Source organism: Dendropsophus ebraccatus, chromosome 14, assembly GCF_027789765.1.
Source record: "Dendropsophus ebraccatus isolate aDenEbr1 chromosome 14, aDenEbr1.pat, whole genome shotgun sequence".
In the NCBI taxonomy this organism is placed as follows: domain Eukaryota; kingdom Metazoa; phylum Chordata; class Amphibia; order Anura; family Hylidae; genus Dendropsophus; species Dendropsophus ebraccatus.
In genome coordinates, this window is record NC_091467.1 from 4,577,846 (window position 1) to 4,835,220 (window position 257,375).

Sequence of the window (257,375 nt, forward strand, 5' to 3'; positions counted from 1 at the left end):
GTGGGCCGCTGTGGGCATAGCCTGTGTTTAGTAGCTGTGCCCCTCCGGGGTAATACGGCTCTGGCATTTCCTGCTCATCTCAGTGAGCGGCGGCCGCCTGTGTCCTTCCCACCCTATCACTGGATGGACACAAATAACCCGGACACACGCTTGTATCACAGGGAACGACGTATACATTGTTCTAAGCTCGGAGATAAGCATCGGCCTTCACGTCCAGGACACAATGCACAAATTATATAAGGAAACAGCTCAGATCACTACATGACTAATAGTTACATAAAGATAATGCTGATGTTATGTAACCTGACTCCTAGGACATACAGTGTCAGATTAACAGATTGCACAGACTAATGGACGTCCATGAACAATACAGGAGGTGACGTAACCTCCACTTACAGTTCCTGCTTACAACATCCATGCTTACTGTAAGTGAATGGAAGCCTTTTCCCTGATATAAAGATATAACATGTCACACTACAATGAAGCCAGGCTACATAGTGCTATAAACCCAGAAGCACAATCCTGTCCGGCATTGTGGATTTGTTATAATGTATCAGTCCAGCACCTGAAGAGTTCAAAAACTTAGGGAGAAGTCAAAAGTTCTGATCAGTTTGGGTCTGGGTGTTAAGACCAATGGCTGTAACAAGCAAGGGGAAGTGCAGGGCCGAGCTTCTCCCCCATAGACGTACATTATGCCACCATTCTTGTCTTGTCACACACAGTTGGGGGGGCTCTCACTCTAGCGATCGGATCGGTCTGAACACCCCGACTCTGACTGATCAAAACTTTTTGACACTTCAGCGATCGGATCGGTCTGAACACCCCGACTCTGACTGATCAAAACTTTTTGACACTTCAGCGATCGGATCGGTCTGAACACCCCGACTCTGACTGATCAAAACTTTTTGACACTTCAGCGATCGGATCGGTCTGAACACCCCGACTCTGACTGATCAAAACTTTTTGACACTTCAGCGATCGGATCGGTCTGAACATCCCGACTCTGACTGATCAAAACTTTTTGACACTTCCTTTGCTTAGGCCCCATTGAAGTGACAATTCTGGGTCCTCACCACTGGTATATAATGACATTCTGCTGTATACCTTATCATTTCCATGAGATTATACATATATTATCTATTTATACAATCTATTCTCTTTGCATTATTACCATATTTTTATTTACCACAACTAAACTATATATAAGTGTATATAGCAGACCACAAACAGTCTCCTATGTACGGTCTGTTAAACATTACGAATATGTCACGGTATACATCAGAATCCACGAGTTTGCAGAACTATACCAAACTAGAACTAGACCAAAAAGTTGATGTGAATAGAGCCAGAGACTAATACATTGTAAAAACCTGTGAACAGAACCGGGTTAGAACCAGCTATTGTCTCTGTTGTCCTCCATCTTCAGCGCTGGGGTCCCCCCCCCACCCGTACGTTTCAGCTCATTTAATAGTCTTCTTTGTGAACATGTTCTGGGTCTCATCTTAAAGACGTTCTCCTCCCTTGTTTCCTTCATGATTCGTCCGGCGCCCTCCCGTGAGATGCTGGCAGAATATGAAACGCCTCTGCAGATGGCGGCAAAGCACATGGCTCCGGGATCTGAAGCTCTGGTGACTTTCTCATAGACGGGAGGAGATCAATGTGACCTGAGCAATGAGAAAACCACAAGAGGGGCCATGTGTCATCTGTGCTGAAAATGACCTCTCAATACCAGCCGCTATTCACATTCCCCCATGCTAAGGAAGCCCCCGGCAGCTGGGAGCGAACACTGTGTAGGAAGGATGGCGGGTAAGAAATGCCTAATATACTGTCATGAAGTGCAGACTCCATGGCTTTGCCCTCCACACTTCCCCTGCCTGTTTATAGAGAAAGCCGCTGCCTGACAGTAACCAATGTTGTTTCTCCGAAGAAGCTGATCTGACACTCGGTAACCCACAGAAAGGATGAAAAATTATCTGTTGTCAGTGACCAAAGGTGCCAGAGAGAGCAGAGCCGCCATCCATACATACGGAGGAGGGCCGTATGACAGAGGAAGTGGCTAGCCTCTCCTCCTATGCGATTACAATAGCTTCTGCATCTGCCCCAGCACCACTTCTCACTTTGCAGCATATGTTTTAGAGAAGTAAAGCAAGCTACCCCGAGGGAACACTCAAACGTTCCATAGCTGCAACAGCACAATGGATGTGCATCACCAGTTGTCCGCAATGCACGGACCTACTCATAGAAAAACAGTCAATTGTGGGTCCATACTAGGACCTTCCAGTTTTGTTTTTTTTTGCGATACGGAACATGGCTCGATAAAATATATAGATGTGGTCTGTAGTCTACGAAACGTGTGAAGACAACCTAGTGGTAAGCTGACATAGCGCATCTAACAGGCTGAATACAACGATTTCCAGAGAAATACACAGGTCTGCGTCAGAACACACAACTCATGGAAAACACGCCAGTGAAGAGACATAATACTTTTTTATGTAGTTTAAAGTGACTCTGTACCCACAATCTGACCCCCCAAACCACTTGTACCTTCGGATAGCTGCGTTTAATCCAAGATCTGTCCTGGGGTCCGTTCGGCAGGTGATGCAGTTATTGTCCTAAAAAACAACCTTTAAACTTGCAGCCCTGTGCCCAAAGGGAGTATCTGTGCCCTAACTATGCACCATCCCTCCATCCCTCCTCCCACCATCTTCATCATTAGGAAAGCCACTGGAATATTTTCTCCTGTCTGAACATTGCACAGGTGCCTTAACGATCCAGCCCATGTGCCAGGCTGCCACAGGTGGGGAATAGGAGACAATCTGCCTGGAGCATTCCTAATGATGAGGAGGGACAGAGAGGGTGTGCCAGCCTAATGCATACACAATCTAAGCTATGCCTGTTGGGCACAGGGCTGCCAGTTTAAAAGTTGTTTTTTAGGACAATAACTGCATCACCTGCCGAACCGCAGGACAGATCATGGATTAAAAGCAGCTATCCGAAGGTACAAGTGGTTTGGGGGGGACAGATTGTGGGTACAGAGTCGCTTTAAAACAGCTGTGTAAAAGTACAGGCGGTCTGAATAATATCCCAATATGATTATTCCTCTGATTTCCAATCCACAAAAACCATGTATAAATGCAGTGACCAGCAGAGGGCACCAACATCCAGCCAGAGGGATGGAGACTGCTGAATCGCCTCCTAAATGGCAGTGACCGGCAGAGGGCGCCAACATCCAGCCAGAGGGATGGAGACTGCTGAATCGCCTCCTAAATGGCAGTGACCGGCAGAGGGCGCCAACATCCAGCCAGAGGGATGGAGACTGCTGAATCGCCTCCTAAATGGCAGTGACCAGCAGAGGGCGCCAACATCCAGCCAGAGGGATGGAGACTGCTGAATCGCCTCCTAAATGGCAGTGACCAGCAGAGGGCGCCAACATCCAGCCAGAGGGATGGAGACTGCTGAATCGCCTCCTAAATGGCAGTGAAGACGCAGCACTTACCACAATGTCACAAACACTGTAGTATGACTGCAACATGTGAAAAATACACCCTGAGGGGCCATTCACACTAAGCAATAGTGACCAAGGTTCAAGCGGAGTACGCGCAGCAGATGCTGCTTGAAATTCGCCTGACCCATTGAAACAATGGGACAGGTGGAACTTTAAGCAGCATCCGCGGCGCCGACTACGCATGAAATTCCGTCACTTTTGATCAATGTGAACAGGAACCTAGATATCTGACTCAAATAACTAAACATGGCCTTATAGATGAGGAACTCACCCTGGTCAAAGGTTCTGTATGACGGGATGGGGGGGGGCTTTCCTGTGACCCTCAGGACAACATAAACGAGGAGACGGCTATCACCAGGACACAGATATAGCAGAGCTCACCCCTGAAATAAAGAGAATATTGTGATGTGGAGTCATTTACACAGTAATACACCTCATAGTCACACAGCACCCAACAAGGTCCTGTCTACTATAACCTCTCTCTAACCTCAGGACAGTAAAGTGGTACCTTGGTTTAAGAGCTCACAGGTTTTTTTTAAATTGTAACCTGGTGTAAGAGCATTGCTTAGGTGTAAGAGCTCCCTGTACTGGGTGGGAGGGGGAGTGGGGGAGGGGCATGGTCTGCAGCACTGGACGCTAAACCCAGAAAGTCTCCCTCACCTTCCAAATCATAGCAGATCCACTTCAGGCTGGGGCTTCCATCAGGGGACAGGACTGTGGAGGTAATCCCCTCATAGCTGTAACCCCTCTCTCCCCGGACAGAGAGTGCTGCTGTACTGTGCCCACATCTGCCCTGCTCATTCCTTCATGCTCCCTGCAGTCTCTGTCAGCCCTTGTGTTTCCCATCCTCTCCATTCCTACTATAATCTGCCTGCACTTACACTCAGCTATACACACTGCCGCTATAATGTGCCTGCACTTACACTCAGCTATACACACTGCTGCTATAAATTGTCTGCACTTACACTCAGCTATACACACTGCTGCTATAATGTGTCTGCACTCACACTCAGCTATACACACTGCTGCTATAATGTGTCTGCACTCACACTCCCAGCAGGCATACGGTGTTGTGTGGATGGGCCGGGGAAGCAACAGGCGTGTAACAGGGGAAATGAGCGGAATAGGGAGCAGAGAGGCGATACGGTAAGAAAATTCTGTCACAGGGGGAAATGAGGGGTCGGAGATTTGATCAATTCTGTAGGGAAATTATGGAACGGCGCGGTCATTTCATCATTTCCCGGGATTTGATCAAATCCCTGATTCTATCATTTCACAGCAACATATATATATATATAACTGATCCTGAGTTACCTCCTGTATTATACCCCAGAGCTGCACTCACTATTCTGCTGGTGGGGTCACTGTGTATATACATTACATTACTGATCCTAAGTTACATCCTGTATTATACCCCAGAGCTGCACTCACTATTCTGCTGGTGAGGTCACTGTGTACATACATTACATTACTGATCCTGAGTTACATCCTGTATTATACTCCAGAGCTGCACTCACTATTCTGCTGGTGGGGTCACTGTGTGCATACATTACATTACTGATCCTGTACTGATCCTGTGTTATACCCCAGAGCTGTAGTTATTGTAGATTAAACTCTCTGCAGCTCACAGTGTATTATACTTGATCTATTACTATCACCACTGGCCGCCATGTTCCCGGGGGCTGCTCTTTTTTCCTCACATGGATAGTATCCGCAGGTCACCATTATCCTCACAGTCTGAGGAGACGTGGCTGCTAGGCTCGGCCGTTTGGCGCCACCTTGTGTGGAGACTCCCGGCATGCCCCGCGGCCGCCCCGGAGGTTCCTGTGAGGTGAGCTCCCGGCATGCCCCGCGGCCGCCCCGGAGGATCCTGTGAGGTGAGCTCCCGGCATGCCCCGCGGCCGCCCCGGAGGATCCTGTGAGGTGAGCTCCCGGCATGCCCCGCGGCCGCCTTTGAGGCGTGAGGGTGTGAGGTGATGACAGGAGTTCTAGGGTTCGGATATCTGGTTATATCTGGAGACAGTCAGCAAGGAGGGCATAAAGCTTTCTATAGAGTCCTTTTACTGAGGTTACAGCCCTGGACATTTGGGTTTAAAAAAAAAAGAAAACAGAATAAAGCAAGTTAGTAGCTGAGTGTGAACACAGACGTAACACTGCTGCGCCCCAGTGTGCACAGGCGAGCCCGGCCGCCATGTATATCACATTCACTGTCCTATCAGGCCGTGTTCACACAGAGGGGTGTTTTTGGAGTTTGTCAGGTAAAAGCCGCCATCGGTGTCAGCGGATTATGGATCGTGCGTGGTGGCATTTCCCCCCATCTGTATATAATACCGCCACCTCTGTGTCACAGCCTGCGGCCATTGTCCACTAACAGTGCTCAGTTGCATTGAAGTGAATAGGACAACGGCCATGGTGTATATACACTGTATACACTCCGGCCGTTGTTCACTGTGGCCACAGAAATAACTGATAGGCCTATTTCCTGCGGCCACAGTTACCATAGCAGATAGGCTGTGTTCACGGCCCAGCCGTACTTTACACTGTAGTCAATGGTAAATTGGAGTGCGGGCACACCTGGATGTACAGCGGAATTAAAGTTACATGATGTTAACATCATGAGGCCATGTTCCCACTGCATGAGACACCGGCCGTTCTGTGACCCGGCCAGATCCCAGAACAGCCGGTGTCAGAGGAGATCATCCTGGCCGATACTGCAGTACCGGCCAGATGATCTTCACTTTTGCTCAATTGGGATGCGGGCGCATCTGTGGAGCATATTTCGTTCCAGGATGGCGCTTGTAATCCAAATCACTGATCTGCAGACAATTGGCTCCGCACCCCAAAAATAATGATTTTTTTTATTCTGAATAATGGGTAAAATAAATGAAACAAACCTTTAGAAACCTGAGTCTGTCATGTGATAAGTTACTGTACAGTATAGCAATCAGCATGTGGTGTATAATGTATAGTAACTGTATAACCCTGATAACACTGCAACTGGGTATGTGATATATAAGTTACTGTACAGTATAGCAGCATGTGGTGTATAATGTATAGTAACTGTATAACCCTGATAACACTGCAGCTGGATATGTGATATATGTTACTGTACAGTATAGCAGCATGTGGTATATAATGTATAGTAACTGTATAACCCTGATAACACAGCAGCTGGATATGTGATATATAAGTTACTGTACAGTATAGCAGCATGTGGTGTATAATGTATAGTAACTGTATAACCCTGATAACACAGCAGCTGGATATGTGATATATGTTACTGTACAGTATAGCAGCATGTGGTATATAATGTATAGTAACTGTATAACCCTGATAACACAGCAGCAGCTGAATATGTGATATATAAGTTACTGTACAGTATAGCAGCATGTGGTATATAATATATAGTAACTGTATAACCCTGATAACACTGCAGCAGCTGGATATGTGATATATAAGTTACTGTACAGTATAGCAGCATGTGGTATATAATGTATAGTAACTGTATAACCCTGATATCACAGCAGCTGTATATGTGATATATAAGTTAGTGTACAGTATAGCAATCAGTATGTGGTATATAATGTATAGTAACTGTATAACCCTGAAAACATAGCAGCTGGATATGTGATATATAAGTTACTGTACAGTATAGCAGCACGTGGTATATAATGTATAGTAACTGTATAACCCTGATAACACTGCAGCTGGATATGTGATATATAAGTTACTGTACAGTATAGCAGCATGTGGTATATAATGTATAGTAACTGTATAACCCTGATAACACAGCAGCTGGATATGTGATATATAAGTTACAGTACAGTATAGCAGCATGTGGTATATAATGTATAGTAACTGTATAACCCTGATAACACAGCAGCTGGATATGTGATATATAAGTTAGTGTACAGTATAGCAGCATGTGGTATATAATGTATAGTAACTGCATAACCCTGATAACACAGCAGCAGCTGCATATGTGATATATAAAAGTTACTGTACAGTATAGCAATCAGCATGTGGTATATAATGTGTAGTAACTGTATAACCCTGATAACACAGCAGCTGGATATGTGATATACAAGTTACTGTATAGTAAAGCAGCATGTGGTGTATATTGTGTAGTAACTGTATGACCCTGGTAACAGCAGCTGGATATGTGATGTATGTTACTGTACAGTATAGCAGCATGTGGTATATATTGGATAGTAACTGTATAACCCTGATAACACAGCAGCTGGATATGTGATATATAAGTTACTGTACAGTAAAGCAGCATGTGGTATATAATGTATAGTAACTGTATAACCCTGATAACACTTCAGCAGCTGGATATGTGATATATATACGTTACTCTACAGTATAGCAATCAGCATGTGGTATATAATGTACAGTAACTGTATAACCATAATAACACAGCAGCTGGATATGTGATATATAAGTTACTGTACAGTATAGCATTATGTGGTATATAATGTATAGTAACTGTATAACCCTGATAACACTGCAGCTGGATATGTGATATATAAGTTACTGTACAGTATAGAAATCAGCATGTGGTATATAATGTATAGTAACTGTATAACCCTGATAACACAGCAGCAGCTGGATATTTGATATATAAGTTACTGTACAGTATAGCAATCAGCATGTGGTATATAATGTATAGTAACTGTATAACCCTGATAACACAGCAGCAGCTGGATATGTGATATATAAGTTACTGTACAGTATAGCAGCATGTGGTATATAATGTATAGTAACTGTATAACCCTGATAACACAGCAGCTGAATATGTGATATATAAGTTACTGTACAGTATAGCAATCAGCATGTGGTGTATAATGTATAGTAACTGTATAACCCTAATAACACAGCATCTGGATATGTGATATATAAGTTACTGTACAGTATAGCAGCATGTGGTATATAATGTATAGTAACTGTATAACCCTGATAACACAGCAGCTGGATATGTGATATATAAAAGTTACTGTGCAGTATAGCAATCAGCATGTGGTATATAATGTATAGTGACTGTATAACCCTGATAACACAGCAGCTGGATATGTGATATATAAGTTACTGTATAGTATAGCAATCAGCATGTGGTATATAATGTATAGTAACTGTATAACCCTGATAAAACAGCACCAGCTGGATATGTGATATATAAGTTACTGTACAGTATAGCAATCAGCATGTGGTATATAATGTATAGTAACTGTATAACCCTGATAACACAGCAGCAGCTGAATATGTGATATATAAGTTACTGTACAGTATAGCAATCAGCATGTGGTATATAATGTATAGTAACTGTATAACCCTGATAACACAGCAGCTGGATATGTGATATATAAGTTACTGTACAGTATAGCAATCAGCATGTGGTATATAATGTATAGTAACTGTATAACCCTGATAACACAACAGCAGCTGGATATGTGATATATAAGTTACTGTACGGTATAGCAGCATGTGGTGTATAATGTATTGTAACTGCATAACCCTGTTAACACAGCAGCAGCAGCTTTTAGATACAGGATGGAGCTGCAGATCCCCACAATGCAGGAGCGTAGTACAACAGGCTAGAATAGAGAAGCAGGGCTGTTGTCAGAGGTCTGTGTGGTCACATGACAGCAATGGGGAAGTGGTGTGTTCAGCATGGGCCAATCAGAAAGTGGGAATGACAGCTGTGCAGAAGGACAGAGACAGAAACTTTTCTATACAGCAGTGTGAATGGCTGAGTGTAAGTGCAGGCACATTATAGCAGCTGAGTGTAAGGGCAAAACACAGTAATCACTGAACTCAAGGAGATCAGTGAAAAAACTCCAATGAAGTACTCAATCAAGAGTCTCCACTGATGCCCCCAAAAATTTAAATATGCAAAACAAGAGTCCGTGGAACCTCGGTTGCGAGTCTAAAAACACGGGATAGCCAGATATCTCTAGCCTGTTGCCACGGGGTGCCTCCATGATGGGGAGAGCACCACACCACCCTGATAGGTAATTCCTAAAGTCCCACTCAGTTGTGAGTATTGGAACATAAATAGGGAAATACCAGGGTGGCCCCTTTTTTGTCAATGTCTAACTCAAGCTATGAGTATTGCGATTATGACAAGGGCTTGCCAAGGCAGGCCTCCATCCACAGACAGCCGCTTCAAGGTATTTTATTTATCAGGGAGCTGTGGTGCTCTCCCCATCATGGAGGCACCCCGTGGCAACAGGCTAGAGATATCTGGCTATCCCATGTTTTGAGACTCGCAACCGAGGCTCCACGGACTCTTGTTTTGCATATTTGAGTGTATGTGCAGGCACAATATAGCAGAAATGGAGAGGATGGGAAACACAAGCGATAACAGAGACTGCAGGAAGGAATGAGCAGGGTATTGCGTGAGCATAGTATAGCAGCACTCTGTCCAGGGAAAGAGGGGTTACAGCCTAAAGTGCATTTGCTATTATTTTAAAGGGGTACTCCGGCAGGGGGGGCTGAGTCGGGGGAAGAGGTGGCTGAGGGCAACAACGTCTTCTCACCTCCTTGGTTCCAGCGGCGGGTCCCGTATTGTGGCACTCCGGTCCCCGCTGCCCAGGGAGAGTGGGGGAGGGGTATTGTCTGCACCGGGTGGTCTACAGCACTGTACTTTGACCTAGGAAGTCTCCCCGTCTCCCCCACCTTCCAAATCATAGCAGATCCACTTCAGGCTGGGGCTTACATCAGGGACAGAACCGTGGAGGGAATCTCTTCATAGCTGTAACTCCTCTCTCCCCGGACAGAGAGTGCTGCTATACTGTGCCCACATATGCCCTGCTCATTCCTTCACACACCCTGAAGTCTCTGTCAATCCTTGTGTTTCCCAAGCTCTCCATTCCTGCTATACTGTGCCTGCACTTACACTCGGCTATACACACTGCTGCTATAATATGTCTGCACTCACACTCAGCTATACACACTGGTGCTATAATGTGCCTGCACTTACACTCAGCTATACACACTGGTGCTATAATGTGCCTGCACTTACACTCAGCTATACACACTGCTGCTATGATGTACCTGCACTTACACTCAGCTATACACACTGCTGCTATGATGTACCTGCACTTACACTCAGCTATACACACTGCTGCTATAATGTGCCTGCTTTAGTTTCTGTCACTGTTCCTGATTGGTCCATGCTATACATAATACACCACATGCTGATTGCTATACTGTACAGTAACTTATATATCACATATCCAGCTGCTGTGTTATCAGGGTTATACAGTTACTATACATTATATACCACATGCTGCTATACTGTACAGTAACTTATATATCACATATCCAGCTGCTGTGTTATCAGGGTTATACAGTTACTATACATTATATACCACATGCTGCTATACTGTACAGTAACTTATATATCACATATCCAGCTGCTGTGTTATCAGGGTTATACAGTTACTATACATTATACACCACATGCTGCTATACTGTACAGTAACTTATATATCACATATCCAGCTGCTGTGTTATCAGGGTTATACAGTTACTATACATTATACACCACATGTTGCTATACTGTACAGTAACTTATATATCACATATCCAGCTGCTGTGTTATCAGGGTTATACAGTTACTATACATTATATACCACATGCTGCTATACTGTACAGTAACTTATATATCACATATCCAGCTGCTGTGTTATCAGGGTTATGCAGTTACTATCTATATCATAAAAATCAAAGTCTGCCTGTCTGTCTGTCCTCTATAGACTTCCAAACGCCTGAACCGTTTGACCCCAAATTTGGCCCACAGATACATTGGGTGCCCGGGAAGGTTACTGCGAAGGTCCCGTCCCCGCCAGATGTACAGGAGGGGAGGGGGAGGGGAAAGAGAGGCGCCCCATAGAGATGAATGGGAAAATCTCCTCACTGCAAACACAGGTGATATAATTAGCTGCAGCAGACACGGCAGTTGGAGCCTTAGCAACCAATAGGATTACTGCTTTCATTGTCACAGGGAGCAATGGTTGCTAGGGAAGCTGCCTCACAACATCCACAGAAATAACTGGTAGACCCCCTACTCCAACTATACAGTACATGTATACAGGACCCCCTACTCCATCTATACAGTACATGTATATACAGGACCCCCTACTCCATCTATACAGTACATGTATACAGGACCCCCTACTCCATCTATACAGTACATGTATATACAGGGCCCCCTACTCCATCTATACAGTACATGTATACAGGACCCCCTACTCCATCTATACAGTACATGTATATACAGGACCCCCTACTCCATCTATACAGTACATGTATATACAGGACCCCCTACTCCAACTATACAGTACATGTATATACAGGACCCCCTACTCCATCTATACAGTACATGTATATACAGGACCCCCTACTCCATCTATACAGTACATGTATATACAGGACCCCCTACTCCATCTATACAGTACATGTATATACAGGACCCCCTACTCCATCTATACAGTACATGTATATACAGGACCCCCTACTCCATCTATACAGTACATGTATATACAGGACCCCCTACTCCATCTATACAGTACATGTATATACAGGACCCCCTACTCCATCTATGCAGTACATGTATATACAGGACCCCCTACTCCATCTATACAGGACATGTATACAGGACCCCCTACTCCATCTATACAGTACATGTATATACAGGACCCCCTACTCCATCTATACAGTACATGTATATACAGGACCCCCTACTCCATCTATACAGTACATGTATATACAGGACCCCCTACTCCATCTATACACTACATGTATATACAGGACCCCCTACTACATCTATACAGTACATGTATATACAGGTCCCCCTACTCCATCTATACAGTACATGTATATGCAGGACCCCCTACTCCATCTATACAGGACATGTATACAGGACCCCCTACTCCATCTATACAGGTATACAGGACCCCCTACTCCATCTATACAGAACATGTATATACAGGACCCCCTACTCCATCTATACAGAACATGTATATACAGGACCCTCTACTCCATCTATACAGTACATGTATATACAGGGCCCCCTACTCCATCTATACAGTACATATATACAGGACCTCCTACTCCATCTATACAGTAGATGTATACAGGAGCCCCTACTCCATCTATACAGTACATGTATATACAGGACCCCCTACTCCATCTATACAGTACATGTATATACAGGACCCCCTACTCCATCTATACAGTACATGTATATACAGGGCCCCCTACTCCATCTATACAGTACATGTATATACAGGGCCCCCTACTCCATCTATACAGTACAGGTATACAGGACCCCCTACTCCATCTATACAGTACATGTATATACAGAACTCCCTACTCCATTTATACAGTACATGTATATACAGGACCCCCTACTCCATCTATACAGTACAGGTATATACAGGGCCCCCTACTCCATCCATACAGTACATGTATATACAGGACCCCCTACTCCATCTATACAGTACATGTATATACAGGGCCCCCTACTCCATCTATACAGTACATGTATATACAGGGCCCCCTACTCCATCTATACAGTACATGTATATACAGGGCCCCCTACTCCATCTATACAGTACATGTATATACAGGGCCCCCTACTCCATCTATACAGTACATGTATATACAGGACCCCCTACTCCATCTATACAGTACATGTATATACAGGACCCCCTACTCCATCTATACAGTACATGTATATACAGGGCACAACAGGTATACCAAACTGTGACTGGGTAACACTGCTACACCAGACCTGACCAATACCGCCATACTGTGCTGGATAACACTGTCATACCAGACCTCACCAATTCCGCCATACTGTGACTGGATAACACTGCCAGACCTGACCAATACCGCCATACTGTGACTAGATAACACCTCCATACCAGACCTGACCAATACCACCATACTGTGACTGGGTAACACCGCCACACCAGACCTTACCAATACCGCCATACTGTGACTGGATAACACTGCCACGCCAGACCTGACCAATACCGCCATACTGTGACTGGATAACACTACCATACCAGACCTGACCAATACCGCCATATTGTGACTGGATAACACTGTCATACCAGACCTTACCAATACCGCCATACTGTGACTGGATAACACTGTCATATAAGACCTGACCAATACCGCCATACTGTGAATGGATAACACTGCCACACCAGACCTGACCAATACCGCTATACTGTGCTGGATAACACTGTCATACCAGACCTGACCAATACCGCCATACTGTGACTGGATAACACTGCCATACCAGACCTGACCAATACCGCCATACTGTGCTGGATAACACTGTCATACCAGACCTGATCAATACCGCCATACTGTGACTGGATAACACCGCCATACCAGACCTGACCAATACCGGCAAACTGTGACTGGGTAACACCGCCACACCAGTCCTGACCAATACCACCATACTGTGACTGGATAACACCATCATATCAGACCTGACCAATACTGCCATACTGTGACTGGATAACACCGCTATACCAGACCTGACCAATACCACCATACCGTGACTGGATAACACCGCCACACCAGACCTGACCAATACCGCCATACTGTGACTGGATAACAACCCCATACCAGACATGACCAATACCGACACACTGTGACTGAATAACACTGCCATACGGGTAAATACAACCCTGCAGGTATACAGGACACTACAGGTATACAGGACCCCAAAACTATACACTACAAGTGCACGGGACCTCCACAAAACTATATACTACAGGTATACAGGACCCCAAACTTTACACTACAGGTACACAGGACCCCAAAACTATATACTACAGGTATACAGGACCTCCACCAACTATATACTTCAGGTATACAGGACCTCCACCAACTATATACTACAGGTATACAGGACCCCAAACTATACACTACAGGTATACAGGACCCCAAAACTATACACTACAGGTATACAGGAACTCCACCAATTATATACTACAGGTATATAGGACCCCAAACTATACACTACAGGTATACAGGACCTCAAAACCATACACTACAGGTATACAGGACCTACACCAACTCTATAATACAGGTATACAGCACCTTCACCAACTCTATACTACAAGTATACAGGACCCCAAATATACTACAGGTATACAGGAACTCTACCAGCTTTATACTACAGGTATATAGGACCCCAAACTATACACTACAGGTATACAGGACCTCCACCAACTCTATACTATAGTTATACAGGACCCTCAAACTATTTACTACAGGTATACAGAACCCCAAAACTATATACTACAGGTATACAGGACCTCCACCAACTATATACTTCAGGTATACAGGACCTCCACCAACTATATACTACAGGTATACAGGACCCCAAACTATACACTACAGGTATACAGGACCCCAAAACTATACACTACAGGTATACAGGAACTCCACCAATTATATACTACAGGTATATAGGACCCCAAACTATACACTACAGGTATACAGGACCTCAAAACCATACACTACCTCAAAACCATACACTACAGGTATACAGGACCTACACCAACTCTATGATACAGGTATACAGCACCTTCACCAACTCTATACTACAAGTATACAGGACCCCAAAAATACTACAGGTATACAGGAACTCCACCAGCTTTATACTACAGGTATATAGGACCCCAAACTATACACTACAGGTATACAGGACCTCCACCAACTCTATACTATAGTTATACAGGACCCTCAAACTATTTACTACAGGTATACAGAACCCCCGAACTATATACTACAGGTATACAAGACCTCCACCAATTATACACTACAGGTATCCAGGACCCTCAAACTATAAACTACAGGTATACAAGACCTCCACCAACTATACATTACAGGTATACAGCACCAACTATATACTACAGTTATACAGGACCCCCAAACTATACAGTACAGGTATACAGGACCTTCACCAACTGTACACTGCAGGTATACAGGACCTCCCTCAACTATACACTATAGGTATACAGCCCCCCCAACTATGCACTACAGATATGCGCGACCCCTAAAAACTATACATTGTGGGTATACAGAACCCCTCCAACTATGCACTACAGGTATACACTAATTCCACTGATTAACTCAGATGAAACAATACCTTTAGCTTGGCCTCCTGGGCACCTTAGAACAAATCTAATTAACACACTGACACTTTATACCCGGGCAGCGCCGGGTACATTTTCTAGTCTATATAATAAAAATCAAAGTCTGTCTTTCTGTCCTTCTGTCTGTCTGTCTGTCCCAAATAGACTTCCAAACGCCTGAACCGTTTGACCCCAAATTTGGCACACAGATACATTGGGTGTCCGGGAAGGTTATTGCGAAGGTCCCGTCCCCGCCAGATGTACAGGAGGGGAGGGGGAGGGGAAAGAGAGGCGCCCCATAGAGATGAATGGGAAAATCTCCTCACTGCAAACACAGGTGATATAATTAGCTGCAGCAGACACGGCAGTTGGAGCCTTAGCAACCAATAGGATTACTGCTTTCATTTTCACAGGGAGCAATGGTTGCTAGGGAAGCTGCCTCACAACATCCACAGTAATAACTGGTAGACCCCCTACTCCATCTATACAGTACATGTATACAGGACCCCCTACTCCATCTATACAGTACATGTATATGCAGGACCCCCTACTCCATCTATACAGTACATGTATACAGGACCTCCTACTCCATCTATACAGTACATGTATATACAGGGCGCCCTACTCAATCTATATAGTACATGTATATACAGGACCTCCTACTCCATCTATACAGTACATGTATATACAGGGCCCCCTACTCCATCTATATAGTACATGTATATACAGGGCCCCCTACTCCATCTATACAGTACATAAATATACAGGGCCCCCTATTCCATCTATACAGTACATGTATACAGGACCCCCTACTCCCATCTATACAGTACCCCCTACTCCATCTATACAGTACATGTATATACAGGAGCCCCTACTCCATCTATACAGAACATGTATATACAGGGCCCCCTACTCCATCTATATAGTACATGTATCTACAGGACCTCCTACTCCATCTATACAGTACATGTATATACAGGAGCCCCTACTCCATCTATACAGAACATGTATATACAGGACCCCCTACTCCATCTATACAGTACATGTATACAGGACCCCCTACTCCATCTATATAGTACATGTATATACAGGGCCCCCTACTCCATCTATAGAGTACATGTATCTACAGGACCTCCTACTCCATCTATACAGTACATGTATATACAGGGCCCCTACTCCATCTGTACAGTACATGTATATACAGGACCTCCTACTCCATCTATACAGTATATGTATATACAGGGCCCCCTACTCCATCTATACAGTACATGTATATACAGGGCCCCCTACTGCATCTATACAGAACATATATATACAGGACCCCCTACTCCATCTTTACAGTACATGTATACAGGACCCCCTACTCCATCTATACTGTACATGTATATACAGGACCCCCTACTCCATCTATACAGTACATGTATATACAGGGCACTACAGGTATAGCAAACTGTGACTGGATAACACTGCCACACCAGACCTGACCAATACCGCCATACTGTGCTGGATAACACTGTCATACCAGACCTGACCAAAATCACCATACTGTGACTGGATGACACTGCCACACCAGACCTGACCAATACCGCCATACTGTGACTGGATAACACTGCCATACCAGACCTAATCAATACTGCCATATACTGTGACTGGATAACACTGCCATACCAGACCTGATCAATACTGCCATATACTGTGACTCGATAACACTGCCATACCACACCTGACCAATACCGCTATACTGTGACTGGATAACACTGCAACACCAGACCTGACCAATACCACCAAACTGTGACAGGGTAAAACCGCCACACCAGACCTGACCAATACCGCCATACTGTGACTGGATAACACCATCATATCAGACCTGACCAATACCGCCATACTGTGACTGGATAACACTGCTATACCAGACCTGACCAATACCGCTATACTGTGACTGGGTAACACTGTCATAACACACCTGACCAATACCGCCATACTGTGACTGGATAACACTGTCATACCAGACCTGACCAATACCGCCATACTGTGACTGGATAACACTGCTATACCAGACCTGACCAATACCGCTATACTGTGACTGGGTAACACTGTCATACCAGACCTGACCAATACTGCCATACTGTGACTGGATAACACTGTCATACCAGACCTGACCAATACCGGCAAACTGTGACTGGGTAACACCGCCACACCAGACCTGACCAATACTGCCATACTGTGACTGGATAACGCCATCATATCAGACCTGACCAATACTGCCATACTGTGACTGGATAACACCGCTATACCAGACCTGACCAATACCACCATACCGTGACTGGATAACACCGCCACACCAGACCTGATCAATACCGCCATACTGTGACTGGATAACACCGCCATACCAGACATGACCAATACCGACACACTGTGACTGAATAACACTGCCATACGGCTAATACAACCCTGCAGGTATACAGGACACTACAGGTATACAGGACCCCAAAACTATACACTACAGGTGCACGGGACCTCCACAAAACTATATACTACAGGTAACAGGACCCCAAACTTTACACTACAGGTATAAAGGACCCCAAAACTATACACTACAGGTATACAGGACCTCCACCAACTATATACTTCAGGTATACAGGACCTCCACCAACTATATACTACAGGTATACAGGACCCCAAACTATACACTACAGGTATACAGGACCCCAAAACTATACACTACAGGTATACAGGAACTCCACCAACTAAATACTACAGGTATATAGGACCCCTAACTATACACTACAGGTATACAGGACCTCAAATCTATACACTACAGGTATACAGGACCTACACCAACTCTATAATACAGGTATACAGCACCTTCACCAACTCTATACTACAAGTATACAGGACCCCAAAGCTATATACTACAGGTATACAGGAACTCCACCAGCTTTATATACTACAGGTATATAGGACCCCAAACTATATACTACAGGTATACAGGACCTCCACCAACTCTATACTATAGTTATACAGGACCCTCAAACTATTCACTACAGGTATACAGGACCGCCGAACTATATACTACAGGTATACAAGACCTCCACTAATTATACATTACAGGTATCCAGGGCCCTTAAACTATAAACTACAGATATACAAGACCTCCACCAACTATACATTACAGGTATACAGCACCAACTATATACTACAGGTATACAGGACCTTCACCAACTGTACACTGCAGGTATACAGGACCTCCCTCAACTATACACTACAGGTATACAGCCCCCCCCAACTACACACTACAGGTATACAGGACCCCCCCAACTATACACTATAGGTATCCAGCCCCCCAACTATGCACTACAGATATGCGAGACCCCTAAAAACTATACATTGTGGGTATACAGAACCCCTCCAACTATGCACTACAGGTATACACTAATTCCACTGATTAACTCAGATGAAACAATACCTTTAGCTTGGCCTCCTGGGCACCTTAGAACAAATCTAATTAACACACTAACACTTTATACCCGGGCAGCGCCGGGTACATTTTCTAGTACATTATATACCACATGCTGCTATACTGTACAGTAACTTATATATCACATATCCAGCTGCTGCTGTGTTATCAGGGTTATACAGTTACTATACATTATACACCACATGCTGCTATACTGTACAGTAACTTATATATCACATATCCAGCTGCTGCGTTATCAGGGTTATACAGTTACTATACATTATATACCACATGCTGCTATACTGTACAGTAACTTATATATCATATATCCAGCTGCTGCTGTGTTATCAGGGTTATACAGTTACTATACATTATATACCACATGCTGCTATACTGTACAGTAACTTATATATCACATATCCAGCTGCTGCGTTATCAGGGTTATACAGTTACTATACATTATATACCACATGCTGCTATACTGTACAGTAACTTATATATCACATATCCAGCTGCAGTGTTATCAGGGTTATACAGTTACTATACATTATACACCACATACTGCTATACTGTACAGTAACTTATATATCACATATCCAGCTGCTGTGTTATCAGGGTTATACAGTTACTATACATTATACACCACATGCTGATTGCTATACTGTACAGTAACTTATATATCACATATCCAGCTGCAGTGTTATCAGGGTTATACAGTTACTATACATTATACACCACATACTGCTATACTGTACAGTAACTTATATATCACATATCCAGCTGCAGTGTTATCAGGGTTATACAGTTACTATACATTATATACCACATGCTGATTGCTATACTGTACAGTAACTTATAATGTGACAAATTCAGCTGCTTCTCATTTTTGTTTCATCTGTTTTACATGTTATTCAGAATAAAAAAAATTTGGGGATGTGGAACCAATTGTCTGCATTTTAATGGTTTCTTATGGGAAAATTTGCTTTGGTTTAAGAGTGATTTGGTTTACAAGCAAAGTCTTGGAACGAATTTTGCTCGTAATTCAAGGCACAACTGTGTGTGTTATACTCTGTAGGCAGCCAGTGATTGTGACCTCTGTATCTGCACTGTACTTTCATCTATCTATCAAAGCTGATATGTAGTTTCAGGTCTTAAGTTAAAGTAGTATCCACACAGGGGATGTTTCTAAGCCTGGCGTATCCTAACTTCTGTTATAACTTGTCTGACAATTTTCCCACCCTTTTTTGGGTGGAGGGATAGAAACCCTTTCCTCGAAGGGCCTGCTGTCCGTACGCCATGACATATGGTGGCACCCCTTTTTTTAATGATATGAACAGTCCCACTATGGACATTTACACCTGAGAATCCCCTCCTGTAGTCTACATGTTATTCAGCAGCCTGTAGCCCTCATTAACCCGCTCTCTCCCCTCACAGATCACTTCTTCTGAGTGAGAAGACGCGGCTATAGACCCCCTCGGTGGCCTTTGAGGTGGGCCCCATTGTCCATACAGAATCACACTTGGGAGCGGCCAGCTCCCGGTAAGTGATGGCATTTGCATTATGACTATGACCCTGGCAGTGAAAGGGTTTACTAGTGCAGAATAAATTCCTTTATAAGGATCGGGGGTGGGGGGGAGACTTATGTGTTTTTTTTCTTTTCTTGTGTCGTCTGTTTGTGATTAAGCATTGAGCAAAACCCAAGTAAATAGAGAAAAAACAATAATCATCCCGTCTGCCGTCTATTCGCCAGCAAGCACCATAGGCAGCGGCGGGCGCTCCTGACGGGTGACGGGGTCTGCTTATCCTAACAATTAGCAGCACTTTCCAGATTTAGGGGGAAGGAGGGATCCACAGAGGGGGTGCCTGCTAGTCCCATCAGGAGAAGGGAGTAGTGAGTGTGACAGAGGTGCAGAGTGAGCCCCCCTCCTCCTCCTCTTCCATCCTCCTCCTCCTCCTCGCCCTCCTCGTTCCCCCCATACCATGTACATTTCATAGAAGTGCCTCCTGCTTCTGACATGTGCTGAGCTGGCTTTCATGATAAGCTCTTATCTTCGGGCTGCATGTATGACCGCTCCAAATAAACAGCGCTCCGCCGGAGTACAGCCCCAGCCGGACACACGCTGAAGCCTTCACTCCGAGCGGTAAGTGGCCCTCACTGCCAGCATACGGGGCGCCGGATAGAGGGGGCTCCATTAGTATGAGCAGCGAGTAGCACCGGCCGCTCATGACCCAATTAAACACAGATGCAGTCAGAGGGGAGTAAGATGCAGCACCACCTTATAGCTAACACAGCTCTGCTTTACAGCACCACCTTATAGCTAACACAGCTCTGCTTCACAGTACCACCTTATAGCTAACACAGCTCTGCTTCACAGCACCACCTTATAGCTAACACAGCTCTGCTTCACAGCACCACCTTATAGCTAACACAGCTCTGCTTCACAGCACCACCTTATAGCTAACACAGCTCTGCTTCACAGCACCACCTTATAGCTAACACAGCTCTGCTTTACAGCACCACCTTATAGCTAACACAGCTCTGCTTTACAGCACCACCTTATAGCTAACACAGCTCTGCTTTACAGCACCACCTTATAGCTAACACAGCTCTGCTTTACAGCACCACCTTATAGCTAACACAGCTCTGCTTTACAGCACCACCTTATAGCTAACACAGCTCTGCTTCACAGCACCATCTGCTTGTTGTCAGAGAATGGCACCACTGCTCCCATCCGGAGGTTTGATCACAGGGATGATACTTTAGCGCGTTGTCCTCCAGATGTTGCAGTACTACATCTCTCATTGTGTCTTGACAGCCGGGATGTAGTTTTCAGTTGAGGAGCGGCGGGTTGCTTTGGCTGTCAGTGGTGATGAAAGTCGTATTGCAACATCTGTGGAGCTACACGTTACTTCATCCATCAGTGTATGATGGGAGTTGTAGCTTTATAACATCTGTAGAGCTACACGTTACTTCATCCATCAGTGTATGATGGGAGTTGTAGCTTTATAACATCTGTGGAGCTACATGTTACTTCATCTTTCGGTGTATGATGGGAGTTGTAGTTTTATAACATCTGTAGAGCTACATGTTACTTCATCTTTCGGTGTATGATGGGATTTGTAGTTTTATAACATCTGTAGAGCTACACATTACTTCATCCATCAGTGATGATGGGAGTTGTAGTTTTATAACGGTTGTAGGGCTACACGTTACTTTGCCTGTCGGTGTATGATGGGTGTTGTAGTTTTATAACCACAGAACATCCACAAGTTGGGACACAGAGTCTCCCTCTAGGACATGTGTAATACCTGTGTAATGATGTCAGGGTATAATGGGAGTTGTAGTCTAGTAACACACCAACTTACACTGTGATGAAGCAGACATCTGAGTACTCAGCTTCACTGATACACTGTAACAAACCATCATGAGAGGAGAGATGTAGTGCTGCTCACTACTGTCCAGACTGAATAGATAGGACGCTGGGAGGAGGACCACCGGTATCACTGGTCGCCGGTATCACTGGTCGCCGGTATCACTGGTCGCCTGTATCACTAGTCCCCTGTATCACTGGTCGCCGCTATCACTGGTCGCCTGTATCACTAGTCCCCTGTATCACTGGTCGCCTGTATCACTGGTCGCCTGTATCACTAGTCCCCTGTATCACTGGTCACCTGTATCACTGGTCGCCGCTATCACTGGTCGCCTGTATCACTAGTCCCCTGTATCACTGGTCACCTGTATCACTGGTCGCCGCTATCACTGGTCGCCTGTATCACTGGTCGCCGCTATCACTAGTCCCCTGTATCACTGGTCGCCGCTATCACTGGTCGCCTGTATCACTGGTCGCCTGTATCACTGGTCGCCTGTATCACTGGTCGCCTGTATCACTAGTCCCCTGTATCACTGGTCGCCTGTATCACTGGTCGCCTCTGAGTGGGATCAGCCAAGGCTTCCTAGGACATTGTGGTATCAGGACAGTAGATTACACTGGACCTGGTGCAAGTGTAGCAAACCCACAGCTGTGACAAGTCTTCTTGTGTTTTTCCCATTCACTGTCAGTGAACAGAGATCATAAACATGGGGAAGTGAGAATGTAGGAAACCCTGGATGTGTTATTATGCAGCAGAGGATGGGGCCATACTTTTAGATGGTACATAGAAGTACATTCTGCAAAAGCAGAGCTGCATCTGCAGAGCATTTCACTGACCGTCCCCATCACCCTGCTTCTGCAGAGCATGTCACTGACCGGCCTCATCACCCTACGTCTGCAGAGCATATCACTGACTGTCCCAATCACCCTGCATCTGCAGAGCATATTACTGACCGTCCCAAACACCCTGCATCTGCAGAGCATTTCACTGACCGTCCCTATCATCCTGCTTCTGCAGAGCATTTCACTGACCGTCCCCATCACCCTGCTTCTGCAGAGCATGTCACTGACCGGCCTGATCACCCTACGTCTGCAGAGCATATCACTGACTGTCCCAATCACCCTGCATCTGCAGAGCATATTACTGACCGTCCCAAACACCCTGCATCTGCAGAACATTTCACTGACCGTCCCTATCACCCTGCTTCTGCAGAGCCTTTCACTGACCGTCCCTATCACCCTGCTTCTGCAGAGCATTCACTGACCATCCCTATCACCCTGCATCTGCAGATCATTTTACTGACCGTCCCTATGACCCTGCATCTGCAGAGCATTTCACTGACCGTCCCTATCACCCTACGTCTGCTGGAGCATGTCACTGACCGTCCTCATCATCCTGCGTCTGCAGAGCATTTCACTGACTGTCCTCATCATTCTGCGTCTGCAGAGCATTTCACTGACCGTCCTCATCACCCTACGTCTGCAGAGCATGTCACTGACCGTCCCTATCACCCTGCGTCTGCAGAGCATGTCACTGACCGTCCTCATCACCCTGCGTCTGCAGAGTATTTTTCACTTGACCGTCCCTATTACCCTGTGTCTGCAGAGCATTTCACTGGCAGTCCTCATCACCCTGCGTCTGCAGAGTAATTCACCGACCGTCCGTATCACCCTGCGTCTGCAGAGCATGTCACTGACCTTCCTCATCATCTTCGTCTGCAGAGTATTTCACTGACCATCCTCATCATCCTGCATCTGCAGAGCATGTCACTGACCGTCCCCATCACCCTGCGTCTGCAGAGCATGTCACTGACCGTCCCTATCACCCTGCGTATGCAGAGCATTTCACCGACTGTCCTTATCACCCTTCGTCTGCAGAACATTTCACCGACTGTCCTTATCACCCTTCGTCTGCAGAGCATTTTATTGACCGTCCTCATCATCCTGCATCTGCAGAGCATTTCACCGACTGTCCTTATCACCCTTCGTCTGCAGAGTATTTCACTGACCATCCTCATCATAGTGGGCAGCACTGGTAATTGGGGCTGTGAGCAGGCAGCATGGGCAGGGGGAGTATCTGTTATTGAGTAGAGAGGAGGAGGAGCTGTGTGATGACGTCAGTGTTGCAGGTGCTCGGGGTCTGGGATTGTCGTACTCTGCAGATGGAAGCGATAGATATCGCCGGCATACATAGTGGAGTTGGTACCTCTATTGCACAGTGGTGGGGGTTCCTGCAGAACGTCTCACTGTGCTGTGCGATCTGCTGCGGTTGTAGTAACAGTCTTGGTTACCATCGCATAGTCTTCTAAGAATAGATTGTTATGTGAGAGACGCTCGCCGACACTTCATTCATTATCCCAGGATTTGTTTGCTTGAGGAATCTCATTGAGATGATGACTTGTTACTGCCGGGCAGTGAGAGCGATGTGACTGGAAGTGTGCCTATGGGCGAGGAAGGAAAACCGCCATATATGAGGCGCCTGACGGACCCCATAGACCCTTATCCATCGTTCATAGGAGATGTGTATGTGATTACAGAGGGGGTCTGAATGCTGGGACCCCCAGCCATCCCAAGAATCCTGAACATAACCCAGAATGCCCGATACCTGAGTACAGCACTTCTGTTAATAGGGGAGAGGTGTTCATGGTGATAGAGTTCCTTAAAGGCTACTAGCCGACCAACTTAAAGTGATACTATCACCCCCTTACCCTATGTACGGGCTTTACGGCAGTTGGGCTCATCTCCTATATGTACAGTGTCACCTGCGCGGGGCTTCACAGCATTTGAAAGTCCTGACAGGTGACACTGTCCATATAGGAGATGGGGCCTAACTGCCATGAAGCTCCACCCAGGTGGCACTGTCCATATAGGAGCTGGCCCAACTGCTGTGAAGCCCCGCCCAGGTGGCACTGTCCATATAGGGGATGGGGCCTAACTGCCATGAAGCTCCACCCAGGTGGCACTGTCCATATAGGAGCTGGCCCAACTGCTATGAAGCCCCGCCCAGGTGGCACTGTCCATATAGGAGCTGGCCCAACTGCTGTGAAGCCCCGCCCAGGTGGCACTGTCCACCTGATGAAATGAAGCTGTTTTATACCCATATTCCACCGGTCGTTAAGAGGAGCAAACGAGCACTCTCAGCACTCGTTTGCTCCTTGTTCCCCGCTCGCTGCCGCCGCTATTCAACGCGGCTGCAGCGAGCGGGTGAGTGCGGGGGGGGGGGCTGCCCGGGTGATCGCTGATCGTCCGGGCAGCCCAAAGGATACAGCAGCGTCTGCTGCCGATGCTCCTATTCAACGGAGCGACGGCAGCAGATTGTTGCTGTATCAGTCGCTTGTTTTTCAACATGTTAAAAACAAGCGACTGCAACGATCAGCTGACATGAACGATGTCGGCTGATCGTTGCACTCTATTCCACGGGGCGATTATCGGTCGTAGCGGCCGATATCGGCCGAATACGAACGACATTCGTTCCGTGGAATAGGGCCTTTAGAGCACAAGGAAGACACAGACAAGTGTTATACAGGTATATATCACATGTGCAGCGTCTAAGCTTGTGGATGGTGCCAACAACCCCACATAGAATAAGAGGATGACAGGATCACTTTAAGTGTATGGGGCCCCTGATGGCAGATGTTGGGAAAGAGAAAACTCGGCCATGTTGGCTTTAACTGTCTTGGCTTAAGTCTGTCAGCGGCTTAACCCAACATTGTTATACCAAAGCAAGAGCAGCACGGACATCACTAACCCCGATCACCACCTGCATCATCTGTCGGTAGACAGCCCCATACACCTTAGATTGACGGCTGGACTCGCGTTTGTCAGTGGGTCTAAGGTGTATTTGGACCTGTTCTTGTGGCCCTTTTGGGAAGCGAGTATCAGGGGCCCCTGTGCCGGTAGGTAATGCTCTTGTATACGGTGTCCTCCCAGTGCTGGATACAGGGACTGGCATTACTTATCCTATTACAGCTAATGCCTTGTTTGCCGGTGGGCTTAGTATTTGTAGCATTGGATAAATCCCACCAGATTTGTTTGCAAGATTTAAGCCAGGAAAAGTTTCTGTAGTTTGGCAGCTGCCACCAAGTGTCGCTTACCCGCCACAGCTCTGTGTGATGTGTGCCAGGCCCCCCCGACCGTTCCTAGGTCTTCTGTGCCAACATGAACAGAATTCACAGGCGAGCAGTAGAACTAGTGAATCGTCAGGGTGCGGCACCATCCGTCCTGCATAGTCGCATCAGTGTCAGCAGTCATGTACCATCCATAGATGAGACACGGCCCGTCAGGGTGCGGCACCATCCGTCCTGCATAGTCGTATCAGTGTCAGCAGTCATATACCATCCATAGATGAGACACGGCCCGTCAGGGTGCGGCACCATCCGTCCTGCATAGTCGTATCAGTGTCAACAGTCATATACCATCCATAGATGAGACACGGCCAGTCAGGGTGCGGCACCATCCATCCTGCATAGTCGCATCAGTGTCAGCAGTCATATACCATCCATAGATGAGACACGGCCCGTCAGGGTGCGGCACCATCCGTCCTGCATAGTCGCATCAGTGTCAGCAGTCATATACCATCCATAGATGAGACACAGCCCGTCAGGGTGCAGCACCATCCATCCTGCATAGTCGCATCAGTGTCAGCAGTCATAGAACATCCATAGATGAGACACGGCCCGTCAGGGTGCGGCACCATCCATCCTGCATAGTCGCATCAGTGTCAGCAGTCATATACCATCCATAGATGAGACACGGCCCGTCAGGGTGCGGCACCATCCATCCTGCATAGTCGCATCAGTGTCAGCAGTCATATACCATCCATAGATGAGACACGGCCCGTCAGGGTGCGGCACCATCCATCCTGCATAATCGCATCAGTGTCAGCAGTCATGTACCATCCATAGATGAGACACGGCCCGTCAGGGTGCGGCACCATCCGTCCTGCATAGTCGCATCAGTGTCAGCAGTCATAGAACATCCATAGATGAGACACGGCCCGTCAGGGTGCAGCACCATCCATCCTGCATAGTCGCATCAGTGTCAGCAGTCATATACCATCCATAGATGAGACACGGCCCGTCAGGGTGCGGCACCATCCATCCTGCATAGTCGCATCAGTGTCAGCAGTCATGTACCATCCATAGATGAGACACGGCCCGTCAGGGTGCGGCACCATCCGTCCTGCATAGTCGTATCAGTGTCAGCAGTCATATACCATCCATAGATGAGACACGGCCCGTCAGGGTGCGGCACCATCCGTCCTGCATAGTCGCATCAGTGTCAGCAGTCATAGAACATCCATAGATGAGACACGGCCCCTTCAGGGTTTCTCAGTTTTGTACTTCTTCCGTTATGACATAGTTATTTGCTATGATTTGAGATGAAAAAGGTTTTATGTCCCCATGATGTTACAGGCAGAATTGCCAAATATCAGGAAAAGGAAGTCATTTTGTCCGATAAGATAAATTACACACTTATATTGGTTTGTACTATTGATCTGTTGATGATTGGTGGAGACTACAGTGTCTATTTAAATAGGTTTATACAGTGTTTTATATAATAACTAAATTGTGTCTGGTCGCCCCTATGATAAGACGTTCATGGCGATGATAGATCACATTACAGCCGTGACCATGACCAGCTGTTTCCCACCACTGGCATCACATTATATGTACATAACATCAAACATTTCCTGCTTATACCATAAGGACTGCTGACCTGGGGGGGGGGGGGGGGGGGGGGGGGCAAGAGAAAAAGAACTTTAATCAAGTGAAGTATATTAGGGATTGATTTATACTCTTAACCCATTCAAGCCTTTTTGTATAACCCAGAAACCTATTTAAGAGGGCACTCCGGCAAAAACATTTTTTCTTTAAAATCAACTGGTGTCAAAAGGTTTTATAGATTTTTAATTCTATTTAAAAATCTCCAGTCTTCCAGCACTTATCAGCTGCTGTATGTCTTGCAGGAAGTGGTGTATTCTCTCCAGTCTGACACAGTGCTCTCTGCTGCCACCTCTGTCCATGTCAGGAACTGTCCAGAGCAGCAGCAAATCCCCATAGAAAACCTCTGCTGCTCTGGACAGTTCCTGACATGGACAGAGGTGGCAGCAGAGAGCACTGTTTTAGACGGGAAAGAATACACCACTTCCTGCAGGACATAAAGCAGCTGATAAGTACTTGAAGACTGGAGATTTTTATATAGAAGTAAAATACAAGTTCCAATAAAACGTTGCAGTAATATTTTTGCACCAGTCAAAGGTTTACAGGAGGTGCTGCTCTCATAGAGAATATTCCTTGTAGTCCTTCCTGCTCTATGGAGGGGAGAGCATGGCGGAGGGCTTTCTGTAGTAAGTCTAAGGGGAGAGCATGGCGGAGGGCTTTCTGTAGTAAGTCTATGGAGGGGAGAGCATGGCGGAGGGCTTTCTGTAGTAAGTCTATGGAGGGGAGAGCATGGCGGAGGGCTTTCTGTAGTAAGTCTATGGAGGGGAGAGCATGGCGGAGGGCTTTCTGTAGTAAGTCTATGGAGGGGAGAGCATGGCGTAGGGCTTTCTGTAGTAAGTCTATGGAGGGGAGAGCATGGCGGAGGGCTTTCTGTAGTTAGTCTATGGAGGGGAGAGCATGGCGGAGGGCTTTCTGTAGTAAGTCTATGGAGGGGAGAGCATGGCGGAGGGCTTTCTGTAGTTAGTCTATGGAGGGGAGAGCATGGCGGAGGGCTTTCTGTAGTAAGTCTATGGAGGGGAGAGCATGGCGGAAGGCTTTCTGTAGTTAGTCTATGGAGGGGAGAGCATGGCGGAGGGCTTTCTGTAGTAAGTCTATGGAGGGGAGAGCATGGCGGAGGGCTTTCTGTAGTAAGTCTATGGAGGGGAGAGCATGGCGGAGGGCTTTCTGTAGTAAGTCTATGGAGGGGAGAGCATGGCGGAGGGCTTTCTGTAGTAAGTATGGAGGGGAGAGCATGGCGGAGGGCTTTCTGTAGTAAGTCTATGGAGGGGAGAGCATGGCGGAGGGCTTTCTGTAGTAAGTATGGAGGGGAGAGCATGGCGGAGGGCTTTCTGTAGTAAGTCTATGGAGGGGAGAGCATGGCGGAGGGCTTTCTGTAGTAAGTCTATGGAGGGGAGAGCATGGCGGAGGGCTTTCTGTAATAAGTCTATGGAGGGGAGAGCATGGCGGAGGGCTTTCTGTAGTAAGTATGGAGGGGAGAGCATGGCGGAGGGCTTTCTGTAGTAAGTCTATGGAGGGGAGAGCATGGCGGAGGGCTTTCTGTAGTTAGTCTATGGAGGGGAGAGCATGGCGGAGGGCTTTCTGTAGTAAGTCTATGGAGGGGAGAGCATGGCGGAGTGCTTTCTGTAGTAAGTCTATAGAGGGGAGAGCATGGCGGAGTGCTTTCTGTAGTAAGTCTATAGAGGGGAGAGCATGGCGGAGTGCTTTCTGTAGTAAGTATGGAGGGGAGATCATGGCGGAGGGCTTTCTGTAGTAAGTCTATGGAGGGGAGAGCATGGCGGAGTGCTTTCTGTAATAAGTCTAGGGAGGGGAGAGCATGGCGGAGGGCTTTCTGTAGTAAGTCTATGGAGGGGAGAGCATGGCGGAGGGCTTTCTGTAGTAAGTCTATGGAGGGGAGAGCATGGCGGAGGGCTTTCTGTAGTTAGTCTATGGAGGGGAGAGCATGGCGGAGGGCTTTCTGTAGTTAGTCTATGGAGGGGAGAGCATGGCGGAGGGCTTTCTGTAGTAAGTCTATGGAGGGGAGAGCATGGCGGAGGGCTTTCTGTAGTTAGTCTATGGAGGGGAGAGCATGGCGGAGGGCTTTCTGTAGTAAGTATGGAGGGGAGAGCATGGCGGAGGGCTTTCTGTAGTAAGTCTATAGAGGGGAGAGCATTGCGGAGTGCTATGCATAACTGGACGTCTCTGTGTTCTAATCCTAATCATTTAAAACTTTTAACGTAACTTTTTTTTTTTAATGTCTATGAAATATCTTTTTTTTTTTTTTTTCAAATGACAGGGCCACTTTAAGACTACAACCCTAATTATCCCTGTAAGATCCCCGACCCCGTCTGCTCTCTCAGTAAACGGACTTCATGATGATATTTGCAGCACATTATTTACTCTGAAGATACAAGATGGTGAAATGTAAACCTGGTTATTTAGATGTGTGGAGCCAAGTGCAATGTGTTTCCTTCCCACACTGGGCACGGAACGCTGTATACGTTATGCTGTACACACCAGACACAACACACCGCCGCTGTAAACACTTGTGGCTGCTGCTCTCCTCTTACAGATGGGGATCTTTTATTATCTGTCTTGTGTTATTCCCTTCACATATATTCAGCCATGTTTAGCCGTCTGCCGCATGGAGACCACACGTATGAGCGGAACCTTGTTATACAGCCGCACAGATCGCACTGATGTTACTCCAGGGATCCAAAGTCTCTGCTCCCCAGTAAACTGTAATTGCTCCACATCTGTTTGCTCTGGTTTAGAGCTCCTCTTTACACTTTGTTGCTTCCTTTGGGTGTGTTCACATTGTGTTTTCAGTATGAGCTTCTCATATATTCTGGAATGGCTGCTGACCCATACAATAAACCTATGGATAGCGCCACCTCTTCATAGTTGGCCATGCCAGAGAGCTGATTAATATTGGAGCGTATAATGAACGCATGTCACTGTAGACCTATAACGTTACCTCTGTCAGTGGTATATGTCAGGAGGTCCTCCGCATGTACATGTCTGACGTACAGTGCAAATACCACATATTGGGCCCTGTTACACAGAATGATAATAATCTGCCAAAGCATGGCAACAACAATCAGATAGAGAAATGATCATCTGCTGATCGTTGTCTTTTAACATGTTTCAAAATCATTGTCTGCCGACGCACATCGAAACATGTAATTAAAATGTATACTTACCCATCCAGGTTCCCCCAGTCCCCTCCTTCCTTGTTCCTGTGTTCTTTGCTCCCCACAGCCCCCTCTGGGGCTTTTGATCCGATCTCTGAAGTGACAGGACTCTCAGCCAATCACTGGCCAAGACGTGACCCCACCATGGCCAGTGATTGTCTAAGCGGCCTGTCACTTCAGAGACTGGATCCCAAAGGCGGCTGTGGGGAGCAGAGAACACAGGAACAAGGCTGGAAGACACTGGGGGAGCCTGGACAGGTAAGTACATCTCTTTATTATTTTTATACCAAAGCAATGACTGCACGGACATCACTAATAATTAGAGATGAGTGAACCTGGAGCATGCTCGAGTCGATCCGAACCCGAACGTTCGGCATTTGATTAGCGGTGGCTGCTGAAGTTGGATAAAGCCCTAAGGCTATGTGGAAATCATGGATATAGTCATTGGCTGCATCCATGTTCTCCAGACAACCTTAGAGCTTTATCCAAGTTCAGCAGTCCCAGCTAATCAAATACCGAACGTTCGGGTTCGGATCGACTCGAACCCGAACCCAGTTCGCTCATCTCTACTAATGATATATGTATACAGCTCTTACTGCACGATATTTGAGCTGTGTAATGTCAGGCTGTTTAATGCGCCTCTTACTTAGCGGATGCTGATCTCAGGTGAGACTTCAGCTTTGGCTGTCAAGGCATGATGGGAATTGCAGTTTTGCAACAGCTTTAAGGCTGAAGCTTCCTTATCCCTGGTCTACAGTATCTGGTAGGTTTTATTGCATTGTGTTTCTATATTGGACTTCCAGTTAGTGCAGTAACCTAAAGAAGAACTTGCTCCGAGCTCACAATGTGTTTTGTGCTGTACAGTAAACTCGACTGCTAAGATCTCCAGTTGTGGACTATGTGATCTCTGATCGGCACCCATTATGTAAGTCCCATTTTCCTCATCTGTTTGAACTTCCAGACTATGCCTCTTCCCCTTGCAGCCACATGTAAGCTCATCTGGTCTGTGCGTGCATCTGTATGAGGTGACTGAACAAGCATCTGCCTGACATCTCTCTGAAGTGTATACCCAGCTATAGACATGGGATTTATTACATACTCAGCCTAAGGGTCCTATTAGACGGCCCGATTAATAATGTAAACAAGCGCCGATCTGCTAGATACATAATCATTAGCTATGTCCGTGCAGCCCTTGCATTGTATACATTGCCTCTCTCTGCGCTCCTGGCGTTTTGTTCTTTGCTCGCTTTCCGGAGCCGCTGCTGTTGCTTCAGAGTAGTTGTCTGAACTGCGCTACAGTGGGGACTTCGGGAAGCGCAAAGTGGTTATGTATACAATTATTCTTTTTTCACAATTGTCAGCCATCGATCGCTGTCTCTATTACACGGAGCAATATCCGGCTGAACCGGCCTGATTTACCCCGATTATGGCTCTGTGTATTAGGGCCCAAAGATAGCTGGATAACATCGCTGGATATAAACTTCCCCATCAGCCGCCATCTGGCATGGAGGAATTACTATGAATAATGACACTCGGTCCTTTTTGCCTTTTTGGGTCTGGGTAATAGTGCGGCGCGGGTCACACCGCCTTTGTGGTGACATATAACATGCACATTCTATATTTCTTGAAACGTTAAACAGATGTGAAAGCATACAGCAACATCTCCCATTGACTTACACACAATAAAAACGCCTTGTTTAAGCTGTGCAGACTGATATAATACAGGATAAAACATAATTAAAAAGACCCAATAAAACATAGAAAATACATGAAGTGTCATGTAGGCCTAGTCTGGATCCTGATGTGAGAGACAACATCCGTGCATTATATGTCATTGTGGCACAGGCGTCCCCATCCCTGTACACTGCGGCTGTGCCGTCTGCAGTTATAAAGCGGGTTGCTGTGTCCCTGTCCCTATACACTGTGACTGTGCCGTCTGCAGCCATAAAGCGTATTGCTGCGTCTCTGTACACTGCGGCTGTGCCGTCTGCAGCCATAAAGCACATTGCTGTGTCCCTGTACACTGCGGCTGTGCCGTCTGCAGCCATAAAGCGCATTGCTGCATCCCTGTACACTGCAGCTGTGCCGCCTGCAGCCATAAAGCACATTGCTGCGTCCCTGTACACTGCAGCTGTGCCGTCTAAAACCATGAAGCACATTGCTGCTTTCCTGTCCCTTTACACTGCGGCTGTGCCGTCTACAGCCATAAAGCGCATTGCTGCATTCGTGTACACTCCGGCTGTGCCGTCTGCAGCCGTAGGCTATGTTCACACTACGTATATATGTCCTGCCGCATATTTTCCGCGCCGGACATATACGTATGAAACTCCGGCCGGGACTTTACGCAAGTACGATACGTACGGAACACAAACTTACGCCCGTAGTGTACTTACGCTTCCTGAGCGCTCTTCGTAGCGATCTGACAGCGGTCTTTTACTTGGAAATCTTCGCCTAGCCCCGGACACCCCACAGAACCTTTTGGATCGGCACAAAAAGCTTTCAAAATGAAGAAATCACCACTACGTATGGGACCGCATGTAACGCTACGGGCGTAAGTTACGGCATTTCCGTCCCGAAATAATGGTCTGGTTCATTTTTTACGGCGCCGCATACGATCCGGGCGTAAGTTCGTACGTAGTGTGAACTGTGCGGCCGTAGAGCGTATACTTTACATTGTACGCAAACTACGTAAGTTTCCGGCCGCTTATTCACGGAACGCGCTACGGCCGGAAACTTACGTAGTGTGAACCCAGCCGTAAAGCGCATTGCTGTTTCCATGTACACTGCGGCTGTGCCGTCTGCAGCCATAAAGCGCATTGCTGCATTCGTGTACACTCCGGCTGTGCCGTCTGCAGCCATAAAGGGCATTGCTGCGTCCGTGTACACTGCGGCTGTGCCGTCTGCAGCCATAAAGCCAGGGCTGGGGAGTCGGTAAGCCGCAGCTCCGACTCCGACTCCTGAATTTTCTCAAGACCGACTCGGACTCCTGCTCCTTCATAAAAGGCCGGTCATATACCGGAGGAGTTATCTATCACACTGGCTCAGCAGCTTCTCCCTAATGTCCTACATGATCCTGGGGCGACTTCTGAGGGAATATACACTCGCCGGCCACATTATTAGGTACACCATGCTAGTAACGGGTTGGACCCCCTTTTGCCTTCAGAACTGCCTCAATTCTTGGTGGCATAGATACAACAAGGTGCTGGAAGCTTCCTCAGAGATTTGGTCCATAGTGACATGATGGCATCTCACAGTTGCCGCAGATTTGTCGGCTGCACATCCATGATGCCAATCTCCCGTTCCACCACATCCCAAAGATGCTCTATTGGATTGAGATCTGGTGACTGTGGAGGCCATTGGAGTACAGTGACCTCATTGTTATGTTCAAGAAACCAGTCTGAGATGATTCTAGCTTTATGACATGGCGCATTATCCTGCTGAAAGTAGCCATCAGATGTTGGGTCCATTGTGGTCATAAAGGGATGGACATGGTCAGCAACAATACTCAGGTAGGCTGTGGCGTTGCAACGATGCTCAATTGGTACCAAGGGGCCCAAAGAGTGCCAAGAAAATATTCCCCACACCATGACACCACCACCACCAGCCTGAACCGTTGATAGAAGGCAGGATGGATCCATGCTTTCATGTTGTTGACGCCAAATTCTGACCCTACCATCCGAATGTCGCAGCAGAAATCGAGACTCATCAGACCAGGCAACGTTTTTCCAATCTTCTACTGTCCAATTTCGATGAGCTTGTGCAAATTGTAGCCTCAGTTTCCTGTTCTTAGCTGAGCGGAGTGGCACCCGGTGTGGTCTTCTGCTGCTGTAGCCCATCTGCCTCAAAGTTGGCCGTACTGTGCGTTCAGAGATGCTCTTCTGCCTACCTTGGTTGTAACGGTTGGCTATTTGAGTCACTGTTGCCTTTCTATCAGCTGGAACCAGTCTGCCCATTCTCCTCTGACCTCTGGCATCAACAAGGCATTTCCGCCCACAGAACTGCCGCTCACTGGATGTTTTTTCTTTTTCGGACCATTCTCTGTAAACCCCAGAGATGGTTGTGCGTGAAAATCCCAGTAGATCAGCAGTTTCTGAAATACTCAGACCAGCCCTTCTGGCACCAACAACCATGCCACGTTCAAAGGCCCTCAAATCACCTTTCTTCCCCATACTGATGCTCGGTTTGAACTGCAGGAGATTGTCTTGACCATGTCTACATGCCTAAATGCACTGAGTTGCCGCCATGTGATTGGCTGATTAGAAATTAAGTGGTAACGTGCAGTTGGACAGGTGTACCTAATAAAGTGGCCGGTGAGTGTATACTGTATATAAAGCAGCTTCTCCTGTGTGTGCAGTGGATGCAGCCAGTCTCCAGCCTCCATGTCCTGAACTACTCACAACTAGACTAGATGGAGCAGGTGGTCTTTTCCTGCTGACATCTTCTATGTTTCTAACTAAATATTCACCATACACACAGAAACACTGCTAACACTGCCAGATCCCTGTAATATAGAGGTCAGACATAGTGATATACAGGGGGTCACACATAGTGATATAGAGAGGGGTCACACATAGTGATATAGAGGTCACACAGTGATATAGAAGGTCACTGTGGGGGCACACAATAGCACACACACACAAACAGCCTGCTGCAGCCATAGCATACATGCACACACACACACACACACACACAGCCTGCTGCAGCCATAGCACACACACAGCTTGCTGCAGCCATAGCGTACACCACACACACGCACACACACACACAGCCTGCTGCGGCCATAGCACACATACACACAGCCTGCTGCAGCCATAGTGTGCACACACAAACACACAGAGCTTGCTGCAGCCATAGCACACATGCACACAGCCTGCTGCAGCCATAGCGTGCGCGCGCGCACACACACACACACACACGCACAGCCTGCTGCAGTCATAGCACACACACAGCACACACACAGCCTACTGCAGCCATAGCACACACACACACAGCCTGCTGCAGCCATAGCACGCACACATATACACACAGCTGCAGCCATAGCACACACATACACACAGCTGCAGCCATTGAACACTGAAGAAAAACACACAATATTATCCCAGAAAGAAAACACAACACTGAGGACAGAGGTTACAGCTATACTACTTATGTCTTCTCCTCCTCCTCTATATTACACAGGATATCTCCATATTACACTGCTGCTCATATACAGTCTTCCAGCATTCAGGAAGAGACCAGCACAGATCTCCCCCCACACAATGGACTCTTCCTGCTCAGAAACAAAAACAAACTGCCAAATAGTGACTGACAACTTTTCCATGACCCCCACAGTGTCATGCCAGGCCAGTTTCCTATTAGAATGTTGCTCATAATATATATTCATGAGCAAAACTTGTTAAATTCATATCAAAATTCAATTCTACATTTTTTAAAGATTTTTTGTAAAGCTGGAGTCGGAGTCGGTACGTTTTTTTCCGACTCCAGCCAAAGCTAGCTCCGACTCCAACTCCAACTCCAGCCAAAGCTAGCTCCGACTCCACAGCCCTGCATAAAGTGCATTGCTGCGTCCATGTACACTGCGGCTGTGCCATCTGCAGCCATAAAGCGCATTGCTGCGTCCATGTACACTGCGGCTGTGCCATCTGCAGCCATAAAGCGCATTGCTGCGTCCATGTACACTGCGGCTGTGCCATCTGCAGCCATAAAGCGCATTGCTGCGTGTCGGTCCTCTTCTTGTTGACGGAGCTGATGTCTCGCTGTTTATTGATGTAACGGGAGACTTGTGAGCCGGCGGGTTTGTTTTCTCGGGGGACGTGCTGCATATTTCTTGTGGCAATTACTTGTCCAGATTAATAATGAGATGATGAACTCCATGTTTAGGAATTTGCAGATACATTGTTTTTTTTTTTTTGCAAAATAGTGATCCCCCAGTGTGAATCCTTAAAAGGGGAATGGCTGCAGCCCTGCACACGTGCCACTTACTGATCCCAGGAGGACTCACCTCCCCTCACATGTACTGTGTGTGAAAGGAGAGTGTTAGCTCCTGGGGTGAGGGATGATGGGAGTGATGATACACTGTGTGTTATAGGAGATTAGAGTGTCAGCTCCTGGGGTCAGGGAGGATGATGGGAGTGATGATACACTGTGTGTGAAAGGAGATTAGAGTGTCAGCTCCTGGGGTCAGGGATGATGGGAGTGATGATACACTGTGTGTGATAGGAGATTAAAGTGTCAGCTCCTGGGGTCAGGGATGATGGGAGTGATGATACACTGTGTGATAGGAGATTAGAGTGTCAGCTCCTGGGGTCAGGGAGGATGATGGGAGTGATGATACACTGTGTGTGATAGGAGACTAGAGTGTCAGCTCCTGGGGTCAGGGAGGATAATGGGAGTGATGATACACTGTGTGTGATAGGAGATTAGAGTGTCAGCTCCTGGGGTGAGGGAGAATGATGGGAGTGATGATACACTGTGTGTGATAGGAGATTAGAGTGTCAGCTCCTGGGGTTAGGGAGGATGATGGGAGTGATAATACACTGTGTGTGATAGTAAACTAGAGTGTGAGCTCCTGGGGTCAGAGAGGATAATGGGAGTGATAATACACTGTGTGTGATAGGAGACTAGAGTGTCAGCTCCTGGGGTCAGGGATGATATGAAGGTCCCTGGTGGAGCGCTCATATACCTTATGTCATTGTCTCCTCTGTGCACATCTGGTTGTGTTATGTGGTGACGGCTCCCTCCATGTCCCCCAGTGTTATGTGGTGACGGCTCCCTCCATGTCCCCCAGTGTTATGTGGTGACGGCTCCCTCCATGTCCCCCAGTGTTATGTGGTGACGGCTGCCTCCATGTCCCCCAGTGTTATGTGGTGACGGCTCCCTCCATGTCCCCCAGTGTTATGTGGTGACGGCTCCCTCCATGTCCCCCAGTGTTATGTGGTGACGGCTGCCTCCATGTCCCCCAGTGTTATGTGGTGACGGCTACCTCCATGTCCCCCAGTGTTATGTGGTGACGGCTCCCTCCATGTCCCCCAGTGTTATGTGGTGACGGCTGCCTCCATGTCCCCCAGTGTTATGTGGTGGCGGCTCCCTCCATGTCCCCCAGTGTTATGTGGTGGCGGCTCCCTCCATGTCCCCCAGTGTTATGTGGTGACGGCTGCCTCCATGTCCCCCAGTGTTATGTGGTGACGGCTGCCTCCATGTCCCCCAGTGTTATGTGGTGACGGCTACCTCCATGTCCCCCAGTGTTATGTGGTGACGGCTCCCTCCATGTCCCCCAGTGTTATGTGGTGACGGCTGCCTCCATGTCACCCAGTGTTATGTGGTGACGGCTGCCTCCATGTCCCCCAGTGTTATGTGGTGGCGGCTCCCTCCATGTCCCCCAGTGTTATGTGGTGGCGGCTCCCTCCATGCCCCCCAGTGTTATGTGGTGACGGCTCCCTCCATGTCCCCCAGTGTTATGTGGTGATGGCTCCCTCCATGCCCCCCAGTGTTATGTGGTGACGGCTCCCTCCATATCCCCCAGTGTTATGTGGTGATGGCTCCCTCCATGTCCCCCAGTGTTATGTGGTGATGGCTCCCTCCATGTCCCCCAGTGTTATGTGGTGATGGCTCCCTCCATGTCCCCCAATGTTATGTGGTGACGGCTCCCTCCATGTCCCCCAGTGTTATGTGGTGACGGCTCCCTCCATGTCCCCCAGTGTTATGTGGTGACGGCTCCCTCCATGTCCCCCAGTGTTATGTGGTGACGGCTCCCTCCATGTCCCCCAGTGTTATGTGGTGACGGCTCCCTCCATGTCCCCCAATGTTATGTGGTGACGGCTCCCTCCATGTCCCCCAGTGTTATGTGGTGACGGCTCCCTCCATGTCCCCCAGTGTTATGTGGTGACGGCTCCCTCCATGTCCCCCAGTGTTATGTGGTGACGGCTCCCTCCATGTCCCCCAGTGTTATGTGGTGACGGCTCCCTCCATATCCCCCAGTGTTATGTGGTGACGGCTACCTCCATGTCCCCCAGTGTTATGTGGTGACGGCTCCCTCCATATCCCCCAGTGTTATGTGGTGATGGCTCCCTCCATGTCCCCCAGTGTTATGTGGTGACGGCTCCCTCCATGCCCCCCAGTGTTATGTGGTGACGGCTACCTCCATGTCCCCCAGTGTTATGTGGTGACGGCTCCCTCCATGTCCCCCAGTGTTATGTGGTGACGGCTCCCTCCATGTCCCCCAGTGTTATGTGGTGACGGCTCCCTCCATATCCCCCAGTGTTATGTGTTGACGGCTGCCTCCATGTCCCCCAGTGTTATGTGGTGACGGCTCCCTCCATGTCCCCCAGTGTTATGTGGTGATGGCTCCCTCCATGTCCCCCAGTGTTATGTGGTGACGGCTCCCTCCATGTCCCCCAGTGTTATGTGGTGATGGCTCCCTCCATGTCCCCCAGTGTTATGTGGTGACGGCTCCCTCCATGTCCCCCAGTGTTATGTGGTGACGGCTCCCTCCATGTCCCCCAGTGTTATGTGGTGACGGCTCCCTCCATGTCCCCCAGTGTTATGTGGTGATGGCTCCCTCCATGTCCCCCAGTGTTATGTGGTGGCGGCTCCCTCCATGTCCCCCAGTGTTATGTGGTGACGGCTCCCTCCATGTCCCCCAGTGTTATGTGGTGATGGCTCCCTCCATGTCCCCCAGTGTTATGTGGTGACGGCTCCCTCCATGTCCCCCAGTGTTATGTGGTGACGGCTCCCTCCATGTCCCCCAGTGTTATGTGGTGATGGCTCCCTCCATGTCCCCCAGTGTTATGTGGTGATGGCTCCCTCCATGTCCCCCAGTGTTATGGGAGATGACCCCCGTGGCTGCTGCTCTATAGCCAGGGAGATGGGCTCAGAGCTGTCGCTGCCGGATGTCGCTCCTACTTTATTTGGGATATTCCTTCTGGTGTTTATGTTCTCTGTTATACAGCTCCGCTATTACATGACAGCTCTGACATCCAGCAGACGCCATGCATGTTCCTGATGGTTATCACACTGTATATAGGAGCGAAGACGCTCCTCCTATATCCAGGGACTTGGCCACATCTCTATATACCTATATAAGCTTATTGTATGACTCCACTATCAGTACAGGATCAGTGACCCCCTAACAGAATAGTGAGTGCAGCTCTGGAGTATAATACAAGATGTATTTCAGGATCAGTAATGTAATGTATGTACACAGTGACCCCACCAGCAGAATAGTGAGTGCAGCTCTGGAGCATAATACAGGATCAGTACAGGATCCGTAATGTAATGTATGTACACAGTGACCCCACCAGCAGAATAGTGAGTGCAGCTCTGCAGTGGTGATCCAATTAGTTTTGGGTGTGGTCCTGCTGTGTGAGGCTGTGCGAGTCTGCTGCTCCTGAGCTCCAGGCAAGGAAGATCTGCCCCTGAGCCTGCTCTCTCCTCCCCAGGGAGGGAGCAGGTTTCCAGGCATGAGCGAGCCAAGGAGAGTCCCAACTCCTGCCCCCCGAACCAGGTCCGTGGGGGGCAGAGGAATCCAGCGACCAACAGAGGGAATACCATCAGAGGTCCAAGGGCTGAGGCGTTCTACTAGGAGGTGCAGCGATGCTTCTCCAGCCACCCCTGAACCTGAGGTAACAAAGGGTAGCCGCAAGGCTACAGCAAGTTGTGGAACTACAAGTGCCAGAAGTTCTGGAACAACTGTGGAAACCAGCCAGGAAAATCTGTGCAGTGACACTCCTCCTGGAGCAAGGCTGTCTGCCCATGAAGGTGTGGAGGAAGATTGGGGGGTGCAGCGGTCCCAAGAGACGGGGCAGACCTATGGCCTACGGATTGCTGCAAGCCTCTGTGGGTATGAGGAAGCCAGGAACCAGCTGTACAAGCTCCAGGAGGAGGTATGTGCTGTAAAAGCATTGATGGACACTGCTGCTAAGCAGCAAAAGGCTGAGTTATCAGCGAAAATGAAATCTCTGAAAGCTGACATCAAAAAAATAGTGAAAAAGAGAACTTTTATTTTGGAAAACAGTGGGCCGTTTAAAGAGAAACTTCAGAATGACGATCGTTTTGCTCAAACGCAGAGAGAAAGGCAGAGAAGGCTGAGAGGGCTCCAGCCAGAGAGCCGGGTGGAGGAGGAAGGAGACGCTGCGGAGGTACGTGATGTTGAGCCGAATCCACCCGGGGGTCCGCAACAACAGACCCCATACAGTGGGCTCCCTGCAGGGCAAGCAGCATTGTCATCTAGCCGCGGTTCGGGGGATGAAAGCAACACCAGTTACCAGGGAGGGGCGCTGATGGCCCAGATCCAGCTCCTGGAGTCACCAGGGCGCCTCCAGGACTTCGTATTCGGAGATGAGTTACCAGAGGAGGCGCCTGGGAGAAAGACCAAGGTAAAGACCACCAAGCTTCAGGAGCAGGTAACATTTGTATATTCCCCCCTCCCTGTGCCCCCCGGACTGGCCTCAGGGTCAGCTCACTGTGTGAACCCCATATCTCAGCCCGGCCTGAGTTCTGTTGTGGACTCAGTGCAGGAGAATGGGGAGAGTATGGAGTCTAGTATGGCGGTAAGCTCCATCTCTGTTTGCAGTAGCAGAGGTGGAGCAGGTGAGGAACCGGCCGTAAGGTCGGACAGTGATATTGGCCCAGTGGCGGGCAGTGGCAGGAGAGGTGGCCCAGCGGTGGGCAGTAACGTTAAAGGCACTGGTACATCAGCTCGCTCCCTGACGGGAGGGGGGAGCGGCTGTGTGCCGGTGTCAGCTGCGGGAGCTCCGGTGGCTCTTGGCGCTGGCACTGCTGTTCCTTTGTGTCGTCGTCAGGATGCTGCTGGGGCTAAGATGTCTTCGCCTCCCAAAAGAAAGACTGGACTTAAGCCTTTATTTTGTATTGGTGCTGCTGGACCAGATCGTGCGGAGGAGTCTAGTACTGATGAGGCAGAGGGTACCAGCAGAAATAGGGCAGGGGCTGCCTCTAAACAGTCCAGGCAGGCTATTCGGTCCTTTCTAAAGGGACCGGTGGCCTGTCCTGTGGAGGTGGCTCCGGTCCTGGTACCCAATGACGCTGATGGTACAAAATCTGTTTCTGTTCCAGAACACACCGGTCCACCCAGTGTGAATGGGGGAATTAATGTTGGGGGGAAGGCAGGAGTGAATGTGGGGAGGAATATGTCTGGGGCTTTGGAGGGTGGTCGGGGCAGTGTGACATGTGGTATTGGTGTGGGTATGGATTATGTGGAGGAGGGTGGTGAAGGGGCACAGACTAGTGGTGGGAGCATAGGGCCTGGTCCAGTTGCACCCCCAGCGGCTGCAGCACCTGTACGCAGCTATGCAAATGTTGCCGCTGGGGGAAGTGGGGTGCTTTCCTCGTCCTCGGGCCCTGGGGATGGTGACTTGCATCGACGTGTCCTGCAGGCCTTAAAGAGAGGGGAGAGAACAATTAATGTAGAGGGTAGGGAGGTTGATCTGTCTTTCTTTATAGAAAAGCATGGCCTTGCAGCCTTCCGAGAGGAAAGGGGTAGGGAAACTGTGTGGTCTCTCCCAACAGCCGGGCCAGGTGGTGTCCGAAGGAATGTGGTCCGTCTGAGGTGGAGAGGCAGTGATACATGTCCCCCAAGATCTAAAGTTGTTGAGCTCCTGCTGAGGATGAGCTTCAAGGCAGCTGACATCTTTGCCTTGATACATCCCTTTGGTACCCCTGAATTCGATATCAGCTTTGTTCGGCCGGAGGGGCTTGAGCTTTTTTGGTCGAACTATGAGCTGGTAAAGGATGAGCCCGGCTGGCGAGACTTTGCCATTCAGGCGGTGTCTCGCCAAAATAACGTCAAGAGAGTGACCGTTTTAACCCGTAACGAATCACTCTCTTGTATTGACATCATGACGTGGCTTGGCCGGTATGGAGAGGTGGTGGAAGTCCCAAAAAAGAACAGGGACGAATATGGCATCTGGTCAGGGGCTTGGACCTTTATGGTCAAACTTAGGTATTCAGGAAACACCGTTACCCATATACCATCTGCCACCTTCCTAGGAAGGGATCGAATCCAGGTCTTCTACCAGGGTCAGCCTAAGCTCTGTCACAGGTGCGGTGACCCCACACATTTCAGTGCTAGGTGCACGGTATTGAAGTGCTCGTTGTGTGGGGAAATAGGTCATCACGCTGCATCCTGTGCGGAGATTAGGTGTCACCTGTGTGGTGACTTAGGTCACCCATTCAGTCGCTGCCCTCGATCCTTTGCCAACGCAGTTGTTACCCCGGTGGAGAAAGGTCGTGAGGAGGAATCTACTGGGGGGGCGGCTGACGGAGGTGAAGGAGTAAAAGAGCCAGGGAAGAAAAGTAAGCAAAAGACGCCAGCCCAACTGAGGCGTCGGGATAAGCGCCAAGGGGAGAGGGAGATGGGGGAGTCTCAGGAGCCTCGCGCAACTGTGGTGACCTCTGACCTCATCCCTGAGGCCAATCTTACTGCTGAGGCTCTGAGGGACAGTGATCTGGATGAGGAGATCTGGAGGATTCGGAAAGAAGAAGGTGCCATCTCTTCACTGTCCTCCCATGGTGAGAGCGCGGATGAGGATAGTGGGAGATGGGTGGAGCACAAGCGGGGTACTAAAAAGAATAAGAAAAGGGGAGATGTAAGATCTTCTCCCACCCCCCAGATGCCAAAGGAAGGTACAACCATCCTCCCTCTGATTGGTCTCTCAAACCGGTTCCAAACCCTCCAAGATATTTCCTCCTCAGAGGTGCAGGAGGCACAGGGTGAGGTTACGGTTGGTGCAATGACGGAGGGGCCTGCAGGGGACGTCGAATCCTCTCTCCCTGGGGAACGTATTTCCTTTGGGGGGAGGATCTGCCCAGAGTCAGAGGACGAGGAAAATGTAAATAAAGGGGAAATGGATACATCTGTTTCACTAAAGAGGGGTAAACGATCGTCAGATGAGGAAAGTGGCCGGCAGGATGCAAAGGATAGTGGGAAAAAGAAAGCCGTCTAACTCAAACACCCATGATGGCGGCACCCATTGTTTTTTTTGTTTTTGTTTTTTTCAAAAGTTTGTGTATTGTGATTGTCTTTGTATGTTTGTATAAATTGTATATACTGTATATATTATATGTGTTGTGTTTGCACCTGGGGTTGGGGTTTAGTGATAGGTTGGGTGGTGGGTAAAAGGGGGGAGGGGGCTTCTGTGGGACTTTGTTGGGACTTTTATATATATATATATATAAAATCCTGGGCTGGTTCATGGACGTCCGTGATCATGTACTGGGGGCATGGGATGCGGGACCAGCTCAGGGCCAAAAAAAAAAAAAAAAAAATAAAAAATAAAAAATAAAAAAAAAAAATATTAAAAAAAATATTATATGTTTAGTTTAGTTGTAGGTTATTATTTTGTATTGTGTCTTGTTTAGTTTAAGTTTATTTGTGTAATGATGTCTTGTTTAGTTGGTGTTGGTTTGTATAGAATTGTGTCTGTGGTATTAGGTTGTGCACAATGCAACTGGGCCAGGGGGTTATTTATATAGGTGTATAGTATATAGTGGTGTATTGTATATAGGTGTGTATATAGTAGTGTATATAGGTGTGTTTATAGGTGTAATATAGGTTTGTATATAGTAGTGTATATAGTTTATTAATATGTTTAGCTAAATAGTTTATATTGTGTATATATTGTATATAGGTATATGGGTGTATATATTGTATATAGGTATACGGGTTGTTTGTGTGGAAGAATGAGTGTGGGGATGGACCGGTGCTTTATGTTATGGTTTCATTCTGTTTTTGTCATTTTTCTGTTTACTGTTGTAACGCCCGGAGTAGTGGATCCACTGGACCGGCACCAGCGATGGCACAAACCTCACCAGGGAGCGGAGTCTAAGGGGCCGCTGGTTTTCACCAGAGCCCGCCGCAAGGCGGGATGGACTTGCTGCGGCAGGCGACCCCCAGGTCGCTACCCCTGGCTTGGTTGCTGGTGTCGGCAGGCGAGGCGTGGCAGGAGATGGCACAGGCAATAGTCTGCAGATGAGAGAGCACGTGACAGGCTGGACACGGGAACAGGTGGAGTGACAGGGGAACAGGAACCAGGAACAGGGACTTGGGACCAGGTAACGGACAGGACTCAGGAACAGGGACTTGGGACCAGGTAACGGACAGGACACAGGAACAACAGGGAGCTGGGCCAAACGCTATGGGAAGCATGTAGAGGCTCCAACACTAAGGACAGGGCATGCTGGGATTTATAGGGGAGTGATTGGGTGCAACTACCAATTAGGAGCGCACTGCCCCTTTAAATCTGAGACAGCCGGCGCGCGCGCGCCCTAGGAGGCGGGGACGCGCGCGCCGGCCGGCACAGCGGGAGACAGGAGCGTGGAGAGGTGAGGCGCCCCCCGGGGCCGAGATGACAGCAGCGCCGGGTCCCCGACTATGGACACCGGCTGCTGCATAGGGCAGGTAGCGGTCGCGGCGGCGGCCCGGAACGCGGGACGCCGCCGCGGCCGTAACAGTACCCCCCCCCTTTGGCCTCCCCCTCTTTCTTGCCTGCAAATGGCACAGGAAGCCACAAAGTCTTTGACATCTTGGGATAGGCTGGGCCACCAGTAGTGGCGAGAGATCCGTTGGCCGGTCTTACGGACTCCCGGGTGCCCGGCCTCCAACGAGGAATGTCCCCAGTTCAAAATACCTTTTCGAAGCGCAGGGTGAACATGAGTCTTTCCGGGGGGTACTCTCTGAAGAGTGGAGGTGACGACTGGTACTAGGCGATCAGGCGGTATAACGTGGCAAGGGACCTTCTGTAAGTTCTTCCGGTGGTGAGAGGATACGACCTTAGTCTTGGGTACGGGGAGAGGGTACACCTCGGCAGAGAAGGCATCCGCCGAGTCTTGGTCTTCTGCCGGTAGGCCGGATAGAGGCTTGGCCGGGACAGGAAATGACATAATACACTTGGTCTGAGGTGACTTGAGACACTGGTGGGAACAGTCCTGACCCCAACTGAGAATCTCCCCGGTTCTCCAGTCCACCTGAGGGGCATGTTTTTGTAGCCACGGGAGTCCCAGGAGGACCGCGGGGGAAGAATGGGGCAGGACGTAGAAGGATATCTCTTCTTGATGTGAAGGACCCACCTGGAGGACTAAAGATGCGGTCTGGTAGTACACACGGTCGGTAAGAATTTCGCCTGTGACCGAGGAGATAGTCAGGGGCCTGGCTAGTCGGGTCACGGGTAGCCGCCATCTTTGGACCAATGTTGCCGCAATAAAACTGCCTGCTGACCCAGAATCGAGGAAGGCAGTAGTCTGATGATTTTGTCCTGAGGGAGTCCGGATGGAAACTGGCATAGACAGACTTGGAATGGTGGCATTCACACCTAGGGACACCTGTCCCACCGGACCTAGGTGCGAGCATTTTCCGGATGTTTGGGGACGTAGGGGACATCCCAGCCGGAAGTGATCGGAACCCCCGCAATAGAGACAGAGATTCTGCTCCAGGCGCCGGATTCTTTCATCAGGCGTCAGGTGAGCCCGTTCCACCTGCATAGGAATCTCAGGAGAGGGTTGGGACATCGAAAGGTCAGGATTCTGGAAAACTGGCGCCAGCTGGGGATGGCGACGGGAACGGGTTAGTAAATGTTCATGCCGAACCTCCTCCTCCCTCTCCGAAAAACGAGTATCAACTCGGGTGGCCAGTAGAATGAGTTCGTTCAGGGAGGTAGGCAGGTCTCGGGCAGCGAGCACGTCTCTCACACGACTAGACAGGCCCTTCTTGAAGGTGGCCAATAGGGCGGCCTCGTTCCAGTCCAATTCGGCTGCCAGGGTGCGGAACTGGATGGCGTAGTCACCAACAGAGGAGCTGCCTTGAGAGAGATTGAGGAGAGCAGTCTCGGCTGAAGAAGCACGGGCAGGTTCCTCAAAGACGGAGCGAAACTCAAATAGGAAGGCCCGGAGATTGGCAGCAACTGGATCATCACGGTCCCACAGTGGCGTGGCCCAGGCCAGGGCTCTACCTTCTAATAGGCTGATGATGAAAGCCACTTTAGAGCGCTCGGTGGAAAACTGACTACTCAAAAGTTCAATGTGCATGGTGCACTGAGTCAAGAATCCTCTGCACAACTTAGAGTCCCCAGAGTACTTGCTTGGGAGGGCCAGTCGGAGTGAAGAAGAAGCGTCAGGAGGTGGTGTGCGCTGGGCAGTAGTCTGCTGCTGTAAGGCGGCAGTGAGTTGCTGGATCTGCTGTGACTGTTTCTGGATTTGTTGCGCCTGCTGAGTGACCACTCTGGCGACGTCACGGAGATCGGGCACCTCGCCGGGATCCATGGTTGGAGCCTACTGTAACGCCCGGAGTAGTGGATCCACTGGACCGGCACCAGCGATGGCACAAACCTCACCAGGGAGCGGAGTCTAAGGGGCCGCTGGTTTTCACCAGAGCCCGCCGCAAGGCGGGATGGACTTGCTGCGGCAGGCGACCCCCAGGTCGCTACCCCTGGCTTGGTTGCTGGTGTCGGCAGGCGAGGCGTGGCAGGAGATGGCACAGGCAATAGTCTGCAGATGAGAGAGCACGTGACAGGCTGGACACGGGAACAGGTGGAGTGACAGGGGAACAGGAACCAGGAACAGGGACTTGGGACCAGGTAACGGACAGGACTCAGGAACAGGGACTTGGGACCAGGTAACGGACAGGACACAGGAACAACAGGGAGCTGGGCCAAACGCTATGGGAAGCATGTAGAGGCTCCAACACTAAGGACAGGGCATGCTGGGATTTATAGGGGAGTGATTGGGTGCAACTACCAATTAGGAGCGCACTGCCCCTTTAAATCTGAGACAGCCGGCGCGCGCGCGCCCTAGGAGGCGGGGACGCGCGCGCCGGCCGGCACAGCGGGAGACAGGAGCGTGGAGAGGTGAGGCGCCCCCCGGGGCCGAGATGACAGCAGCGCCGGGTCCCCGACTATGGACACCGGCTGCTGCATAGGGCAGGTAGCGGTCGCGGCGGCGGCCCGGAACGCGGGACGCCGCCGCGGCCGTAACAACTGTTTAGTTCTGGTCAGATATGGTGTGTTATTTTTGTATTTATTGTTATGTTTAAAATTTAATAAAAGAAATACAGGATGTAACTGAGGATCAGTAATGTAATGTATGTACACAGTGACCCCACCAGCAGAATAGTGAGTGCAGCTCTGGAGTATAATACAGGATGTAACTCAGGATCAGTAATGTAATGTATGTACACAGTGACCCCACCAGCAGAATAGTGAGTGCAGCTAGGTAGTATAATACAGGATGTAACTCAGGATCAGTAGTAATAATACATGTAGAAGTGAGTTGATGTCACCTATTTTTGACTCCCCCGTGAAGTCTGGATGATACATGTATGACCCTCGTCTATATATTTTGTGGTAATGATCCCCTCCCCCACCTGCCTGAGCTGCATTATACACTGGAAAGTATATAAACTATTTATTATTAGGATTTTGTCTCCTATAAATCACTGGTTTATCTGGTAAACAGGCCGGACGCCAGGACAATCCATCCTGAGAGCCGCGCTGTATGATCCAGATGAGCCGCCCGCTCTAAATCATTGCACATTTTCCTTCTAATAAACATGCAAACACTCGCGGCCATTGTGCAGCGTGTAAGGCTTGTGTTCTTTCTGGTGTTTTCTATTATAATCGCCTGCAATGTATTCACGTATTATTTGGACTGCATTCCGTATGGGGATAATAGGGCCGGTGTCTGTGGATGTTACAGTGCTGATCCTGCTGATGCCCAGTGCCATGGATTAATTTGGCTAAAATCTAATCTACTGGTTTCAGATAGTTATATAGATTTGTATTTTACTTCTATTTAAAAATCTCAAGTCTTCCAGTACTTATCAGCTGCTGTATGTCCTGCAGGAAGTGGTGTATTCTCTCCAGGCTGACACAGCGCTCTCTGCTGCCACCTCTGTCCATGTCAGGAACTGTCCAGAGCTTTACCTTGTATATTATCTTTACTGACAAACCAGTATACTTTACACCAATTTTCTCAGGAGGTGCTACACCTAATGCAGTTCTACCATGCTGAATGTATGTTACCACAATTTTATATCTATATAATATACCGAATGTTATTCCTGTTGTTTCTAAACGTTAACTATACTGTTGGCACTAAAGTCAGTGCTTATAGATTTTCTCTTTTGTAATTTGTTCTTAAAAAACCTAATAAAAACATTGAACCAGAAAACCTCTCCTGCTCTGAAACTAGTTAATTTGAAAGAAAAAGAGTATTCTATTAATGGGGGGAAACACAGGAGCCTCCATATCTGTACTACACAGGACATAGGTGGGATTGATGTGTAGTCTATGGGGCCGTTGTGCACGGTGGGGAAAGATACCACTGGAGATGTCAGACACCAGATTCCCAATGTGAACATGTCCTGAGCGTCCGGCCTGGTTATGGACGTCTCATCTCACGTTATACATTTGTGCTCGTTTGCTTCATCGGACACAAGATCAGATCCGACCCCATAGAGCCGGACTCAGAGCTTTTATGTGGTGATCTGTTTGAGTCTGTGATGGTCTTCCATGCCCCCTGGCTGCTTCACATCAAAGTCTCTGTATCCCTGGCGTTGCAGCGGTCATTACCCTATAGAGATGACACAAGCTTCTTCCTCTCACCCCAGGATCTTTGGCCTCTTGTCAAGGCTTTTGGTCAGTGACCTTAATGCATCTGAACTGACATAGAGCAGTAATAAGATGGTGGGAAGAGCTGTGCTCGCCGCCCTTGGCTGTCCTCTACACAAACCCTTCTCACACTGACTCTTGGAGAAGTCGTCTCCCGACTCCCCTTGTGTTGTTCCAGTAACAGGATTCGTACTCGTGGTTACCCCGACTCCGCCAGAACTGCTGCAGTATGTTCAAGGGCTTACTGACAGAGCCGAGAGGTTTAATCTGTGTATTAAGCATCTGTCATCACAAGTGGCACTGCGGTTACTGATCCTGCGGCTGGGTGGATCCCGGGCGCTGCGAAACCAACACTCCCGTATAACGATTCACATCTCCCAGCGCCTCCTGCACTCCGACCTGTCACCCATCTGCTAAGCCTCTGTCATGGAATATGACAAACAATGCATGGGATCGGGACACCTCTTCTCCAGGTATCCCTGGATTTATAATTTACTTATATATAAATAATCTCCAGTCTTCCAGTACTTATCAGCTGCTGTATGTCCTGCAGGAAGTGGTGTATTCTCTCCAGTCTGACACAGTGCTCTCTGCTGCCACCTCTGTCCATGTCAGAGCAGGGGAGGTTTTCTGGTTCAATGTTTTTATTAGATTTTTTTTTTAAGAACAAATTACAAAAGAGAAAATCTATAAGCACTGACTTAAGTGCCAACAGTAAAGTAAACATGTTTGTACAACAAGCTAACATAGGGGTTAACAAAGAAACAACAGTAGTAACATTTGGCATGTGGATATAAAATTGTGGTAACATACATTTAGCATGGTAGCGAGCACTGTGTCAGCCTGGAGAGAATACTCACTTTCTGCAGGACATACAGCAGCTGATAAGCACTGGTCATTCATACCGTCTGCTTACTGGCAGGACCCATAGACAATGGAGGCCTGACCACCACTCTGTCCACCAGAGGATTCAGGACCTGATAAGGGGGGGGGGGGGGGGGTTTGTAGGTGTTTATGGTCGGACAATCCCTTTAATCTGACCATACATTTCAGATAGTTAATGTCCAAATACTTAAGGCCCTATTACACGAAGCAATTATCGGCTGTTACCAGCGATAATCTTCTTGGTTATAGAAGACAACAATCAGCCGACATGCACAATGTTGGCTGATCGTTGTCTATCAACATGTTGAAATGTCAACAATCTAGGAAGCAGTGATATCAATAGGAGCAGAACACCGCTATCTTCTATGGGCTGCTCGGAGGTTGGTTATTAATGTATCGTTGTTGTATTAGTGACTTATATCTTGTGACTTATATTTTATGTGCCGTTTAAGTGATTTGATCACTTCCCGACCGTTTTATTACCTGCACCATCTCTAAGGGGAGATTGTTACTTCTGCTGGGTCACGCGGAGCATTTGTCTTCTACCAATAATCTGTTGGTGTAATAGGGCCCTAAGGCCCTATTACACTAAGCAATTATCGGCCGTTACGGGCAATAATCGTCTCGATAATAGAAGACAACGATCAGCCGGCGCGCACGATTTCGGCTGATCGTTATCTATCAACATGTTGAAAAGTCAACAATCTTAATAGCAGCGATATCAATAGGAGCGGCGTCAGCAGAACACTGCTATCTTCTATTGGCTGCCCGGAGAATCCAACATGGCCCCCCTGCTCTTACCCACTCGCTGTCAGTACATGTAGTAGCGCCGGCAGTGAGTGGGGAACGAGGACAGGTTGGCGCTCGCTTGCTCCATGAGCAATAGTAATGGAGAGTGCCCTTAAAGTGTCATTGTCATCATTGAAAACATCGTAGAGACAGGCCAAAAGTTTAATTATGAACCACACTCATCACATGACACCGAGCGGGCATAGGACGCACTGTAGTGTGGCCTTCTCCCAGCTTGTTCTCCTGATCAGTACAGACTTGGACCAATCAACACATTCGACATCTCTCTATGATGTCTCTAGTTTTCTATGATGACAGTGACACTTTAAAGAGGTTACCAAGTATGAAATGGCAGCTTTCTTCCAGAAACAGCGCTACGTGTCTACAGGTTTAGTCTGGTATTGCAGCTATACTTCATTGTTGTGAATGGGCCTGAGCTGCAATACCACATCCAGCCTTTGTACAGGATGGCGCTATTTCTTATGGAAAGCAGCCATGTTATTCCAGTCCTTGACAACCCCTTCTCCTTTGTCTAGTGAATGTCTGACTACCTGCGTATTCTTCACACATCTAAACATCCTTCTATAGTCATTAATCCCCGACTCCCCACTAGGATGAATAGTGGCGTCAGTCACAGACTCGGAGGAGCCGCTGTTCTATAGGAACAAGATGGCTCTCTGGAGACCAACAGGAAACGTTTTACTTCTTACAAGTTTGTTTATGGCCATTGTATTCAGATGAGAACAATCTGTATGTAGCGTTACCAGAGCAGCCATCTCTTACAGAACGCCGACTCTTTCCACGCGGACGCAGTTTTTTTTCCAGCGCATGAGCCAAGATAATTACAGAGCACTAACTAAGATGGCGGTGCCAAGAGCGGCTGCGTGCACCTCACCCCGCACCTCCACCAGGCGGCTGCTCTTTTTATTGGCATCCAATCAATTAGAGGGGAGTCAGGAAAAACCCTTTAAAGGTTACTGCACTTCATTTAATGGTTTTGGCAGGAGGCAGGCTCCATACCAGACGGCCATTTGCAGGGTGAGAGAAAGTTTTGGGGGGGAGGAGGAGGGGGGAGGAATCTACTTTTGCCTTGAAGATGTTTTTTTGATATGTTCTCAAACTGGCAAAGTGGCGGCAGCTAAAAGCCTCAACAAAGCGGCAGTGAGAGCGCTGCTCCGGAGCCAGCCAGGGCCTGTGATTTGTGAGGCCTGGTAACATAGAGCCTGATAGAGTTACAGGCAGGGGTTGGATATAAGCGATAGAATACTCGCTGTAGGAGTGCTGATTCTTCTCGCTTACTGTCAGACTACAACGTCTACAGCCGGGTTATTACATACACTAATCTGTAGGTGGATATGAACCATAACGGCCGGGGGTTATTACATATACTGATCTGTAGGCGGATATGAACCATCATGGCCGGGGGTTATTACATACACTGATCTGTAGGCGGATATGAACCATAACGGCCGGGGGGTTTTTACATACACTGATCTGTAGGTGGATATGAACCATCATGGCCGGGGGTTATTACATACACTAATCTGTAGGTGGATATGAACCATCATGGCCGGGGGTTATTACATACACTGATCTGTAGGTGCATATGTACCATCATGGCCGGGGGTTATTACATACACTGATCTGTAGGTGGATATGAACCATCATGGCCGGGGGTTATTACATACACTGATCTGTAGGCGGATATGAACCATCATGGCCGGGGGTTATTACATACACTGATCTGTAGGCGGATATGAACCATCATGGCCGGGGGTTATTACATACACTGATCTGTAGGCGGATATGTACCATCATGGCCGGGGGTTATTACATACACTGATCTGTAGGTGCATATGTACCATCATGGCCGGGGGTTATTACATACACTAATCTGTAGGTGGATATGAACCATCATGGCCGGGGGTTATTACATACACTGATCTGTAGGCGGATATGAACCATCATGGCCGGGGGTTATTACATACACTGATCTGTAGGCGGATATGAACCATCATGGCCGGGGGTTATTACATACACTGATCTGTAGGCGGATATGAACCATCATGGCCGGGGGTTATTACATACACTGATCTGTAGGCGGATATGTACCATCATGGCCGGGGGTTATTACATACACTGATCTGTAGGCGGATATGAACCATCATGGCCGGGGGTTATTACATACACTGATCTGTAGGCGGATATGAACCATCATGGCCGGGGGTTATTACATACACTGATCTGTAGGCGGATATGAACCATCATGGCCGGGGGTTATTACATACACTGATCTGTAGGTGCATATGTACCATCATGGCCGGGGGTTATTACATACACTGATCTGTAGGTGCATATGTACCATCATGGCCGGGGGTTATTACATATACTGATCTGTTGGGGGATATGTACCATCATGGCCGGGGGGTTATTACATATACTGATCTGTTGGGGGATATGTACCATCATGGCTGAACAGCCAATATATCTGGGAACACCACAGCTAGCTAGACCCACTACTGGGAGGACGGGTCACTACATGGCAGCTATTTATATCAAGCAACATGCTACCCTCCACCCGCTGCAAAACTACAGTTCCCATCATGCCTGGACAGGAACTGTCCAGAGCAGTAGAGGCTCTGGGGATTTGCTGCTGCTCTGGACAGTTCCTGACATGGACAGAGGTGGCAGCAGAGAGCACTGTGTCAGACTGGAGAGAATACACCACTTCCTGTAGGACATACAGCAGCTGATAAGTACTGGAAGACTGGAGATTTTTAAATACAAATAAATTGCAAATCTGTATAACTTTCTGAAACCAGTTGATTTGAAAGAAAAATAATTTTGCCAGCATTCCCCTTTAATGTGTCTCCATGAATTTTAGAAATGGCTTCAGTTCTCATGGGGGCTTTACATTCTTACTTGTAGACTGAGGATATAAATATATGATGTATTTATGGATATATATATATATATATAGACAGTATGGACATGGGTTGTGCGCCCCCTATGTGTCCTGGCCTTACCCTGTGAAGCCTGTGAGTCCTTCCAGCAATGCCTTGTGTGACTATGTTCAGCCTAATCCTCCTGGTTCATGTATATACTGGCACTATTTCACTTAGTAGCAGGGAGAAGAGTCATCCTGCTTTGTATACTAGGATGTGGTGCTAGCGTCCATGGTCGTCCAGCGTTATAGAGCACATACGTCTGGGATGTCATGAATGTTCATCCGGTTCCCCCACGTCCGCGAGGTCTGTAATAAGCTCATGTTTTCTCTGGACGGCAGTGTGTAAGCCGCCTTCTAAAAGACAGAACTTTGGCTCACCTTGGCCCTGCAACATGCTGTTTGTCCATTTGTAGCCATGTTGGCTCAGAGATTTACTATTGAAGTGTACAGAGAAACCGTCCTGAGGTTATCACAATGTTCAGTGCCGGTTACATAATGCTCTGTGAGAGGAACAGATGGCTCACGTCTTATGTTTCTGCATAGAGCAGTAATCTGCAACCTGGGACTGATGCAGCAAATGCAAAACTTTCATTTCCAGCATATCCTGGCATCATGTGGATGTGACTGTGAAACCGACCACCTACCTAACCATTGTACTGGCAGTGCACAGTCAGTGTTGCACAGGAGTGATCACTGTTTCAGGTGGTGCACAGTCAGTGTTACATAGGATCGATCACTGTTTCAGGTGGTGCACAGTCAGTGTTACATAGGATCGATCACTCTTTGTGGGGTTGCACAGTCAGTGTTACATAGGATCGATCACTCTTTCTGGGGTTGCACAGTCAGTGTTCTACAGGAGCAATCGCTGTTTGTGCGGTGTGAATGTTGCACAGGATTGATCACTTTTCTGGCGATGGACTGTCACTGTTGCACAGGAGCGATCACTGTTTCTGGCGGTGTAGTGTGAGTGTTGCACAGGATCGGTCGATCACTCTTTCTGGCAGTGCACAGTCAGTGTTGCACAGGAGCGGTCGATCACTCTTTCTGGCAGTGCACAGTCAGTGTTGCACAGGAGCGGTCGATCACTCTTTCTGGCAGTGCACAGTCAGTGTTGCACAGGAGCGGTCGATCACTCTTTCTGGTAGTGCACAGTCAGTGTTGCACAGGAGCGCTCGATCTCTCTTTCTGGCAGTGCACAGTCAGTGTTGCACAGGAGCGGTCGATCACTCTTTCTTGCAGTGCACAGTCAGTGTTGCACAGGAGCGGTCGATCACTCTTTCTGGTAGTGCACAGTCAGTGTTGCACAGGAGCGGTCGATCACTCTTTCTGGTAGTGCACAGTCAGTTTTGCACAGGAGCGCTCGATCACTCTTTCTGGCAGTGCACAGTCAGTGTTGCACAGGAGTGGTCGATCACTCTTTCTGGTAGTGCACAGTCAGTTTTGCACAGGAGCGCTCGATCACTCTTTCTGGCAGTGCACAGTCAGTGTTGCACAGGAGCGGTCGATCACTCTTTCTGGCAGTGCACAGTCAGTGTTGCACAGGAGCGGTCGATCACTCTTTCTGGTAGTGCACAGTCAGTGTTGCACAGGAGCGGTCGATCACTCTTTCTGGTAGTGCACAGTCAGTGTTGCACAGGAGCGGTCGATCACTCTTTCTGGCAGTGCACAGTCAGTGTTGCACAGGAGCGGTCGATCACTCTTTCTGGTAGTGCACAGTCAGTGTTGCACAGGAGCGGTCGATCACTCTTTCTGGCAGTGCACAGTCAGTGTTGCACAGGAGTGGTCGATCACTCTTTCTGGTAGTGCACAGTCAGTGTTGCACAGGAGCGCTCAATCACTCTTTCTGGCAGTGCACTGTCAGTGTTGCACAGGAGCGGTCGAGAACTCTTGCAGGCGGTGCACTGTCAGTGTTGCACAGGAGCGGTCGAGAACTCTTGCAGGCGGTGCACAGTCAGTGTTGCACAGGAGCGGTCGAGAACTCTTGCAGGCGGTGCACAGTCAGTGTTGCACAGGAGCGGTCGATCACTCTTGCAGGTGGTGCACAGTCAGTGTTGCACAGGAGCGGTCGAGAACTCTTGCAGGCGGTGCACAGTCAGTGTTGCACAGGAGCGGTCGATCACACTTTCTGGTAGTGCACAGTCAGTGTTGCACAGGAGCGGTCGATCACTCTTTCTGGTAGTGCACAGTCAGTGTTGCACAGGAGCGCTCGATCACTCTTTCTGGCAGTGCACTGTCAGTGTTGCACAGGAGCGGTCGATCACTCTTGCAGGCGGTGCACAGTCAGTGTTGCACAGGAGCGGTCGAGAACTCTTGCAGGCGGTGCACAGTCAGTGTTGCACAGGATCGATCACTCTGGTGGTGATTTGATTAATGTTGCTGCCCTGAGCAGGGAAAGTCACCAGGTGCGCCTCACTGTACAAAGGCACAGCACGCGTCTGAGATTTAGACGCTGAGCCCCATCTATCAGTCACTAGGGGAGCAGGAGGTGTTCCAGGACACTTCAGGGACAGGGCGACTCCTCTTTGACAGAAATAAAGTGTATTTTTTACCATTTTAGATGCTGAGCAGCTAAAGCAGTGGTGCTGTGTGTCTCCTCATCATCAGTAGATTGCATTGTGTTACTCAGCTGACGGGTTCCCTTTAAGCGTCTCCATGGTGTTGACTATGTCAGGATTCTATGATTCATCTTTGATGTTTGTTTCTTAATACTTGGGATTTTCCGATGTATGCGTCCGTAGCTTGCACAACCATCATCGCTTACGCTCAAACGTCTTGTATTTTTTAATAGTTCCCCAGGAATGTGTACAGGGAACCGTCCATCTGCTTCGGATAAAAGATTAATTTGCTGTAAAGCTATGAAATGCCATCACATCGCTCTCCGAAATCTCTGCGCAGAGACCGGACCCTGAGCCAAGAGTCTGCACCTTCCCTGCCTGATGTATAGTCACAGCGGCAAACGGTCTCCGCTTTACAAGTGTCACGCTCCTCGCCATTATTACTCTGACACGTCTGAAACAGTAATGGCAATGGTTTTTGGATGTTGCTATACAAGCAGAAGCAAGTTATTGCTCTAAACTTCTCACTCGTATATGTGTATATAGGAGAAAGGGTATTTACATGTATACATATAGCTATGACAACCAGAATGAAACCCTCTATTCCTCATACTACATAACTGTAAACCTGTTATGTCAGCATATGCTTTAATGGGTTTTCTACCTAAAACAGCGCCCCTCTTGTACTTGTAGTTTGGATGTTGGTATAGCAGCTATGTTCCAATAAAGTGAATAGAGCTGAGTTGTAATATCACACACAACCTGTGGATTGGGGGGGGGGGGTACTGCTTCTGTATTCAACTTGCTCATAACTCACAGTAGCGTTAACCAATTATTTTTCATAGTTCTAAGGATGGATATTTTTTACCCATGCATTTCTTCCGCTCACTCATCTCCTTTGTTAATGTGTCTTGTGTTCTTACATCTGATAATGCATCAGAGCAAACATCAAGCCATGAGGAGGAAAGAGCTGCCTGTAGAGCTCAGAGACAGTACTGTGTGGGGGAGGAAAGAGCTGCCTGTAGAGCTCAGAGACAGGACTGTGTGGGGGAGGAAAGAGCTGCCTGTAGAGCTCAGAGGCAGGATTGTGAGGAGGAGGAAAGAGCTGCCTGTAGAGCTCAGAGAAAGGACTGTGTGGGGGAGGAGGAAAGAGCTGCCTGTAGAGCTCAGAGACAGTACTGTGTGGGGGAGGAGGAAAGAGCTGCCTGTAGAGCTCAGGGACAGGATTGTGTGAGGAGGAAAGAGCTTCCTGTAGAGGTCAGAGACAGGACTGTGTGGGGGAGGAAAGAGCTGCCTGTAGAGCTGAGAGACAGGACTGTGTGGAGGAGGAAAGAGCTGCCTGTAGAGCTCAGAGACAGGACTGTGAGGAGGAGGAAAGAGCTGCCTGTAGGGCTCAGAGACAGGACTGTGTGGAGGAGGAAAGAGCTGCCTGTAGAGCTCAGAGACAGGACTGTGTGGAGGAGGAGGAGGAAAGAGCTGCCTGTAGGGCTCAGAGACTGGACTGTGTGGAGGAGGAAAGAGCTGCCTGTAGAGCTCAGAGACAGGACTGTGTGGGGGAGGAAAGAGCTGCCTGTAGAGCTGAGAGACAGGACTGTGTGGAGGAGGAAAGAGCTGCCTGTAGAGCTCAGAGACAGGACTGTGTGGGGGAGGAAAGAGCTGCCTGTAGAGCTCAGAAACTGGACTGTGTGGAGGAGGAAAGAGCTGCCTGTAGAGCTCAGAGTAAGGATTGTGAGGAGGAGGAAAGAGCTGCCTGTAGAGCTCAGAGTAAGAATTGTGAGGAGGAGAAAAAAAGCTGCCTGTAGAGCTCAGAGACAGGACTGTGTGGAGGAGGAAAGAGCTGCCTGTAGAGCTCAGAAACTGGACTGTGTGGAGGCGGAAAAAGCTGCATGTAGAGCTCAGAGTAAGGATTGTGAGGAGGAGGAGGAGGAGGAGGAGGAAAGAGCTGCCTGTAGAGCTCAGAGACAGGACTGTGAGGAGGAGGAAAGAGCTGCCTGTAAAGCTCAGAGACAGGACTGTGTGGGAAAGGAAAGAGCTGCCTGTAGAGCTCAGAGACAGGACTGTGTGGGAAAGGAAAGAGCTGCCTGTAGAGCTCAGAGACAGGACTGGGTGGAGGAAGAAAGAGCTGCCTGTAGAGCTCAGAGACAGTACTGTGTGGAGGAGGAAAGAGCTGCCTGTAGAGCTCAGAGACTGGACTGTGTGGAGGAGGAAAGAGCTGCCTGTTGACCGGCCAAAGGGGCTTCACCTAATGCTAAGGAACTGCTCTGAATAATGGTGAGGACGGAGATTATAGGGATTACTAGAAAATGTACCCGGCGCTGCCCAGGTATAAAGTGTCAGTGTGTTAATTAGATTTGTTCTAAGGTGCCCAGGAGGCCAAGCTAAAGGTATTGCTTCATCTGAGTTAATCAGTGGAATTAGTGTATACCTGTAGTGCATAGTTGGAGGGGTTCTGTATACCCACAATGTATAGTTTTTAGGGGTCTCGCATATCTGTAGTGCATAGTTGGAGGGGGCTGTATACCTATAGTGTATAGTTGGGGGGGGGTCCTGTATACCTGTAGTGTGTATTTGGGGGGGGGCTGTATACCTGTAGTGTATAGTTGAGGGAGGTCATGTATACCTGCAGTATACAGTTGGTGAAGGTCCTGTATACCTGTACTGTATAGTTCGGGGTCCAGTATACCTGTAGTATATAGTTGGTGCTGTATACCTGTAATGTATAGTTGGTGGAGGTCTTGTATACCTGTAGTTTATAGTTTGAGGGTCCTGGATACCTGTAGTGTATAATTGGTGGAGGTCTTGTATACCTGTAGTATATAGTTCGGGGGTCCTGTATACCTGTAGTAAATAGTTTGAGGGTCCTGTATAACTATAGTATAGAGTTGGTGGAGGTCCTGTATACCTGTAGTGTATAGTTTGGGGTCCTATATACCTGTAGTATATAGCTGGTGGAGTTCGTGTATACCTGTAGTATATTTGGGGTCCTGTATACCAATTATTTTTCATAGTTCTAAGGATGGATATTTTTTACCCATGCATTTCTTCCGCTCACTCATCTCCTTTGTTAATGTGTGTTGTGTTCTTACATCTGATAATGCATCAGAGCAAACATCAAGCCATAAGGAGGAAAGAGCTGCCTGTAGAGCTCAGAGACAGTACTGTGTGGGGGAGGAAAGAGCTGCCTGTAGAGCTCAGAGACAGGACTGTGTGGGGGAGGAAAGAGCTGCCTGTAGAGCTCAGAGGCAGGATTGTGAGGAGGAGGAAAGAGCTGCCTGTAGAGCTCAGAGAAAGGACTGTGTGGGGGAGGAGGAAAGAGCTGCCTGTAGAGCTCAGAGACAGGATTGTGTGGAGGAGGAGGAAAGAGCTGCCTGTAGAGCTCAGAGACAGGACTGTGTGGAGGAGGAAAGAGCTGCCTGTAGAGCTCAGAGACAGTACTGTGTGGGGGAGGAGGAAAGAGCTGCCTGTAGAGCTCAGAGACAGTACTGTGTGGGGGAGGAGGAAAGAGCTGCCTGTAGAGCTCAGGGACAGGATTGTGTGAGGAGGAAAGAGCTTCCTGTAGAGGTCAGAGACAGGACTGTGTGGGGGAGGAAAGAGCTGCCTGTAGAGCTGAGAGACAGGACTGTGTGGAGGAGGAAAGAGCTGCCTGTAGAGCTCAGAGACAGGACTGTGAGGAGGAGGAAAGAGCTGCCTGTAGGGCTCAGAGACAGGACTGTGTGGAGGAGGAAAGAGCTGCCTGTAGAGCTCAGAGACAGGACTGTGTGGAGGAGGAGGAGGAAAGAGCTGCCTGTAGAGCTGAGAGACAGGACTGTGTGGAGGAGGAAAGAGCTGCCTGTAGAGCTCAGAGTAAGGATTGTGAGGAGAAGGAAAGAGCTGCCTGTAGAGCTCAGAGTAAGAATTGTGAGGAGGAGAAAAAAAGCTGCCTGTAGAGCTCAGAGACAGGACTGTGTGGAGGAGGAAAGAGCTGCCTGTAGAGCTCAGAAACTGGACTGTGTGGAGGCGGAAAAAGCTGCATGTAGAGCTCAGAGTAAGGATTGTGAGGAGGAGGAGGAGGAGGAGGAAAGAGCTGCCTGTAGAGCTCAGAGACAGGACTGTGAGGAGGAGGAAAGAGCTGCCTGTAAAGCTCAGAGACAGGACTGTGTGGGAAAGGAAAGAGCTTCCTGTAGAGCTCAGAGACAGGACTGTGTGGGAAAGGAAAGAGCTGCCTGTAGAGCTCAGAGACAGGACTGGGTGGAGGAAGAAAGAGCTGCCTGTAGAGCTCAGAGACAGTACTGTGTGGAGGAGGAAAGAGCTGCCTGTAGAGCTCAGAGACAGGACTGTGTGGAGGAGGAAAGAGCTGCCTGTTGACCGGCCAAAGGGGCTTCACCTAATGCTAAGGAACTGCTCTGAATAATGGTGAGGACGGAGATTATAGGGATTACTAGAAAATGTACCCGGCGCTGCCCAGGTATAAAGTGTCAGTGTGTTAATTAGATTTGTTCTAAGGTGCCCAGGAGGCCAAGCTAAAGGTATTGCTTCATCTGAGTTAATCAGTGGAATTAGTGTATACCTGTAGTGCATAGTTGGAGGGGTTCTGTATACCCACAATGTATAGTTTTTAGGGGTCTCGCATATCTGTAGTGCATAGTTGGAGGGGGCTGTATACCTATAGTGTATAGTTGGGGGGGGGGGTCCTGTATACCTGTAGTGTGTATTTGGGGGGGGGCTGTATACCTGTAGTGTATAGTTGAGGGAGGTCATGTATACCTGCAGTATACAGTTGGTGAAGGTCCTGTATACCTGTACTGTATAGTTCGGGGTCCAGTATACCTGTAGTATATAGTTGGTGCTGTATACCTGTAATGTATAGTTGGTGGAGGTCTTGTATACCTGTAGTTTATAGTTTGAGGGTCCTGGATACCTGTAGTGTATAATTGGTGGAGGTCTTGTATACCTGTAGTATATAGTTCGGGGGTCCTGTATACCTGTAGTAAATAGTTTGAGGGTCCTGTATAACTATAGTATAGAGTTGGTGGAGGTCCTGTATACCTGTAGTGTATAGTTTGGGGTCCTATATACCTGTAGTATATAGCTGGTGGAGTTCGTGTATACCTGTAGTATATTTGGGGTCCTGTATACTTGTAGTATAGAGTTGGTGAAGGTGCTGTATAACTGCATTATAGAGTTGGTGTAGGTCCTGTATACCTGTAGTGTATAGTTTTGAGGTCATGTATACCTGTAGTGTATAGTTTGGGGTCCTATATACCTGTAGTATATAGTTGGTGGAGTTCCTGTATAGCTGTAGTGTATAGTTTTGGGGTCCTGTATACCTGTAGTATATAGTTGGTGGAGGTCCTGTATACCTGAAGTGTATAGTTGGTGGAGGTCCTGTATACCTGTAGTATATAGTTTTGGGGTCCTGTATACCTGTAGTGTAAAGTTTGGGGTCCTGTATACCTTTAGTATATAGTTTTGTGGAGGTCCCGTGCACCTGTAGTGTATAGTTTTGGGGTCCTGTATACCTGCAGGGTTGTATTTACCCGTATGGCAGTGTTATTCAGTCACAGTGTGTCGGTATTGGTCATGTCTGGTATGGCGGTGTTATCCAGTCACAGTATGGCGGTATTGGTCAGGTCTGGTATGACAGTGTTATCCAGCACAGTATAGCGGTATTGGTCAGGTCTGGTGTGGCGGTGTTATCTATTTACAGTATGGCGGTATTGGTCAGGTCTTATATGACAGTGTTATCCATTCACAGTATGGCGGTATTGGTCAGGTCTGGTAAGGAGGTGTTATCCAGTCACAGTATGGTGGTATTGGTCAGGTCTGGTATGACAGTGTTATCCAGCACAGTATGGCGGTATTGGTCAGGTCAGTTTGGTATACCTGTAGTGCCCTGTATATACATGTACTGTATAGTTGGAGTAGGGGGTCCTGTATACATGTACTGTGTAGATGGAGTAGGGGGCCCTGTATACATGTACTGTATAGATGGAGTAGGGGGCCCTGTATACATGTACTGTATAGATGGAGTAGGGGGCCCTGTATACATGTACTGTATAGATGGAGTAGGGGGTCCTGTATACATGTACTGTATAGATGGAGTAGGGGGTCCTGTATACATGTACTGTATAGATGGAGTAGGGGGTCCTGTATACATGTACTGTATAGATGGAGTAGGGGGTCCTGTATATACATGTACTGTATAGATGGAGTAGGGGGTCCTGTATACATGTACTGTATAGATGGAGTAGGGGGTCCTGTATACATGTACTGTGTAGATGGAGTAGGGGGTCCTGTATACATGTACTGTATAGATGGAGTAGGGGGTCCTGTATACATGTACTGTATAGATGGAGTAGGGGGTCCTGTATACATGTACTGTATAGTTGGAGTAGGGGCTCCTGTATATACATGTACTGTATAGATGGAGTAGGGGGTCCTGTATACATGTACTGTGTAGATGGAGTAGGGGGTCCTGTATACATGTACTGTATAGATGGAGTAGGGGGTCCTGTATACATGTACTGTATAGATGGAGTAGGGGGCCCTGTATACATGTACTGTATAGTTGGAGTAGGGGCTCCTGTATATACATGTACTGTATAGATGGAGTAGGGGGCCCTGTATATACATGTACTGTATAGATGGAGTAGGGGGTCCTGTATATACATGTACTGTATAGATGGAGTAGGGGGTCCTGTATATACATGTACTGTATAGATGGAGTAGGGGGTCCTGTATATACATGTACTGTATAGATGGAGTAGGGGGTCCTGTATATACATGTACTGTATAGATGGAGTAGGGGGTCCTGTATATACATGTGCTGTATAGATGGAGTAGGGGCTCCTGTATATATATGTACTGTATAGTTGGAGTAGGGGGTCCTGTATACATGTACTGTATAGTTGGAGTAGGGGGTCCTGTATACATGTACTGTATAGATGGAGTAGGGGGTCCTGTATATACATGTACTGTATAGATTGAGTAGGGGGTCCTGTATATACATGTACTGTATAGATGGAGTAGGGGGTCCTGTATATACATGTACTGTATAGATGGAGTAGGGGCTCCTGTATATACATGTACTGTATAGATGGAGTAGGGGGTCCTGTATATACATGTACTGTATAGATGGAGTAGGGGGTCCTGTATATACATGTACTGTATAGATGGAGTAGGGGGCCCTGTATATACATGTACTGTATAGATGGAGTAGGGGGCCCTTTATATACATGTACTGTATAGATGGAGTAGGGGCTCCTGTATATACATGTACTGTATAGATGGAGTAGGGGGTCCTGTATATACATGTACTGTATAGATGGAGTAGGGGGTGCTGTATACATGTACTGTATAGATGGAGTAGGGGGTCCTGTATATACATGTACAGTATAGATGGAGTAGGGGGCCCTGTATATACATGTACTGTATGGATGGAGTAGGGGGTCCTGTATATACCTGTACTGTATAGATGGAGTAGGGGGCCCTGTATATACATGTACTGTATAGATGGAGTAGGGGGTCCTGTATATACATGTACTGTATAGATGGAGTAGGGGGTCCTGTATATACATGTACTGTATAGATGGAGTAGGGGGCCCTGTATATACATGTACTGTATAGATGGAGTAGGGGGTCCTGTATACATGTACTGTATAGATGGAGTAGGGGGTCCTGTATATACATGTACTGTATAGATGGAGTAGGGGGCCCTGTATATACATGTACTGTATAGATGGAGTAGGGGGTCCTGTATATACATGTACTGTATAGATGGAGTAGGGGGTCCTGTATATACATGTACAGTATAGATGGAGTAGGGGGCCCTGTATATACATGTACTGTATGGATGGAGTAGGGGGTCCTGTAAGGAAAGAGCTGCCTGTAGAGCTCAGAAACTGGACTGTGTGGAGGAGGAAAAAGCTGCCTGTATACTGTATACTGTATGGAGTAGGGGGTCCTGTATACCTGTACTGTATAGATGGAGTAGGGAGTCTACCAGTTATTACTGTGGATGTTGTGAGGCAGCTTCCCTAGCAACCATTGCTCCCTGTGAAAATGACAGCAGTAATCCTATTGGTTGCTAAGGCTCCAACTGCCGTGTCTGCTGCAGCTAATTATATCACCTGTGTTTGCAGTGAGGAGATTTTCCCATTCATCTCTATGGGGCGTCGCTCTTCCCCCTCCCCCTCCCCTCCTGTACATCTGGTGGGGACGGGACCTTCGCAATAACCTTCCCGGGCACCCAATGTATCTGTGTGCCAAATTTGGGGTCAAGCGGTTCAGGCGTTTGGAAGTCTATAGAGGACAGACAGACAGACAGACAGAAGGACAGACTTAGATTTTTATGATATAGATAAGCATTTCTACCATCCCGTCCTCCCTTATCATTATGGGTTATTGCGGTCAGAATGATGGGGATGAAGGGATCAGTGCTGAAGACTATCCCAATGCAGTGTATAGAGTTGATGTCGTTCTGCAGTTAATGGATAGGATGAGATCATGGCGTTAGGGCTGTGAAGTCGTGTCCTGGGGCCATGGCGTAGACAGACGTCTCAGTAAAACGCAGTTCTGGGCAGCTGGGGTCACGTCGGCAGTTCCTGGAATTAAAGACATTGGCAAAATAAAGTAAAAGCAAAGTTTCTATTACAAAGTTCCTTTCTTTGTTTTATAACTGTGTAGGTTTATATATCCAGGGTTTACAGCTCTCCCTTCTTACTGCTGTCCCTGCTGGGTTGTTTGTGGGCAGGAGATGGCTATTATGTGGCTTTCTGCCCCGCTCTCTAGATAAACTCCACTTATTGTAACCACTTTCTGGAACTTTTGCTGTCGTCCTTGATTATCTCCGTTTGGCCAAACTTCCTGCAGTGAATGTCGTGTAACCGCTGGAGAGATGGGGGATTATTATTAGCTGTAATATTCCCGGCTCATTTCCTATCTGTCACAGTAGGGAGAAGACATTGTGAGGGATATGCTGGCAGGAAAGGCTTTATGGACCCAAAGCGAAAGTTATTGCACCAAATGTGTGCGTCCCCTCCGCCAGCCACAGGAGGGTCTGTAAGGTAAGAGTGTGGGCAGTAGATGAGGAGGCTATGTACATATGAGGTGGCATAGGCTGTGTATGTAATACTGGATAAAAAGTTATTTCTATAGTGTTCTATGTGGAGATTGAATCTCTGTGGTCTCTACTGCAGCTTTATACTTCTCTATATCTCACCTGTTTAATATCTGACCTAAATACATACATAGGTGTGAGGTGCAGCAGCTCCTTTCTCTCCACGTCTGTAACATACCTCATTGTGCTCAACCCTGACAGCTATGTCCAGTGTGACTGGAGAAAACACACTGTAGAGATAGTCCGGGGGATAGTACAAAGAAGGATGGGAACATTACACATTTACCCAAAAGTATGAAAGATCCAACCAAAGCAGCAAAAACAAGACAAAACCAGCCAAAAATCCCTGTGGTTGTGCAATAAGATAGGGAGCATTACACAAGCCGTTACCTCCTGGGGCTGCGAGATTGATGTCCTCATAGAGACAACAACAATAGGAAAACTCCAAAAATATCCAACTAGAGAGGAAAAAATAGCGATAAACAAACCAGAACCACCCCCCCCCCTCCCCTAATGGACCCAATCTGTGACAGCTGCTGCAAGTGCACGATGGAGAGAAACCAGCTCACGTATCTGCAAAGAATCAGGTGGAGAGAAGACTGCTCACGTATCTGCAAAGATTCAGGTGGAGAGAAGACTGCTCGCATATCTGCAAAGAGTCAGGTGGAGAGAAGACGGCTCACGTATCTGCAAAGAGTCAGGTGGAGAGAAGCCGGCTCACGTATCTGCAAAGAATCAGGTGGAGAGAAGCCGGCTCACGTATCTGCAAAGAATCAGGTGGAGAGAAGCCGGCTCACGTATCTGCAAAGAATCAGGTGGAGAGAAGACTGCTCACGTATCTGCAAAGAATCAGGTGGAGAGAAGACTGCTCACGTATCTGCAAAGAATCAGGTGGAGAGAAGCCGGCTCACTTATCTGCAAAGAGTCAGGTGGAAAGGAACCGGCTCACGTAAATGCAAAGAATTAGGAGGAGCTAAATTATTATTATTTTTATTAGTTATTTTTAATGTGTCTGTGATTCCAGAGCGCTGTACAAGTGATAGATGTGACACACAGGAATAGTACAAGGTCAAAGGACATTACATGAATAAGGTGAATAGTAGACTGATACATGGGTATACCCTGCTCTGGAAGGCTTACATAGGGAGAGAGGCCCCTGCCCGCCAGGTATTACATAGGGAGAGAGGGCCCCTGCCCACCAGGGCTTACATAGGGAGAGAGGATTCTGCCCGCCAGGGCTTACATAGGGAGAGAGGCCCCTGCCCGCCAGGTATTACATAGGGAGAGAGGCCCCTGCCCACCAGGGCTTACATAGGGAGAGAGGCCCCTGCCCACCAGGGCTTACATAGGGAGAGAGGCCCCTGCCCACCAGGGCTTACATAGGGAGAGAGGATCCTGCCCGCCAGGGCTTACATAGGGAGAGAGGCCCCTGCCCGCCAGGGCTTACATAGGGAGAGAGGATCCTGCCCGCCAGGGCTTACGTAGGGAGAGAGGACCCTGCCCGCCAGGGCTTACATAGGGAGAGAGGCCCCTGCCCGCCAGTGCTTACATAGGGAGAGAGGACCCTGCCCACCAGGGATTACATAGGGAGAGAGGAGCCTGCCCGCCAGGTATTACATAGGGAGAGAGGAGCCTGCCCGCCAGGTGTTACATAGGGAGAGAGGAGCCTGCCCGCCAGGTATTACATAGGGAGAGAGGAGCCTGCCCGCCAGGTATTACATAGGGAGAGAGGACCCTGTCCGCCAGGGCTTACATAGGGAGAGAGGCCCCTGCCTGCCAGGGCTTACATAGGGAGAGAGGAGCCTGCCCACCAGGGCTTACATAGGGAGAGAGGACCCTGCCTGCCAGGTATTACATAGGGAGAGAGGACCCTGCCTGCCAGGTATTACATAGGGAGAGAGGACCCTGCCTGCCAGGTATTACATAGGGAGAGAGGACCCTGCCCGCCAAATGTGCAGTTTAAAAGACTGTAAAATCAAAGTTGACCCCCAAGGCAGCAGATCTAGGGGATGGGGGACAGAGTGCAGCCATTGATTGCGATTGACAGATTACACGGTGGGGTGGAGCGAGATGGGGGAAAGATGTTGAAGTACTTGTCGAGTTTTAACAAGCGGGAGGAGGAGAAGGAAGATATAACCGATGGACACTCTGGAATCCTGGATAGCAAAGAGGTGACATCTGGACCAGAGAGGTAGATCTGAGTGTCATAACTATAGAGGTGGTACTGGAAGATGGAGAAGAGGCCTAAGGACAGAGCCTTCGGGGACACCAATAGTGGGGGACGAGGAGAGGAGGTGGTATGGAGTGAGAGACACAAAGTGCGGTTGGAGAGGTAAGAGGAGATCCAGGAGAGGGCTGAGCTAGTGACGCCAAGGGATAAAAGAATTTGTAGGAGGAGAGAATGGCCAAGTGTCAAAGGCAAAAAACAGGTCAAGAAGAAGGAGCACAGGGTATTAGAGTGAGGCTTTGGCAGTTAGTAGGACATTGGCCACTTTGGTGGGGGCAGTTTCTATGGAATTGTGGGGGAAGAAACCAGATTGCAGGGGATCGAAGAGCGAGTTGCATGAGAGGTGGGAGAACAGTTCAAGGTTCTCTACACTGGATTTGACCTTTGCTCTCAGTGACCTCATCACATTATTGTGCGGGGAGCGATGGATTAGGATTTTGCCTTGGAAGTTTCCTTATTTGTAGGAATGATCAGCGAGTCTTATTGTGTAACATCCGCGCGGGCAGCTGATATCCTACAAATGTCACATATTTCTCATTGCTTCTGATGGTTGGGATGAGGCACAGTATTCCCAGGTCTCCACTTCCTGGAGGAATGCTCTTATAGCGGAGCTATGCAGATGGATGGTGCTGCTCATGTTCTGCATACCTTCTCCAGGCCTAATAAATAACACCGAGAATGGGACGTCCTCGCGGCATGTGACCTCTGGTTCCCACACGCGCTCCAGTGAACAGATGTGTGCGTTCCAGCCAGGCCATCATCCCCTGCTATAGACAGATGTGATCTGGGGGGGGGGCCGCACTGTAGTCTGAATACTGATCCTATAATAGCATATGGAAGACTTCACCTAATCTCATGATAATCCACCTAAGATTATCTATGGTGATTCCTTATCATATAGCAGATCCCGTGCAGTTATCCAGAGAGGAGGGATCGGGCTGTATGATATTATCACATATACCGGATCCCGTGCAGTTATCAGTTGAGGAGGGATGTGGCTGTATGATATTATCTATAGTGCTGATTCCTCCTCATCACGTATAGCGGATCCTGTGGTTTCCTTCTCTATGTTAGGTCTTTATCCCGTCATTGATGGTCTTCTCCTGGTTCCCGGGGTCGTTATTGGTCTGCTCCTGGTTACCGGGGTCGTTGATGGTCTGCTCCTTGTTACCAGTGTCATTGATGGTCTGCTGCTGGTTACCAGGGTCATTGATGGTCTGCTCCTGGTTACTGGGGTCATTGATGGTCTGCTCTTGGTTACTGGGGTTGTTGATGGTCTGCTCCTGGTTATCAGGGTCATTGATGGTCTGATCCTGGTTACCAGGGTCATTGATGATCTGCTCCTGGTTACCAGGGTCATTGATGGTCTGCTTCTGGTTACCAGGGTCATTGATGATCTGCTCCTGGTTACCAGGGTCATTGATGGTATGCTTCTGGTTACCAGGGTTGATGGTCTGCTGCTGGTTACCAGGGTCATTGATGGTCTGCTCCTTGTTACCGGGGTCATTGATGATCTGCTCCTGGTTACCGGGGTCATTGATGATCTGATCCTGGTTACTGGGGTCATTGATGGTCTGCTCCTGGTTACGGGGGTCATTGATGGTCTGCTCCTGGTTACTGGGGTTGTTGATGGTCTGCTCCTGGTTACCGGGGTCATTGATGATCTGCTCTTTGTTACCGGGGTTGTTGATGGTCTGCTTCTTGTTAGCGGGGTCATTGATGATCTGCTCCTGGTTACCGGGGTCATTGATGATCTGCTCCTGGTTACCGGGGTCATTGATGGTCTGCTCCTGGTTGCTAGGGTCGTTAATGGTCTGCTCCTAATTACCAGGGTCATTGATGATCAGTTTTGAGCACACCGTTATCTGTCTGTATGGATATTGTTCCTCCATCTTCTAGTTTTGTCCCCTTGAATCCCCATCATTATTTTCTGACCGCCATGTTGTCTGTGGTCTCCTCCATTGCTTTGGTTGTCTCCATCCTCATGCTGTTTACCATCTGTAACAATCTCTTGTCCTATTTCCCCCATTTTATGCCTCTCACCCCCAACCAACACATTCCCCTCATAGCTCAATAACAAAGCAAAACCATCTGTCTCCTGCACCATATCGGATATCATGGCATGGGCTTTGTGCACAGAGAGGCATACATTGCTATGTAAATGTATAGATGAGGCATGGAGAGCGCACCGCTCCATGGGGATCTGACCGCGCTCCTCCTCAGGCTTCTTCTCCAAGAGATGGGTTTTGGTTTTTTGAATTTCATCCTGTTTTTCCTTCTGTTATTGCGCTATTCACATGGAACACAAACCGTGGCTGCACGTCCACAGGTAAAGCATGGATCTGCCCCCGAGGCTGTGGCTGTCCAGGCATGATGGGAATAGTAGTTTTGCAATAGCTGGAGAGCCTGAATGGTCCCTATCCCTGCCTTAGGCTATGTTCACACAACGTACGGACAACGGCCGTTGTTGCATTAATAATAACTTTAAAATTAATGCACAATGGCGAGGAATAATTGACATCTCAATTATTTCAATAGCCGTATCGAATGACGACTGTTGTTCATTACATTGTGGGAACAATGGTCGTTGTTTGCATTGACTTCAATGGAACACATTTGACTATGAAAAGAACGGCCGTTCTTTTTATAAAATGCATGTTGTGTGACCATAGCCTTAGAGGGGACAACCCAGCATTTTAGCAGCCCCTCTGTTGCCCACAGGGGGAGCCGCTCAATCTGGGTGATATCCATGTCACAGTATATTCAGTGGAGTTGCATGCTCTGTACTACTAACCCTTTGTTTGCCGCCACGTTACAGTATGAGGACTCTGAACATATAATAATATGAGTCGCTCGTACGTTTTATTGCGGCGCTGACAGAGTTAATAGAAGTGCGGTTGATGTCACATCTGATTTCCTTGTCTAATCGGACTGGAATCTCATGTGAAGACGCGGTGGCGGAGGTCCTGAAGCCCCCTACTTGTAGATAAACACTTGTGAAACGCGTGGGGTCGGGCCGTGTGGTTACGCAGATGGGACCTGGATCACCACATAGCAGTGTGATCTGCAGCCGCATGGATAATACTGTAATCCTATGGAATATTCCATGTCGCTGCATCCTCCGTTTCTAGTAGGAATGTTACGTGCAGTACTGTCCATAGCGTTAGATGGTGATCAGCCGAACCATCCACAGCTGCTGCCGGGCGGCTTCTATCACATGTCAGGGCCTATTCACTGCAATAAGGACGGATATCATGGTGGACCTATTGGGCCTCATTTACTAACAATGAGTCAATTATAATCCGTTATGCTGCCGGTTGTGGCGGCTGTTGGGTCACCACCTATATCATATGTCGGGGGAGCCCCTCGCAGCTCCCCCCCCCCCCGGCACAGACAGCAAGTGGGGAACAAGGAGCAAGCGAGTGCTGACCGGACAGGTCGGGGCTCGCCCCTCCAGATCGGGCCGTGTAATAGGGCCCGAACACTAATGATTACTGTGGTGCTACGTCCTTATCCGATAAGAGCCTACGTTTGTGGTATACCAGCATATATTGCTGCATATCCACACTGCATCCATTGAATCCAATAGGAGAGAACTTAAAGAGTCACTGTCATATATATATATATATATATATATATATATATATATATATATATATATAAAAACATTTTTTTCTTTCAGAAATCAATAGTCCAGGCGATTATAGGAAAATTTGTATTTGGGTTTATTAGGCAAATATGTAATTATCTGCATGTAAAACAGCCTTTCCCCAGGTCCCCTCCCTCCTCTTTTCCATTCACTGCAAAATATCAGGAAATTATGACTTGTTGCATCAGACACAACCCTGTCTGTTCTATAGAGAGGGGAGGGGGGGGGGAGGGAGTTAGTTGGCAGCAGAGAACAAAGGATTACACAACACTGAGGTGGGTGACAGCGGTATTCAGAGGTCTGAGAGGTCAGTGCGGAGGGCCCTATTCCATGGGACGATTATCGTTCGCATAATCGTTAACGATAAACGATTCAAACGACCGCTATTGCGAAAGACCTGAAATCGTTCACCTATTCACATGGAACGATAATCGTTACTTATGATCGTTCTTGCGGTCGTATTGTCGTCGCTATTGCGTTCGTCACTACTGCGAACGACCGAACGACATCTTATTCAGTGCAAACGATTTGCGAACGAGCAACGATAAAAATAGGTCCAGGTCTTATTAAACGATTAACGATTTCTCGTTCGGTCATTAATTGTTAACTGCTTTTCAAACGAACGATTATCGTTTAGATTCGAACTATTTAACGATAATCGTCCCGTGGAATAGGGCGCTGATTGTCAGAGGAGATAGGGAGTTGTAGAGTTGTCCTGTATTGGTGCCTCATCTCCCTCCACCCCTCCCCTCTCCATAAGCCATGAGGACAGGGGGGAGAGCTTCAAACTGTTTTTTCATGATTAAAAATGCATTTTTCGGCTAATAAACCCAATTACAAAGTTTCTTAAAATCGCCTGGACTATTGATTTCTGGGGAAAAAAAATTTAAACGACAGTGACACTTTAAGGCTGGGTTCACACTACGTATATTTCAGTCAGTATTGTGGTCCTCATATTGCAACAAAAACCAGGAGTGGATTAAAAACACAGAAAGGATCTGTTCACACAATGTTGAAATTGAGTGGATGGCCGTCATTTAATGGCAAATATTTGCTGTTATTTTAAAACAACGGCTGTTATATTGAAATAATGGCCGTTATTTACTGTTGCATGGCGGCCATCCACTCAATTTCACCATTGTGTGAACAGATCCTTTCTGTGTTTTTAATCCACTTCTGGTTTTGGTTGCAATATGAGGACCACAATACTGACTGAAATATACATATACTGACTGAAATTTACTGACTGAAATATACATAGTGTGAACCCAGCCTGAAGCTGTATTACACAGCCCCATAACAGTGAGTGAATCTATTATACAGATCGGTTATCGAGCAGCACAGGCTGAATATGGCTGGATTCACACTACGTAAAAAACACGGCCGTATTTCATAACAAAGGCCGTATTTTGCACAAACAACAGCTGTTATTTTACAAATAACGGCCGTTTGCGTAAGAATGGTTTTTTACGTAGTGTGAACATAGCCTTGTCTGTGGGATTCACTGCCACTGCAGCTCTCACTTCAGGTCCCGTCTCTGTAGTGACAGGCCGCTCAGCCATCACTAGCCAAGAAGGGGCAGCACCTGGGACGGGTCCACAAGTGCCGATGGCGGCGGCAGTGAGTGAGTAACACAGGAACAAAGCAGGAGGACATCAGGGTGCCTGGGCTGGTAAGTATACGTCTTTACTATTTTTTTTTTTATTTATCATTGGCAGCTGAGAATTTTTAAACATGTTGAAAGACAACAATCAGCTGATGATTGCCTCCTCAACTGATCGTTGTCTTAGTTATCGGAGTGATATTTGGGAAATAGGCCCTTAGTCATATACTGCTATTATGTGAGACTCCAGGGGCCGCCTGTGCTTTCCAGTCCAGCGTTCAGAAATGGAGCGAATGTAGTCACTATTGGGTCATATTAGGGTCTACAGGCGTGAGTACGCCACGGAATACGGTTACGCCATTATACCGATGTGATCATCTCGCCCCCTGGGGTACATTCTCACATACTTGATCCGTTGTGGGTTTAATCCATATAGATGGCTGAAATCTGTGGTGGATTAGGGACGTGTGAACGGTGCTGTGCCAGAAGCTTTGGTGTTTTGTGCCAGATCCTTCGGTGCTGTGCCAGAAGCTTTGGTGTTTTGTGCCAGATCCTTCGGTGAGTTTTGGTGCATTCTCTATAGTAAATCTGCCCCATTGTTGGTGTCCCCTGTGGGGTCACGTTCAGCGGCGTCTTCTCCCCCGACAGCTTGGTGAAAGCTTAGGATGAGAAGCTCTTTATGCTGTCCCTGCCCGCAGCTATAAATAGGTCTCAGAATCGTCGCACGTTACACCCTCATAATGGAACCGTATCGGTGAGCCAGCTCCAGAGCGGCCCGGCCTGCCCCGCGGTGGGAATGTCCGCCCCGTCCATAGAGCAGGGAGGCTCTGCTGCTACAGGGGCCTGGACGGCCGGTCAGATCTGATTAGTCTCTAAGGGATTCTGTAATTCACCGCAGACTGGAAATGTGAGAGAGATGGATTCAGCGGTGTGATAGTGTACAGACCGCATTTACATAACACCTAACCCTCTCTCTCCCGGGGAGGGTGCCGCCCGCAGTAAGGTTCTCTGATACATTCTTTACATGGTCTTCCATGAAGATTCCTGCACTGCCCGGAGGTTAACGCCTCGTAATAATCCCCCATCATCATAAACTCTTAATATGCCCCCAGAATAAACAGAATTCCGATCCTGTTTCCATCTGTGCTTTAGCGGAGAAAAACCTTTGGCCCCGGCGCCGAACTTTATAGACAAACAAGGAGAGATAGCGAGGAAGAAGCGTGGGAACCTTAGGAATCCGAAGGAAGTGTTACTTCTGGAAATCTCCGCAAAGAGCAATAAGGGAGGACATTAGTGTATTCCTCTATCACGGCAGAACGTGGACTGAAACGCGCCTGTGCAAACACATCCCCCCCCACACACACACACACACTTTATGGGATAGCGTCCTGTGTACAGCCGCCTGCAGCAGGCATTGGGGGAATAGAGATGTTATACAGACAGGCACCAATAAGGGAAGCTGTCCATGTATATTGCACACCTATCTGTGTAATACCTCATGTATAGTGCACACTTACCTGAGTAATACATCGTGTATGGTGCACACTTACCTGTGTAATACATCATGTATGGTGCACACTTACCTGTGTAATACATCGTGTATGGTGCACACTTACCTGTGTAATACATTGTGTATGGTGCACACTTACCTGTGTAATACATCATGTATGGTGCACATGTCCTGTGTAATACCTCATGTATACTGCACACTTACCTGTGTAATACATTGTGTATGGTGCACACTTACCTGTATAATACATCATGTATGGTGCACACTTTCTTGTGTAATACATTGTCTATGGTGCACACTTTCCTGTGTAATACGTCATGTATGGTGCACACTTACTTGTGTAATACATCATGTATGGTGCACACTTACCTGTGTAATACGTCATGTATGGTGCACACTTACCTGTGTAATACATCATGTATGGTGCACACTTACCTGTGTAATACATCATGTATGGTGCACACTTACCTGTATAATACATTGTGTATAGTGCACACTTACCTGTGTAATACATCATGTATGGTGCACACTTACCTGTTTAATACGTCATGTATGGTGCACACTTACCTGTTTAATACGTCATGTATGGTGCACACTTACCTGTGTAATACATCATGTATGGTGCACACTTACCTGTGTAATACATCATGTATGGTGCACACTTACCTGTTTAATACGTCATGTATGGTGCACACTTACCTGTGTAATACATTGTGTATGGTGCACACTTACCTGTGTAATACATCATGTATGGTGCACAATTACCTGTTTAATACGTCATGTATGGTGCACACTTACCTGTGTAATACATCATGTATGGTGCACACTTACCTGTTTAATACGTCATGTATGGTGCACACTTACCTGTGTAATACATCATGTATGGTGCACACTTACCTGTGTAATACGTCATGTATGGTGCACACTTACCTGTGTAATACATCATGTATGGTGCACACTTACCTGTGTAATACATCATGTATGGTGCACACTTACCTGTTTAATACGTCATGTATGGTTCACACTTACCTGTGTAACACATCATGTATGGTGCACACTTACCTGTGTAATACATCATGTATGGTGCACACTTACCTGTTTAATACGTCATGTATGGTGCACACTTACCTGTGTAATACATCATGTATGGTGCACACTTACCTGTGTAATACGTCATGTATGGTGCACACTTATCTGTGTAATACATCATGTATGGTGCACACTTAGCTGTGTAATACATCATGTATGGTGCACACTTAGCTGTGTAATACATCATGTATGGTGCACACTTAGCTGTGTAATACATCATGTATGGTGCACACTTAGCTGTGTAATACATCATGTATGGTGCACACTTACCTGTTTAATTTGTCATGTATGGTGCACACTTACCTGTGTAATACATCATGTATGGTGCACACTTACCTGTGTAATACATCATGTATGGTGCACACTTACCTGTGTAATACATTGTGTATGGTGCACACTTACCTGTGTAATACATCATGTATAGTGCACATGTCCTGTGTAATACATTGTGTATGGTGCACACTTACCTGTGTAATACGTCATGTATGGTGCACACTTACCTGTGTAATACATTGTGTATGGTGCACACTTACCTGTGTAATACATCATGTATAGTGCACATGTCCTGTGTAATACATTGTGTATGGTGCACACTTACCTGTGTAATACGTCATGTATGGTGCACACTTACCTGTTTAATACGTCATGTATGGTGCACACTTACCTGTGTAATACATCATGTATGGTGCACACTTACCTGTGTAATACGTCATGTATGGTGCACACTTACCTGTGTAATACATCATGTATGGTGCACACTTACCTGTGTAATACATCATGTATGGTGCACACTTACCTGTTTAATACGTCATGTATGGTTCACACTTACCTGTGTAACACATCATGTATGGTGCACACTTACCTGTGTAATACATCATGTATGGTGCACACTTACCTGTTTAATACGTCATGTATGGTGCACACTTACCTGTGTAATACATCATGTATGGTGCACACTTACCTGTGTAATACGTCATGTATGGTGCACACTTATCTGTGTAATACATCATGTATGGTGCACACTTAGCTGTGTAATACATCATGTATGGTGCACACTTAGCTGTGTAATACATCATGTATGGTGCACACTTAGCTGTGTAATACATCATGTATGGTGCACACTTAGCTGTGTAATACATCATGTATAGTGCACACTTACCTGTGTAATACATCATGTATGGTGCACACTTACCTGTGTAATACATCATGTATGGTGCACACTTACCTGTGTAATACATCATGTATGGTGCACACTTACCTGTGTAATACATCATGTATGGTGCACACTTACCTGTGTAATACATCATGTATGGTGCACACTTACCTGTGTAATACATTGTGTATGGTGCACACTTACCTGTGTAATACATCATGTATAGTGCACATGTCCTGTGTAATACATTGTGTATGGTGCACACTTACCTGTGTAATACGTCATGTATGGTGCACACTTACCTGTGTAATACATTGTGTATGGTGCACACTTACCTGTGTAATACATCATGTATAGTGCACATGTCCTGTGTAATACATTGTGTATGGTGCACACTTACCTGTGTAATACGTCATGTATGGTGCACACTTACCTGTGTAATACATCATGTATGGTGCACACTTACCTGTGTAGTTTAGCACATATAGGAGGGGGAGCAGACAGACACCGTGAAGGGAAGCCGTCCATGGAAAGTCAGCGCTTCTGCCAGCTCTTTTGCAACATCCAAGTCTGTGCTTCATGTGAAATGAATGTGGGATTTATCCAGGCTCCATAATAGTGGACAGTTCCAGTTGTCTTCCCGACTGATCTTCATAAATATACCTGGGGGCTGCCAAATCCTGCTGACCTAGTGTTCCTGAAAAGATTAACCCTTCCCGGGATGCCGGCTATCAGTCCCTGCACTGCCTGGTGCTGTCCCTGCCGTCTCCATCATGTGAACAATGGCCAGGTCAGGTGCATCAGCCTCACAATATACATGTGTGTTAGGAACTATAACTCCTATCATGCCCTAATGCTGGAAGCTGCAGTTTCCTGACACCTGGAGGCCAGTGATCCGACGTCTATACAGGACCCCCTGTTACAGTATCTCCCCCCGCTCCACGCTGACCATGTAGTCACACCGGCTTTAATCCTGACTCCGAAACGCACCAGCGTCCCGCTCCACTCTCACATGGAGGTCAGAAGGGATTCTGAGAAGATCTTTGAGTTTCTTGACCTGTGGGATTTCTAGATGTTACTGAATGTTCTCAGAATGGAAATGTTCTGTTCTAAAGAAGAATGTGTCATCACAATCCAAGTGCACCCAGTAAATCACTCCCCAAAGCGAGGAGCGTACTGAGGGCCCGGAGCCCGAGAGGGAGACATCACTGTATCATCGGGAGAGGTTAGGAAGCAGCAAAGCATACTGGGAGTCATTGGAGAGCCACAGACTGGGAATCACTGCTGTATGACTGTCAGGGCATGCTGGGGATTGTAGTTCTGCAATGGCTGGAGAGCCACCGGTTGGGAATCACTGCCGTATGACTGTCAGGGCATGCTGAGCGTTGTAGTTCTGCAACAGCTGGAGAGCCATAGTTTTGGGAATCACTGCCGTATGACTGTCAGGGCATGCTGGGGGTTGTAGTTCTGCAACAGCTGGAGAGCCACAGGTTGGGAATCACTGTCAGGGCATGCTGTGGGTTGTAGTTCTGCAACAGCTGGAGAGCCACAGGTTGAGAATCACTGTCAGGGCATGCTGGGGGTTGTAGTTCTGCAACAGCTGAAGAGCCACAGGTTGGGGATCACTGCCATATGACTGTCAGGGCATGCTGGGGGTTGTAGTTCTGCAACAGCTGGAGAGCCACAGGTTGAGAATCACTGTCAGGGCATGCTGGGGATTGTAGTTCTGCAATGGCTGGAGAGCCACAGGTTGGGAATCACTGCCCTCCGAATAATCTTTTTTCTGTAATAGGAGGACAGTTCAGACCTCTTGAGTTTGGCCCCAACCATGTTGTCCAGTTTACACTTAACTAGAAACAAATGTTTTCCTGGCGGCTTTGCAGCAACCTGTCCGAGGCACCACGGCCATGCACGGAGAGCGGCCAGGAGTCGCCCCACGCTTCACGTCTCCCCTATTAATAATATACAGCACTTGGCAGCAGGAGACGTCTCTGATTCTCTCATCTCTGGTGGATGTCTTTACAAGCTGTAACGTCCTGGCAGCCTGACAGCAGCGACATCATGGCTACCGAGAGGGGACGGACGGCAACATGGACACAAACACATGCGTCTATATGGGATGTTATCACTGCAGCATAAACTTCTCCAACATATACTTACCTGTGTAATACATTGTGTATGGTGCACACTTACCTGTATAATATATTGTGTATGGTGCACACTTACCTGTGTAATACATTGTGTATGGTGCACACTTACCTGTGTAATACATTGTGTATGGTGCACACTTACATGTGTAATACATTGTGTATGGTGCACACTTACCTGTATAATACATTGTGTATGGTGCACACTTACCTGTATAATACATTGTGTATGGTGCACACTTACCTGTGTAATACATCATGTATGGTGCACACTTACCTGTGTAATACATTATGTATGGTGCACACTTACATGTGTAATACATTGTGTATGGTGCACACTTACATGTGTAATACATTGTGTATGGTGCACACTTACCTGTATAATACATTGTGTATGGTGCACACTTACCTGTGTAATACATTGTGTATGGTGCACACTTACCTGTGTAATACATTGTGTATGGTGCACACTTACCTGTGTAATACATCGTGTATGGTGCACACTTACCTGTGTAATACATTGTGTATGGTGCACACTTACCTGTGTAATACATTGTGTATGGTGCACACTTACCTGTGTAATACATTGTGTATGGTGCACACTTACCTGTGTAATACATTGTGTATGGTGCACACTTACCTGTGTAATACATTGTGTATGGTGCACACTTACCTGTGTAATACATTGTGTATGGTGCACACTTACCTGTGTAATACATTGTGTATGGTGCACACTTACCTGTATAATACATTGTGTATGGTGCACACTTACATGTGTAATACATTGTGTATGGTGCACACTTACCTGTGTAATACATTGTGTATGGTGCACACTTACATGTGTAATACATTGTGTATGGTGCACACTTACCTGTATAATACATTGTGTATGGTGCACACTTACCTGTGTAATACATTGTGTATGGTGCACACTTACATGTGTAATACATTGTGTATGGTGCACACTTACCTGTGTAATACATTGTGTATGGTGCACACTTACATGTGTAATACATTGTGTATGGTGCACACTTACCTGTGTAATACATTGTGTATGGTGCACACTTACCTGTATAATACATTGTGTATGGTGCACACTTACCTGTATTATACATTGTGTATGGTGCACACTTACCTGTATAATACATTGTGTATGGTGCACACTTACCTGTGTAATACATTGTGTATGGTGCACACTTACCTGTGTAATACATTGTGTATGGTGCACACTTACCTGTGTAATACATTGTGTATGGTGCACACTTACCTGTGTAATACATTGTGTATGGTGCACACTTACCTGTGTAATACATTGTGTATGGTGCACACTTACCTGTGTAATACATTGTGTATGGTGCACACTTACCTGTGTAATACTGGAGATTTTTAAATAGAAGTAAATTACAAATCCCTGGCACTTTCTGCCACCAGTTGATTTGAAAGAAAAAGATATTCGCTGGAGTGCCCCTTTAAAGTCATCACAGTCAGCCACACATCATGGGGTATATACAGGGTGATGTGGGCATTAATCTGGAAAAAGTCTAACTACGGCCAGGGTTGGGGGGGGGGCTGGCAGAGACCCCCTGGTGGGGTGAGTGGGGGGAGATGGATGGCTCTTATACATGGAGTATTACCAGTCTATAACCTCCTTCTCCCTTTCTGCCTGCAGCCAATATGTCGGTGAAGCTGAAGTTCAGCTCTCCCAGCGATGGTCTCTCCGGGGTCGGTAGGAGCCGATCCTTTGCCGGATTCAGTACATTACAAGTCAGAAAGACCTCGTAAGTAATGAAATGTAGCGGTGTCTCCATAGACGGAGGCTCCTGGAAGGCATTAGGGCTGGCTGGATAGGTTTATGGGGCGAATAGACACTGTCTCACTATAACAGGCCCAGTGTGATGAGGTTTCAGTCTCCATAAAGGCCCAGACACTGAGTGACAGGAGAACAGCTTCTTCAGGGGTTGGGGTTCCTCTCTCTCTCTGAGGATGAGGTGTTTGTAGGATCCCCGACACCTGCGGTGTTATGTCTGCCCCTCGCGCAGGGCTCATTCCCCCACATGTCAGCGCAGCAGATAGTGAGACATGGCGGCAGCGCAGGAAGCCTGTAAAATCCATCCGCGTTGAGGAGACTATGTACGAGCGAGGAGTCATGTAACAGGATGAGCTTCAGGCTGGAGAACAGATGTCACTACAGGTGAGGGAGATAGAAAGCAGATCCCGTCCACCCCGGCTGCCGCTACTGCAGTCACACACAGGTTTTCTATTCCTTGGACCTCACTTTGCTTCACGTATTAAAGAGATTTCCCTGTAATAGATCCTGGTTCAGTCATTTCTTCTTAAAGGGGTCATCCCGGGATTACAGGGGATTATTTATTATTGGGGGTCTGTCCACCACAGTTTAACGGGGAGCAGTCACAGCGAGCCAATAAATCAGCTTGACTATAGTGGTGGAGAGCAGGGGACCCCAAGGTCTGATGGCTGAGACCCCAAACCATCACATACTGGAGATAGGAAATACGCCGTAATCTTGGCAGGACTCCTGGGTTACAGGTCTTGCTTTCCAACGTTGTCTCATTCCAGTCAGAATAAGTGGGGCTACTGGGACTCTGACCCCAAAGGAGAAAATCTGTAGGGGGGACAGGATATGGAGGAGGAGGGAACAGAGGAGTCTGGAGGAGGATAGGGGCAGAGGAGTCTGGAGGAGGGAACAGAGGAGTCTGGAGGAGGATAGGGGCAGAGGAGTCTGGAGGAGGGAACAGAGGAGTCTGGAGGAGGATAGGGGCAGAGGAGTCTGGAGGAGGATAGGGGCAGAGAAGCCAGGGGGCGGGGGAGATAGGAGTCTGGAGGAGGGGATCGAGGAGTCTGGAGGAGGATAGGGGCAGAGGAGTCTGGAGGAGGATAGGGGCAGGGGAGTCTGGAGTAGGAAGGGGACAGAGAAGCCGGGGGGGGGGGGAGGGGGAGAGGAGTCTTGAGGAGGAGATCAAGGACTCTGAAGGAGGATATGGGCAGAGGAGTCTGGAGGAGGATAGGGGCAGAGGAGTCTGGAGGAGGATAGGGGCAGAGGAGTCTGGAGGAGGATAGGGGCAGAGGAGTCTGGAGGAGAATAGGGCCAGAGGAGTCGAGGAGAATAGGGGCAGAGGAGTCTGGAGGAGGAAGGGGACAGAAGAGTCTGGAGGAGGATAGGGGCAGAGGAGTCTGGAAGAGGATAGGGGCAGAGGAGTCGAAGAGGATAGGGGCAGAGGAGTCTGGAAGAGGATAGGGGCAGAGGAGTCTGGAAGAGGATAGGGGCAGAGGAGTCGAAGAGGATAGGGGCAGAGGAGTCTGGAAGAGGATAGGGGCAGAGGAGTCTGGAAGAGGATAGGGGCAGAGGAGTCTGGAAGAGGATAGGGGCAGAGGAGTCTGGAAGAGGATAGGGGCAGAGGAGTCTCTAGGAGGAAGGGGACAGAGGAGTCTGGAGGAGGATAGGGGCAGAGGAGTCTGGAAGAGGATAGGGGCAGAGGAGTCTGGAGGAGGATAGGGGCAGAGGAGTCTGGAGGAGGAGAAGAAAAGAGGAGACTGGCAGCGGCTTACACCCCCTCCATATTCTGCTTGGATATGTTTGGAGCGATAGGTGAGATAGTCTGCAGCCAGTCAGGTTAGTTCAGGTTGAGGTGCAGCAGCTTCTCATTCTGATCTTTGTGTTTTTCAGGCAATCCCTTCGGAAAAACTCAGTGAAGTCAAAGATGTCCGTCCGCTCTGAGAAGCTGTATCCATCTCTGAGGAAAGGATCCGTCAGGCTGGACCCTCATCCTCACCAAGTCAAGAAGATATTTGAGGCTTTACGGAAAGGACTAAAGTACGTAAGTGATGTGGGGGTCCGCTGCCTTCTCTGACTCATCTGGAAGCCCCCTGAGGAATAGCTCATTGTACTCATACATACATACATACATACATACATACAGGAAGGCTCAGATCCTGAGATCAGCGGCTCCCAGGATGGTCCCCATTGGTAGTGTAGTCCGTTCTGCAATTACCATCATATAAATGATTTGTTTGCATTTTATAGGAATACAAAGCATCAGTCTCCTATAGCCTAATGTAATACTGTTCTGGGTGTAGTATGTGCTCTGAACCAATGCTTCTCATTGAGACTCCTTCACACCTAAGTAATCTATCCGGATTTCTTACAGATTTCCTGATCTGTAGAGTTCTGTGTGGCATGGACACCCGTCAGCATGTGCCTTGAAGGGTGTCCATGCCGGAAAGTTGGCCCAGAAATTATAGGACATTACCAATAATTGTATGGATTTTTGTCAGGATGCCTCATAGAACCCTTATGATGGAATCCAGATTTCTGGACAGCTCCAGATGTGTATCCGGAAACTGTCCAGAAATTTAGATGCATTGCTTGGCAGCACAGGCCAGCACCTCAACAAGCGCCATCAGGTGCTGACACTGGCCCTTTACCCGTATGCGCTGCTAACCAGGATTGCCTATAGTTAAATGCGTCGCTGTGTTTGACAGGGCCGGGAGCCATTGGCACCCAGCCCTGTCAATCACTTTTCTGGCCAAAGGCAGCCACAAGAGGCGATCACAAAGCCCAAAGACAGATGGAAAATTAGGGCAGCGCTGCAGCAGGTGGATATGTTTTTTTTTGTTTCCTTTTCCGTTTTTACGGTCAGGAAACACTGATGGTTTCCTGGAGCCTTCTAACCGCTTCCTGATCAGTGTTTCCTCACTATAAAACTGGCCATGGAGGTGCAGGAGGCCTAATACACAGTGCTGGATGTAATATAAGGGACTTCGGAAGCTTCCAGAATAGTGATTGCAGCTCTGGAGTATAACACAAGATCAGTATATTATATGGGCAGTGGGTGCTGGGTGCAATTTGGTGAATGTGCTCAGTAACCTATAAGGCCTGGGGGGTTAGTTGCCCCCATATTATTGCATCTCCACATGTTGACCTACTGGGTCCAGTCTGCGAGGTCACACAGGAAATGATCAGCCTCTTATTGCAGATTGTTCCAGGGCTGGGAGGCTCCGGTTGTTCTCCACGTGGAGGACGTTTCTTAGAGATCACAATCTGAGAACATGTTCATTAAGCTCAGCTGTTTCCTTAGAGAAGGCCGGGACCTGTCTTGTGGTTTGCATATAAATAATTGGAATACCCTTGGCTAATTTTGCAGCGAGTACCTTGAGGAACATCAAACGCAGCTGGATTTCCTGGCCGGCCAACAGAAAGACATAAAAAGGAACTCCAGACTGGTGAGGCTCTCAGTAACATGTCTTTACACTGTTAATACCTACTATCTTCTGCTGATATATATATATATATATATATATATATATATATATATATATATATATATATATATATAATGACCTGGGAGGCGTGTATGCTGGGAATATAGGAAGACCCTCTGATTTCTGACACATTTTATGTCCGGGATCTTGACATGGATGAAGCCCATTTGGGGGGTTGGGGGTCACTCTGCTTCAGGCCTTCCTGACATGTTTTCTGTTCAAAATACACATGAACCAGAGGTCGTATTTTCACTAAAAATAATAGCAGTGTATTGCACATGTTTTTTCACGTGTATTTTGGCACATTATGTGAAGGGCCCCCTGTGGTATTCAAATAAAAGTAACCACCCAGTGTCCAATAGCATACAGAGCCTTGTGTATACTTCTGTAGAATGCCAGCGGCGGAGGGAAGGGAAATAGTGATAGATTCTCTAAAGGGGTATTCTGGGAAAAAACTTACAATAACATAATAAATAGGCTCAGGGAGGCAGTTAACATCAAAAACAATACTTACCTTCCCCATAGAACGACCCTGATGCACAGCACTTCAGGCTGAGTGGCCAAACGCCAACCCCGTTCAGCAGCCACAGACCGCTGGTTGGCTTAAGGGGCAGCTGCATGTGACAGCTCAGAACTAGGGAAGCGCTGCACAGAAGAAAGGGAGATATGTGACAGTAGGGAGAAGGGGAAGGGATGTTTTTGTGTTTGTTTTTTTATTTTCTTTTTTTGTTATCACCTCCCTGAGTGCATACAGTGTATTGTCCCCAGAAAACAGCTTACACTGACACACAGAATACCACCATGCAGTGCTTCATAGTGCCCTGATAGCATACTGAAGAAATTAACTGTGCCACTGTCCCCTACTGTACTGTGCAGCCATACCCGGAAGTCATCTGGCTTTTTCTGGTCAGGTCTGGCTTCTGTGTATGTGGGCGGGGCTTATCACTGCTCTGGCCTCTTCTGGTCAGGTCTGGCTGCTGTATAAGTGGGCGGAGTTTATCACTGCTCTGCCCTCTTCTAGTCAGGTCTGACTGCTCTGCTTCTCATTACACAGAAGTGCTGCGGGGCAGGATAGGTAGCACAGACCTCCCCATCTCCTGCCAGCAATCGGCTCCTCAGTATATGAATAGGCGAGCAGCCCCCAGGCTCACTGCAGTTCTCTCCAACTGGCTGTCATTATCACAGCTGATTTGGAAGAACTGGAGAATGGTGACAGGGGGTGGTGAGGTGGCTGGGGGGCTCACCTTGTGTACAGGCCCGGTCACAGTACCCCCCTTAATAAACCCTATTGGAACACCCCTGGAGCAGCATATCAGGATGGAGACACGTTTGCTGGATGATAGTATTTGCACCAATCTTCTATTTGATGAGTCCCTTATAAGGTGAGAGAGGAATTGTTTCCATTCAGTAACAGCAAGCAGAGGGGCTGGGAATAGTGAGTTATACAGATAGTCTATTACAATCTGTCAGGTAGGTGAGATGCAGCCACTGACCGTCTGTCTTCTATTACAGGGCTATGTCTATGACCTGGACAAGGTGAGTCCTTCCACGTCGTCTCCCGTCATGAGGAATCACATGTGGTTACTGTGTCCTAATCACTGTCTCTTTTCTCCACCTTATTTTATTGCTTCTGGCTCCTGTACGTAAGACATGATGGGTCAGTGATCAGTTCTCCTATCTGTATGATGAATGACCTAGGCGTCCATTATAGTCAGATATTATAGGGGTGTACAGAGATTGGGGGGGGGGGGGGCTCTGCTGTCTGTATGATGAATGACCTGGGTGTCCATTATAGTCAGATATAGGGGTGTACAGAGATTGGGGGGGGGGCTCTGCTGTCTGTATGATGAATGACCTGGGCATCCATTATAGTCAGATATAGGGGTGTACAGAGATGGGGGGGGGGCTCTGCTGTCTGTATGATGAATGACCTGGGCGTCCATTATAGTCAGATATAGGGGTGTACAGAGATGGGGGGGGGGGGCTCTGCTGTCTGTATGATGAATGACCTGGGCATCCATTATAGTCAGATATAGGGGTGTACAGAGATGGGGGGGGCTCTGCTGTCTGTATGATGAATGACCTGGGCATCCATTATAGTCAGATATAGGGGTGTACAGAGATGGGGGGGGGGCTCTGCTGTCTGTATGATGAATGACCTGGGCGTCCATTATAGTCAGATATAGGGGTGTACAGAGATTGGGGGGGGCCTCTGCTGTCTGTATGATGAATGACCTGGGCATCCATTATAGTCAGATATAGGGGTGTACAGAGATTGGGGGGGGGTCTCTGCTGTCTGTATGATGAATTACCTGGGCATCCATTATAGTCAGATATAGGGGTGTACAGAGATTGGGGGGGGGTCTCTGCTGTCTGTATGATGAATTACCTGGGCATCCATTATAGTCAGATATAGGGGTGTACAGAGATGGGGGGGGGGCTCTGCTGTCTGTATGATGAATGACCTGGGCGTCCATTATAGTCAGATATAGGGGCGTCCTGCAGATGGGGGGTGTCTGCTGTCTGTATGATGAATGACCTGGGCATCCAGTATAGTCAGATATAGGGTTGTACAGAGATGGGGGGGTTCTGCTGTCTGTATGATGAATGACCTGGGCGTCCATTATAGTCAGATATAGGGGTGTACAGAGATTGGGGGGGGGTCTCTGCTGTCTGTATGATGAATGACCTGGGCGTCCATTATAGTCAGATATAGGGGTGTCCTGCAGATGGGGGGTGTCTGCTGTCTGTATGATGAATGACCTGGGCGTCCATTATAGTCAGATATAGGGGTGTACAGAGATGGGGGGGGGGGCTCTGCTGTCTGTATGATGAATGACCTGGGCGTCCATTATAGTCAGATATAGGGGTGTACAGAGATGGGGGGGGGCGCTGCTGTCTGTATGATGAATGACCTGGGCGTCCATTATAGTCAGATATAGGGGTGTACAGAGATTGGGGGGGGGTCTCTGCTGTCTGTATGATGAATGACCTGGGCGTCCATTATAGTCAGATATAGGGGTGTACAGAGATGGGGGGGGCCTCTGCTGTCTGTATGATGAATGACCTGGGCATCCATTATAGTCAGATATAGGGGCGTCCTGCAGATGGGGGGGGCTCTGCTGTCTGTATGATGAATGACCTGGGCGTCCATTATAGTCCGATAAGGGGGGGGGGGGCGTCCTGCAGATGGGGGTGTCTGCTGTCTGTATGATGAATGACCTGGGCGTCCATTATAGTCAGATATAGGGGTGTACAGAGATGGGGGGCTCTGCTGTCTGTATGATGAATGACCTAGGCGTCCATTATAGTCAGATATAGGGGTGTACAGAGATGGGGGGCTCTGCTGTCTGTATGATGAATGACCTAGGCGTCCATTATAGTCAGATATAGGGGTGTCCTGCAGATAGGGGGCTCTGCTGTCTAAAACCTCCTGCCTAATATCGTGTTAGGACCCGGGACCCCTACCCCATAGCACCCTGCTGCACCCCTCACCCCTTCTCTATGTCCGTCTGATAATCTGAAGCCTGAATACAGATACTGTATAATACTCCTGCTTTCTTTGCTTGTTAAGGAAATCCGCTTAATTGAGAGACACATCAGGAAGCTGGAGTTCCACATCAGTAAGGTAAGTGGTCCTATGCAGCCATTGCTATTATTACACACATATAGGTGATGGGGCCGCATGTCACATGACCCAGCGCCCCCTCCTTTTCCCACATCTGGGGGGCAGATGTCATGGCTGCTGCCGCTTCACACATTCTTCACATACACGTCCTATGACACGCACATTCCGGCAGCATTTTACTTCCATTATAGCGGCCCTTATGGTTGACTGCCTGGTGCAAGCCGGTCATGTGCCGGACCCCAATACTAGGTAATAAGGTCCAATGTGCACATGTCTGACATGACCCGGACGACCCTAAATCATGACACCAATTCACACTGTATTTTATGGTTTTTCCTGTTTTTTATAGACAAGATGTTAGAGTGATTAGTCAGGAGGAATAAAGGGGAACTCCAGTAAAATTCTTTTTCTTTCAAATCAACTGGTTTCAGAAAGTTATAGAGATTTGTAGTTTACTTCTATTTAAAAAGCTGCAGTCTTCCAGTACTTATCAGCTGCTGTATGCCCTGCAGGAAGTGGTGTATTCTCTCCAGTCTTTCAGTACTTATCAGCTGCTGTATTTCCTGCAGGAAGTGGTGTAGCATGCCGGAAAGCACAGACAGATATATGAAAGGTGCCATGTGTCTCCTTTACCCAGGGGTTGGGAATCTCGGCCCTATAGCTGTTGCAAAACTACAACTCCCATCATTCCTGGACAGCTAAAGCTTTAGCAGGAGGGCCAATGTCCCCTACCCCTGCCTTCACCTATCAGTATCTATCAGTGTCAGCTGGAATGTAAATTACAGCTGGCAGATTCCCTTTTGTACTGTAGCATACAACGGCAGCCATATTGGTTTTCACCCAGCTTTGGTTGCCAGTATAGATAATATTATATCTATTGCCGAATTCCAGAACACCGGACACGAGTGATACAGGAGGCATGGTTGTGGATGAGGCGTTCCAGGGCTCAGCTGATCATGTTACATAATGAGGATTGTGTAAGGCCTCGGCTATGGGGGGACTCTGTCCGGACTCTGTCACCTCTCTGAGTCCTGAATAATCCAGACAAGACGCAGAGTCAGGCGTCCGGTTCTGCTTATGGTGGTATTACATGGGCTGATTTCTCAAAAAACCACTATGCCGAACGATCCTAATTGTTCACCCTATAACACAGGATGATGATCGTTACAGTCGTTCTTGCGCTTGTCCTTTCCTGGCTGACAGACTAGGGAACGAGCGAACGACGCGTTATTACACCAAACTATGTTCGAGCTATTTGTAGCCGATTTTTCGATAAAAATAGGTCCAGATTCTTTCAAACGATCAACGGTTTCTCGTTGGTTGTTTAAACGTTGTCTGCTATTACACAAAAACGATTATCGTTTAAATCTGAACGATCTAGCAATTTTTTTTACGATAATCGTCCCATGTAATAGGGCCCTTATTCCACACCTGTGACAGCCAGAAGCTTCAGGTCACCTCCTCTCATATTCAGATGGTTTATTGGCTAATTATCTGCAGCCAGTAGGACATATTGGGGGAAAAGTAGGGGTCCCCAGTCAGTGAGTCACCCCCCGATGCTACCCTGTTACCCAGTCGGTGAGACGAACCCCCCTTCCCACCGATGTCAGTGAGCCCCCCCAGATGCCTGTAATGGATTTCTATGACTTGTAGGGCTCTGACATTATATTTATTGATCCGTATTACAGTATGTTATAAACTCACCTGTCACCTGCTAATCTTCCTATAGATCGAGGAGCTGTATGAAACCTACTGCATACAATGGCGGCTACGAGTTGGAACGTGTAACATGAAACATGCGTTTTCTCTGTCTCCATCGACCAAAGCCTCCCGGGAAAGTCTCCTGGAGCTGAGCAGGAACTTCCAGGAGTGCACCGAGGTAGGATACACATCACAACACTGCCCTGGTATATGTACACTCCTGAAAAACTCTGTGCTGCTGGGATATGGCACTTCCTGAAATACTCTGTGCTGTGTGCAGTGCCTGATACCATTGGCATTAGGTTGCCCTAACCCAACCTCAGCCCCATTTGAAGCTCATTTCTCGGCTATGATGATCGGTCACTGACAAAAAGCTGTCCTGGCAATAGTGTGAACGGTCAGGAAACATACCGAGCATGGTCACTAGACGTAGGGTTCAGTGTGTTTACATCAATGGGTATGCCACGATATATGTTGGAATATCTCTGGTGACAAACTCCAAAAAAATTTAATGATTAAGGTTATACAGATTTGTAATTTATTTCTGTTTAAAAATCTCCAGTCTTCCAGTACTTATCAGCTGCTGTATGTCCTGCAGGAAGTGGTGTATTCTTTCCAGTCTGACACAGTGCTCTCTGCTGCCACCTCTATCCATGGCAGGAACTGTCCAGAGCAGGAGAGGTTTACTATGGGGATTTGCTGCTGCTCTGGACAGTTCCTGACATGGACAGAGGTGGCAGCAGAGAGCACTGTGTCAGACTGGAGAGAATACACCACTTCCTGCAGGACATACAGCAGCTGATAAGTACTGGAAGACTGGACCCTTTTAAATGGAAGCAATTTACAAATCTGTATAACTTTCTGACACCAGTTGATTTAAAAGAAAAATAATTTCACAGGAGAACCCCTTTAAGGAGAACTTTTAGATGCAGTGTCTTGGGAATGATACTATTTGGTCCATGTTGTGTCCGTCCTCAGAGATTTCCCATTTTCCTTACATTCCTATTATCCATCTTATAGTTCCTCTTTGTTTCACTAACATCGACCCTAGAATTGATTTTCTAGATTTAGTCAAAGGCGACTTGAGTGTCTTCAGCCCCATAATGATGACATTGTCCTTAGTGCTGAATGCTGCATGTGTATGTATGTATGTATGTATGTATGTATGTATGTATGTAGGCGCTGCTGACATCCAGGAGGCCCCTATATATCAGGTCCTCTCCGGGAGTCCCATCTGCTTTCCATTACTGCAGCAGCCTGAAGATGTCCATAAACAGAGAGGATCTGCCAGATCCACGTGTGCTCCATGAGGGAGGACAGATGCCATTTGTCTCTATATGTAGATCCTGATGGAAATGAGCCGACCTCCGGCAGCTGCGTTATTACCGGGATCGGCTGTCTGGCCTTTCTCACTGTAAATGTGGTGACATGTCTGAATAAACCTGGAGACGCAGTGTACGGAGCACGACCTCTGCATCTGTCTATTATAAGGCCAGAACTCTCTATAGAAGTGCCCCCACTATTAGGATAGCAGTTATAGAGCTGCAATAGATTGGGATGTGATACTGTATAGATATCACTGAATGCTAAAGGCTCAGCAGCTTTCTAATAGACATAAAGTCACCTGCTCACCATCTCAGGATCTCTGCTTGCTGTCAGGTAATAAACATCTAAAGGCTACAAATCTTCTGTTCACATGGAGACCAAGAGCTTAGATACACTGGAAGAAGCTCTGTCCCTGTGTAAGGAGAGCTTAGATACACTGGAAGAAGCCCTGCCTCTCTGTATGGAGAGCTTAGATACACTGGAAGAAGCCCTGCCCCTCTGTATGGAGAGCTTAGATACACTGGAAGAAGCCCTGCCCCTCTGTATGGAGAGCTTAGATACACTGAAAGAAGCCCTGCCCCTCTGTATGGAGAGCTTAGATACACTGGAAGAAGCCCTGCCTCTCTGTATGGAGAGCTTAGATACACTGGAAGAAGCCTTGCCCCTCTGTATGGAGAGCTTAGATACACTGGAAGAAGCCCTGCCCCTCTGTATGGAGAGCTTAGATACACTGGAATATGCCGCGGTGCTCTCTGTACAGGGGGACGCCGGTGCTCTCTGTATAGTGCCATCCCAGTACAGGTCAGTGGCAGCTGCTCTGATCTTTGGTCTCTTCTCTTCCTGTAGGATATGTGTATGATAGAAGGAGCTATGGAGGTTCATCTGGGGGAATTCCTCATCAAGATGAAAGGTAAATCTATACACATCATCCACTTATCTATACACATCATCATCCACTTATCTATACACATCATCATCATCCACTTATCTATACACATCATCATCATCCACTTATCTATACACATCATCATCATCCACTTACCTATACACATCATCATCATCCACTTATCTATACACATCATCATCATCCACTTACCTATACACATCATCATCATCCACTTATCTATACACATCGTTCACTTATCTATACACATCATCATCATCCACTTATCTATACACATCATTCACTTATCTATACACATCATCATCATCCACTTATCGTCCGTGCATCCCATAAAAGATAGCGGAGCGACGGAAGCATATTGCAGCTATAATTGTTATAATTGGGGGGGGGGGGGGTACAGTAGAGTATTGGGGTGAGGGCTCTGTAGATCCCGTTCCTTTTTATAATAGTGGGGGGTACAGTATTGGGGTGAGGGCTCTGTAGATCCTTTCCCTTGTTATAATAGGGGGGGGGGTACAGTATTGGGGTGAGGGCTCTGTAGATCCAGTTCCTTGTTATATTAGTGGGGGGGGGGTACAGTATTGGGGTGAGGGCTCTGTAGATCCAGTTCCTTGTTATATTAGTGGGGGGAGGGTACAGTATTGGGGTGAGGGCTCTGTAGATCCCGTTCCTTGTTATATTAGTGGGGGGAGGGTACAGTATTGGGGTGAGGGCTCTGTAGATCCCGTTCCTTGTTATATTAGTGGGGGGAGGGTACAGTATTGGGGTGAGGGCTCTGTAGATCCCGTTCCTTGTTATATTAGTGGGGGGGGGTACAGTATTGGGGTGAGTGCTCTGTAGATCCCGTTCCTTGTTATATTAGTGGGGGGAGGGTACAGTATTGGGGAGAGGGCTCTGTAGATCCCGTTCCTTGTTATAATAGTGGGGGGGTACAGTATTGGGGTGAGGGCTCTTTAGATCCCGTTCCTTGTTATATTAGTGGGGGGAGGGTACAGTATTGGGGTGAAGGCTCTGTAGATCCCGTTCCTTGTTATATTAGTGGGGGGGGGGGTACAGTATTGGGGTGAGGGCTCTGTAGATCCCGTTCCTTGTTATAATTGGGGGGGGGGGGGGGGGTACAGTATTGGGGTGAGGGCTCTGTAGATCCTTTCCCTTGTTATAATAGGGGGGGGGTACAGTATTGGGGTGAGGGCTCTGTAGATCCCGTTCCTTGTTATATTAGTGGGGGGAGGGTACAGTATTGGGGTGAAGGCTCTGTAGATCCCGTTCCTTGTTATATTAGTGGGGGGAGGGTACAGTATTGGGGTGAAGGCTCTGTAGATCCCGTTCCTTGTTATATTAGTGGGGGGAGGGTACAGTATTGGGGTGAAGGCTCTGTAGATCCCGTTCCTTGTTATATTAGTGGGGGGAGGGTACAGTATTGGGGTGAAGGCTCTGTAGATCCCGTTCCTTGTTATATTAGTGGGGGGGTACAGTATTGGGGTGAAGGCTCTGTAGATCCCGTTCCTTGTTATATTAGTGGGGGGGGGGGTACAGTATTGGGGTAAGGGCTCTGTAGATCCCGTTCCTTGTTATATTAGTGGGGGGGGGTACAGTATTGGGGTGAGGGCTCTGTAGATCCTTTCCCTTGTTATATTAGGGGGGGGGGGGTACAGTATTGGGGTGAGGGCTCTGTAGATCCCGTTCCTTGTTATATTAGTGGGGGGGGTACAGTATTGGGGTGAGGGCTCTGTAGATCCTTTCCCTTGTTATATTAGTGGGGGGGGGGTACAGTATTGGGGTGAGGGCTCTGTAGATCCCGTTCCTTGTTATAATAGTGGGGGGGGGGTACAGTATTGGGGTGAGGGCTCTGTAGATCCCGTTCCTTGTTATAATAGTGGGGGGGGGTACAGTATTGGGGTGAGGGCTCTAGATCCCGTTCCTTGTTATATTAGTGGGGGGGGGGGTATAGTATTGGGGTTTAGGGCTCTTTAGATCCCGTTCCTTGTTATAATTGGGGGGGGTACAGTATTGGGGTGAGGGCTCTGTAGATCCCGTTCCTTGTTATATTAGTGGGGGGGGGGTACAGTATTGGGGTGAGGGCTCTGTAGATCACTTTCCTTGTTATATTAGTGTGTGGGGGGGGGTACAGTACAGTATTGGGGTGAGGGCTCTGTAGATCCCGTTCCTTGTTATAATTGGGGGGGGGGTACAGTACAGTATTGGGGTGAGGGCTCTGTAGATCCTTTCCCTTGTTATATTAGTGGGGGGGGGTACAGTTTTGGGGTTTAGGGCTCTTTAGATCCCGTTCCTTGTTATAATTGGGGGGGGGGGGGGTACAGTATTGGGGTGAGGGCTCTGTAGATCCCGTTCCTTGTTATGTTAGTGGGGGGGGTACAGTATTGGGGTGAGGGCTCTGTAGATCACTTTCCTTGTTATAATAGTGGGGGGGCGGTACAGTATTGGGGTGAGGGCTCTGTAGATCCCGTTCCTTGTTATATTAGTGGGGGGAGGGTACAATATTGGGGTGAGGGCTCTGTAGATCCCGTTCCTTGTTATATTAGTGGGACGAGGGTACAGTATTGGGGTGAGGGCTCTGTAGATCCAGTTCCTTGTTATATTAGTGGGGGGAGGGTACAGTATTGGGGTGAGGGCTCTGTAGATCCCGTTCCTTGTTATATTAGTGGGGGGAGGGTACAGTATTGGGGTGAGGGCTCTGTAGATCCCGTTCCTTGTTATATTAGTGGGGGGAGGGTACAGTATTGGGGTGAGGGCTCTGTAGATCCCGTTCCTTGTTATATTAGTGGGGGGGGGTACAGTATTGGGGTGAGTGCTCTGTAGATCCCGTTCCTTGTTATATTAGTGGGGGGAGGGTACAGTATTGGGGAGAGGGCTCTGTAGATCCCGTTCCTTGTTATAATAGTGGGGGGGTACAGTATTGGGGTGAGGGCTCTTTAGATCCCGTTCCTTGTTATAATTGGGGGGAGGGGTACAGTACAGTATTGGGGTGAGGGCTCTGTAGATCCCGTTCCTTGTTATATTAGTGGGGGGGGGGGGTACAGTATTGGGGTGAGGGCTCTGTAGATCCCGTTCCTTGTTATAATTGGGGGGGGGTACAGCACAGTATTGGGGTGAGGGCTCTGTAGATCCCGTTCCTTGTTATATTAGTGGGGGGGGGGGTACAGTATTGGGGTAAGGGCTCTGTAGATCCCGTTCCTTGTTATATTAGTGGGGGGGGGGGTACAGTATTGGGGTGAGGGCTCTGTAGATCCTTTCCCTTGTTATATTAGTGTGTGGGGGGGGGTACAGTATTGGGGTGAGGGCTCTGTAGATCCTTTCCCTTGTTATATTAGGAGGGGGGGTACAGTATTGGGGTGAGGGCTCTAGATCCCGTTCCTTGTTATGTTAGTGGGGGGGGGGGGTACAGTATTGGGGTGAGGGCTCTGTAGATCCTTTCCCTTGTTATATTAGGAGGGGGGGGGTACAGTATTGGGGTGAAGGCTCTGTAGATCCCTTTCCTTGTTATATTAGTGGGGGGGGGGTACAGTATTGGGGTGAGAGCTCTGTAGATCCCGTTCCTTGTTATATTAGTGGGGGGGGTACAGTATTGGGGTGAGGGCTCTGTAGATCCTTTCCCTTGTTATATTAGTGGGGGGGGGGTACAGTATTGGGGTGAAGGCTCTGTAGATCCTTTCCCTTGTTATATTAGGAGGGGGGGTACAGTATTGGGGTGAGGGCTCTAGATCCCGTTCCTTGTTATATTATGGGGGGGGTACAGTATTGGGGTGAGGGCTCTGTAGATCCTTTCCCTTGTTATATTAGGAGGGGGGGTACAGTATTGGGGTGAGGGCTCTAGATCCCGTTCCTTGTTATGTTAGTGGGGGGGGGTACAGTATTGGGGTGAGGGCTCTGTAGATCCCGTTCCTTGTTATAATAGTGGGGGGGGGGGTACAGTATTGGGGTGAGGGCTCTGTAGATCCCGTTCCTTGTTATATTAGTGGGGGGGGGTACAGTATTGGGGTGAGCGCTCTGTAGATCCCGTTCCTTGTTATAATAGTGGGGGGGTACAGTATTGGGGTGAGGGCTCTGTAGATCCCGTTCCTTGTTATAATAGTGGGGGGGGGGTACAGTATTGGGGTGAGAGCTCTGTAGATCCCGTTCCTTGTTATATTAGTGGGGGGAGGGTACAGTATTGGGGTGAAGGCTCTGTAGATCCCGTTCCTTGTTATATTAGTGGGGGGAGGGTACAGTATTGGGGTGAAGGCTCTGTAGATCCCGTTCCTTGTTATATTAGCGGGGGGAGGGTACAGTATTGGGGTGAAGGCTCTGTAGATCCCGTTCCTTGTTATATTAGTGGGGGGGTACAGTATTGGGGTGAAGGCTCTGTAGATCCCGTTCCTTGTTATATTAGTGGGGGGGGGGGGGTACAGTATTGGGGTGAGGGCTCTGTAGATCCCGTTCCTTGTTATATTAGTGGGGGGGGGGGTACAGTATTGGGGTGAGTGCTCTGTAGATCCTTTCCCTTGTTATATTAGTGGGGGGGGGGGGTACAGTATTGGGGTGAGGGCTCTGTAGATCCCGTTCCTTGTTATATTAGTGGGGGGGGGGGGGTACAGTATTGGGGTGAGGGCTCTGTAGATCCTTTCCCTTGTTATATTAGTGGGGGGGGTACAGTATTGGGGTGAGGGCTCTGTAGATCCCGTTCCTTGTTATATTAGTGGGGGGGGGTACAGTATTGGGGTGAGGGCTCTGTAGATCCTTTCCCTTGTTATATTAGTGGGGGGGGTACAGTATTGGGGTGAGGGCTCTGTAGATCCCGTTCCTTGTTATAATAGTGGGGGGGGGGGTACAGTATTGGGGTGAGGGCTCTGTAGATCCCGTTCCTTGTTATAATAGTGGGGGGGGGGGTACAGTATTGGGGTGAGGGCTCTGTAGATCCCGTTCCTTGTTATAATAGTGGGGGGGGGGGGTACAGTATTGGGGTGAGTGCTCTGTAGATCCCGTTCCTTGTTATATTAGTGGGGGGGGGGTATAGTATTGGGGTTTAGGGCTCTTTAGATCCCGTTCCTTGTTATAATTGGGGGGGGGTACAGTATTGGGGTGAGGGCTCTGTAGATCCCGTTCCTTGTTATATTAGTGGGGGGGGGTACAGTATTGGGGTGAGGGGTTTGTAGATCACTTTCCTTGTTATATTAGTGTGTGGGGGGGGGTACAGTACAGTATTGGGGTGAGGGCTCTGTAGATCCCGTTCCTTGTTATAATTGGGGGGGGGTACAGTACAGTATTGGGGTGAAGGCTCTGTAGATCCTTTCCCTTGTTATATTAGTGGGGGGGGGGGTACAGTATTGGGGTTTAGGGCTCTTTAGATCCCGTTCCTTGTTATAATTGGGGGGGGGGTACAGTATTGGGGTGAGGGCTCTGTAGATCCCGTTCCTTGTTATGTTAGTGGGGGGGGTACAGTATTGGGGTGAGGGCTCTGTAGATCACTTTCCTTGTTATAATAGTGGGGGGGCAGTACAGTATTGGGGTGAGGGCTCTGTAGATCCCGTTCCTTGTTATATTAGTGGGGGGGGGGGGGGTACAGTATTGGGGTGAGGGCTCTGTAGATCCCGTTCCTTGTTATATTAGTGGGGGGGGGGGGGGTACAGTATTGGGGTGAGTGCTCTGTAGATCCCGTTCCTTGTTATATTAGTGGGGGGGGGGTACAGTATTGGGGTGAGGGCTCTGTAGATCCCGTTCCTTGTTATATTAGTGAGGGGGGGGGGTACAGTATTGGGGTGAGGGCTCTGTAGATCCCGTTCCTTGTTATATTAGTGTGGGGGGGGTACAGTATTGGGGTGAGTGCTCTGTAGATCCCGTTCCTTGTTATATTAGTGGGGGGGGGGGTACAGTATTGGGGTGAGGGCTCTGTAGATCCCGTTCCTTGTTATATTAGTGAGGGGGGGGGTACAGTATTGGGGTGAGTGCTCTGTAGATCCCGTTCCTTGTTATATTAGTGGGGGGAGGGTACAGTATTGGGGTGAGGGCTCTGTAGACCCCGTTCCTTGTTATATTAGTGGGGGGGGGGGTACAGTATTGGGGTGAGGGCTCTGTAGATCCCGTTCCTTGTTATATTAGTGGGGGGGTACAGTATTGGGGTGAGGGCTCTGTAGATCCCCTTCCTTGTTATATTAGTGGGGGGGGTACAGTATTGGGGTGAGGGCTCTGTAGACCCCGTTCCTTGTTATATTAGTGGGGGGGGGGGGTACAGTATTGGGGTGAGGGCTCTGTAGATCCCGTTCCTTGTTATTGTCAGGCTTCTCTTTCCTCTAGGTCTGGTGGGTTACGCCCGGCTCTGCCCTGGAGACCATTATGAGGTACAGTAAATATTGTTATCCGTCGGCCTTTGTCAGTGAAACCGAACCACGCCACGGTTCATAAAACTCAGAGTTACGACCCCACCATGTGCTCGCTTCCAGTAAGGGAACAGTGAGCGCCGTTAATGTGCCGCCCCGGCCATCGCTCCTGCATGGTGTGTACAGATTAATGGCTGCACTTTATGAGCCGTGGTGAAGGATTGTAAGGGAATGACATGTGGATGTGGGAGCGAGCACGGTGTTCGGGGTCCTGCTATGTGACCGGATCAGTATAGGCCCGGCCCAGGAACCCTGCAGGCCCGAGGCCCCAGCAGCTAAGCCGCCTCCTGTAGGGTCACTCCAGGCTGGAGTAGGTGACAGGTTCCGGTCCTTTCAGGACAGTTATTCTCGAGAACCCTCTCAGTCCTCACATAGTGTCAGGCCCGCACCCACGTGTGTGTGAGAGAGAGGCGTTCATTCCCTGGTTAACCATTTACATGCTGTTCCGTAGGTGCTGATACGTTTGGGCCGCCAGAGGTGGAGGTTAAAGGGCAAGATAGAAACAGATGACAGCCAGATGTGGGACGAGGAGGAGAGGATATTTATTCCCAATCTATGCGAGAATTTTGAAATCAAGGTAAAGGTTATTTGGTGACAGCACCGCACTCTATGGGTAAATGAGTCCATGCCGTGATGATGGTCGTCACCATCTAGAGATCGCTTCTTTGTAGAGGAAACATTCCAGTAATAGGGCATATGCAATGCGTAACTTAATATGAACAACAGTTCTCCTATATACTCATCCTAGTATTAAATACTATCAATTATAACATCTTCCGGAATACCACTGTTTTTCTATGTATTCATCGTGAGGATATCCCGCTCACACAGCAACAGCTGAAAGGAATGTACCGCCTTAAAGGGGTTATCCAGCACTACAAAAACATGGCCACTTTCTTCCAGACACAGCACCGCCTTAGTGACAGTAATAAGTTTAACATGCCACCTTATCTGCACCGCTGCGCTGAATCAGCTGATGTGGTCGTCCAGTTCTTGTGATCCGTGATCTATATTCAGAAATGCAAATAATGTCCGTGTAGCGGCCCAACGCCCCCAGGGCCAAGATATCTCCTCCCCCAGGTGACACGCCCTTTCTCTTCTTATTAAGCTCCGCCTTTAGTTTCTGGCCTGGAAATGCGGTCTGTTCTCCGGCGCCATCATTAAAGCATGGTACTTTAAGTCCTACAACACAGGCTCATATCCCGCTCTGTGCAGTGATGGAGATGGAGATGAAGCCAGGATCGGGACTGTATACCTACACCGGTACATTATAACAAGCTCATCATCAGGGCTGTATACTTACACCGGTACATTATAACAGGCTCATCACCAGGACTGTATACCTACACCGGTACATTATAACAGGCTCATCACCAGGACTGTATACCTACACCTGTACATTATAACAGGCTCATCACCAGGACTGTATACCTACACCGGTACATTATAACAGGCTCATCACCAGGACTGTATACCTACACCGGTACATTATAACAGGCTCATCACCAGGACTGTATACCTACACCTGTACATTATAACAGGCTCATCATCAGGGCTGTATACCTACACCGGTACATTATAACAGGCTCATCACCAGGACTGTATACCTACACCGGTACATTATAACAGGCTCATCACCAGGACTGTATACCTACACCTGTACATTATAACAGGCTCATCATCAGGGCTGTATACCTACACCGGTACATTATAACAGGCTCATCACCAGGACTGTATACCTACACCAGTACATTATAACAGGCTCATCACCAGGACTGTATACCTACACCGGTACATTGTAACAGGCTCATCACCAGGACTGTATACCTACACCTGTACATTATAACAGACTCATCACCAGGACTGTATACCTACACCTGTACATTATAACAGGCTCATCACCAGGACTGTATACCTACACCGGTACATTATAACAGGCTCATCACCAGGACTGTATACCTACACCTGTACATTATAACAGGCTCATCACCAGGACTGTATACCTACACCTGTACATTATAACAGGCTCATCACCAGGACTGTATACTTACACCGGTACATTATAACAGGCTCATCACCAGGACTGTATACCTACACCGGTACATTATAACAGACCCATCACCAGGACTGTATACCTACACCGGTACATTATAACAAGCTCATCACCAGGACTGTATACCTACACCGGTACATTATAACAGGCTCATCACCAGGACTGTATACCTACACCGGTACATTATAACAGGCTCATCACCAGGACTGTATACCTACACCGGTACATTATAACAGACACATCACCAGGACTGTATACCTACACCGGTACATTATAACAGGCTCATCACCAGGACTGTATACCTACACCGGTACATTATAACAGACCCATCACCAGGACTGTATACCTACACCGGTACATTATAACAGGCTCATCACCAGGGCTGTATACCTACACCGGTACATTATAACAGGCTCATCACCAGGACTGTATACCTACACCGGTACATTATAACAGACCCATCACCAGGACTGTATACCTACACCCAGGGGCGGACTGGGCCACCGGGGGACCGGGGAAACCCCCGGTGGGCCCCAAGCAGGAGTAGGCCCCGCCCCCCAGTCAGGGAGCACGGTCCCCCCGCATCGGGGGCCCCCGTGCTCCTGGGGGGCCCACTCAGCCGCCGATAGCTGGCCGGCACCTTCCCTTCCTTGTGATCGCAAGCATTTGCTTGCGATCACAAGGGTGCCGCCGCCGCCCCAACAGATGAGCAGCTGCTGGTCCCGGCAGCGTCATCACCACTTAGCTCTGTGCGGCTGCTAGGACTTCCGGTTCACGTAGCGCATACCGGAAGTCCCAGCCGCTGCGGCGCGCACGGAGCTCAGTGTTGATGGCGCTGTCCAGGATCAGGAGCTGCTCGTCTGTCGGGGAACAGAGGAGAAGAGACCAACGACGGGGGAGTGTGTTGACAGGTGAGTTGAGTTTCGTTTTTTTTTTTTTTTGATCATAGGGGAGAGATATGGACAACATGGGGGGGGGCTATAGGGGGGAGATGGACAACATGGGGGGGGGGGAGATATGGACAACATGGGGGGGGCTATAGGGGGGAGATGGACAACATGGAGGGGGCTATAGGGGGGGATGGACAACATGAGGGGGCTATAGGGGGGGGATGGACAACATGAGGGGGCTATAGGGGGGGATGGACAACATGAGGGGGCTATAGGGGGGGATGGACAACATGAGGGGGCTATAGGGGGGATGGACAACATGAGGGGGCTATAGGGGGGGATGGACAACATGAGGGGGCTATAGGGGGGGATGGACAACATGAGGGGGCTATAGGGGGGGATGGACAACATGAGGGGGCTATGGGGGGGATGGACAACATGAGGGGGCTATGGGGGGGATGGACAACATGAGGGGGCTATGGGGAGATGGAAAACAAGGGGGCTATGGGGGGGTGGACAACATGAGGGGGCTGTAGGGGGCAATGGACAACATGAGGGGGCTATTACTGAGGAATCGACAACATGAGGGGCCATATGGGGTGAATGGACATGAGGATATCTATATTGAAGAAGGACAACTTGAGGGCGCTGTATATATGGGGATGGACAGCATAAGGGGGGTACCTATATGGGGGATGGACAATATGGGGTGCCATTTATAAGGGGGACAACAGAGGGGGGACCATATACTGTAAGGAATATATATATATATATATATATATATATATATATATATATATATATATATATGAGTGAGGGCGTACAGGGGCCAATACAGATGTGCAGTTTGTAGAGAGATGAGGATGGTGACATAGTGAGGAGCCTAATATGTCTGTCTGGCAGATTCTGTGGATTCGTGGCTCATAGAAGTTCTCATTATGGCCCAGGACGGATGGAGAAGATGAAAAGGGAAGAACTCCGATCAGAAAAGACGTCCCCTGTGAGTCACCTGATATATTTGCACTGTAATGTATATGGTGTATAGAACCTGTGTAGAGCTGCGTCTACCTCTATATGACTGGATGAGGTGATGGTGATCTGTGTACAGTGACTCTTATTCAGTAGCAGTGGTGGTGTTAGTCAGTATGTGGTGGTATTAGTCAGTAGCAGTGGTGGCGTTAGTCAGTATGTGGTGGTATTAGTCAGTATGTGGTGGTATTAGTCAGTATGTGGTGGTATTAGTCAGTATGTGGTGGTATTAGTCAGTATGTGGTGGTATTAGTCAGTATGTGGTGGTATTTGTCAGTATGTGGTGGTATTTGTTGCTTGTAATCCGGTACTGTTTTTTATTGTTCTTAGTATACTAGATTTGGCCAGTAACAATATAGTGATGGTATTGGTTGTGGTGTGGCGGTAATATTTTCCCCTTGTATACTGGTATTATTGGTATACAGGATTTGTTCAGTAACAGTATGGTGGTAATATGTATGGTGATAATATTTCCCTCTGATATACTGGTATTATTAGTAATATCACTCTCAGTATACAGGATCTGGTCAGTAACAGTATGGCGGTAATTGTGGCGGTAATATGTATGGTGATAATATTTCCCTCTGATATACTGGTATTATTAGTAATATCACTCTCAGTATACAGGATCTGGTCAGTAACAGTATGGCGGTAATTGTGGTGGTAATATGTATGGTGATAATATTTCCCGCCTATATAATGGTATTATTGGTAAAATCAGTCTCAGTATACAGGATCTGGTCAGTAATAGTATGGCGGTAATATGTGTGGGGATATTTGCTCTTTATATACTGGTGTCATTGGTAGCTGTATGACTTTTGTATCTAAGTATACAGCGTTATCATACAAAGGAAATTGTCTTATAGCCCAATTACACCGGCCAATTATAGGTAACAAGCGCTCCTAGGAAGCCCCATGTAAAAGTGTCAGAGATCAGCTGACAAGCAAATGCCCCATAGTCGGCTGATTTGATCTTTTGTGCGGCTGTAAAAATCATTGCTGTCGGCTGCACATCTCTGTGTATTCCTGCCCTGCTGATTAGCAATCGTTTGCACCCCCATACTGCCCCAAATCACGCAGTGTAACTGGACCCTTATTAATGTTACCATAGATAAGTATGGTGGCTGAAGGGTGGGCCCCAAGAATGATTTCCCCTGGTGGCACAAGGCACTCCAGTCCGACACTGCCTACACCGGTACATTATAACAGGCTCATCACCAGGACTGTATACCTACACCGGTACATTATAACAGGCTCATCACCAGGACTGTATACCTACACCGGTACATTATAACAGACTCATCACCAGGACTGTATACCTACACCGGTACATTATAACAGGCTCATCACCAGGGCTGTATACCTACACCGGTACATTATAACAGACTCATCACCAGGACTGTATACCTACACCGGTACATTATAACAGGCTCATCACCAGGACTGTATACCTACACCGGTACATTATAACAGGCTCATCATCAGGGCTGTATACCTACACCGGTACATTATAACAGGCTCATCACCAGGACTGTATACCTACACCGGTACATTATAACAGGCTCATCATCAGGGCTGTATACCTACACCGGTACATTATAATAGGCTCAATACCAGGGCTGTATACCTACACCGGTACATTATAACAGGCTCATCACCAGGGCTGTATACCTACACCGGTACATTATAACAGGCTCATCACCAGGGCTGTATACCTACACCGGTACATTATAACAGGCTCATCACCAGGGCTGTATACCTACACCGGTACATTATATCAGGCTCATCACCAGGACTGTATACCTACACCGGTACATTATAACAGGCTCATCACCAGGGCTGTATACCTACACCGGTACATTATAACAGACCCATCACCAGGGCTGTATACCTACACCGGTACATTATAACAGGCTCATCACCAGGACTGTATACCTACACCGGTACATTATATCAGGCTCATCACCAGGACTGTATACCTACACCGGTACATTATAACAGGCTCATCACCAGGGCTGTATACCTACACCGGTACATTATAACAGACACATCACCAGGACTGTATACCTACACCGGTACATTATAACAGACACATCACCAGGACTGTATACCTACACCGGTACATTATAACAGGCTCATCACCAGGACTGTATACCTACACCGGTACATTATAACAGGCTCATCACCAGGACTGTATACCTACACCGGTACATTATAACAGACCCATCACCAGGACTGTATACCTACACCGGTACATTATAACAGGCTCATCACCAGGACTGTATACCTACACCGGTACATTATAATAGGCTCATCACCAGGGCTGTATACCTACACCTGTACATTATAACAGGCTCATCACCAGGACTGTATACCTACACCGGTACATTATAACAGACCCATCACCAGGACTGTATACCTACACCGGTACATTATAACAGGCTCATCACCAGGACTGTATACCTACACCGGTACATTATAACAGGCTCATCACCAGGACTGTATACCTACACCGGTACATTATAACAGGCTCATCACCAGGGCTGTATACCTACACTGGTACATTATAACAGGCTCATCACCAGGACTGTATATCACACAGGGTCTTTAGAGCAGGCTTCAAAATTTATTGTTAACCCTGTTAACACAGGAAGCTGTATGGCTGATAACGATAAAAGGAAACTTACAGGAACGATATCTATATATTGGGTTCTGGGATATGTATATAGGATATACTATACATATAGGATGTGTATATAGGATATATTGTACATATAGGATAGGTATATAGGATATACTGTACATAGAGGATGTGTATATAGTATATACTGTACATGGAGGATGTACAGTGGTGCCTTGGATTACGAGCATAATTCGTTCCGGGACCGTGCTTGTAATCCAAATCCACTCTTTAACCAAAGCTAATTTTCCCATAGGAAATCATAGAAATGCAGACAATTGGTTCCACACCCCCAAAATAATGATTTATTATTCTGAATAACATGTAAGACAAAAAAAACAACAACTAGAAACAGCAGAATCTGTGATATTATAAGTTACTGTACAGTAATGGAGGGGATGTGAAACACAAGGGCGGACAGAGACTGCAGGGAGCAGGAAGGAATGAGCAGGGCAGATGTGGGCACATACATGCAGCACTCTCTGTCCGGGGAGAGAGGGGTTACAGCTATGGAGAGATTACCTCCACAGTCCTGTCCCCTGTTGCAAGCCCCAGCCTGAAGTGGATCTACCATGATTTGAAAGCTGAAGGAGACTTCCTGGGTCAGAGTACAGGGCTGTAGACCACACTATGTAGACCCTGCCCCTCCCCCACTCCCCCTCCCACCCAGTACAGGGAGCTCTTACACCAAAGCAATGCTCTTACACCAAGTTACAATTTTGAAAAACTGTGAGCTCTTAAACCAAAACGCTCTTTAACCAAGTTACTCTTAAACCAAGGTATGACTGTATATATAGGATATACTGTATATATAGGATATACTGTACATAGAGGAGGTGTATATAGGATATACTGTACATAGAGGAGATGTATATAGGATATACTGTACATAGAGGGGATGTATATAGGATTTACTGTATATAGGGGAGGTGTATATAGGATATACTGTACATAAAGGATGTGTATATAGGATATACTGTACATAGAGGATGTGTATATAGGATATACTGCACATAAAGGATGTGTATATAGGATATACTGTACATAGAGGAGGTGTATATAGGATATACTGTACATAGAGGAGGTGTATATAGGATATACTGTACATAGGAGATGTATATAGGATATACTGTACATAGAGGGGATGTATATAGGATATACTGTACATAGAGGAGATGTATATAGAATATACTGTACATAGAGGAGGTGTATATAGGATATACTGTACATAGAGGAGGTGTATATAGGATTTACTGTATATAGGGGAGGTGTATATAGGATATACTGCACATAGAGGATGTGTATATAGGATATACTGTACATAGAGGAGGTGTATATAGGATATACTGTACATAGAGGATGTGTATATAGGATATACTGTACTTAGAGGGGATGTATATAGGATATACTGTACATAGAGGAGGTGTATATAGGATATACTGTACATAGAGGAGGTGTATATAGGATTTACTGTATATAGGGGAGGTGTATATAGGATATACTGCACATAGAGGATGTGTATATAGGATATACTGTACATAGAGGATGTGTATATAGGATATACTGTACATAGAGGAGGTGTATATAGGATATACTGTACATAGAGGATGTGTATATAGGATATACTGTACTTAGAGGGGATGTATATAGGATATACTGTACATAGAGGAGGTGTATATAGGATATACTGTACATAGAGGAGATGTATATAGGATATACTGTACATAGGAGATGTATATAGGATATACTGTACATAGAGGAGGTGTATATAGGATATACTGTACATAGGAGATGTATATAGGATATACTGTACATAGAGGAGGTGTATATAGGATATACTGTACATAGAGGAGGTGTATATAGGATATACTGCACATAGAGGAGGTGTATATAGGATATACTGCACATAGAGGAGGTGTATATAGGATTTACTGTATATAGGGGAGGTGTATATAGGATATACTGCACATAGAGGATGTATATAGGATATACTGTACATAGAGGATGTATATAGGATATACTGTACATAGAGGAGGTGTATATAGGATATACTGTACTTAGAGGGGATGTATATAGGATATACTGTACATAGAGGAGGTGTATATAGGATATACTGTACATAGAGGAGGTGTATATAGGATATACTGTACATAGAGGAGGTGTATATAGGATATACTGTACATATAGGAGTGGTATATAGGATATACTGTACATAGAGGAGATGTATATAGGATATACTGTACATAGAGGAGGTGTATATAGGATATACTGTACATAGAGGAGGTGTATATAGGATATACTGTACATAGAGGAGGTGTATATAGGATATACTGTACATAGAGGAGGTGTATATAGGATATACTGTACATATAGGAGTGGTATATAGGATATACTGTACATAGAGGAGATGTATATAGGATATACTGTACATAGAGGAGGTGTATATAGGATATACTGTACATAGAGGAGGTGTATATAGGATATACTGTACATAGAGGATATAACCTCTATGAAAATAATGTAAAAATTAAAATAAGGAATTGATATGAGGTGCTGCCCCAAGGGGTCCGCCAGTCAGTGACCCAGAGCAGGAGGATTGCATGCGGCTCGCTGGCTGTGCTGGAAACGCATAAGGGGGGAGTATGTGGCATTAACCCTCTAAAACCTAATGCCATGTGTGTCATGTCACCTCTTTGTGTCATGGCCACAATGGTTTCCCTCTAGTCAGACAAGTGACCCAAACATTTTAACCCCTGAGTTTTCATGTTGCATTGATCAAGCATTAATAAGGATCTATCTATAAAAGCAGTACTATGATGATTACATGGCGGTTCTACAGTTCTGCGGTCGCTGCCATTGTCATCAGTCGACTTGTAATTTCTTGGCACCATAGACCTCATCCATAGGATTACGTATCAGCTTGTAACAATTGTCTGCGGCCTCCATTATAGCGTAGAGTCACACAGCAGCAGCTACACTAACAATTCCCAGATGTCCACAAACATATGGAACCTTTAAAGGATATTTATGACATCTGGCCGCCTCCAGGACACCCCTCCGAGTTAGAGCTCTATAGGGTAAAGAGGTATGCATACCTTCCATTATATATGTGCTGGTGCATAGATGGCTTAGCATGGTGCACGGTGGCAGACACCCCGGACAGATGGACGAGTGGGACAGACTTTACTGCAATTCCTGGAATGATTAAACGCCTTCTTCACGGGTCACAAAAGACAGTCAGATGCTTTGTAAATTGTCCTGAATCAACATCTCTACTAAATCTATCATGCCACTGACGTTGTCGTGGCAGGTCAACGTCCTTATAGAGGACGTCGTCAACCAGGCAGCCATCCTACAGCTTCTGGTTACTTATAGGATCAGTAGGATGGGGACTGAAGGTCTCATGTCTTGTTTTCCTGCATTTTTCAGGTCATAGAGCTGCGAGGCTTGTCCACCATCTTGGTTGGGGTTGTGACTTGTGACAGCGCTGACTTTTTCACCACTCGACCTAGGATCATTATTGTGGACATCACCGAGCTGGGCACCATCAAACTGCAGCTGGAGGTTATCTGGAAGTAAGTGTCACTGCTATAGCTTCACAGTAACATGGTCAGAACCTTCTATACTGAGGATCTATAGGGTCAACCTAGGGCTGGGTTATATGGCCCAAAAGTATCTGCATTTTTTTTAAATAATTCTCAATTTAAAGTGTACCTGTCGTTCTAACTTTCAAAATCTATATCAACAGTAGAAGTGGATTAAAGCAAGTTTGCAATTTTCATTAATTTTTTTTTGTTATCATGCTGTAAAACAAAGCTAAACTTATCAGAAATCCAGGTCCAGTCTCCTAAAGGCAGCTATATAACAGCTATACTTACTGTGTATCCAGGTCCAGTCTCCTGAAGGCAGCTATATAACAGCTATACTTACTGTATCCAGGTCCAGTCTCCTGAAGGCAGCTATATAACAGCTATACTTACTGTATCCAGGTCCAGTCTCCTGAAGGCAGCTATATAACAGCTATATTTACTGTATCCAGGTCCAGTCTCCTGAAGGCTGCAATATAACAGCTATACTTACTGTATCTAGGTCCAGTCTCCTGAAGGCAGCTATAAGACGGCTATACTTACTGTATCCAGGTCCAGTGTCCTGAAGGCAGCTATATAACAGCTATACTTACTGTATCCAGGTCCAGTCTCCTGAAGGCAGCTGTATATCAGCTGTACTTACTGTATCCAGGTCCCGTCTCCTGAAGGCAGCTATATAACAGCTATACTTACTGTATCCAGGTCCTGTCTCCTGAAGGCAGCTATACTGTATATCAGCTATACTTTCTGTATCCAGGTCCAGTCTCCTGAAGGCTGCTATATATCAGCTATACTTACTGTATCCAGGTCCAGTCTCCTGAAGGCTGCTATATATCAGCTATACTTACTGTATCCAGGTCCAGTCTCCTGAAGGCTGCTATATAACAGCTATACTTACTGTATCCAGGTCCAGTGTCCTGAAGGCTGCTATATAACAGCTATACTTACTGTCTCCAGGTCCAGTCTCCTGAAGGCAGCTATATAACAGCTATACTTACTGTGTATCCAGGTCCAGTCTCCTGAAGGCAGCTATATAACAGCTATACTTACTGTATCCAGGTCCAGTCTCCTGAAGGCAGCTATATAACAGCTATACTTACTGTGTATCCAGGTCCAGTCTCCTGAAGGCAGCTATATAACAGCTATACTTGCTGTATCCAGGTCCAGTCTCCTGAAGGCTGCTATATAACAGCTATACTTACTGTGTATCCAGGTCCAGTCTCCTGAAGGCAGCTATATAACAGCTATACTTGCTGTATCCAGGTCCAGTCTCCTGAAGGCAGCTATATAACAGCTATACTTACTGTATCCAGGTCCAGTCTCCTGAAGGCAGCTATATAACAGCTATACTTACTGTATCCAGGTCCAGTCTCCTGAAGGCTGCTATATAACAGCTATACTTACTGTATCCAGGTCCAGTCTCCTGAAGGCTGCTATATAACAGCTATACTTACTGTATCCAGGTCCAGTCTCCTGAAGGCAGCTATATAACAGCTATACTTACTGTATCCAGGTCCAGTGTCCTGAAGGCTGCTATATAACAGCTATACTTACTGTCTCCAGGTCCAGTCTCCTGAAGGCAGCTATATAACAGCTATACTTACTGTATCCAGGTCCAGTCTCCTGAAGGCTGCTATATAACAGCTATACTTACTGTATCCAGGTCCAGTGTCCTGAAGGCTGCTATATAACAGCTATACTTACTGTATCCAGGTCCAGTCTCCTGAAGGCTGCTATATAACAGCTATACTTACTGTATCCAGGTCCAGTCTCCTGAAGGCTGCTATATAACAGCTATACTTACTGTATCCAGGTCCAGTGTCCTGAAGGCAGCTATATAACAGCTATACTTACTGTATCCAGGTCCAGTCTCCTGAAGGCAGCTATATAACAGCTATACTTACTGTGTATCCAGGTCCAGTCTCCTGAAGGCAGCTATATAACAGCTGTACTTACTGTATCCAGGTCCAGTATCCTGAAGGCAGCTATATAACAGCTATACTTACTGTGTATCCAGGTCCAGTCTCCTGAAGGCAGCTATATAACAGCTATACTTACTGTATCCCGGTCCAGTCTGCTGAAGGCTGCTATATAACAGCTATACTTACTGTGTATCCAGGTCCAGTCCCCTGAAGGCAGCTATATACCAGCTATACTTACTGTATCCAGGTCCAGTCTCCTGAAGGCAGCTATATAACAGCTATACTTACTGTATCCAGGTCCAGTCTCCTGAAGGCAGATTTTCTGACTTGTGCTGGTTGAAAAAAGAGACTAAACACAGGAATTCCAGCCAGTACCGAGTGTCACGGCTTAATGTGTCCATCAATCACATGACTACCTTCTATGTGAGCGCTCAGATGACCTGTGAAACACCAGACTTCCTATTTTCTGACTTTTTTTTCCTCAAAGAGCCAGAAAACAGGAAGTGCCATGTTCACCATGATAACTAAAAAAAGAAATAATGAACGTATAATGCAAACTTGCTTTATATCACATCTACTTTTGGTTTGGATTTTAAAAGTTATAACGACAGCTACACTTCAAATGCATTTTTTTTTGTTTGCTAATTATGGTGGGTGTAGTAGTAGTAGAGGCATAGTGGATGAGGGGCATAGTGGGATTAGTAGTAGCGGTGTTGGGTGTAGTAGTGGAAGTAGTAGTAGCATTAGGAGTGGGAGTTGTAGTAGCAATAGTAGTGGGAGTAGTAGTAGTTATGGCAGTAGTAGTATTAGTTACTAGTTAGGTGTGGTGGGGGAGGGGAGCCGTGCCTGGGTCTCCTGCAGTGTCAGGCTGGGTTCACAGGCTGGGTTTTTTTCATCCGTTTTTGCAAAAAAAAACCCGAACGAACATTGTGTGCATCCGTTTTGATCCATTTTTCAATTGACTTTTTCAAAACGGATCTGTTTTTTTGACGGACACAAAAACGTAGGCGCTCTGATCTGCAGGAGGAGCAGCTTGCAGCTACGAGCCAGGTCAGACTTCCTATTCAAGCTGGAGGCAGCAGTAACCGCACACCCGGGCACTGCTGCTCCCCCTACAGGTCAGAGCGCCCTTTTTAAAAAAAAAAATAAATCAAATTTATGATTTTCAATGAAAATCAAATTGATTCTCAAATTCTGGGAAAATGTATTGAATTAATTTGATTAATCGCCCAGCCCTAGGTCAACCCATTAATATATACAGTTAAACTGAAAAAGCAGAGCAGAAATGTACAGCATGTGGATGGGACAGCGCAGCAGATGTCACAGGCTCTAAAGCTGGTGCAAAACTACAACTCCCATCATGTTACACAACAGCTGGAGAGACACAGGATACTGTAGCCCCCTTTACTTTTACTTCATTCATGGGTGGATAGTGTCACCTGGGCGGGGCTTCCCAGTAGTTAGGCCCCCTCTCCCTGCCCAGGTGACACTGTCCACCAATGAAATAAGTGACTTTAACGCAGAAAGAAGACACAGACAGGTGTTAAACAGGTAAATATCACATGTGCAGTATCTAAGCTTGTGGATGGTGCGGAGGGGTAAGGGAGGGACAGGATCCCTTTAAAGCAAGTTTCCCAATCTGTGTCTCTCCAGCTGTTGTAATACTACATCTCTCATTATGCAGTGACAGCTTGAGCCTACATGCTGGGGGTTGTAATTTTGCTGGAACAGATGAAGAGCCACAAGTTGGGGTCCCTACTCCCAGAGCTGCAATGTAAAGTATGTTACCTCCCGCCCTGCGGCATCCATGTTACCTCCCGCCCTGCGGCATCCATGTTACCTCCTGTCCTGCGGCATCCATGTTACCTCCTGCTCTGCGGCATCCATGTTACCTCCCGCCCTGCGGCATCCATGTTACCTCCTGCCCTGCGGCATCCATGTTACCTCCCGCCCTGCGGCATCCATGTTACCTCCTGCCCTGCGGCGTCCATGTTACCTCCTGCCCTGCGGCATCCATGTTACCTCCCGCCCTGCGGCATCCATGTTACCTCCCGCCCTGCGGCGTCCATGTTACCTCCTGCCCTGCGGCTTCCATGTTACCTCCTGTCCTGCGGCATCCATGTTACCTCCTGTCCTGCGGCATCCATGTTACCTCCCGCCCTGCGGCATCCATGTTACCTCCCGCCCTGCGGCATCCATGTTACCTCCCGCTCTGCGGCATCCATGTTACCTCCTGCCCTGCGGCATCCATGTTACCTCCCGCCCTGCGGCATCCATGTTACCTCCCGCCCTGCGGCATCCATGTTACCTCCCGCCCTGCGGCATTCATGTTACCTCCTGCCCTGGGGCATCCATGTTACCTCCCGCCCTGGGGCATCCATGTTACCTCCCGCCCTGCGGCATCCATGTTACCTCCCGCCCTGCGGCATCCATGTTAACTCCCGCCCTGCGGCATCCATGTTACCTCCCGCCCTGCGGCATCCATGTTACCTCCCGCCCTGCGGCGTCCATGTTACCTCCCGCCCTGCGGCGTCCATGTTACCTCCCGCCCTGCGGCATCCATGTTACCTCCCGCCCTGCGGCATCCATGTTACATCCCGTCCTGCGGCATCCATGTTACCTCCCGCCCTGCGTATCCATGTTACCTCCTGTCCTGCGGCATCAATGTTACCTTCTGCCCTGCGGCATCCATGTTACCTCCCGCCCTGCGGCATCTATGTTACCTCCCGCCCTGCGGCATCCATGTTACCTCTTGCCTTGCGGCATCCATGTTACCTCCCGCCCTGCGGCATCCATGTTACCTCCCGCCCTGCGGCATCCATGTTACCTCCCGCCCTGCGGCATCCATGTTACCTCCCGCCCTGCGGCATCCATGTTACCTCCCGCCCTGCGGCATCCATGTTACCTCCCGCCCTGCGGCATCCATGTTACCACCTGCTCTGCGGCATCCATGTTACCTCCCGCCCTGCGGCATCCATGTTACCACCTGCTCTGCGGCATCCATGTTACCTCCTGTCCTGCGGCATCCATGTTACCTCCTGCTCTGCGGCATCCATGTTACCTCCTGCCCTGCGGCGTCCATGTTACCTCCTGCCCTGCGGCGTCCATGTTACCTCCTGCCCTGCGGCGTCCATGTTACCTCCTGCCCTGCGGCGTCCATGTTACCTCCTGCCCTGCGGCATCCATGTTACCTCCTGCCCTGCGGCGTCCATGTTACCTCCTGCCCTGCGGCTCTGCTAGAAATGCATATTCAGCATATAGATCTTCTTACCACATCTCATAGGGTTTACATGGGGCCGATAGGATACAGTTGTTGGATTAATAAGCCTTACATACTGCCCTGTAGGTCTTTATGAGCTCTGGATTATTCCTAGTCATGGGATATTGGAGCACAGGATGTATCATTCCTGGACCAGACAGATCGACCATTGCAGAATCTGGAGAAGCTGGGGAGTGGTGTTGGTTCTTTGCACCTCGTTCCTTGTACATCCGGCATGGTTGCACCATCATGTAGTGTTTGACCATGAAGTAATATGGCAGATTAGGAGTCAAGGTCCTGAGGTTATTTTTAGGTTGCCTTCCCGGATACATCGTACTTGTCACACGTTTCCCCAACCTCATGAGAGCTGGAGATCTGTCACAGTGGTCTCATCTATGGTCCATTGTTCTGTTATCAGACGCTTCCAGCTGGTGAGAACCACAAGTCTGACGGTCACATAGGACAATCCCTATCTGAGCTTCTTAAAGGGGTAGTGCGGCATTTAACATTTATTCACTAAATAACACACATTACAAAGTTATACAGTTATACATGTTATAATGTACTGAATTTGCCCCCACACTGTATCAAGAGCCCCAAAACATACAGTAGTTACCTTATAACACTATTTCCACCATACAGTGATTACATATTACATGAAAACTGCACTGAACAAAACAAAGATATCACCAATGATACCATTACATAATACTGTCACATCATGACCCCTATCACTACAGACCCTATAACAGAGTGCAGTTACATCCAGTGACTCACCAGGGGCTTCTTCTCCAATCAGAGTCTGTCACCTTTTTTTTCTCTCCATTCAGCCTGGGCCACCTTGAAGTCTTCTCCTTGCTGTGAATCTTCTCTCCAGAATCTGCCAGACAAATATTTTAGGCTCCAACACATACAGTAGTATATAGTAGTTACACCCCTCTGTGCCTCCATAGTTTTAAGGTGTCCCTGTAGTATATAGACCCTTGTGTGCTCCTCCAGTTATATACAGCCCTCCTGTGCGCTCCCCCATTAGTATATAGACCCCCCATGTGCTCCCCCAGTAGTATATAGCTCCCCCTGTGCGCTATCCCCAGTAGTATAAAGCCCCCCCTGTGCGCTTCCCAGTAGTATCTAGCCTCCCTGTGTGCTCCCCAGGAGAATATAGGCCCTCTGTGCGCTCCCCAATAGTATATAGCCCCCCTGTGCGCTATCCCCAGTAGTATCTAGCCCCCCTGTGTGCTCCCCATGAGAATAAAGGCCCCCTGTGCGCTCTCCCAGAAGTATATAGCCCCCCTGTGCACTCTCCCCAGTAGTATATAGCCCCCTGTGTGCTCTCCCCAGTAGTATATAGCCCCCCTGTGCGCTCCCCCAATAATATATAGCCCCCCTGTGTGCTCCCCCAGAAGTATATAGCTCCCCTAAGCGCTCCCCCAATAGTATATAGCCCCCCTGTGCTCTCCCCCAATAGTATATAGCCCCCCCTGTGCTCTCCCCCAATAGTATATAGACCCCCCTGTGCTTTCCCCAATAGTATATTGCCCCCTTGCTGTGCCGTCCCCCAATAGTATATAGCCCCCTAACTGGTCGCACATAGCAATGGCCAGCCTGCTCGTGGGGCACACTTTAACCAGTGGGCCCGCTGCACGTGCACTATGTGCCCTCTGGTTAAAGCGGCCCTGAGTATAAGCACCATTATTTTTACACTGTCATCAGCAGCGCACCCCTACACACAGCGATACTCGGCCGGCAGACAGTGATTTTAAACATCTTTAATCGACAACGATTAGTTGATGATCGGCTGTTCATCTGATCATTGTCTTTATTACACGGCCTGATTCAGCAGATTATCGCTCCGTGTAGTCGGGCCCTAAGTGATGTGCTTGGGTGACATTGATGACATTAATGAACTGCACCATCAGTATATATATTCTAAGGAAATACTCCCCCCCCCCCCCCCCCATGGTATTTATTAGGGCCCCATATTGAAGCACAGTTCATACCAAAGATGATGCTTTGTGCTGCCGTCCATGTGATGTACACTGGGGAGTGCATGGTGCAAACACTACATCACCCATGGTGCAGAACAGCAGAGCACACTGCCCGGACGCACTGATGTAATACAATGAAGCCCCTGCCTGTGAGCCCGCTGGATCGAGCAGGTTTTTAGCCCCTGGAGTAGAAGTAAATGCCCCTTCTCTGCCGTCTGCAATGTTCATGACTCCGGGATGGGGTTTGTACATGTCCATGATGTCATTAGGATTTACAGCTTCTGTAGTGATGTGGAAGTGACTTCCCCATAATCTTAGAGAAGAGAGGTGGGATGACCTGATGACCTGCCCGTCCCCCAGGCTCTGCCATTGTAATATAGGTCATACGGTTCAGCTTCAGTTACAGAGGTTTGTCCTGGCAAGATGCGGCATGTATAACTGGACAGAGCCCGTCTGATTTCCCGACACTGGTGTTGTTGGACGGCATCATAGGTTTTGGCCCAAATAAGTGCAGGCGGGGGGACAGAGAGAGAGAATTTTCCCTCCCAGCAGGAGGACGATAAATTATACATTCTGTACGTTACACACCGCTGACACCGGATCCAATCCAAACAGTGTAAGACGTCCCGCCGCCTCAGGAAACATTTACACATTCAACACGCTTCATGCTGACTATAACTTTATGCCGTGTCACAGAGAAATGCTTCCTGGTTACAGGAAGTGTCTGTGCCCCAATAACCTCCCCAGGGCACCCAGACCTCAGCCAGTGTATGGAGCAGGACTATAGTGACCCCTCAGCCGGTGTATGGAGCAGGACTATAGTGACCCCTCAGCCGGTGTATGGAGCAGGACTATAGTGACCCCTCAGCCGGTGTATGGAGCAGGACTATAGTGACCCCTCAGCCGGTGTATGGAGCAGGACTATAGTGACCCCTCAGCCGGTGTATGGAGCAGGACTATAGTGACCCCTCAGCCGGTGTATGGAGCAGGACTATAGTGACCCCTCAGCCGGTGTATGGAGCAGGACTATAGTGACCCCTCAGCCGGTGTATGGAGCAGGACTATAGTGACCCCTCAGCCGGTGTATGGAGCAGGACTATAGTGACCCCTCAGCCGGCGTATGGAGCAGGACTATATTGACCCCTCAGCCGGCGTATGGAGCAGGACTATAGTGACCCCTCAGCCGGCGTATGGAGCAGGACTATAGTGACCCCTCAGCCGGTGTATGGAGCAGGACTATAGTGACCAGTCATTGTGGATTATCAGGGAAAGTCGTCTTCATTACAGAAGAGCAAAGTGAAGACTGGTTCTGCTGAGTCCATTATAACCTATGGAGCGGGGAGGGGCCAAGGGGGGATGAGTGAGCAGGGAGAGGAGACAAGCAGCTATACAATTCGGAGACTGTCTGGGCACATAAAACACTGGATTCACAGGTCAAAAGGGTCAGTGCTTATCTAGCATCTTGGTGAGGGAAGATTGCAGGATGATGTGCTGTGCAGGGCTGCCTTTTCTCCTCTCTCTGCTTACTCACCCCCCTCGGCCCTGTCCCCCTCCATAGAGCATAACAGAGACAGAAATCCTGCTTCTTCTGAAGTGTGTGTGGGGGGGGGGGGGGGGGGGTAGGAAAACAGCTTTCTGAGTACAGAAGGAAACTTTTGCTTGGTAAAACCTATTACAGAGATTCTTAAAATCGCTTGTACTATTGATACTTATTGATTTCTGAAATATGGCATTTACATGTTGGTCACACTTTAATGATTGGTGATGCTGCTGCTTCTGTGGTGCATTATGGGTTAAGCTTTCCTGCACACTCATTAGATCATCCCCTCCAGATCCAGCATGGATGGCACACAGGAGGGGGGGGGGACGTGCGGCGCTGACCATTGTCCTGGATCGGATGTCTTCATCACATATTCATGGCGGCTCCTTGTAACACAGCCAGGATGGCACGCTCTGCTGGACCTTTGATGTCCAATCCCCTTGGAGGACCCTTTTTACTTCCTCAGATAGTTGGAGCGACTTAGTAGATTGTAGAGGCCAAGAACAACAGCGGCCTGACCAGAGAGGCCCGATCCATCCTCCTCTGTGTAATCCACAGCGCCCAGCGTGATACACGGATAGATGTCATGTTATGTAACAGCGGCCGCTCTGGAACCTTCCACATCCCTGTTCTCTGTCACTGAATGAAACATCCAGTCCAATAAGAAAAAAAATAATAATAAAAAAAAAAAAATATACATATATACACCCTTCCAGGGGTCTGTTTGGTGAGCGGGAGAGTAATGGAGACGTGAGGATAAGGATGCGCTCTGCATGTGGCACGCTTGTCGCGATCAGTCACAGGATGCAGCAGAGCTGAGAGGGTCCGCAGGAAGCCATTGTTTTCCTGCCCGGCACGAGCTCTTAGATGGTCTGATGCGATAGTCTGCATCCACAACACATATTTCCATGCTGAGATAATCCCTGCAGAACACAGAAATCTGCCACAAGCGTTGCTCGCAGGTTTTTCTCATTTGTCATCTAATGTGTGAGGTATGTGATCGCCGCAAAAGGCAGAGACCGTCTGGGACTGTCGACCATCCCCAGCGGGAAGAGCTGAGCTATGTGCCCTCCAGACCGGACCCCCAGCTGCTGCAAAACTACAACCCCTATGCTGCCAGGAGAGCCAGCCCTTTACTACAACTCCCATCCTGCCAGGAGAGCCAGCCCTTTACTACAACTCCCATCCTGCCAGGAAAGCCAGCCCTTTACTACAACTCCCATCCTGCCAGGAAAGCCAGCCCTTTACTACAACTCCCATCCTGCCAGGAGAGCCAGCCCTTTACTACAACTCCCATCCTGCCAGGAAAGCCAGCCCTTTACTACAACTCCCATCCTGCCAGGAAAGCCAGCCCTTTACCACAACTCCCATCCTGCCAGGAAAGCCAGCCCTTTACTACAACTCCCATCCTGCCAGGAGAGCCAGCCCTTTACTACAACTCCCATCCTGCCAGGAGAGCCAGCCCTTTACTACAACTCCCATGCTGCCAGGAGAGCCAGCCCTTTACTATCAGTCTGGAGTCCACGTATCCTTGGTGGCATTAGATCCCATCTCTTCACATGCAGCTGACGCCACATTTGTAATGCGGAGCGGGGCGATCTGTCGCCTGTCTGTCGGACTCCTTTATCTGGGGTAATGGCCTGAATTAGAGGCTGGTTATATATGAGACGCAGGTGCTGTTTCTAAAGCCCCAGTGTTCAGCCAGTGACTACTCTCAGCTGTTGGCTCCAGTGATCCATCCAGCTACAGGGATCCTGTAATGGTTGGTGTACCGAGTCAGAGGTCAGCGTTACCTATGAAGTGCGTCCAGGCAGGGTAGTAGTAGTGATACAGTCCCATCACTGTAACAGAAGCCAGGCCAGTCACTTTTATACAGACTCCTATTGAGACTGGACATACAATGATTTATCGTCTCTTTCCTCTCAGCCCCTTCGACAACAGTAAAATCCTGTCCACACCTGGAATGACCAACAAGTTTTCCTCAAGTGTCCGGAAGATGTCCCTGTATCACTGGACGCCCCCCAACACCCCCAGTTCCCGGGACAAGTTCTATCTGGTGAGTGTCAATCATCCAGGGGCCCTTCAGGCTTATACAATAAAAGTTCCTACAACGTTACAGTTTGTTTGCAAAACTACAGTTCCCAGCATGCACCAAAAGTCGGTGGCCCCTCACCTTAAAGGGGTATTCCACTCAGATATAACTTCTGAAATGTTGCTGTCCACAGTGAGGCTAATGATTCCTTCCATACTTGTTATCTATTCAGTCTCCTTCCCCCAGTTCTCAGCTGCTGCTTTCTTTACATCCGCTGTCTCAGAAGGGAGGGGGGGAGGAGGAGGAGACAGAGAGAAAAGCTCACACACAGATTTTTGTGTCTTTAGCAGAAAGCAGCAGCTGAGAGCTGGGGGAAGGAGACTGAATAGATAATATCAAGTATGGTAGGAATTGTTAGTCTCACCATGGGCAGCAACATATCAAAATTTATGTTTGAGTAGAGTACCCCTTTATGCTGTTGCCAAAACCAAGTAGAGCTATTGAAATGTAAAAAACAATATAATAGATTCCCATTTCTGTTCCTTTATTAGAATGACCTGGACAGCACGTATCCATCTCTGGAAAAAGACGTCCAGACCCCATACATCCTGAGCTACCTGGCCAGCAGCGGCTTTGTCAGGGACCGCCGAAGTCTAGAACATAGCATGGAGCTGAACAGCATAGACAGTCTGAGGAACCTGGAGGAGATGGGAGATGAGGCTGCCCCTAGCCCACCCTCCTCTTGTGGGGAGACCCTACCGTACTCTTCACAAGAGCTGACCAGAGAGGAGCGCCCCCCGAGCCAGGAAACTCTGGATATCCTCAGAGAGACGCCCAAGCGTTACAGCGCTCATAGCATCATGAAACCTTCAAGAGTGGAATTTGATAAAGACCCCAATACAGAGCAGACAGAAGAGTGCAGGACCCCCAGCCCAGGGCTAAAAGAAGAAGCTGCAGGTGACAGCCAAGGTGAGAGACCATCACTAGCCCAGCAGCTGGACGACGTTCTGGACCTGATGCGATCAGAGGAGGCCACAAGGTGGAAGATGAAAGACATGGAGCAGTCAGTGACCAACTTCAGAGAGAGATTACTGGTAAGGGGTCCATGTGTGGTGTCTGAAGGGGAGTGTGGGTGCTGAAAGTGAGGAGCAGGAGTGTGAGGAGCGCTGGGTGCAGAGTGTGAGGAGCGCTGCATGTAATGGGCGAGGGCAGAGGGCGAGGAGCGCTGTATGTAATGGGCGAGGGCAGAGGGCGAGGAGCGCTGTATGTAATGGGCGAGGAGCGCTGGGTGCAGAGTGTGAGGAGCGCTGTATGTAATGGGCGAGGGCAGAGGGCGAGGAGCGCTGGGTGCAGAGTGTGAGGATCGCTGTATGTAATGGGCGAGGGCAGAGGGCGAGGAGCGCTGTATGTAATGGGCGAGGATCGCTGTATGTAATGGGCGAGGGCAGAGGGCGAGGAGCGCTGTATGTAATGGGCGAGGGCAGAGGGTGAGGAGCGCTGTATGTAATGGGCGAGGGCAGAGGGCGAGGAGCGCTGTATGTAATGGGCGAGGGCAGAGGGCGAGGAGCGCTGGGTGCAGAGTGTGAGGAGCGCTGTATGTAATGGGCGAGGGCAGAGGGCGAGGAGCGCTGTATGTAATGGGCGAGGGCGAGGATCGCTGTATGTAATGGGCGAGGGCAGAGGGCGAGGAGTGCTGTATGTAATGGGCGAGGAGCGCTGTATGTAATGGGCGAGGGCAGAGGGCGAGGAGCGCTGTATGTAATGGGCGAGGGCAGAGGGCGAGGAGCGCTGGGTGCAGAGTGTGAGGAGCGCTGTATGTAATGGGCGAGGGCGAGGATCGCTGTATGTAATGGGCGAGGGCGAGGAGCGCTGTATGTAATGGGCGAGGATCGCTGTATGTAATGGGTGAGGATCGCTGTATGTAATGGGCGAGGGCAGAGGGCGAGGAGTGCTGTATGTAATGGGCGAGGGCAGAGGGCGAGGAGCGCTGTATGTAATGGGCGAGGGCAGAGGGCGAGGAGCGCTGTATGTAATGGGCGAGGGCAGAGGGCGAGGAGTGCTGTATGTAATTGGCGACGATCGCTGTATGTAATGGGCGAGGGCAGAGGAGCGCTGTATGTAATGGGCGAGGGCAGAGGGCGAGGAGCGCTGTATGTAATGGGCGAGGGCAGAGGGCGAGGAGCGCTGGGTGCAGAGTGTGAGGAGCGCTGTATGTAATGGGCGAGGGCGAGGATCGCTGTATGTAATGGGCGAGGGCAGAGGGCGAGGAGTGCTGTATGTAATGGGCGAGGAGCGCTGTATGTAATGGGCGAGGGCAGAGGGCGAGGAGCGCTGTATGTAATGGGCGAGGGCAGAGGGCGAGGAGCGCTGGGTGCAGAGTGTGAGGAGCGCTGTATGTAATGGGCGAGGGCGAGGATCGCTGTATGTAATGGGCGAGGGCAGAGGGCGAGGAGCACTGTATGTAATGGACGAGGATCGCTGTATGTAATGGACGAGGATCGCTGTATGTAATGGACGAGGATCGCTGTATGTAATAGGCGAGGATCGCTGTATGTAATGGGCGAGGGCAGAGGGCGAGGAGCACTGTATGTAATGGGCGAGGATCGCTGTATGTAATGGGCGAGGGCAGAGGGCGAGGAGTGCTGTATGTAATGGACGAGGATCGCTGTATGTAATGGGCGAGGGCAGAGGGCGAGGATCGCTGTATGTAATGGGCGAGGGCAGAGGGCGAGGAGCGCTGTATGTAATGGGCGAGGAGCGCTGTATGTAATGGGCGAGGGCAGAGGGCGAGGAGCGCTGTATGTAATGGGCGAGGGCAGAGGGCGAGGAGCGCTGTATGTAATGGGCGAGGGCAGAGGGCGAGGAGCGCTGTATGTAATGGGCGAGGGCAGAGGGCGAGGAGCGCTGTACGTAATGGGCGAGGGCAGAGGGCGAGGAGCGCTGTATGTAATGGGCGAGGGCAGAGGGCGAGGAGTGCTGTATGTAATGGGCGAGGATCGCTGTATGTAATGGGCGAGGGCAGAGGGCGAGGAGCGCTGTATGTAATGGGCGAGGAGCGCTGGGTGCAGAGTGTGAGGAGCGCTGTATGTAATGGGCGAGGGCAGAGGGCGAGGAGCGCTGTATGTAATGGGCGAGGAGCGCTGTACGTAATGGGCGAGGGCAGAGGGCGAGGAGCGCTGTATGTAATGGGCGAGGGCAGAGGGCGAGGAGCACTGTATGTAATAGGCGAGGGCAGAGGGCGAGGATCGCTGTATGTAGAGTGTGAGGGCAGAGGGTGAGGAGCGCTGTGTGCAGAATGTAAGGACAGGACGAGGAGCGCTGTATGTAGAGTGTGGGGGAATGAGTATTGTTACTACCCGGGCTGTGGATTTTGTGGGGTTATCCTCCCTGGTGACCCCCTCTCCCCGTGGTTGCATGCTGAAGCTCCGCCAGTGATTGTTGACATTAGATACAATGAATTCCATGGTGACGCATGTATACAGTCAATTAGGAACAAATGTGCTGATTAACCCCATCTCCGCCATTACTGTGCAGACCAGACCCTTGATGTGAAGGAGCAGTTTTGCTGGGATTTCTGGTCCTTCTCACAGATCGGTTTTCTGTTCCGCAGAGGTCCAGTGAGTCGGGGCCAGAGCTTCCCTCCATGGACAGCCTGATGGTGGAGACGGCATTGGAAAGTTTTGACTTCTTGAACACGGACTTCAGTGCAGATGACTTGTCTCTGTTTGGCAGCGTCCGCACTCACAGCAAGAGGTAAAGTACACATGGCCTCCAAATATTCCCAGCATTTCCTGTATGATGTGCGGGGAAACAAGTCTGTGGATGCAAACTCTCCGGTTATACTACAACTCCCAGCATGCTTTGAGGTGGAGAGACGCTCATGGCAGAGGCTGATAACACCTGACCCTAAAATCATGACCTTCTCTGTAAATGGAAGCACATATGTCATCCCGCCATCCCATATTGAGGTGTCTATGCAGACCTGTGCAGGGGCCCTGTACATTATACCTGGCGCTGTCCGTCTTCATTGTAGGTGTGCGGCTATAGTCCTGAACTGATATATATCTATATCAGTTAGCAGTAGAGATGAGCATGATGCATGCTCGAGTCCATCCAACCCGAACGTTCGGTATTTGATTAGCTGGGGCTGCTAAACTTGGATAAAGCTCGAAGGTTGTCTGGAAAACATTGATACAGCCAATAACTATATCCATGTTTTCTACTTAGCCTTAGGGCTTTATCTAACTTTTACCCACCGCTAATCAAATGCCGAACGATCTGGTTCGGATGGACTCGAGCATGCTCCAGGTTCACTCATCTCTAGTTAGCAGTGACTATTTACTCACCACCTTTCCATCTACCGTATATACTGGAATATAATCTTCTGTCTTTTAGTAACGGGATGGTCACTCCATCTGTTGCACAGACATTCAGCTTTCATAGTGATCTGGACCAGGCTGGACTTAGCACTGGACATGAAGACCTAGACGCGCTCCTATCCGTCCATCTGGATATCTGTAAAGCACTATTAAAGGTGAGGCGACTGTCATTGCTATAACCTAATCACATTCAGCTCAGCCCAACGTGTTGGTTACTGGTAGTTGCTGCCAAACACTCCTGTAGCCACTTATCTCCATATAAATGATCGGACTCTATATGCAGCCAACAGATCCTGTTCAATTCCGGCCATTTGATAATCGGAACTTTGTGTTACAGAAACTAACGTCCCGGAACACGGCTCGGATTATCCAGCATCATCTCCTGGAGGAGCTGTCCTGGCAGAGGGAGGTTCTGGAGGATCTGTCCATCATTTATATCCAGAAGGTGCAGGAGAAGGCCTCCATAGAGGACAGTACGTACCCCCCTCCCCCTATCCTGATGATGATATTACACATATAAAACCCTCTCTATAACATGGCTTCTCCTGTACAGTCTTTCCAAAGAGTAAAAAGATCCGACATTTCCTGAAGCTGTGGGAGAGCTGCGTCCAGCCCCAGGGGCCTTGGTTCTGCTCCTCCGAAGTTTTCCTTAATCAGCTCAAGAAAATGTTTGTTCTGAAAATCAAAGCCAAGTACCCCGGGCAGCTGGAGGCAGGTGAGGGTCTGTGCCGTAGGGCAATATAATACACCGGATCTGGCGGCCATATAATATATACCAGGAGTACTTCAACAACTTTTAGTGAAGGTCCACTTACCGGGGTCTTTTGTCAGGTAAAGGTCCGAGCTGAACATCAGTAGTAAATGTGTTTTACTTTTCACAAATGTTGAACTAAATGAATTTGCTGAATTTACATACAGAATTGATGCTTATTAGTGGGAAAACTGGCATTTTTTTCTCTCTCACCAGCTCTTTGAAATCAGGTACAAAGGGGATGACTGCCCCCAGTAGTATATAGCCACCCTGTGCACTCCCCCAGTAGTATATAAGATAAGATAATCCTCTAATAGTCCCACCATGGGGAAATTCAGTGTGTTACAGCAGCATAGTTATTACACATTACACTAAAAGGTAAAGTAAAGGCATTACGATTAAGGTAGACAAAGAGAAGAAAAGGTAAAAAAGATACAATAAAAAACATTAGACTATTTTAGTTCTTTTTTATGGAGTGATCTCTGCATGGGTCGGTCTTGGTTGTACAGCCTAACCACTGCAAGAAGAAAGGACTTCCGATATCGCTCCTTCTCGCACTTTGGGTGAATTAAACGGTCACTGATAGTACTGCCCAGTGTTATCAAGGTCTCGTGCATAGCCCCCCCCCCCCCTCCGTGCGCTCCCCATTAGTATATAGCCCCCCTGTGTGCTCCCCCAGTAGTATATAGCCCCCCTGTGCGCTCCCTCAGTAGTATATAGCCCCCTGCGCGCTCCCTTAGTAGTATATAGCCCCCTGTGCACTTCCCCAGTAGTATATAGCCCCCCTGTGCGCTCCCCAATAGTATTTAGCCCCCCTGTGCTCTCTCCAATAGTACATAGCCCCTCTGTGCGCTCTCCCAGTAGTATATAGCCCCCCTATGCGCTCTCCCCCTGTAGTATATAGCTCCCTGTGCGCTCCCCCTGTAGTATATAGCCAGTATTTAGGAAAACTACTTATATGGGGCATTTCAGCATTGACCTCTATTTTGAAAGAAACATTAGACTGGGGGATGCTGGACACTATACGCAATAAAGAATCCTTTACAGCTTCCTTCTTGAAAAAATGGAAACTATTCCTATTACACGGCTACACAAAGGTAGAAAGACGTCCGATTATGTCTCACTTTACCTCAACTACATGGTACTATAAGATGTTGGCTACCGACATGGTAGAACCATTCTTGTAGACTTTGAATTGTACTCTATATTCTAAAGATAAAAAGCACTATACTTCTATTATCTACAATCTATGTATTAGTGGAGTAAGATTTAGTTAAAGGGGTAGTGCAGCGTTTCAAAATTATTCACTAAATAACACACATTACAAAGTTATACAACTTTGTAATGTATGTTATGTTAGTGAATGGCCCCCTTCACCGTGTCCCCCCCCCACCCCCACCCACGCTAGACCTGGAAGTGTGATGCACTATACTCACCTGATTCGTGTTGACCCCCGTCCGCCATCTTGGGACAATGATGTCATCTTCGGGAGGCTGGCCGAACCGCTCTATCCGTCCCTCATGCCAGCCCCCCTATGCCGCGTCATCAGCTGCTCAGCCGCGATTGGCTGAGCATAACTGTGCTTAGCCAATCACGGCTGAGCAGCTGATGACGCGGCAGAGGGGGGCCGGCATGAGAGACGGATGGAGCTGTTCGGCCAGCCTCCCGAAGATGACATCATTGTCCCAAGATGGCGGACGGGGGTCGACACAAATCTGGTAAGTATAGTGCATCACACTTCCGGGTATAGTGTGTGGGGGGGTGGGGGGACACAGCGAAGGGGGCCATTCACTAACATAACATACATTACAAAGTTGGATATGTATATTCATGAATTTATACTGCTACTTTTACTTTTCTTCTATACCAATGTAATATTATATGAAAACTCAATAAAATGTTTGAAATATATAGCCCCCCCTGTTGCTCCCACCGTAGTATATAGCCCCAAGTGCACTCCCCCAGTAGTATATAGCCCCCCTGTTGCTCCCCCAGTAGTATATAGACCCCCCACTGTGTGCTCTTTTAATTATATAGATTCCCTTGCTCCCCCTCCCAGCTAGCATATAACATAAAAAAACAAACACTTTTATACTCACCTGGGTCCGGGCATCTCCTCTTCTCCTCTTGTGGCTGCACTGCAGCGGTCACAAGAGGCCGCTCTCCCCTTGTCCTGGCACCGGCGCAGTGACGTCACTCGAGCGCCAAAACCAGAAGCAGAGAGCGTCCGCTTGTGACCTCTGCGGCCAGTGAGGGGTGACTGAGACGGAGGGAGCCAATGGCTCCCTCTTTGTCAGTGCTGCTGCACAGTAACTATAAGCGCTTGTTACAAGCACTCATAGTTACTGTGCAGAGCGCAGCTCAGTATACAGGTATACTGAGCTGCAGCAGTGGTCCGGACAGCTGGCCTTCACGGTCCGCCAGCTGAGGACCCTTGATATATACCATACCACTGTATATCTGATGACCATATACTGTAACCCCCCCGATATTTGACAGCCGTTTACCATGCCACCCACTTAATATCTGCAGACGAGGCAGATAAATCCTCCAACAAGTGTCCAGGGTAGATGAGGAATCCTCATAGGGTGTAAAGAAGGATTAATCTGTATAAGGCAGCTCTGGCTGAGATATTAATGGGGTCTGCAGACCGAATCAGGAGACCACAAGGGGAAATGACAAGTCCTGCAGCCTCCGCTGTGTACATGCAGCAGGGATCGCATTACCCCGTGTGTGTGTGTTTACCTGTCTCCGGCCGTTCCTCTGACACAGGATATCTGGTGGAACTTGCCGCCCCCGCAGTGAGCGACCTCCGCAGGGGATGTGGTGCGGGTGCACTTGTCAGGACCCTGTGGGAGACATTACAGTCAGTGAGGTTTCTGGGGCCCCTCCCCGTCTGTGCTAAACCCATTACCATCGTACCGGCCAAGGAGGAGGATGTTATTCCAGAATGTAAAAATCCGCTCTGGAAATCACATTTATCCTCAGATCAGTCAGACGCACCATACAGACCTGCACAGCAACCACTGGGGGAGGGGGGCTGTATGTGATATAACCATAGGGGAGCCATACTTATTCTATAGGAATAGGGCCGGCCCTGACTCATCTCATCAGGATAGACAGATTTATAGATGTTGTTTTCCATGTGAGCTGACAATCTGCTGTTCCCACAGTGTTTAGGAGAGTGCTGGAGCAGATATTTGGGTTTGGAGGGGTATTGGCATCAAACGAGATCCCGGACTCAATCGTCTCCATCTTCTTGTTCTATGGCTACCTGCGGAGATACCATGTGCTTGACCTGGAGAAACACTTTGCCGCACTTACAAGAGAAGGTGAATTGTATGACAGGGTGAAGATGGCCATACACATAGAATACCTATTGCTAATGCTTCCTCTGTACACATACGGTATCCCTCACTCATACTTCCTCCATACACATACACGTACAATACCCATTGCTCATGCTTATCCTGTACACACACAATACCCATCGCTTATGCTTCCTCCACACACTTGAAATACCCCTCGCTCATGCTTCCTCTATATACACACAATACCCCTCGCTCATACTTCCTTCATACTCACACAATACCCCTCGCTCATGCTTCCTTTGTATACACACAATACCCCTCGCTCATGCTTCCTCCGTATACACACAATGCTCATGCTTATCCTGTACACACACAATACCCATCGCTCATGCTTCCTCTGTACACGTACGGTATCCCTCACTATGTTTCTACCATAGACGTTCGATTCCCATCGCTCATGTTTCCTCCGTATACACACACAATACCCCTCGCTCATGCTTCCCCCATACACACACACAATACCCATTGCTCATGCTTCCTCCGTACACTTGAATTACCCCTCTCTCTTGCCTCCTTCATACACACACAATACCCTTTGCTCGTGCTTCTCTTTAAGGATGTCTATACACCTTTAATAACTATTGACTGAATCCTTCTCTCTCCAATTCTCCCCATACACATAAACGTTTGGCTTATTCATCTGAGAACCGAGGGGTCAGGCAGTAAAAGTCCATCTCACCCGACCCCTATCTGCCCCATCATTATTGGGAAATCCCCATAGACTGTATACAGACATTGGGTTTGGACCTTTAGGCCCAAATGTTTTGAGCCTAAAACTGATGTGCGGTCTGATCTAGTGTCTGAGCAGTGTGCAGAGATGGAAGCTGAGCTGTGATTGGCCACATCCAGGACGTCTGGTCGATCATGTGTCTGTCTCCCCCTCTGCAGTTACACTTATTGGAGACCTTCAGCTTCCCGGTCGCCTGAAGAAGATCAAGAAGCTGAAAGCGAAGCAGATCTCCCGTCTGCAGCCCCTGCCGCAGTTCCTGAAGCTGGTGGCCACGTTCCAGATAGAAGAGAACCTGAAGCTCTGCAAAGCTGCCAAGAGCTTCCTGAGCCGAGCGTCCTCTAACAAGCACTTCAGGCAGAAGGTAGGCGGCACAGCCGGCAGAGGTATTACAGGGCAAAGGGGATGTCGACGGATCCGGGCGGAGGCCACCACTGGCAGCCGCTACTTCCCTTATAGGACTGATAATGGCTGCGGCTCTGCAGATAAGGGAGAAGTGTGGAGCATGAGCGAATACAGGACACGTGAGCTTAAATGTATCTGTATCACTGCCAGTAAGGATCTGTTCACACCATGGAGCACAGATACGTTGGGAAACCGTCACAATGACATGCCAACATATTCCACCGGCCCGTTGTATTTCAGCGCTCCGCTCAGACAGCTAGTGATTACGGTCGAGTCATTTCCAGAGCAAATTCGAGCTGTCATGGGACTTGCAGCACTTTACAGTCCAAAACCAAACTGGAATACACTCAGAAAATGTTCGGACCCACTAGCTGTGTAAGGTTGGGTCTGTGTCAGCGGGAATACTTCGCCAGGTCATTGTGAGAGTTTCATAAAGTATCCGCGCCTCATGGTATGAAGCCCAGGGCTAGTCAGGAACTCTATTCTGATTTAAAGGGTTTGTCCAGCTTAGAACATGCAGTTTCATACAACCAATTAGGTTATTCTGTTATAAGATCCTCATCTCTTATCCGGACTTTCCCTCCATTACACAGATAACCCATTGATATGATGTACAGGGTGCAATGCTTTGTTTCTCCTGAGGTGGCGCTGCAAGGAAACTGAATGATCCCTGCCAGTTTCCCTACAGATTGCAGCCAATTACTGGGGATCCCAAAAGGGGGACACTTTAAGATCTCCCCTTTGCCCTTCTAACAAGTCAGGATTACAAAGCAGCAAACCCCAATAGACTCACATCTAAGAGTTTGTTACAGTGTATCAGACAAGAGAATCTAATGTCGGCTGAAGCAGTACAAACGGCGTCATCGTGCGATAACTCATACATGATGGCGAACCACAGTCGTCCCCACCACCGCCTCCTCCAGGTCTTTAGCCTCTGAAAGTGAAATGGAGGATTTATTAATGATTTACAGAACACTCAGCCCTAGAAGTTTCCTTATATCATAGAGAAGCTTAGCAGGAGCCGTCTGTCCCCGAGGACGGTAACCGTTTGAGGGGCTCATTACTTTTGGGGGGGGGGGGGGGGACATTTCGGTAGAGTTTGTGCTGGACAGGCTCATCATAGTGTAATGAGAGGTTGTCCACTAGATGGCAGCATGTTACCCAAATACCACTATACTGTGAAGCGTTAATCTGTCCATGATGAGGATCCATGGAAATGTAACGAGTGTATGTGCACAGATCAGAAGCTGTCGGGATGGGGCGACCATGCTGCTTGTTCCCACGTCCTTCTCTTTACCCCTCTGGGATATTTATTTTCTTTGCTCCATTACTCTGACCACAGACTGGAGACGGGTAGAGAGTCCATGTGGGGTCAAGCAGGATTCCCATGGGACTGAGGGAGGAATGTTCATACAGAGAGCAGGACAGTGTGGGGGCACAGCCATCCTGTGGGTAGGAGATCAGGGACCCTAGTGCCTTCATTAGCTATGTATAAATCATCATGTAGTGTAACTGTATGGGCCGTGTGTTAACCCTCCTCCTCCCTCTCTACAGGCCGTTCTCTATTACACCGAGCTCCTCTCTGATAAAGATGTGAAGCTGCAGAGATCGGCCTGCCTGGCCCTAAAACATCTGAAGGTAAGTGCGCCCTCTTCAGGATGACGACTGTACCACATCCATCACCATTCTGCTCAGTAAGATCCTATAGGTTTATAATTCTCTACAGAAAATATAAAATGACATGTAGTCCGTGTGAGCAGCATTCTGTATGTCAGGAGCGCTCTCTTGTGGTAAGCCTCAGTACTGTCCACTGTAGAGTCACGTTACTGTACAGATTTCCTCCTCCTCTTCATTTTTAAAGCGTCCTTTATTCCAGAGCGCTATTTACATCTGCGCTGCTTGTGATCCAGCACTCTCCTCCAGTCTGGCTGAATCTTCAGGCCCCGCCTTCCTCAGAATGATTTACAGTTGGAGGAGGCCTAAAGATAGAGCCGGAGGACTGGAGGAGATGTCCCAGATTATTTGCATTCTGACTTCTCTACACAGGTGTATTGGGTAAATTTAGAAGGTTTTATACCTTATTTTATATCATACGTCATATCAATATGGTGCTTGTTCCAGTAAAAAGTGATCTTTTATCATCTGCGGATTGTGCTACCTGGGCAGGGCTTCACGGGCGTAGCACCACATCACCACAGTAGGCCCCATCCCTCCGTGACATCATTGGCGCATGGGTAAGGGGCAACCTAGAGCGGTTAAGGCCTAGACCTTTAGACTGGCCTGTTCCAATGGCTGCCGAGGGGGCAGGGCCTATGTGGCAATGACGTCACGGAGGGGCGAGGCATACTGTGGGCAGCGCAAAATGGCACTTCGGTTGGAAAGCCCCACCCAGGTAGCACAATCCACAGATGATAAAAAATCACCTTTTACTGGAACAAGCACCATGACATATGATATACAATAAGGTATGAAACAAACATTTAGTTTCCTCTGTGGCACCTTAACCGGTCACCTGCTAAGTTGTCCCTGGTGACGCCAATTCTGTGGTGGTTGGTCGGTGGTGTAGCACAGCTCAGCTTGTGATGGTACTGTTGTGACGCCAGTGCTAGTTCAGCACACAGGTTGGGTGATATACCTGCTTTTAATTGTGGCTATACTGTTCCCCAATGGTCGGTGACCTGCCGCATTGTGATGGGTCCCTTGGGCTATTACCACAGTGGTCCGGAGTGGGGAGATGTCCCACCCGGACTGTTGGTACTGCCACCCACAGAAAGGGGAAAATGACCCAAGGACGGTGTAGCTGGTGTGTAGGTGCTGGTGCAATGATCACTGAGTCCCAGTAGAATAAAGTGCTCTTTACTGAAAGTCTCTGACAATACAGGATAGTGGTGTAACAAGTGACTTCTGAGATACTGACTTGAGTTCACTGAATCTCTGCTGAGAGATGCTGAAGTGTTGAAGGAGAGTAGTAGTGCTGGTTCAGTTGAGTGCTGAGTAGAGTAGAGAGTTCAGAAGAGTGGAGAGGAGTTTGTCGAGAGAGCCCCAACCCAGTTTAGTAATGTGCTCAGCCGAGACCTGTGAGAAGAAATACTTGGAAGATACTTAATAAGAAGAGAATACTTGTGCCCATGTTTCGACCTGAATGTCGCTTTAGCTACCTTCTGCCCTGCAGTGTCGGGTTACCCGTCCTACGAGGGTGACACATGCCCCAGTCTTGGTTACCTGAGTGTCCGAGTGTGTCCCGGTTTCACCTGCACTGCGAGATAGATTTCGTAGGCCTTGGATACGGCTGCTTTGCTCTATCCGGGTCAGTTCCTCTGTCTACAATAGTGCCCTGTTCTTTTAACGCCTTAAGGACGGAGCCATTTTTTATTTTTGCGCTTTCGGTTTTTCCTCCTCATGTATAAAAGGCCACTGCGCTTGCATATTTCCCCCTACAGATCCACATGAGCCCTAATTTTTTGCCACACTGATTATACTTTGCAAATACAGACTTTATTTTTCTATAAAATATGCTGCAAAAGCAGGAAAAAAATATATATGTGCAGCGAAATTTGAAAAGGTGCAATTTCTTTTATTTTAAGAGGTTTTGTATTTACACCGTTCGCCCTATGGTAAAACTGACATGCTATCTATGTTTCTCACATCAGTACGATTACAACGATATGTAATTTGTATATCTTTTATATTATTTGATGGCTTTTAAATTTTTTTTTAACCTTTTAAAGAAAACAAAATGTGTTTAAAATTGCTCTATTCCACGCTTTTATTGTTTGGTCTATGGGGCTGTGTGAGGTGTCATTTTTTGCGCCGCAATCTGTTCTTTCTTTTGGTACCTTGTTTGTGTATATGCGACTTTTTGATCACTTTTTATAAATTTTTTTCTGGATTTAATGTGAACAAAAATGAACAATTTTGCACTTTGGCTGGTTTTTGCGCTTGTGCCGTTTACCGTACGAGTTCAGGAATGTAATAATTTAATAGTTCGGGCGATTGCGGTGATACCAAATAAGTTTATTTTTTTTATTTTATTTATAAAATGGGAAAAGGGGGGGGGGGTGATTCAAACTTTTATTAGGGGAGGGGGTTATTTATTAATGAAAACACTTTATTTTCACCTACAGTAATTAGAAGCCCCCTGAGGACTCCTATATACACAGCACTGATCCCCCTGGGGGCTCCTATATACACAGCACTGATCCTCCTGGAGGATTTATATATACACAGCACTGATCCCCCTGGAGGACTTATATATACACAGCACTGATCCCCCTGGGGGACTCCTATATACACAGCACTGATCCTCCTGGAGGACTTCTATATACACAGCACTGATCCCCCTGGAGGACTCCTATATACACAGCACTGATCCTCCTGGATCCTGTGTATATAATAGAGCATCGATCCATCAGATCAGTACTCTATTATAATGGTCTGCTGCAGACGATCTAAATGGATCGCTGAGCGACGGCCGGCTTATTATAACGAATCTCCCCTCCGTGATCGCTTAGCAGGGGGGGGGGGGGAGAGAGAGAATGACTTTCTAACTGATGCCTAAAGCACTTAACTGTGGGACACCACACCTCCATATATCAGTAATAAAGCACTGTCCCTATTAGATAATGGTGGTCGAGGAGAGGTTGTCGGTCACTATTTGGCAGTTTGTTTCTGATCTGGAAGATTCCATTATGTGGGGGAGAGATTTGTGCTGTTCTTTTCCTGGATGCCTGTATATGAGCAGCAGTGTAATACAGTTAAGGAGAAGCCGTAAGTAGTGTAGGAGTAACCTGTCCTCAGTGTGCGCTATGGCTGCAGCAGGCTGTGTGTGTATGTACTATGGCTGCAGCAGGCTGTGTGTGTGTGTGCGCGTGCTATGGCTGCAGCAGGCTGTGTGTGTGTGTGCGTGCGCGTGCTACGGCTCCAGCAGGCTGTGTGTGTGTGTGTGTATGGTGTGGCTGCAGCAGGCTGTGTGTGTATGGTGTGGCTGCAGCAGGCTGTGTGTGTGTGCGCGCTATGGCTGCAGCAGGCTGTTTGTGTGTATGTGTGCGCTTTGTGGCTGCAGCAGGTTGTGTGTATGCTACAGCTGCAGAAGGCTGTGTGTGTGTGTGTGCGCTATGGCTGCAGCAGGCTGTGTGTGTGTGCAGCAGACTGTGTGTATGTGTGCGTGCTATGGCTGCAGCAGGCTGTGTGTGTGTGCGTGCGTGTGTGCTATGGCTGCAGCAGGCTGTGTGTGTGTGTGTGTGTGTGTGTGTGCGTGCTATGGCTGCAGCAGGCTGTGTGTATGTGCGCGTGCTATGGCTGCAGCAGGCTGTGTGTGTGTTTGTGCGCTATGGCTGCAGCAGGCTGTGTGTGTGTGTGTGTGTGTGTGTGTGTGTGTCTGTGTGCGTGCGTGCTATGGCTGCAGCACGCTGTGTGTTTGAGGCAGAAATTAAAGGGGTATTCTGCGCAAGTGAAAAATCCAGGGGGGACAGGGGGTGGTAGGGATATAATAAAGAAGTCCTATTTCCCTGTCCTCTATATCACAGGTATCTGGCATTGTTAGCTGTTCTCCTTTGTGTATGGTGAATTATAGTTAGTGTTGAGTAGTTCAGGACATGGAGGCTGGAGACTGGCTGCATCCACTGCTCACACAGGAGAAGCTGCTTTATATGTTTCCTTATTCCCTCAGAAATCATGTAGGACATTAGGGAGAAGCTGCTGAGCCAGTGTGATAGATATCTCCTCTGGTATATGACCGGCCTTTTATGATGGAATGCTGAGAAAAAAAAGCATTATTTGTATGTATACGGAAATATAAGTGGACAGTGTCTTGTTCTACCCACAGGGCACGGCCAGCATTGACCAGATTGCGGCACTGTGTCAGTCAGAAGTGGAGGAGGTGAGGATCACAGCCAGAGAGACCATCCTGTCATTCGGTGAGTGAATAGAAGGGACGGCAGGTGGCTGCAGGGACGTGCGTCTCTGCATTAGATCACAGATATGATGCCGCACATGCCGGAATATGGCCACAGGTTTGCATTGTCACAATAACACTGCACTATGACATTATAATTCATGTGTGTATCGCAGTCTTATTAAAATTACTGGCCTGTCCGCTGTATAGGCCATTAGTTACTGACCAGCAGGATGCCTGCACCCTCGCAGTGATTCAGGCTGGAGACATTTTGCTTGGGTTACTGTGTAACAGTGACCACTGTATCTGCAGCTCAGCTACCGCACACATAGTAGCCGAGCTGCATTAACATGGCGCTACCGCTACACTCGGACCGGCACCAACTGTTTCCAGCCCCATTCTCTGTGTAGTGCAGGCACTGATCAGCGAGGGTTTGGGGTGTAGGCATCCCGCTGATCAGTGACTGATGGCCTATACCAGTGTTACTCAACTCTTCAGGTTTCCCTAACAAGTCCTGATTTCAGAATATCCCATACAGAGATGTACGGAATATAGTTATATCATCTGTGAGATACTAAGGAAATCCGAACATCATGATAAACGAACAGTAAGTTTGGCCATTGATGGAGACGGTAGGAGGGTGTCGCCAGACAGTATCCAGGAACGCCCAAAGGAGAGACCAAGAGCCTGAACGTCACGACCCAAGATGGCGCCGTAGAACGGACCTCGGGTCACAACAAAAGCAGAAGTGTTAACTATGGAATTTTCGGTGGCCATCAGAGATAAAAAAAAAAAAGTGGGATAAGGCTCCAGAAAACTGGCGGAATCCCGCCAGCCTCCGTGTCATACTGGGAGACTATGGGAGGTTCGTGCGCCTCCTCTCTCCGTGCTGAAGAATGGACATGTCAGTTTTTCAGCACAGAGAGAGAGGGCATGCGAGTCTCCCATAGACTGCCAGTATGACACGGAGGTTGGCGGAATTCCACCTGTTTTACTTGGTGTGAACGGAGCCTTTCGATTTTCTACTGAACTTTGGCATAAAAGCTTTGGCCGGACTTGTCCTTTAATGGCCGAGCGATCAGGTTCAGTAAATTTGCTCATCAAAAATCATGACCTGTTGGGGGATGAGAGACACTGGTCTATACAGAGGAGCGGCCATCTACAGTATTAGCCCAGGAAACCTCTCTCTGAGGGGCAGATTTACTAACCAGGCAGATGTTTGTTTCAGGCCAGAAAGGTCGTCACACGTTTGGAAAAACGGACAAGATCTGCCGCGAATTACAGGAAACGCTGACGCTGGATGGGGAGATTGAGATCACAGTGTTCTGACGAGCGTGACGTGATGATGTCACAGTTACCAGCGACCAATGATCAGATACCAAGAACTCCTCTCCCGGATATTACTGATCACATTATATGCTTCTAAAACGCTCCGCAAGGCCAGGAATTCAGCTGTTTATAAAGTGACCAAAAGATGTCTCCTGTATATAGGGGGGGGGGGGGGGGGGCTGTATAGCACTGATGGGGGGGATAAAGCCATGTACATAAGTCTGTATAAATCCTGATACATCAGGTCTTGTATATTTATCTCCAGTTCACAAGTTTGAAATAAAATTGGTTTGATGAAACCAGAGTTCCTGACATCAGCATCACAGGGGTGCAACAAAATGGGGAGCGAGGGGAGGGTCACACACAGTGCAGAGCAGGTAATGTATGCTGCGGGCAGGCTGCAGGGGGTTACAGGCAGCGGATGGGACCCATTCAGCTTCACAGTACAGGATCCGCAGCGGATGGGACCCATTCAGCTTCACAGTACAGGATCCGCAGCGGATGGGACCCATTCAGCTTCACAGTACAGGATCCGCAGCGGATGGGACCCATTCAGCTTCACAGTACAGGATCCGCAGCGGATTTCGCAGCAAACTCGCAGCGTTAAATCTGCGGGGGATACGGTACGTGTGAAGCTACCCTAAGGTCACTTTAAGTAGCAGCACAAAAAGGCTACTGTGCATAGCCAAAACAACGCAGCATAAGATGTAAATAAAAGTCACCGTTCACTTTACAAGTGCTGTCTCCTTCAAACATAACAGAGTCTCTTTAAAGTGTCACAGTCGTGGTAGTTCAGGTGATTTTAAGAAACTTTGTAATTGGGTTTATTGGGGAAATCTGCCATTATCTGCATTCAAAAAGCCTTTTCCCAGTTTTCCCCTCCTCTCTCTCATTCACTGCTCATTATCAGGAAATCGCCTGTACTATTGATTTCTGCAAAAAAAAATGTAAACGACAGTGACACTTTACGTAAAATATTTGATAACTACCAATGACTTTAGGTTCTTTGAACTTTTAAGTGACCATTTAGCAGCTCAGACCAAAACACTGGGTGTGAACACTGCCTAAAATGACACTGCAAATAGCTGCTCTAGGATTGGAAGTGATCAGGAGCAGAGCTGCATTTAAAGGGTCTTCAACAATCATAAACATCTGCACAGTAAAAAGCATAAAACATTCTTTACACTTCACCTGTCTTCATTGGAAGCCTCTGAGCCGCGTACCGCTTGTCTCCACCGTCCTGCAACTTTACTGCTAGAAATAGAAATTGCTCATTGGTACAAGGCGGCAACATTAACATAGAGGAACTGCTGCGGTATGTGCCCACCGGCCCCCGGGACATGCTCCAGCTCCGGATGGGGAACCTGCCGCCCCTCCAGCTATTGCAAAACTACAATTATGGGAATAAAGTTTTGCAACAGCCGAAGGTTCCCCATCTCTGCTCTGGCTACACTCTATATATGTTATGAAACTACAACTCCCAGCATGCCTTGACATCATACTGAGTGCTGTACTCTCTCACAGCTTTAGGACAAGGATCAATGCACCTGTGATAAAGCGGCAGCAACAGCATCTAATGTGCAGCTAACAGAGAAACCAGAATGGTAACATGTACAAGGGAATGTCGCAGCTTGTTACAGAGCGCCAAACGCAACGCTGCCCTTCTTGGCTATATTATATTTCAGGGCATGCAGGAAATTGTAGTTATAGTCAGAATGTAAGACACACCATAAAGGTAGACTGGCTTGAGCAGTCATCTGAGCCAGACTGGTTGCTATGACAACCCCATAAAACAAACTGAGCTGCTTCCAATACAACTCATAACCCATTCACATCTACTTGGTAGAGACATAAGGTGTTATATATATATATATATATATATATATACACACACACACACACACACACACACAGAGCAATCAGACTGTCTAGACACACCGCACAAGCGTCTGTATATACGTTACCTGCACAAGCGTCTGTATATACGTTACCTGCACAAGCGTCTGTATATACGTTACCTGCACAAGCGTCTGTATATACGTTACCTGCACAAGCGTCTGTATATACGTTACCTGCACAAGCGTCTGTATATACGTTACCTGCACAAGCGTCTGTATATACGTTACCTGCACAAGCGTCTGTATATACGTTACCTGCACAAGCGTCTGTATATACGTTACCTGCACAAGCGTCTGTATATACCTGCAGCAAGATCAGCCACAAACCACACGGCGAGAGCGGATGGAAGGGGGGGAATATAACTTTATTGAATCAGCACATAAATCCATAACACATTCAAGTGTCACAAGTGCATTTCTGTATTGCGTCAGGTTTAAACAGTATCGTAAAGTTCACTAAACATCGACCCCCATCCCCCAAATCCTCCCCTTCCAGTCAGTGTTGGTTACACAATCCAACACTCAACTGTGTATAAATGTAAAAGGCAAGAACAAAAAAAAAAAAAGAAAAAAAAAGCTTATACAAATGATTCTGACACAACAGCCATAGAGCAGACCAACACAGACCCTCCGACACTACTGCGGTGACAAGTGATGCCCCGTGCACCCGGCTCAGGCCCAGCAAAGTGGTTTATTACTCCCCTAGCACCGATAGCGAGATCTAAGAACAGTCATGACCTAAACGTCGGCTCTGCTGCTGGCGGAGAGACATTAGTTATCGGCAGCCGGTGAAACGCGTGCGGGTATAGGGATGGACTAGCACTCCAGTTCTGAGGCACCGTATGGTTGAAATGCTGGTGGATCATATGAGGAAAGTGTGTATCAGTCAGGACTACAGGAGAGTGTGACCAACCCAAGTCCAACGTGTAACACAAAATGGGAAGAAAAAAGCTAGATATATTTTTGGCCTACCCTGAGCAAAAACAAAGCGGCTTTTCCTACAGACCATGGACATGACGATGAAGCTTCTGTAACAGATACGAGTCAGGCACAGCCCACAAACAACTCAACAAAGAAGAATCTATACAATGTCTCAGCTTCACCTCCCCCGTAATAACATTAATACAAACAACGCCCCCCAGAGGCTAAATAAAAAATACATTCCTCCGATGTCTTCTTTTTCATATTTCCAGGTTGGGGGTGGGGGGTGGCTTCTTGGGGCCTCCAATAAAAAGGAACCAACTGGTTACAAAACGTAACAGAAAAAAAGGGGGCGACAAGCTTTATACAAATCGCTTCTGATTCCGGTAAAATGGAGCAGAAGGAAATAAAGAGCATCGACTCTCACGTCCTTTAAAAAACAGATGAGGAAGAAAAAAAAAAAACCCCGGCCAAAAAGAAACAACAATGTGTTGTCATGACGATTTTATTCCAAAAAGAAAAAAAATATAATATATATATATATAGAGATATATTTGGCATTATCTGCGTTTACTCCTGAATAGATGTAGAAATGCCCTGAGATGTGAGGAATCTCTCCATGGGGCGTCAGGGCTCGGAGACACCGTTAGTGCATTGCGACTGCAGCTGGAAAAGCTTCGCTCAGCTCCTCCTCCTCCTCATTTGGTTCCAATTTTGTCTCACTTGCGCCTGGGTGATGAAGTCGGATGCGGCCCGGGCAGAGCGTCCATTAATGGTACCACACCCTGTAGCAGAGGATCGCCCCCACCGTCAGCACTGTGAACACGCACACATTCAGCGCCCATGACTTCCATTCCTGGTTGCCGTTTCTGTCGTCCGTGTTGTCGGGTTTGGTCTTCTCTTCGGGGTCGGTTGAAGAAGGGATCTGGTCTCCTAAGTTTCTCCTCCTCAGCTCAGTGTCGTGACAAAAGCTGCGAGAGAAGGAAAGGACAGAAGATTTACTATAGTTTGTACACAAGAAAATGGTCATAGAAATATCAGGTATGACGCCACCGCGCTCGCTAATGTTCAGAAGGTAAATGGGGTTTGGCAGAGACGTGAGGGTATTATTAGATATGGGAGACTAATAACATATCACCATTCATCCCTGGGTATCTCTCTGTACATATACACTGCTCATATAGAAAGGACAGGGGAATCATGAACAGCGCAGAGAGGACACAACACAGGTCAATCCTGAAGGAACCCGACCGCCTCCAGCACCTCTGTAATCAGCTCAATCACTATATCATGTATAGTGCAACATTCAGCCATAAGGTTTGTCTATTATTACTTTGTTTCTGGGGTCTCCTACCTATCTACAGGGGGCTGAGAGGTCAGGTGGGTCTTGCCATCGGGAATGCTCTCCTCCACCGCACTGACGGCTCGTCTTATAACCTCCTCCACCACCTGCTGAGAGAAGAACTCTGGCTGGTCGTGCATCCGTCCATTTAGGGTCTCAGAGGTGCGTTTGGGTGGTCTGGGTGGAGGCGGGGTGTGCTCTGGAGGAGGGTCCATGTCCTCATTAGACAATTCTTTCCATTGTTCCTACAATAGAAATGAAAAAAGAATCACTCAGAATCCACTGTGATCTACATCTACCTGAATAGCATCCCATATTATCCTCCAGAGCTGCACTCACTATTCTGCTGGTGGGGTCACTTTGCACATACATTACTGATCCTGAGTTACATCCTGTATTATCCTACAGAGCTGCACTGACTATTCTGCTGGTGAGGTCACTGTCTGGAAACCTGCTCCCTCCCTGGGGAGGAGAGAGCAGGCCCAGGGGCAGATCTTGCTTGCTTGGAGCTCAGGAGCAGCAGACTCGCACAGCCTCTCAGAGCAGGACCACACCCAAAACTAATTGGAGCTGCAATCACCACTCCAGAGCTGCACTCACTATTCTGCTGGTGGGGTCACTGTGTACATACATTACTGATCCTGAGTTACATCCTGTGTTATACCCCAGAGCTGCACTCACTATTCTGCTGGAGGGGTCACTATGTACATACATTACATTACTGATCCTGAGTTACATCCTGTATTATACCCCAGAGCTGCACTCACTATTCTGCTGGTGGGGTCACTGTGTACATACATTACATTACTGATCCTGAGTTACATCCTGTATTATACCCCAGAGCTGCACTCACTATTCTGCTGGTGGGGTCACTGTGTACATACATTACATTACTGATCCTGAGTTACATCCTGTATTATGCTCCAGAGCTGCACTCACTATTCTGCTGGTGGGGTCACTGTGTACATACATTACTGATCCTGAGTTACATCCTGTATTATACTCCAGAGCTGCACTCACTATTCTGCTGGTGGGGTCACTGTGTACATACATTACTGATCCTGAGTTACATCCTGTGTTATACCCCAGAGCTGCACTCACTATTCTGCTGGAGGGGTTACTGTGTACATTACATTACTGATCCTGAGTTACATCCTGTAATATATTATACTCCAGAGCTGCACTCACTATTTTGCTGGTGGGGTCACTGTGTACATACATTACATTACTGATCCTGAGTTACATCCTGTATTATACCCCAGAGCTGCACTCACTATTCTGCTGGTGGGGTCACTGTGTACATACATTACATTACTGATCCTGAGTTACATCCTGTATTATGCTCCAGAGCTGCACTCACTATTCTGCTGGTGGGGTCACTGTGTACATACATTACATTACTGATCCTGAGTTACATCCTGTATTATACCCCAGAGCTGCACTCACTATTCTGCTGGTATGATCACTGTGTACATACATGACATTACTGATCCTGAGTTACATCCTGTATTATACTCCAGAGCTGCACTCACTATTCTGCTGGTGAGGTCACTGTGTACATATATTACATTACTGATCCTGAGTTACATCCTGTATTATACTCCAGAGCTGCACTCACTATTCTGCTGGTGGGGTCACTGTGTACATTACATTACTGATCCTGAGTTACATCCTGTAATATATTATACTCCAGAGCTGCACTCACTATTTTGCTGGTGGGGTCACTGTGTACATACATTACATTACTGATCCTGAGTTACATCCTGTATTATACCCCAGAGCTGCACTCACTATTCTGCTGGTATGATCACTGTGTACATACATGACATTACTGATCCTGAGTTACATCCTGTATTATACTACAGAGCTGCACTCACTATTCTGCTGGTGAGGTCACTGTGTACATATATTACATTACTGATCCTGAGTTACATCCTGTATTATACCCCAGAGCTGCACTCACTATTCTGCTGGTGGGGTCACTGTGTACATATAATACATTACTGATCCTGAGTTACATCCTGTATTATACTCCAGAGCTGCACTCACTATTCTGCTGGTGGGGTCACTGTGTACATATAATACATTACTGATCCTGAGTTACATCCTGTATTATACTCCAGAGCTGCACTCACTATTCTTCTTTTTATTCTTCACTGCACAAAATAGTGAGTGCAGCTCTTAAGTATAATACAGGATAAAACTTAGGATCAGTACAGGATCAGTAATGTATGTACACAGTGACCCCACTAGCAGAATAGTGAGTGCAGCTCTGGGGTATAATCTGGGGTATAATACAGCATGACCTGCAGCATGTAATGCAGTGTATGCAGATGCGTCTAGATGAGATATATGCTGTGTTGAGAGTCAGATTCCCCTCTATTGGCCCAACTGTTATGATTCATCAGCATTTGCCGTGCCCTCTGACCTGCACCGATGAGTCTCCCATGATGAACTTGGCCCCCTCGATCACCGCCAGGTAAGAGAATCGCAGCTGATCGGCGGTCTGGATGAGCCCCATTCTGTATTTTCTCATTTCCAGCAGGACCTGCTTGATGTCCACCGAGGATGGATCTTTCCTTCTGTCCATCTGTGAGGAAATATAAAGACGATGAGTGACACCTTGTGGTCGCAGGAAGCAGTGCGGCCAGATGTCACAATGGACCAGATTACAGTCCCATCAGCTTTGGTCCCTACGTCACCAGTCAGTGCTCAGAGTCCCGCCATCCGCCCCCTCATTGGTGTGACCCTGTGACCCCGTCACGTTACTCACCAGCAGTAAACAGGTGTCCACTAGACAGAAGGTGCCAGAGCGCCCGATGCCAGCGCTGCAGTGCACCACAATGGGCCCGTGCTCTGGGTTCAGAGACCCCGACTCTCGCACCTTGAACAAGAAGTTTAGGAATGAGGCCGGAGACTCCGGTACCCCAAAGTCCGGCCACGTGGTGTAATGAAAGTGCAGGATCTCCCGGGTCTCCTGTGTCTGCAAAACAAACAAGCGGACGGCGAATGAAATAACGTAGGCGCCAGTGAACAACCAATCAGACTGGAGCTAACAGGAAAGCAGACCTGTGATTGGCTGGAGCGGGTGTTCTGCACCAGTAATCCCCCCCCCCCCCCAGCTCTGGATGAGGCACCTACATATTATGTGATGGTTCTGTGAGCATCCCATGGTGCAGGTGACAGGTAGATGTCCGGAGCATGGATGCCAGATCGCCCTCCACCGCCCGCAGGATGCCCGATCTCACTCCACCGCCCGCAGGATGCCCGATCTCACTCCACCGCCCGCAGGATGCCCGATCTCACTCCACCGCCCGCAGGATGCCCGATCTCACTCCACCGCCCGCAGGATGCCCGATCTCACTCCACCGCCCGCAGGATGCCCAATCTCACTCCACCGCCCGCAGGATGCCCAATCTCACTCCACCGCCCGCAGGATGCCCAATCTCCTTACACTGCCAGCTGGATCCAGAATCTCTCTTCATCGCCTGCAGGCCCCTGGATCCCCCCTCCCCCACCCACAAGCCCCTACCTCCACCGTCCGCAGGATCCCAGATCTACCTCCACTGCCTGCAGGCCCTTGGATCTCCCCTTCCCCACCTGCAGGCCCCTGGATCTCCCCCCACCACCTGCAGGATCCCGGATCTCCCTCCACCGCCTGCAGGATCCCGGATCTCCCTCCACCGCCTGCAGGATCCCGGATCTCCCTCCCCCGCCTGCAGGATCCTGGATCTCCCTCCCCCGCCTGCAGGATCCCGGATCTCCCCCCACTGCCCACAGGATCCCGGATCTCCCTCCCCCGCCTGCAGGATCCCGGATCTCCCCCCACTGCCCACAGGATCCCGGATCTCCCTCCCCCGCCTGCAGGATCCCCGATCTCCCCCCACTGCCCACAGGATCCCCGATCTACCTCCACTGCCTGCAGGCCCTTGGATCTCCCCTTCCCCCACCTGCAGGCCCCTGGATCTCCCTCCAGCGCATGCAGGATCCCGGATCTCCCTCCACCGCCTGCAGGATCCCGGATCCCCCCCCACTGCCCACAGGATCCCGGATCTACCTCCACTGCCCACAGGATCCCGGATCTACCTCCACCACCCGCAGGCCCCTGGATCTCCCCCCACCACCTGCAGGCCCCTGGATCTCCCTCCAGCGCATGCAGGATCCCGGATCTCCCTCCACCGCCTGCAGGATCCCGGATCCCCCCCCACTGCCCACAGGATCCCGGATCTCCCTCCACTGCCTGCAGGATCCCGGATCTCCCTTCACTGCCCATAGGATCCCGGATCTCCCTCCACTGCCCACAGGATCCCGGATCTACCTCCACCACCCGCAGGCCCCTGGATCTCCCCTTCCCCCACCTGCAGGCCCCTGGATCTCCCTCCAGCGCATGCAGGATCCCGGATCTCCCTCCACCGCCTGCAGGATCCCGGATCCCCCCCCACTGCCCACAGGATCCCGGATCTCCCTCCACTGCCTGCAGGATCCCGGATCTCCCTTCACTGCCCATAGGATCCCGGATCTCCCTCCACTGCCCGCAGGATCCCTGGATCCCCCCCTTTCTCACCTGCAGGCCCCTGAATCCCCCCCTCTCCCACCTGCAGGCCCCTGAATCCCCCCTCCCCCAACTGCAGGCCCTTTGATCCTCCCTTCCTCCACCCACAGGCCCCTGGATCCCCCCTCCACCACCCGCAGGCCCCTGGATCCCCCCTCCACCACCCGCAGGCCCCCGGATACCTCCTCCCCCACCTGCGGGCCCCTGAATCCCCCCCTCTCCCACCTGCGGGCCCCTGGATCCCCCCTCCCCCACCTGCAGGCCCTTGGATCCTCCCTTCCCCCACCCGCAGGCCCCTGAATCCCCCCTCTCCCACCTGCAGGCCCCTGGATGCCCCTTTTCCCACCCACAGGCCCCTGGATCCCCTCCCCCCCTCCCCCCCACAGGCCCCTGGATCCCCCGCACACTTACACTGAGGTTCTCCAGCTGCAGCACTCTGATTGTGTAATAGGATTTGATGTCCTCAGAGAGAAGCGTCAATTTCAGGTTTGCATCATTGAACACCATGGGGCTGTCCTCCCTCTTGGGCCAGTACTCTGCACACTTTATCTGAAAGAGGAGGAAACTGTAAGAAGCCCTCAGAGCTGCACTCTCTACAGTTCCCCTAATACAGCTTGTCTGCATGACTGGAGAGGGGACTACAACCCCCATGTGGCACAACCACTAGGCTGCCACAGGGCGCCTGAGCTGCAGTCATTACCTCCTCCTGGTGAGGGCGCCCTCTCCTGTGAGCGCTGACTGATACTCACTGATCCCTTCTCAATGACTCTGTTCAGCATGACGACCCCGCTGCTCTTCTGCTCAGACACCATCTGCCAGAAGTGTCCGCAGGTGTTGGGTAGCGGTCCCTGCACAACAACAAGAAGAATCAGCAACTACTCCCTGGGGAGACGCCTGGCAATCACATGACCATCACTGTAGGTTTGGTGCAGCCCCACCCCTGCACACCAGGGGGCAGACTCCCCGTTATTCTTCACCTGAGTCAGTATGTAGCTCCTCTGCGCCTCCTCCATCTTGATCAGACTGGCGTTGATGTAATCGTTGTCCTCTCTGTGCAGCTTTATCCGGCTGTGGTCGACTGCAAGAGAAAAGCACAAGTCAGAGGATCCCAGGGAGAATGGAGGTGTATCCAACTCTGCTTAGATACATACGGCAGGATGAAACATCATATAATACAGCGCTTCTAAATCTGTGAGGCGCTAGTCAGTGGTGGGGGGCGGGGCCGACATCAACAGAAGGGGCTCCAAAGCAGAGACTACCCCCATGGTGACAGTCCTGCCCCCCCCCCCACCCCCCCACACACACACTCACAGGAAGACCTGAGTGATGTCATCATCACATGACCAGAATCTCCCAGCTCCTTAAACTAGGAGGACGGCAGGGGGGCTGCTGTGTGTGGGAAAACACACACGTATTCTCCATTCTGTGTAGGTATACAGCAGTGTATTATATACTTATTATTCTCCTGTAGGAGTGTGTATATATCTCCATTCTGTGTAGGTATACAGCAGTGTATTATATACTTATTATTCTCCTGTAGGAGTGTGTATATATCTCTCTCCATTCTGTGTAGGTATACAGCAGTGTATTATATACTTATTATCCTCCTGTATGAGTGTGTATTTATCTCCCCATTCTGTGTAGGTATACAGCAGTGTATTATATACTTATTATCCGCCCTCCTGTAGGAGTGTGTATATATCTCCATTCTGTGTAGGTATACAGCAGTGTATTATATACTTATTATCCTCCTGTATGAGTGTGTATTTATCTCCCCATTCTGTGTAGGTATACAGCAGTGTATTATATACTTATTATCCTCCTGTATGAGTGTGTATTTATCTCCCCATTCTGGGTAGGTATACAGCAGTGTATTATATACTTATTATCCTCCTGTATGACTGTGTATATATCTCTCCATTCTGTGTAGGTATACAGCAGTGTATTATATACTTATTATCCCCCTGTATGAGTGTGTATATATCTCCATTCTGTGTAGGTATACAGCAGTGTATTATATACTTATTATCCTCCTGTATGAGTGTGTATTTATCTCCCCATTCTGGGTAGGTATACAGCAGTGTATTATATACTTATTATCCCCCTGTATGACTGTGTATATATATCTCTCCTCTGTGCAGGTATACAGCAGTGTATTATATACTTATTATGCTCCTGTATGAGTGTGTATATATCTCTCCATTCTGTGTAGGTATACAGCAGTGTATTATATACTTATTATCCTCCTCATGTATGAGTGTGTATATATCTCCATTCTGTGTAGGTATACAGCAGTGTATTATATACTTATTATCCGCCCTCCTGTAGGAGTGTGTATATAGCTCTCCATTCTGTGTAGGTATACAGCAATGTATTATATACTTATTATTATTATAATTATTATACTGCTGTATTTTATGTTAGTTAGTTTAGTTATATAAGTTACCTTTGATACCTATATGTGTGTATATTGTAGGCTTAGATGCCTGTATATGTGTATATCTTAGGCTTAGATACCCGTATGTGTGTATATTTTAGCCTTACATACCTTTGATACCTATATGTGTGTATATTTTAGGCTTAGATACCTGTATGTGTGTATATTTTAGGCTTAGATACCTGTATGTGTGTATATTTTAGGCTTAGATACCTGTATGTGTGTATATTTTAGGCTTAGATACCTGTATGTGTGTATATTTTAGGCTTAGATACCTGTATGTGTGTATATTTTAGGCTTAGATACCTGTATGTGTGTATATTTTAGGCTTAGATACCTGTATGTGTGTATATTGTAGGCTTAGATACCTGTATGTGTGTATATTGTAGGCTTAAATACCTGTATGTGTGTATATTGTAGGCTTAGATACCTGTATGTGTGTATATTGTAGGCTTAGATACCTGTATATGTGTATACTGTAGGCTTAGATACCTGTATATGTGTATATTTTAGGCTTAGATACCAGTAGGTGTGTATATTTTAGGCTTAGATACCTGTAATACCTTTATATGTGTATATTTTAGGCTTAGATACCTGTATGGGTGTATATTTTAGGCTTAGATATCTGTATGTGTGTATATTGTAGGCTTAGATATCTGTATGTGTGTATATTGTAGGCTTAGATACCTGTATATGTGTATACTGTAGGCTTAGATACCTGTATATGTGTATATTTTAGTCTTAGATACCTGTAGGTGTGTATATTTTAGGCTTAGATACCTGTAATACCTTTATATGTGTATATTTTAGGCTTAGATACCTGTATATGTGTACATTTTAGGCTTAGATATCTGTATGTGTGTATATTGTAGGCTTAGATACCTGTATGTGTGTATATTGTAGGCTTAGATACCTGTATATGTGTATATTGTAGGCTAAGATACCTGTAATACCTGTATATGTGTATATTTCTGGCTTAGATACCTGTATGTGTGTATATTTCTGGCTTAGATACCTGTATGTGTGTATATTTCAGGCTTAGATATCTGTATGTGTGTATATTGTAGGCTTAGATACCTGTATGTGTGTATATTTTAGGCTTAGATACCTGTATGTGTGTATATTTTAGGCTTAGATACCTGTATATGTGTATATTTTAGGCTTAGATACCTGTATGTGTGTATATTTCAGGCTTAGATACCTGTATGTGTGTATATTGTAGGCTTAGATACCTGTATGTGTGTATATTTTAGGCTTAGATACCTGTATATGTGTATATTGTAGGCTTAGATACCTGTATGTGTGTATATTGTAGGCTTAGATACCTGTATGTGTGTGTGTATTGGGCTGATCACTTACATGGGCTGACGTCCCGGTAGCGGTTGCGGGTCTTGTTGTCGGGCAGGCGGGCCACCTTACACGGGAAGTCGCTGGCCTCATGTCTGATCTCCTGTAAGAGAAGCAACAGAGTTACAGGGCGTCCCTGACCCCAGCACCATCTCCTATACTACTCCCGTGTGTAACCCCGTCCTGCTCCCCCCAGGAGAACGGCCATACCCCCTCCCCCCAGTATAGTGTGTAACCCCGTCCTGCTCCCCCCAGGAGAACGGCCATACCCCCCCCCCCCCCAGTATAGCGTGTAACCCCGTCCTGCTCCCCCCAGGAGAACGGCCACATCCCCTCCCCCAGTATAGTGTTTAACCCCGTCCTGCTCCCCCCAGGAGAACGGCCACATCCCCTCCCCCCAGTATAGCGTGTAACCTCGTCCTGCTCCCCCCAGGAGAACGGCCATACCCCCCCCCCCCCCAGTATAGCGTGTAACCCCGTCCTGCTCCCCCCAGGAGAACGGCCACATCCCCTCCCCCAGTATAGTGTTTAACCCCGTCCTGCTCCCCCCAGGAGAACGGCCACATCCCCTCCCCCCAGTATAGCGTGTAACCTCGTCCTGCTCCCCCCAGGAGAACGGCCACATCCCCCCCCCCCAGTATAGTGTGTAACCCCGTCCTGCTCCCCCCCAGGAGAACGGCCCCAACCCTCCCCCCCCCCCCCCCCAGTATAGTATGTAACCTCGTCCTGCTCCCCCCAGGAGAACGGCCGCACCCCCTCAACCCCCCCCCCCCCCCCCAGTATAGTGTGTAACCCCGTCCTGCTCCCCCCAGGAGAACAGCCACACCCCCTCCCCCCCAGTATAGTGTGTAACCCCGTCCTGCTCCCCCCAGGAGAACGGCCACATCCCCTCCCCTCCCCGGTATAGTGTGTAACCCCGTCCTGCTCCCCCCAGGAGAACGGCCACATCCCCCATCCCCCCCCAGTATAGCGTGTAACCCCGTCCTGCTCCCCCCAGGAGAACGGCCATACCCCCTTCCCCCCCAGTATAGCGTGTAACCCCGATCCTACTCCCACCAGGAGAACGGCCATACCCCTTCCCCCCCAGTATAGCGTGTAACCCCGATCCTGCTCCCCCCAGGAGAACGGCCACATCCCCCATCCCCCCCCAGTATAGTGTGTAACCCCATCCTGCTCCCCCCAGGAGGGCGTCCATACCATACATCAGTATGCTATATACAGCTCCTCAGTAGCCTCTCATCAGTGCTCTACTATGGGGGTCACAAGGGTTAATGGTGACGCGGTATACACAGGAAGCCCTCCGCCTGCCGCCATCTTCCTCCTCCGGGAGCTACAGGCAAATGGCGACATTTATGGGAAACGTAAGAGCGATGGATGACAGGACAGGAAGACTGAGCGGGGCACCGCACAGTACAACTTCCTGCAAGACATCCAGAGAGAGACTGTGTAATACAGGAGCAACACCGCACAGTACAACTTCCTGCAACACATCCAGAGAGAGACTGTGTAATACAGGAGCGACACCGCACAGTACAACTTCCTGCATCCCAAAGAAAACACCACAGGATCAGTAATGTAATGTATGTATACAGTGACCCCACCAGCAGAATAGTGAGTGCAGCTCTGCAGTATAATACAGGATGTAACTCAGGATCAGTAATGTATGTACACAGTGACCCCACCAGCAGAATAGTGAGTGCAGCTCTGGGGTATAATACAGGATGTAACTCAGGATCAATAATGTAATGTATGTACACAGTGACCCCACCAGCAGAATAGTGAGTGCAGCTCTGCAGTATAATACAGGATGTAACTCCCTTTCTCTTATAACGCTACCGTACTATTATAAGCTTTAGTCTGAGAGTGTTACTGGCCCTTTAAGGGATAAAAGTAAAATTCAGCAGCATCTTGAGAATGATTTGCTTCCCCTTTAAGGCCGCTCCGCAGTGAATTTACTGGAACTTGCTGTAAAACCACAATAAGTCGACTTCTCAGTAGAACATAAAGACGATCACATTTCTATTCCTGGAAAGTAGATCAGTCAATAAGATTATCGTCTATTAGGAGGGGTCTGATGACAGCCGCCATCTTCCCGGCGTGAGCCAAGCAGCGGGGCTGTGTACCAGATACGGCTGCAGGAATCCCAGATCCCAACAACCATCACAACCGCCAGGAGAGGTACACAGGACAGCGCCATCTACAGGAGACGCCACGCCGTTACATTATACACAGGACAGCGCCATCTACAGGAGACGCCACGCCGTTACATTATACACAGGACAGCGCCATCCACAGGAGACGCCACGCCGTTACATTATACACAGGACAGCGCCATCTACAGGAGACGCCACGCCGTTACATTATACACAGGACAGCGCCATCTACAGGAGACGCCACGCCGTTACATTATACACAGGACAGCGCCATCCACAGGAGACGCCACGCCGTTACATTATACACAGGACAGCGCCATCTACAGGAGACGCCACGCCGTTACATTATACACAGGACAGCGCCATCTACAGGAGACGCCACGCCGTTACATTATACACAGGACAGCGCCATCTACAGGAGACGCCACGCCGTTACATTATACACAGGACAGCGCCCTCTACAGGAGACGCCACGCCGTTACATTATACACAGGACAGCGCCCTCTACAGGAGACGCCACGCCGTTACATTATACACTGGACAGCGCCCTCTACAGGAGACGCCACGCCGTTACATTATACACAGGACAGCGCCATCTACAGGAGACGCCACGCCGTTACATTATACACAGGACAGCGCCATCTACAGGAGACGCCACGCCGTTACATTATACACAGGACAGCGCCATCTACAGGAGACGCCACGTCGTTACATTATACACAGGACAGCGCCCTCTACAGGAGACGCCACGCCGTTACATTATACACAGGACAGCGCCATCTACAGGAGACGCCACGCCGTTACATCATACACAGGACAGCGCCATCTACAGGAGACGCCACGCCGTTACATTATACACAGGACAGCGCCCTCTACAGGAGACGCCACGCCGTTACATTATACACAGGACAGCGCCATCTACAGGAGACGCCACGCCGTTACATTATACACAGGACAGCGCCATCTACAGGAGACGCCACGCCGTTACATCATACACAGGACAGCGCCATCTACAGGAGACGCCACGTCGTTACATTATACACAGGACAGCGCCCTCTACAGGAGACGCCACGCCGTTACATCATACACAGGACAGCGCCATCTACAGGAGACGCCACGCCGTTACATCATACACAGGACAGCGCCATCTACAGGAGACGCCACGCCGTTACATTATACACAGGACAGCGCCATCTACAGGAGACGCCACGCCGTTACATTATACACAGGACAGCGCCATCTACAGGAGACGCCACGTCGTTACATTATACACAGGACAGCGCCATCTACAGGAGACGCCACGCCGTTACATCATACACAGGACAGCACCATCTACAGGAGACGCCACGCCGTTACATTATACACAGGACAGCGCCATCTACAGGAGACGCCACACCGTTACATTATACACTGGACAGCGCCCTCTACAGGAGACGCCACGCCGTTACATTATACACAGGACAGCGCCATCTACAGGAGACGCCACGCCGTTACATTATACACAGGACAGCGCCCTCTACAGGAGACGCCACGCCGTTACATTATACACAGGACAGTGCCCTCTACAGGAGACGCCACGCCGTTACATTATACACAGGACAGCGCCATCTACAGGAGACGCCACGCCGTTACATTATACACAGGACAGCGCCATCTACAGGAGACACCACGCCGTTACATTATACACAGGACAGCGCCCTCTACAGGAGACGCCACGTCGTTACATTATACACAGTGACCCCCAGGGACACAGCAGCTGAGGGGTCTGCCCACCGCTCATAACCACAGCAGAGCAGTCAGATGGAGGAGAGTGGCTAATGTGGCTGCTTGTCTGCAGAGGAGACACAATCCTAAATCCCACCCAGGACCCCAACCATCTACTGTCTATGGGGGGGGGGCCTAACCATCTACTGTCTATGGGGGGGGACCCCAACCATCTACTGTCTATGGGGGGGGACCCCAACCATCTACTGTCTATGGGGGGGGGGGACCCAAACCATCTACTGTCTATGGTGGGACCCCAACCATCTACTGTCTATGGGGGGGGGGCCCAAACCATCTACTGTCTATGGGGGGGACCCCAACCATCTACTGTCTATGGGGGGGGGCCCCAAACCATCTACTGTCTATGGGCGGGGGGGGCACCAACCATCTACTATCTATGGGGGGGGGACCCCAACCATCTACTGTCTATGGGCGGGACCCCAACCATCTACTGTCTATGGGGGGGGGGGACCCAAACCATCTACTGTCTATGGGGGGGGGGGACCCAAACCATCTACTGTCTATGGTGGGACCCCAACCATCTACTGTCTATGGGGGGGGGGGCCCAAACCATCTACTGTCTATGGGGGGGACCCCAACCATCTACTGTCTATGGGGGGGGGCCCCAAACCATCTACTGTCTATGGGCGGGGGGGGCACCAACCATCTACTATCTATGGGGGGGGGACCCCAACCATCTACTGTCTATGGGCGGGACCCCAACCATCTACTGTCTATGGGGGGGGGGGGACCCAAACCATCTACTGTCTATGGGGGGGGGGGGCACCAACCATCTACTGTCTATGGGAGGGGACCCCAACCATCTACTGTCTATGGGGGGGACCCCAACCATCTACTGTCTATGGGGGGGGACCCCAACCATCCACTGTCTATGGGGGGGACGCCAACCATCCACTGTCTATGGGGGGGACGCCAACCATCTACTGTCTATGGGGGGGGGACCCCAACCATCTACTGTCTATGGGGGGGACCCCAACCATCTACTGTCTATGGGGGGGACCCCAACCATCTACTGTCTATGGGGAGGACCCCAACCATCTACTGTCTATGGGGGCGACCCCAACCATCTACTGTCTATGGGGGCGACCCCAACCATCTACTGTCTATGGGGGGGACCCCAACCATCTACTGTCTATGGGGGGATCCCAACCATCTACTGTCTATGGGGGGATCCCAACCATCTACTGTCTATGGGGGGACCCCAACCATCTACTGTCTATGGGGGGACCCCAACCATCTACTGTCTATGGGGGGACCCCAACCCTCTACTGTCTATGGGGGGACCCCAACCCTCTACTGTCTATGGGGGGACCCCAACCATCTACTGTCTATGGGGGGACCCCAACCATCTACTGTCTATGGGGAGACACGGGTGATGTGATGTGGTGCCCTGGGGGTGCTGGCAAGATGGGCGCAGACACGTTACCATACCAGGGATACATTGTGTGATGCATCTATGGACGGAGCCCGAGAAGGGACACATCCGGCTTGTTGTATATGCGGCGCTCCCGTCCATGATGAATCTGTTTAGCTGGATGGGTCAACAAAGTGTCCTCATTCATGTCCCCTGGTGCCCATCTCCCCCACTCTGTATTCGCCCAGTGATAGGTAGCCCGCCTCTCCTGCTGGCGTGATACCTGGTGGTGCCCGCCTCTCCTGCCAGCATGATACCTGGTGGTACCTGCACCCGCCTCTTCCGGCAGTGTGGTGCCCGCCTCTTCCGGCAGTGTGGTGCCCGCCTCTTCCGGCAGTGTGGTGCCCGCCTCTTCCGGCAGTGTGGTGCCCGCCTCTTCCGGCAGTGTGGTGCCCGCCTCTTCCGGCAGTGTGGTGCCCGCCTCTTCCGGCAGTGTGGTGCCCGCCTCTTCCGGCAGTGTGGTGCCCGCCTCTCCTGCCGGTGTGGTCCGTACGCTGCATTCCTCACACAGACAGCAGAGCGGCAGGAATCTGACAGGCTCAGACTCGCTCCTTTATCGCAGCAGCAGATCTTGAATTTCCTCCAGTACAAATAAAGGAAACCAAGAGTAGCACTCTGACAGTATATACTATATACCCTGCTGGATAATGGCTGTATACTGAGGGCTCAGCTCCCTATATATATACCCCTCCACACACATCACACAGGAGAGGAGTGCGGGCAACGGGGGGGCGTCACAAGGACTGGTAAATATATCTATATATCAGGACCATCCAGAACACGACATAAACCAGAGCACAGACATGCTGGATATTGTAGTGCACCACAGGGTCACATGGAACCACAGCTGTATACATAGGAAATCATGTGACCAAATTATGGTGATGTCACTGCCCAATCAAAGACTAAGCTGCTACACCGATTATGTGACATCAACGCCTGCCATCCTGTGACATCACCGCCTGCCACCCTGTGACATCACCGCCCGGCAGCTCCCACCACTCTTCCCATTTGTTAGGCTCCTCCAAGAGAATTGTCAAGGCCCCAAAATAAAAGAATTTTACTACAGCAGGAAATCATATGCTGTTATAGCAGAGCCGGGTGAGCGCAAGTTATATGCAGCTCAGAACCAGCCCGGAAATATCCCTCTACCCTGGAGCTACAGCATCAGCTCATACCAATCCATGGTGGGGGGGGAATGATACGACCCTGCACATACATGGGCTAACCCCAACGTGTAACACAAGGACGAGAGGCTGAAGATACAGGAAAGATTCCTACATTACACCCCCCCCCCCAGCCTGACATGGCTGATACCAGAGAGTAATAGATTGTATATACCTCCCCCCCAGCCTGACATGGCTGATGCCAGAGAGTAATAGATTGTATATACCTCCCCCCCAGCCTGACATGGCTGATACCAGAGATTAATAGATTGTATATACCTGTCCTAGAGTCACCCCCCTCCCCCCAGCCTGACATGGCTGATACAAGAGAGTAATAGATTGTATATACCTCTGGATTTAGGCACACTGCACCTTTAAGAAGCCCGGAGGTTCTTCTCCCATTCGGATCATTATAAATACTCTGCGGTGATGATGTGGGAGCGATGCTCTGCAGCCCCAGGCTCTGGGCCGCCTCACACTCACAATTTGTAAGAACTTTGGGAAAAACAAATGTTTATGTTTTCCAAGCTGTGAAATGAGAATAAATGTATACAAATCCGAGGTGACCCCGTGAGATGACGGCCGCCCGGAAGAGGGGGGGGGGGGGGGGGGTACAGGGGCCCATCATGCTGAATAATCACAAGGTATTTAAAGGGGGTGTCCATATTATGACTGAAGGGAAGTTACCTGGCAGCCCTGACAGCACAGCACCTACTCCTCTCTGCTGTGCCATAACGTAGTGCTGATAAACGTGCACTGAACAGGTTGGCACTATGCTGGGGTAGAGCGGGTTACTGATGCACAGGGTGCTACAGCACAGGGGTTACACAAAAGGGCGGGGGGATTAAACTCAGGAGGCAGCACTGTGTACATATAAGAGACACAAAAGAACGACCACATGAGAGAGAAGCCTGGATTTATCAGGCACAGGGTGGGTCCTTTATACCAGGGCTCCTCACACCTTTTGCACCAATACATACTGCTCCACCTGTATAGCCCAGCATTGCACTGCACCAATACATACTGCTCCACCTGTTTAACCCAACATCGCACTGCACCAATACATACTGCTCCACATCTATGACCCAGCATCGCACTGCACCAATACATACTGCTCCCCCTGTATAACCCAACATTGCACTGCACCAATACATACTGCTCCACCTGTATAACCCAACATCGCACTGCACCAATACATACTGCTCCACATCTATGACCCAGCATCACACTGCACCAATACATACTGCTCCACCTGTATAACCCAGCATTGCACTGCACCAATACATACTGCTCCACCTGTATAACCCAACATCGCACTTCACCAATACATACTGCTCCACATCTATGACCCAGCATCGCACTGCACCAATACATACTGCTCCACCTGTATACACCAACAGCACACTGCACCAATACATACTGCTCCACGTGTATGACCCAACATTGCACAGCAACAATACTGCTCAACATGTATGACCCAACATTACACTGCACCAATACATACTGCTCCACCTGCATAACCGAACATTGCACTGCACCAATACATACTGCTCCACCTGTATAACCCAACATCGCACTGCACCAATACATACTGCTCCACATCTATGACCCAGCATCACACTGCACCAATACATACTGCTCTACCTGTATAACCCAACAGCACACTGCACCAATACATACTGCTCCACCTGTATAACCCAACATCACACTGCACCAAATAGATACTGTTCCACCTGTAAAGCTCAATTTCACATTGTACAAATACATACTGCTCCACGTGTATGACCCAACATTGCACAGCAACAATACTGCTCAACATGTATGACCCAACATCACACTGCACCAATAATTACTGCTCCACCTGTATAACCTAACATCACACTGCACCAATACATACTGCTCCACGTGTATGACCCAACATCACTATGCACAAATACATACTGCTCCACCTGTATATCCCAAGACCACGCTGCGCCAATAATTATTGCTCCACCTGTGTAACCTAACATCACACTGCACAAAAATATACTGCTCCTCCTGTACAACCCAACATCAAGCTGCCTCAATACTGCTCCACCTACATAACACAACATCACATTGCACCAATAAATACTGCTCCACATGTAAAGCAGCACACAATGCAGCACTTTAGTCTGGCTCTCTTCTTAACCTCCTTTTTTACCTGTGGCAGCTTCTTCCCTTGCAGGGACTGTGCCAGCTGCCGGGCTAGGACATACAGGCCCAGTAAATCTGCAGGAGCTCTGCTACAAGTCTCTGTGCAGTGAAAGTGCAAGTACCCAGCAGCTTCCTCCCCGGGTCACCAGTGACCTCTGTACCAGCAAAGGTCAGAGAGTTCTGCACAGTGCGCTGCACAACATCCTCTCCCACACACAGCAGATGTACAACTACTTCTCCTCTCCACTTCCGGATCTGCTCGGCCAACATGGTCAGACATGATGGGTTCTGCTGAAATACTAATGTAATAATATATTAACCCTGGAGAGAAGTTCTGCCAGAGGAGGAGGAGGTGGCGGTACTGAGATAGAGGAGGAGAGGTCAGCACCGAGAAGCCCCTCATGGAGCGCCCCACTATGTCACCTCCCTGATCATAGGCAGTGTACACACTGTATGACTACGAGGTATAATACAGGATGTAACTCAGGATCAGTAATGTAATGTATGTACACAGTGACCCCACCAGCAGAATAGTGAGTGCAGCTCTGAGGTATAACACAGGATCAGTACAGGATCAGTAATGTAATGTATGTACACAGTGACCCCACCAGCAGAATAGTGAGTGCAGCTCTGAGGTATAACACAGGATCAGTACAGGATCAGTAATGTAATGTATGTACACAGTGATCTCACCAGCAGAATGGTGAGTGCAGCTCTGGAGTATAATACAGGATGTAACTCAGGATCAGTAATGTAATGTATGTACACAGTGACCCCACCTGCAGAATAGTGAATGCAGCTCTGGAGTAAAACCTAGGATCAGATAAATCCAATGTATTAAGTGATGGGGTGTAGGAGGCTCCTTATATTCGGTAACCTCCGTCCTCCATCATCTGAGCGCTGGAATGAAACGCGTGGAGATGAAGCCCTCTGATATTCTGAGAGAAGGAGCGAGCATGCGGGGGGTGAGGAGCTCCGGACGCATCACGCAGGAGGGGATGCCGGGGATGGAGACGGCTCTGATGAATGTGGTGACGGGTCTGGACTTGCTGTGTGAGGAGCTGTATGAGCCGGCAGCGGCAGTGGCTCCGTACAACACACCACGAAAGGAGGATTCAAGGGAGTGTATGTGCACAAACAACATGGCAGCCGCACAATACAGACAAGGCAGAGAGGACTCTGGGATACAGGTCAGGGGGGATACATGAGGCAGAGAGGACTCTGGGATACAGGTCAGGGGGGATACGTGAGGCAGAGAGGACTCTGGGAAAGGAGGTCAGGGGGGATACATGAGGCAGAGAGGACTCTGGGATACAGGTCAGGGGGGATACATGAGGTAGAGAGGACTCTGGGAAAGGAGGTCAGGGGGGATACATGAGGCAGAGAGGACTCTGGGAAAGGAGGTCAGGGGGGATACATGAGGCAGAGAGGACTCTGGGAAAGGAGGTCAGGGGGGATACATGAGGCAGAGAGGACTCTGGGAAAGGAGGTCAGGGGGGATACATGAGGCAGAGAGGACTCTGGGAAAGGAGGTCAGGGGAGATACATGAGGCAGAGAGGACTCTGGGAAAGGAGGTCAGGGGGGATACATGAGGCAGAGAGGACTCTGGGAAAGGAGGTCAGGGGGGATACATGAGGCAGAGAGGACTCTGGGAAAGGAGGTCAGGGGGGATACATGAGGCAGAGAGGACTCTGGGAAAGGAGGTCAGGGGGGATACATGAGGCAGAGAGGACTCTGGGAAAGGAGGTCAGGGGGGATACATGAGGCAGAGAGGACTCTGGGAAAGGAGGTCAGGGGGGATACATGAGGCAGAGAGGACTCTGGGAAAGGAGGTCAGGGGGGATACATGAGGCAGAGAGGACTCGAATACAGGTCAGGGGGGATACATGAGGCAGAGAGGACTCTGGGATACAGGTCAGGGGGGATACATGAGGCAGAGAGGACTCTGGGATACAGGTCAGGGGGGATACATGAGGCAGAGAGGACTCTGGGATACAGGTCAGGGGGAATACATGAGGCAGAGAGGACTCTGGGATACAGGTCAGGGGGGATACATGAGGCAGAGAGGACTCTGGGATACAGGTCAGGGGGGATACATGAGGCAGAGAGGACTCTGGGAAAGGAGGTCAGGGGGGATACATGAGGCAGAGAGGACTCTGGGAAAGGAGGTCAGGGGGGATACATGAGGCAGAGAGGACTCTGGGAAAGGAGGTCAGGGGAGATACATGAGGCAGAGAGGACTCTGGGAAAGGAGGTCAGGGGGGATACATGAGGCAGAGAGGACTCTGGGAAAGGAGGTCAGGGGGGATACATGAGGCAGAGAGGACTCTGGGAAAGGAGGTCAGGGGGGATACATGAGGCAGAGAGGACTCTGGGATACAGGTCAGGGGGGATACATGAGGCAGAAAGGACTCTGGGATACAGGTCAGGGGGGATACATGAGGCAGAGAGGACTCTGGGATACAGGTCAGGGGGGATACATGAGGCAGAGAGGACTCTGGGAAAGGAGGTCAGGGGGGATACATGAGGCAGAGAGGACTCTGGAAAAGGAGGTCAGGGGGGATACATGAGGCAGAGAGGACTCTGGGAAAGGAGGTCAGGGGAGATACATGAGGCAGAGAGGACTCTGGGAAAGGAGGTCAGGGGGGATACATGAGGCAGAGAGGACTCTGGGAAAGGAGGTCAGGGGGGATACATGAGGCAGAGAGGACTCTGGGAAAGGAGGTCAGGGGGGATACATGAGGCAGAGAGGACTCTGGGAAAGGAGGTCAGGGGGGATACATGAGGCAGAGAGGACTCGGATACAGGTCAGGGGGGATACATGAGGCAGAGAGGACTCTGGGATACAGGTCAGGGGGGATACATGAGGCAGAGAGGACTCTGGGATACAGGTCAGGGGGAATACATGAGGCAGAGAGGACTCTGGGATACAGGTCAGGGGGGATACATGAGGCAGAGAGGACTCTGGGATACAGGTCAGGGGGGATACATGAGGCAGAGAGGACTCTGGGAAAGGAGGTCAGGGGGGATACATGAGGCAGAGAGGACTCTGGGATACAGGTCAGGGGGATACATGAGGCAGAGAGGACTCTGGGAAAGGAGGTCAGGGGGATACATGAGGCAGAGAGGACTCTGGGATACAGGTCAGGGGGGATACATGAGGCAGAGAGGACTCTGGGAAAGGAGGTCAGGGGGGATACATGAGGCAGAGAGGACTCTGGGATACAGGTCAGGGGGGATACATGAGGCAGAGAGGACTCTGGGAAAGGAGATCAGGGGGATACATGAGGCAGAGAGGACTCTGGGATACAGGTCAGGGGGGATACATGAGGCAGAGAGGACTCTGGGATACAGGTCAGGGGGGATACATGAGGCAGAGAGGACTCTGGGAAAGGAGGTCAGGGGGGATACATGAGGCAGAGAGGACTCTGGGATACAGGTCAGGGGGGATACATGAGGCAGAGAGGACTCTGGGAAAGGAGGTCAGGGGGGATACATGAGGCAGAGAGGACTCTGGGATACAGGTCAGGGGGGATACATGAGGCAGAGAGGACTCTGGGATACAGGTCAGGGGGGATACATGAGGCAGAGAGGACTCTGGGATACAGGTCAGGGGGGATACATGAGGCAGAGAGGACTCTGGGATACAGGTCAGGGGGGATACATGAGGCAGAGAGGGCTCTGGGATACAGGTCAGGGGGGATACATGAGGTAGAGAGGACTCTGGGAAAGGAGGTCAGGGGGGATACATGAGGCAGAGAGGACTCTGGGATACAGGTCAGGGGGGATACATGAGGCAGAGAGGACTCTGGGAAAGGAGGTCAGGGGGGATACATGAGGCAGAGAGGACTCTGGGATACAGGTCAGGGGGGATACATGAGGCAGAGAGGGCTCTGGGATACAGGTCAGGGGGGATACATGAGGCAGAGAGGACTCTGGGAAAGGAGATTAGGGGGGATACATGAGGCAGAGAGGACTCTGGGAAAGGAGGTCAGGGGGGATACATGAGGCAGAGAGGACTCTGGGATACAGGTCAGGGGGGATACATGAGGCAGAGAGGACTCTGGGAAAGGAGGTCAGGGGGGATACATGAGGCAGAGAGGACTCTGGGATTCAGGTCAGGGGGAATACATGAGGCAGAGAGGACTCTGGGATACAGGTCAGGGGGGATACATGAGGCAGAGAGGACTCTGGGATACAGGTCAGGGGGGATACATGAGGCAGAGAGGACTCTGGGAAAGGAGATCAGGGGGATACATGAGGCAGAGAGGACTCTGGGAAAGGAGGTCAGGGGGGATACATGAGGCAGAGAGGACTCTGGGATACAGGTCAGGGGGGATACATGAGGCAGAGAGGACTCTGGGAAAGGAGGTCAGGGGGGATACATGAGGCAGAGAGGACTCTGGGATACAGGTCAGGGGGGGATACATGAGGCAGAGAGGACTCTGGGATACAGGTCAGGGGGGATACATGAGGCAGAGAGGACTCTGGGATACAGGTCAGGGGGGATACATGAGGCAGAAAGGACTCTGGGATACACGTCAGGGGGGATACATGAGGCAGAGAGGACTCTGGGAAAGGAGGTCAGGGGGGATACATGAGGCAGAGAGGACTCTGGGATACAGGTCAGGGGGGATACATGAGGCAGAGAGGACTCTGGGATACAGGTCAGGGGGGATACATGAGGCAGAGAGGACTCTGGGAAAGGAGATCAGGGGGGATACATGAGGCAGAGAGGGCTCTGGGAAAGGAGGTCAGGGGGGATACATGAGGCAGAGAGGACTCTGGGAAAGGAGGTCAGGGGGGATACATGACGCCATACATGACGCCATTAGAGGTTCTCAACCTGAAGAAAAGTAAAAGGATGCATAAAATACTGAACACTTTAAGGGGGAATCTGGCTTTAAAGTAAAACTAATAACCTGCAAAAGAGACTCAAAGGAGAGATCTGATTGGTTGCTGAGATTCCTGACACCCTCATGATAACACTGAGCTGCTTCTACACCAGAGTTGTCATAGGACTTGAACTTCAACCAGCTAAGTTCCCCTTTAAGAGGGCTGAACATGAGTGCGGCGTGCACCCAGCGGTACAGGAGCCCCCGCCAATATCCACCATCGATTTCTGGCGTCATTGAACACAATTAACATCTCGAGTGCCAGTCAGAGAGACATCCACGGGCGAGAGGAGTCCCTGCCATTACAGCAAATCACTGTCACAGAGAGCAGCAAAACGGGGGGAGACTATAACTCCCAGCATGTCCTGTCACTGATTACAGGATAAGAGGAGACGATAGGTGACTGCTGCCGACACCTCTAACAATGTCATATGTGGTGGGGGGGGGGGGGTGTCAGAGATAAAACCGACCTGCATAACACAGCAAGGAGACAACACCGCCACTAAGCCCCCCGCAATGCTTCACACAGCGAGGAGACAACACCGCCACTAAGCCCCCCGACCTGCATCACACAGCGAGGAGACAACACCGCCACTAAGCCCCCCGACCTGCATCACACAGCGAGGAGACAACACCAACACTAAGCCCCCCGACCTGCATCACACAGCGAGGAGACAACACCGCCACTGACCCCCGACCTGCATCACACAGCGAGGAGACAACACCGCCACTGACCCCCGACCTGCATCACACAGCGAGGAGACAACACCGCCACTGACCCTCGACCTGCATCACACAGCGAGGAGACAACACCGCCACTAAGCCCCCCGACCTGCATCACACAGCGAGGAGACAACACCGCCACTGACCCCCGACCTGCATAACACAGCAAGGAGACAACACCGCCACTAAGCCCCCCGCAATGCTTTACACAGCGAGGAGACAACACCGCCACTAAGCCCCCCGACCTGCATCACACAGCGAGGAGACAACACCGCCACTGACCCCCGACCTGCATCACACAGCGAGGAGACAACACCGCCACTAAGCCCCCCGACCTGCATCACACAGCGAGGAGACAACACCAACACTAAGCCCCCCGACCTGCATCAAACAGCGAGGAGACAACACCGCCGCTTCCCCCCCGACCTGCATCACACAGCGAGGAGACAACACCGCCACTGACCCCCGACCTGCATCACACAGCGAGGAGACAACACCGCCACTGACCCCCGACCTGCATCACACAGCGAGGAGACAACACCGCCACTGACCCCCGACCTGCATCACACAGCGAGGAGACAACACCGCCACTGACCCCCGACCTGCATCACACAGCGAGGAGACAACACCGCCACTGACCCCCGACCTGCATCACACAGCGAGGAGACAACACCGCCACTGACCCCCGACCTGCATCACACAGCGAGGAGACAACACCGCCACTGACACAGTCCAGGCAGTGTGTGACGTAATAACATTATTATACACTCCGGGCAGTGTGTGACGTAATAATATTATTATACAGTCCGGGCAGTGTGTGACGTAATAACATTATTATACACTCCGGGCAGTGTGTGAGGTGGTAACATTATTGTACACTCCGGGCAGTGTGTGACGTAATAATATTATTATACAGTCAAGGCAGTGTGTGACGTAATAACATTATTATACAGTCCGGGCAGTGTGTGATGTAATAATATTATTATACAGTCAAGGCAGTGTGTGACGTAATAATATTATTATACACTCCGGGCAGTGTGTGACGTAATAACATTATTATACACTCCGGGCAGTGTGTGACGTAATAACATTATTATACACTCCGGGCAGTGTGTGACGTAATAACATTATTATACACTCCGGGCAGTGTGTGACGTAATAACATTATTATACACTCCGGGCAGTGTGTGACGTAATAACATTATTATACACTCCGGGCAGTGTGTGAGGTGGTAACATTATTATACACTCCGGGCAATGTGTGATGTAATAACATTATTATACACTCCGGGCAGTGTGTGACGTAATAACATTATTATACACTCCGGGCAGTGTGTGACGTAATAATATTATTATACACTCCGGGCAGTGTGTGATGTAATAATATTATTATACACTCCGGGCAGTGTGTGACGTAATAACATTATTATACACTCCGGGCAGTGTGTGAGGTGGTAACATTATTATACACTCCGGGCAGTGTGTGATGTAATAACATTATTATACACTCCGGGCAGTGTGTGATGTAATAACATTATTATACACTCCGGGCAGTGTGTGACGTAATAACATTATTATACACTCCGGGCAGTGTGTGATGTAATAACATTATTATACACTCCGGGCAGTGTGTGATGTAATAACATTATTATACACTCCGGGCAGTGTGTGACGTAATAATATTATTATACACTCCGGGCAGTGTGTGACGTAATAATATTATTATACACTCCGGGCAGTGTGTGATGTAATAACATTATTATACATTCCGGGCAGTGTGTGATGTAATAACATTATTATACACTCCGGGCAGTGTGTGAGGTGGTAACATTATTTGTCAACAAAGACCTGATGCATAAAAACACACACACAAAAAAATAAATAAAATTCAGGCTCATCAAACAGTGAAGCCCCGCCCCATAGTGCGCCCCAACCAACCACCGACCACCCACCCCATCGGCACCCAAAGGGATGGATTTCTAGGAAAGTCTGTGTGAGGATATTACAGTACGGTGACAGCGTGTGGTAATAATATTACAGTACGGTGACAGTGTGTAAGGATATTACAGTACGGTGACAGTGTGCGATAATATTACAGTACGGTGACAGTGTGTGGTTATAATATTACAGTACGGTGACTGTGTGTGGTAATAATATTACAGTACAGTGACAGTGTGCGATAATATTACAGTACGGTGACAGTGTGTGGTTATAATATTACAGTACGGTGACAGTGTGTGGTAATAATATTACAGTACGGTGACAGTGTGTGGTAATAATATTACAGTACGGTGACAGTGTGTGATAATATTACAGTACGGTGACAGTGTGTAAGGATATTACAGTACGGTGACAGTGTGCGATAATATTACAGTACAGTGACAGTGTGCGATAATATTACAGTACGGTGACTGTGTGTGGTAATAATATTACAGTACGGTGACAGTGTGTGATAATATTACAGTACGGTGACAGTGTGTGAGGATATTACAGTACGGTGACTGTGTAAGGATATTACAGTACGGTGACTGTGTAAGGATATTACAGTACGGTGACTGTGTAAGGATATTACAGTACAGTGACAGTGTGTGGTAATAATATTACAGTACGGTGACAGTGTGTGGTAATAATATTACAGTACGGTGACAGTGTGTGAGGATATTACAGTACGGTGACAGTGTGTAAGGATATTACAGTACGGTGACTGTGTAAGGATATTACAGTACGGTGACTGTGTAAGGATATTACAGTACGGTGACTGTGTGAGGATATTACAGTACAGTGACAGTGTGAGGATATTACAGTACAGTGACAGTGTGTGGTAATAATATTACAGTACGGTGACAGTGTGTGAGGATATTACAGTACGGTGACAGTGTGTGGTAATAATATTACAGTACGGTGACTGTGTGTGGTAATAATATTACAGTACGGTGACAGTGTGTGAGGATATTACAGTACAGTGACAGTGTGTGGTAATATTACAGTACGGTGACAGTTTGTGAGGATATTACAGTATGGTGACAGTGTGTGGGATATTACAGTACAGTGACAGTGTGTGGGATATTACAGTACGGTGACAGTGTGTGAGGATATTACAGTACGGTGACTGTGTGAGGATATTACACTACGGTGACTGTGTGTGGTAATAATATTACAGTTCGGTGACAGTGTGTGGTAATAATATTACAGTACGGTGACAGTGTGTGATAATATTACAGTACGGTGACTGTGTGAGGATATTACAGTACGGTGACAGTGTGGTAATAATATTACAGTACGGTGACAGTGTGTGAGGATATTACAGTACGGTGACAGCGTGTGAGGATATTACAGTACGGTGACAGCGTGAGGATATTACAGTACGGTGACAGCGTGTGAGGATATTACAGTACGGTGACAGCGTGTGAGGATATTACAGTACGGTGACAGCGTGAGGATATTACAGTACGGTGACAGTGTGTGATGATATTACAGTACGGTGACAGTGTGTGATATTACAGTACGGTGACTGTGTGAGGATATTACAGTACGGTGACAGTGTGTGGTAATAATATTACAGTACGGTGACAGTGTGTGAGGATATTACAGTATGGTGACAGTATGTGAGGATATTACAGTAAGGTGACAGTGTGTGGGATATTACAGTACAGTGACAGTGTGTGAGGATATTACAGTATGGTGACAGTGTGTGGGATATTACAGTAAGGTGACAGTGTGTGAGGATATTACAGTACGGTGACAGTGTGTGGTAATAATATTACAGTACGGTGACAGTGTGTGAGGATATTACAGTACGGTGACAGTGTGTGGTAATAATATTACAGTACGGTGACAGTGTGTGAGGATATTACAGTATGGTGACAGTGTGTGGGATATTACAGTAAGGTGACAGTATGTGAGGATATTACAGTAAGGTGACAGTGTGTGGGATATTACAGTACAGTGACAGTGTGGTAATAATATTACAGTACGGTGACAGTGTGTGAGGATATTACAGTACGGTGACAGTGTGTGAGGATATTACAGTACGGTGACAGTGTGTGAGGATATTACAGTACGGTGACAGTGTGTGGTAATGTTACAGTACGGTGTGTGATAATGTTACAGTACGGTGTGTGATAACGTTACAGTACGGTGTGTGATAACGTTACAGTACGGTGTGTGATAACGTTACAGTACGGTGTGTGATAACGTTACAGTACGGTGTGTGATAATGTTACAGTACGGTGTGTGATAATGTTACAGTACGGTGTGTGATAATGTTACAGTACGGTGACAGTGTGTGGATATTACAGTACGATGACAGTGTGTGATATTACAGTACGGTGACAGTGTGTGATAATATTACAGTACGATGACAGTGTGTGATATTACAGTATGGGGACAGCGTGTGAGAATATTACAGTACGGTGACAGTGTGTGAGGATATTACAGTACGGTGACAGCGTGTGATATTACAGTATGGGGACAGCGTGTGATATTACAGTATGGGGACAGCGTGTGAGAATATTACAGTACGGTGACAGTGTGAGGATATTACAGTATGGGGACAGCTTGTGAGGATATTACAGTACAGTGACAGTGTGTGATAATATTACAGTACGGTGTGTGTGTGATAATATTACAGAACGGTGACAGTGTGTGATGTTACAGTATAGGTGTGATAATGTTACATTACGGTGTGCGTGTGATAATGTTACAGTACGGTGTGTGATAATGTTACAGTACGGTGTGTGTGATAATATTACAGTATGGTAATGTTATTACAGGATCCTGAGACATTGTGAGAACTTTACTACAATATGAAGACAGTATGAGATACAGGATATTACAGTATGGTCGCAGTGTGTGATATAACATTATTACAGAACAATGTATAATATGTATTAGTGTTATTCTAACAAATTTGGTATTGTCTGTTATACTGGTATTACAGCACATCAGGTGGGTGTGATGTTATTACGGCACAGAGGGTGATGGTGTTACAGTATAGCGGGTGATGTTATTACGGCACAGAGGGTGATGGTGTTACAGTATAGGGGGTGATGTTATTACGGCACAGAGGGTGATGGTATTACAGTATAGCGGGTGATGTTATCACGGCACAGAGGGTGATGGCGTTACAGTATAGGGGGTGATGGCGTTACAGTATAGGGGGGTGATGGCGTTACAGTATAGGGGGGTGATGGCGTTACAGTATAGGGGGGTGATGGTGTTACAGTATAGGGGGTGATGATGCAGCAGTAAAAGATATTATAGTACAGCGGCCAATGTTATTACAGTACAGTAGGTGATGTTATTACAATTTCATGGAAACTGGTATTACGATACAGCGGTACAGCAGGAGATGGTTTTATGTTATAGCAGAAGATGTAAATGCGGTGCAGCGGTTCATGTTATTACTGTATAGTGAGAGATGGTATTACAATATAGCTGGCAATGGTATAAAGGTACAGCTGTAGGAGGTATTACGGTATGGTTGGCAATTATATCACAGTACAGCCGGACAAGTTATTACAGTGCAGCCGGATGCGTTATTATGGTAGATCCGGACGCGTTATTATGGTAGATTCGGACACATTATCACGGTACAGCCGGACGCGTTATTGCGATGCAGCCGGACGCGTTATTGCGATGCAGCCGGACACATTATTACGGTGCAGCCGGACACATTATCACGGTACAGCCGGACACATTATCACGGTACAGCCGGACACATTATCACGGTACAGCCGGACACATTATCACGGTACAGCCGGACACATTATCACGGTACAGCCGGACACATTATCACGGTACAGCCGGACGCGTTATTATGGTAGATCCGGACACATTATCACGGTACAGCCGGACGCGTTATTGCGATGCAGCCGGACACATAATTGCGATGCAGCCGGACACATTATTACGGTGTAGCCGGACGCGTTATTGCGATGCAGCCGGACGCGTTATTACGGTAGGGGCGGACACATTATTGCGGTGCAGCGGGACACGTTATTGCGATGCAGCCGGACGCGTTATTACGGTAGGGGCGGACACATTATTACGGTAGGGGCGGACACATTATTACGGTAGGGGCGGACACATTATTACGGTAGGGGCGGACACATTATTACGGTAGGGGCGGACACATTATTGCGGTGCAGCCGGACGCGTTATTGCGATGCAGCCGGACACATTATTACGGTGCAGCCGGACACATTATCACGGTACAGCCGGACACATTATCACGGTACAGCCGGACGCGTTATTATGGTAGATCCGGACACATTATCACGGTACAGCCGGACGCGTTATTGCGATGCAGCCGGACACATAATTGCGATGCAGCCGGACACATAATTGCGATGCAGCCGGACACATTATTACGGTGTAGCCGGACGCGTTATTGCAATGCAGCCGGACGCGTTATTACGGTAGGGGCGGACACATTATTGCGGTGCAGCCGGACACGTTATTGCGATGCAGCCGGACGCGTTATTACGGTAGGGGCGGACACATTATTGCGGTGCAGTCGGACGCGTTATTGCGGTGCAGCCGGATGCCTTATTGCGGTAGGGGCGGACACATTATTGTAGTAGGGGCGGACACATTATTACAGTAGGGGCGGACGCGTTATTGCGGTGCAGCCGGATGCCTTATTGCGGTGCAGCCGGACGCCTTATTACAGTACACTGTCTCTTCAGTGAGGTGAATCTGTATGCAGCAGAGCTGGCGGGGCTCTGGCTGACTGACAGCTGTCACTCATTAACCCCTTGTGGTCAGTGCTGGAATGTATGAGGCAGCGGGAGCAGCAGGGACGTCACGTGACCGGCCGGGCCCCTCACCTGGTACATGGAGTTCCAGCTGTTGTTCCTATCCGCCTCCCGGAACTCCCGCTCCATGTCCATGTCTGGCCGCTGTGTGTCCGCTCCGGCCGCTGCCTGACACCACTGCACGCAGCCGGAAGCGCGCACTCCCACCTCCCGGCCGCCGCGACGTCACTTCCGGCCCCGGCGCGACCAACCAGAGCGGAGCGGGGGGGGAGTTACGTACCCGGATGTGGCGGCGGCCGGAGGGGGAGCTGTAGGCTCTGACTGAATCCTGTCACTAATGGGATGTACGAGGACGGTCCGCTCTGCCCCCTAGTGGTCGGACCGGAATACACCCAGTACTCTTTATTCCAGATCACACTCATTCTCATTTATTACACTCATATTCATCACACTCATAGTCATCATACTCATTCATCACACTCATATTCATCATACTCACTCATCACACTCATACTCATTCATCACACTCATATTCATCATACTCATTCATCACACTCATATTCATCACACTCATTCATCACACTCGTTCTCATTTATTACACTCATACTCACTCATCACACTCATACTCATTCATCACACTCATACTCATTCATCACACTCATATTCATCATACTCATTCATCACACTCATACTCACTCATCATACTCATACTCATTCATCACACTCATACTCACTCATCATACTCATACTCATTCATCACACTCATACTCATTCATCACACTCATTCATCACACTCATATTCATCATACTCATCACACTCATACTCACTCATCACACTCATACTCACTCATCACACTCATACTCATTCATCACACTCATACTCATTCATCACACTCATATTCATCATACTCATCACACTCATACTCACTCATCACACTCATACTCACTCATCACACTCATACTCACTCATCACACTCATACTCATTCATCACACTCATACTCATTCATCACACTCATTCATCACACTCATTCATCACACTCATTCTCATTTATTACACTCATACTCACTCATCACACTCATACTCACTCATACTTATTCATCATACTTATTCATCACACTCATTCATCACACTCATTCATCATACTCGTTCATCACACTTATTCTCATTTATTACACTCAACTCACTCATCACACTCATACATCATACTCATTCATCACACTCATTCTCATTTATTACACTCATACTCACTCATCACACTCATACATCACACTCATCCTCATTCATCATACTCATTCATCACACTCATACTCATTCATCACACTCATTCTCATTCATTACACTCATACTCATTCATCACACTCATACTCAATCATACTCACTCATCACACTCATACTCATTCATCACACTCATACTCATTCATCATACTCATTCATCACACTCATTCATCACACTCATATTCATCATACTCACTCATCACACTCATACTCACTCATCACACTCATACTCATTCATCACACTCATTCTCATTCATTACACTCATACTCATTCATCACACTCATACTCAATCATACTCACTCATCACACTCATACTCATTCATCACACTCATACTCATTCATCATACTCATTCATCACACTCATTCATCACACTCACTCATCACACTCATACTCACTCATCACACTCATACTCATACATCACACTCGTTCTCATTTATTACACTCATACTCACTCATCACACTCATATTCATCATACTCACTCATCACACTCATACTCATTCATCACACTCATACTCATTAATCACACTCATACTCATTCATCATACTCATTCATCACACTCATATTCATCATACTCACTCATCACACTCATCCTCACTCATCACACTCATACTCATACTCATTCATCATACTCATTCATCACACTCATTCATCACACTCATTCATCACACTCATTCATCACACTCGTTCTCATTTATTACACTCATACTCACTCATCACACTCATACTCATTCATCACACTCATTCATCACACTCGTTCTCATTTATTACACTCATACTCACTCATCACACTCATACTCATTCATCACACTCATACTCATTCATCATACTCATTCTCATTCATCACACTCATTCATCACACTCATATTAACCCTTAGGGGACACAGCCAGTTTTCATTTTTGCGTTTTCGTTTTTCCCTCCTCGTGTATATAAGGCCATAGCGCCTGCATTTTTCCACCTAGAGACCCAAATGAGCCCTTATTTTTTGCGCAACTAATTGTACTTTGCTAAGGCAGATGTAATTTTTGCCTAAAATGTGCCGGGAAACCAGAAAAAAATTATATGTGTGGTGAAATTGAAAAAAAAAACGCATTTCTTTTATTTGGGGGAAATGTGTTTTTACGCCATTCGCCCTGGGGTAAAACTGACTTGTTATGCATGTTCCTCAAGTCGTTACGATTAAAACGATATGTAACATGTATAACTTATATTGTATCTGATGGCCTGTATAAAATTCAAACCGTTGTTAACCAATATACGTTCCTTAAAATCGCTCCATTCCCAGGCTTATAGCGCTTTTATCCTTTGGTCTATGGGTCTGTGTGAGGTGTCATTTTTTGCGCCATGATGTGATCTTTCTATCGGTACCTTGATTGCGCATATATGACTTTTTGATCGCTTTTTATTACAATTATTCTGGATTTGATGCGACCAAAAATGCGCAATTTTGCACTTTGGGATTTTTTTGCGCTGACGCAGTTTACCGTGTGAGATCAGGAATGTGATTAATTAATAGTTCGGGCGATTACGCACGCGGCGATAGCAAACATGTTTGTTTATTAATTTATTTATTTATTTTTATTTATAAAATGGGGAAAGGGGGGTGATTCAGACTTTTATTAGGGGAGGGGGTTTTGTGTTATTAAAAATACTTTTTTCTTTTACTTTAGACATATACTAGAAGCCCCCCTGGGGTTAGGGTTATTCCCCCTGGGGTTAGGGTTATTCCCCCTGGGGGGCTTCTAGTATATGCACTCTGATCTCTCATAGAGATCCATGCAGTATAGTTATACTGCATGAATCCATGAGATCGGTGTTCTATTACTTTTGGCTGCTGCAGCCAAAAGCAATAGAATGCCGAGCCGGGATCAGCGCCATTACGGAGCAGACCCCGGCCCGGTATGGATGCAGGGATCGCCCCCCCGCAATCGCGCCGCAGGGGGGCGATCCCCCCACTAGACCACCAGGGATGTGTAACCGCAAGTATTTAGAAGCAGCTGTCAACTTTGACAGCTGCTTCTAAGTACTTAATTAGCGGGCACGGCGATCGGACCGTGCCCGCTAATAGCCGCGAGCCCGGGCTACTCGCGGCACCCGGGATCGCGGCAGTTCAGAGGGTGGTCGCCGCGCGACCCCCCTCTGAACTCCCATAGCGGCACGAGGACGTTAAATAACGTCCTGGTGCAGCTATGGGTTAATCATACTCATTCATCACACTCATACTCATTCATCACACTCATACATCACACTCATAAACATTTATCACACTCATACTCATTCATCATCATAATCATTTATCACACTCATACTCAGGCCTGTATTTAGAGTTCATGCTGCCCTAGGCACTTTGAATGCTGGGGCAGGAGGGCAGCTGGTGGTGACTGGGAAACAGCTGGGGTTGACAGGGAGGGGGAGAAGCTGGGGGGCATGGGGAACAGGAACAGCTGGGGTGACAGGGGGAACAGGAACAGCTGGGGTGACAGGGAGCAGCTGGGCACAGGGGGAGAAGCTGTGGGGGGAGGGGGAGAAGCTGGAGGGCAGGGGGAGCAGCTAGGGTGACGGGGAGGGGGAGAAGCTGAGGCGACAGGGGGAGCAGCTGGGGCGACAGGGGAGGGGGAGAAGCTGAGGGGAAGGGGAGAAGCTGGAGGACAGGGGGAGAAGCTGGGGGACAGTGGGAGAACCTGGGGGGGCAGGGGGAGAATCTGGAGCGACAGGGGAGGGGGAGAAGCTGGACAACAAGGGGAGAAGCTGGGGGACAGCGGGAGCAGCTGGGGCGACAGGGGGAGCAGCTGGGGGTGACGGGAACAGCTGGGTGGGAGGTGGAGAAGCTGGGGTGACGGGGGAGGGGGAGAAGCAGAAACAGCTGGGGTGACAGGGGGAGCAGAAACAGCTGGGGTGACAGGGGGAGCAGAAACAGCTGGGGTGACAGGGGGAGCAGGAACAGCTGGGGTGACAGGGAGCAGCTGGGCGACGGGGAGAAGCTGGGGTGACAGGGGGAGCAGCTGTGGGGGGAGGGGGAGAAGCTGGAGGGCAGGGGGAGCAGCTGGGGCGACGGGGAGGGGGAGAAGCTGGGATGGCAGGAGGATGGGGAGAAGCTGGGGCGACAGGGGGAGCAGCTGGAGCGACAAGGGAGGGGGAGAAGCTGAGGGGAAGGGGGAGAAGCTGGGGGTCAGGGGGAGAACCTGGGGTGATAGGGGGAGAAGCTGGGGGGCAGGGGGAGCAGCTGGAGCGACAAGGGAGGGGGAGAAGCTGAGGGGAAGGGGGAGAAGCTGGGGGACAGGGGGAGAACCTGGGGTGATAGGGGGAGAAGCTGGGGGGCAGGGGGAGCAGCTGGGGCGACAGGGGGAGGGGGAGAAGCTGGGGGTGACTGGGGAGGGGGAGAAGCCGAGGTGACAGGGACAGGGGAAGCAGAAACAGCTGGGGTGACAGGGGGAGCAGGAACAGCTGGGGTGACGAGGGGAGCAGGAACAGCTGGGGTGACGAGGGGAGCAGGAACAGCTGGGGTGACGGGGGAGCAGGAACAGCTGGGGTGACAGGGGGAGCAGGAACAGCTGGGGTGACAGGGGGAGCAGGAACAGCTGGGGTGACAGGGGGAGCAGGAACAGCTGGGGTGACGGGGTAGCAGGAACAGCTGGGGTGACGGGGGGAGCAGGAACAGCTGGGGTGACGGGGGGAGCAGGAACAGCTGGGGTGATGGGGGAGCAGGAACAGCTGGGGTGACGGGGAGCAGGAACAGCTGGGGTGACAGGGGGAGCAGGAACAGCTGGGGTGACGGGGGGAGCAGGAACAGCTGGGGTGACGGGGGAGCAGGAACAGCTGGGGTGACAGGGGGAGCAGGAACAGCTGGGGTGACAGGGGGAGCAGGAACAGCTGGGGTGACAGGGGGAGCAGGAACAGCTGGGGTGACAGGGGGAGCAGGAACAGCTGGGGTGACGGGGAGCGGCGGCAAATGGGGTTAAGAAAAAAATGTAAAATAAATTTTAAAAAATGTGTCCTGCGGGTGCCTAGTGGCAAATACGGCCCTGCTCATCCATCATACTCATTCATCATCATACTCATTCATCATCATACTCATTTATCACACTCATAATCATTTAGCACACTCATACTCATTCATCACACTGAGGGAGTCTTCCTGGGTCAGAGTACAGGGCTGTAGACCCCGCTATGCAGACCATGCCCCTCCCCCACTCCCCCTCCCACCCAGTACAGGGAGCTCTTACACCAAAGCAATGCTCTTACACCAAGTCACAATTTTTAAAAACTGTGAGCTCTTGCAAAACGCTCTTAATCCACGTTACTCCTAAACCAAGGTACCACTGTATATAGAATATACCTCACACCTATATGTATATATACTGAGGAGGAGGAGGATATACCTCACACCTATATGTATATATACTGTGGAGGATATACCTCACACCTATATGTATATATACTGTGGAGGATATACCTCACACTTATATGTATATATACTGAGCAGGAAGATATACCTCACACCTATATGTAATTCCTCCCAGGTGAAAGCAGCGGTATTCCCATATAGACGCACAGTCCTCCACCAGGTTGGCTCGTTCCCAGTACTTTATCCACAACAAAATCGCAATTGAAGACAGCGTCTTTTAGAATATCAAAAAAGTTTCTTCTTTTATTTTATTTTAGCCATATGCGTACAAAATATCAGACTTAATATCACACCTATATGTATATATACTGAGGAAGATATACCTCACACCTATATGTATATGTATATACTGAGGAGGCTATACCTCACACCAGGGTCGGACGGCCCATAGGGCCAGACCAGGATGAGAAAGGATTGATGGGGGAGCGCGTTGTTAGGTGAGTTGTGGGTTTTTTTTTCTATCTGCTTTGCGGGAGAGAGGGGGCCATCTCTAAAGGGGGGAGAGGGGGGCCATCTATAAGAGGGGGAAAGGGGGCCATCTATGAGAGGGGGCCATCTATAAGAGGGGGAAAGATGGGGCAATCTATAAGGGGGGGGGGGTGAGGGGGCCATCTATAAGAGGGGGGAGAGGGGGCCATCTATATGAGGGGGAAAGGGGGCCATCTATGAGAGGGGGCCATCTATAGGAGGGGGGAGGCAATCTATAAGGGGGGGGTGAGGGGGCCATCTTTAAAGGGGGGCCATCTATAGGGGGGGAGAGGGGGCTATCTATAAGAGGGGGGAGAGGGGGGCCATCTATAAGAGGGGGGGAGAGGGGGCCATCTATAAAGGAGGGGGGCATCTATAGGAGGGGGGAGAGGGGGCCATCGATAAAGGAGGGGGGCCATCTATAAGGGGGGGAGAGGGGGCTATCTATAAGGGGGAGAAAGGGGGCCATCTATGAGAGGGGGCCATCTATAAGGGGGGGGGTGAGGGGGCCATCTATAAAGTAGGGGGGCATCTATTGGAGGGGGGAGAGGGGGCCATGTATAAGGGGGGAGAGGGGGCCTTCTATAAAGGGGGGGTAGGGACCATCTATAAGGGGGGGGAGAGGGGGCCATCTATAAAGTGGGGAGAGGGGGCCATCTATAGGAGGGGGAAGGGGGCCATAGATAAAGGAGGGGGCCATCTATAAGGGGGGGAGAGGGGGACATCTATAAAGGGAAGAGAGGGGGAATTTATAAGAGAGGGGGTGAGGGGGCCATCTATAAGGGGGAGCAGCATAGGGGGAGAGGGGGCCTATAAAGGGACAACATAGGGGGAGAGGTGGCCTATAAGGGGACAACATAGGGGGAGAGGGGGCCATCTATAAGGCGGGAGGGGCAATCTATAAGGGAGGGCAACATAGGGGGAGACGGAGCCTATAAGGCGACAACATAGGGGGGGAGGGGGCAATCGATAAAGAAGGGGGTCATCTATAAGGGGGGAGAGGGGGCCATTTATAAGAGAGGGGGCTATCTATAAGGGGGGGGGGAGAGGGGGCCATCTATAAAGTGGGGGAGAGGGGGGCCATCTATAAGGGGGGGGGGTGAGGGGGGCATATATAAAGGGGGAGAGGGGGCCATCTATAAAGTGGGTAAGGGGGCCATCTATAAGGGTGGAGAGGAGAAGGGGCCATCTATAAAGGGGGGAGAGGAGAAAGGGCCATCTATAAAGGGGGGAGAGAGGGGGCAATCTATAAAGGGGGCAGGAAGAGAGGGCCATCTATAAAGGGGGGGGGCATTTATAAGGGGGAGAGGGAGCCATCACAGGGGGGCCATCTATAAGGGGGATAACAGGGGGGCATCTATAAGGGGGACAACATAAGGGGCCATCTATAGGGGGGCATGTATAAGGGGAACAACATAAGGGGCCATCTATAGGGGGGGCATGTATAAGGGGGACAACACAGGGAAGGCATCTATAATGTGGACTACACGGGGAAGGGGGCGTAGATAATAGGGCATGCATAGAGGGGGGCATATAGTATAGTGGACTACACAAAGGAGCCATCTATAAGGAGTGGCTACAGAGAGGAGGGCCATATACTATAGGGGATGCACAGAGGGTGTCATCTACTAAAGGGGGACTACATATGGGGGGGCTCTGAAGTAGATGCACATGGAGCCATCTATATGGAAGGCTGAACAAGGGGCCACCTATAAGGTGGCTACATAGAGGGGGGGGGGCATATACCATAGGGGACACACAGAATGGGACCATCTATAAGGAGGCTACATAGAGGGGGGCATATACTATGACGGGGTCGCATAGACTCAGCCTACCCACTACATGTAAAGGGGCCAATACAGATGTGCAGTTTGTAGAGAGATGAGGATGGTGCAGAGTGAGGAGCCTAATATGTCTATCTGGAAGATTCTGTGGATTCGTGGCTCGGACCCTAATGGCCCAGGGCAGATGGAGAAGAAGATGAAAAGGGAAGAACTCAGCGAAGACGCCCCCTGTGAGTCACCTGATGTAACTGTACTGTAATGTATATGGTGAACAGAACCTGTGTGGAGCTGGGTCTACCTCTATATAACTGCATGAGGTGATATTGGTCTTAAGGGTACGTTCACACTTACCGGACCCGCAGCTGATTTTCTGCTGCGGATCAGCAGCAGATTTCATTTCATTAACTGAACAAAGCATCAAATCTGCACCATCAAATCTACTGTGGATCTGCTGCAGATCCTGTAGGTGTGAACGCACTAAAAGTGGATTTTATTCAGTAGCAGTGGCGACATTAGTCAGCATCTGGTGGTATTAGTCAGAATGTGGTGGTATTAGTAAGCATGCGGTGGTATTAACCCCTTAGCGACCCATGACGTACCTGGTACGTCATGGTACCACAGGGGGAGTTTGCTGGGACCCAGCTCTGAACGGCGCCGCTCCCGGCTGCTATCTGCAGCCGGGGAGCGCCTCTAATAGCCGGCACGGGTCCCGTTGCCGCGCCGGCTAATTAAGCACTTCAATGCAGCTGTCAAACCTGACAGCTGCATTGAAGTGCTTCAGACCTCACGTCCCTGGTGTCTAGTGGGACGGGGGACGGGGGGGGGAGATCCGTTCTTCTGGCCAGCCCGGGCCTCAGCGTCGCAATGACGCTGATCCCGACTGGGCAATACATTACACTGGCCTGCAGCAGGCCAGTGCAATGGATCACAGATCTGATGGATCAATGCTGTGTATATACAAGTCCCCCAGGGGGACTTCTAGTTACAGTAAAAAAAAAAAGTTAAAAAGTGTTTTTATTAATAAAAAATCCCCTCCCATAATAAAAGTCCAAATCAACCCCCTTTTCCCATTATATAAATATAAATAAATAAACAAATAAATAAACATATTTAGTATCGCCGCGCATGTAATCGCCCGAACTATTAAATTGTCACATTCCTGATCTCACACGGTAAATGGCGTAAGCGTGAAAAATTCCAAAGTGCAAAATTGCGCCTTTTTGGTTGCATCAAATCCAGAAAAAATGTAATAAAAAGCGATCAAAAAGTTGTATATGCGCAAACAAGGTAACGATTGAAAGTAAAGATTATGGCGCAAAAAATGACACCTGACACAGCCCCATAGACCAAAGCATAAAAGCGCTATAAGCCGGGAATAGAGCGATTCTAAGGAACATATATTTGTTAACAATGGATTGAATTTTTTAAAGGCCATCAGATACAATATAAGTTATACATGTTATATATCATAGTAATCGTAACGACTTGTGGAACATATATAACAAGTCAGTTTTACCCCAGGGCGAATGGCGTAAAAACAAAAAAAACCCTAAATAAAAGAAATGCGTTTTGTTTTTTTCAATTTCACCACACTTTGAATTTTTTTCTGGTTTCGCTGTGTACTTTATGCAAAAATTCAGCCTGTCATTGCAAAGTACAATTAGTGACGCAAAAAATAAGGGCTCATGTGGGTTTCTAGGTGGAAAAATGCAAGTGCTATGTATGGCCTTATATACACAAGGAGGAAAAACCGAAAACGCAAAAAACGAAAATTGGCCCTGTCCTCAAAGGGTTAAACATAAAGTGGAAAAAGCAAAAGTGCAAAAACGAAAATGGCTTTTGACCTTAAGGTGTTAAGCAGTATGCGGTGGTATTAGTCAGCATGCAGTAGTATTAGTCAGTATGCGGTGGTATTAGTCAGCATGCGGTGGTATTAGTCAGAATGCAGTGGTATTAGTCAGTATGCAGTGGTATTAGTCAGTATGCAGTGGTATTAGTCAGTATGCGGTGGTATCAGTCAGTATGCGGTAGTATTAATCAATATGCGGTGACATTAGTCAGTATGTGGTGGTATTAGTCAGTATATGTGATGGTATTAGTCAGTATGCTGTGGTATTAATCAGTTTGCGGTGGTATTAGTCAGTATATGTGATGGTATTAGTCAGTATGCGGTGGCATTAGTCAGTATGTGATGGTGGTGTTAAACTCAGCACGGTGACTGGGGCCAGAAGCAGTCTGTCTCTGTACACTGTGTAGTGGTGACGACCTGTAACTGCAGCTCAGCTACACAGTACAGAGACAGAAGCTTCTGACCCCATTTACTGTGTTATTATCTGTAATTCCAGTCATGGCCGTGATGACACATGTAGCCGTGCTGCGCTCACAACATCCACTCATAACTTATCACCGCACGGCGAGTGGGCCTGTGTGCTCGGAAATGCCAGGGCTGATTTTCAGTCCCAGTCCGGCCCTGCCTCACACCTATATGTATACATACTGAGGAGGCTATACCTCACACCTATATGTATACATAGTGAGGAGGCTATACCTCACACCTATATGTATACATAGTAAGGAGGCTATACCTCACACCTATATGTATACATACTGAGGAGGCTATACCGCACACCTATATGCAAACATACTGAGGAGGCTATACCTCACACCTATATGTATACATACTGAGAAGGATATACCTCACACCTATATGTATACACAGGGACGGTCTTGGCATTTCTGGGGCCCCAAACGAAGTTATGTCTGGGGCCCCCCCCTCGACACGCGTTCCAAAACAATAGACCTTTGTGTGTTGCCCCCAGTAGTATATACCCCCTGTGCGCTACCGCCAGTAATATATACTCCTTGTGTGCTGCCCCCAATAGTATATACCCCTTGTTTGCTTCCCCCAGTAGTATATAGACCCCTGTGTGTGTTCCCCCAGTTATATATAGCCCCCCCCCCGTGTGCTCCCCCAGAAGTATATAAACCTCCTGTGTGCTGCCCCAGTTGTATATAGACCCCCTGTGTACTGCCCCCAGTTGTATATACCCCCTGTGTGTTCCCCCACTAGTATATAGGGCCCCTGTGTGCTCCCTCAGGGGTATTTAGCCCCCCTGTGTGCTCCCCCACTTGGATATAGACCTCCTGTGTGCTCCCCCACTTGGATATAGACCCCTGTTTGCTCCTCCAGTAGTATATAAACCCCCTGTGTGGTTCCCCCAGTAGTATATAGACCCCCTGTGTGCCCCACCAGTATTATATAGACCCTTTGTGTGCTGCCCCAGTAGTATACAGACCCCTGTGTGCTCCCCCAGTTATATATAGACCACCTGTGTGCCTCACAAGTAGTATATAGACCCCCTGTATGTTCCCCCAGTAGTATATAGACCCCCTGTGTGCGCCACCAGTAGTATATAGACCCCTGTGTGCTCCCCCAGTAGTATATAGCCCCCCTGTGTGCTCCCCCACTTGGATATAGACCTCCTGTGCGCTCTCCAAGTTGTATATAGAGCCCATTCTGCTGCCCCAAGTAGTATATAGACCCCCTGTGTGCTGCCCTCAGTAGTATATAGAACCCTCTGTGAAGCCCCAGTAGTCTATAGCCCCCCTGTGTGCTCCCCCTGTTATATACCCCCCCCGTGTGCTCCCATTTATATAGACCCCCGATGTGCGCTCCCCCAGTTAAACAGACCCCTGTGTGCTCCCCCTCCTATATAGTATATAACACAATAAAACAAACACTTATTATGTGTGCTCCCCCACAAGTATATAGGCCCCCTGTGTGCTCCCTCAGGGGTATTTAGCCCCCCTGTGTGCTCCCCCACTTGGATATAGACCTCCTGTGTGCTCCCCCACTTGGATATAGACCCCTGTGTGCTCCCCCAGTAGTATATAAACCCCCTGTGTGGTTCCCCCAGTAGTATATAGACCCCCTGTGTGCCCCACCAGTATTATATAGACCCCCTGTGTGCGCCACAAGTAGTATATAGACCCCTGTGTGCTCCCCTAGTAGTATATAGCCCCCCTGCGTGCTCTCCCACTTGGATATAGACCTCCTGTGTGCTCTCCAAGTTGTATATAGACCCCATTCTGCTGCCCCAAGTAGTATATAGACCCCCTGTGTGCTGCCCCTAGTAGTATATAGACCCCTCTGTGAAGCCCCAGTAGTCTATAGCCCCCCTGTGTGCTCCCCCTGTTATATAGCCCCCCTGTGTGCTTCCCCCATTTATATAGACCCCTGATGTGCACTCCCCCAGTTAAACAGACCCCTGTGTGCTCCCCCTCCCATATAGTATATAACACAATAAAACAAAAACTTATACTCACCTGGGTCCGGGCGTCTCCTCTTCTCTTCACTCTTGTGGCTGCAGGAAGGGTTTTCCCTGCGATCACAAGAGGCCGCACTCCCCTTCTCCTGGCGCCGATGCGCCAGTGATGTCACTGGAGTGCGGGCATCACAAGGACAAAGCTGCCACTTGTGACCACAGGGAAAACCCTTCCTGCGGCCACAAGAGTGACTGACAGGAAGGGGGCCAATGTCTCCCGCCCTGTCAGTGCTGCTGCATGTAACTATGAGCGCTCATTACAAGTGCTCATAGTTACAGTTCAGATGGCAGCAGCGATCGGGGCAGCGGCCCTGTCCAGCGGTCTTGAGCACAACAGTGGGGCAAGGGGGCCCCCCTGGATGTTGGGGGCCCCAAGCGATCGCTTGGGGTGCTTGGTGCCAAAGACCGCCACTGTGTATACATACTGAGGAGGAGAATGTACCTCACACCTATATGTATATTTACAGAGGAGGCTATACCTCACACCTATATGTATACATACTGAGGAGGCTATACCTCACACCTATATGTATACATACTGAGGAGGCTATAACTCACACCTATATGTATACATACTGAGGAGAATATACCTCACACCTTTATGTATATATACTGAGGAGGAGGATATACCTCACACCTAAATGTATATATATACTGAGGAGAATATACCTCACACCTATATGTATAAATATACTGCGGAGGAGAATATACCTCACACCTATATGTACATATATATATACTGAGGAGGAGAATATACCTCACACCTATATGTATATATACTGAGGAGGAGAATATACCTCACACCTATATGTATATACACTGAGGAGGAGGATATACCTCACACCTATATGTATATATATACTGCGGAGGAGAATATACCTCACACCTATATGTACATATATATACTGAGGAGGAGAATATACCTCACACCTAAATGTATATATACTGAGGAGGAGAATATACCTCACACCTATATGAATATATACTGAGGAGAAAATACCTCACACTCGCAGTTATATATGTACTTCCGCTCCCCTCCAGCAGGGGTCAGTGTATATTGACTCGATTCCAGTGTATAATCTATCAGTATATAACGCTCCTCACCTGTGCTCGCTGCTGGCGTCCTCCTCACTGTGGACATGTGCGGTTTCTGGTGCTCGTTCTAATGTTGAGAGGTGCGGTCTCCTGGCTCTGGTGCTCGTTCACATTGTGGAGAGGTGCGGTTCCTGGGTAAGTCTCCTGGCTCCGGTGCTCGTTCACACTGTGCAGCTACTTTGTGTTGTACTCGCTTGGTACATGCGGCTCTTGTGTCTCTGGATCATTAGTTATCCTGTGAGGTGTTTTGGAGTCTTGGGGGGGATGCACCTCACTGATCATATACTGTGTGTGTGTGTGTGTGTATATATATAATCTATCCTATACCTCAGTGATATCTGCTATATTATACATAGTAATCCTGTATATATATAATCTCCTATACCTCCAGTGATATCTGCTTTATTATACATAGTAATCCTGTGTGTGTGTGTATATATATATATATATATATATATATATATATATATATATATATACACACTGACCGGCCACTTTATTAGATACCCCATGCTAGTAATGGGTTGGACCCCCTTTTGCCTTCAGAACTGCCCCAATCCTTGGTGGCATAGATACAACAAGGTGCTGGAAGCTTCCTCAGAGATTTTGGTCCATAGTGACATGATGACATCACACAGTTGCCGCAGATTTGTCGGCTGCACATCCATGATGCCAATCTCCCGTTCCACCACATCCCAAAGATGCTCTATTGGATTGAGATCTGGTGACTGTGGAGGCCATTGGAGTACAGTGAACTCATTGTCATGTTCAAGAAACCAGTCTGAGATGATTCTAGCTTTATGACATGGCGTATTATCCTGCTGAAAGTAGCCATGAGATGTTGGGTCCATTGTGGTCATAAAGGGATGGACATGGTCAGCAGCAATACTCAGGTAGGCTGTGGCGCTGCAACGATGCTCAATTGGTACCAAGGGGCCCAAAGAGTGCCAAGAAAATATTCCCCACACCATGACACCACCACCACCAGCCTGAACCGTTGATACAAGGCAGGATGGATCCATGCTTTCATGTTGTTGACGCCAAATTCTGACCCTACCATCCGAATGTCGCAGCAGAAATCGAGACTCATCAGACCAGGCAACGTTTTTCCAATCTTCTACTGTCCAATTTCGATGAGCTTGTGCAAATTGTAGCCTCAGTTTCCTGTTCTTAGCTGAAAGGAGTGGCACCCGGTGTGGTCTTCTGCTGCTGTAGCCCATCTGCCTCAGAGTTGGCCGTACTGTGCGCTCAGAGATGCTCTTCGGCCTACCTTGGCTGTAACGTTGGCTATTTGAGTCACTGTTGCCTTTCTATCAGCTGGAACCAGTCTGCCCATTCCCCTCTGACCTCTGGCATCAACAAGGCATTTCCGCCCACAGAACTGCCGCTCACTGGATGTTTTTTCTTTTTCGGACCATTCTCTGTAAACCCCAGAGATGGTTGTGCGTGAAAATCCCAGTAGATCAGCAGTTTCTGAAATACTCAGACCAGCCCTTCTGGCACCAACAACCATGCCACGTTCAAAGGCCCTCAAATCACCTTTCTTCCCCATACTGATGCTCGGTTTGAACTGCAGGAGATTGTCTTGACCATGTCTACATGCCTAAATGCACTGAGTTGCCGCCATGTGATTGGCTGATTAGAAATTAAGTGGTAACGTGCAGTTGGACAGGTGTACCTAATAAAGTGGCCGGTGAGTGTATATCTCCTATACCTCAGTGATATCTGCTATATTATACATAGTAATCCTGTATATATATATATATATATATATATATATCCTATACCTCAGTGATATCTGCTATATTATACATAGTAATCCTGTGTATGTGTGTGTGTGTAATATATATATATATATATATATATATATATATAAAAATGTATAGCCCACCCTACAAACCTTGCACATTACTATAGTGACGTTGCACAGTGCTGTGTATGTGACCGGCTCGGGGCTCGCTCACTGCTAGTAACTTGTCACTCACTTTATGCAAACAGCACAGCTGCCACTGTCCCATGAAACTAACAAATCTCAGGCAGGCAGTATACTTACCAGTCCCCATGCCCCTTTAGCTGCTCCTTAAAGAGGACCTGTCACCCCCCGTGCCGGGGTGACAGGCTCCCGACCCCCCATTAGATTCCCCTATACACACCGCATGGCGCAGGGTCCTGCTTCCTGAGCCGGTCGGGTAACTGAGACTTCAGCGCCCGACGCACGCGCTCACAGGAGAGTCACATGCTCATAGAGAATGAATAGTGAGTCCGATGCTCCGTCATTCGCTATGGGCATCGGATTCTCCTGAGAGCACGTGCTCCGGGCTTCGGGCGCTGAAATCTCAGTCACCCGACCGGCTCAGGAAGCGGGATACGGCGCGATGAGGTATGTATAGGGGGATCTACCGGGGGGGGGACACCACTGCGGTCAGTGGCTGGGGGGGGGGGGCACCACTGCGGTCAGTGGCTGGGGGGGGGGGAGACACCACTGCAGTCAGTGGCTGGGGGGGACACTACTGCGGTCAGTGGCTGGGGGGGAGAACACCACTGCGGTCAGTTGCTGGGGGGGGGGGGGGGGACACTACTGCGGTCAGTGGCTGGCTGAGCAGGCAATCCATAAGCCACTCCGTGACATTGCAGCAGGAGGAGCCAGGGCAGTGATGTACCCAGAATCGGGGAGAGACCTAAGAGCGGCACTACAGGGGCACAGGGACTGGTAAGTATACACTTACTGTCAGGTCAAGAAGAAACATGGGGGACATTTACTAAGGTGTGTGTCTTCTAATGAGGACTGGTGAATATTTTGTTCCAGTATCTTGTGACTGATTTATTATAATGTTGCCCTGCCATAGTGACTGTATCTAAGTAAAGTTGCAAACAAATTCCCCTGCCACTGACCAGACGTCAACCTGCGCCGCTTTGTGTGACTTTTTAAAAAAGTTGCAAATGCTTGAGTGCAAATACCGGATTATGTGGTCTTTTGGGGAAATACTCAAAACGGGCAAATTAAAAAAAGTTGCATCTGAATAAATATCCACCTGTCAAATACTGATTCATAAATAGAACTTAGACCAAAAACGTGCGAAAAATCCTATTATTCACCTAAAAAAATAGGCACAAAGCCTTGATACCCTCACCCCACAGTATTTACAGAGTTACAGATGAACATACATATTAATTACAAATATGCACAATATAGACACACATCATACACAGATATAAAGAAATGCACATTACATATATAGATAGACAACACACATACATACTTCTGTACATAGATTTACCTCTGGTACAGGAAACAGCAGGTACAGCTCACAAGCTGTCAGCTCTGCAGCTCCAGGATCTGCTGCAGCCGCACTACTCACCCCCCCCCCCCCCCCCCCCCCTGTGTCCCGACTACCAGCAGCAGCACATAGAGCAGATGGAGGCAGCCTGAGAGGAGGAGGTGGGGGAGGAGAGGGGCTGCACTGATTCTGTACATTACATGCTGCTGCCCATGACTCTGGTTTATTGGTTTATTTCCTGCCTCTGTATAAGATGAAACCCCAGGTTACTATATAGAGGCAGTGAGTGACCGGGTGACAGGCGTGTGCAGCAGCAGTGCTGGGGAATAAACGTCATCCTGGAGCTTCTAAACAAGGAGGCCCATCTCCTGCTCAAGGGCCCTTCAGGAGTAGGGCTCATCAGGGGATTCCAATAATCACCTACAGTATCATTTATTACATTGATAAGTGCCCAGTATAAGCACTGGAGTACTGTACAGGGCGGCACTATATACTGTACAGGGCGGCACTATATACTGTACAGGACGTTACAGGGTGGCACTATATACAGTACAGCAATTATAGTACAGTAGAGCACCAACCCCTCACTTATACTTACTGTATAGTGCGCCCACCCCAGCACTGTAAAGATGGGTGCACTGACTGTACTACTACTGTGCAGCAGTACTTTACTATACAGTACAGCAGTGTATCTAAAGCCTCACCGGTGCTAATCTCACCACATACAACCCACAGTCCACGCTCGCAGAATTGTTCAGATACCGAGCAAAGTTTAAATTCCGAACATTACTTCTTAATAAAATGCCGTTTAAATTCCAAAGCGTTCAAACCCTGAGGTATTACTGTAATGAGATAGGAATACCCCTTTAAGCCATCACCAGAAGTGTAACCTGTAGTGCTGCTGTCCGAGCACAAGGTGGCGACATTGCTCTATTTAATCTTTTCTCTATGTTGAGCAGCGTAAAGCGTTTCGTCTTTCTCAAGGGAAGGAGATGTGTCTGTACTACGCCCCCCTATATGCCCTTATAATGTACAGTCATATAATATCAGCACAAAATACCACCAGTTCCTGTAGCAGTAGATTGCAGTATTATGTGACGGGGCTGTTCCAGGAGGCTATGGAGCTTTGGTTTCTATCTGTGGTATCATTATATCATGGAGGTTTCCATGCACTGACAGCAAGCAGAGATCTGTAAGAGATAGAAACACAAAGTCTCTGACTAGTTTGCAGATGACAGGGTGGCCTCCCCCCGGACACTATGTGCTAGGATTCATTGTATTGTAATATTTACCAAACATGGGAGCGATTTCAGGGTTGTAAAAGGTATTTATAGCATATTATTCCCTGCCGCCCTGCATGGCACCGGGAGCAGCACCGCCGCCAGGACTGCAGGGGCCCCACCATTTGTCTTCACTTAGTGTAGGAAATAAAAGCTGGAAGCCACATAGAGAATAACAGACCGTCCTCTCCCATCAATCCCCAGCTGAGAGCAACATCCCTGACTATTACTGAGACCTGGGAGGTGATGGAGCCGAGAGGCCGCAGAGATTCCTGTGCAATGTGCCAGGCAGGAGGCAGATCACCACTCATAATGGCTGTATAGATGGATAGGAGTGACATCACATCCGATCATAGACCGACCTGCTACATGGACTGTGACATCACATCCGATCATAGACCGACCAGCTACATAGACTGTGACATCACATCCAATCATATACCGACCTGCTACATGGACTGTGACATCACATCCCATCATAGACCGACCAGCTACATAGACTGTGACATCACATCCGATCATAGACCGACCTGCTACATGGACTGTGACATCACATCCCATCATAGACCGACCTGCTACATAGACTGTGACATCACATCCGATCATAGACTGACCTGCTACATGGACTGTGACATCACATCCGATCATAGACCGACCTGCTACATGGACTGTGTGACATCACATCCGATCATAGACCAACCTGCTACATGGACTGTGTGACATCACATCCGATCATATACCGACCTGCTACATGGACTGTGACATCACATCCGATCATAGACCGACCTGCTACATGGACTGTGACATCACATCCGATCATAGATTGACCTGGTACATGGACTGTGACATCACATCCGATCATAGACCCGACCTGCTACATGGACTGTGACATCACATCCGATCATAGATTGACCTGGTACATGGACTGTGACATCACATCCGATCATAGACCGATCTGGTACATGGACTGTGACATCACATCCGATCATAGATTGACCTGGTACATGGACTGTGACATCACATCCGATCATAGATTGACCTGGTACATGGACTGTGACATCACATCCGATCATAGACCCGACCTACTACATGGACTGTGACATCACATCCGATCATAGATTGACCTGGTACATGGACAGTGTACACTGTATGATTTCCCTCCTATCCCCTGAGAGGGCATCATCTAATAACAAACTGTCATGCCACATAGGCTGTGTGACCTCTTGGCATTGTCCTGTGACCTCATGGCATTGTCCTGTGACCTCTTGGCATTGTCCCTGTGACAACATCATCCAGTCCCTGTGACAACATCATCCAGTCCCTGTGATGCGTCATGTATATATGGAGCTGTGCGGCGTCTGTGATACGTCTTTCTGCACTTTGCGCCATCTTCTCACTTTTTCCGGAGATCTCGCCACCTGCCAGAAATGTGTTGTTGTGCTGTGGAACGTGATGCTGTAAATAAATGTGTGATGAGAACCTCATGTTCTGCTCCTCGTCCTGGCCCAGCCGTGAGGGAACCAGCATTTACGATGCATCACTGGCTTTACATGGAGGGAATCTATTAAAGCTGCGCTCTGGAGCCAATACGTCTTCTATCAGTGAGACGCAGTGTGTGCAGCCCCATTAGATCATTACTGGAACCGCCTCATAGCTCAGCATGCTGCCACACTACAGCCTGTACTCTGCGACTAGATCTGCGCCATACAGGAAGTGTCATATGACTGCTGGGTAGATGGGTAACCATGTGACTGTATATTATAATACTGGGAAAGTGGTATGGAGCTAAGGCAAGAGTCTCAGTGGTTTATTACAGCAGACTGGATAGGTGAGAACTCAGATCCCGGCTGTTTAGACCCCTACATGCTGGGTGAGTCTGTGCGTAGGAACCGGGTGGTGATGCCTTCTCTCCTCCCATTGGCCCCCATAATACTCCTCACCAGTCGTTCTATCGGGAGCTTGCCCCACAACAAACCAACCCTCATAATAACCATCAGTAACAGTCATTGTATCAGGAGCTTGCCCCACAACAAACCAACCCCCATAATAACCATCAGTACCAGTCATTTTATCAGGAGCTCACCCAACAGTAAACCAACCCCCATAATAGCCATCAGTACCAGTCATTGTATCAGGAGCTAGCCCCACAATAAACCAACCCCCATAATAACCATAATCCTCACCAGTCATTGTATCAGGAGCTCACCCAATAATAAACCAACCCTCATAATAACCATAATCTTCACCAGTCGCCGTATCCAGTGCTTGCCCCACATTAAACCAATCCCCATAATATCGAATGGTGACCAACTTAGATTTGTGAATGTACTGTTCAATAGCATCTTATAAGCAGCCACTCCCCAGCAGATATCACCATCTTTTGTTTCTTGGGTTTTCAGAGGTGTTTACAATTCCAGCAGCTCGAGAGGTTGTCACCTACTTATTAGGGACTCCTGGGAGGATCAGACTTCTTAAGCAGTTCATTCCCTATTACAGTTTGCAGTAGCAGGGACTGTTGCCTTAGATAGGTGTCCCTGCTCCTGAACAGGCTGATAAGGCATGTGCTGTGTCCCTAGCTGCTCAGTTACATTCAGGCACCACCCGGAGGTTAGTGGAGTGTGCCATGTCTGCATCCCCTGCTCATTGTACAAGAGGCAGTCTGAACAAAATGGTCTCACACACCACTGAATAGCTGTACAGGGGCATATGCCATTGGCTGTAATAGTGTGATTATACTCCGTGTATAGGACTGTGCAGTCTGCTGGGTAATACAGTGTACCTGAATACTGTATACATGGCCTGTGTGTGTGTATTGTCGTTGTCGTCGTTTGGTGCCATTTTTCTTCCCCGTCCTCCCTGATAATGTGACGGTATCCGGGTTATTCTAAGGATTCAGATTCCAGTCTATTACAGGAGACATTGGGATTGTGGGAATGAGGCTGAGAATTGTTCTCTTATGGTATGCATACCTCCCGACAGTCCCAGATCTGGCGGGACAGTCCCAGTTTTGGGGTGATGTCGCACTGCCAGTGACGGCCCCCATGTGTCCCGCTGTCCCCCAGCCCCGTCCCCACTGACTAGGGCCCTTTTTACAGTGAGCGCTCACAGTGACACTGACTGGCCACACTGACTCTGACCTGATAGCTCCCCCACTGCACCAAACGCGGCGGCATCTGTCTGCTCCTGTAGCACCACAGCGCCATCTGTCCTCTGCAGCACGTCAGCTGGCACGATCCCCCACACACAGAGGCAGAGCCTGCCAGACTGCTTTAACCCCTTATGTACTACAGTGTGTGGCACAAACTTCACTTATGGTCCTTTTAGACAGAGCGATAATTCGCACGATTAACGATATTGAATGAACGATGTGTTTTTTATACCGATCAGCGTTTAGACGGAACGATATATCGTATAGAAAAATCGTTTTGCGATCGCTTAAGCCTATCTCACACATCATGAAATCGTTGAAAGACTGTTTACACTGAACGATCTGCGAATTTTTAGCGAACGATCAACTACGATTTGAGAACATGTTGAAAGATCAAAATGAACGATTTCTCACTCGCTTGATCATTCGCAGCGTTTACACGGAACGATCGTTATCGTGCAAAAACGAACGATAATCTTTCCGTGTAAAAGGACCATTGCATGCTGCAGCACAAAGAAGGGCTTTGGGTCCTATGCACGGAGCGATTTTTAATGATTAACGATCGCAAACCAGATCGTTTATCGTTAACCTGAAATCGTTCACCATATTACACAGAACGAAAATCGTTAGATACGAACGTTATTACGATCGTTATTGCAATAATTTATTCCTTCTGATCTCAGGAAAACAATGGGCAATGTGCTATTACACTGAACGATTAGTGAAAAAGTGCGAAAATTGAGAGAGCAAACGTGGAATAACAGCGAACGATTAGCAAACGATTAACGATAATTTTAGGTTCAGATCTAAATCAACGATCAACGACATATGAACAATTTTTCGATCGTTGCCTGCAATTACGCGGAACGATTATCGTTTAAATTCGAACAATGTAACGATTACCCTGATAACCCCTGACCTCTGTTCTCCAACTGCCCAATGTGTGGAGCTCCGAAGATTGTGTAGAGGTCAGGGGTCATCAGTGCACGATCAGTGAAGCAGACCTCTCCATGTGTCCTGCTCTTAGGGTACTATTACACAAATTGGTTTTTTTTTTGTTGTTTTTTTTTATTCTTTTTTTTTGACGATAAATGAACTCAAACGACCGCTGTGGCGAACAACCTGAATCATTTCCCCAATTACATGGAACGACGATCGTTACTTATTGCATTTGTCCTGTCGTCGCCACTGTGTTTACCACTACTGCGAACAACCGAATGACGTCCAACGATTTCTTGTTTAATCGTTGTCTATTACACTAAACGATTATCGTTCCAATCTGAACGATTTAACGATTTTTCGAACGATAATCATTCCGTGTAATACCACGCTTACTCATCTTTGTGTTGCAGCATGTAAATTAAGTTTGTATCACTTACACACTGCAGAATATAAGGGGTTAAACAGGAGCTCACAGGCCCACTTGCAGTGTTTAAAGGAAGAGGAGAAGTAAGGGACACATTGGGGGGAATTGCCTACAGGGAGGATTAACTAGAAATCTTTAGGGGCCTAACTACTATATGGGGGCACTGAAGGGCTAATATACTATTTGGGGGCACAGAGTGGCCTGAATACTGCTCATATGAGGGGGGGGGGGTGTATGATATTGGTGGAGCACACTGTGTCCTGTAGTAATGGTTATCAGTGGGTTATACCTGGTGACTGCACACACCTTGGCATCCACACCTTGGCACGTCTGTGATGGCACCCAGATCACACGGCCATTACATTTACTAAGGAACATTGACCTGTCAGTCATCCGGCTGACATGTGCAGCTTTAATATTTAACCTGGACTGACATTGACCGACTTCTCTTCATCCTCACCCTCCGACCTGACGTTACAGGACGGGAACTTTTATGGCTGGAGATCATTGGATTCTGCCATGCTTCCCGTATGTGCCCATAGCCATATAAAAGGCTTTCAGCAACTGCACATGTGCTAGAGGTTCAGCAGAAGTTTTGATCAGTGGCAGCCGGGGTCTGACTGATCACTAGGCCAGTTACAGCCGGGGTCTGACTGATCACTGGACCAGTTACAGCCTGGGTCTGACTGATCACTAGGCCAGTTACAGCCTGGGTCTGACTGATCACTAGGCCAGTTACAGCCGGGGTCTGACTGATCACTAGGCCAGTAACAGCCTGGGTCTGACTGATCACTGGGCCAGTTACAGCCTGGGTCTGACTGATCACTAGGCCAGTTACAGCCTGGGTCTGACTGATCACTAGGCCAGTTACAGCCTGGGTCTGACTGATCACTAGGCCAGTTACAGCCTGGGTCTGACTGATCACTAGGCCAGTTACAGCCTGGGTCTGACTGATCACTAGGCCAGTTACAGCCTGGGTCTGACTGATCACTAGGCCAGTTACAGCCTCGGCCTGACTGATCACTAGGCCAGCTACAGCCGGGGTCTGACTGATCACTAGGCCAGTTACAGCCTGGGTCTGACTGATCACTAGGCCAGTTACAGCCTGGGCCTGACTGATCACTGGGCCAGTTACAGCCTGGGCCTGACTGATCACTGGGCCAGTTACAGCCTCGACCTGACTGATCACTAGGCCAGTTACAGCCTGGGTCTGACTGATCACTAGGCCAGTTACAGCCTGGGTCTGACTGATCACTAGGCCAGTTACAGCCTGGGCCTGACTGATCACTAGGCCAGTTACAGCCTGGGTCTGACTGATCACTAGGCCAGTTACAGCCTCGGGTGGGGGGTTGCTTCTCTTTTGTTTCTTAAAGGGGAACAGAGCAAGAGAGGTTTTCTATGCGGATTTGCTGCTGCTCTGGACAGTTCCTGACATGGACAGAGGTGGCAGCAGAGAGCACTGTGTCATACTGGAGAGAATGCACCACTTCCTGCAGGACATACAGCAGCTGATAAGTACTGGAAGAGATTTGTAAGCCGCCCCTGCTGGATCAGCTGGGCTGTAGTGTGCAGATGAGCCTCTGGATGGCGCCGGTGACGCTGTTGGTGTCTGTTCTCTGACCAGGACACAGTCTTCTCTGTGATGTCTACCGCCACCTGTTGATCAGTGCGGGGACTCGTCTCCTGTATTCTGTGGGATGTTTCTATACACGGCCTCTAATAAGTGTGTGTTATTATTTGGGTAATAATTGCTTTCTTTTGTCTCCAGGACCCCAGGATGTGATGCTGTATGACAGCACATTGATAGTACTCCCCCGTTACTACCGATACTGCCAGATGCCTCCCAGCTTATTCATCACTAGTGCCCCCTCCCCTGAGCGTTACTCATCAGTGCTGCACCCTCCATGCTTACTTACTATCCCCCTATCCTACCATATTTATAATCCCATCATATACTGCATGCACACAGTGACCCCACCAGCAGAATAGTGAGTGCAGCTCTGGAGTATAATACAGGATGTAACTCAGGATCAGTAATGTATGTACACAGTGACCCTACCAGCAGAATAGTGAGTGCAGCTCTTGAGTATAATGCATTATATAAAGTGTCTTTGAGGTTATGTCCACACAAGGGCCTTAAGGTCCTATTCCACGGGGTGACTATGAGGAGCAGACGAGCTCCTGTCAGTGCTCGTTTGCTCCTTGTTCTCGCTCGCTGCCGCCACTATTCCATGCTGCAGCAGCGAGCAGGTGAGTGCGGGAGCGGCCGCGGGGAGCTGCGGGGGGGCTGCCTCGCTGATCGTCCGGGCAGCCCATAGAGGATAGTGGCGGTCTGCTGCAGCAGCCGCTTCTATTCCACAGGGTGACTGCAGCAGATCGCTGCTATATCAGTTGCTTGTTTTTCAACATGTTTAAAAACAAATGACTACAACATGAACAATGTTAGCTGATCGTTGCCTTCTATTCCACGGGACGATTATCGGCCAAATGCGGCCGATAGTCGTTCAGGGGAATAGGGCCTTGAGGCTGTCCTCCTCCTCTCTGTGTGCTGTGCAGTGATCGCTCTCTATATACAGAACGTTCCCTGTATACCTGTGCAGTCCTCACCTCTCCATGCTCACAGTTCTGCATTGTTACGTTTCCTCTGCACTGTAGCGTTTTCCGCTCTTGTTGCGTTTTTACAAATGATGTAAAAGGGAGCTGAGAGCCTTGTCCATGCGATGTCCGCCGTGCGTGTGGGATCCATTCTCCTCAGAGCTGACGGATGGGTCAGGTAAAGCCTTATGAAGGGTTGACACAGATTTTTGAAGCCAGCCAGGCCAGGCAAAAATCTCCTCCCCTAATAAAAATCCAAATCACTCCCCTTTTCCCATCTTATAAATAAATAAACAAACCTATCTCTTATCGCTGCGTACGTAATCACCTGAACTATTAATTAATCGCATTCCGGATCTCGCACGGTAAACGACATAAGCGCAAAAAAATTCCAAAGTACAAAATTGCACATTTTTGGTCACATCAAATCCAGAAAATTTTTTAAAAAGCGATCAAAAAGTCGCATATGCGCAATCAAGGTACCGCCATAAAGAACACATCATGCCGCAAAAAATGACACCTGACACAGCCCCATAGACCAAAAAATAAAAGCGTTATAAGCCTGGGAATAGAGCGATTTCAAACACATTTATTTTGTTTAAGTTTTATTTTATTTGATGGTTGTTAAAAAATGTAAAAGTTATAAAAGTTACATATCGATGTAATCCTTATTTATTTATTTATTTTCAATTTGACAATGCAAATTATTTTTCTTCCGGTTTCACAGCATATTTTATGGGAAAATAAAGTCTGTCAATGCAAAGTACAATTGGTGTCGCAAAAAATAAGGGCTCGTGGGTCTGTAGGTGAAAAAATACACGTGCTATGGCCTTTTAAACATAAAGGGGGAAAAAGCAAAAGTGCAAAAACGAAAATTGACTTTGACCTTAAGGGGTTAGACGCCGTATACAGGAAGTCACAGTCTCCATGGCGGGATGGGCAGCTTGCCACCAGGTGTAATGCCGATCACACGATGAGGCCCAAACAGGCCATGTAGACAACACTGCATGGAAACTGAGAGATGCAACTGAACTGCAAATGTGTGACCACTGCCTCCCTCAGGTGTGTGTGACCGCTGCCTGCCTCGGGGGTGTGACCGCTGCCTCCCTCAGGGGTGTGTGTGACCCCTGCCTCCCTCGGGGGGGGGGGGGGGGGGGGGGGGGGGGGGGGGGTGTGACCGCTTCCTCCCTCGGGTGTGTGTGACCGCTGCCTCCCTCGGGTGTGTGTGTGACCGCTGCCTCCCTCAGGTGTGTGTGACCGCTGCCTGCCTCGGGGGTGTGACCGCTGCCTCCCTCAGGGGTGTGTGTGACCCCTGCCTCCCTCGGGGGGGGGGGGGGGGGGGGGGGTGTGACCGCTTCCTCCCTCGGGTGTGTGTGACCGCTGCCTCCCTCGGGTGTGTGTGTGACCGCTGCCTCCCTCGGGTGTGTGTGTGACCGCTGCCTCCCTCGGGTGTGTGTGTGACCGCTGCCTCCCTCGGGTGTGTGTGTGACCGCTGCCTCCCTCGGGTGTGTGTGACCGCTGCCTCCGGTGTGTGATGGGAGTGTTTTGTTCGGCCACTTTCCCCCATTCCTTATCAATCTGCTTCCAGGTTGGCCTCCACGTGTGGGCGGGTTGGGGGCCTCCACGTGTGGGCGGGTTGGGGGCCTCCACGTGTGGGCGGGTTGGGGGCCTCCACGTGTGGGCAGGTTGGGGGCCTCCACGTGTGGGCGGGTTGGGGGCCTCCACACACACATACAGGGATTTCAGCAGAACGCTTGTTATACAGATGTCCGCGTCTTCTTCTTTTCCAGCTGCTTTCTGCAGAAATGGGTGGGGGATGGGGGAATTCCTGCGAACTGTGCAGAGTCTGTGGACCCTGAGTGATCTGGATCTGTGGGGGGATCTCTGGTCTGTAGGTGCGGTCAGTGTGATCCATCACGGATAGATAAAATGGGAAATATTGGCTGAAGCTCCCCCACCGCCCCTTATAACCGGTGACTGTCGTGTGTACTATGGGTGTGGTGTATACAGTATATACAGGGCCGTACTTACCACTAGGCACCTGTGGTCCAATGCTGGGGGCAGCACCAGGGTGCAGGGGGAAGGAAGCAGCTTTCGTGGGGGGGTTGTTGTGGTATTGGTCAGGCCTTGTATGGCGGTGCTACCCAGTCACAGTATGGCGGTGAGTATCAGGGACACGCTGCTTCTTCATGCAGACTTGTAGATGCTTTCTGCCAGGTGCAGTAGTGAGGTCACACATGCAGTCGCATTCCTCTGAGACCGCTTGTGCATACGTTTTCATGCATGCAGGAACACAACCTCAGGCCACATTTGCCAGTATTGGTTTCGGCTGCATGCGGTGATCACACTGTAGGAACCATTACTCCTTATTCTCCTACAAGAGTTGTTATCCTGTATGGAGTCGGTGGCTGTCCTCAGTGTCCCCCCCCCCCCCCCCCCAGTGATCGGATACGGAGAGGATGGGGGGTTCCCCGCCTCAGTGTCCCCCCCAGTTATATCATTTCTGTTGGATCTATACAATGTATCGATGAGCTATACACAGTGTTATGTATACGGTAACAACAATATATTGTTACATTGTATAAATCAAGCGGCTGACTACACAGGTGGTTTGTAGTCTGTAGCCATAGCAACTTATAGGATGGATCTAAATAGGATGTTTTTCAAAATCTGCTTCAGTTTCCTTTGCTTTTTAGTATGACAGGTGCAGGTGTGTTCCCTGGAGACATTATCACAGGTCTGTCACAGTGTCCGGTCCGGGGTGATGTCACACACTGACTAGCTGTGTACAAAATTATGGAAGGATGATGTCACATGAGATGTAGCAGGCCAGTCTGTGATTGGATGATGTCACATGAGATGTAGCAGGCCAGTCTGTGATTGGATGATGTCACATGAGATGTAGCAGGCCAGTCTGTGATTGGATGATGTCACAGGGTGAGGTCACACAGGATGTAGCAGGCCAGTCTGTGATTGGATGATGTCACAGGGTGAGGTCACACAGGATGTAGCAGGCCAGTCCGTTACTGGCTGATGTCACAGAGTGAGGGCAGTGAGGTATTCAGGAACAGGGCTGAATCTTTGCTTGATGTCATTGTAGCGAACCCTCAGCTGTGTCGGACCTGCTTTACGTTGTGTTCCTATTCACATTAAGCAATGATTCTTATCACAGCGGAAAGTATGTGAGAAAGTGTCAGTGTTTCCTCATAGGCCGCTCAGCAGTGTGTAGTGAGGGGGTGCTGAGTCAGCGGGAGCAGCAGAGAGGAGTGAGTGATGCTCTGCAGAGAGGAGTGAGTGATGCTCTGCAGAGAGGAGTGAGTGATGCTCTGCAGAGAGGAGTGAGTGATGCTCTGCAGGTCCTGGCACTGGCTGGTGCTCCATTATAAGGCAGTGGCATTGTGTGACTCCTCTACAACCTTCCTATAATTGCAGCCTCGCCGTACAGGGTGCTGATTCACACAAAACGCACCCCCCACCCCCACCCCAACAATCACATTCCAGACCATTCTATAGAACCAGTCTGGGGGGGGGGACCCCAAATCCCCTCCGCCACATAGGAAGACCCTAGTAATCTAAATGGTTACAGAGCAGGTGTGTGTGTGTGTGTGTGTGTGTGTGTGTTAGTGTGTGGTGGGGGAGGGGGTTGTTCTGTGAATCGGCGCGGTGACGTCACCCCCTCAGTACACACCACAACTTCTAAGAATCTGTTTGTTCTCTGATTTCTCACCATTGGGGTCATTCACAAAACAGTCGGGGTCCTGCGGCCTCCAAACACGCGTGTGCTGCTGCCGTGACACAGATTGAGGAAACCGCAGCCATGTGTGAACAGGGCCTGACGTCACCCAAACCTCAGCCCGACCGACGGACTCTACACCACCCTGCAGCTGTATCACACAGGGAGGGATTAGATACAGGGACCCTGCAGCTGTATCACACATGGAGGGATCAGATACAGGGAGCCTGCAGCTGTCACACAGGAAGGGATTAGATACAGGGACCCTGCAGCTGTATCACACATGGAGGGATCAGATACAGGGAGCCTGCAGCTGTATCACACATGGAGGAATCAGATACAGGGACCCTGCAGCTGTATCACACAGGGAGGGATCAGATACAGGGACCCTGCAGCTGTATCACACAGGGAGGGATCAGATACAGGGACCCTGCAGCTGTATCACACAGGGAGGGATCAGATACAGGGACCCTGCAGCTGTATCACACAGGGAGGGGTCGGATACAGGGAGCCTGCAGCTGTATCACACAGAGTGGGATTAGATACAAGGATTTACACAGGGTGGGATTAGATACAGGGACTCGGACGCAGTGGATTGTATCCTGTTATGATTGGATACAGTGTTCAGCACATGGTATCACATATGATTTGAGTTCGATATGAATTGCTGAGCTGCTGTATCACACAGGATAAGATTAGATACAGAGGCTCAACGGGCAGTATAAAACAGGATAGGCTTAGGTGCAGATGCTCGCCAAGCAGTATCACACAGGATAGGTTTAGATACAGCAGCTCATTAGCCAGTGTCACACAGGATAGGCTTAGATACAGAGCCTCATTAGTTAGTATCACACAGGATAGGCTTGGATACAGCGCCTCATTAGTTAGTATCACACAGGATAGGCTTGGATACAGCGCCTCATTAGTTAGTATCACACAGGATAGGCTTGGATACAGCGCCTCATTAGTTAGTATCACACAGGATAGGCTTGGATACAGCGCCTCATTAGTTAGTATCACACAGGATAGGCTTGGATACAGCGCCTCATTAGTTAGTATCACACAGGATAGGCTTAGATACAGAGCCTCATTAGTTAGTATCATACAGGATAGGCTTGGATACAGTGGCATAGCACTGGCTTAGATACCCTGGACTGATCTCTACCCCCCGATGCTGTGACGGCTTCAGGTTTCCGCTCCTCAGGAAGCATCTCGCTGCTGTGGTTAATGAATGGCGCACATGGCACACGAGGGGCATCACGGCCGTCACCACCTGCTTACCTCTCCCCTGCCTCATGTCCTCAGTCAGTGACGGAAGAGGAAATCCGTGCGGTGTCTGTAGAGAAAGCTGGAAGTGGTCATGACGGTTATTTATACCCAGCAACAACAACAACAAGACGTGACACATTGCTGCTGCTGCTTCTGTGAGATTTAAAGGGCTTATGCAAAAAAACGTACAGCTACTTTCTTGCAGAAACAGCGCCACCCCCTGTCCTCAGGTTGTGTGTGGTATTACAACTCTGCTTCATTCTCTTCAATGGAACTGAGCCACAAACCCCACCCAGATATTTCTGGAAGAAATGGGACATGTTTCTTTAATCCTGGAGAACCCCTTTAAGCCTGTGTGCACATTGTCACGTTTTAACCAGTCTTTAAAGTGCGGTAATCCTCCCTGCAGCCAGACGTTATGTAGTAGTGCTCCCGCCTTGTGGATAGGACTTCACAGATTAAAGGGGTAGCTCACCAACAAAAAATTCTTTCAAATCAAGTGGTGCTAAAGATTTGTAATTTACTTCTACATAAAAAAATCTCCAGTCTTCCAGTACTTATCAGCTGCTGTATGTCCCGCAGGAAGTGGTGTATTCTCTCCAGTGTGACACAGTGCTCTCTGTGGCGGCTTCACTGCAAATCCATGACTGGTCTTCTGTAGGTTTTATATTATCACATTCCCGCACAGAAGTGGAATATGTGACATAAGATGGCTGTGTTATCCACAAGGTGGCGCCACACACACACAAACACACACTCACTCTCAGACTTATGTGCGTGTATATATAGTAATAGCCTTATACATAGGAGCAGTATTATAGTAGTTATAGGAGCAGTATTATAGTAGTTATATTCCTGTATATAGGAGCAGTATTATAGTAGTTATATCCTTGTATATAGGTGCAGTATTATAGTAGTATATCCCTGTATATAGGAGCAGTATTATAGTAGTTATATTCCTGTATATAGGAGCAGTATTATAGTAGTTATATTCCTGTATATAGGAGCAGTATTATAGTAGTATATTCCTGTATATAGGAGCAGTATTATAGTAGTATATTCCTGTATATAGGGGCAGTATTATAGTAGTTATATTCCTGTATATAGGAGCAGTATTATAGTAGTTATATCCTTGTATATAGGGGGCAGTATTATAGTAGTATATTCCTGTATATAGGAGCAGTATTATAGTAGTTATATCCTTGTATATAGGGGGCAGTATTATAGTAGTATATTCCTGTATATAGGAGCAGTATTATAGTAGTATATTCCTGTATATAGGAGCAGTATTATAGTAGTTATATCCCTGTATATAGGGAGCAGTATTATAGTAGTTATATTCCTGTATATATGAGCAGTATTATAGTAGTATATTCCTGTATATAGGAGCAGTATTATAGTAGTTATATCCCTGTATATAGGAGCAGTATTATAGTAGTTATATTCCTGTATATATGAGCAGTATTATAGTAGTTATATTCCTGTATATAGGAGCAGTATTATAGTAGTTATAGAGCTGGAGAGTGCAGTCGGCACTGCCAGCAACGCTAGCAATAGAGGACGTGTGATAGGATGGATCGGCCTGAAATGCTTGTACTAGTGGTGCTCCCGGACGAAAGGCAAATCAGAGATATGTGATGCAGTGGCGAGAGAAAATAGAAACTGGGGCACTCACCGATGCTTCCAAGCTGGTAACTTTATTACCGATATTTACAAGTCCATGGTGGAGGGAGGACAGATGGAGTAGCGGGCGCCTATACCCCGGAACGACGTTTCACGCCCACTCGGCGCTTCTTCCTGCCGGGAAGGTCACCTGATCTCAGAAGGGGGTTATTGGTTTTGGTGATGGTATTTAACACACCCCCTTCTGAGATCAGGTGACCTTCCCGGCAGGAAGAAGCGCCGAGTGGGCGTGAAACGTCGTTCCGGGGTATAGGCGCCCGCTACTCCATCTGTCCTCCCTCCACCATGGACTTGTAAATATCGGTAATAAAGTTACCAGCTTGGAAGCATCGGTGAGTGCCCCAGTTTCTATTTTCTCTCGCCACTGCATTATAGTAGTTATATCCCTGTATATAGGAGCAGTATTATAGTAGTTATATCCCTGTATATAGGAGCAGTATTATAGTAGTTATATCCCTGTATATAGGGAGCAGTATTATAGTAGTTATATCCCTGTATATAGGGGCAGTATTATAGTAGTTATATTCCTGTATATAGGGGGCAGTATTATAGTAGTATATTCCTGTATATAGGAGCAGTATTATAGTAGTTATATTCTTGTATATAGAGGGCAGAATTATAGTAGTTATATTCCTGTATATAGGAGCAGTATTATAGTAGTTATATTCCTGTATATAGGGAGCAGTAGTATAGTAGGTATATCCCTGTATATAGGAGCAGTATTATAGTAGTTCTATAATACTGCCCCTATATACAGGAATATAACTACTATAATACTGCTCCTATATACAGGGATATACCTACTATACTACTGCTCCCTATATACAGGAATATAACTACTATAATACTGCTCCTATATACAGGAATATAACTACTATAATTCTGCCCTCTATATACAAGAATATAACTACTATAATACTGCTCCTATATACAGGAATATACTACTATAATACTGCCCCCTATATACAGGAATATAACTACTATAATACTGCTCCCTATATACAGGGATATAACTACTATAATACTGCTCCTATATACAGGGATATAACTTCTATAATACTGCCCCTATATACAGGAATATAAGTTATATCCCTGTATATAGGAGCAGTATTATAGTAGTTATATCCCTGTATATAGGGAGCAGTATTATAGTAGTATATTCCTGTATATAGGAGCAGTATTATATTAGTTATATTCTTGTATATAGGAGCAGTATTATAGTAGTATATTCCTGTATATAGGAGCAGTGTTATAGTAGTTATATATGTGTATATAGGAGCAGTATTATAGTAGTTATATTCCTGTATATAGAAGCAGTATTATAGTAGTTATATTCCTGTATATAGGGAGCAGTATTATAGTAGTTATATTCCTGTATATTGGAGCAGTATTATAGTAGTTATATTCCTGTATATAGGGGGCAGTATTATAGTTTTTATATTCCTGTATATAGGAGCAGTATTATAGTAGTTCTTGTCTTGTAGGGCAGTATTGGCTCTATTTGTGTATATAGGGGGCAGTATTATATTGGCTCTATTTGTCTATATAGGGGCAGTATTTTTTCCATTTCCTCACATAACCTGGAAATAGTTACCTGTTCTATCAGTGATAAGTTTAGTAACAATCAGTACAGTATGTGCCTATAAGTAGCAGCTCTATATATTGATACATGAAATATGACAGATATGTAGCCGGTATCTTACACCCACATGTCCAGATCTCATGTTTCAGCGAAACCAGATTTTCTTACGTAGAATTGTGTGCCTTGGGGTCTGTCCTTGGCGGCTCAAGCAGGTTAAAGAGTTTGTCAACATTTTCAACAATTCCATCAAAATGACATCACTTTAAGTCCTGATCTATAGTCTACTGTTATGTCTCCTGATCTAGCTGCAGACCTGTGCTGCTATATAGTAACCATCACTGTGTCCTCTTATTCTGCACTCTCATGTCCCCCTCATCCCCTGCTGCTGCTTCTGTAATTTGTAGGTTATCATAGAGATGGTGTAGTGATACGTGACTGCCGGCTGGGACTACATAGGGGTCATGTGTATCTATAAGGACACATTGGTCTGTATAAGAGCTGTAGTCCCTAAAGTGATAGCAGGAAATGGGTGTCAGGCTGGAGGTCCAAGGTATTAGAAACTGCCTACTATTGTCAGGATGACCTGCCCGCTATATATTTGGGGCTGGTACTATCAAACTGCTGCCTCAATATAACACCTACTCAATATCACTATTCCTGCAGTGTTTTCTGTTTCATCCCAGCTCTGCTGTAGCAATAACTTGTGTTACTGTAACCGGGTCATGTGACCTCCTGATCAGACACCGTTGTGACTTTCACTTTCAAACTACATTCTTCCCCTCAAATCTATTATCAATCCCATGAGGGAGGTGTAAAAATCTTTATCTAAAATAAAATAAAATAAATAAATTAAATAAATAAATATATAAAATAATATATATATATATATATATATATATATATATATATATATATATTATACATTTAAAGACTGTAACTATATAGTCAGGGAGGCTGCTGGACGGTCATCTGATCCATTATAACATATAACTGATGTTAATTTGTCCCCCCCCTGTAGAGCTTGTGTGGAACAGTCCATGCAGTCCCATCATACAGAAGGATCTGTGACCCCACTGAGAGCACAGGAACACTTGTAATATCCAGGGGACTCCTCATGATGGAGGGGCCGCCGTATCGGAGAGCAGCTAATCTGATAAATGAGGCCGATGAGTGGAGATAAAGGTCGCAGGGTTGTGTAATCTGCTCCACAATAAGTCACTGATTACTCTCCGCAGAGACGCTCTGTTCTTTGGACTCTGACAGCTCGTTCCCATTCGGATTTGTTTTCTTCAGAAATAATTGGGTATAGATCAGTCCTGACGGATTCGTATATCAGTCTGCGGGACGTGGTGGCGGATGGTGTAGTGTAGGCCACCATAGTGTAGTTATAAGGAACAGTCCTGCGGAATCGGCTCTTATAGGGACAGAGGAGAGAGCAGATTGGGTTAGAGCGTCGCATGGAAAGTTTCAGTTAAACTTACAACCAAATTTAAATTTCTATTTGTTCTGGGCTTAGGAGTCCAGTGGGCGGTCTTATCATTGATTGACCGCCTTCGCCTATAAATGTGCTTACATGTCAATCACTGAGACCGCCCATCGGACTCCAGAGCCCAGAAGTCTAAGTGAATAGATAAGTTATACTGAATCTAATCGCTTCTCGGCCTTTTTGCTAAGATCAAGTGTAGTATCTGTTCTTATCAGTTTAATATCTGATACGTCCCCTATCTGGGGACCATATATTAAATGGATTTTTAGAACAGGGAGATGGAAAAAGAGCTTGCTCTGTCCTCTCCAGGCATTGACCTGGTATTGCAGTGCCTCCAGGTTCAGTGCACAAAAAAAAAAAAGTTATACTTTTTCTATATACCTATATATTATGGAATGCTCGACTCACGTAACGAATGGGTAAGTTAATGGGAGACTCGAGCATTTAAACTGGTTCCCCCTGCTCTGCGGAGGGTGTCGGGTACACGGAAAACCTCAGAAAGTGACGGTCTGGCCCCCAGGGGGTTAAGTGGGGTTGTATAACATATCCACAAGGTTAAAGGTTGGGAGGGCGTTATACTTACCATCCAGGCTCCTGGCGTGCGGAGTCTTATATCTTCTTCAGTGGCTGAGGCGTGACATCTTTACAGCTGCTGATTGGTGTCCTGCTGATTGCAGATGAAGAAGACGCCCCCCCCCCTTACTGTACTGTGCATCCCCCTTGTTTAGTGCACATTGAACAGTACTTGGCAGAGAGGAGCAGGTGCCTTCCTGTGATTGGGCCTTCCTGGATTCAAATCCACTGATCCCAGTAAGTGAGAAAGATTTGTAATTTACCTCTATTTAAAAAAAAAAAAAATCTCCAGGACTTATCAGCTGCTGTTTGTCCAGCAGGAAGTGGTGTATTCTCTCCAGTCTGACACAGTGCTCTCTGCTGCCACCTCTGTCCATGTCAGGAACTGTCCAGAGCAGCAGCATAATCCCAATAGAAAACCTCTCCTGCTCTGGACAGTTCCTGACATGGACAGAGGTGGCAGCAGAGAGCACGGTGCCAGACTGGAGAGAATACACCACTTCCTGCAGGACATACAGCAGCTGATAAGTACTGGAAGATTTTTGTAATAGCAAAGTAAATTACAACTCTGGCACTTTCTGGCACCAGTTGATTTGAAAGATATATATATATTTTTTTTTTGTGAACTACCCCTTTTAACATTTGTTGGGTTTAGAGGGGTTGTCTGCCTCCTCCACCATTTGGAATTGCAAGCTTTTGCTTAAAGGGATTTCATCTTGACAGTGAAGGGCTGTGTGTGTGTGTGTGTACAAATCCCAACAATAGACTCTAATATTGGTAGAAGTAGCTTTACATACACTTACTCCTCGTCTAGTGTGACCCCTTATGTCTATCCCCCACCAACTGTATCACTGTCGGCTTCAGCCATAGCCACATTGTGTTAGATGTGTCTATGGTGCCATACTGATTTGGGGCTCTTGGGGCAAGACAAAGCCTTGGTCATATATATTTGCACCATGGGCACATATATCCTTGAGGAGAACACCAGGGTACCGACATATTCTGTGGTGGATCTTCTGTGGTGTCCCACCATGGGTGTTTCGTGTTTCTTATACCTGTCACAAAAGCTTCTTACTTCAGGTTCAGTGGTGATGAAAGTATTCTAGATTTTCACCACAAGATGTCAGTATTTATATTATATGTTGGTATATAATATATGTGTTGCACAGCTGAGGCTAACTAGGGGTTATTGTTTATTTATACCATGTGGATTTATTCACCTATGGGAGATGCTCTTTCTTTCTAGCCCATTACTCTTCTTCTTTTCCTTGCACACATTCCATTCCACCACTCACAGGGTCCCTTGCATAGTCCCTATAGAAAGTTACTTGGTGGGAGGAGGTGTAGCGTCAGTCTTACTTAGATCCTCGTGGGAAAAGGACTCACAGGGAAGACGTCCCTGCTGTAGCCAAGCCAGGGCCACGGCCAGTGATTGGCTGAGCGGCCTGTCTGAGCTGAGCTTCAAAGCTACTGCTATGTGCGGGTCCCGGTGAGAAGAAGCGGAGGAGAAGCCCTGCAGCATAGTAGGTATGTATGCTGATTTATGAAACTGTCGGTCGCCGGCCGCGTACCGCTATTCCACGTAGCGATGCATGGTCGGTGACCGATGATTATAGGTTTAAACTTAAATAAACGATCAGCTGATGACACGCTCATCGGCTGATCGTTGTCTCTATTACACGATTCGGCCATTTATCGCTTTATGGCATAGGCCCCTAAGGCACCGTGCACACAGAGCAAAACTGGCGGAATCCTGCCAGCCTCCCTGTCATAATGGGAGTCTATAGGAGGCTCCGCCAGTTTTGCTCTGTGTGAACGGAGCCCAAAGCTGTTCTATTTTCATCATTGGGACTCGGTCATCCTTTCCTCCGCACCAGCACCTATACACGTCCATCACACACCTTGGGTTATTTTTCCCCTTTCTGTGGGTGGTGGTACTGATAGGATGTGTCAGTTGCCACTGAGGACTACCGTGACAGGAGCCCAAGGGACCCATCACAGCCCGGGCAGGTCACTGACCATTACAATACAAAGCAGTAACCTATGTGCTGTATGAGTCCTGTATGAGAGATACAGACTTACTAATCCTATGTGTATGGAGGTATTGGTCCCAGTATACAGGGTATTATGTGGTTCACAGCTGAGGGTCCTGGTATATAGTATATTATGAGGAGCCCAGCTGGGGGTCTCGCCTGTATGTTGGGGGTCCCAGTATATAGTATATTATGGGGTGCACAGTTGGGGGTCCAGGTATGTAGTATATTATGGGGTGCACAGCTAGGGGTCTCGCCTGAATGTTGGGGGTCCCAGTATATAGTATATTATGGGGTGCACAGCTAGGGGTCTCGCCTGAATGTTGGGGGTCCCAGTATATAGTATATTATGGGGTGCACAGCTAGGGGTCTCACCTGTATGTTGGGAGTCCCAGTATATAGTATAGTATATTATGGGGTGCACAGTTTGGGGTCCAGGTATGTAGTATATTATGGGGTGCACAGCTAGGGGTCTCGCCTGAATGTTGGGGGTCCCAGTATATAGGGCCCCTTGTTCTTCTCTGAGGCTCAGGAAGACCCTCCAGTGACCCCTGCACCTATAATCTCGCTCATCAGCTTTTTACATGACTATATATGTGTCTCTTCAGTTTTCTTGGAAGTCGGGTTGGGCCGAGCTGTAAGTTTCATTCTGATCTGTCCGTCACTCGGCATCGGTTTTTCTTTCATTCTTCAGCTCTGCTACATCCTCTCCTTACACTACAACAATGCAGAAATTCTTTAAAGGGGGTAGTCCAGGGTTATACCAACATGTCTGCCTTCTCCTTATAACAGCGCCGCACCTGTCCTCAGGTTGTGTATGCTGTCGCCCTATTTACTTTAGCGGAGCTCGGCTGTAATACCACATACCCCCTGTGAACGGCTGTGGTGCTGTTTTCACAATGCAGCCGTGTTTTTTTCCTCCTTTTTAAACTCCACGGTTGTTGTGTCTCAGAGCTGCAATCAAACTTCTGCTCTCCTGATGTGACTGTAGAGTGCTCTGGGCATGACACAAATGTGACCGGTGTGGAGGACTCGCCCGCCGGATGTTCTGGAACTTGTAGCCACCGGGTAAAGGAAGTAAGTGTGTATTGCACAATGTTGTACTCATCCCCACTACAAGGAAATCTAATTCTGTGTATATTTGTCAATCAGCCGGAGACATAAAGCCGTCTTGTAGTGAACATACATTCTGCCGCACTTAAAGGGGACATCGCATCTTTATGCCTTATAACTGACTGCTGCTCTCTGCCACTCCTCCCCGAGTGCTGGGAAACCTCCCAGTTTCCCAGGATTGGATCCAGCTTTTCCAGGCTTCTGATGAGGAGCAGCAGTCAGTTAATATGGCACCTCACTTTCTTATTACTGTACATTCTCTCATCTCTGGTGCCCACGTGTCCTCATATAACCTTTCCTGTGGATTAAGGACCTGGGTATGACTCGGGTACAGAGGTTGTTGTGGTGTGACAGGTGGGGGAGGGGCACAGGTCACTAGGTCATCCATCACGGGTGTCAGTGACTCACTCATTCTTGCGTTCAATACCAAGAAAATCGACTTCTCTCTTCTTGAGACCTGATGCCTCAATAGCCTTTCGATTGGGTAAAGACATTGTTTCCTCATCTTCATGCCAGTAAATGGTGACTACAACTTTCTTTTACTGAAAACTACTGCCAGGTGACCGCCCTGTCCGCTCTACACTGCTCCGCCATCATTGCTGGGGCCCCCTGATCACCTCCACATCATACTGCCCCAGGTCCGGCACTCTGGTCTTGTTATCAGTCACTCATAGCTTAGGACATGTGACCACAATCTACTGTTTTCTGTTATCAGCCATCTTAGACCCAGGACAGGTCAGCCATGTGTGGTGGCCTGGGGTTGCTGGGTGGATCGGCCAGGTGTTGAGGTACTGCTGCGGCACTTGTTATGGGGCCTGAGTGGTGTACAGCCTACCTGGTTCCCAGACACACGCCCATTGCTAGGTAGTAAGTTTAGGTTGTCCCTGTAGTGTATGATGCAGTGCAGAGGAACCACAGAGTCCAGAATAAACTTAGTTTAAAGTCCGAGGTTTGCGTTCCCTCTTGAAAGGACGTGGGCGATAGTTTTGGATAATTAGATGTGAATCAGAACAGTCTCTTTGGTAGGTTTTTAGATAGAAGACTTTGTAGAGTAAATAGGGGGCTACCAGGGGGACCTGTCTGGGCAGTGTAGGATAGGGGGACCTGTAAACCTGTAATCACGGTATAGAGAATACTGCCTCAGATGTAAGAAAGCACCGAGTGCCAAATTCAGGAACTCAAACCCTGGGCACGAACAACTGAGCATAGCTAATCCCTCAAGATTGCCAGAGGAGATTGAGCGAAGAGTCAGGGGGGTACTTCGGCTTTAACTGCTCTTTGCCATCCACTGGGGATAATCCAGACAGCTGAAGGGCTTCCTGAAGGATACTTGGTAGAATGTGGTCACCCCAGACGTAGACTGATTAGGTCCCTTTTGGTGGTAGTTGCACCTCTTAGAGTTTTAGCAGCACATGGTGGTAGGCAGAAAGTTGTAAAGAAATAATCAGTCTCTGGCAGAAGCAGGCAGCTGGCCACAAAGGCCGGGCCCTGAGGTAAAACTCTCTGGTGCAGTCTAGTCAGAAACACAATCGGGATACACACCCTACACTGACCAACACTACCCTCTATATGCTGGAACTGGGTCAATCCCCCATTGGTGGAGGTACTGTGAGGTGACTTGACATCTCATTTGGTGGAACCTTTCTAGAATAAATCTTTGATAAGTCAGAATAGGAAATATCTGGCAGCCACAGTCTTGCACATAAACATCATACAATATAACTAATCCATTAACCTGTATTAGCTTGAGTGTGCCAGAGAAGGACAAGATAATACTGTACTCAGTGGCGGCATCTTGTGGCCAAACAGTAGCAAGACATCTCTGAGAAAATACTACAGAAGGACCGAGGCAAGCCATACAAAAATACTAGAGATGAACGAACCAGGTTTGGATTCGAGTCGATCCGAACCCGAACAATCGGCATTCGATTAGCGGTGGCTGCTGAACTTGGATAAAGCTCTAAGGTTGTCTGGAAAACATGGATCCAGCCAATGACTATATCCATGATTTCCACATAGCCTTAGGGCTTTATCCAACTTCAGCAGCCACCGCTAATCAAATGCCGAAAGTTCAGGTTCAGATCGACTTGAGCATGCTCCAGGTTTGCTCATCTGTAAAAAAAAAATACCCTTAAGGGGCCACATTTCAGGGAATGGGTTCTGGGCCACTACACAGCACTGCATTTCAACAGCATCAGCCGACCATGTAATGTGCATGGCCTCCTGACTCTCCACCAACAGAAGAAGAGAGAAGCAAGAGAGGGAAACTGAGGGGTCTAGAGGAAGGGGGCTTGAGGAGTCTGGCAGTGGCATTGGCACCTCTTCTTATTCAGAATACATGCTAATACAGGCCCCTCAGGACCACCACCCCCATCCCAGGTCTGATGATATTCTACAGACAGGCCATCAGTATACATTGGGACATATGGAAGTGACTGTGAAGGGCCATCCCCCACCCATAGGGTACTGTATCAATGCAGCGTTCCACTACGTGGTTTCATCTTTTAAATCAGCTGGTGTCAGAAAGTTATATAGATTGGAGATTTTTTTTTTGATAGAAGTAAATTTACAAGTCTTCCAGTACTCATCAGCTGCTGTATGTCCTGCAGGAAGTGGTGTATTCTCTCCAGTCTGACACACTGCTCTCTGCTGCCACCTCTGTCCATGTCAGGAACTGTCCAGAGCAGCAGCAAATCCCCATAGAAAACCTCTCCTGCTCTGGACAGTTCCTGACATGGACAGAGGTGGCAGCAGAGAGAACTGGGTCACAATGGAGAGAATACACTACTTCCTGCAGGACATACAGCAGCTGATAAGTTCTGGAACACTGGAGATTTTTTAATAGAAGTAAATTAAAAATCTAGAACTTTCTGACACCAGATAAATAAAAAAAAACCTTTCAAATAAACTGGAGTTCCCCTTTAACCCTGTGTTCTCTTCTGGCTTCCTACACTCCTTTGTTACTCTATCACCGCTTACCGATGGGATGGGGAGCATCTGTGGGAATGTGGAACTAGACTGCCCACTGGTGTCCCATTGTATAATGGTGATGTCTGACAGGTTAGGGACACCCCCATAATATGCTCTGCAGCTTCATCACAGACTTCTAGTTCTCATATTTCTTCCTGCTGTCAGTGAATGGAAACCATTTGTCTTGATCTTATCGTTCTTTATAGAGAGTATATATATAAATAATTTTTTTTATATATGGCGCCAACAGATTCAGCAGTGCTTTACAATTCTGGGGGTACATACAAAGACACAAAGCAGACATTACAGAGAGATACATATAATTATTTATACATAAGGGGTGAGGGCTGTGTATATGTATGTGTATATAAATATATATATATATATATATATATATATATATATATATATATATATATATATATATATATACACACACACACACTGTGATGACATAAGGGAGTCCTGCCATGTAATCTATATGCACGTTGCGTCATGTCAGGTGTGATACCAGCTCCTGAGCGGTGATAGGCTCCATTATAATCGGTGTCATTCCTCCCGTCTGATGTAACTGCAGGTCAGTCCCTACAGACGATAACACATTCCTGCGCTGCTGCCAGACGTCACCGACACAGCACGCTGAACCCGGGGGATGTGCCGCCATATGTGCACACAGCGACCCCATAGATCTCATACTACTATTCTCTACACATACTTCCTAGCTTTGTTCATCCTGAGCCTTCTGGTTCATGAATAAGATGCAAGGACTTCAGTATAGCAGCCCATTGCTGGTCACTGGTAGCCATTGGCAGAAGTAGTCCTGTACTAGATGGGAGTTGTAGTAAGGGCTGAATCTGGAATGTGACCTGATGGGACAGCCATGATCTGACTTGTCCAGCTATCTATACGAGGAATCGTCTCCACCAGGGTTTTCTCAATATTTCACAACTGAGTCATGAGGAAATCTGCCCTCAGTGTCACCGTGATTTGCATTTCCCTGCACAGATGTAGAAGTGTGTGTACCGAGCACTCGGGATACGTGAGAGAGGGGAAATGTCCCCCGCTGCTCAGCCCTGTGACGTCCCCCACCACCACCACCACCAACGCCTGACATGGCTGATTCCAGAGAGTAATAGATTGTATATACCTGTCCTATAGTCACACACACACCCCCCAGCCTGACATGGCTGATACCAGAGAGTAATAGATTGTATATACCTGTCCTACACTCCCCCCCCCCCCCCAGCCTGACATAGCTGATACCAGAGAGCAATAGATTGTATATACCTGTCCTACACCCCCCCCCCAGACTGACATGTCTGATACCAGAGAGTAATAGATTGTATATACCTGTCCTACAGTCACCTTCCTCCCTCCCAGCCTGACATGGCTGATACCAGAGAGTAATAGATTGTATATACCTGTCCTACAGTCACCCCCCCCCCAGCCTGACATGGCTGATACCAGAGAGTAATAGATTGTATATACCTGTCCTAGTCACCTCCCCCCCTCCCCAGCCTGACTGCACAAGTGAAGGAAAGAAGAGAAATAACTTGTAGCGCCCGGAGGTTTCCTAAAAGGTTCATATTCTCAAGAATGATGATTCATTACACCAGAAATGTACAGTAACTATGATGTATATAGGGATCCGGCCACACTTGGGGGCATTCACTGCCTGACTGTGGAGTCTCTACTGTAAGAGCGGTCACACTATGGGGTATATACTGTAAGAGAGGTCACACTATGGTGTATATACTGTAACAGCGGTCACACTATGGTGTATATACTGTAAGAGCGGTCACACTATGGTGTATATACTGTAGGAGCGGTCACACTATGGTGTATATACTGTAAGAGGGGTCACACTATGGTGTATATACTGTAGGAGCGGTCACACTATGGTGTATATACTGTAAGAGGGGTCACACTATGGTGTATATACTGTAAGAGCGGTCACACTATGGGGTATATACTGTAAGAGCGGTCACACTATGGTATATACTGTAAGAGCGGTCACACTATGGGGTATATACTGTAAGAGAGGTCACACTATGGTGTATATACTGTAACAGCGGTCACACTATGGTGTATATACTGTAAGAGCGGTCACACTATGGTGTATATACTGTAAGAGCGGTCACACTATGGGGTATATACTGTAAGAGCGGTCACACTATGGTGTATATACTGTAAGAGCGGTCACACTATGGTGTATATACTGTAAGAGCGGTCACACTATGGGGTCTGTACTGTAAGAGCGGTCACACTATGGGGTATATACTGTAAGAGCGGTCACACTATGGGGTATATACTGTAAGAGCGGTCACACTATGGAGTCTGTACTGTAAGAGCGGTCACACTATGGTGTATATACTGTAAGAGCGGTCACACTATGGGGCCTGTATATACTGTAAGAGCGGTCACACTATGGTGTATATACTGTAAGAGCGGTCACACTATGGTGTATATACTGTAAGAGCGATCACACTATGGAGTCTGTACTGTAAGAGCGGTCACACAATGGGGTATATACTGTAAGAGCGGTCACACTATGGAGTCTGTACTGTAAGAGCGGTCACACTATGGAGTCTGTACTGTAAGAGCGGTCACACTATGGGGTATATACTGTAAGAGCGGTCACACTATGGGGCCTGTATATACTGTAAGAGCGGTCACACTATGGAGTCTGTACTGTAAGAGCGGTCACACTATGGGGTATATACTGTAAGAGCGGTCACACTATGGTATATATATACTGTAAGAGCGGTCACACTATGGTGTCTATACTGTAAGAGCGGTCACACTATGGAGTCTGTACTGTAAGAGCGGTCACACTATGGGGTATATACTGTAAGAGCGGTCACACTATGGGGTATATACTGTAAGAGCGGTCACACTATGGGGTATATACTGTAAGAGCGGTCACACTATGGAGTCTGTACTGTAAGAGCGGTCACACTATGGTGTATATACTGTAAGAGCGATCACACTATGGTGTATATACTGTAAGAGCAGTCACACTATGGTGTATATACTGTAAGAGCGGTCACACTATGGAGTCTGTACTGTAAGAGCGGTCACACTATGGGGTATATACTGTAAGAGCGGTCACACTATGGGGCCTGTATATACTGTAAGAGCGGTCACACTATGGAGTCTGTACTGTAAGAGCGGTCACACTATGGGGTATATACTGTAAGAGCGGTCACACTATGGGGTATATACTGTAAGAGCGGTCACACTATGGTGTATATACTGTGGGAGCGGTCACACTATGGTGTATATACTGTAGGAGCGGTCACACTATGGGGTATATACTGTAAGAGCGGTCACACTATGGGGTATATACTGTAAGAGCGGTCACACTATGGGGTGTATATACTGTAAGAGCGGTCACACTATGGGGCCTGTATATACTGTAAGAGCGGTCACACTATGGTGTATATACTGTAAGAGCGGTCACACTATGGGGTATATACTGTAAGAGCGGTCACACTATGGTGTATATACAGTAAGAGCGGTCACACTATGGGGTCTATACTGTAAGAGCGGTCACACTGTGGTGTATATACTGTAAGAGCGGTCACACTGGTGTATATATACTGTAAGAGCGGTCACACTATGGTGTGTATATATACTGTAAGAGCGGTCACACTATGGTGTATATATACTGTAAGAGCGGTCACACTATGGTGTATATACTATAAGAGCGGTCACACTATGGTGTATATACTGTAAGAGCGGTCACACTATGGGGTATATACTGTAAGAGCGGTCATACTATGGTGTATATACTGTAAGAGCGGTCACACTATGGGGTATATACTGTAAGAGCGGTCACACTATGGGGTATATACTGTAAGAGCGGTCACACTATGGTGTATATACTGTAAGAGCGGTCACACTATGGGGTATATACTGTAAGAGCGGTCACACTATGGGGTATATACTGTAAGAGCGGTCACACTATGGTGTATATACTGTAAGAGCGGTCACACTATGGTGTATATACTGTAAGAGCGGTCACACTATGGTGTATATACTGTAAGAGCGGTCACACTATGGGGTATATACTGTAAGAGCGGTCACACTATGGGGTATACACTGTAAGAGCGGTCACACTATGGGGTATACACTGTAAGAGCGGTCACACTGTGGCTTCGTTAGCCGTGTGATGACTCTCGTACGTTTCGGTTTGGTCATGCTTTGTCAGCACTTTTTCCCCTGTGGCCACTTTAAGAGGAAGCATGGCAGCCCTGTGAGTTGGCCAATCCCTACCTGGCACATTGGTTTTTCCGCTTCCTTGTTACATAATAGGTTTATAATTTATTCCGCGTATAAGTTTTCCTTATTACCATATGTATCACTCTTCTCTTGGAGAAGCCGCCCTGTCCTGTGACATGTTGCTTAGTCACTATGGCGGTGCTGGAGCTGCTGCCATTCTGGCCCCCCCCATGTAAACCTTTCTGTAGTAATTTCCTTATAAATGATTTAACTCTTGTAGTCTAGTCACCTCCAGAGCTGCATTCGATATTCTGCTCTTTCATGTTACCTGAGAGCAGTGGATTCTGGGAGTTGTCAGGTCATGTGACTGGGCAGCTTGTTACTGGCAGTATTGTGAATGCAGCTCTGGCAGTGACTGGAGTGTTGGCTCGGTCTCTGTCATCAGTGTTGTGTATTATACTCGGTTTGCGGCTCGGAGTTTTTCCTTTACGTGGATAATAATGGGACAAGATGAGCACATGGGATGCGTAATAATGGATAGATGCTGCACGGCCGCTGCCTGGGGCGCCCCCGCTCACATTCCGGCATATTCCAGTGGTTTCCCTCTAACATCACATCTGTCAGGGCTCCTATTGTCTTCTCTGTACAGAAGCCACACAGGGTATAATGGGATTGGGACCCCCGGGCATCCGCACCTCCAATAAAGAGACTAAATAATGTAATAATGTTCTGCTTCTCAGGAAAATGAGCTCATTGTTCCTGTGTGAGACTCCGCAGAGAACACACCGTGACTGCACCGCCATTCCCGTATAACAGCTGGGGCTGCAGGCAACCCTGCTTAAAGGGGAACACTGCGACGGCCCAGGCAACCATGACACCTAAAACAGCATATATATATATCAAGCAGTGCTTGAAAAAGATCTCATTGAGTAGATCGAAACGTCGCGATTTGATGGGTGAATAAATCACATTACTTTTTTCACTTCAATTGGAGTGCCGCCTCGTTACAAGTGTGTGTGTGTGTGTGTGTATGTATATATATAATATATATTATATTAGTGTGTGGATCATGCATGGTCAGTCTATTATATAGCTACAGATCACATTATACATCAGACATGTCACCTTTTTCCTGGGCTATTACCCAAACCTGTGCAGGACTACGACTCCCATCATGCCCTGACACAATCTTATGCAGCGTTTCACAATGGAAAGTTGCAGCAGCTGGAAAGGCACAGATTGTAAAGCGTAATATAAGATTGTGTCAGGGCATGATGGGAGTTGTAGTTCTGCACAGGACTGACATGTCCTGTAATCCTGCATTGAGCTGAGATGGACTGGTTACTAGGGATCTTCTTCCTGACAACCATAGAACCATCATGGAGGTTGTTATACTGTATCCCCAGCAACCAGACTGTCAGACAGGAGCGGGCGCTGTCAGATCCATTGACCTATAGAGCTGCTCTCCTCCCTGCTGTCGTGTCCTCCATGTCAGTCTCCGGCACTGGGTGTGATATGGTTTTAAGGCTTCTTATACAGATGACCCCGCCAAGTGCCTGCTGAGGTAATACAGACACGTGGAGCAATAGACACCATGAGGTAGACCTGACCCATTACTAGGGCGCAGTTTCCATGTAGTAAGTCCCCCCCGGGGATCTCAGGGTCACTTTCTGTGCGTTCTCGGACACCGAGACTTTCCTGACACTGCAGACTATTACAGAAGCTAATCCTGCGGAGTACTCTGGGCGTTCCCAGCCACCACACTAGGCCGCAGAGCCTGCCAAGTCTCCAGGGACAACACATTGAGCAACCGGCCCGGCTGGAAAATTGAGCCCAGTCACGAAACACTGTGAACTTGGCACCAGACATGACTGGCTCATACGGGGTTAACGCCAGTCTAGGGTGAAGTCTATGAGCGCTCGCCTCAGCTGTTCCTGCACAGGTGACAAGTACCAACCGCAGCTAGATGTCACCATCCCTGCTCTACTAACATGAAGGGTAACATATAGCTCTGTCTATGGTATACTATTCTTGCATCAGGAAGACCAGGATGAACACGTAGCGGATAGGACATAGAAAGCTCCATTTACTAGATCCTAGACTGCACCCTCCTTATGTGTCGCTCTGGATCCAGACTCTCAATCTGACAGATCATTACAAAAATCCTTGTGGAAATCCGCCATATTGGAACGTAATATAAATGTGGCCCCTGGGGGCGCCGCTCAGTAACTGGCAGGAAGCTAGTGACCTTTAGCCTGTGTTCAGCCCGGCATGGAGCGGCCTTGTGGTGTGGAGCGTCCCCAGGAGATGGTGTTTGTTTTAGGTAAACATGATGATTGTGGTGCAGAGGTCAGTGCCGGCCTGGTCACTCACCCCCCAGCCCGGCCCACAGACCCCCATGTATGTGATACAGCTAAGCTGCAGGGTTACAGAAACCTCATGGAGGGGTCATGGATATGGGTGGGCTTGTTGTTTAAAGTGATGGGTGATATGTGTCACATGATGCCAGGACCCATTACACTGCCCCGCCATAGGAACATGGAGTACACACATGCTCAGTCACTGTCCACCTAATGTGCTGAGTGCTGGAGGACACACATGCTCAGTCACTGTCCACCTAATGTGCTGAGTGCTGGAGGACACACATGCTCAGTCACTGTCCCCATCCACCTAATGTGCTGAGTGCTGGAGGACACACATGCTCAGTCACTGTCCCATCCACCTAATGTGCTGAGTGCTGGAGGACACACATGCTCAGTCACTGCCCTCATCAACCTAATGTGCTGAGTGCTGGAGGACACACATGCTCAGTCACTGCCCTCATCAACCTAATGTGCTGAATGCTGGAGGACACACATGCTCAGTCACTGTCCCCATCCACCTAATGTGCTGAGTGCTGGAGGACACACATGCTCAGTCACTGCCCTCATCAACCTAATGTGCTGAATGCTGGAGGACACACATGCTCAGTCACTGTCCCCATCCACCTAATGTGCTGAGTGCTGGAGGACACACATGCTCAGTCACTGTCCCATCCACCTAATGTGCTGAGTGCTGGAGGACACACATGCTCAGTCACTGCCCTCATCAACCTAATGTGCTGAGTGCTGGAGGACACACATGCTCAGTCACTGCCCTCATCAACCTAATGTGCTGAATGCTGGAGGACACACATGCTCAGTCACTGTCCCCATCCACCTAATGTGCTGAGTGCTGGAGGACACACATGCTCAGTCACTGTCCCCATCCACCTAATGTGCTGAGTGCTGGAGGACACACATGCTCAGTCACTGTCCCCATCCACCTAATGTGCTGAGTGCTGGAGGACACACATGCTCAGTCACTGTCCCCATCCACCTAATGTGCTGAGTGCTGGAGGACACACATGCTCAGTCACTGTCCCCATCCATAGGGGAAGTGGGAAGAAAGGTAGAAGTAGGAGTCTTTGTAGTAACATGGCGATGTAGCTGAGAAGTCTCCTGGTATAGGGGAAGTAAGGGGAGACTGTACTGTCAGCTGCCAGAGGAGTTAGGAGCCCAGTCTCTGCAGTAACATGGCGGTATAGCTTATTCTGAAGGGATTATCTAATGATTTAGTGCACTTGTATTATGTGTTTTTTCAGTAGATTTAGGCCTCCGGCTGTGGGGGGTAGGGGGGAGATGATTCTTCACATTCATTTTCTTTATCATAAGCAGAAATTCGCTTGTGTCTTTCTGGAAACCTTTTCCTTGAAGATGTTTGACAGCAGGAATGAGGTCCAGATGGCGGCACTTCTATAATTGTCCCATATGATGTGAGGCCGCCATGACTACGATACTGATATGGCTGCTTCCCTAGGTGTCGTGTACAGAGCGGCATTGCTGGCCCCGTGGTCCTCCGTGTCCTGCCAGATGAGGAGGTGCGCTCCACGGCTCTGGGGAAACAGCCGCGTATTCTCACCATTCAGATCATTAGGACTTTGCTGCGCCAGATGACGTGTGCTCGCTGGACGGTACGGAAATACTGCAGATAGCGGTCCTTGGAGTCATCGGCCATGTCCGATAGCTGAAGGGCCGCAGTGCTGGATGTAGCTTGTGCCTGCAGGGGTTAAATATAAACCTCCATCCTTATCTCCTGCTCTGTTAGCATTCCGATCCCGCTGCTCAGCGGAGGAGGAGGAGGCCCTCAGCCACCGTATAATTTACCTCCAGAGAAATCCTTTCATGTTCCAGCAGAGATGGCGCTAGCGTTGGGAAAACCCAGTGTGGTAGAAAGTTCTGGAGATAACTGGAATGCCATTACCGTCACATCTGGTGCGATGAATCCCGCGGGCGCTCTGTGGTGTCACCGGCCGCTCTGTAACTTAGTGCAGGTTTTGTGGTTATGTCTTTTTCTTTTGGGCTATCCTCTTGGAACGCAACGTAGCGCAACCTGTGTACAAGGGCCTAATGATGGGGACCGATCCATTATACACCTGAGAGATCAGGTTACACCTTAAAGGAGCTCTCAGTAATTAGACCTTTCCAATCACAGGTGTGTCCTCTCCTCATCACACTCCTACCTGACAGTCTGGTAACAGCCACAAAAGTTTATATGGGTCGTCATGTGATGAAACCAGTCAAACCAAGTTTAGCTAAAATAGTAGAGAGACTCTCCGCATTAACCACCACTTCCTTCATCATATTAACATATTAAAAGTTCTTTTTTTTTTTTTTTTTTTTTTTTTTTTAATATGAAAAGGGGGCGGACTCTCCTGCCTCAATCCCCCACTACACCCAGACTCTGCTTCCTCTGACATGTTGACCTCACAGGAAGTGTCAGTTCAGCCAATCAGACTGAGGTCATGGAGCCGGGCATTTCCTGCAGGGTTGATACACCAGAGGAAGCTATAAGGGACCAGGGCAGGGGAGTATGCTTAACTTTGATAATATCAATTTCTTTCTTTTCTTGCTTTTTTTTTTTTTAACCCACACTTTTTTTTACTTTTATGTTCATTGCTGGAATACCTCTTCAACTAATTGGTACAAGGAGAGTGTTGCTACTCAGTGATATTGTGCAGTGAGTGTGCAGCGTCATTCCCAACCCCCTGGGTACTGGTGACTGACTGCCGAACCCCCGAGTACTAGTGACTGATCTCCCCCCACGTCCTCCTGGGTACTAGTGACTGATTCCCCGCGAGCTCCCGGGTACTGGTGAGTGATTCCCCCCCCACACACACACACACACACTTCCTCCTGGGTACTAGTGACTGATCTCCCCCCCCCCCCCCCCCACATCCTCCCGGGTACTGGTGACTGATCCCCTGCGTGCTCCCGGGTACTGGTGACTGATCCCCTGCGTGCTCCCGGGTACTGGTGACTGATCCCCTGCGTGCTCCCGGGTACTGGTGACTGATCCCCCTGCGTGCTCCCGGGTACTGGTGACTGATCCCCTGCGTGCTCCCGGGTACTGGTCACTAATCTCCCCCCCACATCCTCCTGGGTACTAGTGACTGATCCCCTGCGTGCTCCCGGGTACTGGTCACTAATCTCCCCCCCACATCCTCCCGGGTACTGGTGACGGATTCCCCCCCCCCCCCCACTTCCTCCCGGGTACTGGTGACTGATCCCACCCCCCACCCCCCCACCCCCACGTCTTCCCGGGCACTGGTGGCTGATTCTACCCCCCCCCCACGTCCTCCCAGGTACTGGTGGCTGATCCCACCCCACCCCCCCACGTCCTCCCGGGTACTGGTGACTGATTCCCCCCCCCCACACACACACACACACACACTTCCTCCCGGGTACTGGTGGCTGATTCCCCCCCTCCCACACACACGTCCTCCCGGGTACTGGTGGCTGATTCCCCCCCCACACACGTCCTCCCGGGTACTGGTGGCTGATTCCCCCCCCCACACACGTCCTCCCGGGTACTGGTGACTGATCCCCCCCCCCCCCCACACACACACACACTTCCTCCCGGGTACTAGTGGCTGATTTCCCCCCCCCCCCACACGTCCTCCCCGGGTACTGGTGGCTGATTTCCCCCCCCACCCACACGTCCTCCCGGGTACTGGTGGCTGATTCACCCCCCCCCCCCCCCCCCACGTCCTCCCGGGTACTGGTGACTGATCCCCCCCCCCCCCCCACACACACAACTTCCTCCCGGGTACTAGTGGCTGATCTCCCCCCCCCCCCACGTCCTCCCGGGTACTGGTGGCTGATTTCCCCCCCCCCCCCCCCCACGTCCTCCCGGGTACTGGTGGCTGTTTCCCCCCCCCCCACACACGTCCTCCCGGGTACTGGTGGCTGATTCCCCCCCCACACACGTCCTCCCGGGTACTGGTGACTGATCCCCCCCCCCACACACACACACTTCCTCCCGGGTACTAGTGGCTGATTTCCCCCCTCCCCCCCACAACGTCCTCCCGGGTACTGGTGGCTGATTTCCCCCCCACTTCCTCCCGGGTACTGGTGGCTGATTCACCCCCCCCCCCCCCCACGTCCTCCCGGGTACTGGTGACTGATCCCCCCCCCCCCCCCCACACACACACTTCCTCCCAGGTACTAGTGGCTGATTTCCCCCCCCCCCCCACGTCCTCCCGGGTACTGGTGGCTGTTTTCCCCCCCCCCCCCCACACGTCCTCCCGGGTACTGGTGACTGATCCCCCCCCCCCCCCCACGTCCTCCCGGGTACTGGTGGCCGATTCCCCCCCCCCCCACGTCCTCCTGGGTACTGGTGGCTGATTTCCCCCCCCCACACGTCCTCCCGGGTACTGGTGGCTGATTTCCCCCCCCCCCCCACACGTCCTCCCGGGTACTGTGGCTGATTCCCCCCCCCCCCACTTCCTCCCGGGTACTGGCGGCTGATTTCCTTCCCCCCCCCCCACGTCCTCCTGGGTACTGTGGCTGATTCCCCCCCCCCACGTCCTCCCGGTACTGGTGGCTGATTTCCCCCCCCCCACGTCCTCCCGGGTACTGGTGGCTGATTTCCCCCCCCCCCCCCCCCACACGTCCTCCCGGGTACTGTGGCTGATTCCCCCCCCCCCCCCCACGTCCTCCCGGGTACTGTGGCTGATTCCCCCCCCCCCCCCCCCCCCCCACTTCCTCCCGGGTGCTGGCGGCTGATTTCCTTCCCCCCCCCCACGTCCTCCTGGGTACTGTGGCTGATTCCCCCCCCACTTCCTCCCGGTTACTGGCGGCTGATTTCCTTCCCCCCCCCCCCATGTCCTCCTGGGTACTGTGGCTGATTCCCCCCCCCCATGTCCTCCTGGGTACTGTGGCTGATTCCCCCCCCCCATGTCCTCCCGGGTACTGTGGCTGATTCCCCCCCCCCCACGTCCTCCCGGGTACTGGCGGCTGATTTCCTTCCCCCCCCCACGTCCTCCTGGGTACTGTGGCTGATTCCCCCCCCCCCCACTTCCTCCTGGTTACTGGCGGCTGATTTCCTTCCCCCCCCCCACGTCCTCCTGGGTACTGTGGCTGATCCCCCCCCCCCACACGTCCTCCCGGGTACTGGCGGCTGATTTCCTTCCCCCCCCCCCCCCCCACGTCCTCCTGGGTACTGTGGCTGATTCCCCCCCCCCACGTCCTCCCGGGTACTGGTGGCTGATTTCCCCCCCCCCCCCCCCACGTCCTCCCGGGTACTGTGGCTGATTCCCCCCCCCCACTTCCTCCCAGGTACTGGTGGCTGATTTCCTTCCCCCCCCCACGTCCTCCCGGGTACTGGTGGCTGATTTCCCCCCCCCCCCCCCCCACGTCCTCCCGGGTACTCTGTGGCTGATTCCCCCCCCCCACTTCCTCCCAGGTACTGGTGGCTGATTTCCTTCCCCCCCCCACGTCCTCCCGGGTACTGGTGGCTGATTTCCTCCCCCCCCCCCCACGTCCTCCTGGGTACTGTGGCTGATCTTCCGTGTATTCTTGGGTACTGTTGCCTGATCCCTACTCTTGAGCACATTCAGAGGCACAGGCGCCATGTCAGAACCTCTCCGTGGCGGCCACACAGGCGCAGGATGCGCTGTCTCTGTATCAGTATGTCCAGTTCGCACAGAACACGGCTTTCTTCTCACAAACAGCTCGTCTCTAGATAATAGAGCGCTCACACAGGGCGAAGCTCATCGCTGGATCCTCTTCACAGGCTTTGGGGTTAGGACTCCCAGCAGTTTGGACAGAAGAACGTGTTATGTTGGAAAGCTGTATGTGATGAGAACAGAAGACGTTCCAAGAAGGGAAGCGCTCCAGATCATTGCCAGGGCTGAAGAATACACAATAAACTTCAGGACTCGGCTAATGGGGCGCCTCTAGGATGAGAACGTGAGGTCACCTCCAAAAGACACTGAAAAGTCTCCTCCTTTGTTAAAGTGACAGTGACAGGTATCTTCTGCACGGAGGACAGGGTTGTATATTTACATCTTTGGTCCTGGGATCATTCTCATATAATAAGAATAAGAAGAATAAGACGGCTCTGGGGGAGAAGAACCATGAGATCTATGAGGGAAGAGGAATCACAAGACGTGAGAGAGAGGACCCTGCCTATGAGGGCTTATGTGGTGACCCGGGAGTGCTAGGTGGTGTGTCACCACTGTGGTATTTGTCACGGGGCTCCGGGTGCTATCAGCCCTCCCTAGGTCCCAACACACACCCGTTAGTATAGTCCCTGGTGTCCCTTGTGCTGTAGTGCATTTGAGTAAAGTCCAAAGCGCTGAAACAGTGTAACACGTTTACTTGCAGTACAGTGCATTTTTAGTAACACGTTTTTGTCAGGGTTTCCCTTTTTTATTACTGGTGAGGAACTGTTTAGCAGTTTAGACTGGAGGTGATACTTTGCTTGCAAAAAGTTTTAGTAGAAGTTTAGACTTGTGATAAGGCTATGGGGCTACCAGGAGGGGGCCTGTCTAACTAGTACAGTACTCTCTAGGGGTGATTCTTACAACCTTGGCTGCAGTTGTGTGACTTGAGTATAAAGTTCCGTCTAATACTGAAGAGATCACAGAACGCCAGATCCAGCTGTACAGGCCTCTGGGTTGCACAGCCGGATGGCGCTAATCGCTCGAGTTAACCAAGTGGTCTGAGCGTTAGTCAGTGGGGCACATCGGCCAGTTGCACTTCTTCAAACTGTTGTAATGAGCGTATCTCTGCAGGACTTGTAGGCCTATTAGAATACCTGAGAAGAACGATTCCCCTTAGCATATACAGGCAGGGACCCCTCTTAGTGGTAGTCGCCCCTTTAGTGGTGACTCTGGGTGGCACATGGGTCCCGGGACGCTGCACTTTACAGTCTACAAGGGAAGGAGAATCTCAAGTCCTGAGATTGAGGATCCTGCCCACAAGGCTTACAGTCTACGAGGGCTCGTAATTCCTGATTGAAAAAAGATGCAGATGGTCTATGCCAGTTACCAGAATGTCTTGTGCCCGGCTTGGTGCCAATGATAACTTCTCATTCCCCCCCCCATTGTCTGGCTCAGGGAAATTCCCATGTGCCTTAGCTTATTGTTTGCAGGTATCTGCTCTCTTCTCTGCCATGTAGAAATAGCTGACCGGAGTGATTTACTGACGTGTGCTTTAGATTTACTGGCAAGTTATTAAGGTCAATTTCTTGGATTAACAAAACAGAAAAGCCCCCTCCTCTTCTCCCCTTCACTCTCTGCTCCCCCCTGCCCCTTTTCCCCTTTTACCTACCATGCCTCGCGCATTCCCCACACACCTGCCCTTTGCTCTCTCATGTCCTCCCTGCGCCAACCACGTCCCCCCGGTTCTCTTCTATCTATGCCCACCATGTCCGCCTATTCCTTTGCCCTCTCTTCTCTCCCCTCTTTCCTCTACTACCTCCTCTCTCTCTGTAGTAGTTTCAGCACCAGGACGTCACTGTTCCGTCCCTCCTCTCCCAGCTTCTCATCATGTCTGTGGTTTCTCTCACTGTTTTGCAATCTACTCAGAAAAGCGTGGGCGTCCCCCCAATATAGGCATGCCCACTACAATCCGCTGAGCCGCCTGCAAAATACAGAATAAGTCAGGAGGGATTGTGTAAGACTGTGTGCCCTGAGCGGGCGATTCATGGAGGAGGGGGCATCACCCCGGGACTGCTGGGGTATCTATAGGGAGGGGGGGAGGGCGATCATGTGACTGCAAATTATCAGCTGCTCCTAATGGGATAGTCTGCAGTCCGAGCTGACCTGGTGGGCCGGTGGGCTGCACTCACCTCACACTTATTATAAAGCCTTTCAGACACTTTACACGGAGCGATTATCGTTCAAATTTACACGATAACGATGGCATTTGAGCAATAATTGGCTCATGTAAACACAGCGAGCGGTCAAGCGTCGAGTGAGAAATTGTTCTTTGTGATCTTTCAACATGTTCAACATATATTTAAATTCCGCGCTGCGGAATCTGTTGGTGCTATACAAATTAATATTATTATTATTATTTTCTGAAATCGTTGTTGGTCGTTCACTGAAATTTCACAGATCGCTTCAGGTAAACAGTCTTTCAGCGATTCACCCGATGTGTGAGATCGCGAGATCGCAATATCGCAACTATCGCAATACGCAATTTTTTTTTTTCCAAATGATTTATCGTTCTGTCTAAATGCTGATCGTTATAATAAAACATTGTTACTTCCAAATCGTTAAAAGTTCTATTGGGCGAATTATCGCTCTGTGTAAAGGGAACATTAGAGACCTTGTTATCTGCCAGGTGTGATGGGGGTGAGGCCTGAGACGAGACGCTGCACCCCAAAATCTGCATCAGAAGACTGTCTACCGCTCTATTCCTCATCATTCTTACTAGCAGAGATTGGAAACTGAATCTGAACACCATTCCATCCTGTCTTGCCCCACACCTGTCCTAGACCTAGTCCTGTCTGGTCCTGTCCTGCCCTGCTTCGGTCCTGTCCTTAGTCCTGTTCTGCTCCGGTCATTTCCTTCTCCGCTCCTGTCCTTAGTCCTCTCATTAGTCCTGTCCTACTCCCGTTCTGACCTGCTCCGGTCCTGTCCCTAGTCCTGTCCCTAGTCCTGTCCCTAGTCCTGTCCCTAGTCCTGTCCCAAGTCCTGTCCCAAGTCCTGTCCTTAGTCCTCTCCTGCTCCGGTCCTGTCCTGTCCTTAGTCCTGTCCCGCTCCTGTCCTGCTCCGGTCCTGTCCTGCTCCGGTCCTGTCCTTAGTCCTTTCCTGCTCATGTCCTTAGACCTGTCCTGTCCTGCTCATGTCCTTAGACCTGTCCTGTCCTGCTCCGGTCCTGTCCTTAGTCCTTTCCTGCTCATGTCCTTAGACCTGTCCTGTCCTGCTCCGGTCCTGTCCTTAGTCCTTTCCTGCTCATGTCCTTAGACCTGTCCTGTCCTTAGTCCTGTCCTGCTCCGGTCCTGTCCTTAGTCCTGTCCTGCTCCGGTCCTGTCCTTAGTCCTGTCCTGCTCCGGTCCTGTCCTTAGTCCTGTACTGCTCCGGTCCTGTCCTTAGTCCTGTCCTGCTCCGGTCCTGTCCTTAGTCCTGTCCTGCTCCGGTCCTGTCCTTAGTCCTGTCCTGCTCCGGTCCTGTCCTGCTCCGGTCCTGTCCTTAGTCCTGCACACAGAGCTGCTGCAGATGTCATGAGACCCTTCTGATAGATTGTAACAAGCCCTGCAGCTGTGTGACTGGGACAGGGTTTTAGGTGGTCGCCATTCACTGACAGTTTCTGTAGATCCAAGTCTATTGCCAAGTGCCCCTATATAATGCTGTATCATGTATACCTAGATCATGTGAGTGCTGGGGGTGAGGTAGCAGTCCACCCTCCCCCCCTCACCTTTTGTTGTCAGTGAAGGAAATGTCCTGGATATCCATAGACTTATAGAGCGCTTACAGCTGTATCAGTCTGGAGCAGCCATTTCCATCCTGCCCTGACGGACGCTCTATGATGGGAGTTGTAGTTCTGCACAGGTTGGGGGGTCTATATCTATGCAGCTGCAGTACCAGGCCCAGCCTGTGATAAGGGGGGCGCTGTGTTATCTATGCAGCTGCAGTACCAGGCCCAGCCTGTGATAAGTGTGGGGGGGGGGGGCGCTGTGTTAGCTATGCAGCTGCAGTACTAGGCCCAGCCTGGATAAGGGGGCGCTGTGTTAGCTATGCAGCTGCAGTACCAGGCCCAGCCTGTGATAAGAGGGGGGGGGGTCCGCTGTGTTAGCAATGCAGCTGCAGTACTAGGCCCAGCCTGGATAAGGGGGCGCTGTGTTAGCTATGCAGCTGCAGTACCAGGCCCAGCCTGTGATAAGGGGGGTGCTGTGTTATCTATGCAGCTGCAGTACCAGGCCCAGCCTGTGATAAGTGGGGGGGGGGGGGGGCGCTGTGTTAGCTATGCAGCTGCAGTACCAGGCCCAGCCTGGATAAGGGGGCGCTGTGTTAGCTATGCAGCTGCAGTACTAGGCCCAGCCTGGATAAGGGGGCGCTGTGTTAGCTATGCAGCTGCAGTACCAGGCCCAGCCTGTGATAAGTGTGGGGGGGGGGGGCGCTGTGTTAGCTATGCAGCTGCAGTACTAGGCCCAGCCTGGATAAGGGGGCGCTGTGTTAGCTATGCAGCTGCAGTACCAGGCCCAGCCTGTGATAAGTGGGGGGGGGGGGGGGGGGGGGGGCGCTGTGTTAGCTATGCAGCTGCAGTACTAGGCCCAGCCTGGATAAGGGGGCGCTGTGTTAGCTATGCAGCTGCAGTACCAGGCCCAGCCTGTGATAAGGGGGGTGCTGTGTTATCTATGCAGCTGCAGTACCAGGCCCAGCCTGTGATAAGGGGGGCGCTGTGTTAGCTATGCAGCTGCAGTACCAGGCCCAGCCTGGATAAGGGGGCGCTGTGTTAGCTATGCAGCTGCAGTACCAGGCCCAGCCTGTGATAAGTGGGGGGGGGGGGGGGCGCTGTGTTAGCTATGCAGCTGCAGTACCAGGCCCAGCCTGTGATAGGGGGGGCGCTGTGTTATCTATGCAGCTGCAGTACCAGGCCCAGCCTGTGATAAGGGGGGTGCTGTGTTATCTATGCAGCTGCAGTACCAGGCCCAGCCTGTGATAAGTGGGGGGGGGCGCTGTGTTAGCTATGCAGCTGCAGTACCAGGCCCAGTCTGTGATAAGTGGGGGGGGGGGGGGCGCTGTGTTAGCTATGCAGCTGCAGTACCAGGCCCAGCCTGTGATAAGGGAGGTGCTGTGTTATCTATGCAGCTGCAGTACCAGGCCCAGCCTGTGATAAGAGGGGCGCTGTGTTAGTTATCTATGCAGTGATCTTTATTCCAGCACCTGAGGAGTTAAAAGCTGGATACATTCTGCTCCCATGAGTCATCACTTCCTGCTCTTCCCGCTTTGGAGTGATGTCACAGCCTTGGCAGCCTGTGATTGGCTGTGGCCTCAGCCCCGGTGTTTACGTCCTGCTGCTGGTTGTGCTGTGTCACACTTTGCCACTGATGACCCCACAACCACATGACGGTCAGTTCTGGGAAGACCGGGGGCAGATTCCCTGAAAGGCCGGCGTGTTCAGTAAACCGTCCGGGCCAAACCCCTTCCCAAATATCCCACCGTGTGGATGAGGTTACCGCTCCCTGATCCCTGATCCCAGCCATGGTCTAGAGCTGCTACAATGCATCAGTGATGTTATATATGTATATTATATCTGCTACAATGTATCCCTGATCCCAGCCGTGGTCTAGTGCCGCTAGATATCTATATTATATATCCGCTACAATGTATCCCTGATCCCAGCCGTGGTCTAGTGCCGCTACATATCTATATTATATATCCGCTACAATGTATCCCTGATCCCAGCCGTGGTCTAGTGCCGCTACATATCTATATTATATATCCGCTACAATGTATTCCTGATCCCAGCCGTGGTCTAGTGCCGCTACATATCTATATTATATATCCGCTACAATGTATCCCTGATCCCAGCCGTGGTCTAGTGCCGCTAGATATCTATATTATATATCCGCTACAATGTATTCCTGATCCCAGCCGTGGTCTAGTGCCGCTACAACGTATCAGTGATGTTATATATGTATATTATATATCCGCTACAATGTATTCCTGATTCCAGCCATGGTCTAGAGCTGCTACAATGCATCAGTGATGTTATATATGTATGTTACGGTATATCCGCTACAATGTATCAGTGATGTTATATATCCGCTACAGTGTATCCCTGATCCCAGCCATGGTCTAGAGCCGCTACAATCAGGGATGATATATACTCTATCCTGTGCTGATATCTGCTACAATGTATCGGTTGTGATCAGGGATTTGTGTAGCATCAGCTGTGATCTCTTGGTATTACTATAATACAGGCGGCCTCAATGTTATCCCAATCACTGTGCTCTCCTGCTGCCAGCACATGATCAGCTGATCGCCGGAGCCCAGGACTCCATTCTGTAACACACATGACTTGTAGTTACATGCTGTCTCAGCCCTGCAGGGGGCGCTCTCCAGAAGCTGATGCCCCCACATCAATCACTATATGGGCAATGGTTGCCAGGGCACAGACTGCAGTAACCTGAGCCTGGAACAGCGTGTGCTGATCCTTTATACATGTGATGCAGCATCTGTCTGTATAGCCCTATGGTACAATAACCTGTCGGGGGTCTTATGCTGAGGCTATAGGACCCCCACCCATCACAATGCCTCAGACTCTCTCACATGGTAAACACTAGTTTACAGGTTTGGGTTGGCAGTAATAAAGCTCTGCAGGTGGCTCAGGTATCGCGGTCTCTCTGCAAGTGGCTCAGGTATCGCGGTCTTGGTGCAGGCGGCTCGGGTATTGCGGTCTCGCTGCAGACGGCTCAGGTATTGCAGTCTCGCTGCAGGCGGCTCACGTATTGTGGTCTCGCTGCAGCCTGCTCAGGTATCGCGGTCTCGCTGCAGGTGGCTCAGGTATCGCGGTCTCGCTGCAGACGGCTCAGGTATTGCAGTCTCGCTGCAAGCGGCTCAGGTATCGCGGTCTCGCTGCAGGGGTCAGGTTCTTAGAAAGACACAACACGATTCATAGTATCCAGCTGGGAAAATGTCAACTGGTTCACTTCTCATTCTGTCCCCAGGTCCGCACCCCAAAAACTGGAAATGAAAACTGCACATTTAAGGTATTGCAGTCTCGCTGCAGGCGGCTCACATATTGTGGTCTCGCTGCAGGCTGCTCAGGTATCGCGGTCTCGCTGCAAGCGGCTCAGGTATCGCGGTCTCGCTGCAGGTGGCTCAGGTATTGCAGTCTCGCTGCAGGGGTCAGGTTCTTAGAAAGACACAACACGATTCATAGTATCCAGCTGGGAAAATGTCAACTGGTTCACTTCTCATTCTGTCCCCAGGTCCGCACCCCAAAAACTGGAAATGAAAACTGCACATTTAAGTATGTGGTCAGCGGCCCTCAGAGCAGCGCTCCTTAGTTTAATTTCTTATAGTATGTAGAGAGCGGAGGCTTTATATTAATATATATATATATATATATATATATATATATATATATATATATATAATTGTGTGTGTGTGTGTGTGTACAGGCCTCTGTATGTTACATGTATGTGTGCGCAGCCTCTGTTACATGTATGTGTAAATGCGACCTCTGTATGTTAAATGTATGTTTGTATGGGTCCTCTCTGTATGTTACATGTATGTGTGTATGGGACCTCTCTGTATGTTACTTGTATGTATGTATGTATGTATGTGTATGTACAGCCTCTCAGTATTGCTGTTTCTTAAAGCCACCTGCAGAAGTGTGATTACAGCTCTGGATGGTTACTGTCCTAAGCTATAAAAACTCATTCTTGTTTTTGACTCTAGGGTGTATCTAACTCCTGTGATTAGATACACTCTAGGGCCTCTCTGTCCCTTCTCTCTGGGTCTCCTTGTGATTTCACACATTTTTGTTGGTTTACACATTGTTGCACCTCCTCTGGTGTGTTGCTCGGCTCTTGCATCATGTCCCTGCCGCCTCCTCATGACATCACGCTTCCACATGACGGCCTCTGGGGGGAGGAGGGGATTAGAGGAGACAGCACATAGTGGCAGACCTGCAGAACGCTGACATTTATATATCGTGGCCATTCAGGGGGCTGGAGAAGCTGGGTCTAGGTGATGACCCCCATAGCGTCAGCAGAGCTAGTCACCCAACTATCCCAGAAGTAAATGTAACTATATATATTATAAAGTGTAAACAGCGCTCTATAGCTGGAGAGACTACTCTCCTCATCATCCTCTCATCACCTCTGCTTCTCTTGGTTTCAGGCAATTACGCTGTCAGCTTGTGTTCACACCACATCAACGTTCTTCTCAGGTAGAAATGCAATAAACTGACCGGCTTGTGGCGGCCGTGTTCCTGTTATCCCTGTACTATGACCTCCATGGAAATGTTAGTGCCGATATGTGATAAGGTGTAGGGGTCACTGACCTCATGTTATCTGATGGGGGGGGGGTCTGGAGGAGGGAACACTAGAGGAGGAGGTCAGAGAGGTCACTGGAGGAGGTCAGAGGGGTCTGGAAGAGGGGACACTGGTGGAGGAGGCCAGAGGGGTCTGGAAGAGGGGGAGGTCAGAGGGGTCTGGAGGAGGGGGTCAGAGGGGTCTGGAGGAGGGGGTCAGAGGGGTCTGGAGGAGGGGACACTGGTGGAGGAGTTCAGAGGGGTCTGGAAGAGGGGACACTGGAGAAGGACAGAGGGTTCTGGAGGAGGGGGAGGTCAGAGGGGTCTGGAAGAGGGGACACTGGTGGAGGAGGTCAGAGGGGTCTGGAAGAGGGGGAGGTCAGAGGGGTCTGGAGGAGGAGGTCAGAGGGGTCTGGAGGAGGGGGTCAGAGAGGTCTGAAGGAGGGGACACTGGTGGAGGAGGTCAGAGGGGTTTGGAAGAGGGGACACTGGTGGAAGAGGGGACACTGGTGGAGGAGGTCAGAGGGGTCTGGAAGAGGGGACACTGGAGAAGGACAGAGGGTTCTGGAGGAGGGGGAGGTCAGAGGGGTCTGGAAGAGGGGACACTGGTGGAGGAGGTCAGAGGGGTCTGGAAGAGGGGACACTGGTGGAGAAGGTCAGAGGGGTCTGGAAGAGGGGACACTGGTGGAGGAGGTCAGAGGGGTCTGGAGGAGGAGGAGGTCAGAGGGGTCTGGAAGAGGGGACACTGGTGGAGGAGGTCAGAGGGGTCTGGAAGAGGGGACACTGGTGGAGGAGGTCAGAGGGGTCTGGAAGAGGGGACACTGGTGGAAGAGGGGACACTGGTGGAGGAGGTCAGAGGGGTCTGGAAGAGGGGGAGGTCAGAGGGGTCTGGAAGAGGGGACACTGGTGGAGGAGGTCAGAGGGGTCTGGAGGAGGAGGAGGTCAGAGGGGTCTGGAAGAGGGGACACTGGTGGAGGAGGTCAGAGGGGTCTGGAAGAGGGGACACTGGTGGAGGAGGTCAGAGGGGTCTGGAAGAGGGGACACTGGTGGAAGGGGGGACACTGGTGGAGGAGGTCAGAGGGGTCTGGAAGAGGGGGAGGTCAGAGGGGTCTGGAAGAGGGGACACTGGTGGAGGAGGTCAGAGGGGTCTGGAAGAGGGGGAGGTCAGAGGGGTCTGGAGGAGGAGGAGGAAGTCAGAGGGGTCTGGAAGAGGGGACACTGGAGCAGGAGGTCAGAGGGGTCTGGATGAGAGGACACTGGAGCAGGAGGTCATAGGGGTCTGGATGAGAGGACACTAGAGCAGGAGGTTAGAGGGGTCTGGAGGAGAACATTGGAGGAAGAAAGAGTGGTCTACGGAGATCAGAGGGGTCTGGAGGAGGGGACACTGGTGGAGGAGGTCAGAGGGGTCTGGAAGAGAGGACACTGGTGGAGGGGGAGGACAGCGGAGCCTGGCAGTGACTTATTTGCTTCTCCCTGTTCAGGAGACATGCACACTTGACTACGTGAAGCCTGATGTTTGTGAAGGCTTGGGAGGAATGGTTCCGGGGTAGAGTTGAGCATGCTGGAATTGCGCCCATCTCTGCTCCTGAGGAATATGGCCGCCTTTTTTGCAGTGTTCTCTACAGACAATGTAGACAAATGATAACAATACTAATTGCTGGAGTCCTTGCAGATAAGGGTTCGGTCTCCCTACAGCGCCTCCATAGGCAAAATAAAGCATTACACAAATTAGCTGTCCATAACATGTATGCAAACACTGAGCCGTTCTTCATAGTGGTCCTGTTCATAGTGGTCCTGTGGAGGACTGAAAGGTGTAATTGTGAGTGAGGTATGACACGTGAAGACCGGACACCAAGGTCCTGTGGTATAACAGTGACTGTGGACATTGCTGTCTGGTTCTGTGAGGTCATCAGACAATGCTGATAGTTTTTGTTCTGACTTTTATTGTATCGTGTCACTATGACGGTGGGGCCGTCTGCTCACCAGCGAGTGAGGAGAAGATCTCCAGGATTTCCAGACCACAGAGGAGTCTGCGGGGAATCACTGGCCAGGAGGAAGGGGAAGCTCTGCAGAGAAAGTTCAGGGTAAGTTTTATTGCACTATTTTTGGCCGTCTTGGTTCCTTATTAGAGATTGTCAGTGAGAAGATTTTACCTGCAGGGTCCCAGGAAGACTCAAGATATGCAAAAACTAACAAGATAGTTACGGTATAAGCCACCACCAACATAAGGAGCTCCAGAAACATCACAGTCCCAGGATGAGCCACCACAACACAAAGTGCTCCAGAAAAATGATAGTCCCGGTATGAGCAAACACCAAGTGCTCCACAAATATGATAGTCCCGGTATGAGCCACCACAACACCAATTGCTCCAGAAACACGATTGTCACGGAATGAGTCACCAAAACACAAAGAGCTCCAGAAACATGATAGTCCTGGTATGAGGCTCCATAACATCAGCTGCTCCAGAAACATTATTGTTAAGGTGTGAGCCATCACAACATGAAGGGCTCAGAAACATGGTAGTGATGGTATGAGCTACCACCAACAGCAAGAGCGCCAGCAACATTATAGTTACTGTATGAACCAACAGCAAGAGCGCCAGCAACATTATAGTTACAGTAGAAGCCATCACAACACGAAGGGCTCAGAAACATGGTAGTCACAGTATGAGCACCACCATCAGCATGAGCCTTAGGGCCCTATTACACCAACAGATTACCTGACAATTTTTTTTAGGCCGGAATGGACTATAAACAGAGAACAGGTAATAAAGGAAAGACAGAGATTTCACCTCTTTTCAGTGAAAATCTTTTACTTTCAAATCAACTGATTTCAGAAACCCATAGATTTGTAATTAACTTCTATTTAAAAATTTCCAGTCTACCAGCATTTATCAGCTGCTGTATGTCCTGCAGGAAGTGGTATAGTTTCTCCAGTCTGACACAGCACTCTCTGCTGCCACCTCTGTCCATGTCAGGAACTGTCCAGAGCAGCAGCAAATCCCCATAGAAAACCTCTCCCGCTCTGGACAGTTTCTGACATGGACAAAGGTGGCAGAAGAGAACACTGTGTCAGACTGGAGAGACTACACCACTTCCTGCAGGACATACAGCAGCTGATAGGTACTGTAAGACCTGAGATTCCTTAAATAGGAGTAAATTAAAAATCTATATAACGTTAATTTTAAATAAGATTATCACAAGAGTACCCCTTTAAGGAATGCTGGGTGGTGGAGTTTCTGTCAGAAAGTATCCGGCTTCTCCTACAGATGTAATAGCGATGTGTACAGAAGGAGATGGTCCGTCCTGGTATGACCAGTGGATGGGGAGATTGTATTGTTCGTCCTGATGTATCCCATCTCTGGGATATTTAAAACTATTATTTACTCCTTATACAGATTGTGGATACGGCTGTGATACCCACCGGGCTGGATGTATCTCATCTCTGGACATATTATTACATAATGATAATATTCGCTCCTGACGTCACAGCTGCAGATTATTCTCATCAGTGTGCGGCCGTCACCAGATCGCCAGTTCTGTCTGACACAGGGAGATTAGCCTGGATTTGCCTGCAGGAGGATGCAATGTGACTGGCTGATTTTTTTCCCCTAAATTTGATGGATTAAGCTGCAGTACCCCTCACAATCCACAGGGGGGGGGGCTGTTTCTGGAAGATAGCAGCCATGTGTTTCTGGTCTCTGTGAGGGGCAACCTGCGGCCCTCCAGCTGTTGCAAGACTACCATTCCCATTGTGCCTGGACAGCCAAGGGCTGGTGTGCAACTACAAGTCCCAGCAGATGGTGAGGAGGGAGGGTGCAGTGTTCACACACGGCTCTGCTATGCTGAGTCACAGCCCGGCACCGTCTTACTGACACACATAATTGCAGTGACAGTAAATGTTTGGAGCGGCTCCTCATCACGTGATGTCGCTTACAAGAAGCCCGGCCCTGGGAATTCCCCTGAAAAAGCCATGGCCGCCTCTTCCTGCTGTGCCTGACAATGGCTTCCCTCATAGACCCGGACTACTACTCCCTCCCTCATATACCCAGTGTACTACTTCCCCCTCCATAGACCTGGTTTACTCATCCCTCCCTTATAGACCTGGAATACTCGCCCCCCCCCCCCCCATAGACCTGGATGACTCCCCCCATCCCTTTCTCATACTACTTCCCCCTCATAGACCCGGTTTACTCTTCTCTCCCCCGCCACGTTCTATGTGGCGGCTTTCCCGGCAGTGCAGGGGTTATGGCAGCTGGTGGCTGTTGTGGTTCCCGTTCTTCCCCTTCTCCCTCGGCCATCTGGCAGATCTGATGTTGCGCAATGTTCATATGGACGGACCTGTGACAGGAAGCGGCAATGTGACTGAGGAGTCTCCGGTCATGTGCAGAATGGCGCAGCAGCGTCATGGCGGTCAGGTGTATGTGAGGGTTACACTGTGTGCGCCCAGATAGTCCACATGATAGGAGTTGTAGTTTTGCAACAGCTGGAGAGTCACAAGGAACACTGCCTGATCTTTTCTCCTCCAGGATCTGGGTGTCTGGGCATGATGGGAGTTATAGCCCTACAGCAGGTTGTACAGCACCAGCTCACCCTATCATTCCTGACAATCCAGCAGCATAGGACCTGGCTCTCAGGACATGAGCTGTGGAAGAACTACAAGTCCCAGTCCCAAGAGCCTTGGGCTGGAGATGGCTGACTTGTCTGTCTGTCCGTCCTGAGGACCCCAGTAGTATAGGGTCCGGTGTGGGGGATGTGAGGAGTTTATGGGGCTGCATGGTTCTCAGGTCTCCTCCGCGCTCTCCTGACCCTACACACGTCCAATCACTTCAGATCTGGTGGAATTTTCTCCAGATCGCAGTTTCGGGACCTCAGACACATTGGGAGATTTTCCTGCATGAACGGAATGTTCCAGGTCCAAAGAGAATGCGGCAGCCTGTAACGTGATCATTCAGTGTTTAGAGCGGCCCATACCCGGGACTTGTGGATGGAGCAGATACCTTATGTGCGTTCATAGTAAGAAACGTGATCTCTGTCGGCCATGACGTCATGGAGGAAGCGATTCGCTCATCTGCGACAATGTCTCTATAGGCCGTGTGACTACAGACTGGGTGGGGAAGACTGTGCTGTGTATTGCGGCAATTGACCTATCTACATAATATATCACCTAGAGAAACCTCATGCTTCCTGCTCAGCTCTGATTCTATCTCCAATGCTGCCAGAACGAGCGGAAAAAAGAATCTTTATCACGTATGTCGCCCCTCGCCCCACCTCTCCAGCCCTGACCTCATAGCGGTATCAGGTGTGGATCTCAAAGACGTCTTGGTGCATCACAGTCCTGCAGATAAGATCGCTAACACGGTCACCAAAGACTATGTTCACCTGAGCGTAGATCCCCCCCCAGGGAACCAACCACAAATGATGATTTCTACAGGATCCTGATAATCTGACATCTACAGGTAGGGACTACGGGCTCAAAAAGTATTACATCACTGACACCAAAGACGATATCCACCAGAATGTACCGTCTACAGAGAGGCACTACAGGCTCACAAGTGTTAATACATCACCGATACAATCACTGACACAGTCACGAAAGATGATATCCACCAAAACATACAGCAGTGAATTAGTGGTGTCCCACTGTGGGTGTTGCTATTCTTTACACTCCTCGTAAAAGTTTTTACTTGTTTGTGATTTCACTATAGCTGTTGTATTACTGAAGATGACCACTAGATGTCGCTATAGTGTGTCACTAAGGTCTAGAAGTAATGTAAAGTCTATGAACTCCATTGTGCAGCGTGGGTTTACTTAGGAAATCCTAACCATTACGTTCATCCCAGGTATCAGGGTCTAAGGCCTGTGTCACCCATTGGTACGGTTCTGCCAAAGCTAGTGGGCAGAAGGCGTTGTGAAGACTATAGACATGGTCAAAACACAGTCACAGGTTGTTTCTTCTTCTTCTACAAGTATTCTTCTCTACACTCCAACCTCCTGGCAGAGCACTTTACTAATTGGGTTGAGACTCTCACGGCACCCTCCTCTCTACTACGCGACCTCTGTACAACCTTATCCACTCTACTACATCCTACTCAGCACTTATCACACAGATCTGGTGGTTCTATGTTTGTGTATTTATTGAAATTGTATCAGTACCTGAAGATCCATTGTATTACCTGCTGCACATTACCAAGTAGTAACCAAGTCACCGTTATCAACTGAGTCTGTGATTATTCATCATAACCTGCACAGCACGTACACCGCAACCTTGGGACCTATGGGTGACGGGTTCTACCACTATTCGGAAGGGTTACTATACCGTTTGGACACCTGTGAAATAATCCCAAGGGACCCTGCAGCAACCCGACAGGGCACCGACCACAGGGGAGAAGGGCACTACGAGCTCACATGGGCAGACCTTTTCCTTTTTACACAGATTTTTTAGCACACATTTTTATTACTTACATTAGCCCCTTTGCCATGACAAGGGGACCCCATCAGATGGCACTGTATACTACAGAATTGCCTCTCATGGGCCTAGACCTCCAAAATGAACTCCATCAGGGACCCAGATACAGTCTTCCCTCACTGTTGCCTAGAGGATCTCTCTTACATTGGCTTCTTATGGAACACCTCTTTTCTCTTTGCTTGGACACTCCTGGAGGGTCTCCCCCCTCTTTGCTTGGACACTCCTGGAGGGTCTCCCCCTCTTTGCTTGGACACTCCTGGAGGGTCTCCTCCTCTTTGCTTGGACACTCCTGGAGGGTCTCCCCCTCTTTGCTTGGACACTCCTGGAGGGTCTCCCCCTCTTTGCTTGGACACTCCTGGAGGGTCTCCTCCTCTTTGCTTGGACACTCTGGGAGGGTCTTCCCCTCTTTGCTTGGACACTCCTGGAGGGTCTCCCCCTCTTTGCTTGGACACTCCTGGAGGGTCTCCCCCTCTTTGCTTGGACACTCCTGGAGGGTCTCCTCCTCTTTGCTTGGACACTCTGGGAGGGTCTTCCCCTCTTTGCTTGGACACTCCTGGAGGGTCTCCCCCTCTTTGCTTGGACACTCCTGGAGGGTCTCCTCCTCTTTGCTTGGCCCCTCTTGGAGAATCTCTCCTCTTAGCTTGGTCTCTTGGAGGATCCCCCCTGTTTGCTTAGACTCTCCTGCAGGATCTCCCCTTCTTTGCTTGTCCTCTTATGGAGGACCTCTCCTTTTCTTGCCTTCTCCTGGATGGTATCTCCCGCTTAGTTACCCCTGCAAGATCTCCTCCTTCTTTGTTTGTGTCTCCTGTAGAATCTCTCCCTCTTTCCTTGACTTCTCCTGGAGGATGCGTTCTTCTTTCTTTGCTTGGCCTCTTCTGTAGGATCTCTCCTTATTCTTTGCTTGGCTTTTTCTGGAGTATCTCTCCTTATTCTTTGCTTGGCTTTTTCTGGAGTATCTCTCCTTATTCTTTGCTTGGCTTTTTCTGGAGTATCTCTCCTTATTCTTTGCTTGGCTTCTCTAGGAGGATCTCTCCTTCTTTGCTTTGTTACCCCTGCAGGAGCTCTTTCTTCATTTTCTTCTCCTAAAGGATGTCTCCTTCTTTGCTTGGACTCTCCTGTAGGATCTCCCCCTCCTTGCCTGGATTCTTCTGGAGGATCTCTTCTTCTTTGGCCTTTTCTGTAGGATCTCTCCCTCTTTGCTTGGCTTCTCCTGGAGGATCTCTCAGTCAGTGCTTGTTCCCTGTCAGTAATGTGGATGATGCCCTTCAGGTTCCCACTCAGTCCACAGCTGAGGCTCCAGCACTGTGCACACTGGACAGCTCCTAGACCAAGGAGTCCGGAGACATGTGAGGCGTAGTATTCACTGACCAAGCTGCAACTTATCACACTCCTCCTGCCTGTGCCGCCCAATATAGAGGATCACGCCGGGCACTGCACCTCTGCTGAACAGGAAAACATAGGAGTTTTATTAAATGTTGGACAATGCAACCTGCTCCGCGAGCACAAGGAGAAACGCATCCGCGGCGTCATGTGCCATCCATAAGACTGTCACCGCCATATAGTCGCAGGATGTCAGGAGCATAAACAAGGCTAGGGGAAGAGTGACCATGTACAGCACATAGGAGTATAGTCAAAGATTACCCCCTATTATATACAGAGAGAGAGAATGCTGCTATAACATGGGTATATACTGTGTATAATTAATTATATTTGTACAGCTGGTATAACCTGGGTATATACTTTGTATAATTATATATGTACAGCTGGTATAATCTGGGTATATACTGTATATAATTATATTTGTACAGCTGGTATAACCTGGAGATCTCCTGTATATAATTATATATGTACAGCTAATATAACCTAGAGATCTCCTGTATATAATTATATATGTACAGCTGGTATAACCTGGGGATCTCCTGTATATAACTATAAACAGAAGATCTCTAGGTTATACCAGCTGTACATATATATTATACAGGAGGTACCCAGTTTATACCAGCTGTACATATATAATTATATACAGGAGATCTCTAGGTTATACCAGCTGTACTGTACATATATAATTATATATGTACAGCTGGTATAACTTGGGTACCTCCTGTATAATATATATGTACAGCTGGTATAACCTGGGTATATACTGTATATAATTATATATATACAGCTGGTATAACCTGGGTGTGTGTGTGTATATGTAAAATATATATAGGTGCGGGGTCACCTCTCTGGCTGTGTGTTGTGTGCGGGGTCGCCCCTCTGGCTGTGTGTTGTGTGCAGGGTCGCCCCTCTGGCTGTGTGTTGTGTGCGGGGTCGCCCCTCTGGCTGTGTGTTGTGTGCGGGGTCGCCCCTCTGGCTGTGTGTTGTGTGCGGGGTCGCCCCTCTGGCTGTTTGTTGTGTGCGGGGTCGCCCCTCTGGCTGTTTGTTGTGTGCGGGGTCGCCCCTCTGGCTGTGTGTTGTGTGCGGGGTCGCCCCTCTGGCTGTGTGTTGTGTGCGGGGTCGCCCCTCTGGCTGTTTGTTGTGTGCGGGGTCGCCCCTCTGGCTGTGTGTTGTGTGCGGGGTCGCCCCTCTGGCTGTTTGTTGTGTGCGGGGTCGCCCCTCTGGCTGTTTGTTGTGTGCGGGGTCGCCCCTCTGGCTGTGTGTGACTCTGTAGTTTCTGTTTCTATCAGATGCTTTCTGGTGACTTCCCTGCATGACACACAGTCACATGTTCGGAGGCCATGTCTTGTCTTGCTCGGCTCCCTGTGTCTTCAGGATCTGTTTGCTGTGATGAGTCTGTGCCCAGAGGTGCTGGTCTAGTGCAGCCCACCCACCATATATAACACTGAGAGATGACTGGGCCCCTCAGCCCTGGGGTCACATGTCTCCCTGCACCCCTATAGCTGTGCTTGTGACGTCTCATACCATAGGGAAGGTCTGTGGTGTTACAAGAGCACTTATACAGAAGAGCCAGAGGGGGCGCTGTTCCACCTGTCACTTTCCTGCCTGTGCTGCCTCCCATTCTGTTCATCTATTCATCATTTACACAGATTCGACCTTTTCAGCACCATCTGATGTGGTAAAAGTCAATTATATAACGCGCGTTGCATCATGGTAACTAACAGGTTAAATGACTTCTGTATAGCAGCGTTCGTTATTGTGTCTTTCCAACTGTTGAGAATCTACAGCTCCCATCATGCCCTAACAACAAAAGGGAGCTTACTGCTAGTCCCCCCTGTGCCGTAAAGCGAGCTGGTGACGAATCCCAGCAGTGCTATAAAGCGAGCTGGTGATGAATCCCAGCAGTGCCATAAAGCGAGCTGGTGAAGAATTTCAGCAGTGCCATAAAGCGAGCTGGTGAAGAATCCCAGCAGTGCTATAAAGCGAGCTGGTGACGAATCCCAGCAGTGCTGTAAAGCGAGCTGGTGACGAATCTCAGCAGTGCCGTAAACCGAGCTGGTGACACATCCCGGGAGTGTCCCTTTATTATATTCAGGATAGAGATGATGGGAGTGATATACCCTGTGTGACCTGAGCTCAGGTTCTTTGCTGCCTTTCTCTCAGACTCCAGAACATACAGCCCCCCACCTCATAGAGGAATGGGGGTTAATAAAGGAATCGGCTGATCCTTCATGGTGCTGCGCGGAGATCACTCGGGACCGATCTGTTTACACTCAGGACATCTCAGCAGGGGGAGAATACAGGACACGGAACGAGGAACATCCGGCCGATGGGATGTCTGAAGAGTAGCGGCTTGGATACAACAACTTGGCAGTATGGCAAAGTCTTAGATACAGCAGTTCAGCAGAAGATAGATTCTTAGATACAGCAGTTTATCATATAGACTCTTGGATACAGCAGTTTGGCAGCACAGTCCAGGCTTAGATACAGCCGTTTGGTAGTACAGTCCAGGCTTAGATACAGAAGTTCAGCATACAGACTCTTGGATACAGCGGTTTGGTAGTACAGTTCAGGCTTGGATACAGCGGTTCAGCAGCAGGGTGTGCAGAGTGTATCGCGGACATGTATGATTACATGTATGAGTCACCGTGCTTCATCTTCAGCCTCATTGTTACCTTGTGACTGCGGATCTCACTTTCGGCCTCCGATTACCTGGAGGAGGAGGAGGAGGAGGATTCGCCTTTATTAGGCCTCTAAAAACCACCTAAACAATGCTAATAATTTCCTGGTTGCCAGATATAGAACATAAAGGCGCGCCTGTTTATTGTATCCGAGACCTGATACCTGCTGGAAAACTTCTGAGGGCGGAGACGTCGCACCTGGGTGGGGGGGAGCACAATGATGGGGGTTATTGTTCAATACTACGAGGGTCCCGGACTCTAGGGGGCTCTGTACTAATGGTCTGGCTGTCAGTGTGCCCCCTGGGTTTACACTATTGGCCCTGAATATACCGTATACTGAGAGGACTGAGCCCAGTAATGGGGGGCTGGGAGAGCATCGGGGGGCTTCCATGGCGATTCTCACTGATCATTTGCTTTCGCCCTATCCTCAGTGATCGTCAGCCCTAGTGCCCGCACAGACGGCGTTGTTTTGGCGTGGGTGTGTTGTCGTGGTTCACACAATCCCCTATTGTCTCCCGGATTGTGATGCTCCTGTATTCCCAGTAATAACAATGGGCGGCTTCATACAGCAGGATCGGGGCCTGGAGGAATCCTGGGAGGACCGGTACATGGGAGCCAAACCTCACACCTTACAGCTGTAGACGTCCTTCAGCCGTCCTCGTCTGTCAGATCCAGATCCAGACCTGGTGACTTCCGGGGGTCCTGATCTCTGGTTTTGGGGGTGCTCAGGTCTTTGCTGTATATACTCCTGTGTTCCAGTGGTGATGTCATTACTCTGATATATAGTTGTTCGCCACCCTGGGGAGCACTACACCCATCACCAGCCGCTCTATGCCAGTGTCACCGCCATAAACCGTGACTCATATGTACTAGAACATGACTAGGCACGGCCAAGACTCGCCCTGGCCCCCCCACGGTGGTCATTGAGGTTGCCCGGACCAGTTCTTCCATAACGCCAGGCAGGAGCTTATCTGTATGTGTATGAATGAAATCACTGGAGACTCTTACTCATCATCATCACACAAGACGAATACTCATCCCGTAACCATCTGCCTCAGATAACGCTGTCTATTCCGTATTACCCTCATATCCTGATCTCCAGCAACCCCCCCACAGCCGCCATTACACTGCCCCCCATGTGTCCATACAGTCGGATCAGACTGGGGCAATGGAAGGAGGCGCCGGTGTGATGGGTCACGTTACATCATGGGGACGTCCGGGCGCGTCACTTACCTGGGGGAGGGATGGAATCAGGATGCACTATGGGAAGACGACAAGATGGTGGGGCAGTGTGATGGGTCACGTTACATCATGGGGACGGACGGGCGCGTCACTTACCTGGGGGAGAGATGGAATCAGGATGCACTATGGGAAGACGACAAGATGGCGGAGCAGTGTGATGGGTCACGCTACATCATGAGGACGGCCGGGCGCGTCACTTACCTGGGGGAGAGATGGAATCGGGATGCACTATGGGAAGACGACAAGATGGCGGGGCAGTGTGATGGGTCACGTTACATCATGGGGACGGACGGGCGCGTCACTTACCTGGGGAGAGATGGAATCAGGATGCACTATGGGAAGACGACAAGATGGCGGAGCAGTGTGATGGGTCACGTTACATCATGGGGACGGACGGGCGCGTCACTTACCTGGGGGAGAGATGGAATCAGGATGCACTATGGGAAGACGACAAGATGGCGGGGCAGTGTGATGGGTCACGTTACATCATGGGGACGGCCGGACACATCACTTACCTGGGGGAGAGATGGAATCAGGATGCACTATGGGAAGACGACAAGATGGTGGGGCAGTGTGATGGGTCACGTTACATCATGAGGACGGCCGGGCACGTCACTTACCTGGGGGAGAGATGGAATCAGGATGCACTATGGGAAGAAGACAAGATGGTGGAGCAGTGTGATGGGCGATGTTCTGCTGAAGAACTTGTACGTGTTACTACATCAACCACTTAAAGCTGCAGAATGTGTCACTTGACCCGGGGTCCTGGAGCGTCCGCTGTGCCGCCAGCTGCTGCCTACAGACATTTTCCATCTTGGATCTTTGGGGTTGGATGAGGTTCAGTCTGCCCAGCGTCTCCCCGGATGCCAGGCTGGCATCACTCTCTATGGGAACAGTCAGCAGGAAGGTCATCCGGTTCTCCCGACCACCGGTCGCCTTACACTCTGCACTCCTGGGGGCTGATTCTTCCAGGAATATAGTGAATTTTTCTGTGTGTATTTCCAGTATTGTGAAATGACGGGACGTTGTGTGTGACGTCATATCGTCCACAAAGAAAGGAAAAATACTCTGGATCCACAAAGATTGGGAAATCGCCGCAGAGTTGGGAGTGACAGGGATGTTGTAATAGTCTGATTCATGGGCTGCAGACGCTGGGTGACAGATAGTAAACACCGAGCACATGCATCTCCCATAGAGACCAAGACAAGAGGTGAGCGGAGACCAGGCAGGGGAATATGGAGGGATTAACACGTGCACAGGAGCCGTCCCCCGGCCAGTGCTGACGCATATATACCGTAGAGCGGCCGGGGCTGATACATATACCATAGAGCAGCCGGGGCTGACGCATATATACTGCAGAGCAGCCGGGGCTGACGCATATATACCGTAGAGCGGCCGGGGCTGATACATATACCGTAGAGCGGCCGGGGCTGATACATATACCGTAGAGCAGCCGGGGTTGATACATATACCGTAGAGCGCCTGGGGCTGATACATATACCGTAGAGCGCCCGGGGCTGATACATATACCGTAGAGCGCCCGGGGCTGATACATATACCGTAGAGCGCCCGGGGCTGATACATATACCGTAGAGCGGCCGGGGCTGATACATATACCGTAGAGCGGCTGGGGCTGATACATATGATACATATACCGTAGAGCGGCCGGGGCTGATACATATGATACATATACCGTAGAGCGGCCGGGGCTGATACATATACCGTAGAGCGGCCGGGGCTGATACATATACCGTAGAGCGGCCGGGGCTGATACATATACCGTAGAGCGGCCGGGGCTGATACATATACCATAGAGCGGCCGGGGCTGATACATATGATACATATACCGTAGAGCGGTCGGGGCTGATATATACCATAGAGCGGCCGGGGCTGATACATATGATACATATACCGTAGAGCGGCCGGGGCTGATACATATACCGTAGAGCGGCCGGGGCTGATACATATACCGTAGAGCGGCCAGGGCTGATACATATACCATAGAGCGGCCGGGGCTGATACATATGATACATATACCGTAGAGCGGTCGGGGCTGATATATACCGTAGAGCGGCCGGGGCTGATAGACATACCGTAGAGCGGCCGGGTCTGATACACATACCGTAGAGCGGCCGTGGCTGATACATATACCGTAGAGCACCCGGGGCTGATACATATACCGTAGAGCGGCCGGGGCTGATACATATGATACATATACCGTAGAGCGGCCGGGGCTGATACATATACCGTAGAGCGGTCGGGGTTGATACATATACCGTAGAGCGGCCGGGGCTGATACATATACCATAGAGCGGCCAGGGCTGATACATATGATACATATACCGTAGAGCGGCCGGGGCTGATACATATACCGTAGAGCGGTCGGGGTTGATACATATACCGTAGAGCGGCCGGGGCTGATACATATGATACATATACCGTAGAGCGGCCGGGGCTGATACATATGATACATATACCGTAGAGCGGCCGGGGCTGATACATATACCGTAGAGCGGCCGGGGCTGATACATATACCATAGAGTGGCCGGGGCTGATACATATGATACATATACCGTAGAGCGGCCGGGGCTGATACATATACCGTAGAGCGGCCGGGGCTGATACATATGATACATATACCGTAGAGCGGCCGGGGCTGATACATATGATACATATACCGTAGAGCGGCCGGGGCTGATACATATTCCGTAGAGCGGCCGGGGCTGATACATATACCGTAGAGCGGTCGGGGCTGATACATATGATACATATACCGTAGAGCGGCCGGGGCTGATACATATACCGTAGAGCGGCCGGGGCTGATACATATACCGTACAGCGGCCGGGGCTGATACATATGATACATATACCGTAGAGCGGCCGGGGCTGATACATATACCGTAGAGCGGCCGGGGCTGATACATATACCATAGAGTGGCCGGGGCTGATACATATGATACATATACCGTAGAGCGGCCGGGGCTGATACATATGATACATATACCGTAGAGCGGCCGGGGCTGATACATATTCCGTAGAGCGGCCGGGGCTGATACATATACCGTAGAGCGGTCGGGGCTGATACATATGATACATATACCGTAGAGCGGCCGGGGCTGATACATATACCATAGAGTGGCGAGGGCTGATACATATGATACATATACCGTAGAGCGGCCGGGGCTGATACATATGATACATATACCGTAGAGCGGCCGGGGCTGATACATATACCGTAGAGCGGCCGGGGCTGATACATATACCGTAGAGCGGTCGGGGCTGATACATATGATACATATACCGTAGAGCGGCCGGGGCTGATACATATACCATAGAGTGGCGAGGGCTGATACATATGATACATATACCGTAGAGCGGCCGGGGCTGATACATATGATACATATACCGTAGAGCGGCCGGGGCTGATACATATGATACATATACCGTAGAGCGGCCGGGGCTGATACATATACCGTAGAGCGGTCGGGGCTGATACATATACTGTAGAGCGCCCGGGGCTGATACATATACCGTAGAGCGGCCGGGGCTGATACATATACCGTAGAGCGGCAGGGGCTGATACATATGATACATATACCGTAGAGCGGCCGGGGCTGATACATATACCGTAGAGCGGTCGGGGCTGATGTGATGCAATGGTAATTATTGCTTTCCTGAGTCTCTAAACAAGGGTGGGAGAGAGGGGAGAAGTTGTCTGATAATGAACAGATCTGCCCGGAGGAGGCGCGGAGCACATAGCTGTAATTACTCCATTATACAGTATAATTATCTCGGCTTCTTGGTAACGTTCGATCCCTTTTATGACCCTTCACATTACTGAATCTGATAATACCCGGGACTGAGGCCACAGTATATAGAAGCCCTGTCCAGCTGTGTCCCCGAGGACTGGCAGATCTCTGACCACCACATCCTGAGAGGAGTATGGGAGATCTGACAAGACGCAGGAGCTGCCATGGCCGCCATATTGGCTGTACAGGATATATTACCACACAGCATCCTAATACCGAGCAGCCAGGTATACAGGGCCCCATGGCATCCAAGCCAATAGCATTATACAGCAGCCAGGTCTAGTGCAGTGAAGGTCTATCTCTGCGGGGCGAGGGTAGAGTCCTCTCTCTGCATTCATCTCTATGATCATAGAGAGAACTGGGGGGTCATACAGATACAGCTGCACAGTCCTCTCCCCTCCCTGCATTCATCTCTATGATCAGAGAGAACTGTGGGGTCATACAAATACAGCTGCACAGGCCTCTCTATTCCCTCCCTGCACTCATCTCTATGATCATAGAGACAACTGTGGTCATACAGCTGCACAGTCCTCTCTATCCCCTCCCTGCACTCATCTCTATGATCATAGAGAGAACTGTGGGGTCATACAAATACAGCTGCACAGTCCTCTCTATCCCCTCCCTGCACTCAGCTGTATGATCATAGAGAGAACTGTGGGGTCATACAGATACATATGCACAGTCCTCTCTATCCCCTCCCTGCACTCATCTCTATGATCATTGAATTGTGTGGTCCTACAGTTACAGCTGCACATTCCCATGATCATAGAGATGAGTGCAGGGAGGGGATAGAGAGGTCTGTGCAGCTGTAACTGTACTGTGTGTGTGTGTATATATATATATATATATATATATATATATATATATATATATATATATATATATATATAATCTCGGTTATATCATCTGCCACCACAGGCCGAATTCCCCCCATGTGCTGGGGTCCCCTGGACCGTCGTCTTTGCGAATTATTTTCCTTAGTATAATAAGATTTGTTCACCTGTGATGGCGCCATCCTGTCTCCTCCCTGCACAACCATGAGCTCCCACACTGCCCCGCTCTCCATCAGCGCCCCCAAAAGGTCAGCCATGCCTGTGGTCAAGCACCATAGTGTGACGTGTGTGCGGCGTATACAGCGATATAATGGCAGCCGCACCACCCAGGCCCTGCAGCGCACCCACCCAGGGCTTGTCTCAACTTCCCTCTGTGTCCTTGGCAGCGGGAGCGCTCAGCAGGGAGGAGACTTCTCCTTATCACGCACCATAGACTCCTATCTGCAGTCGTAGAAGGGTATGGAGATGGCATATATGCATATATATATATATATATATATATATATATATATATATATATATACACACACACACAGGAAGTGCCCAGCAGCACAGAGGATGTCAGGAGAGGAGGGGGCTGACCTTATAGGGGAGGTCACAGTGTGATCAGGGGTCTCCCCTCCTCTATACCCTGTATACACTGTAGATATTCCTCCGGCTCGGATACACTGAGATTCCTCACATACATTTATTTAGCACAGAACCTGATAAGAGAGGAGTAAAATGCGGAGTATGTGAGGTGATACATTGTATACAAGATGTATCTCATCCCGGGCCCCCGGTACCGGGACCCCCAGGCTGGGCAGGAATGTGCAGTGTAAATGTTTATAGCATTATTCTCTGGCACCAATAGAAGTAATATATATATATATGGGCCCCTGGATAGGGAGAAGGGCCCCTCCACTTTGGGGTCTGAACCCCCAGGAGAGAACTAGAGCGAGAGATCTTATATGGTTGGGTATGGTGGGCCACCGTCACGACAGGACCCTACGTACTCCCAGTCACTGCCTGATTATTAAAGGGATTGTTTATCAATTTCTTTTTACTTTCAAACCAACTGGTGGCAGAAAGGTCCAGAGATTTGTAATTTACTTCTATTAAAAAATCTCCAGTCTTCCAGTACTCATCAGCTGCTGTATGACCTTCAGGAAGTGGTGTATTCTCTCCAGTCTGACACAGTGCTCTCTGCTGCCACCTCTGTCCATGTCAGGAACTGTCCAGAGCAGGAGAGGTTTTCTATGGGGATTTGCTGCTGCTCTGGACAGTTCCTGACATGGACAGAGGTGGCAGCAGAGAGCACTGTGTCAGACTGGAGAGAATACACCACTTCCCGCAGAACATACAGCAGCTGAAAAGTACTGGGAGGCTGGAGATAATACACCACTTCCTGCAGCACATACAGCAGCTGATAAGTACTTAAAGACTGGAGAGAATACACCACTTGCTGCAGGGCATACAGCAGCTGATAAGTACTGGAAGACTGAAGATTTTTTAAATAGATGTAAATTACAAATCTCTGGCACCAGTTGATTTGAAAGAAAAAAGAAATTGGTAAACAATCGGTGTAACCCCCTCACTGCTGCCTGCCTATAGATTAGAATGAATATAACGCAGCTGACAAGGTCCCCGTACACATAGTGCGCCAATCCCATCCGGGTGCAGCGGTCACACCTGGGCCCCAGGATCTAATGCCGCGCTGGTGCATATAATATTAGCACAACCAGACAGACGGATCATCCCCCACCGACCCCCCACATCCAGCACAGTCACTGAGATTACACGACTGTTCATCCTGAGCCTCCTGCTTCACAAACAAAAAGCCAGAAGTGCAGTAAAGACTGAGAGGAGTCTGTGGATGGCAATATGGCGGTGATTTGCCCCCATCACATACATGAGGTTACTTTGTAGAGCAGGGTGGTCGTATCTGTAGCATCTGACGGTCAGCAGGAGGGGCGTCTCATCCTCCATACATTCCTGACATAGTGAGTGAAAGTGGTGGATGAAGTGCGGCTCCCCATCCTGAGACGTGAGGAAGAAGACAGGCAGCTGCCTCCAGAGCTGAAATCACACACCGGTCATAGGACGGGGAAAGGAGGATCTGTGTGCTGGGGTCAGATTGGGTGTTGTCATCCCCCTGATGATGATAGTGTAAAACACATGGGGGGGGGGGCGTTATGCAGTATATATTGCTCTATATGGCGGTATGCTGCAGTATCTGTATATTCCTCTATATGGCGGTATGCTGTAGTATCTGTATATTCCTCTATATGGCGGTATGCTGTAGTATCTATATTCCTCTATATGGCGGTATGCTGTATCATCTGTATATTCCTCCATATGGCGGTATGCTGTATCATCTGTATATTCCTCTATATGGGGGTATGCTGTATCATCTGTATATTCCTCTATATGGCGGTATGCTGTAGTATCTGTATATATTGCTCTATATGGCGGTATGCTGTAGTATCTGTATATATTGCTCTATATGGCGGTATGCTGTAGTATCTGTATATATTGCTCTATATGGCGGTATGCTGCAGTATCTGTATATTCCTCTATATGGCGGTATGCTGTAGTATCTGTATATTCCTCTATATGGCGGTATGCTGTAGTATCTGTATATTCCTCTGTATGGTGGTATGCTGTAGTATCTGTATATTCCTCTATATGGAGTTATGCTGCAGTATCTGTATATATTGCTCTATATGGCGGTATGCTGCAGTATCTGTATATCCCTCTATATGGCGGTATGCTGTAGTATCTGTATATTCCTCTATATGGAGTTATGCTGCAGTATCTGTATATATTGCGGTATGCTGTAGTATCTGTATATTCCTCTATATGGCGGTATGCTGTAGTATCTGTATATTCCTCTATATGGCGGTATGCTGTAGTATCTGTATATTCCTCTATATGGCGGTATGCTGTAGTATCTGTATATTCCTCTATATGGCGGTATGCTGCAGTATCTGTATATTCCTCTATATGGCGGTATGCTGCAGTATCTGTATATTCCTCTATATGGGGGTATGCTGTAGTATCTGTATATTCCTCTATATGGGGGTATGCTGTAGTATCTGTATATTCCTCTATATGGGGGTATGCTGTAGTATCTGTATATTCCTCTATATGGGGGTATGCTGTAGTATCTGTATATTCCTCTATATGGCGGTATGCTGTATCATCTGTATATTCCTCTATATGGGGGTATGCTGTAGTATCTGTATATATCAGGGTGGATAAAAATCAATGATTTTTTTAAAAAAATCAAAAAAATCGGATTTTTTTGATTTAAATCGGATTTTTTTGATTTAAATCGGATTTTTTTCAATAAACTGCTTTTTGAGGAAAATATTTTACCATCCAAAGGTTCTTCCATCATGAGATAAAGCTGAGTTGTTTAACTCAGTAGAATAAAGGCTGTATATGTTCTCAAATGTTACAACATGAACAGAGTTGAGAAAAAGACCTTAATCCTATTGTTCTACAAACCTATGAATACAGAATCATCCCCTTCAGTACCAAGTCCAAGAAGTTAGACAATATGTTTCTAATTGTTTGGACTTTTTTTTTTTTTTTTTTGTTTAGCCAAATTAGTTAACATGGATGTTTGTTTAAGCAAATAACGTATGCTGTAATGTTGTTATTGTTTCAGTTGAATAAATCCATTTAAATTGTTATTAAGTTCAGGATTATTTTTCTCCTTCCTAAGTACAACAGAACAGTGGTGTCCAAATATGAATGATTAACCCATTAAACTGGGGAGAAAAAAGTAATATAAAAAGTGATTCTAAAAATCTTCATCTACTTGCATGTTAAAGTAGCAAGAACTAGTTTAGGTAGAAACTTTGATTTAAATCACTAATTTAAATCAAGCCTTCCTGACTAGTGATTTAAATCGTGATTTAAATCGTGATTTAAATCAGTTTGATTTAAAACAAATCCACCCTGGTATATATTGCTCTATATGGCGGTATGCTGTAGTATCTGTATATTCCTCTATATGGGGGTATGCTGTATCATCTGTATATTGCTCTATATGGCGGTATGCTGCAGTATCTGTATATTCCTCTATATGGCGGTATGCTGTAGTATCTGTATATTCCTCTATATGGCGGTATGCTGCAGTATCTGTATATTCCTCTATATGGGGGTATGCTGTAGTATCTGTATATATTTCTCTATATGGCGGTATGCTGCAGTATCTGTATATTCCTCTATATGGCGGTATGCTGCAGTATCTGTATATTCCTCTATATGGCGGTATGCTGCAGTATCTGTATATTCCTCTATATGGCGGTATGCTGCAGTATCTGTATATTCCTCTATATGGCGGTATGCTGCAGTATCTGTATATTCCTCTATATGGCGGTATGCTGCAGTAACATACAGATTTATACTTCTGTTTTGTAGATACTGTGCAGGGGTGAGTCCGGACAACAGCCTGGTGATCAGCTGTGATGACATCATACACTGAGTATAGTGACCTCGTATCCCGACCTATGATGCAATGTGTCCTGTGAGCTGCACAGACGACACCTGATGGGACCCCCTTATGAGAACAGCAGCGGGGTCCGGTTCCTGGGGGCCCCATCTGCCTGGGATGTGGTATGTGTATATGCTCCCCTATACACTCGGACCCCCTCCTGTATCCTCTGCGCTGCTTACAGGTAATGGGTCAGGTGCTCAGCCAGGACGCCCGCTGTCTAGTAACGGCCCCCATGGTGTCGGATATGTTCAGCAGACACTTCTGCACTGGCTGAGACGGCAGGAGATGGGGAACCTCAGCTCCTCCAGCTAATGCAAAACTACAACTCCCATCATACCTGGGCAGTCAAAGCGAAGCTGGAGGCCCAAAGGTTCCCCATCTCTGATCTATGGCCTATAGCTGTGTCCATGTTTTCCAGGACTCACTAGGGCAGCATCCACCTTCTCCGGCCACTAGTACTGAAATGGTGACTGGTCGGACTCTAGCATGTACTCATTGTGCAGCTCTCCCCCCCATCCCCATGATCATACAGGAGGAGGATCAGTGGTCCCACCACGTATAGGGCGGTGGTCTGTATATTATGCTGGAACGCTTTGGTTTCCTGTACGCCACCATATACCAGCGGGATGTACAGCACAGCACAGTACAGTGTAAACTTATTCCCACGTCCTGTATGTTACAGAGGCGGCTACGGATGGGGAAGCTCCATTACAGGGCCGCCTCCTCAATAAACCGGACGTGGGAATAAGCCCTGAGGCCGTGTCATCCAACTCCCATCATACCCTGGAGAGACCATACTGGGCATCCACAGCCTCGAGGCGCCTCCATTACAGAGGAGATTTGACGTCTGTCTGGTACCAGCAGTTGTTAAAGGAGTTCTCCAGCGCTGCAAAAACACAGCCGCTTTCTCCCACAGACAGCACCGCTCGTCTCCAGTCTGGCTGCAAGTTCTATGAATCTGTAACAAGTGAATGGAGCTTAAAGGGGTAGTTGACTAAACAAAATTTTTCTTACAAATCAAATGGTCCCAGAGATATGTAGATTACTTCGACATAAAAATCTCCAGTTTACCAATACTTAACAGCTGCTGTATGTCCTGCAGGAAGTGGTGTATTCTCTCCAGTCTGACACAGTGCTCTCTGCTGCCACCTCTGTCCATGTCAGGAACTGTCCAGAGTAGCAGCAAATCCCCATAGACAACTTTTCCTGCTCTGGACAGTTCCTGACATGGACAAAGGTGGCAGTAGAGAGCACTGTGTCAGACTGGAGAGAATAAACTTCCTGCAGGACATACAGCAGCTGATAAGTACTGCAAGTCTGGAGATTTTTTTTTATAGAAGTTACAAATCTCTGGCACTTTCTGGCCGCAGTGACTTTGAAAGAACATTTTTACCGGTGAACAATCATTTCATTGCAAACTGCACCTGACTGGAGACAAGAGCGGTGCTGTGTGTGGAGGAAAGTGGCCATGTGTTAGTAGCACTGGATAATCCCTTTAATTCTGGGGATGATCTGTCAGTATTATACATGGTAACAACATAGGGAATGAAGCTGCAGGAACTCACAATGCTATCAAATCCCAGAGGAAGTCACCAGTGTAACCGCCGGCACGGAGCGTCCGCCGCCATAGAGCTGCCGGCATGGAGCGTCCGCCGCCATAGAGCTGCCGGCACGGAGCGTCCGCCGCCATAGAGCTGCCGGCACGGAGAGTCCACCACCAGCTCCGAATCCCTGCAACCTGAAGTGATGAAGGGAAGGAGCTCGGTAAACATCACGTCAGCGCACAAGTGCTGTGCAAATATTGACTATGGCAGAGGCCTCTCCGGTGTGAGGACCGACACACTGTGACGAAGCATCTCCGGTATTAGGATTATATAGGGTGATAACTTTAGGAGAATAAACAGTGTCAGGTAAGTATGGATGTGCTGACCTGCTGGTGCAGTGCGCTGTCAGGTAAGTATGGATGTGCTGACCTGCTGGTGCTGTGCGCTGTCAGGTAAGTATGGATGTGCTGACCTGCTGGTGCTGTGCGCTGTCAGGTAAGTATGGATGTGCTGACCTGCTGGTGCTGTGCGCTGTCAGGTAAGTATGGATGTGCTGACCTGCTGGTGCTGTGCGCTGTCAGGTAAGTATGGATGTGCTGACCTGCTGGTGCTGTGCGCTGTCAGGTAAGTATGGATGTGCTGACCTGCTGGTGCTGTGCGCTGTCAGGTAAGTATGGATGTGCTGACCTGCTGGTGCTGTGCGCTGTCAGGTAAGTATGGATGTGCTGACCTGCTGGTGCTGTGCGCTGTCAGGTAAGTATGGATGTGCTGACCTGCTGGTGCTGTGCGCTGTCAGGTAAGTATGGATGTGCTGACCTGCTGGTGCTGTGCGCTGTCAGGTAAGTATGGATGTGCTGACCTGCTGGTGCTGTGCGCTGTCAGGTAAGTATGGATGTGCTGACCTGCTGGTGCTGTGCGCTGTCAGGTAAGTATGGATGTGCTGACCTGCTGGTGCTGTGCGCTGTCAGGTTAGTATGGATGTGCTGACCTGCTGGTGCTGTGCGCTGTCAGGTAAGTATGGATGTGCTGACCTGCTGGTGCTGTGCGCTGTCAGGTTAGTATGGATGTGCTGACCTGCTGGTGCTGTGCGCTGTCAGGTTAGTATGGATGTGCTGACCTGCTGGTCCTGTGCGCTGTCAGGTTAGTATGGATGTGCTGACCTGCTGGTGCTGTGCGCTGTCAGGTTAGTATGGATGTGCTGACCTGCTGGTGCTGTGCGCTGTCAGGTAAGTATGGATGTGCTGACCTGCTGGTGCCCTGCGCTGTCAGGTAAGTATGGATGTGCTGTGCGCTGTCAGGTAAGTATGGATGTGCTGACCTGCTGGTGCTGTGCGCTGTCAGGTAAGTATGGATGTGCTGACCTGCTGGTGCTGTGCGCTGTCAGGTAAGTATGGATGTGCTGACCTGCTGGTGCTGTGCGCTGTCAGCGGAGATGGGCAGCGGCTGCCGCAGCACCGTCATCCTAAGCAGCAGGATCGGTAATAGACAGATGAGAGGTCGCGTCAGGTCCGCGGAGGTTACGGAAACCAATATACAGCACTCAGTCAGCAAACGTGGTATAAAGTACAGTTTATAGATCTCCTGAAACGACGTGTCTCAGGGCATCCACCACAAGCCGGTATCAGGGTAACATAAGATGTCTCTCTTAGGGTCCATTTACACAGAAAATTATCTGACAGATTATCTGCCAAAGATTTGAAGCCAAAGCCAGGAATGGATTTGAAAAGAGGAGAAATCTCAGGCTTTCCTTTATGACATGATCTCTGATTATAGTCTGTTCCTGGCTTTAGCTTCAAATCTTTGGCAGATAATCTTTCTGTGTAAATGGACCCTTACAGGGGGGGATGCCCTGAAACGCGGGGTTTCTTGAGACCAATAAACTAACTGTATACCTAGTTCCGTGGACCTGACACAGACTTCTCATCCACTATTAAGACTGACACACTGGGACCAGGCCTCTCCGGTGCGAGGACTGATACACCACTGTGAAGGGGCCACTCCGGTCCGAGGACTGACACACTGGGACGAGGCCTCTCCGGCGCGAGGACTGACACACTGGAACGAGGCCTCTCCGGCGCGAGGACTGACACACTGGAACGAGGCCTCTCCGGCGCAAGGACTGACACACTGGGACGAGGCCTCTCCGGCGCGAGGACTGACACACTAGGAGGAGGCCTCTCCGGCGCGAGGACTTACACACTAGGAGGAGGCCTCTCCGGTGCGAGGACTGACACACTGGGACGAGGCCTCTCCGGCGCGAGGACTGACACACTGGGACGAGGCCTCTCCGGCGCGAGGACTGACACACTGGGACGAGGCCTCTCCGGCGCGAGGACTGACACACTGGGACGAGGCCTCTCCGGCGCGAGGACTGACACACTGGGACGAGGCCTCTCCGGCGCGAGGACTGACACACTGGGACGAGGCCTCTCCGGTGCGAGGACCCTCTGCGGCCATCACAGCTAGAACAGACAACACATCCACTGTGTGTGACCTCCGCCATAATGCCAGGTTATAGGGCAGACCAGTGTTCTCCAACCTGTAGCCTCTCCAGCTGCTAAAAAACTACAACTCCCATCATACCCCAGACTAGTGACCTTTCTAGCTGTTGCACTATAACTCCCATCATGCCCTGTGTACAGACTAGTGAGCTCTCCAGCTGCTAT

The 257,375-nt window shown here is 48.7% G+C and overlaps 2 protein-coding genes and 1 non-coding gene across 8 annotated transcripts; 2 read left to right on the forward strand and 1 right to left on the reverse strand.

Moving 5' to 3' along the window:
* The first annotated feature begins 5,314 nt into the window (after positions 1 to 5,314).
* RIPOR3 (RIPOR family member 3) lies at positions 5,315 to 136,864 on the forward strand. 6 transcript variants are annotated; one of them, XM_069952302.1, is made up of 23 exons: positions 5,315 to 5,428; positions 20,564 to 20,668; positions 81,328 to 81,436; positions 83,344 to 83,490; positions 84,821 to 84,899; positions 86,451 to 86,474; positions 88,513 to 88,566; positions 90,296 to 90,445; positions 92,440 to 92,503; positions 98,789 to 98,832; positions 99,323 to 99,448; positions 108,953 to 109,098; positions 119,746 to 119,875; positions 120,403 to 120,945; positions 123,462 to 123,604; positions 124,247 to 124,385; positions 124,568 to 124,703; positions 124,784 to 124,945; positions 128,155 to 128,313; positions 129,241 to 129,443; positions 131,039 to 131,122; positions 135,309 to 135,399; positions 136,606 to 136,864. In XM_069952302.1, the coding sequence occupies exons 3-23, from the start codon at positions 81,333 to 81,335 to the stop codon at positions 136,704 to 136,706; spliced, it is 2,829 nt and encodes a 942-aa protein (XP_069808403.1). In that variant the 5' UTR covers positions 5,315 to 5,428; positions 20,564 to 20,668; positions 81,328 to 81,332; the 3' UTR covers positions 136,707 to 136,864. The 6 variants fall into 6 exon arrangements, with proteins under 6 accessions (XP_069808403.1, XP_069808406.1, XP_069808407.1 ...); XM_069952305.1 differs by having other exon boundaries at positions 20,564 to 20,618; XM_069952303.1 differs by having other exon boundaries at positions 5,367 to 5,382.
* A 3,357-nt stretch (positions 136,865 to 140,221) lies between these two features.
* PTPN1 (protein tyrosine phosphatase non-receptor type 1) lies at positions 140,222 to 170,499 on the reverse strand. Its single transcript, XM_069953604.1, has 9 exons — positions 170,346 to 170,499; positions 149,216 to 149,306; positions 146,397 to 146,497; positions 146,169 to 146,267; positions 145,831 to 145,968; positions 143,641 to 143,850; positions 143,296 to 143,457; positions 140,880 to 141,112; positions 140,222 to 140,496 (listed from the first exon to the last, which is right to left on the reverse strand). The coding sequence occupies exons 1-9, from the start codon at positions 170,406 to 170,408 to the stop codon at positions 140,295 to 140,297; spliced, it is 1,299 nt and encodes a 432-aa protein (XP_069809705.1). The 5' UTR covers positions 170,409 to 170,499; the 3' UTR covers positions 140,222 to 140,294.
* Positions 170,500 to 205,213: 34,714 nt separating this feature from the next.
* Positions 205,214 to 205,404, forward strand: LOC138773417 (U2 spliceosomal RNA). Its single transcript, XR_011360118.1, has one exon. It is a non-coding gene; the product is annotated as a U2 spliceosomal RNA (small nuclear RNA).
* Positions 205,405 to 257,375: the final 51,971 nt, after the last annotated feature.

Coding starts and splice junctions, on each gene's coding strand:
- RIPOR3 (XM_069952302.1), top strand. CDS start 81,333: ATGTCGGTGAAGCTGAAGTTCAGCTCTCCCAGCGATGGTCTCTCCGGG. Junction 98,833..99,322: donor GCCCTGGAGACCATTATGAG/GTACAGTAAATA, acceptor GCTGTTCCGTAG/GTGCTGATACGTTTGGGCCG. Junction 135,400..136,605: donor AGAGACCATCCTGTCATTCG/GTGAGTGAATAG, acceptor TGTTTGTTTCAG/GCCAGAAAGGTCGTCACACG.
- PTPN1 (XM_069953604.1), bottom strand. CDS start 170,408: ATGGACATGGAGCGGGAGTTCCGGGAGGCGGATAGGAACAACAGCTGG. Junction 143,851..145,830: donor TGCAGCTGGAGAACCTCAGT/GTAAGTGTGCGG, acceptor TTTGTTTTGCAG/ACACAGGAGACCCGGGAGAT. Junction 143,458..143,640: donor TGGACACCTGTTTACTGCTG/GTGAGTAACGTG, acceptor ATTTCCTCACAG/ATGGACAGAAGGAAAGATCC.